This window comes from Chelonia mydas, chromosome 18 (assembly GCF_015237465.2).
Source record: "Chelonia mydas isolate rCheMyd1 chromosome 18, rCheMyd1.pri.v2, whole genome shotgun sequence".
Taxonomy (NCBI): Eukaryota; Metazoa; Chordata; order Testudines; family Cheloniidae; genus Chelonia; species Chelonia mydas.
The window spans coordinates 15,469,173-15,703,221 of NC_051258.2; the positions used below are offsets into that span (position 1 = coordinate 15,469,173).

General features: G+C 47.8%; 2 protein-coding genes and 1 long non-coding RNA gene across 9 annotated transcripts; 2 read left to right on the forward strand and 1 right to left on the reverse strand.

Annotated features, from left to right (window-relative positions):
- The first annotated feature begins 34,562 nt into the window (after positions 1 to 34,562).
- SCNN1D (sodium channel epithelial 1 subunit delta) lies at positions 34,563 to 53,958 on the forward strand. 2 transcript variants are annotated; one of them, XM_037881258.2, is made up of 13 exons: positions 34,563 to 34,688; positions 38,814 to 39,139; positions 40,842 to 41,097; positions 42,201 to 42,394; positions 45,958 to 46,061; positions 46,276 to 46,439; positions 47,647 to 47,745; positions 48,316 to 48,433; positions 49,220 to 49,298; positions 49,775 to 49,832; positions 50,778 to 50,833; positions 51,469 to 51,544; positions 52,601 to 53,958. In XM_037881258.2, the coding sequence occupies exons 2-13, from the start codon at positions 38,823 to 38,825 to the stop codon at positions 53,012 to 53,014; spliced, it is 1,935 nt and encodes a 644-aa protein (XP_037737186.1). In that variant the 5' UTR covers positions 34,563 to 34,688; positions 38,814 to 38,822; the 3' UTR covers positions 53,015 to 53,958. The 2 variants fall into 2 exon arrangements, with proteins under 2 accessions (XP_037737186.1, XP_043387795.1); XM_043531860.1 differs by lacking the exon at positions 34,563 to 34,688 and adding an exon at positions 35,854 to 35,937.
- An 11,822-nt stretch (positions 53,959 to 65,780) lies between these two features.
- On the reverse strand, positions 65,781 to 225,309 carry ACAP3 (ArfGAP with coiled-coil, ankyrin repeat and PH domains 3). 6 transcript variants are annotated; one of them, XM_037881109.2, is made up of 26 exons: positions 225,174 to 225,309; positions 156,315 to 156,372; positions 150,125 to 150,244; positions 148,951 to 149,004; positions 131,775 to 131,833; positions 125,312 to 125,495; positions 120,724 to 120,768; positions 119,425 to 119,520; positions 118,571 to 118,645; positions 114,429 to 114,440; positions 99,910 to 100,022; positions 94,941 to 94,992; positions 93,550 to 93,650; positions 92,242 to 92,353; positions 91,317 to 91,525; positions 89,901 to 89,970; positions 89,680 to 89,774; positions 88,739 to 88,953; positions 88,048 to 88,152; positions 87,547 to 87,642; positions 83,552 to 83,644; positions 82,761 to 82,981; positions 81,957 to 82,066; positions 80,866 to 80,976; positions 80,678 to 80,739; positions 65,781 to 68,188 (listed from the first exon to the last, which is right to left on the reverse strand). In XM_037881109.2, the coding sequence occupies exons 1-26, from the start codon at positions 225,218 to 225,220 to the stop codon at positions 68,082 to 68,084; spliced, it is 2,622 nt and encodes an 873-aa protein (XP_037737037.1). In that variant the 5' UTR covers positions 225,221 to 225,309; the 3' UTR covers positions 65,781 to 68,081. The 6 variants fall into 6 exon arrangements, with proteins under 6 accessions (XP_037737037.1, XP_037737035.1, XP_037737038.1 ...); XM_037881107.2 differs by lacking the exon at positions 225,174 to 225,309 and adding an exon at positions 183,807 to 184,085; XM_037881110.2 differs by lacking the exons at positions 87,547 to 87,642; positions 225,174 to 225,309 and adding an exon at positions 183,807 to 184,086 and having other exon boundaries at positions 83,552 to 83,653.
- LOC122463251 lies at positions 194,897 to 210,495 on the forward strand. Its single transcript, XR_006286432.1, has 3 exons — positions 194,897 to 194,965; positions 196,376 to 196,504; positions 208,909 to 210,495. It is a non-coding gene; the product is annotated as an uncharacterized LOC122463251 (long non-coding RNA).
- Positions 225,310 to 234,049: the final 8,740 nt, after the last annotated feature.

Consider the following 234,049-nt stretch of genomic DNA (forward strand, 5'->3'; position numbering starts at 1 on the left):
GCCCGCGCAGCAGGGGTGTCACTGGCAACTACCCAGTGGCGGCGGGGGGTTGGGGGGGAATCTCTCGGTTTTTTTGCCTTCGGGTTTCTGAGCCTGCAGGGCCCCCGTCTGTCATCTGCCAGCGCGAAAAACTAGGATTTTAGCCTTTTTTATTATTATTATTAAAAAAGGGTGCTTATCCCACTTAACGTGACTCCAGGAGCTGGGGCTTTAAGGAAAGCTCCAGACGCGGCAAGACTTGCAAGAAAATCAGAATCCTGGCAGTGCCGCCATTTTTTTGCCGGATCCTGTTGCGTGATGATGTCATCGTCACGTGCGGCATCATTTGTGCTGTGGCCCGGTGGTGTTGCATTGGGCTGGCCTTGGTACCCTAGCGTTACCAGATGCCATTGCCTCCGTGTGCATTACATACATTACATAATATTGCTCCGTGGCACGATGCGGCTGTGGCAGACCAGTGTAATTTCATGTTCAGGGGCTGCGATATCTACCCATCTGTGGTGCTGTTGTACTACGATGTATTTGTATAGCTACATTTGCACATGGTCTGTACGAAACTTGATGCAAGATGAAGTATTTTACCGATCTGGGTATAGAGCAAAAGCAGTGACAATACTTGAGCAAATAGGTGACATCAATGGGGCAAAATGTAATACAAACCAAAAAGACTTCAAACGTGTGAAACGAGTTAATGATAAAACAATAGTTTTAAGAAAATTATGCCTGTATTTTAAGGACATAATTAACACAATCACCATTTACACACTTAGTACCTTCACAAAACGAATATAAATTTCCTAAATACAGTATCTGATTTTGCTCAGTTGGATCACCTCATGAGAGATGCTTCTCATGTGAAATACTCCTTCTGTTGAAATCAATATCAAAACTTCCACTGACTTCAATAGGGCCAGTATTCCACCCGTCATTTCTGCCAAGACAAGGACAGATATACATTCTTACTCTAGTTTTTTTTCCATAGAGTAAAACGAATAAGCCTAACCATGGAAATGAACCAAAAACAACTTTCCCTAGGTATGCTGTATTTTGTCAGGTAGCAATATGACAAAGAGACACCTCCAATGCCAGTGCACCTGAACCTTGCTAGGAGCAAATATTTAATGTCACAAAGAGATCCAATATGCCTACAATCATAAAATAATAGCTTTCTTAAGGAAAAACAAATGCTTAAACTTAACCAAAGGTTTAAATGTAATAGAAACCTTAAATCTACTTAACTTTAATGAGCAGTTACATTTTTTAAACATTCTTTTTATTAAGATTTTAAATATGTAAGCAGCAGCACTCCACTGTTGGAGCCTGAGATTTAAAAAAAAGCAAAGAAAGTTTGTGTCCTGTAGTGAAAATAAACAGTCTTCTTGCTCTTCAGAATAAAGTGCCTTATCTCACAACACATAACTAAGAAAAGGAGCTAAGTAACACAGTTAAAGCCACAGAATCCATTGTTAGGTAAATTCTTCAGGAGACATAAGGAATAAAATATAGTATTGTCCCACCCTCTAGAAGCCATAAAACAGAAAAACCTGGAAAGAATGGCATATGTTTGCTATCTTTTGTATTTCTCATAGTAAATACAGTTCCAATTGAAGTGCAAAACCAGAGTTACATGAATACAATTGCATATTTCTGGATCCAAGAAGTACAGTTCTGCAGCTTTTTGTGTTCAGGAGAGTGAAGTGAAAAATGGAGAATAATTTATTCTTATCCCAAGCTGAGCAACTACTTAATTTGAGAGTTTTTTGGTAGTTCGTTTCAGCTCTTCAGGCTAGCTATTTTTCCATTTTACCGTACACTTATTAACTTCTTGTCAAGTATCAGGAGGTAGCCGTGTTAGTCTGTATCCACAAAAACAGCAAGGAGTCTGGTGGCACCTTAAAGACTAACAGATTTATTAGGGCATAAGCTTTCATGGGTAAAACACCACTTCACCCATGGTGGTGTTTTACCCACAAAAGCTTATGCCCTAATAAATCTGTTAGTCTTTAAGGTGCCACCAAACTCCTTGTTGTTTTTATTAACTTCTTGCATCTTTACCTTTCCTTTCATCTTCCTGAGATAAGAGCAGCATGAATGATAGTTCTTTGTTACTAAACACGTGAGATTTACCAAGCCTTGAGGTATTTCAGCTCAGTATATATTACATGACATGTTTTGAATGTGTATATTTATTTCACGACTCAGTTCAATAGTCATCATTTATCCTTTTCATGTGACAGAATTACTCATTCTGTATTTTTAAAATAGTATATCTGTTGTGGGCCACTGTCCTTCTACCTGTTTTGAAAGCTTGAGGGTGAGGCTGGGTATCATGCTATATGTACTTGGTAGATATCCTTTTACGAACCAGTCGGAGAACACTTCAATCTCTTGGGTCACTCGATTACAGTCCTAAAAGTCGCAATATTACAACAAAAAAACTTCAAAAACAGACTCCAATGAGAGACTGCTGAATTGGAATTAATTTGCAAACTGGACACCATTTAATTAGACATGAATAAAGACTGGGAGCGGATGGGTCGTTACACAAAGTAAAACTATTTCCCCATGTTTATTTTTCCCCCCTACTGTTCCTCACACATTCTTGTCAACTTCAGGAAATGGCCCATCTTCATTATCACTACAAAAGGTTTTTTTTTTCTCCTGCTGGTGACTAGCTCACCTTAACTGATCACTCTCATTATAGTGTGTACGGTAACTCCCATTGTTTCATGTTCTCTGTGTATATAAAATCTTCCTACTGTATTTTCCACTGAATGCATCCGATGAAGTGAGCTGTAGCTCACGAAAGCTTATGCTCAAATAAATTTGTTCGTCTCTAAAGGTGCCACAAATACTCCTGTTCTTTTTGCGGATACAGATTAACACTGCTGCTACTCTGAAACCTATCTTAGAGATGTCATTCAGCTTTGTGTTTTGGAAAACAGATGTGGAAATGCTACTAATCTGCCTTATCGCCTAGATGTCCAGCACTGATTCATGTAATACTCACTTTTCAAGTGTTCTACAGAAGTTGACTCGGAGATAGCTATTGTTTCATGTTAAGCATCCTTTTAGCATCTCACTTATTGTTTGGTAGATTTTATATTCGTTGGAAGTAGGTATGGAAATGCTGCTAATGTGCCTGAGGGCTCTGCAGCACTAATCTGTCTCCTTTTTCCATACACAGCTCGGCTCTGGGTTCTTTATTTTGCATTTTGCATGGTGCATGTCAGCGACGTATCTGGGCACACCCCAAATGGCTTAGATTGCCCTAAATCGACTACTTACAGATAGGAAGCTGATACTGTCGCTCAGCACCACAACCTTAAAAGAACAGAGACAAGGGAGACATTGACGATAGGTGAAACTGATCTGTCATAAATGGTAAAGCCTGAACATAGAGATGATTCTTAGTGTTTTCTGAGCATTGCTACATTTAGGGTTAGCTCAGTTTTTGGCAGCAAAGAATTTCAGAGAGAAGAGTTGCCTGAGACTTGTCACAGAGAACTCCCTGGCTCTAGCTGTTTGTAGCCTCACCCTTGACACAATGAGCATCTTTATGCAATTCTCTGTTCCAAAGACCTTGATTAACAGATCATGTTCATCCAAAATTTGGTCATTTATATCTTACTAATCCTGAAATCATATAGTATATCTCACTCTGAGTAAGATAGTATTTAACTGGCATAACTGTCCTTGTCTAATTTGGTCCCTTACACACATGCCGCTGTCGTCTGACACCTCTGCTTCCTAACCTATTCCACCTTATCTGACATTGCAGCTGATGATCATATCCCTCCTCATCTTAACAACATATGACTACTAAGTATTATTTGTATTACAGTAGCATCCTAAATGAGCGTGGTATGGTACAGACATATATGAAGACAGAGCCCCTGCTTCAAATTGCTAACAGTCTATAGAAACAAAAACATGAAGAGTTGGGGGGACAGGGAAACAACATAGAAGCTGAGTGGTCAGGGTAAAGATAGGCAAATGTCATGTTAGCTGAATGGTCACATAAGCTTGCTATCAAGTGCTTTTGCTGATTTTCTTTCAGAGAAAGGATTGAATCCTCAATGTCACCTACGTATGATACTTAATGATAGAACGATCTTCTAATAGTTGTCTTGGCCTATCATTCCTTAACCAGCACTAAATCTAACCACGCTATCATCTGATCTAGTCAATGTAGTGCCCAATTACATTCTCAAGAGGAGACAAATGAGGCCTAGGGATTTTTTGGTTTGGGTTGGGTTTTTTTTTTGCTTTTATTGCTCATCTCTGGAGCCTTGAGTTCCAGTCCTGGTTGCGGTCTTTTAGGTAGAGTGAATCTGAGAGTCTCATCCTATCTCTGATGTCACAATTTGTTAATACACAAAATCACTACACATTTAGAAGCAGCTACTCAAGAAAGGCCCCAAAATAAACTATTAATGGGGTGGGATCATTGAGAGGTTGGGATTGAATTGACAAGAACTGGCTGGACTGAAGTAATGGGTTGATGCAGTTCAGGTTTTGAGGTGTGTGAGAAGAGAAGTAAATGCCAAAACATCTGCCTACACTGTCTGGCTCACTTGCATAAGCACCAAACCTACACAAGCCTGTGGAAATAAAGACATAAAAGGTAACTTTCAAGTACTTTTGCTCATGTTCTGAGAGAGCATTAACAATTCACTGTCGCCTACGTACTGACTTACATCTCAGAGATCTAATGAGCAAACTTTTGCTAGCTGTTTTCACATGCTGTTCTTTCAAGGCACTTGAGAGTTGCTACTCAAAACAGATAATGGTTTTGAAAGTGAAATCAAGGGACTCAATTTCCAACTGGATTTTTTTTAAGTGTTTGCCTCCTAATTTGCATATTCTATTGTATCTGTAGCTAGCACAGTCTTCAGCTCATAGCCACAATGGTGTATTCATTTTTGGTGATTGTTAATATGTGGCCTAGCTGCGGGAGATGTCCTCGTGCAGTCTTCTCTGCCAGAACTAATAATAAATATTCAAGGATGCAAGCCTGCTTTACCCCCTTGAACAGAATAACAAGATGGAAGCAAAAGCGAATGAGTTGCCCAAAAAGTTTGCAATGGATTCATAGCCACAGAGGACTTTGTGATCACACCAGGCACAGAACCTTGGTCTTTCTGTTCCGAAAAACACTAGCATCTTCTGAAGTAATAGTCAAAGCAGTACTTGAGCACTTTTGCAATTATATCCAACAGGGGGCAGTGGTGGTACATACAAATTATCCAGTGCATTCAGAGTTGATTGTTAGATCGCCTCATAGGAATGTATCTGAGAGTCAGCAGATTTTCCAAGACATTGTGATAAGGATAAGTTGTTTCAATAATACATTCTAAGGATACTAAACAGACTGAAATTACCCAAAGGGATTAACATGGATATCCCAGTCCCTCCTCCTTATCTTTGTGGTTAAGTAGGTACAGTATTCTACTTTGTGTCTCAGTCTTGCATTGGTGTGATCTCATCAGAATTCATATGCTAAACAAGGTCAAGCCAGACAATACCAAGATGGGAATTTCCCAGGAAAATCGAGTGATGATGTCTCAGAAGATGTCAGGAAGTGATGGAAAACCAAAGTTCTGATCACATGTGGTCATTAAAACACCATGTTGGCTTTACAAACTAGGGATTGTTAAACCCCAATGTCCTTATAAAAAGTCTAACTTGGGCATATATGTTCTGTTTCCCTGTCGTTTCAACAGGAGTAGTTATTTATCACTTCTCTCCCAAAACACTAAAGTGAGCACTGTACACTTTGTATTCTGTGTTGTAATTGAAATCAACATATTTGAAAATGTAGAAAACATCCAAAAACATTTAAATAAATGACCTTCCACTTTATGTATCCGATGAAGTGAGCTGTAGCTCACAAAAGCTTATGCTCAAATAAATTGGTTAGTCTCTAAGGTGCCACAAGTACTCCTTTTCTTTCTGGCAATACAGACTAACACGGCTGCTACTCTGAAACCATTTAAATAAATGGTATTCTAATATTATTTAACAGTGTGATTAATCGTGATTAATTTTTGTAATCACTTGACAGCTCTAGTAATTTTGAAACATTTCAGCTTTGACCTTTCAAAATTGTTTCAATTATAGTTAGTTAAAATTTTGAAATGAAATGTCAGTTCAAATGGGAAAACTGGAATTTTTCATTTAGAAAATGTCAAAATGGCATGTTTCAACAATTTTTAAACTTCTGAGTCAAGAAATTCATCAGAACTACCCCTTTCCTGCAAGCATCTTTGGTGTTGCCAAATTGATATTTTTTGATGGGAAGATGGTTTGCCAAAAAATTCCTGACCAGCTGTCACAGTTCAGGGCCACTACACCTGTATTTCCACTTGTGGTCCACCAAAGGCACCCAGCTTCTCAGCCGTTACCTCCCTCAGGTGGAGACTCAGATCTTTTTCCCTCCTGACTTGGGTTTTTCCAAGTTGCACAATTTCCTGTCTACACTGTGATACTCCCAGGAAGTCAGGCTGCCTAAACAGGACAGTATCTATACTTTGCTTTCTCTTCAAAGCTATGACGAGGTAATTGTTCACAGTTGTATGTTACCACACAACTGTTTCTAAGCAAGCACATGTATTCTTAAGGTGAAAGTGCTACAGAGAAAACATATTAAAAACAATAAAAGAAATGACACATGCCAATAAGCTTACCAGAGATCACCCCCAGTCCAGCAAGGGCTCTAGTAGGAGTCAATCCTTCAGATCCAACACAGCAGTCTTTTTGTGGTTACAACTTCATAAGAGCCTTAGTTCAGAACTAACACCCCCATAAATCGGTTAATCTTTCCTTTATGCAGCTCAGGCCTTTGATCTTGCATCTCTGGGAACAGGTAAGCAGTAGACAATAGTCCTCAGGGCATAGCTTCAAAAGGCTGGGGTTTTGCACAACTGGAATTGGGAATTTGCATTCACCTTTCCCGAGAGAATCCCCAGATAAACCACTCGATCCTGTTTGTCCATAAGTCTGTTCTTGTCTGGCCCATTGTTCAGTCTAGTCCTTTGAAGGCCATAGCACTTCCCAGCGTTCACATCTCCCCAATAGAAAGCTTACATACAATCCTGGCCCTCATTAATTTGTAAATTTTGCATTTAACACAATGGACTCCAAAGATACTTAAACATAATTCAGTAAGGTTTTCCAAGAATATTGCAGGAAATTGCCATATCTGTCACACCAGCTCTGTTAGACTCCCTTATGCTCCCCAGCGCTTGAGTCTGAAATTGGCTCACAGTTTATAAAGTGCTCTAGGGTTCTTCAGGATAGAAGGAGTTTTATGATTGTAAGTTGTTATAATGCTTCAGGATGAAAGACACTGTATATATGTAAGGTGTTATTATAATATATGGGTTTTTAACCTAGATATATCTGACTAATACATTCCCTTTGACAACTCATAATATGTACCTGGTTTTATACCTTTTAACTGAAGTGCAGCTACCTGGTACTTTTCCCACTGTACCATGTCATCTTTTTCTTATTTATCACACTGGAATTTCTCAATAAACATCTAAGTATGGAGAAGAAAGAAGAACCCTGTTGAACCAGATGAGCATGGAGAGGGTAATGAGGCACTCAGAACACCGAAGGATTGTTCTGGATATTCACATTTACCTTTTGAATATCCCTCAGGCTCAATGTATTTCATGCATATTATATATGAGCCATAGTTAACATACTGGACATATGACTGGAACCTTCTAAACACTAATGACAGTGTATTATGAGAACTGGTATCATAAATGTGTTTAAATGTTTCTTCCCAGTTGTTTTCCAAAATACAAATGAATCACACCACTATGGCATTGCTCTTAGTTTAGAAGTAATTTTGGTTTCCTGTGGTCATGACTGGACAGGTTTTGGGGAGCCCAGGACAAAATCTAAAACTGAGACACTCCCCCGCCCCAAAAATTACCACTAAGCGGAAGCTGGTGTCCGTGTGTGTTTAGAGACTCAGCCCACAGTGGCAGCTCCTCTCCTGCAAGGCTGGGCCCATGCAGGGCAATTCACTAAGGTTTTCAATGTATGTTCTTGGGGGATTAATATGGGCAAGGAGACTTTGACAAAAGCTTTGGGTGCAACCAGTAAATAGTAAGTACATGTCTCAGACAGGGAGGAATTTGGAAAGTGTCAAAGTCCTCAGCAAAAACAACGAGGAGTCTGGTGGCACCTTAAAGACTAGCAGATTTATTTGGGCATAAGCTTTCATGGGTAAAACTCCCCACTTCTTCAGATGCATGGAGTGAAAATTATAGATGCAGGCATAAATATACTGACACATGAAGAGAAGGGAGTTACCTTGCAAGTGGAGAACCAGTGTTAACAAGGCCAATTCAGTCCAGGTGGATGTGGTCCACTCCCAATAATTGATGAGGAGGTGTCAATACTAAGAGAGGGAAAATTGCTTTTGTAGTGAGCCAGCCACTCCCAGTCCCTTTTCAAGCCCAAATTGATGGTGTTAAGTTTGCAAATGAATTGTAGCTCAGCAGTTTCTCTTTGAAGTCTGTTTTTGAAGTTTTTTTGTTGAAGGAAGGCTACTTTTAAACCTGTTATTGAGTGTCCAGGGAGATGGAAGTGTTCTCCTACTGGCTTTTGTATGTTACCATTCCTGATGTCTGATTTGTGTTAATTTATCCTTTTACATAGAGACTGTCTGGTTTGGCCAATGTACATGGCAGAGGGGCATTGCTGGCACATGATGGCATATATCACATTAGTAGATGTCAGGTTTCAGAGTAGCAGCCGTGTTAGTCTGTATTCTCAAAAAGAAAAGGAGGACTTGTGGCACCTTAGAGACTAGCAAATTGAATGAGCCTTTGATGGTGTGGCTGGTGTGGTTGGGTCCTATGATGATGTCGCTAGAGTAGATATGGGGACAGAGAAGGCAACGGGGTTTGTTACAGGGATTGGTTCCTGGGTTAGTGTTTCTGTGGTGTGGTGTGTAGTTGCTGGTGAGTATTTGCTTCAGGCTGGGGGGCTGTCTGTAAGTGAGGATTGGCCTGCCTCCCAAGGCCTGTGAGAGTGGTGGATCGTTTTCCAGGTTAGGTTGCAGATCGTTGATGATGTGCTGGAGAGGTTTTAGCTGGGGTCTGTAAGTGATGGCCAGTGGTGTTCCATTATTTTCCGTGTTGGGCCTGTCCTGTAGTAGGTGACTTATTGGACCCGTCTCGTTCTGTCAATGTGTTTCCTCAATTCCCCAGGTGGATACTGTAGTTTTAAGAATGCTTGATAGAGATCTTGTAGGTGTTTGTCTCTCTCTGAGGGATTGCAGCAAATGCGGTTGTCCTCAGCATGGAGTGAACTGATGGAACACCCTGTGTGGCAAGATCTCATTTGTGGACATGTACGCTATTGTTGTTATAAAGATTGGGATCCCCTGGCAAGTGATATGATCTCCTGACCCAGAGGATACTGGAGGTTAAAAGTTAGGGAAACCTCTCTTCTTTCTGTAGATGTTATGCCCTCATGATGACCGAGATGAACTTGAATCACATTAGCTGACCCTCCCTAGATGCCTGAGTCTACTGACCTTCAAGCAAGGCAGATCTTGATGGTCAAGCATTTGTTTGACCAGGGATCACTGATGTGTCTCTATTGACGTTGTGGAAATTTAAAGGAGGTGGCTGAAAATTGAAGGTTGCTGCATTGAATGTACTGTGTTGCTTGTTTTTTCAAATTTATTTTATGCATCAGGATGCCAGAACAGTGAGGGCACTAAAATTATTAAATTATGCTTATTAATTAATACAATCCCTGGATGGATATTGGCAGAGTATGGGGTGAGGATTGGACTGTTGGATGGTGGTCTGAGGTTCAGTTCTATTTAGAAGCGTCATCTGGAAGGTTCGTGTAGAACTGTGGCGCTCTGCAATCAAGGGGACCCACGGAAGGATGCGTAGTGCTTGTTGAATGAATGCCTAAGTTTTACAGTGTGTCTTGTGCACTTTTATGTTGTGGGCAATAGACATCAAGTCTGGAATCCAATTTAAGGAAAGTAAACGTTTAAAACTTTTTAAAAAATAATTGCACACCATGTTTTTTTTACAGGGCACAGGAAGATATTTCTAATCTGTCGTGTTCTTAAAGATAATAAGATGACAGAAATATGTGGGAGCCAGCATCTTAGGTTTATTAATTTTAACTCATCGCTCCATGGTTTTAAAAACCCATTGCCGTGGCAACTGTTTGAAATTTTAGAGAACACAGACCTTTTGTATCAGTTCTGAAAGGTAGTTGTTGCTTTCTTTCTTTTTTTTTTACTTTGCAAAAAGTATTCGTTAATATCTATCTATCTAGTCGTGGCATGTGGTTAATTCTTTAGCAGTATTGCAAGTTTTCAAAGTGAATGCGAACAAATGGGAGTTTAGTTCTCCACTATATTCTTGGATGATGTTGGGCAGCACACTAACACCTTGGTTTCTCCTTTTGTAATATGGGGCGTAGCAGCAGGCCTTGCTCACAGCTACTCATTCACAGAATCCACCTACAAGGGATTATACAGAATGTGGACACCAGAATTCAAAGCCTTCTCTGTGGGTCATTGGTAAAATATTTTCTCCGGAGGAAGTGAGCTCCCCAGGCAAGTTGATGAAAAGGGCAAATCTTGTCTCTGTCACTGTTATCCCTAATGCCTTAGTTAATCACCAGTGACTATGTCTTGACCTGAGCCTGCACCCACATATAAACAGTGACAAAATATGACTCGATGTAAATATCCAAAAATCTCCCTTTCCCTTTCCCTCTCTTCCAAAGCTATGTCTTGATTCACCATAAGTGCCAAGTGGCTCCTTTTGCAGCTTTTGGATGCTCCTTTAAGGAGCATGTATGTAATATAACTATCTCCTTATCCTTTCTTAGCTAGTTAGTCTTGAGAGATAGAGATATTCACAGCAGTGCGGGGGGGGGGGGGGCAAGAGCTGAATTTTAATCATGGTTCTGCCATTGATTTGTTGAGTGACCTCGGGAAAGTCACTTAAACTCTCTGGGCTTGATTCTCAATTGTCCTTCCTCTTATATAGTCACTTAACCCAGTGCAAGATGGGTGTAAAATGCTAACATGGTAGCAATTAGCATTGACGTAAATGACTACATGGTGCAGGGCAACCAGGTCCTCTCTGTCTCATATTCACCATCAGTAAAAAGAGGATAATATTATTTATCCACTTTCCCCGGATTGTGAGGATTACAACCCCTCAAGCAGTATGCTGTAAACTACATATCTGACGGGCCATCTTCAACATAGGATAAAATAACTCTACAGAGACAGTGTACCTGGGGGAATGTTGTGAGGGTTAATTAGTCTTTGTCCATATTTGGGTGTCTCTTTCCTCAGTAGGTGTGCTGATGCTCTGACCAGTTGGCCATCCGCCTCTCCTTAGACATCTTGATCGCAGAGAGAGAGAGAGTACCTACAGAACAAGAGCCTGGCCAGTGTGGGAGCAGCGAATGTGCAATTATGAGGATGTTGCTTAAGCATAATGTTCCTACGCCCTCCCCTTTGTTGTGTCCAGTAAGTGCTGAGAGGGAAACCACAAAGGAGCTGGTTGTGGCTTCCTAATTCTAGGGCCAGCCCCTGTACCCCACGTAAGGCTGATGTAACTTATGCCATCTCTTTGATGGCCCCAAGGGGCTAGTACGTCAGCTGGCATAGTCCTAATATGGTGCTCCCTCCTATGCCAGGGGCTGGGAGGGGGTGGCATAGGACCTGGTTATGCAAGCTACACCTATTCCGTGTGGTGCTCTGTCTCCTTCCAGTAGTGAGTGGGCCATGTATAGAGGTTGATGAGCCTGCTACAGCTTCAGCTAAGAAGGCTGGGTCTTTTAGCTCAGGTGGGTTCCTCGTTGCCAATGACCTTCTCAGAGGTGCAGCGATACAGTTACGTTTGCTCTATGCCACCTCGGATTCCTCCCCACTGGGGGAATCTCCAGTTTGGACAGTCACGCTGGTTTTTCTGGCCCCTTAGCTTGGCTACTAATGAGATCAAAGATTTGGCACTTTATGTTTGGTGTCAAGATCCTACAGTAATTGGCACTATATGAATGCATACATAGTGCTCTACAAAGGTAGATGCATAATGCAATCTCTGCTCCAAAGAGCATTCAGCCTAAAGGCTGGAGTAGCAATAAAACCGAGCAGTACAACATTAATAAACCCAGAGTGGCCTGCAATCTCTTTAGCTCAGAAGTTTCCCTGAAGAGGTGGGGCTCAGGGAGAGGCCGGTCCATGCATCAGGGATGGCACCAATTGAAATCAAGGTCAGGAGTGAGTACAAACAACAACTGGGCTTGGAAAAGAAAGAAAATGGGGTGGATCATAGGAAGTGGGAGGGGGTGTAGGAGGAGATTAAGAAAACAGTGTAGGTTGGGGCAGAGCTGTTCCAAGCCTTGGACATGATTTGGGAGAGAATGGGGAACCTGGGAAGGGGCTCAATAAATGAAGAGAAATAATCAGAGCTCCAAGAGAGGAAGGTCATCGTGATTGGCAGTATTTTCGATGAGCTGGAAGAGGAAGAGGTGAGGAGGTCACTGCCGTCAGGGCCTGGGACCAGGAGGGATGGGCAGGAAGGGACGGATCTTTGAGATGTTGTAGAAGGAATGACAAGGCGTAGCAATAACCTTGATATGGGGGAAAAATTCCTATCATCATTACATGTGACACAAGATTCAGGGAGCCACAGAGCAGGTTCATCTCTTGGTGAGTGAAGAAGAGAGGTACTGGCATCATTGACTAGCATGATTATTTGTTATCAGTGTTCTCCAGTCCCTGAACATGGCATTAGGTGTCCCTAGGATGCTGCAGGAGCCATCTTTTGGTAACCTAGATCCTGATCACTTATTGGCCCTCCTTTTCTAATAGGTCTTAAAGTCAATGGGAGATCTGCTCTTCTGTCTAGATGAAGTACGTCTATGGTCTCGTCACCATGGTCTCAGAGTGCCTCACCATCTTTAATGTGTTTACCCTCCCAGCACCCCCTGTGAAATAGGGCAGTGCTATTATCCCCAGGCCACATTTGGGTGACTGTGGCACAGAACATCTAAGTGACTTGTCCAGGGTCACACAGGATGTTTGTGGCACAGCAAGAATTGATCCTGAATTTCCCACAGCCCAGGGTAGTGCTCTAGCCACTGGACTATCCTTCTTCTGACTTCAGTAGGGCCAGGATTTCACCTACGGTCTTGAAAAGATCTCAAGGCACGTTTTGTAAGAGTCTGGGTGTTAACCCTAATAGCCTGGCTGGATTCCAAAGCAACTAATTACATTCTGCCTCCCTAATTTCCCCTGAAGTTTGAAATGTATGTAGCAGTGTGTGTTACTTGCAAACCTGCATTATTGGGCAACGTTGTTTGCTTTTAAACAGCTTGCTGCTTTACAACCCAGAAGTGGTTGCATTTCGGCAATGAGTAAAGGGATCCCTTTCTGAACGCACAGGGTGTTGCCAAGCTTAATTAGTGTTTGTAAATCCAGGGCTGAAAGGTGCTGTAGATTTGCCAGGTGAGCTCTAGATCAGCTCTCTGGCAGTTTTCATCTCATTTCCCTTCCAGACTTTCTGTACGTCAAGTCCTCAGTCTCCCATTATTATCAGTGTAGAAACAGGCAGAGTGAGAAAGGTAGGAGATCACTAGGAGACAGGAATGGGCAGAAATTTAAACTTAGGCTCCTAGACATTTGAGGTCTCTCTGGGCACTGGCACATTGCCACACAGGAGAATGTTTCTATAACAGATGCGTCTTGATGCTTTTCACTGACAGTTTCTTGGGCTTCCTGGAGTTGGGGGTGGTGAGGAGCATCATGCCCTCCTCATAACACATTTTTAGGTGGATTGCAGTCAATCTTTGTAGAGTTCTCAGAACCCCTTTGTTCCTCAGGTAGTCGGTCCCCATGGTTTCTTTCTGGTGAGAACTGATGCTGAGACTTTTGGGTGCTGGTGAACAGCCTCAGCATTGACTATGATCTAGAGCAGGGTTTCTCAACCCGTGGGTCAGGACTCAAAATTGGCTCACTGGAATATTTCAAAGGGTCGTGCAGCAGCTCCTGTGGCTCCTGTCCCATGGGGCTGGCTGGGCTCACCTCCCTGCTCCAGACACTGCAGCCTCTGGGGTCCCAGTACCATTCAGGTTTGGCCCAGCCGTCATGATGGTGGGAGTCTGGGCAGGCCAAGTTTGAGTGAGTGGCACTGCAACCCCATGAGCCAGGTCACAACTTCACTCACACAAATTTGGTCCAGTCAGGGAGGCGGGGTCAAACCTGAGCAGCACTGCCACCCCGGAGGTTGCAACGCCCAGAGCCGAGAGCCAAGCCCAGCCAATCCCACACAGCACTGGAGCTGCAGGAGTCACCACTGTGGGGTGAGTGCTGGGCAAGATCCAACCAAAATCACCCCAGGGCCTTCACCTCAAGACTATTTGCTGGGTCACGACAGGCCATAAACATTTACAAATGGGTCCTGAGCCCCAAAAGGTTGAGAACCACGGATCTAGCATTTCGAGTCACAGACCAGACTCTCTTCCTGGCTCTGCCTCCAGTTCACTGTGACTTGGGGCAAATCACTTAACCTTTCTGGGCCTCTGTTTTCCCCATCTATAAAATAGGGCTAACAATGAGATTTATCTACCTCCACCAGGGGCTCGTGAGGCTTAATTAATAATTATCATGAGTTTAAATAATTTCTTCAAACCATTTCCTTGTATATAAACATTCTGTGGGAACGCAGGTGAGAGGTCTGTTTATACCGCCAGGAGGTGAGAGAGGGGTCTAATCCTGTTCGGTCTTACTGAGGTGTGTTTATTCCTTCAGTTCAGTTCTGGTAAACATGTCTCATTGATGTGCTGGTCTCTCATTTCCATGACTGAAAAATCACTCTTGTGGGGCTGGTCAGAGGGTTGCCACATGGAGCATGGCTGGTTGCAGTTAGGATGGGCAGAATGATGGTTTTAAAGGCATCAGCTGTAATTTCTGCTTTGAACGATGATCAAAGAGAGTGAATGCTGTCTTCTTGCCTCAAAGCTTTCATTGAAGGTGGTTGTGATGAGGCAGGGCTTTTGTGCCTGAGATCACAGCACCTAGGAATCTCAACCGTCACTACGGTGACTTGTAACATGCAGCCAGAGAAGACATTGTCTCAACCCTCTAGACACCTGGGTCTGTCATCAACATGCATGAAAGTGGCCTACCTCCCCCCTTGACCTACCTGTGTCTCAGTCATTTACTCATCTGGGGGTCCAGATAAACTGAACTGACTGGCAGGCTGGCAAAGGGAAGACTGGCGAAGCTCCCTGAATTCAGTTTTATCATGAAGACCACGCTGTTCCCATTACTCCTAGGCGTGATGGTTTTGCACAGAAATGGCTTCCCGTGGGCATGTCAGCACGTGAGGAAGGTACAGAAGTTACTTCTCCAGAACTGGGAGTGCTTAGCATGTAAAAAATCGGCTCACCTCCCAGGGCAAGTCCCATCGGCCCTCTTGAATTGAGCCCAAACATCCAGAGTGCGACAAGGAAGCCCTTTTCAAATGCCTCAGAGATGGGGCACTTTGTAGAGGAGCTGGGTCATGCACTCAGCATTTCAGTCAGCCCAGGGGAAAGGAGAGTAGTGTAAATTCTCTGTGGCAGCAAGAAGTACTGGAGCTAATTGGGTTTGGGGCAGGTCCTGCCGAGCCCAGACTTCCCTAGCGGCATCAGCTGGTTCTGCATCCTGTAATGCTGTAACTACACTTTTACAGGGGGCAGTGGTAGTAGGGAATTACTGTTCGGGATTGTCCCCAGCATACTGTGGCGCCATGGACTCCTGCCTTAGAATAGCATGTTTTCCTCCTGTCTGACAAGATTGTACCTCAACAAACAGGCAAAAAGCAGGTCTTTTCAGTCAGACCACTGTTATATCAGGAAGCCTGAATTTAGCTGCCTGTCTAGCCTGCCTTAGTTACAGAGTACAGAACACTCTGCTTTCCTCTGGGAAGAAATCTACCTCTCAGACACTGGAGGCCAGGGGTCACACTTCAAATCCTGGTATGACTCAAGACATTTAAACCCAAAGAAACCAGAGGCATGTAATAGAACTGAATTCTTATAGGATGGTGTTTCCTGAGCTTTCAGTGTACACACCCTTCAGCTTTTCCTCAAATCTGTCACACAGCTTGAGACCAAGCTCAGCCCACCTACATATTTCAAGCTTTCTAGAGGCAGCAAGCCTCCTAGGATCAAGACCTGTTTGTTTATTTTGCATGACTCACTTGCGCACTAGTTTCCTCCCCAAGGGACATGGTTCAAAGCAATTGCTTGGCACTTTAAAAATTAAACTGGACAAGACACTAGTTAACCATCCAGCAATGGCAGGGGGAGAGATCAGATGACCCAAAAGGTCTGTTCTCTCTTTAGAGTCTGTTATTCCTTAGCAAAGCCATAGATGGCAACAAGTGATGTTTAGCAAAGAGGTCGTATTGGCTCCCCTGCAAACATCAGGGGGATCTCAGACCTGTGATATAATGAAAAATACCCTGAATTCCTTTTAAGCTTTGCTTCCCTTGATCCTAAAACCTTGTCATCACCATGACCACAGAAGACCATTCTGCTTATCCCTCATTCCATTTCCTTCCTTTGAAGGAAAGGTACAACAAGAAAGGAATGTAAACATTGTCTCGTCTTTGACACCGCAATGTCAAAGATGTGACAATGGATGGACAGAAGATTTGAAATGCAGAATAACCACAGCTGGTATGGGATTACACCCTATCATGTGATACAATACAGCCTCAAGTAGAGTGATTCAGTAAAGACAAATAAAAGGTAGTGAAGTGGCTTCTGCTGTTTCCTGTCCAAGATAAGTCTAGGTAACTCTTTCAATTCATACATGGACAATGACAACATCGGAAGAACTGGTTTCCAGCGGTGAAAGAGAGTTACTGCACTTACAATAGATAGTTGAAGATATCAGAAAATGAGAAGTCAATGGGAGGCCACCTGTGATTTTAAAGTCCAGCATATCCAATGTGCTTTGCTAGGTCAGGGCTTTGGCAGGGGATGAGATGCTAAACAGGAAAGTAATTGTGAAGCTGAAAACTATGCTCCGGCAAATGTTCAGAATGAGTTCGCTTTCTCAGATCCAAATCTGTTGCCTATTCAGCAGATAGCTACGCATGCCTGATTACCAGATTTTATTTACTGCGGATGATGAGAGATTCCAAAGAGTTGAAGATTTTAGAGGGGCCTTACTTATGCAAAATTTGCAAGGATACAGTGAAAACAAATCAGTCCCCGCTCTTTTGTACCCTGTTCCACAATAAAAGAAGATGGTAGACAAGTAATGAAATTAAATGGCAGCAACCTTAAGCAACAAAAGGAAGTATGTCTTTGTTCACAGTATAGTCAGTCTGGGGAATTCACTGCTGCCGGGGGTCATCCAGACAAATACAACAGCTGTAGATAGCCACTAATATCATACATACGGTTGTTTTGCAAGTCAAGACTATGATAAAGGTACTAATATTTCATGTTTTAAGGCCGTAAGCAGAGCACTTGCAAAACCAGGAAGGAATTTCCCCCTGTATATAGCATTGCTCAATTGTCTAGGTAACTTATGTTTCTCACTGCCTCATGGCCTAATCATCATGTATCAGCCACTGGCAGAGGCAGGGTATTGAGCTGGATCAACCAATTGCCTGATGCGATGTGGCAGTTCCTATCTACACACATTTCTCTATTCAGAGTCTATTTCTTCAGACATACCCACCAATTTACTCTCAATCACAGCTGCACAGCCTAATACCCCAAACATTCGTGCACAATGTGTCAAATATGCTATTATGATTGCTGTTTCTATGGCATCGCCGTTATGCACGACACTTTACAGGCATGCAAGAAGATAAGGTCCCTTCCCAAAGGAGATTCCAGTGTAAGTTAGACAGAAAACGCAGGGTGTAATAACAGGACATGATGAGTTGTGATGCGTTTAGGGAGACAGCACCTCAGAGAAACACCAGTAACAACAGAAGGGCAACTATTCTTGGAAGAGCGATATTTAGTTTAGATTACGCAGCTACGGCATGTTCATGCATTAACAATGAAACACGTCTTCATGCAATAACACTAATATCCTCCAAAGGCCACACTGGGGTTCTAGTTACTTGTAGGTGTAATTAAAGGTATTAACTCATCTATAATGCGTTTGTGATTAGGGTCCTAGGTATTTAAGAACCAATTTCCTATGTCCATCCAAGACTCTCTGGGTATGTCTAAACTGCGGCTGGCAGCGAGACTCCCGGCCCAGGTAGGCAGACTTGTGATAGCAGGGCTCATGCTGCTTCAGCAGTGGCCTGGGCTCTCAAGCCTACCTGGCCCCTGGGGTCTGAGCTCAGGTAACTAGGCTGAGTCCGCAACGTCCATAGTCAGTCAACATCAGCATTCAGGGGCCCCAGGTCCCCTCTTCCTGGACCTCACTTCTCTTTCCTTCCTTCTTTCCTTCTTTCCTTCCTTCCTTCCTTCTGCTCAGTTTGGCCATCTTGGTCTGCTTGGAGAGCAAACTATTAAGAGAGGACCATGCCCTTTTATAACTTCCAGTTCCTTCTGTCATGTGACATTTCTGGTCATCCTCAAAGTCCCCATCAGGTGATCTGTTTCTTGAAGTTTGGCCATAGTCTTTAGCATATCCATTGTGTTGCCAGTGCAAAGTTATTCATTGTTAATGACCCTTAACTGCTCCCCACTGTTTGCATTGTTTGAACACCTCTTAGAATTTCAGTCTAAGATGGAGGTAAAAAGCCAACAAAGAAGGCACAAGTACTGTCTTATGGTCAGCTGGTGCTCACACAACAAAGTGGAGTTTGTCATTTGATATAGATGCATACAGACCAATACTAAATCTTCATTACCCCCCTGATACATTGGTATCTCCCTGTATATTAAGGCCAGAGACTCATCAAGAGGGGAGACCATAGTGCATCATGGGAGATGTAGTCTGACCAGGGAGCCCAGCCTATAAAGGAGAATGAGATACCTGAACTACAACTCCCATGAGGTACGATGGTGGTATTTCTGAATAAAAGTATTTCAGTTTTAAAATTTTTGCCACAAGTCAAATTTTTCTGTGGCGGGACCCTCCTCCCCCCATTTTCCAGCCTGCTATCTTATTAACTGATAAGTGAAGCTATATGGGAGGCACCTGAAACCCACAGATTAAAGAGCTGTTCTTGCCAGAAGTGTACATTGGTAACAGATATCATCAGCTTGTGAAACTCCTCACAGCAAGAGGTCATAGAGTTCAATACCTTGGCTAGATAATTTAATCACCACGAGTAACAGCTGTAGTTTACACATGGTGAGATAAGGTTAATCCAGCTTTATGCCCCTTGGTATTAGCTGACACCTGCCGGGATCAAGAGAGCACTGAACACAATTGGCTTGCGTTACTATGTTTTCTTTCCTCATCTTTCTCTGAAATACCAGCTTTTCGCTGCAGACAGAAGAGAAGTTAAAATAGATTCTAAGGCCAGAAGCAGAGATGACTTGATAGTGGGAGGGCAGAGTGAGGGCAACCAGCTTCAGCAGTGTTACTGAGCATGCTCAGTACCAGCCAAGTAGCAAATCGGGGGGGGAGGGGCATGTGACCCCCGCATACCCCCCCACAAGTGTCGCCTTTGGCTGGAAGGGACAGCTCTGATCATGTAAGATAACGTCTTGTGTAACATAGGCCAGAGAACTTCCCTGAAATAATTCTTGTTTGAACTAGACCATATTGTTTAGAAAACCATCCAATCTTGATTGAAAAATTGCCAGTGATGGAGAACCCACCCCAACCCTGGTAAATTGCTCACTACAGAGCTCCTCAGAAGTATGGTAGCACCCTACAAAACAGGAACATAGAGTTGGTCCTACCAGATCACACACACCATTAGTCTTTGGATAATTAATAATTGGAACAATTTACCAAGACACATTCCCGTCTGCTATTTAATATTTCCATCACTGCCTCAACATGCTCGTCTTTGGTATTTAGTATTTCCATGATTACATTTCTGTGGACATCCATAGTACCGTGTGTACAGTGGTAGAACGTTATTACACTCTGCTGGCTTACCAGATAGGTGTATGCCATGCAGAGCATTATAATGTCTCTGGTTTGATTTCAGCGTAACATCTGCAAAATTAGATTATTTCTGTATAAAACTCCACAAATAATCACTTGCAAGAAAATTATTTGCATTTTGTAATGAACTTTTGTGTGTGCATCTTTTTTTCTCGAATTGCTCTGTTAAGCATTAATTTAGCACTGGTGGAAGGTGTTGGATTGACAATCCTGCTGACTTCCAGTCCTCTATTTAGACACAAAATAAATATGGTACATGTAGCTACCTTGCCCCACAAATGTGTCCCAGCCCTAACCAGAGGGAACTGTCTTGCGTGGTGGAAGAGTAATTCAGTTTTCATGGCCCTTTCAGTCTCTGCTAAGATTTCAACAGTGCTAATTGAAGTGGTGTTTGATTTTATGATGTGGACACATGTTCACTAAGAACTGCACTAAGACCACTAAATTCACTTCACAAGGACCGCGGAGCAACCATCAGCTGGTCCCAACTTACAATTATTACATGCCTTGCATAGATCTGAACTGGTGAAATAAGTAGAAGGCTGTTTTATCCTATTACCAATGCCCTGAGCCACCTGGTTATTCCTACCCTCAATTTCTAGTTTTCTCTACTTCTTATATTTGTGGGGTTTTACACTGTATTGAGTGGTTGTTTTGTCCTAGAGCATTTACTTCGCTAATAACATTAGTAGAGCTGATCACATAATTTAAATAAATAAATAACCCCTGCCCAATTAATAAATATTTTGAGAAATAAAAGCACTATGTTTGGTTAGCTCTAATTTATGGGGTCATATCTTTTTTTTTTATTATTTCTTATTTATATTATGATAGCATCTAAAAGCCAAGGTTGGCCCACACTGTGCTAGGCACTGTATCTATCCATCTATTGTAGAGTTGTATACTGTCAACCATCACCATAGTACCAGAGCACTGTACACACACAGAACAGGAGACAGTCCCCTATCCTGAAGAGCTTGCAATCTAAAAGACAAGACAGACACATAGATACAGACAGACCACTGAACACAATCTGCCAGAAATACAGTGGAATGCTTTAAATATTAATACATTTGTTTAATTAAAATGAGTATTAATTATTACATATTTATGGTGTATTAATGATTATTTATGATTTGTAAGTAGTCAGTCAACTGGCAGGTGGTCACAGAAATGACTGTGAATCCTGAAAATTACCATCAGTTTTGACATAATGGTTCATCCAAAAATTTGTACCTGAAGCTCATTATTATTATTCATTATTTGTATCACTGTAGCGCCGAGGGGCCCTCGTCATGGACCAGGACCCCATTGTGCTAGGTGCTGTACAAACAGAACAAACAGGCAGTTCCCATTATTTGTTATTCTTTATTTTTAATGATAAAGTAATCCAGCTAGGGGAGAAGAAACCATACCATGTGACACAAGTGGCCAGTCACGCCATATGACTAGCAGTTAGTCAAAGCAAACAGTTTCTGAATGATTTCTAGGCTAGAAACTGTTGATTCCAAACTATTGGGAACTTACAAACAATGAACATGTTTACAGAAATCAGGATCCCTTCCTAGAAAATTTGCTCACCAATAGAGGCTCTGGCTTCCTAATGAATTTTATTCGTACTTCTGATCATTAGCACTTGAAGCAAAACTGCTGCTGACAAGCAGTTTCAAAAGTATAATCTTTCAGTGATGAATGACTTCTTGCTTTGCTGACTTGGCACTGAGTAATGCACAGGATATACTGAGCTCTGGCTTGAGTTGTGAATCTTTCTGTGACAGATGTGGCAATTTCCTGCAATATCTTTGGGAGATCTTACTGTATCACGTTTATGTATCATTCTGGGTCGGGATTTGTCTGTGATTCCATCGGAGAGGATGACCTCAGCCCATCAGGAGCTAAGAACAATGTGAGATGATAAGTTAAATTCACTCAAGTTTTAACACCTCCAGAGAGGTATTGCCACCTGGAGAGGCTCGCACATATTGGTTCATACTGGATTCTAAGGAGACCAACAAAGAAAGGATTTTTTAATTAATAGCCTTGGTTTAAACCAGTGGCTCTCAAAGATTTTTACTGGTGACCCCTTTCACATAGCAAGACTCTGAGTGTGACCCCCCCCCCCCCATAAATTAAAAACACTTTTTTATATATTTAACAGCATTATAAATGCTGGAGGCAAAGCGGGATTTAGGGTGGAGGTTGACAACTTGCGACTCCCCATGTAATAACCTCACGACCCCCTGAGGAGTCCTGACCCCCAGTTTGAGAACCCCTGGTTTAAACTGACGCAGGGCCTTCTTTGTGATCCAGCAAATGGACAGAACCTTCTGTTCCAGGGTGGGGATGGGGGACAATCCTTGGAAGGACTGACACCTACAAGAGTCCAATGTGGAGTTGGGCTGATCCCTGGTAGGCTTATTAGCATAGGTTCTTTTATTGTTTTTAATATGTTTTCTCTGTAATGCTTTCACCTTAAGCAGAAATGGGCTTGCTTAGAAAGAGCTGTGTCGTAACTCATAACTGTGGGCAATTACAACTGTTCATAGCTGCCGAGGAGAAAGCAAAGCACAGACACAGGCCTGTTTAGGCAGTCTGGCTTGCTGGGGCACTCACTGTGCAGACAGGGAACTCTGCAGCTTGGGAGAACCCCCGTCAGGAGAGAAAGAGACGTGGGTCTCTGCCCAAGAGAGATGATGGCTGAGGAGTCTGAGCCTAGTGGTGCCCTTACTGGACCACAGAGAGGTGAATACAGGTGCAGTGGCCCTGAACTGTGACACCTTCCTGTTCCACTGCACTCTTTCAGCCACCGTCGTCTTTGCCGTTGCTAAGACATACAAATAAATGACTATTTAATATGGACTGAGTGCTAATAGGCTGCTTGATTTTATAGGAATATAGACGTTCACACAGTCCTTGCTTTCAAGAAGATGACGATCCAGCTTAGACATAGGCAAAACACTGCCGAGACATATAACACCCCAGATTTGTGCTGGAAATGGCCCAACTTGATTATCATACACATTGTAAGGAGAGTGATCACTTTAGATAAGCTATTACCAGCAGGAGAGTGGGGTGGGGGGAGAGAAAACCTTTTGTAGTGGTAAACACGCATTTTTTCATGCTTTGTGTGTATAAAAAGATCTTCTATACTTTCCACAGTATGCATCCGATGAAGTGAGCTGTAGCTCACGAAAGCTTATGCTCAAATAAATTGGTTAGTCTCTAAGGTGCCACAAGTACTCCTTTTCTTTTTGCGAATACAGACTAACACGGCTGTTACTCTGAAACCCCAGATGATGGCACAGGCCCCGAGAGGTGCTGAAACCTTGCAGACGTCATGGTGGGTAAGAGGGAGATTGTTTGGAGCTAGCCTATGAATAATACTTTGAACTTGTTGATGCTCACAAGGCTTCTGGGCATCTTAAAAATAAATGTATGCATTACAAATGACCAAAAATAGGCCAGTATGCCCTAAAATCTTGCCATAGACTCCAAAGAGAGACTGCTGAGTTGGAATTAATTTGCAAACTGGATACAATTAACTTAGGCTTGAATAAAGACTGGGAGTGGATGGGTCATTACACAAAGTAAAACTATTTCCCCATGTTTATTCCCCCTTCCCCCGGCTCCCCGGCTGTTCCTCAGACGTTCTTGTCAACTGCTGGAAATGGCCCACCTTGATTATCACTACAAAAGGTCCCCCTCCCCCCGCTCTCCTGCTGGTAATAGCTCACCTTACCCAATAAATTTGTTAGTCTCTAAGGTGCCACAAGTCCTCCTTTTCTTTTTATAATGAAAACCGTGTACCAGCCTCCATCTTGCATTAAACAGATACAACAACATATAATGAAGAGTCTGATGCCCATAGCATACGGTGGCATCTCACATAGGGAAGAGAATTCTCCTAACAGCAAAGAACCATCTGTCCCCTTCAGGACTGTTCTTTAGCATAGTGAGCGGATCCATCTGGTGTTGACCTCTTTTGTCATTGCTGGTTATAGGGCAGTGGAGAATCCCTCAAGCAGAGACGTCCCATATTATTTTCAGGAGGTGGGGTGGTTAAATGCTACTGGTACAAGATGTTTCAGAGTAACAGCCGTGTTAGTCTGTATTCGCAAAAAGAAAAGGAGTACTTGTGTAGCCAGTCCAGGTCATAGTGTTATTGATCCTCACGGGCTGAGGCCCATGCGCAGTTGGCATTGTGGCCTTATGTGAAAGACAATAATAATTAGACAATACCCATGCTTTAAATCAGAGGCAACGTGTGCTTGGTAATTGCTTATAACTAATTGCTGCCAAAATTAACTGGAAGGCTCCGATGAGGAATACCAGGAGAGGTGCGGGGGGCGGGGGGGGGGGGGGGGGGGACAGAGTGCTCCCAGATCCATACAGCTGTATCGTGCCTGGCATCACCCACGTACAGTTTATCCCAAGACACTTTTCAAAATGAAAGAATACAAAATGTGGCATAAGTGACAGCACACAGCAGCGAAGTGCCTTGCGGTGAGGAGGGAATTACAGCATCCTGCCAATGGCGAGGGTGCAATTAGAAGGCACAGGTAAGGCAGAAAAGACCCTTGAGTCTTATTTACACAAAGGCTCCTTTACACCCCTCTGGCAATGTAAAGGGAGGGTAAGTTACAGTTGCACCCATTTTAAGGTGTATGAGCAGAAGCACTGCAACCGGAGCCGTGTAAAAGGGCCCTCGTGTGGAATCAGGCTGAGGATCACATTGATCCTGATTTACAGCAGTACAGGGACAATGACATGGGGAAAGAGGCTGAGTGTCCATGAGAGTGAGAGATTTACACCAGCTAAGGATTTGTCCCAGGGACTCTTGCAGGTGGTGGAAGAAGCCAACAGCAGTATGAAGGTGAAAGGTTTCAGTAGTGTTTAGCCAGCTGTTCGAATGTATGCAGAATTCTAAGCTCTGGGCCTTTAGCCCAGGAGTTAACAGAGACGAATTGCTGGTTATATCTTAAAAAAACAGCCTTTTATTTATTTCAATGTTTTACAGTGGCAATTATTCACACTGAAGCCATTAACCAGCAACACCAAACCAGCAATAATAACAAATACTTACATACCACCTTACATCTGCAAAGCACTGTAAATATCGACTAATTAATCTTCACAACAACACTCCTGCAAAGTAGGTGTCATTATCCTATGTTAGTGATGGAGAAAGAGAGGCAAAAAGAGGGGAAATGACTTGCCCAAGACTGCACAGGGAGTGAATCTGAGAACTGATTGGTTCTCAGGCCTTTGTTTAGGTCACTTGACCATGCTCCCATTCATGCCGCAGACTCTGCCTGTGTTCCCTTGCGTGTATACTTTCAAGTGTTTTTTCCCCCTCCTCATTGCTTCTTCTCATGCAACTCTGGCGGACAAGGAAATCCTAGTGCTGTGAGGCCACACGTTGCTTGTTATTGTAAATAGACTATTTCTCTCAAGTACTTACATGGCCTCCATCACCGTAGTATCTGTGCGTCTCACAATTTTTAATGTATTTATCCTCAAAACACCCGATGAGGCAGCGCAGTGCTATTATGCCCATTTTGCAGGTGGGGAACTGAGACCCAGAGAGACTAAGTGACTTGCCCAGGAAGTCTGTGGCAAAGTAAGGAATGGAAGCCAGGTCTTCCAAGCCCAAAGCCAGTGCCCTAACCACCAGACATTCCTTCCTACTCCATCTCAGATGAAGTGTTTTTTGAAACAAGGCCATTTCTGCAGGGCGCCAAGCTACTTTTTGGACAACAGATGCTTAGCCCTTAAATGCAGAGTTTTAGAGCACTCTAAATTTCCTGCCTTTGCTTGGTTTTGTATTGAGCTGATTGACTGAGTTCGATGTGAAAACATCACCCGACCAATATAGCCCTGTTGGATTGCAAACCACTCCTAATTTTTTGGTTCATTGGCAATCATCGACTAGGATATTAAAAAAAATTAAAGTTGCTCATGAACCATTCACATGGAATATTCAGTGCTCCTTATTCATGGTGTGGGATTAGACAATGAAGTCACATGGTGTTGTTTTTGTTTCTTGATTAGTTGACACTTTTCAAGCATGAGAATAATGACCAGCAAATGACTAAGAGCAAATCCTCTTGTTTAGTCATGAACACCCTACTTTACATGTGAACAAGCATTCCCCAGACAACCCTGAGAACAAACCTCATGTGTACAATCACTCATGACTAAACCAAACACCCCTTTGGGATTTTAATGAAACTTGGCCAACACTTTGTGCAGTATTCACAAAGCTCTAGTTTTGGGTCAAGCCTTATAATTTTACATATAAGGTTTTGGATTGAATTGATTTTTTTTTAAACAAAGAGATCCAGGTTACAGAATGACCTCTTCTCCGATTCAAGACATTTGCTAAACCAGGATGCTCTCTTTTGGGGATGTCCTAATTAAGAGATTTCAGAGTAGCAGCCGTGTTAGTCTGTATCCGCAAAAAGGAGGACTTGTGGCACCTTAGAGACTAACAAATTTATTTGAGCATAAGCTTTTGTGAGCTACAGCTCACTTCATCAGATGCATGCAGTGGAAAATACAGTGGAGAGATTTTATATACACAGAGAACATGAAACAATGGGTGTTACCATACACACTGTAACCAGAGTGATCAGGTAAGGTGAGCTATTACCAGCAGGAGAGGGGGAAAAAAACAAAAAACAAAAACCTTTTGTAGTGATAATCAAGGTGGGCCATTTCCAGCAGTTGGAAATGGCACACCTTGATTATCACTACAAAAGGTCCGTCCGCCCCTTCCCCCCCCCCCCCCCCGGAAATTATTAGTATGCTTGAAAGGTTTGAGTGCCAATTGTGTGCTCAGCACTGTCCAAACATATAGGACAGTATGGTTCCAGACTCCAGGACTTTACAAATTATAGACTCAGATGCAAATAGGACATCTTGTGATGGGGAAGGTTCAGGGACGGTGCAGCTGGAATCTTGTAGAGGTCATTGATGAAAGTTTAATGTCCCCATTGAACATAAACAGGTCACCCTGTGGATCAAAAGCATTAGTCTGTGGTGTCTGTGCACACGACACAGCCCTTAAATAGTTAGTCCCTTTAGTGCTTTGTTAATTACTGTGTTTTTCCCTTACACCCTTAGTACCTAGTTTCCTCATTCCGCTCCTCCATGGTAGCTGCACTGTAGAATCTCTTCCTCTTGTTGGCATCTGCTGTAAGAACATAAGAACGGCCATAATGGGTCAGAACAAAGGTCCATCTAGCCTTGTATCCTGTCTTCTGACAGTGGCCAATGCCACCAGGTGCCCCAGAGGGAATGAACAGAATGAACAGAACAGGTAATCATTAAGTGATCCGCCCATTCCCAACTTCTGGCAAACAGAGACTAGGGACACCATCCCTGTCCATCCTGGCTAATAGTCATTGATGGACCTCTCCTCCAAGAATTTATCTAGTTCTTTTTTGAACCCTGTTATAGTTTTGGCCTTCACAACATCCTCTGGCAAGGAGTTCCACAGGTTGACTGTGCATTGTGTGAAAAATACTTCCTTTTGTTTGTTTTAAACCTGCTGCCTATTAATTTCATTTGGTGACCCCTAGTTCATGTGTTATGAGAAGGAGTAAATAACACTTCCTTATTTGCTTTCTTCACACCAGTCATGATTTGATAGACCTCTAAAATATCCCCCCGAGTCGTCTCTTTTCCAAGCTGAAAAGTCCCAGTCTTATAAATCTCTCCTCATATGGCAGCTGTTCCATACCTCTAATAATTTTTGTTGCCCTTTTCTGAACCTTCCAATATATCTTTTTTTGAGATGGAGCGACCACATCTGCACACAGTATTCAAGATGTGGGCATAGCATGGATTTATATAGAGGCAATATGATATTTTCTGTCTTATTATCTATCCCTTTCTTAATGATTCCCAACATTGTGTTCACTTTTTTGACTGCCGCTGCACACTGAGTGAATGTTTTCAGAGAATTATCCATAATGACTCCAAAATCTACCTTGAGTGGTAACAGCTAATTTAGACCCCATCGTATACATTTCATATGTATAGTTGGGATTATGTTTTCTAATGTATATTACTTTGCATTTATCAACACTGAATTTCATCTGCCATTTTGTTGCCCAGTCACCCAGGTTTGTGAGATCCTTTTGTAGCTCTTCACAGTCTGCTTGGGACTTAATTATCTTGAGTAGTTTTGTACCATCTGCAAATTTTGCCACTAGTCGTTCCTAAGGAATGAGCCGGAGGTTGCTGGTATCACATGCTTGAATAATTCCAGTGATTCCTTTTTGCTTGTGGCACTCAGGTTCCGTTCCTCTCCTACATGTGTCTGACGTTTGCTCCCGCAGCTTGGACAATGCAGAGGCGGGGCAGCCACGAGGAGGGTCTTTCACTCCTGTCCCCAGCAGAGAGAGCCATAGGACATCTCGATTCCTTCCCCTGGAGGCTGGGAGAAGGTAGCTGCTGGGATAATTTGATCAGTAGGAGGGAGACAGAGTCAGTGACTGAAAGGCTGCTGGCTGGGTCTTGCGGGCTGGGAGCACTGATCGGCATTCTTCTCGCTCTGCCAGACCTGGTAACATCAGCATTCCCAAAAGATTACAGTAACCATTGCAGATACTGTACTTGAGCATGGCTGGAGAGGATATCTGATTGGGGTGATGACCCAATACTTGTAATGACTGGGTGGAGGTGAGGCAGGTATAAAGGCCTGTGAGAAAGGAACACAAGGCACAGAGAGCAGGAACAGGGGAAATAACAGCTGTTGCTCAGAGGAATGAGAGGCGCAACTGCTGAGATCTTATTCAGACAGGTGAGTGTCTGCAGATGACTGTCAGGTGAGCTGGGGTTTGTTAAGGTTTTGCTTGTCTATGGCTGCATTTCTCCACTGGAAACTTCTGTGTGGAGGCTGAGTGAAGGGGAGGGATTGTGATCTGTTGATCATAAGGAGGTGGAGGCAAGGCAGGTTCAAACACCTTGTGTTCTCAGAGCGCCCATCCAGCAAACGAGCAGCAAGCACTGGAGTTCCCAGAGGAAATTCTGGGAAGCAGACAGGCTGGAACCCTGAGAGATTCCAGCATGGGAGGAAGGCACATGAAAAAACACCAGCCAGGAGAGGGAATGGCTGGGGAAGGATCAAAGGCAGCCCTGTGGAAGTTGGGCAATGTCTGAAAGCTCATCAGGGCAGGGACTGTCTTTATTTTGCCTCACGCCCAGCACTGAGCATGCGGTGAGCACTTCAGTAAGATGTAAGTGCGAATAAGGCTCCTCTCTCCAATGGAGGAGCAGGCGTATGAAGTGCAAATCTGTTTCCTCTCTGGGAAAAGAAGGCGGAGGGTTTCCAATGGTAAGGTTTTCACTGGGAGACAACACATCGAGCAAAGCTTAGCGGGTGACAGACAGAGTCCAAGCATGGGATAGCCAACCAGCAAGAGTAGAGAGGAAATATCCATGGAGGCTTTCATCCTAGCTGCCCAGGGAAGGTCTTCTGCTGAGGAGGAGGAACACACCGGCACAACCAGTGACCAAGAAGCCAGCACTGTAAATGGAGTCTCTGCAAAAACAGAAGAGGCAATTTGTGCTGATTTCACTGTGAGGAAACCTGGCTCAAGACAATAGTGTTGGAATGCTGCCTTCCACAACCTAGGAGCAAAGATGTGGGGAGAAGGGTGGAGAATAGCTCAGAGCATTCTGAGGAATAACCACTCAGTACTGTCCACCGCATGGAATCGAGTGATGTAAGTAAAGCAAGTCATGGTAAAATCAAGGATTATTTCATGGGCCCACAAGCAGGAGGGAGAACGTGTAAGACCTTGATAGGTGTTTTCAATGTGACATGGCAGCAAAAAAGCCAATGAATGTCATCTTGGAAGCTGCAAGTTCAATCTGGGCTCCTCAATGCAAGAAAGATCTTGGAACTGGAGGGAGAGCAGAAAAAGGGTTACTAAAGGGGCCTAACCTATACTGAAGTCAACAGTAAAATTCCCCACCGAGCTGCAAGATTAAGTCCAAAATGCTTTGTGGGCAAGAGGGATTGATTTAGGTGGGGGGAGAAAACTAATCTAATCGGCTCTGTCAGACCTACATCAACTTTATTTTCTCTGTTCTTTGTGGTATCTCTTGTTCTGGATATTTTAAAACTAGACTAGATGAAACATTAGTAAATGAGCTGTAGAGAACCCCCCAGTCTTGGCCAGAGGGATGGGCCAAATGACATCACAGATACACAGTTCTATGCTGGGTTCTCTCAGCTCCAGGCTGCTGCTGAGAGCAAACGGTTATTAGGGCTAGGCAAGCAAAATATTCAATCTCCTGACTATTGTCTGGTATTGTTTAGCTGAGTTGGAGCTAATATGGCTGAATAATTTCCTCTTCGGAGGGCTGTGACGGTGGGAGGGGGGCTCCACTCACTGCTAGTCGGGCTGCTCTGGGGGTTAGCTCATCAGGTCGATGCCCCTTCTCATGGTTGCACGCGATCACTCTGTCTCTTTCTCAGCCTCTCTCTCAGTCGAGGAACCGCAGCATCCTCTTCATGATTTAGCCCTCTGGCCAGGTCCCCCCTTCCGGGGTACAGTCCTTCAATTCTCTGTCACTCCCAAGCAGTCTTCCTGTTCACTGCCAAGCCAGTCTCTTCTGCACCCTCTCTGGCTGCTAGGGGAATCCAGGCCCGGCCACTACTCCGGGTTCCACCCACTACTCCCGAAATTCTGGGCTTTTCTCTCCCAGGCCTCACTACTCCTTCCCTCGACTGTTTCCTACCCCTCCTGATTCCCCTCCCTAGTACCAGCCCAAACCCTCCTCCTCCTCCTCCTCCTCCTTCCCAGGGCATGACTGCCCTTTTCCCACCAGCCCCTGTCTGTTCCCAGCTTCCTGGCTTTATAGGCCTTACCTGTTCCTGCATAGCTGAACCTGCTTGCAATCAATTCCCTGCTCCCTGGCTCTCCTTTCCAGGTGCAGCTTGTGGAGTTAATAGGCCTACCCGGCCACTTTCACCCTTTCCAGTCCTGTGTGGGAGTAGACACCCCATCACAAGGATGTAGCCAATTTCCATCTGACATGCACCATCTAGAAAGGAAAGTTAGAGAATGAACAATGATCATTTGAGGGCTGCTTTCCCTATGTGCCTGAGCCCCTTGGAAGGAGCATTGATTGCAGACGATACCAAGCAGGTGCTTTGCAAGTGCTTTGGAGAATAGAATTAAAATTCAAAATGATCTGGACAAACTGGAAAAATGGTCTGAAGTAAAGAGGATGTAATTCAATGAGGACAATGCAAAGTACTCCACTTAGGAAGGAACAACCAGTTGCACGCATACGAAATGGGAAATGACTGCCGAGGGAGGAGTACTGCGGAAAGGGATCTGGGGGTCAGAGTGAAGCACAAGCTAAATATACATCAACAGTGTAACACTGTTGCAAAAAAAGCGAACATCATTCTGGGATGTATTAGCAGGAGTGTGGCAAGCAAGACATGAGAAGTAATTCTTCCGCTCTACTCTGCACTGATTAGACCTCAGCTGGAGTATTATGTCCAGTTCTGGGAGCCACAGTTCAGGAAAGATGTGGACAAATTGGAGAAAGTCCAGAGAAGAGCAACAAAAATGATTAAAGGTCTAGAAAACATGACCTATGAGGGAAAGATAGAAAAAATTGGGTTTGTGTAGTCTGGAGAAGAGAAGACTGAGGGCGGACATGATAACAGTTTTCAAATACATAAAAGGCTGTTACAAGGAGGAGGAAGAAAAATTCTTCTCTTTAACCTCTGAGGATAGGACAAGAAGCAATGGGCTTAAATTGCAGCAAGGGCGGTTTAGGTTGGACATTAGGAAAAACTTCCTAACTGTCAGGGTGGTTAAGCACTGGAATAAATCGCCTATGGAGCTTGTGGAATCTCCATCATTGGAGGTTTTTAAGAGCAGGTTAGACAAACACCTGTCAGGAATGGTCTAGATAATACTTATCTGCCATGAGTGCAGAGGACTGGACTAGATGACCTCTCAAGGTTCCTTCCAGTCCAATGATTCTGTGATTCACTTTAACCTACATGGCCACCTGCAAGGAGCTTAGGGACCCTCAGCTTACAGTTTTAGTCTCTGTAGTCAGGCAGTGATCTTAGCACTGGACTGTGGTGTCAGTTCCAGATCTGAGTCTGCACCGATATTAACACAGATCTGTATCCAGCTCTGTGTTCTTATGGTGTAATTTTACCAAATCATTATGCTTCAGCTCACTTCCATAAGGATGAATGATGTTAATAAGCAAGCCAGTGCTGAGCCCATGCAATGCTCAAGTGATCAGCAAAGGGCAGAGGTGGGGTATGGACAGATCCCTTCAATATTGGGTAGTGATGCAAAGGCTTGAATATTTTAGAGGCCAAATGTCAGAGTTTCCCTTTGTTTTGCTAGTGTGCATTGTCCTGGTCAGTTAAATGTGGGATCTGTTTGCATCCAGCCAAACGGGGGGCTAAATTCTGGCCAATGGAGCACCCTGGGGAGCCTAAAGAATAGCGTCGAGGAAACATAAATGGGAGTGCCTCTGTGAGCAGTGGGCAGCGGCTCTTGCTGCATCTGTTTGGAATGTACAACATACTTTTCCCAGTACAATAGCTAGTATTCAGGGAAGATGAGGCCTTTTCCAGTCCAGTCCCTCTTGGAGGATTGAAGCGCTACCAGCAGCTCTAACGAGCCCTCCTTATGGCACGGTCATGTGGGCTGCACGCATAATTTGTCTCCAGCGTTCGAACAGGCTGTGACTTGTTTGAACCGTCCAAGTGGTTTGGATTTCCCCGAGATGTGGCGTGCCATGTGAGCTGGGCGCAAATGGAGAGACATCACCCTCTTGCATGATGACATCTTGCTCAAGGGGCAGCATCGCTTGTGTATCCAGTTCCACTCATTTGCTTCCTACAGGAAATGTTCTTAGCCAGTTCAGAAGTTTTCGTTCTGATGTCTTGCCAGAGCCGGAGCCTCACAATGGCAAGGCCTGCAGCCAGAGTGAAGCAACCCAGCGTGTGTCTCATACATATTCCTTGTGCAATTTTTGCATCGTCCAGGATTTATTGTTGTCCTTTTCTATTGCACAATGCACGTATCATGGAGAGAGAGAGAGAGAGAGAGAGAGAGAGAGGGCCAGGTCATCAGATGGTTTAAATTGCCGTAATACCACTGACTTGAATGGAATTGTGCTGATTGATGCCAGGGGATCTGGCCCAGAGAGCCATGTAAATTCTAGATCTTCGTTCCTGAACAAAAGCTTCCATTTATATTTTCTATAACACTGCTACCAAGACCCCAGCACTCAGGAACATCCTTACAAAAACAAATGCACAAATAGGATGGAGTTAGATTTTATTTCATGGGAATTTAACTGTCGATCGCCTTTTGGTCCACGGCAGAATGGCTGCATTCCCGTAGTGCTGCGAGCGACTGTATGGGCTGATGCTCTGCTGGCCAAACCTGCGGCTCCTCAAGTGGATCAGTGTATTCCTCGCATCCAGAGAACCGGACCTTTTCATATGCAGGACTCTGTGCTTTAATTGGCTTCTATGGCAATGCTTTGCAGAGCGAAGCTCCATCTAGCCTCAAGGTCTGAAACACCTCTGTGAGCGGGCCAAGGCGTGAATGCATAATCAGGATTGTCGAATCTGTTTCTGCATTATTCATCCTATAAAAGGCTCTCGATCTTGGAAACGGAGCTAAATGGGGAGGGGTCACAAAAGCAGGTGCTCTAATTGGTTGAAGGAGGCAATCCAAAGTTAGCAGGCTCACAAGCTCACCTACCATGCCCCCACTCCCGTAAAGATCTGTTCCTAAAGTTAGTAGAATTCTTGCCAAGAGAGGGTTTTTCCTCGCACAGATGAGGAACGATTCACTAGCCTTTAAGTAAATAAATGCCTCCCCTCCCCCACCCAGCCTCTCAGTACCCTAATTAGCAACTCTACAAAATCAACCCAGAGTCTTGGAGGAAAAATCCGCAGAGCACAATTTCAACCTTCCAAATTGCTATCGCGTGTGAAACTCCTCAAGCACAGCCATGGGTCTGGCCCACAAAGGCCATAACGGATTTAATAATCAGTGATAAAGCAAGCCACAGAGAATAACGGAGAGGCGAAAAGGACATGCCGGGGGTGGGACATTATTGATTGTTTAGAATTTTGTTCAGCTTTGTGGGGAGTAGGAAGGGATTTTCTAGGTTCCTATTACAAATACATCAATGACTATTTATAAAAACACGTCTGAAAAAAATGAGTGTAACCCTAAGAAACACGTATAGTTTTATTTAAGCCCAGTATAACCTTGGGGGTTGACTTGTTCTTCCAGTTCGTTCACTCCCTATTCCTTGAAAAATGAGTTGAATAATTTCCAACGTCCCTGCGTCCTAAGAAGTCCCAGCCCCTTTTGATGTCATCACCTTTATCTACATAGGCCAGACAGCTCCCAGTTTATGTCCAGTTATAAAGGAAAAACTGAAAGCTTTGCCTTCTGCTCAGGACAAAGCTGAAGGCAGTTTAATGTCTACTGCAAATACTGCTCTACAAAGACATAGCTATGACCAAGATACAGAAATGAAGTCTTTGCCAGTGAGTCTTAGTTTTTTAAATGTGTAAATATATCATATAATAATTGAAATACGGACAGCTATATATATTACCATGCTTTATCTATATATATGACTATATGTTTTCAAGGTATATGTTTGAACATTGAATTAATATATTTTGGCAATCAGGACAATACATGGGTACTTATCACGGTACAATTTTTTTTTAATCTACAAGGAACGTTATTTCTTCTGGGAACTGGCATCTTCTTCCCAGCTTGTCACTTTTGATGATTGCTATTGCAAAGATTGACAGCTCTGCATCATCCTTGTTAAACACACTGCTAGGTCTCTGTCTAACTATAACTGCTATGTTAATAACAAGGCAAGACAGCCTGGGAATATTAAGAAAATACAAGAGGCAACAGACTCTATTCTATATAGGTTCTTATACCACATTCATCACCATAGTAGCAAAGAGCGTGTGTGTATATATATATACATGGAATAATCCCTATATAGCTTTACATGCATTTGTGTTTTTTCATGAGCTATTTAAAAACTAATTATCAGCCATTTCTCAGAAAGCAAAGTAAGAATCTTTGATAACTTGTCAGTGACAACCCTGAAATTCATTATTCTGAAGCTTCATACCTGTGTTTCATATTCATAGCTTCGTATGTGAAAGGAGTGTGTTTAACATAGGGGCACTCGAATGATCTCTTGTCTCTGCTGTGTGTTCTGTGTTTCTCTGTTGTATTTTAAACTCCAGTTGACTGTATAACATGCATGAGAATTTTCTGACACTTGAGCAAATAATAGACTGTTGCTTTACTGAAAGTAACCATCACGAGCAAGGCTTTCTTAGACGACAATTAGTGTTTACTGAAATAATTCCATGTTATTAGCAATGTGCTATGCAGCTTCTCTTTGGGTTTCTTCCACATTCTGGAGAAACATCATGTTTAAAAATACAGGGAAATAAAGGATTGAATCTGAGAAGGGGGGACCAATAAAATTAAGTGCAAAAGTTCGTTGTGTTACCAGAACAAGTAGCCACGCACAACAACAGGGCTAATACTGATTTATTTTTCGAGTCTTGTCATGTGCAGTATTTTTGTCTTGAAAAGCATTCAAGTGTAAACAGCAACATGTAATGGTTAAGCCTTCTGCAATAATGTCAATAGATAAAGCTTTGTAGCCACTAACATTCTTTAGCCGCCCGTGCTGCAGTTGGGTCCGCTTGTATATCTGCAGAGATCACAAATATATGGTACACGCAGAATGAGGTATGTGTCAGTAGCAAATGTTGTTAAAGGTGAAATTGCAATTTTTGTGCTAATCCCTCCCACCCCTTTTTTCAGATGCTCAGACCTTTCTTTAATTAATTCCTTCCTAACTGGAACGTTCAGACTTTTGCTTGCCCTTAGTCCAGAGATGAATTTGTTTAGGAAGTTTGAGCAAAGTCATTGCGGTCATTTTTGAGTTTTGAAAACATGGCAAAATTCAGGTTTCCCTTTCTGTACCAATTGAATGTTTTGCTTGTATACCTCGACAGCCAGAAATGTCAAACTTGGCTTGTGTTACTGGCTTTGTGGAGATAGGAAAAGTAATCCAAGTTGGAAAAAAAGAGACCTGGTGGTCTTTAAAGTTGTTTAATAATAGAGTGTTCAGACATGGCTCTTAGATCCATTTTTCTTTGTTTTTTCTTGCTGCCCTAAAACTAAGCCAGTTCAGAAGGTGTGTGCGCTCTGACCTGCTTGGGGTGTGTGTGTGCGCTCCTGTTCCTACTGAAATCAACTGAAGTACTTTGAGGCAGCAGTAACCCCTTCTGGCTTCTGGAGTGAAGGTCAATGTAGTTAAGACCACCTCACTTCTGAGCAACGGGCACCCCAGTTAAGGATGTGTTTCTAAGTGTATTTTGTAGTGCTTTGGTAGTGCTTGGGAGGACTGATCAACATGAAAGTGCTTCCAGCCGTTCTTTTTTAATAATAATAAAAACACCACCTTCATTTTTGTATGCTTGGTGTGTCAACGTCAAAATTGCTGTAATGTTTGTATTTATAACCTCTGTTAAATAAAGTGACATTTGTAGTATCACCTCCGGCAACCTCTTATCTTACTAGCGTAATAGATACTGATTCCGAGAGGGGATGGTGTAACGTTGGGACGCTGGCTCCTACAGAAAGTGATGCTGATGTTCATTCAGTAGATGGCACTCATTCCAGTAGGTTGGTATTAGGCCAGTGCCCCAGCTTGGTGTGAAAAGTGGTGGAGGGGTGTGATGAGGCTTAACCCCCAAGGCAAGGGAAAGCACCCAACCAATCAAGCTCAGCACCTGGAGGGTGAGTAGCTAATTGTCTCCTGGCCAGAGGAGGAGGAGCTAAGCTGTATCAGTAGACGGAGGGAACTCAGCTGTAGACTGCAGAGGAGACAGGTCTCTGCGGGATAGAAGCCCTGGATTGGGGCTGAACAGGTAGGCTGCAATAAGGGAGCTTTAGTTAAGCCTGAGGGGATGGAAGGGCTTTTAATTGGAAGACCTGCGTGAATCTTTATTCAGACTTAGTCATGCTACCCCAAAAGGGGTTAGACTTTTACTTGATCGGAGGGTTAGGCCACGGATTACCCCAAGGGGAAGTCAGGAGCTGTAAAAGCCCAGAGGGGATCGGAGCAAAGTCCCCTGCAATGCCATGTCTGCACAGCGGGGAGCAACCTAGAGCTGAGGATGTGCGTCCACTAAGGACACCTACAAGCAGAGATATCAGTGACGCGTTCACGAGCATGAAGCCTGATGTCCATCTATGGACACTTAAAGATTCCAGGGCATTTTTGTTCTGAGCGGGTTGTTAGCCTTCGTGCTTCAGCCAAATTCCAGTTTGCACAATTGCATTTTAACGAGGGAAATTCCCTGTGTGGTGTTGTACAAGGTGCGGGTGCTTTTCTTCACTTCCTTCTCTAGACTGCGGGGTTCTGCTGAAACAGAGCCTACCGTATCCATTTTTTCTATTGCCAATCCTAAAGGGCACGGGGTTTCTTTTGGGGGAGAGGGCTTAAAATATATTTGGCAGAAAAAGAGTTATAGGCTATTGGCTGGCTTAGGGGATTGATAATGGGCTGCAAATCACAAGTTCAAATCCAGCCCTTGGTAGTAGGGATCAAAAGTTGCTTCCGTTTAGTGGTGATTTGGTGGCTTGCATGGAATAAGTTCCAATGAATGGTCAGAAGCTACTGCCGCAGCTAGCCCTGACTGGGCCCTGCGTTGGCAATCTCAGCAGCGAAACTGAATCAGCCCTGGAGACCAAACTTTCTCTCTTCCCACTGGGAGTGGTGTCTTCAGGTCTGGGGGGGGAGCCACGCTGTCCCTGGCCTGTGTATAAACAGAGTGTGTTGTTCTCCGGGACCGTTCACCAGCATTCTATTCACTTTAAAATGTTTTTTAATAAAGAAACAGTGTGGGGGGCGGGGAAGATGCCACCCAGTCCTCTGCTAACACATCCAAAGTCGTTCGCTGGCGCAGGCCTCTTCCCAGTGCTAATTCTTCAGGGGACCAGCTCAGCACCACTTCCAGAATAATACAAAGCATGAGAACTGAGCAAGATCAAGGTCATGTGTGACCTGAAACCACCCAATGCCTCAATGTTTGTATTAATTATTATTCATTTATTTATATCGCTCCATCGATGTGCATGGCACGTCAGGCTTAACTCCTGACCCTCTAATATGTATTGGGACAACGGGGATTGTCCCCACCCTTTAGTGTTAACATTGCTTAGTGTATATCGTTTTACTGAGAAAGAGGAAAAGTTCTCGTTTGGTTCTGTCTGCAGCACCAGACGTATCTGCACACTCCCATCCCGAGAGCTTTGCAACAGTTCCCAGTGTCCTTGCGGGAATGTCAGTATCCAGCTGAGACCACCTGGGTTTTTATTCATTTGCGTGGTACTCCCCAGAACACTCGACCTCTCAGCTAAGTAGTTCCCAGTGTCCAAGTTCTGGGGACAAAGAGAACTTGGGGTGTTCCTTGTGTGAGCGCCAAGCCCTTTCACCTATGTGGCAGTGGTGAAGCCCATTCTCTGCATGGTATGGAGAGAGGGGGAGCTGGCCTGCACCTGTTGGTTCTTATGGGCTGACAAGAGCCTTTTGTTTTCTTTTTGAATTAAAACAGACTTAGAGGATGGAGCAAGAGTGGGTGAATGAGGAGATGGGGGACGAAGGCCTCATTGAGTTCTACAGCTCCTTCAAGGACATGTTTGAGTTCTTCTGCAAGAACACTACCATCCATGGGACTATCCGCCTCGTGTGCTCAAGCAGCAACCGGATGAAGACGGCATTCTGGACCCTGCTCTTCCTTGCCAGCTTCGGGATGCTTTATTGGCAGTTCGCTCTTCTCTTCAGCCAATACTGGACCTATCCCGTCATCATGACCATGTCTGTGCACTCCGAGCCCAAGATGTTTCCAGCCATTACTCTCTGCAATCTGGACCCGTACAGGTAAAGCAGCATTTGGGGAGGGCTGCCATGGTCTCGTCACAGATTTGGGGCTGGACCTTGGTTGAGTTAGGATGGGAAAACTTTATCAGTGCAGATGTGGGTGGGGATTGAACCCCGGATTGAATTTGGTTGCAACAACTTTATTTTCTATGTGGATTTGGAGTCAGACCTTAGTTTGTCATGAAGGGTGGTGCATAGAAACTTATTTACTTTAAGTCCAGATTCAGGAGTAGAGGAGCTGGGTCCCTGGGGCTGCTTTGACTTCGCTAATTGATTTTCTGTACCGGTAGAAGAAGTTTTGCCCTGAAATATGTAGGTACTGTAACATCCTTCGTATCTAATCAACAGATCACTGCTGCTGGACACTAAGTGATATCTAATTGCTAGCTAAAACCTGCTCCTGCAAGGCCACTTATGTATGTGAGAAACTCTGTAGGGATAGTCCTATTGACATCCCTGGGACTGTGCACATACCTGCCAGACTGGAGCCCAGACTTTCAGGGCCAAATATTCATTCAATTAAATTCAAATTATGTAATGTGAAATTACCTAATTTGCCTGCAGCACTTACCTAACTTGCTTGCAGAAATGCCTGTTTGTGCAGCCAAGAGCAGGATCGTTGCAAACAGAACATTCAATCTGAGGGCTAAGATTTGGAAATTCAGCCACTGGTAGCAGCATCTCTGTCACAGTTCCATCTGTATTTCCCTCTCTGTGATCCACACAGAGCACCCACTCTAGGCTCACAGATCCTCAGCCATCACCTCTCTTGTGCAGAGACCTGCGACTCTTTCCCTCCTGATCAGGCTTTGTCCAGGCTGCACAGTTCCCGGCTTATGCTGTGATATTCCCAGCAAGCCAGACGGCTGAAACAGGCCAGCGTCCAGGCTTTGTTTTCTCTTTGAAGTCTATGAACAGCTGTAATTGCCAGCTGTTACAAATCACCATCCAGCTCTTTATAATTAAGCACCTTTATCCTTAAGGTGAAAGCATTACAGAGAAAACATACTAAAAACAATAAAAGAACACATGCAAATAAGCTTACCAGAGGTCACCTCCACTCCAGGCTTGGGCTCTGGTAGGTGTTAGCCCTTCAAAATCCACAGCTTGGTTTTCCCCATGGTTCCAAGTTTACAGCTGTCTCAGATTCAGAACCAGAACAGCCATGAATAGCTCAGTCTTTCCTTTATACAGCCTGGGCCTTTGATCTTGTCCTCATGTGACAGGTGATCAGCTGACAAAGGCCTATTCTTCAGGGTGTACTTTCAAATGGCTGGGTTTTGCATAACCGGAGGTGGGGAATTTTGCATTCACCTCCCCATGGATATTTCCCAGAAAATCTGCTTCACATGGATTGTCCCAAAAGTCTATTCTTGTCTGGCACATTGTTTCATATAGTCCTTTGACTATATGGAACATCCAGGTCTTACATCACCTCTTCCCCCAAGAGAAGCTATATACAATCCCAGCCCAGAATAATACATAAACTTTGCATTAAGATAATTAAACTTAATACAGTAAAGATTTGTAAAGATATTGCAGGAAATTGACATATCTGTCATAATTGTCATAATGTCTGAAAATTTTGGATGTATTCTACTCACCACCATGACTGGCCTTTCCAGCAGAGATGCCAAGGACTGAAACCACGTGTGTGTGCAAATAGATAATTATACACTCCTATTATTTCTGTCTCCTATAGGTTTGACTTAGTCAGTGAGAAACTGGCCCAGTTGGACCAAATGGCAGAGGAAGCAATAGCTAATTTGTATGGCTACAAAACTTCAAGCTTTTCCTCCCATTATAAAAAGGGTATCCGCATGAAGGACTTGCGAAAGGGAGGGTCTGTCAATCTGAACAGCTCCAGCTTCCAACTGAACCCCCACATTTCACTGGTGATGCTGAAGGAACCTGATACTGGGTCCAGGAAGAAACATTTCAAAGTGGGCTTTAAATTGGTAAGTGTAACCAAGCTACTGCTGCTTGTTAAGTAATCCATCCAACCCACGCAACAAGTTAAACTGAACCTGTTCTGCGCAAAAGATTAAATACAACATAGATGCATTTAAACCATAAAGCCTAATGAAGGGTCTGAGGATATCTGGGGAGATCCCAGCCCTACCATAATCCTTTACATGTTATCCTAGCTTCTGAGGCTCTTGTAGAGAGAGGGGATAATAGAGGTTCCTCAACAAAAGCCAGCATTCAAGGAATGTCAATAGATAGAGCTTGTAGAATTAGCTAGCTACTGGGTTACATGCCACGTTTTTTTGCAGCCTTTCATAGTCCTTGTTTTTGCAAGATCCTTCCAGCAACACCAGAAATGAGAGAACAAACAACTGTACATGTGTGTGTGTACAGGGAAGGGGAGAGAGAATGGGTGTGTTAAAAATGCAGTAGATGGATAGTTAGATCTGGCAGTTGGATATGATCAATTCAACACATAGATAGAATAGATCTGTGACCTTGGAAAAGTCAGTTAATCTCACTGTGCCTCAGTTTCTTCATCTATAACCTGGGGATAGAGTAGACATGGAATTCAAAACCAAGGAGGAAGTGAAGCTGACAAATCATGAGATGCCCAAAACAACTTTATTTTGGCTTCTTTATTATCACCATGCCATAGCTTGAGGTCCTTACCTAGGCGGACGTTCATTACTGACAGTGGGTGTTCCCCTGGCTAAGGACTCAGTAAGAAGTGAGAGCACTTCAGAGTTTGGCCCAAAATTCACTGGTTGTAAGAGTACCTCCACGAACTTTACCCTTTCTTCTGCCAAGGTAATTGAAGAACAACGCTTCTCTTCCTTCTCCTGTTCAAGGGGTGACTCCAGCAAGATTCCTGGGGACAAGTCTAACACGGTCTTGTGTGACTGAGCTGTATTCTCACTCCCCAAACATTAGACTGCCACCACAGCTCACCTACTGCCAGGACAGAAATTCGCCTCGCACCTCACCTCCGTTGCTCTTAACAACACCATCTTGCATCTTCTATAGCCGGAGTCCCTTGGGCTGTTCCTGTACGTGGGCTTTGATTGCCTCTCTCCTTTTCTTTTCTCCCCAGTGCAATGCTACAGGTGGGAATTGTTTCTACAAGGCCTACTCATCTGGGGTAGACACCATTCAAGAGTGGTACAGGTTTCACTATATGAATATCATGTCCCAGCTACCCGTTATAATCAACATTTCTTCTCATGAAGAGCATATACAAAACTTGGTCTACTCTTGCCAGTATGACGGGGAGCCCTGCAGAAAGAGGTAAATACCTGTCAAGGGGGTAATTGTGGGTTAGCAAAGGATAAAGGGATCCGTTCTCATCCACCTTGGAATTATGCCAGAGCTTGCGAGGAGAAAGCTGAGTGGAGGAAGTTCAGCACCTCTGATTATGGGCAGTTGGACTAAATGTGAGAGCCCTTGTTAGAGGTCAAACTAAAGAGGATGGTTTCCTCTCCTCTCCCCTCACCAACCCCACGAGAAGCAGTAGCTGCTTGTTCGCTTTGAAGTTGATTTAATGCCTTGCTGACACTTCTGCCTGGCATACCTGTTGGAATTAACTAAAGGAATCAGCTGCTTTGATGCATGTGTGATCAGCCAGCTCCTATCATGAGTAAGAACCTCACAAGGGAGAAAGGATATGGAGGCTGATTTGACTAGAGACGTTTCACATAATTAAAATAAAAGGTGTAATCTTTTCTCAGGATGATAATTGGTCTATTGGTTAGAGCAGTGAACTGTCTCATAGTTTAACTGGTCTAGTGGCTGGAGCACAGGGTTGGGAGCCAGTTCCTGGCTTCTATTCCCAACTTGTCCACCACCTTGCTATGTGATCTTTGGGCAAGTCACTTAACTTCTCTGTAGCTCCATTTATAGTGGGGATACCAATACACACCTGCCTCGCAGAGGGGTTTTTGAGGCTAGGGGAGTGAATGGCTAATAGACATTGGTAAGCAGTGGGAGTTGCCTCTTTGCTCTAATAATGTACGGATCTTTGGGACAGATCTTCAGATGGAGCAAACTGATACAGCTTGACTTGAACGGAGCTATGACAGTTCACCCCAGCTGAGCATCTGACCCTCCGGGTATAGTCCAGGGTTGGCTTTATTGATGATTCATAACAACCAAAATATCAACCTTGGCTTGAGTTTTCTCCCAAGTTTGGCTCATCCTGGAGTTTTCCTGGCAGAACCTTCTCTGTCACAGTTCAGAGTTTCTTCTGCCCCTGGCAAAGGCTCCCAACCCCCTTGATCAACCCAGCAGGAGCTGGTGGAATTCCACTGTACCTTCATGCATGGCTAAGGGATAGGATACCTCAACAGAAGAGCCCTGTGCAAGGGCCTCTCGTCTGCCACCCTGTAGCAAGAGCTGCAGAAATGGCACAGGTTGTTGCTGTTATTAAATATTGGAAATTCATCTTTTTGATTGGGACCTGCTTTGTGTGCATGCTGGGGGACTCCGATTTACCAGTATGTCCCCACCCCCACCCCTTGGAATAGGACAGGTCTCAGATTAATAGTTATTTGTACTGCAGTCACTGAACAGACCACTGGAGTGGTAAATCCCAGAGCATGGAAAGTACCAACTCTCTGGTCGGAGCTAGGGAAACAAATCCCCTTCCAGTCAGCTGCAAACAAGCACCCGAAACAAATGAGCCCCAACTCTTAGGTTATTATTATCCGCGGTTATTTCTGTAGGGCAACGAACAGCTTTGAACAAAGGCCTCTGTGGCACTGGCTGTTGTCTAGTAATAATACTTTGTGCTTTACACATAGTACCATCCATTGCAAGGCTCTCAAAGTGCTTTCCAAAGGTGGGAAGGGACTATTGTCCCTGCTTGACAGAGGGGGAAAGTGAGCACAGAGAGGTGAACTGACTTGGCCAAGATCACCTTGCAAGGTGATGGCTGTCATGAAAAGAACCGTAGTCTCCTGAATGTCAGTTCTGGGGTGTTACCAGCAGTCCGCACTGCCTCCCTGAGAGACAGACGTCTGAACTGCAAACAGACAGCTCCTTATGAATGATCTAACCTAACTAAACTTCTCCAGTGGCCAGGGGAGTATGAGGATAATTGCCACAACATCAGGCTCGCTGATTGTTGCTCCGTTGGCTTTGCTCTGGAGAGTCCTGCCCTTCGGGGGGGAGGGATAGCTCAGTGGTTTGAGCATTGGCCTGCTAAACCCGGGGTTGTGAGTTCAATCCTTGAGGGGGCCATTTAGGGATCGGGGGCAAAAACTGGGGCTTGGTCCTGCTTTGAGCAGGGGGGTGGACTAGATGTCCTCCTGAGGTCCCTTCCAACCCTGATAGTCTATGATTCTATGATTCAGAAGCTGACACTTCTGCCACACCACCAAGCCAGCTCTTGTGTAGTTACACATACAGGGCAGCCTAATGTAACTGAATGAGATCAAACTAAGGAGGATATTGGTTATTGGAAACCCACCCACCAGCTCCCCGTTGACAAAGGGATGCCTCAGCAGAAGGCCTTCCACCCTTCATCCGCAGCGTGGGGTGTGCTTCGCCTGCTGGGATCATCTGGACGTATTTCCCCGAAGCAATTCCCTGCCAGGGCATTAATTAGGGCACCTTGGTCGCTCTTGTCCTTTGCCTGTGGCACACAGTTTACTTAGACCAAGACATTTGAGTCCTCAGGAGACTACAGTCATTTGGCTCAGTACAGGGCTCTCTGAGTGAAATGCAGTGGCCTGTGATAGACAGGAGGTCAGACTGCAGGAGCTAATCGTCCGTTCCTGCCATAAACTCTGTGACCCTGAAGGAGCTATGCAGGGTTATCACCATGCCCTCTGCAGCTCATTGCCGTCTCTATAATTAAGTGCTGCTGAACTGGCTGTTCCCTTTGCATAGCCAAAGCTATAGATGCCAGCATATGCTTGGGTCCAGTTGTGTCCTAACAATAAAACATATTACATGCTCCGACAAGAAAACCCAGCAAGGAAGTGTTTGCCTACGTGCTGTCAGAGAAAGTCTTGTGTACCCAATAAATCACTGGAGGTCTCAAGGGCTAAATGCAGTCTTGGAGTTAATACATTGACCTGAATTAGGTCCCAGGCAATGAGAGAGATGAAATTAACAGAGGCAGTCCACCTCCAACTTCTTTGTGTATATGAAAAATATGTCTTGTAAAGTTACAGGGTGTGAGATCTGAGTCTGACTGGCACTGGTGTTCAAGGCATTGTGTGGGGTCCCATCACCTGATGCACTATTATAGCACAAGAGAAATGAAGGAGGGAGGTTGGAGAAGCCAAATCCTTGCTTTAAATTTGAGCTAAAAATGCCTAACCTGCACCCTGGACCTTGGAGACAGTGGTTACAGCAGGGAAAAGGCAGTCAGAACTCCTGGTTCTACTCCCGCCTTTAACGCTCACTTGCTATTCCGTTAATCACTCCATGCCTTGGTTTTCCTGTCTGTATAATGGAGATAATGCTTTCCCAGGTTTGTGAAGATCCTCAGATGGCAAGCATTATATAAGTACAAATATATTTGATTAGTTGTTATTAGTGTAAACAACACTGAGCTAGTTAAGCATAAGATAGGGATTGACGTGTGCCTGTTACTTGGTAGCTATCTGTTGGCTAGCCGCTAATTAGTTTATTGTTTTGTTTTTTGTTGTATGAAAGTATCAGAGGAAGAGTATATTAGGAGACTGTAGCTCTTCTTAGATTGTAAACTCTTTGGGGCAGGGCCTTTCTTTTCATACTATGTTTGTGCAATCTCTGGCACAATGGGATCCCGCTGCCACATTACAATACTAACGTGGCGGGGAGGTTCATCCATAACTAATCATATTTGAACTCTTTTGTTCCAGCGACTACATTCACTTTCACCACCAGGTCTATGGAAGCTGCTACACTTTCAACAGCGAGGGGACAGACGTCTTCTGGAAAGCAACAAAACCTGGAATTTCCTATGGTATGTTATTTGGCCAGGGCCAGGGGAAGGAGACAAAGCAAATACCACAGCAGACATCCTGTTTGTAAACACCTCTAACGATGCTCGGCCCATAGTACATTATCTTCCAACACCGACAGACACACTGGGGATGTAAGAGATGACATCACTTCCTAGGACTTGCCCTACTGATTTGCAGTTTAAAGAGATGTTTTTCCTTTCCTTGTTTCTCCAGGACTGTCCCTGATCCTGAAAGTGGAGCAGAACGATCGCCTCCCGCTGTTGTCTACAGTGGCAGGCGTGCAAGTGATGATCCACAACCACAATCAGACGCCGTTCCTCGAGCACGAGTGGTTCGACATCAGACCGGGGATCGCAACTAGCATTGGAATCAGACAGGTGGGCGGGCCGGGTTCAGCGTCACCATTTCTCCTCCATGCGGTTTCCTTTTCGGCTGGTGCTGGGTGGGCCCGAGGGGAAGGACGGCCTTTCGGTTGGAGCATAGGACAGAGTGCTAGGACTCCTGGGTTCTAGGCCTGACTCTTCCGTTCATGTTTGTTAGGTGTTTTGAGAGTGTCAGGTGGAAGTTACTATGGGGAGGGCAAAGTGTCAGTTTTGTAGCCAAACCTTCTGAATCAGGGTATGCGGCCATTTGCTTCCCTTTGGCAGTTCAGCCTGTGGGATGGGAGGGTCCCCCACTTGATGACATAATAAACAAGAGCCATATTAGAAATGCACATCACTGACACAAAATGTGCTAGAGGGGATGGGAAGAAGAAACCATTTTCATCCCCCCCTCGGCTGTGATGTCCTGTCAGTGGAGCCGGGGCTGCCTCTGCTTTCCCGGCTGCGACTCAGACCGAGATCGAGCTATGAGCTGTCTCTGAGCCCGCAGCCACTGGTAACCCATGGCAAAACGGCAAGGCTGAGAAGTGTGATAAGCCCATGATGTGCGCTGGCCCAGCAGAGAAAAGGAATCCCGCCACCTGGCCTCAGCGTGTAAGAGGGTAGCTCCCCACCTTCACCTTGAATGGCAGTCGTGTCTCGCCTACGCCTCCGGTCTTATGCTCTCCTCCTCCTCCCCTCTCATGCCCTCTGCTCCACGCAGTCCTTTCTCCTTGCTGCTCCCTTTGTCTTCTGCCCTTAGCTTCACACCTGCACTTGGAACACCCCCCTGCTCTCCTTCTTCAAACCCACTCCTCCCTGGAATCCCCGGTCTACTGATCACCGATCCCTCCACGCCCGGGGTAGTCAATAGGCAGACTGCGGCCCAAATCCGGATCACCAGATGCTTTTGAATGGACTGTGGAATCTTTTTATTGACTTCTTTATTATTATTTTATGTATCGGTTTTGTAGTATTTTCTCTGGAGTCTGGACCTTGACCAAGAAATTTGGACCTTGACGACAAATAATTGCTTACCCCTGCTCCACGCCCTGCTTTACCTGAACGCTTGCTTTGCTTTCGTCTTGTGTATGTTATGTTTGAAGCTCATCAGGGCAGGGACCGGGAGTTATTCTGCACTATTCTGTGCAAAGTGGCAGCTGCATTTGCTGCTCCGTATTAATGCTCCATAATTGTATACGCCTCTTTTCTGTGTCCACAGGACGAGGTGCAACGCTTGGGTGGGAATTATGGAAAATGCACGGTTGACGGAGAAGATGTGGATGTAAAACTCCTGTACAACAGTTCCTACACACTGCAGGTACTGTCCGAGCAGATGGTTGGACTTGTAGCACCGTTCAAACCTTGCTTGACAAAGCAATGAGTTAGAGGCTGGCAGGGCAGTAGGTTGCACGCCTTGGGACTTGACAATTTCCAGAAGTAGCTTGCACACAACCCTTCCAGAAGTAGTTTGCACACTGTGGGACATGACAACTTCTTTTATCGAGTGGTGGAGGCTGTACCCAGGACACTGGAGTTGTCACCTCCTGGCAGCACTGCACTGGAGGCCGGATACTGAGCTAGATGGACTGCTGGTCTGTTCCACTGTGGCTATTCTTGTGTCCTCAAATAGGTTGTGTGGTTATGATGTTTGTTAAACCCCCATCCGTTGGAAGTCTGCAATATTTGTTATGGGCCCTGCACATGTCTCAAGAGCACACCCACGGGGTGAATGTATTTGAAACCCTTTCGCCCCATCCGGCCATGGTAATACGCTGGGTATTCGTGCAAGGCGAAGAGCTGCAGCTCTTCTCCAGCAATCGCACGCTGTTAGCGGGCAAAGTTTAGGACCCAAAGGACCTCAGACTTATCCAGGGTTCTGTTTTTTCAGGCTTGTTTGCATTCCTGCTTCCAGGCCAAAATGGTTGAAAGATGCGGCTGTGGATACTATTACTACCCACTGCCTCCTGGCGCCGAATACTGTAACTATAACAAGCATCCTGCATGGGGTAAGGGCGCAAGGCGTGCAGTCTCAGGCCTGGCCTGGTAGGAAGAGCTCTTGCTAGAACAGTTTTTTAAATAGAGGGCTTCTCAGATTATTGCTGGACTACCACGTATGTGGACTGATGCTGCCTAGAGATAATTCACCGGCCTTTTGTCACAAATGTTGCTGCTTAAATTACAAATGGAGGTGGGGAAGAGTTTAGTTCTAGTCTGGGGCTTTACCTAACATTTGTCTATCTTTCAACAGGTTCTGGGGCGGGAGGGGGTGGTCTCCTTCCCAAAGAGACTAAAGGGCTGTATCCTGCCACCTATTCTTGTGCCGAATCCCTGCAGGGCCCAACGGCAGCTCCAGCTGTACACGGATGGCAGGCTGTTTAAGTATCCTAATGCCACTAAGCATTACCTTCCCCAGAGATTAGCAGCGCAAAACAAAAAAGTACAAAGCCAAACCTCAGCCAAGCTGTTTTACCAAGTAATAAGCGTTGTCTATGACAGTTTCCATTCATAGAAGGACAATCAGTCTCTTTCTCCTTTTTCTGGTTGATGTCTGTCCAAGTAACTCGTGCAGTCATCTTCAAATTAAAGTCTAAGCCCTCAGTGGAGGGAGACCCTGGCACTCAGGCAGGAAATTAACTGAGCCATCTGCAGCCATTCGTAAATGGGGGTAGGACAGAGCAGCGCACTCTCCCTCCTTGCCGAGAGAATGTGGGATGCCAGACCATCCTGGAGTTGGGACAGCACATTTCCTGGAGGAGCTGTCTGAGTCTGTTCCTTCCCATCTCCCGCTCCAGGTCACTGCTTCTATCAGCTGTACGACAGGCTGGCCGATCACCATCTCAGCTGCTTCGCCAAGTGCCCCAAACCCTGCTGGTGAGTCACTGCTGCAGGGGCCAAACTTGCAAGGGGGGAAGGATCCTGATGAGGGTGTCGCTAGCTCAGCTTGGAGGCATGTAGATGCCGTGGCTTGTCCTGCGTACTCTGTGCTATCTCTAGAATCAGAGACTGTCACTCATGATCTGAGCCGAGTCCAGGCCTGTATCTCCTGTCAAGTGAGGGCCCCCAGCACTTACTGGAATCAGCTGGAGTTGAGAGCATGCAGCACTATGCAGAATCAAGCCTTAGTACAGTAAGAGACAGGGGCCTGGCAAGCCTGCCATGAGAGATGCTGCCGATGCTGCGGGGAAACACAAGTCCCTGCATTATGGTCTACGTAAGCAAACACTTGCTCATGTCCTGGGAGTGTCAAGTGCAAGCCACCAAAGCCGCATCTGGCGAAAGAGTTAACTGTGCTTGCACACCTTCACGTTTATATCGCAGTGACTGTAATTTCCCCTGTGCCTTCCCAGGGAGTCGTGGTACAAAATGTCTGCAGGGACCGCAAAATGGCCATCGACAAAGTCTGAGGTAGAGTACAGAGTGAATATGGATACACCGTGTTTGGAAATGTTTGCCATATTTACTATAAAGGTTGTTGGAGTCAAGGATATAAGTGGGTTCTGCAGATCCTTGCATCAGGACCTGGGAGATATTGAGAGCTCTGGTGGAAGGGCAAGACAAAAAGTTGGGATTGCAATAATCCAAAATGGCCAATGTGTTTGGGTAGATTGTCTTCTAGTTAGGGAACTCTACTGGGGCTCAAGAGGTCTAGATTCAATTCCAGTTCCGCTACAGACTCCTTGTGTGATCTTGGACACATCACTAAACCTCGCTGTGCCTCAGGGCCCTATAAAATGGGGTTAATGAGAGTCTAACTCACAGGGGTATTGTGGTGGTAAATTCATTACTGTTTGTGAGATGCTCAGATTTTGTGATGTGTATAGATGGCGTCTTCCTATTTCTCATGATCTAATGTCAACCGGCCATTAGAGACATATCTCCTGGTGATAAGTGTATGTGAAATGGAGGCTATGTAGGTACAAATGCATTACACAATAGTTGATATACATGTGTTTTCGAAAGACTCAATTAGTTGAGTGGTTGCTCTCTAAGAATGCTGTCTACACATATCTGAGATACTCCCATGTGGCTATTTCCCTGTCCTTAGAGGGGGCAATGATCTGTGATACTCCTGTGCTGTTGGCTTGTTTTTAATGGTGATCACTATATTTAAATCCCATGCCTTCAAACGTCCTGCTAGATCTCTTTTGGGATCTAACAATACTCGTGTTATCAGAGGTGAAATCTGCCTTATGTTCAGTATGCCCCAGGAGGGAAGTGCAGTGGCTACCCCAACAAGGCAGAAGGAATATGGAAAATTACTGAACCTGAAGCATAAAAATGACAACGGTGGTTACCCGGTGCCTGTTCCAAGCAGCAACATGCCAGTAATATAGCAATACTGTGTTGCAGGACTGGATCCACCAGATTCTGAGTCGGCAGAAGGGATATAATTCTACCAACAACAGGTTAGTCACCAAGAGAAGGTATGGGAGCATGATTTTTCACCCAGAGGTACCTGAACTATTTGTCCTCATGGAATTGTAGAAGTCAAAGATGGAAAAAGACCTATGAGGACATCCCTTCTCCCCCCTTCACTACCTTTCCTTGTGTTAAATGCGCCAGGTGGTGAAGTTTCCTTCACTTCCCTTCAGACAGTTCTACAGACTTACAGCATACAAAGGAAACAACTATGCCAATGTAGAACAGACCTTGTCCCCAGAACCCGTGAGCAGCAGCCTGCCAGCCAGACCACTAGCACGACGACCTCAGTGATAGCGGGATTCACTCTGACATCTCAGTTACACAGACAAATGGTTTAGCAACAAAACATTGCATTGGCAGGCTTTCTGGACATGCTCCAAAGCCCACTGAAATTGATTGGAAAGACTCCCACTGATTTGACTGGGGTTTGAATCAGGCTTTTTATCCTCCTTTTGTTTAGCCATTTAAATCTGTTGCTAGACACCCTTTGGCCCAGTTTAAAGGCCTACTTGTAGGGTTTCTCTGTTTAAAAAAAAATCAGACTTGGAAGCAAAACATAGACTTGGTGGAATGCCATATAGGGAACCTAGCTCTGACTGTCCCCCATTCTCTATTGAAGGAGAGACATCGCCAAGGTGAATATCTTCTTCCAGCAATTGAGCTACCAGTCTATGGATGAATCTCCGGTGTACACAGTAAGTTGTACTGGATCAGCTCATTGCTTTAGTCTTCATTCCTGACTCTCATAATGGCCAACATCTGATGCTTCTGAGGGAAGATGCAAACAGATGGGGAGAATTTCCTTCCTGAGCCTAACATGGGATCAGATTATGCCCTGAAGCATAGGGTTAAATAAAATCACAAGATATTATCCAATACACAGTGCCACACTAACTTTGTCCCTTGCCAACGTCTACCCTGAGATTAATCTTGATAGGGAAAATCTCGTTTAACATGGCTTTTGCTACCAAGGAATTGGTATGACACAGAGCAGATGTTGCCATGCACTCAGGCTAGGGTGGAAAAATCTGTCACACCCTGCTGTGCCTTGTGCATGGACTTTCAGGATCCAGGCTGAAGGGTCTGCATTGAGGGCAGGCACAGGCATTGCAATAGGTTTAATTGTCTGGGGGAAAGAACCCTGCAGAGCGCTGGGTGTCACAACTCCCACTGCGTTTGGAAAAGTTTTGGAAAACATTAGGATTAAAAGCAAAGTGCTGCAGCGAACCAAGGTGATCAGTAATCAGGGGCGGAGTCTTCAACCTCCAGCTCACTGGTCTGAAGCTGACCTGGGTTGGCAGAGAGTGGAACCTCTTAGCGTCTGCTGGTGCTTCATCCCAGCTAACCTGGGTTCGTGTTCTCCATCCAGCCCCACATCCGGGGACTCCCTCCAGAAAAAAAAATGACAGTGCAACTCGGGAAGTCTGCATCTCTGCTGACGGTGCTGTATTTGCCCTTTGGATTTCATTCCCTGGGGCTGTTGATTTGGTACCTATGTGTTTGGCATGAACTGCACGAAGCAATTAAACTTCTAATTAAAGGAAAATCAAATAATCTCTTTCTCTCTCTTCCCCCAAATTAAAGAAAACTCTCAGGAGCCAAGATTTAGAGCTAGAGAATACATGAAGTGCTGAGTTATCCCACCCCTAGCTAATTCACCGGCTGGGGAAATGCAATAAGTTCATATTTCATGAGCTGCACCATGTATCCTGTCAATATAACCATTCAATCCTTATATGTCCCGTTCACAGGTGAATCTTCTGTTATCCAACATGGGAAGTCAGTGGAGTCTGTGGTTTGGGTCCTCAGTGTTGTCCGTGGTTGAAATGTTTGAGTTGCTCTTGGATATAACGGTCTTGTCTCTCATATTCTGCTATCGACGGTTCAAGGCAAAGAAGACGCTGGAGATGGCCCAACCCCTTGCCATCTCCAGCGTAAGTTTGACCCTAGAGAATTATAGAGCCGTGCATGAGGACCTTGCTGCAGATTGGAATTCCACCCAGACTAGCCACAATGTTGGGGCCGTAGCCAAAACCAAGAATGGCGACCTATCTTTCCACTCGATTTGTAACAAGACCCCGGCACCAGAACTGAACCCAGATGTTGTGCTTAATGGATTCTGGCATATCAAGGATCACAGTGTAGAGATGGACCTAAACAGCTAATCCTGTGTGTGCAGAACAGAGAGACATATGTAAAGATTATGGGATGTATTCCACAGACATGGCTTTAGGAGCTCACAGACACACCGCATGCAGTCGGCATTTCTGTCTGCTACTTCTCTGGTGGCATCTAGGTATCTGACCTGCACAATGGTCTCAGGAATTGTGCAATGCCCTGGTGGAATTCAGAAGTGGTTTTCTCTGGACTATATTATAGTGTCCCTGGCAGTTGCCCAGTCCTCATAAAAGCCTATCATAACTTCTAGATTGAACTCTCCTGAGGAAACCAGATCTGACTGGACATCTCCTGGCTTCAGACAGGCCCATCAGCATTTCATAACTGTACTCAAGTTAAAAGTTAACCTACCCATAAATAAAACATCTCCAGTCAGCATTTTACAAGCATATGTTCTATCAGTTAACACCAGTCTGGGAGAGCAAAGGATGGGATAACACTAGGCTGCTGTAATCCTAACCTCATTTCCAAGGCAGCGCTTCTCTTCTTAGTATACTGCTGTTTCACCGTGAGCATGATACACGGGAATCCCTGGTAGGGCCACAATTGTGCTGAACCTAGATTCTTTCATGCGGAGTTCAATTTTATTGGGAGGGGTTGGGACAAATGAGGGAATAACATTTTTTCTCATAACTGGTGTCTGAGTTGCTTAGAACTTTAAAACACACTGCATTTTTGCTGCAGCATGTTTATATTATCAAGAGATCTATACAATCTTAATGTTAATATTTGACAGTAATTTATGTGTCTATACAAAGGAATATAGAGACTTATTTTTAACGTTGATGTTTGGAAGACTATATTTCATTGAGCTCCAGTCTTTAGCCTTGATTTCTACTGAAAAGGAGAATTAACAAGGAAATAATGAGTCTTGCACTGATGTGTTTTGTAACTTTTTAAATAAATAAAATGCTCTGGATTCAGACTGTGACCACCTTGTGCCTTCAGTCAGTGTTTCATCTTCCCCTACCTCTGAAGTAAAACTGAAAACGCCTTGTAAATTTTCCTGGTTTCACTGATGCTTCTGTAAATGCATCTGTATCCTCCCCTGAAATGTTAGGGCCTGATCCAGGCACTTCGGACCACATTTGTAAATGTATTTAAGCCCCTATCTGCCTCTATCGGTGCGTAGATACCATTTGAAAATCTTGGTGCTCACTCCCTGCAGCACCACTCCCCGGACCTACCCCAGAAAATGGCAGGATGTTATGTTTTTCCATCAACAAGGAGCATCCACAGAGAGAGCACAGTGTGCGCATCTCCTCTGCAGCTGGTGGCATTAGGGCCCTGTCAAGGCTGATTCCCCACTCTGGCACTCTGAGTGCAGAAGGTGGGGGCCCGCAAGGATTCTAAAACTCCCAAGGTGACAGCTTTTCTCTAACCTCGAATGGGTAGATGCTGCCAGCACCCAAGAATAAAGACCCCTTTGAGAACCCAGGAAGGCACTCTTGGGAATTCCTTCCTGTGGGGTACCCTCAAGCTCTTTCACCCCTTCTCTGGGGAAGAACTGAGAAAGAAAACAAAGGAAATCAGCTGTTGCCACCAACTAATTAAACACGTGCACAAACCTCTTAGGACACAAAATCCGATCCTGTTCTTAAAAAAGGTAAATTTTATTAAAAACAAAAAGAAAGAAAATACATTTGAAAACTCAGGCTATTGCTAGATTTAAAAAACCCATTCACAAAAATTAAGCATCAAGAATCCTGAGGTCCAGTTTAAAGGTTACAAGCAAAACAAAAGCATTTGGGGTTAGCACAGAGGAGACCACAAGCCATAAAGAAATAAAAAGAAATAAACTGAATCACGTCTTCCTAGACAGTTCCTGATCTACTGACATATCTGGGGGTTTCAAGTGAGTAGTTTCTAGGTATGAGTCAGATGATTTTTCATAACTGGCCCCAAGCTTCTTAAAGCATAGTTTCAGCCCTGTCTCTGTTTCTCCCCGAGAACAACAGACACACAAAGGGGAAGATTTTTCCCAATTTTAAAAAGTTCTAGCCTTTCCATTGCCTCTTTTGATCAGGTGCCCACTCCCTTCCTTTTACCTATGCAGGGAGACTTTTTAACCCTTTACAGGTAAAGTAAGTAGAGAACAACTACAAAGAGGGATTTTATAGCTAACTGGCTGGCTGGGTGTCCATAAAAGGGAGCTACCCCTCCCTTTCATTTATCACAGGCCCAAAATGGCAGGTGCCCTCTGCAGCAGGGCAGAGGAATGCCTCGATTTGGAGGTGTAGTGACAGTTAATAACAGATACACACTGTATATACCAGCCGTAGGTATCTTCCTCTTCCTTTAGTAGCACAGATGATGGTGTTAGTAAGACCTGCAGGTCCCTTGCTCCAGGAGCAGGTCTAATGCACCAAAGGAAAATCTAAGCACAAACACCTGACTGTCCTTCCTAATGACTATGACCCACAGACCTTTCTAATCCTCAGATTGATGTCCACTGGTTTCTTTTGTTCGTGCTGCAGCATACACAGTGGCCCTACTTAATACCAATGCTAGCACTGTGCAAACAGTATCTTAAGTTAATCCTCCCGACACCCTGGAGAGGGCAGGATAAAGTCATTATCTGCGTTTTACCGGTGGGGAAAGAGAGGCAGGGAGTTTAAGTGAATTGGCCGAGGCTATCCAGCAAATCAATGTGAGATCTAGGCACAGAACCCCGGCTCCTCTCAGTCCAGTAGAGCACATCCCTCTCTCAGCTAACCAAACAGGTGGTGCATTTGGAAATCCCGCTCTATAGGGTCTGCTGAGTTTACTTGCCAGGTTGCCAAGGGCAGAGAGCACTGCAGAGGCAGCGTGCTGAGCTGGGCCTGGAGAGATGTGACTTGCACTGTTCGTGTGCAGCTGGCCCGCAGAGCCAGAGAAGGGTTGCTCTGAGAGGAGAGGAAGAAAGGAGACTCCTAAGCAGAGCGACCCAATGCATCCAGAATCCGGCAAACGGCAGAGGATATTGGAATATGTGTCTGTATCGTGTGTCTGCTACCATTGCCCTGGCATTAGATAGCATCACATGATACTCTTATGTACCCTACCCGCTGTGGAAAACCCAGGCTGCTAAGCCCAGACTTTGACGGACCATGAGGCAGAGCAGATGCTACAGTCCTTGGGAAGCCACAGCCCGGGAGGCTCTGCAGTGAACAAGAAAGCCCTGGCTGTGACCTCAGCTTCTGTGATGGGATCCTGGGGCTTTGAAATAACTAAAGATGGCCTCAAGCCACCAGGTTCAGATCCAGTCGAGGGTGTTTAGATCCCAGCCGTTAGTCGGGAGGGCCCCCCCTAATAATTAACTCGAGCACTGAAGAGCAGCATGAGCCAATGGCTCGGCTAGAACCTAGCAATAACTTGAACGGAGGACGGGGCATCGGGAGCGCCGGAGTTCTGACATTCCCCCATTGGGTGGCAAGTTGCTTAATCACGCTGTGTCATCATTTCCCTCAGTCTGTAAGAATGGGGAAAATGAACCTCTAGTTGCCTCACCGGGATGCTGGGAGGATTAATTAGTTACTGTTTGTACAGAACATTGACATATAAAATCTTGTGTCAATGCCAATATTATTTACAATAGATATGGAAGTACATTACTGTCCATTAATGTGAACTCCTAACCCTGTAGAGCGAGGCTTAGAAGGATTCAGGGTATTTTTTATTGGTAAATGTCGATTTCACGGTACACCCACAAGCCAACAAAAATATGTCTATTGATAATAATCAAAAGTTACAGCTAGGCAAAGTAAGACAAACACTGCTTGAGAACTTCTTAGAGTTTGAATTAAGGATATTGACCTTGCACAGTTTAATATGTCGACAATTTGTGTTTTAAGGGTGAGACAGCTTTGCCTTTTTGAATCTCGTCTGTTATCCTTGAAAAAAGAAAAGGAGGACTTGTGGCACCTTAGAGACTAACAAATTTATTTGAGCATAAGCTTTCGTGAGCTACAGCTCACTTTATAGCTGCTACTCTGAAACCTGTTATCCCTGAGTTACTGTCTCATCCGCAATTGTCTGCCTCCCTCCATCATTTCCCACAACTGAGAACATTTAAATAGGTAAAAGTTGAAGAAAAAAAGCTTAAAATGCAGAATTTTGCACAACTGTTAAAATTTAACATGATAAAATTTGGGCAAAATTATATAAAAATATTGAATTCTCCCAAGCCTATGTACAGGGGTTGTGTGGGACCAGTAGGTTCACGCACTGGCTTTTCCCGTCTGGGGTCCCTGATTTGGATACTGGATTAGATTAGAAGTGAAAATTTGTTCAGTGGTTTGGTCCTAGTCCCAGTGTAAAAAATGACTGCAGAGTTTTACAAATATAATAGGCAGTAATCGGCAGTCTCTGCTCAAGTAGAAGCCAGGACTGCAATAGATAAATGCAGGTAAGGGTTGCAATGCCCTGTGTTCTGGCTCAATGCTGGAATAACAGGGAAGTTGCAAGTCAGGACAGAGACACATTAGCTTAACTCTTTGTTACATGTGTGTGTTCAAAACTGGAATAGCCAGGGGTGTTGCAGTTCAGAATGGAGGTGCCCTGGCAGAGCTGTATCTGAGTCTGAGTGGAGCAGTGTGTTGCAGATCAGGAGAGAGGTATATTGGCAGTGCTAAATTGGAGGATGCGGGAATGGCGGGGTTGCCGCAGGCAGAGTTGAGGGTCATTGGCAGTGTGGTGTGAGTGGAGGCCCAGGACTGGAATAGGAGGGTGGTGGTGCAGGGATACATATGGGGCAGTGTGGTGTGAGTGGAGGCCCAGGACTGGAATAGGAGGGTGGTGGTGCAGGGATACCTATGGGGCAGTGTGGTGGAATTTTGCTTGGCTCTGGGCGGTGCTGTAAAGGTGAGAATTTTGATACTGACTTTCGCAAGCACCAAATTCACCCCACAGCCTTGAAGAGAATTTTAAAAAAATGTTTTAAAAACAGTGTAAACCCAAGGGTGGGTGAATGTTTGCATCACCTGTATTCCATCCAAAGAACAGCCCACAGCAGCCGTCTATAAGGTGCGACCTACCATAGGACTAAGCAGCTGCCACTTCATTACAGAATGTTCTCTTAATCAGCTGTAGTTGAGAAATCAGTCATGTTTACACGCCTCTGATATCATCATCAGACCATCCGCCCCACGCGGAGTTCCTTTGTCCATTACATGTCAGCTGGAAACAGGCTATGTGATAAATAGTGAATTTCAAGCACAGGGGGCTGTTCACCGAGTTCTCCTGAAGCATCAGGTGTTTGGCTCCTCTTGGGGTATGTCTACACTGCACACTAAGCCTGGGCTCCGACTCAGATCTGAGCCTGAACCCACCTTCTGTCCACACACAACTCTGTCCAGCTCGAGTCAGCAAGTGTAACGCTGACAGACCCCGGTGGGCAGAATCAAATCTGGGACCTCTGGTGCGAAATGCATGAGCCTCTACCGCATAAGTGAAAAGCCACATGGCCCTTAGCTAAGGCTGTAGCAGACTCATTCATCTCTAAGGGGTCTCGGTGCCACTAGAGGGGACAGAGCACCACACCCAGAAGGTGTGTGGGTTACACAAGCACTTGGGAGCCAGGTTCTAGAGCCCTGCTGTTGGGGGGTTGGTCAGAGCCCAAGTCTCCCTGTGACTTGGGTCCAAGTCCTGTCATTTTGCCGTGTGCACTCAGGGCAAGCCACAGCCCCAAGTCAGAACGTCTTCACGGTGCACTATGGACCCGTTAGCGTAGCTGTGGGATTTGGGTCCAGCAAATGTAAGCCCAGGTTTGCAATTCATGTGGCCGTTCTGACACCTCCAGCTAGGGAGCGAGGGGTTCGAACCCTGTCTGCTTTCCCCGCACGGGCTGTGGCAGGGCAAGTGGAGCTGCGCGGAAGGGCCAGGGTCAGGAAGGGGCTCTGTCTGGCGGGGGGGGGGGTCAGTACTCTCGGGGGGGTCACCTGCTGTTCCCTGCTCGCAGAGTCTCTGCCAACGTCTCCAGCAGAGGAGAATCGCTGCTGATGGTGGCTGGTGCAGCTGCAGCAGTGGGGGGAGAAGGCAGGCAGGGAGCCTGGTCCTGGAGGCCAAGACCACCTGCACAGAGCCCCGTCCACTTCCCCTGCCAGACAGAGCCCCCCTCCCCCGACTACAGCCTTTCAGCAAGGCCCCATGAGGCCTTCGTGCCCCCCAAAAGTTTGGGACCCTCTGCACGAGAGGTACATTGATTGAGTAAATCATGGGGCCGATTCTGCATTACTACATTGTCCAATTTTACAAACTTTCTACCATGGGAGGTGAAGGGAATAATAAACCTGGCTTTGCATCATGATAATATTTTTAATCTGTTGAAATACAGGATAAAAGGCGTCCCGGGCTGATTTGGTAACACGGGACTGTTGGCAACCCTACCTCCAACATGAGCCTGTGAAACCGGGTGTGCTGAGTCAGGACCTGATGCAGCACCCTGGCACTCCCATCCCCACCAGGATACACTAATTGGGACCAGGGCGAAAGACAGAGGGTGCCAATTAACTGAGTGGGGATCATAGCTGCCAACTTTCAAGTGGTAAATAAGCACCTCGACTTTCAGAATAAGCCAAAAAAGCTAATCCCATTTCAAAACAAGCCAATCCCCAAGAACCCCAACACTCTATGTGACTAGATCCCCCCAGCGTGCAGTCTGGGACTGTGGTGGGCCCGCTGTGCACCCCTGACTCTCTCCCCCCCTTTGTTCCCCCTTGCTGGGAGCCAATCAAAAAAAAGAAGCAGCAAGCTACGAGTCAAACAAGAAACAAGCTGCAAACCAAAAACTAGCCATTAAGCAACTCACAAGTCAATGAAGCCAAAAACAAGCCCAATTTCTTCGTTTTTTTCACGGGTTTGGCATGTCTGGTGGGGATACAGCTGAGGGGCTAAGTGGGTGGAAGTAACCCCAGCAGCTGGGACTATATAAGCAGACAGAAAGGCAGTGGGAGGGAGGGCAGTGGGAGCCTGAGGAAGGAAGGAATAGACGGAACAGAGGGCTGCTAGTACTGTACCCTTCCCCAGAACAAGAGGGGAAGCTGGCTAGTGACTTAACTATTGTGTAAACCACACTCCAGGCTGAGGCCTGCTGAAGGCAGGGGAGTGTCGCAAAGCACAGTGGTGGTTAAGAGCCCCTGGGATTGTGGGTGGTGTTACTAAGGCTGGAAAAGACTCAGGGGCCCACCCCGTGACACCTGTTCCATCACCCTTAGCCATGGAGTGGGTGGCAGGAGGGGATAGATGGTCTCCTGCTGCCTGGACGGCGGGAGCCATCCCCTCTGACCTGAGAGGACACACTCACTGCTTAGAGTTACCAGGACTGGGGAGCCAATGCTGCCGATGTGCCGCTAAGAGTCTGGACCGCTGGTGAAAGGGGGCAAAGAAAGAAGAAAGTGAATGGCTGGCGGAGAGAGGCAGGTGTGAGGGAGTGGAAATAGGAGGCAGGTTATTGCCTTCCTGCCCGTAGGGGAATGGCTGGGAGGGAAACACATTTTTAATGCTGCCCCAAGACAACAGAAGGGGTTAGAGCGTCGTTGCTCCTAACACAGGGGATCTCAAACTTCATTGCACCGGGACCCTCTTCTGACAACAAAAATTACTACATGACTCCAGGAGTGGGGACCGAAGCCTGAGTCCACCTGATTCCCACTGCTCCGGGTCGGGGAGCCAGAGCCAAAGCCTGAGCCCCACTGCCCTGGGCAGGGAAGGGGTCAAAGCTGAAGTCCAGGGGCTTCAGCCCTAGCCAGGGGGCCTGTAACCTGAGTCTCAGGCTTTGGCCCAGGGTGGTGGGGCCCGAGCTTCAGCCCTGAGCCCCAGTAAGTCTAAGCCAGCCCTGACGACCCCGTTAAAATGGGGTTGCAATCCACAGTTTGAGAACCGCTGTACCTAACACCACGTTGGCATGCTGCACTTTGCTTTTGCCTATCAGTCACAGAGGCAAGGTCATCCTAGGCCTCGCCGGCGCCAAGGGCTAGCCCAGAACTCCTGAGGGAGCCAGCTGAGAATATTCCCAAGATGCCTCCTCCTCCCACTGGAGCTGCGGCAATTGATAGCAAGAAACATCCAATAAGTTACCCAATCACTGAAACTCCCTCTTGTCAGAGCCTTGGCAGCCCGGCCTCTTTTGTTCCCTGAGGTGCTGTCAAACCCACGCACGTTGCTTCAAAGGGCTGGTGGCCCAGGGCTGCTCCCTGTGAAGTTTATCTTCAGTAGAGGCTACATTAATTGCATTAAACAGTCATTAGGGATCTCCTTAAAGCGTAACCTCACTGGCTTGGAATCCCAAGCACCGCTGGAGCACGGGGGCCTCTTTCCCCTTCAGGAGTCGTCTGTCATGTCTCCCATTGTAATAGGAAAGTTCATTCCTTTAATCACTGGATTCCTAAGTGAGGCTCCTTCACGTCCATAATGGCCCATGTGGGCTAAAGACCTACAGAAGAAAAGCACGTGATTGCACAACTTCCAAGCCTTAAGTCCTGACTGGCTCGAGGCTGAATGTAGATGATTAAGCACTATGGAGCAAGAGTCCCTGAAGCAAACCGGGTTCATCTTCTCGTGTCAATTACAGTGACCAGCTATAGTAACCCTAGTTGGGCAGGAGCCTTTGACTGACATCTCATCTGAAAAGCTGCCACCGCCCAGAGCACAGATCCCCCTAGCAGCATGCTTCGGGAGTAGACACAATAATGAGTCGGGGGGGTGGAGAGGGAGGATCTGACTGCTGACATAACAGCGTAAGGACTGGAGCTCCCAGACCACAAATACTGTATTGTTCACAAGTGTGGTCTTTGGTGAAATTCCCTCTAAGCACATGTTCCAATAATAATAACAGCCTTCCTAATCAGTACTTAACCAGCACATTGCGTCGTCAAAGCATTCATACTGAATCTTCACAATGTCCCTGGCAGGAAGGGTAGTAAAGATTCTCCTCCTCCTTTTGCAGAGGTGGAAACTGACCTGCCTGGAGCCGCCCACAGCAACTCAGAGCTGGGATCAGATCTCAGACTTCTGAGCTGGACACTAGGCAGTACTGCCTCTCATTATTGCTGAAGGTTGTGGGTAATCACACAGGGTAGGCCCTACTGTAATTACCTTGTAACCTGCACTTTAGATTAGGAGACAGAAATGACCATACATTGACCCTGCAGGTACGCTGTGTGGTTAGTGACTATGCTTTGCATTTCTACACCACCTTCCATCTCAGTCTTAAAGTGGTTTACAAAAACAAATGAATTAAACCTCACCACCACCTCTCTCTGCTGCAGATATTATTGTTTTTCTGATGGAAACAAGAGGTGATATGGCTTGCAAAGGACATATAGCTCTGTAAAAGGCAAGCAGCATGAGAGTATACAGAGGATGGCTTGACACCAAGATGATGGGCACGGTAGATATGATAGCCAGAAACGTGTCTAGTATATATCAGGAGTATATCACATGGCCCAATCAAAATCTCAGCTCCAAACACCTGGAACTTCAGCAGTGTTCATAATCCAGATGTGTATCTGAATGCAGCAACTGGGACCCGGTCTCTGCTTATCGGGGTTTTCCCCTGTTTCCAAATCTCAGTTATAGTTGGTCACTGTAATTGACTAGAGAAGATGAACCCATTTGCTTAAGGGACTCTTGCACCATAGTGCTTGATTACCTGCATTCACCCTCCAGCCAGTCAGGACTTTACAGCTCGGAATTTGTGTCCTTGTGGGTGCTTTTTCTTTAGGTCTCAAGCCCACAAAGGATAATGATTGCATCAGATAAATACATGGCAAGTTGCTTATTTTCCATTGTCATTTATTTACCTTCCAGACTGCGGTCACCAGTGAGACAAAATGGAATAAGAGGCAGGTGGAAGCAACCCTATCCTCAGCCTATGTATAGTCATTGTCCCACTATCTCCTCAAAACCAAAGTCACTGGTAGTGTGACCTGTCATGGGGGAGAGAGAGGGATATCCATTTGATGCTGGAGTTAAAAGCCTTTTCTTTAGAAGGAATTTGTGCCTTTATGCAATTCTGCTAAAGCAACAGACGGAGTGCAGGAAAGACCCATTAGAAATAGTCCTGGAGAAATGGAGAGGTCCAATAGCCAGGATCTAGATAGCCCCAAACTTCACACCTCAGGCCTCCCTCCACTTTTGAGACGCTGACTGAGATTTAAGGTCAGAAAAGAGTAAGACGTATATATGGAGTAGGATGGAGCAGGCTGTTATTATGGGGGAATTGTTTATGTTTCTGCATGTATATCTAATAAACTGCTACATTGCGAGTGTCTCTTGGTTGCTTTAGTGCTGCTTAAATGCCACATTTGTTTCTTGCAGTGTTGTTGTAACTGTGTTGGTCTCCGTATATGAGAGAGACAAGATAGGTGAGGTAACGTCTTGATTGGACCAAGCTGGTTTGGAGGAAGGGATAAGCTTTCGAGCTGAGGTCTGGAGGAACCAGGGAGTCCAAGCTAAATATGAGGAGGGGCAGATTGCTAAACAGAAGGGGCTCACACATGGAGTAAAATTTAATGGATGAAATTTAACAGTGAGAAGTGTAAGGTTATGCATTTAGGGATTAATAACAAGAATTTTAGTTATAAGCTGGGGACGCATCAATTAGAGGTAACGGAGGAGGAGAAGGACCTTGGAGTATTGGTTGATCATAGGATGACTATGAGCTGCCAATGTGATATGGCCGTGAAAAAAGCTAATGTGGTCTTGGGATGCATCAGGCGAGGTATTTCCAGTAGGGATAAGGAGGTTTTAGTACCGTTATACAAGGCACTGGTGAGACCTCACCTGGAATACTGTGTGCAGTTCTGGTCTCCCATGTTTAAGAAGGATGAATTCAAACTGGAACAGGTACAGAGAAGGGCTACTAGGATGATCCGAGGAATGGAAAACCTGTCTTATGAAAGGAGACTCAAGGAGCTTGGCTTGTTTAGCCTAAGTAAAAGAAGGTTGAGGGGAGATATGATTGCTCTCTATAAATATATCAGAGGGATAAATACCAGAGAGGGAGAGGAATTATTTAAGCTCAGTACCAATGTGGACACAAGAACAAATGGATATAAACTGGTCATTGGGAAGTTTAGACTTGAAATTAGATGAAGGTTTCTAACTATCAGAGGAGTGAAGTTTTGGAATAGCCTTCCAAGGGAAGCAGTGGGGGCAACAGACCTATCTGACTTTAAGATTAAACTCGATAAGTTTATGGAGGAGATGGTATGATGGGATAACATGATTTTGGTAATTAATTGATTTTTAAATATTCATGGTAAATAGGCCCAATGGCCTGTGATGGGATGTTAGATGGGGTGGGATCTGAGTTACTACAGAAAATTCTTTCCTGGGTATCTGGCTGGTGAATCTTGCCCATATGCTCAGGGTTTAGCTGATCGCCATATTTGGGGTCGGGAAGGAATTTTCCTCCACGGCAGATTGGAAGAGGCCCTGGAGGTTTTTCGCCTTCTTCTGTAGCATGGGGCACGGGTCACTTGCTGGAGGATTCTCTGCTCCTTGAAGTCTTTAAACCACGATTTGAGAACTTCAATAACTCAGACATAGGTGAGAGGTTTATCGCAGGAGTGGGTGGGTGAGATTCTGTGGCCTGCATTGTGCAGGAGTTCAGACTAGATGATCATAATGGTCCCTTCTGACCTTAGTATCTATGTATCTATGAATCTATCTATGAGTAGGAGACCACTTAAAATGAAAATGACCCCTTATGATTAACAATCTCTTTCATCTCGTATTTAGGCTGGACACTCTGGTGACTTTCTCCAGACCTAAGGAAAAGCTCTTCCAAACTTAAAAAAGTGTCCTTCTACCAACAGAAGTTGGTCCGCTCACAGATATTGCCTCACCCACCTTGTCTCTCTCACCCTTGTTTCTGTCATTACACTAGATAAGAGAAAATGGTACTGAATAGTTCAGCAATAGCCCAGGTCAGGAGGGACATAGAGTTGTTACCCATTTGTTGCCTGTTTGGTAACCTACATTAAATGAGCTTGTGGTCTTTGTCCAGTCGTTGATGTTATTGAAACAGCACTGAGTAGCCTCAACCGTGGACCAGGACCACATTGTGCTAGACACTGTACAAACGCAGAGCAAACGGACAGTCCCCAGAAAGCGTATAGTCTCAGTTCTTAGTAGACTATCTATCTATCTATCTATCTATCTATCTATCTATCTATCTATCTACCTATCTATCTAATCTTTTGATGTACACTCATCTTTCCCGGCCACAACGGGGGATCACAGTTGCAGAGACAAAAGAAGAAAACATTCAGGGTCATAGCTGCGAATAGGGACCTAGGAGCTCATGGTTCTCTCATGGAGTCTAGTGGTTCCCAGTCTCCAGTACTGGTACTTTAGGCTGGTACTCTATCTCCTCTTCGCCTCGCCATGGAATCTGCCCTTTTTTATTTCATGATTGAGGAGGTACAATTATTTCCATCACTAACCAAGGAGACTCTGGAACTGAAACAACCTTGAGGTGAAAGCCTGGCTCCGCTGAAGTCAATGGCAAAACTCCCATTGACTTCAATGACCTGGCTAGGCTTTGCCTTAATCTGAATCAAACATGCCAGCTACCCAAAAAAGTTGGGAGCCCTGCATCTCCTCGGAGGAAAATTCATTTGCCCCCCCCTCGCCCCCCCCCCCCCCGACTTCCAGCCATAAACAAGTGCCTAATAAATCTCACATTATAAAAACCCTCTCCAACTGAAATGCTCCATTGGTTTACAGAGGCCTAGACTGGAAAGAATGAGGAAACATGCCTGGTTTTCGAAACAAAAATTCTCATATTTTACTTTCAATTAATAGGTATCACTTGTATGTGAGACTTTTCCATTCCCCCTTATTTAAAAAATACATTTCTTCTGCCTTATGATATATTACATTTCAGCATGTAAACACGGTTTATATACATCATTCTGACAATCCACTTTAATTTGTCATGGTGCCTATACCTGTATAGTCCACACATAACCCTTTTTTATAGCGATGAAATAATATTACAGGTAAAAAAATAGTAATGAAAGCCATGCCGTACAGGAAGAGTTCTGCTCTCCTAGCGTTGCGACACACAGTAGGCATGAGCTACAAAACTCTTCAAGGGGGCGAGGGCCAGGTTCTGTTTTCAGATCTGCATGCACAGCTCCCACAGTATAATTATGATAATAGTACATAGGGCTTTTCACCCAAGAGTCTCAAGGCACTTAACACACGAGGCACACGCAGAAGTGAAGTGATTTGCCAGAGGCCACGCAGCAGGCCAGGAACAGAATCCAGGTCTGTTAAATCCGAGTCTGGGTCTCTAGCCATTGAGCCACACAGCCACTAAAAGGCATGGGAAGCTGCATGTGGGAGGCGGTCAGCCTACAGTGAATTATAGTGGGGGGGGGGGATGGAAAACCAGCCATGCGACGTAGTGCAACAGGCCATTGGTGCTGTGCCATTCTTAGCCAAGTGGAGCTGACTAAACTCACTTCATTTGCAAATCTGGTTCAGCAGCATAAGACATCAGCGTCTTTGGCAGCGTGTTGGCCCAGGAACGTTCAAGCTCAGTTGGAAAAGTTGTGGTTTTTTCCAGTGAGGCCCCTGCATGCTGAAGTTTTTACTCCAGACAGGCCAGTACTGACAACCTGGATCCAAACACCGCACACACCCCTGAATATTCAAGTGTTTGAAACCAGATGCACAGCTGAATATTCCATCACAAACCCCTCTTTGGTTTCTCCTGCGCCCTGGGTTACCCCTCTATAACGGAAGGCGGAATATGCCCCAACAACACACTGCCAGTGGCATTCACAAATGTTTATCTTCTCATTTGGGTTTGGTACCGTGACAAATGAACCCCTTAGCCACACATGGCTACACCTTCTTTGCCGGTTGTACTTGTTACCGCCTCTCTGATAACTTGGGTTGCTGGACAGAAACATTCACACCAAAGGTAGCAATTTAAGTCAAACCCTTATGGTTTTCATAGAGTCTAACACGAACTGTTCCCAAGGGGGAAGGGCTCAGAAGCTACATTCACTCCTACATCTGGCAGGAAGGAGCTCAGAGGATCTTCACACCCTATTCTCCAAGGGTAAGCCCCAAAATCCCTCTGTGCAGAAACCAAATACACAAACAACACAGGTGAGACACTCTAGGTCCCCAAAACAGGCCCAACCTCAACAGAAAGTCATTTGTCGTGGCTTTAAACTCTTTGCGGCTGGGGTCTGCTGCCGCCTCGCAGCCAATATTCCATGTTTCCGAGGTGGTTGCCAGACTGTGTCAACTTTGGGATGTTTTGACTTTTCTCCTTGATGAGATATTCTGCGTCCTTTGGGTTTCTAAACCAAAAAGGATAAAATCTGAGAATGAACCTATTCAAATACTAACCACAGCTCCGCAGGAATATCATCCCTGGAATGCGTCCCTCCCTAACGCAGAAAGTCACTTCTCTTCTTCCGGCGTTTGCCCCAACTGACGTAAAGGACGCTGCTGCTGCCCTGGGCAAACCATTTTGCTGGTGTCTGTGTGAAAATGTCTCTCCGTTCCTGTCCCATGCTCCTGCTGTGTCAGCTTTGATATCCCAGTGGTGCAGCAAAAATCAGCTTTGCAGGGATTAACATATTGTGCAGTAACAATGCTTGGTTCCCCCTTTGCTACCCCTTATTTTTAGTGATGGGATGTGTGGCCCCCTACCTTTTAGTCATTAACAAACCGAAGGTCAAATCTTATTGACTTGAGCAGGCGTTTGGCCTGAGGGAGGCCTGGGGGCTGAGGGAGTGAACTGCAGAGAAGCAGGGATTTCTTTGCATAGTTGGTTCAGCCCTGTTTGGATACACTGGCTAGTTAGTCATGTCACCACGGGTCATTGGTCTGAGATGTGGATACAAAAGCAGGCACTGGAATAAACACTGCGTGCTCCATAAGTGTGTGTTTGGACAGGGACCAGATGGCTGGGTCTTCCTCCAGTAGATGAGCCCAGCGGACCCATTCCGCCTTGGCAAACCGCTCCCCCTTCCCGCTCTCCCAGGGCTCTGGTAGCTGACAGCTGACTCTCCAGCCGAAGGCCTCGGAAGAGGAGGGGAGGGGCTATCTGCAGGAGTGGCTGAAGTGCAAGCTCCGCCGGTTGAGTTTCTCAGGGTCGTTCGAGGCCATGTGGGAGAACTCCCGGAAGATGTCGAGGTACGTCGCATCTCCTGCAGGGGAAGACAAGTTAATCCCGACATTATCCTTTGCACTTCTTCGATGCCTGGAAAAGGTGCTCAGCAGCTCTGAAAACCCAGCCCTATGCGCCCCCTCCTCAAAAAGGCACCCAGGATTAGCGGACACTTGGACTTTTTGGCCTGAGTGACTTGCTCCAAGTCACCCAGGAAAGTCCCTGACAGAGACGTGAATAGAGCCCAGGAGTCCTGGCTCCTAGCTAGCCCTGCACTGTTATTTAGCCACAAGGTCACCTTCTGACTTTGAACTCCTTGTACATAGGAACTGGTTTGTTTCTAAACTTTGATAGACCTACCCTTTATCACGACTCTTGCTTCTCACCCTGCTTTGGGATCATTCCCCCCCCCCCGCCCCCATCCATCTCTGACCATTGCTTTCTCATTAAGTATCCAGACACATGAGCCAGTAGAGGGTTGGGTTTGTTAAGGAGCCAACCTGGCAGCCCTCTACCCCGATACTTCTCCCCAGCACAGCACAGCCAGCCATGAAAGCTTCCCCCAATGGGCCCTGCCATTGCACCTCCCTGTGACCTGCAAGGACCACGGATAAGATGGTTGTTGGCTTGTAGTCCCTGACCTCTCTATTGGCGGCCAGATGGGATGTTGGGTCGTGACGGAGGGTCGGGAGGGGGACACCTGTCCACCCATGCTGGAGGGAAACAACAACTCATTGCACATAGACCATCAAACGGCAACAACTTTCCGCGGCTGCCACGCCGGGGCTGGGTTGAAACGTCTGACCGAGGCGCGAAGGGCGCGGTGTCCCAGCACCAAGGCCCAGAGCCGTCCCGGCTCCCTTGGCGTGCGCAAGGCTTCAGTGCAGATGCTACGCAAAGCCCCGCAGGGATCACTAGACACCTGCAGCCCGTTCAGAATCCCAGTGCTGGCCGAGCTGTCCCTGCAGAGACTGGGAATATTTCAATTTAGGACGAGGCCGCTAAACTAACTTCCTCTTGTGACCACATCAGCATGCGAACACAGAGGGAAACACACAAGGGCAGGGGGCCCCACCTCGCCGTCTCCTTCCTGGGGTGTTGGTGCCAGAGGCAGGGTGAAGGGGGCTTGGTGCGAACTGCCTGACAGGAAGCCTACTCTCACCAAGGCAGCTAGATGGAAGCATCCAGTGCGTCTTCATTGCCTCCTCCCCGCTGCAGAGACAGACCGTGGCTGGGGAAGAGGCTACAGGGGTGCATGACAGTGCTCCCTCCCCAGAGTGAAATAACACAGCGTCTGAGCCTTTCTCCCGGCCCCCGGCGGGCTCACCAGACACGGTCGCCATGCCAGGGAGCTGTGTGCACTCGGTCTGGTTTGTCACGAGCGACGTTCTCCCTGCAAGGTGCGTTTAGTTGTATTGATTTAATGCCCGGCTCACTTGTGGCTTCCAGCCACTAGGTTGCATTGGGCAGCGGTGCCAAGCTGCCCTCCGCTCCTCACCAGGCCAGCTCCACCGGCCAGTGGGTGGGTCGTCAGCTCCTCTCGGACCCCTGAGGGGCGCACGCACGCATCACTGCCTGCCCGAGCACTTGGGAGAGCACACAGACTGCGACTGGGCCCAGCCATTGTCCAGGGGGTACCTGGAGGGAGGCGGTGTCTTGCCTCCGGGCTGCTCCCTTGTGCACATGCGCGAGTCTCTTGGGGAACAGTCTCTTGGCTTGTTTAGGTTTAAAACTGGTGCATGTTACCGAAGCCCTGACGTGTCAAGGACCCGGGTCTGTTCCCCTCCCGGTCCGTGCGAGGAGCAGCCGTCTGCTGAACTGTTCCCACTGAGTACTGGTAGGTCGGGAGTGACACCATCTGATAGCTCCAGACAGCCTTGGTCCCGGGCCAGGTCTTTCTCCCATGGATCTTTGCTCCCTGTGGCAAGGTTTCTAGCCTTTTTCAAGGTAATCTGAATTGCAGAGTAGCTGTGCTCTCCCCGAGATGGCTGGAGATACGGGCATGAGCATATGCCACGAGCCAGCAGTCAGTAAACTGAATCCTTATGTGAACATGAAGTCCCCACTCATTACTCCACAAATGGAGTTTCTTCTTTTAACGTTATGGACTCAGAATGTAAGCTCTCTGGGCTAGGGGGTGTGTTATGCATCGGTACATTCCCCTGGAACAATGGACTCCTGCTGCTCCTGCCAATCAAATCAAATAATAATAATAATAATAATAATATGGAGCTCGTTTCCAGCCAAGCCTTTGCTGGGCTTGCACTCTCACTGATTTACAGGGGTGAGTGGGAATGCCTGGATTCTTGTGCCTGGTTCCCAACCAGCCACGGGGGCTGCACTAAATGCTAAATCTCAAAACAATCTAGAGGCCAGACCCATCGCTGGCGTAACTCGGCATAGCCCCCCTTGAAGTCAGTCCAGTGCGGCCCTGGAGGTCCAGGTAACTGAGTGGGCAGCATTCTCTTTTACCCTCAACTCTCCAGGGCTACTGTCCCCAGACGCTTGCAGATTCTCCGCTGTCTGCACTGGCTTGAACAGCTGGGTGTTCTACCCAATTGTGGCTAGTGCGACCCCCCAAACTGATAGCCTTTTACGTACATCCCACTCCTGGAGAAGAGTTCACTTTTGTGCCTGCCTGCTCCCTCTCTGAATGAAAGATGTCACCCTCCTTTCTTATAGACTATATAAATGAGCGAGCTGTTTTCCTACGAAGAGAAGATTAACTCTTTAGAGGCTGGAGTCCCAGTTCTCAGAACTGATGTGCTAATGCACAGTGCACAGGTGACAATAACAGGGGAGGCTTTGGATTGATTGAGCCCTTGCAGGTAAAATGGACAGAAGCAACTTCAGGGGAATCATAACGTGCACAGGCAAATCCACTTGCATTCAGAATATTCATCAGTTACTCAGAAGGGCCCAGCGCCTCAATATTATGGTGATGGTTGTGATGATAGATAGATAGATAGATAGATAGATAGATAGATAGATATGGGGGGAGAGACATCTGGCCAGATGTAATGCCTCAGGATCAGGGTATTGCCAGGGATGGGACGGGTTGCAGAGTATCACACCTCGGGCAGGACTATATGAAGAGTTCATTCCAGAAAGGCACCGAAATCCAATTCAGGCTCCTTTCTGTCTCTCTCTCTGTCTCTCTCTCTCTCTTTCTAGCATTCACATTTATTCTTTATTTGTTGGATTAAGAAAAGGGCAGCATTGCAGCAAACGCACAGAGACACTGAACACAAGATATTCAAACAAGTGAGTAGCTGATACAATGAGCCAGTTTCCCAGGTCCGTTCCAGCTCTTTTGCACCACCTGAGCAGTCATAGATCTGACAAACACTAGTACCCGAGCAGCCAGATTTCACATGCTGAGAAGTCCCCTGGCGTGGGGAGTTCTCAGCTGACACAGAGCCATTGTCACCGGCTCCTTCACCACCTCGCCAAGTCCCACTCTGCACTGGCATGCGGAGAAGATATGGCTGGAGTACACACTTCTCAAGCTATGGTCAGCTGGCATATGGTCCCTGAGAGACCATAGCCAGCTGATGTAAGTTAGAACAGCTCCCTGGCTGTTCTTACCTCTTCCAGGGCTCAGAACAGTGCAGGCCCTCCCTGAGAATCATAACTGTCTCACTGAAAGGCCCCCTTCTTTGCAACGTCCAGGGGCAATTGCGAATATGAGCCAGTAATCCTACAACCCACTTGGATCCCAAAATAATCAGACTGAAATCCCCCCAAAGCAACAGTTCATTCGCAAATCCTGAGCTGGCAGAGGAGTGTCCGGTCTCCCTAACTCACATAGAGTGAGTTTCACTAGCACTCACAAGTGCGGTGTTGGGCCAGATTTTCTTCTGCCATGCACCTTTGTGGCGCACCATTTACACTCGTGCAAAGTGCGTGTAAAAACGCTGCCAGATTACAAGGGTACCTTTTCAAACCCATTTTGCACAGATGTAAATGGCAACACGAGCTGCAAGGAGGGAATCAGGCCTGGTTTGCTCGCTTGAAACAGACGGTGTCTCCACCTACTAATCCTGGGGTAAACCAAGGAGTGGTGACTTCATATCTTATAAAGAGAAAGTGCTGTCATTTCTAACATAGGGGTTACTGGAGGGGCTGGGATCCTGTCTCTGACAGTAGCCCAAGTTGGATTTGTCTGCAGGAGGCATGGAGCTGCCGTAATGCACTTGAGTTTGCAGGTTTTTACATCATTAGAGCACATTTCTTCTAGATCCCTACAAATGAATCATGCAGTGGTGATTTCCAGCACATTTAGGTATATGTCAAGGCATCCTGTCACTAAGCTCATAGGGGCTGCCACATTGGAAAAGATCCCTGCCCCCCCAGTGGTCCATCTATTCCAGTATCCTGTCTCCAACAGCTAATAATGAAATGATCAGAAGAAGGCGTGAAGCTGCCATAATGCAGTTTGATATACCATGGTAGCAAATTGCACTCCATTAGTGATTAACTCATATAATCAAACAGGAAGCTTGAAAACTCATAAGTTTTGTAATTGTTAACATAAAGCCCCATTCAACTCCCAGTGAAGTCGCTAGAAACACCCCTATTGACTCCAGTAGTAGCTGGATCATGTCCACAAGCACTGATGTAGTCTTATTCAGATAGATAGCTAATTATATAGTTTTGAAAATTGCTCAGTTATCTGTTTCAGTAATATCCTGAGGCATCTAGTTCCACAGATTAATTTTATCTCAGCTACCTATCTGGCCCCCATTATTGTAGAAACGTCTTAGTCATTACCTGAGTATCTCACAATCTTTAATGTATTTATCCTCACAATACCCTTTTGAAGGCAGGGTTCTGCTGTTATCCCCATGGCACAGATGGGGAACTGAGGCCCAGAGAGATCACGTGATTTGCCCAAGGTCACAAAAGAAATCTGTGGCAGAGCAGGGATTTGACCACAGGTCTCCAAAGTCTAGGCTAGTGCCCCTAATCCTTCCTTTCTATATGCAATGGCCTTGCCATTTTGGGGGGAGGGGGAGACACAACCAGAGATGAGGACAGGTGAGATAACTGTAATGATCTTTCCCATATTAAACTGTTCTGACTGTCCTCATAAATCCACAAACCCAACCTGATTTAAAAAATAGATTTGTTTGTCCCACCAGAAGAAGTGGAGCTAATAACTCAACGTAGTGTCTGCGTTTCTCTGCTGCTCTGAGAGTGATGGAGACCTTGAGGTAGGAGACATCTTCCAAAAGGCACCTGCGATTAGATTATCTGATGGTAAGCAAAGGACAACAACCTTGCGACTGAAATGGCTTTAAAGTGCTCAGCCTGAGGGTGGGAATGTAGGATTTTAGCTGTGTTGCAAGGCCTCCTTTTCCAGGACTGATCGTATGCTGGATAAGTTAAATAAGTACTTAAAAAAGACACAGTAGGGGATATTTTGAATCTGCCACCTTTGACCCAGTGTCCCTTTCAAGCGGTTTGAAATCACGATGTTATCACAGGATAGTGCTAGGGACGCTTAACCAGCCACTCAAAAATGCAGAATATTTATGTGCCATTCCACTCTGTTTGCTGACGCAGTTCAGCCCGTGGCTTGCAGTGGGAGAATAACAGGTCAAAAGGGGATAATATCGTAGCTACAGTTAATACAGGCAAGAGACCCTCCGTAAATAAAACGAGCCAAAGCAGAAGGAGGTAAGGAGTTTATCTAGATTTTTATTAAGAGTGTTTCAAGAGACAATAGAGGGTGGAAGGGGGGACGAAAAAGCTGACACCATGGCAACGGTTTGAAAATTGTACAAAGATAATAACATATAGAATAGTCAGTTCCATAGTTATACTCAGTACAGATTGTAGAGGCAAAGGGGAAATAAAAAAAAAGAGTCACCAAGTTGTATGGAAAGCAGGCAAGTGAAGGAGGTTAATATGCGATAGCGTATTTACAGCAAGGGTAAGTCCCGTGTACAGCAGCCCCAGCTGTTAGTGCCTATTAAACAAACCACACCTAGCAGCTTCGACTTGGCTGAAAGATCCTCTTTCTTTCTGTGCTGTTTAGGTAGGAAGTGATGGAGTCTCGGGCCAGGCAAGAAGCCGGTTGGGCTTTGCTCCCCAATGGCTCGAAGGCCTTCATTCAGGGCTGCCAGTTAACATAACCTTGCACTGATCCAAGCTTATCCCCCTGGGATTTATCCTTCCTTGGCTCCGGCCGTGGGTCTGACCCAGAGGGGTCACACGTCACAGGACTGATACACCCTGACATTCATGTGCTGTTTGATGGACGTGACGGATGGAAGCTGAGCTGAGATGGTTTTATACAAACGGGGGTCGGTGCAGCAGAAGGCAGCAGCCCGGTTCTTCCGAAAATGCACCTTAATGGAGCACATGGATGTACAAACTAAACAATTCCCTAGCTACTGGGGAGACGCTAAGAACTGAGACTCATCTAGGGAGCCCCAGGCTCCTTGCCTGGCTGACCCTTCTCTGCCATCTTACTCCTGCACTAGAAATCGATGGGCTCTGTTAGTGCCCTGCAAACTGACATTCATGACTCTGCTACGTTCAGGAACCGTGTGACAGCCCCCCACCCTTTCCCCCTCCCACACATATCTGGCCACCTGACAGCCCCATCTTCCCACCGACTCCTTGTCTTTCAGTTTAAGAGCCTTATTCCCACACTCTGGTGACGCAGCGACTGCAGACTTCAGGGCTTGGACTGTTACACATCATATTCCTATGGAAACAGCACTCGGTATTTTGGTATCTTTATTTATTTTTTTCTCATGTCCTTTCAAACTCCCATTCCCCTTCCCCTCCCACCCTTTCATCATCACATCTCTCTGCGCGCACACACACACACACACACACACACGCACAAGTTTGTCATCAGCTGATCAGTTGTTTAATATAACATTTAGTCTGTTCATGCTTTTTTGCCTTTGGATGAAAGCACGGATGCCCCGGGGTTTAACAGACAGGACTGCAGCAGAATGGCACAACACAGCATTCCTGGTCGTACGGAAGGAGACAGCAACAGCTGTGTCCATTAATCTGAGGCTACTGGAGGCCTCTCAATGCATTTCTTTAGGAGTATCCATTTTTCATCGTGTGGAAATAACACTCAAATTTGCCAGTCTGAGATGTTGCAAATGTCAGAGAAATTCATGCGATGAAGTGAGCTGTAGCTCATGAAAGCTTATGCTCAAATAAATGTGTTAGTCTCTAAGGTGCCACAAGTCCTCCTTTTCTTTTTAGAGAAATTCATGCTCATCTCAGTCTCAGTTTGCCAACTCTCATGCTTTACAAGCATCAATATTTCTCCCCTTGACAGAATTATTGGAAGGAATGGCAAGGCACACAGACTCAGCTTACCATGATTAATAATATTAAAATAATGTGTGTGTGGAGTGGGGCGGGGGGTAGTTTCTCTGGTTTAGATGGCAATTTGCCAGTTTGTACACACGTTGAACAGAGAGTATAATCTCAATCTGCAAGTCTTTTGTACCCATCCAATCTAGAATTGACGATGTGCTTAAAATGCAAAATTCAGACCCTCCAATTCAAGTATTTGGATCCAGGATGTTGGGTTGGCCACAGTATAGTTGGAACAAATATTCAAAGCTTGTCCCAGATCTCAAATACCCCAAAAGCATGAGAATCTTCAGTTTGGAGATCATCTTTTGGGCCCATCTATGTTGAGGTAATACCCTGGGTGTCGCTTTCTAGACAAAGGCAAATCTGTTCATGTTAATCACAGTTGCAACCAAGTTACTGTCATGTATGTAATGTACAAACTCTTTGAAAAGAAGAGCTATAAAGGAAGAATGACAGAAATTTTGGCATTAGAAATTTCAAATAAGATTGTACAACACTCAGAGAATGTATCCATATTTAAAGAGAAAAAAAAAATAACCCAGCGACTTTATGTCTAGACTCCCATGTAGCCTTACTGGCTCTTTGCTTTGCCGAAAACAAACTTTATGTACAATTTCCCCAACACTCCCTCCCTCCCAAGCCCCAAAACACGCGCACGCACACATTTCTCATTCCAAAAAAAATAAAATAAAATAAACATAGAAAACATTGCAAAATGCCTCTTAGACATAGTTTTTTCCCTGGAGAAAAACATCTTGTTTTAGAAACTGCCAGATTTGTTAAGTGTCCTACCCTATCTCAAGCTGTGAGGCATCGGATGCCTTGCATTCTCTTTACAAGGAAAAAAAAAACCAAAAAAAAAAAAAAAAAGAGGAAAAGAAAAAAAGAAAGGGAAGTGGGGAGAGGGGAAAAAAAGTCAAGTTTAAAAATACAGGCCCTAGTAACGTTACAAAAAAATCCTGACATTAAATACAGCCAAACTGTATTGAATGAAAATTGCACTAGTCCTCTGGGCGTCTCAATAATAAATTAAATACTTAACAATTTTACCGATTAAAAAAAACAGCACAAAATCCATAACAAAAGAACATAAAAAACCCAATACTGTAAGTAGGAAAAGTGCACAAAGTTGCTTTATACATTGACTCTAAATAAAGTACCGATACATTTTAAATAGATAAATTGTCTTGCCAGACATACTGCTTTTTGTGTCAGTATTTACATATTCTTTAACCACGTTTACTGGGGCAGTGAGTGATTCCAAGCTTGTAGGTTCCAAACCATACACTATTGTTCTCATGAGTCACTAATGTCGACTGTAAAATACAATGGCCTGGAGTGAACAAGCCACGCCTTCAGATCTCACCGGTTTATAGAAAGGATCAGCCAAATTTCTAACTCCTCTTCAGAGTCAGAAAACTGATTGGAGCCGATTAACAGGCACCGCATGAGGGAAAACGTTTCCAGCAACCACCAGGCTGGGTTTCGTTAACGCAGGGTAAGAGCAGGAGGTTTAATGATCAACATGTTGCTTTTTTTCTTTGGCGTGTCCTGAAATTTTCTAGTTTTAATTCAATATTGCCTTTTTCTAGGGGAGGACATGGCTTGAAGGGAACCACATGCGGGCGAGCAAAGGTTTTGTGCAGATTAGCCTTTCTACATAAAATGGGACGGGATGGGATAATCAACAAGTCTTAATTTCAGAGAAGCGCCTCGTTCCTAAGCCAAGATAAGCAGCAGATATTCAGCTGCACATGGATTGGTTCTTGCATAGTCCTGAGCCCTCTGAGCCCAATCTAGCAAAGCACAGAAGTACAGGCTGAAGTTTAAGCACGTGAGTATTCCTGTCGGAGTTAAGCATGTGGTTAACTCTGTCGCTGGTCTGAGGGCAGAGAGCTCAGCACTATGTATATATAATAGTTTCATGGTAATTTGAGGAGGGCAACGGAGTTTCACTGTTGGGCAGCTTCTTAAACCATGACAGATCCGCACAGATGGCGATACCATCAAGCAGAAAATTTCACACCAAGGAGTTGTGAGTCCAGGGTTTTGCTCAACGGGTTTCTGATCTTACTCACACTGAACTCAACAGCAAACTTCCCTTTGACCTCAGTGGGAGCACGCTCAGGCCGTAACTCAATCGGAGGTGTCAGAGGAAAAGGTGACGCAATAGAAGAGGTCAGTCAGTTTTCAAGCTGTTTACACCTAACGTGATTTGGACAGGTGAGAAGACAACGGTGTGGAGTGCAGAGAAATGAAAGGTTATGAGGTCAGGCACCACGAGAACAGATGGTTTATACCCTTAGTGGTTCTATGCTGAAAACTCCGAAGCTGAAGTGGATGAAGGATATGGAGAAGTGCTGGGTCAAACGCAATCGCCTTCAGCACCCCGCTTAACAGAAAACAAGAACCTTAACGGAGGGCATTGTAAGTGCTAATCAAAGGGAAACATTCCAACCCCAGAGGAGGCCACCTCTACAATACTGTGTGCACTTCTAGCTACGTTAGACATGATAGATACTGGTGTAAATCTGGAGTCACTCCACTGACTTCAAAGGAAGTGACTCCAGATTTACACCAAAATCAGAATCTAGACACCAGGAAGTTGCCCCCTGAATTACAGGGACTAAAATATCAATGTCCATTCTCTGTACTTAAAAGGTAACAAGTGACCATTTCACTACAAAAGGCCCAACCCTGCAGGCTTTACTCATGAAGTCTGTGGGCTTTTTGCCTGAGTATGGCATTAGCAAAGACTGCAGCATTTAGCCTCTAGTAAGTACCACGATAGGCATCCTAAAGCCTTTACTCTGCATGCACTCAGAGAAGGGTTCGGAGGAAGGACTGCCTAAGTATGGATTGCATAACGGTGTCAGAACCAGACGCTGTGCGATTAAAAGGGATAGTGCAGGTGGTCCAAGGTTTACTGTGGGTCCCACCAAGTGTACAGGGCAGGAAGACAGCAGCACTATGTAAATGCTGAAGACTTACATAATCCAGCCTTGGTAATGGCATGTTATGTAAAGAGCATGGGCGTGATCTCTGTGCTTGACAGGAGGGCGTGTAAATGGAGAAGGAACAGCGAAGGGCTGGAGAGAATGGGATTTTATACTGAGGGGTGGAGGGGGGAAGCCATCCAGAGTCTGCTCTAGTGGTAATCTGGAGCAACTCCAGCAAACTAAGTAGGGTTATTGCAGATTTACAGCACATGGGTGTAACTGAGATGAGATCTTGGCGTTCGGGGAGTGGCCGTCCCACAGTTTCGAAGGGAGCAGACAGGAAAGAAGCCACGAGGGAAGATAGGAAGTGGGTGGCACAGCTTCAGGACGTACCCGACCCCACTGAAGTCAGTGACAACGCTTCCCTTGACTTCCAAAGGAGCAGGATCCAGCCCTTTAGCTGAGAAAGGACTTAAAGGAATTGGGTGGCGTTTCTTCACTGTTCTAGCCCTGGATGTGTGGCATAGATCTGAGTGGAACCTGCTTGCTTGTGCTGCACCTGAGGACAGAAATATGCCCACAGAGAGCAACCAGCAGATGTATAACTTACCAAGGGCAGCAGCTGGTATGCGGAGCAGGGCTTTTATTAAAGGAATTGGACAAGTATTTGATGGAAAGGAATATTACGGTGTATCACGGCTAGCTTAACTGAGGGGATAGGAAGTCTTCCTGGCCTCTTGTGTTCCGGATTAAGAATTTCAGCCTTCAAGATCCTGAGCTTCTCCTGTGAGGCACCAAGAGCCCCCAAATTCCATTGGCTTGAATGGCATTTGGGGTACTCAGCGCTCAGTGGGACTGGACTCTTAAAGAAGCACAGTGAGGCTTTCCATGGTAATACACAGTCACAGGTTGGGCTTCCAATTTTATACACAAGCTCCAAGCCCTCTGAAGAAATGACAGCGTGGTGACGGTATCTCTGCTGAGACACCGCGAGCTCATCAAAAACACAGATCACAAAATCCAAAGTGGCTCGGAGTAAAAACAGGTTCCCCCTCCCCTCCAGCAAAAAAAGAAAAACCAAAATAGTCCTTCCAGTAAATGGAAATGGAGCAATCCGGATTCCCTGGACCTGCTGCAGAAATGCCCTGCTCGCATGCATCAGCATGAGGGACGACAGCATTTAGGGACACGCATACAAATAGAAATCCCCTTCTCAGAAAGGGGCTAAGTAGGAAATCTGACCAGGGAAAAAACCCAGCTGCTTGAGTTAGCCACTCAGGCTGTGGGTGTCTGATTTTAGTTTTCTTCCCTGGCACACAGCCCATCGCCGGCGATGAGCCTCTCCTGGCCACAAAAAATTAGCCTCACTGCTTCAGTAACACTAACCACATCGCACCCTAGTCCAGGAAGCAGCTGAGCTATGGCTTTGACCAGCTAGCTACTGTTGGCTTAAAAAAGGGAGCTTTGCTGGTTTAAACCTGAGAGCATGTAAGGTGGGCGGCCATGTCTCTCCTTCCTGCCCCATCCCGTGTGCCTTTTGCAGCAGAGGATCTCTACCTGCAGCTTGCCTCCTCCAGACTTAAGAGGCCCCCGCATTAGCATTTTAAACCGGATCTGACAACTTCCAAACCTTGCAGTCACCCCATTTGCTAACGAGTCCTTCAAGTTGCTGAGCACCATTGATAAGAGAGGGCTCCAGCAACGGCACACTGTCCAAACAAACTTTGTGCATACGATAATTCGGGTGTAGGGCCGATCTATCGCGCTACAAATACACAGCGGGTTCCAAACATATCATCCAGCTGTATCGTTGGTGATTTTCTTCTGCCAATAAAGGGTTTTCTTTTCTTTTTTTTACACTAAACTCGTGTGCTCCCTGCACACTCAAATCCATGAGCCATGGTCTGTGGTGTGCCCTGAATCTCCTCCTGTGTGAAATTGACCGTCTCTAGTCAAGCATGAGAATTACACACTAACACGAAAGTTCCCTCTCCTTCCTCTGTGGCTCTTGGCCTCTCTGCCGTAGGCATCAGAATCAGGCCAATCTGCAAGAAACACCAATATACACCAAAGGTGGGGCTCAGGCGGCATTCTTGAATTCAGCCCACTCAAGACAGCAAAGGAGAGGCAGGTGGGGAGTTGTCACTAACACTCATCTATATTAAGGCTGATGAACTCCTGTATACACTTCCTGTACTGGAGCTCAGTGGGGCTGTTGCTGGGATATTGACCTGGTTGTCCGAAGGGGCCCTCGGCTTCTCGCATCTCCTCGTTCATTCGAGCCAGACGCAGCCTAGAGGGAGAAAGAGGGAAAAAGGGAGAAGAGGTTTTATTATCCTTTCCTGACTAGCCTGGAGATTGCTCGCAAAGCTGGGGCCTAGCTCCAGCCGCAATATCCCCAAAGGTAGACAACACTTACAAGGTGACTATGTCTGCGTTGGCTGCCTGGACTGCAATGCTGAGGGGGTCTTGGCCATCCTCGTCCACTGCATGCTGGTTGGCGCCTCGCTTTAGGAACAAGCAGACCTGGCTGAAAATGGGAAATGAAAGACTTCAGAGCAGAAATACAGGTTCCCCGGCCGAACCACAACAGTGGTGCTGTGCTTCTCACGGCTAGTCTGCTCTCCGGACAGGGGACGAGCTCCCACTCAGGCTATTGCACAGGAGCAAAGGGTGTCAGAGTGGAGGCCGGTGTGGGTCTCTACATGAGTGACAGTGAGTGAATGGGGGACCCAAACCCCATTGCCCCACTCAGATGGCGCTAGTGGATAGTGACACCAGATCATATGCAGCGTGGCCGCTATGCCCCGTGCTGGCCCTCGGCACAGGGGTGAATTTCACCCCAAACGGTTACGTGTCCTCAGAAGCAGCAGTGATCACACTTTTTGCCTAACTTCAAACCCACCCAATCGCTGCATGACCGAACCGAACGTTCAACTTGAACTCTAAAATTAGAGGATTCGTCCAGGACAAGCTCATAGTACACTCGGAGGAGCTGGGAAATGGGAGCAGAGAAGGGGAAAGGGGACAAATAAATCCACAGGGTGAAAAACGGAGCCGAGACTGGAGAGAATTTGGGGCAGGGACTGTCTCTGTGTTTGTACAGCACCTTGCACAACTGGAGTCCATGACTAGGGCTCCTACATGAACAATAATCATAATAAACGCAGCGAGCAGCTATGAATCAGAGCAGAAAGAGGAGAAAGAAACAGTGTAATAAAAATAAATCTGTGCTGCTCTCCTTTCATTTATACTGGTGCAAATCAGAAGTAACTCCACTGAAGTCAAGACCAGATCAGAGTCAGACCTACAGCATATAGGGTTCCATTTATGCCAGCCACAGGGGAATTGGGCTCTTCTATCCCTGACACACCAAACAGGTTGTTGTCCAGTAGCTAGAAAAACGTGTGATTTTCAAATAACTGATTCACAAAAACCCAGCCGCACCAGCCCACTGGGGCTCTTCGGTACGACCCAACCCGTGGGCTTGGGAGTGAGTGAGGGACTTACCCAGTGTGCCCCAGGTACGTGGCATGGTGCAGAGGAGCCCGGCCCCGGATATCTCTTTGGTTAACGTCTGCTCCGTTCTGGAGTAAGAATTCGCAGGCTATCAAGGAGCCCTGTTTAGAAGAGGGAGAGAAGTTTTGTTGAGTCCTGTTGCACTGCTGGATTGCTGATAAAAACCAAGGCTGCCCCGGGGAAGAGTCAAGCAGATCACACAGCATTCACAATGCGAATCCCATCCCAGGGCTGCTCCAGCAATGTCAGGCATATCAAGATACGGAAAACCCCAAAATAATCCATTACAGTTGGAGAGATAGACACGCAAGAATAAATATGCCCAAAGCAGCTCCAGAAGGGTCTCCCTCCTTGTCTTATCAGGCTAAACTCTCTGAATCCTCATCCGAACCCTTTCCCAAGAAGGGAAGGCTTCATTTTAGAGGGGGAGTTTCTAATTAGAAACTGCCAGCACTGGGGTTGGTACCTGGTGACATGCACACGGGTGATGTACAGGCCTCCCTCTGCCAATGCACCTGGACCTAGACTTCTGCACCCCCTGCTATCCCAGTGCTGGCCCCCACCTGCCACTCGGCCAATGCACCTCAGTCCTGGCCTGCAGCGCCCGCTTTGATTCCAGTCCCAGCACTAGCCGCTTTGCAGTGTGAGCAAACAGCCTCTAATGCCACCAAACTAGGCACACTTGGCATCTGAGACCAATTTAAACACAGGACTCTAGGGCATTAACCAGCTGCATTATCAGCTCTGCTGAACCAGCCCCCCAGCTTCCCTCAGGGTCTGCATAGCCCTACCTACCCCCATCACAGCTTGAATCAGAGGAGTTTTGTTTTCATCTTCGTCATTCACCCAGTTGACCTCGGCGCCATGTGCCAGGGCCTCTGCCATGACAGGTAAGTTCCTGGCCTGCGCTGCCTTGTAAATCAGCAGGCCAGGGTGCAGCTCCCGCAGGTCCTCCAGGTCTGAGGCCTCCTGCTCTATCTCCGCCTCGCCGCTGGACTCCTCCGACACTTCGCACTCTGGCGGGGGGGTGGGGGGGTGGAGGGGACGGAGAGAGAGGAGGGATGAGCCAACAGCACAGACCCCACGTCAAGCTTTGCCAAAGGGCTCCCCACTTTCCCATTCCTTCTGCCCCCTCCTGGCCTTGGGGCCATGTTTACTGATGGGGGCTCATGCCCCAAGCGCACAGGGTGAAGGGGTGATCTCTTCCCCTTCTGGGGACCCCAGGAAGGAATGGAGCGACTGTCCCCACCAGGGAAGAACCTGGGCAAGGCGTGGGCAACTCTTTGGAGAACCTCAGGGAGGGTTAGGGGGTGACATCTTCCCTCTCTAGAGAGCCCGGGCATAAAGGGTGGGAACTGCTCCTTGGTCTGGGGCTCAGGGCACGACACACAGGGGTCACTCCCCTTGGCAATGCTGTGGGGAGATTACCACCCCCCTGGAGAGCCGATGGCCCCTCAGGGATGGTTATGGAGGTGCGCTGCTTGGCGAACCCGTGCCCCCCACCCCCACGTTTTGGTCAGGCGTCCCTGAGCACGATGCAGTGCGGCACGTGCCAACGAGGCGACGCCGAGGCCCGTCACACTCACCTTCCTCCGTGACGCTGTCCACCACCGAGCCGAACACCAGGACATCGGTGCTTCCGTCTGTGCTGCCGCCCAGCCCGCTGTCGCTACTCAGACCTGCGGGGCCAACAGAAGACAAACCGAGACCGTGTTAATAGGCGGGCAAAGCCTGCTCGTGGCGTAGCAGGGCGCCCGTCTCCCCGGGCCTTCGCGGGACCCTCCAGCCTTTCCCGCTGCATCTCCTTCTGGCCCGAGCCCCAGGAGCGGGGCCCGGAGGCCGGGTGGTGAACGGCCGGCAAGGAGCAGCCGCAGAGAGCGCTTTACAGCGGGGCGTGCGGAGTCAGAAGCCGATAATGACAATGCTCTGCTTGTATCCGTAGCTGCCCTGGCTGTGCCCTCCCGAGCGCTTTCCCACCACCCTGCGGGAGTCACCGGCATGTGCTGACCCGTCATTGCCTGTGGTGGGTTCGCTTGCCCAGCTCCCTGGGCCGTTAGTTTATATTGTGCTTCACATCTGCCAGGGGCCGCCCCTCCTCTAATGAACCCTCGCAACGCCCTCTCCCCCTTGGGCTGCTAAATATCCCACGGTGGGCAAACACGTCACAGAAACTGAGGCACAAAGAGATGAAGTGACTTGACCGAGGACACACAGCACCTCCATGGCAGAGCCTTTTTGCACCCTGCCCCTGACTTCTGTGGAGGTGGCAGCTGAGAAAATGCCAAGGGGGCAACCCCCGTGGCCGGGAAGAAAGGTCTCCAAAGGGATGCTGTCCCTTCACTCACCCCTTACTGGCTCCGGGCGTGAATCGCCTCCCCGAGTTTGTAATGAAACTCACAACTCGGGGGCCTAACCCAGCTGTTTGCCTCATTAGAATGTCTACCTATCTCTCTCTGATCTTCCTAAGGTACAACCCCTGAAGGGTCACATGCCAGTCAGCCTGACCCTCCCCACTAAGTCATGCCCAATCCTTTGTGTTTACACAGGATTCAACCAGACAGTGTCCGATACTTTGCCCCTTACACACAGCCCCCAGAACAATACCCAGCAAGCCCCGCAAGGACCATGGCTAATGTACGAGGAGACACCAGCTGGCTCGGAATGCCAGGGCAGAGCAAGGCGCTCGACTTTTAAGGAGGAGAGTCCCTGCCTTCAGGCGCAGTGAACTCTATGTTTGTAGTAAGCACTCTCCTTCCCTCCTGGAAAGGACAGAACCTTCCGCTCCAGTTCCCACTGCAGTTACAGCTGCAGGCAAACCAAAGAAGAATCCTTCCAGGAACATAGGAGCCCACCAGACTGGATCAGATCTGAGGCCCACCTAATCCAGCAGCCAGCACCAGACATATCAGAGGAAAGTGTAAAACGGATGTGGGATAATCTGCCCCTCACATTAGGTCTCATCCTCATTGCAAATAATCCCTGAAATATGAGGTTTAATATCCCATCCAAAAATTTGTTGTCATTAATTATAACTCTGGGTATTCTTGATATCCACAAAAATGTCCCATCCCTTTGTGAATCGCTAGCAGAATGGGATGGTCCCGTAGAGATATGGGCCCAAACCAAAATCTCCAGGGTTTGGATATACCTGAATTTAGGATCCAGATCCAAATCAAGGTGCAAACTGGGCAACTTGAGCCCCTTGTGACTTCCAATGATAGGAGTCAGTTACTTCCACCGAGTTAACCCACAACCTCTCACTTCAGGATTCAGTGGTTGGAACAACTGTTTAAAGATGCAAAAAGGACACAGAGACACCTGAGTGATGTCCTGCTGCTGGCTTGGCTTCCCTTTAAATGCAACTGCATTAGCAATTTTTCATTCTGAATAAAGTATTGGCCAGTTTAAAAGCAGGCTTCTGATCTTGCAATTCCCTTTCAACAGAAAATTATACTAAGACTTGGCAGTGTAACCAATAAAAAACAATTGCAAGAAACATAAAGAGAAAAATCAACCACCGTTAATTTATGAATGAAGTCATTTTGTGTTCGACATTTTGTTCCAGCTGCTGACCTATTACATCAGTGTAAAACCAATGATGTAAGTGGAATCACTCCAAACTTACACTGGGGTGACAGAACAGAATCTGGTCCAAATTTGTAAACATCAGGCACTTTATTCTTTGTCAGTGCTCTTGATATGCCATTGTGAAATTAGTAATAAATCACTTTTAGGAGTGACATAGATTTTTCATGGAGCGATGAACAATTTTTTCAAGCGTTTCTGTTTAGTATGCACAGCAGAAGGGTAAGGTTTGATTTCGTACTTGTTTAATATAAAGAACAAGTATTTACAGGGGTGCCTGATTGATTGTCAATCCACTGTCACTTTCTTGTACGCTAATGGTGGAAGGCTGTAAAAGCTGCTAAGCGCCTCCCACAGGGGACTTAGCATCTTGCAGGATCGAGTCCCAAGTTCTTTTCCTGTATAAAAAATGACATACTCATAAAAGTGATGGTGTAATAGCATCATCCAGAGCCAGGTACGTTAGGGGCAAGAAACCTTCCTTCCTTCAGCTCGGCCAATACATTCAATCTTGCCATGACACACACACAAGGATATTCCAGTGCTGGTGCTCCCCTGAGCACAGGGTCCCAGTTAGGTTGAATAGTGCTGTATGGCAGATTTGTTATAGGGACAATGCACTCTTAGACACAAGATCAAGAACATCAAACTCATTTCATTTCTGACCTTGAAGCAGGATTTGAGTCCCAGTTGTCAGAGGTGCCCAAAGGCCTGTGAACTCCTGGGCCATAACTACAGCAGGGAGGGTAATTCTTAGCATATAGTTTATTTGGTGAATTTTGCTTCTTTTCCCTTTTTTCCAAACTGTCCATGAATAGGCCCCGAGTTTCTCAAATTTCTTCATTATTCAAAATCATTTCTTAAAAAATGTCAGTGACTAATCCTTGGCCCCTGGATTGCTTTGGATTAGGTCCCTGCAGGTAATGGATATCCAAAAGACAAACTGTTTTGATTGGATTAGGCCTCAGAGGTTGTTTCTGTGCCTTTACTGGATGAGTGCAACTCTTTGGATCAGGTGTCCAGTGTAAGAATTAAAATGTCACCTTGTGTGAATATTCTGCAATGTGTCATTTTCAATGTGCTGCTTTGACAAATGTTCCTGCCAGCAAACTCCTTGCAGTGTTTTGTAGAAAGCGAATGCAAAAGAGAAGTGAATGCAGCCAACCAGGTTGGTTTGTTAAAAATGTGAACCAATATTTGAGGAAAACTGTTTACAGGATTTGCCAACTCTGGCCAATAAAGGCCCCAGTTCTGCAATCGGATACACACCTGTGCCCGTGTGCAACCTCTTTGGCTTCAGCAGGATTCTGGATATGAGCGGGGGCAGAGGTCTGCCTCCATAGATATGAGTGGGGGATTAGGACCACATGCACTAAGGGTTAGACTTCGTTCTCAATAACATCAATGCAAATAAAGAGCAACTCCAACGAGGACAATGGAATTACTCCAGATTTACCCCAAGGGAGTGAGCGGCCCATGGCATGTACACAGAATCTGCCAAACACTCAGCACTAAACTAACTCTGCTCCCATGGAAGTCAGTAGTAAAACTCCCACTGCCTTCAACGGGAGCAATGTTAGGATAACGCTGAGTGCTTTGGAAGAGTCCAGCGCTAACTATGCTGGTAGAAGGATCGTTTCAGTTTAGCTAAAAATTCTGAATCCAGGAGTTCCCTGAAAATTAGCTTTTCCTGCTACTTGCTCTGGCATCTTTAGAGCCCGGACTCAGCAAAGCACTAGAGCATGTCTTTAACTGATTTCAGTGAGACTTAACATGTACTTTAAATTAAGTGTGTGCTTTGCTGAATGAGAGCCTAAAAAACTTCAGCTGTTTGCCTCACTAGAATGTCTACCTATCTCTCTGATCTTCCTAAGGTACCTATCACGGTGGTATCTGAGTTCCAATGATGTGATTGCAAAAAATACATCTAAGTTTTGGTTGGAACAAGTCATATCTTGGGGCTCTTTTGCTGCTAGCTGCTATGGCGTCACCTTACCTCCGTCCAGGAGGAACGGCATACCGCTCCCACCGGGACCAATGCCACTCCAGGGGCCAGCTGCCAGCGGGTGCTGCATAGAGATGTGGCTGGCACCTAAGAGGAAGGTGGACGGAATGTGAGGGGAGTTAATCGTCACAAACACACAAAAAAAAAAGTTAGCAGTAAGACTTGCTAAAAAATAAAAAAAAGAAACAGCTGGTGAAATGCTCAGGTTGGGGGTAAAGAGCGCGAAAAAAATCCCATTCACCAAAATACAAACGCCTGGGATTGACTAGAAAGAGATTTTAAAAAACCAGTGGAATAAAAAGGGCAGTGGGTTGGGGTTTGTGCAAGTAACTCCCCATCACTCTCTTGAAACATTTCCCCCAGTGTGTGTGTGATTTGGTCACTTCTCCAGTGAGACAGATACCTTGCCGTTGGTCGGGTGCAATGCACATGCCCTAGAAGAGGTGGGAGGCAAAGACGTGCCCAGAGGAGAGCTGTGTTATTTGTACTTACTGCGTGGTCCTGAGCCGGCGCCGGTGTCAAAGTACGAGAAGAGGGAGTCCAGCTCATCGGGGCAGAAGAGAGAGTCTCGCCGGAATTTCCTCTCCAGAGTGGCAGCTGTTTGCAAGGAGGGATTTTTAAATATGGAGGAGGAAAAAAGACAATCCCATGGTCGCATTTGTACAATCTGAGCCTGAACATCAAGTGTGCTTCAGAAGTGTGCAAATCTATGCCGATAACAAATGGGGAGCAGGGATGAGGGGGTAAAATCACCACCATCCCATGACATTTTGGGCAGTTGGTAACCCTAGGACTGTATTCTGGGCCAGCTGAGTAAAAACAGTAAAGGAGGTTTGAACCGAATGAAAGAACAGAAAGTTGTGGTATAAAGGAAGCAAAAGAAGAGGCCTGCTGGTCACCTCAGTGTAATGGTCCCACCCTCTACTACTAAGAAGGCTTGTTAGGAAGATACAGCTTGTTAGGAAATTCCATGGGTGACCTGTGCAAAGGACATGCTTGGGCAGCAGTATTAGGTCTTATAGCCTCTGCAGGCTGCAGCCACTAGGGGGAGACAGGAGCACAGACGTGTTATCAGATCCAATATACCTACCTTGAGGACAATGCTACACACACACGCACACACACACAAAGGTGGCTGTAGCCCAGTATATAGGAAAGAAAGGAGGTGGAACGGGTTTCCCACCTGATGAGAGCGGGGCCGGCGATGCATTTCCTGCCTCATGCCGGTACTTCCTACGAGCCGTAGGTGCTTTTGTGGTGCTGTTGTGTCGCTGGCATTTCTTCACACTCCAACGCCGGGGTTTCCTCTCGTTCTCCGCCAGGGCCTCCCCAGTAGGCAACTTCTTGAGGAACTTCTTCTCCACATACTTGACCTTGATCCAGGCTTCCTTGTCTTGCCTGAGGGCAGTGCAGAAAAAGGCATTTACCGTGCCATACGGGGCTCATTTAAACCTACCAAGAGAGCCCGGCAACTGCAGGCTCTTCTCACACCCCGAACCCTGAAAGCGCATGGGGAGGGGCTGATCTCCCATGGCGCTGGGACAATTCATGCCCCTTACGCTCAGGCCAGTGAAAAATGTATCAACAGGCTTGCTCCCTGGGGTGGGGCACAGCAGGAATGCTGCTAAGCTTGGGAGATCAGGGCAGAGCATCCTGGGCCTGGTTCCCCAGTGTCTTGGACCTTATGCAGTGGGAGTTAGTCGGATTTTACACCCACTTTGTAAGTGACTACGGGAGAGGCCAGGCCAGGAAGACCAAGGCGCTAAGAATCAGGATACCGGGGTTCTGTTCCTAGCTCTGCCACTGGCTCACTCTGTGGCCTTGGGCATGTCACTAAAGGTGGAATCCTCCAACCAAGGGGACGAAAGTCAGGCTTCTAAACAAATGGCCTGGTTTTCAGAGACGCTGAGCAGCTGCAGCTCCCAGTGACTTGCAGGTCTAGGCTGTCATCAGCAGGCCATGCTATGTAGCTGGCTGGGGTAGGGCGAAGCTGATCTCCCTTTCCATTTCCTACAACACTTCCATGCAGATATACTGACCCCCCCTGCTGGCCTGCACCTCAATGACAGAGCTTGGGGGAGTCATCCCCAAACTGGACTGAGAGCTGGGTGGGCTTCGACTTACCTGGAGCTCCCCGCAGTGGGCTTCTTAAGTCCCAGCTCCTCGCACTGTGCCTCGTAAATCTGGTTCATGGTGCTGTTCCCCAGCTCGCACATTAGCTGCGATACACCAAGTGAGGGACAAAGCAATCAGGAGAGCAGCCGCCTTCCAGCTCCCCCTCAGCACCCCACCAGGGACTCCCACCCCACTTCCTCAGCCTGCTGGCACTGAAAATCAGCACTCACTTTCAGTAACTCTGGCTCCCAGGAATCCAGTGTGAGAGAGCGGACTTTGGAACAGTGAACGCCCAGACTCCTAGAGAACCAAAGGGGAGACCGAGACAGGTTATAGGCTGCAAAACAGACTCTATACAACAAAGCAGAACTGTGAGTGGATCACAGGGTGTATGATGGCAAACCCAGGTCTTATGGATGTAGCAAAAGGGATCAATTTAGAGAGGGAGAGAATTCCAGAAATACAGAACTGCCCCCTCTCCTGGCGGGGTTCCCACTGAATTCTTCAAACGAAAGAGGCACCCAGTTGAGTTATTTGTCACTGAATTCTTTTTATTTTTATTCTCCTTACTTACAGTCCGTCCTAGGAAACCTGGAATGGGACTAGGTTTCCTTACTTGGCACTTGCATTCCACTACTGCAGGTGAGTGCTGGCTTGTTATTGTAGGGTTGTCTGTGAGAGCTGGGTTGCACAGCGCACACGTGGTTTGATATCACAGAGGATGCTAATAATAATACTAATAATAATTTGCACATGTATAGCACCTTTCCCGCCACGGATCTCAAAAGCACTTTACAAAAGTGTGCAAGGATTATTCCCATGTTAGAAATGTAGACAGTAAGGCACAGACAGGGTAAGTGACTTCCCCAGGGTCACAGGGCAAGTCAGCAGCAGTTGGGAATAGAGTCTAGATCTCCTGACTCCCAGTTTTACCCACGAAGTTCTTCATAAATTCCAGGACAGGGTAGCTGGCAGTAGAGATCATAATAGCTTCTAGAACGGCTGAAGATTTTATTAGTTAGTTTCTGTGAAATGCTCTGTAGGTGAAATATGGTAACTATTTTTACCACAGCCAAGAGATTACATTTATGTCTATGTGGTAGTAGGCCTTGTGCTGGATCCTCTACATATATCAACGCTACATATGCTGTAGACAGAAAATAATACGTGTGTGGGTATACAGCAGTATATAGTACCTGTAGAGTGAGTAAAAAGAAAAGGAGGACTTGTGGCACCTTAGAGACTAACAAATTTATTTGAGCATAAACTTTCGTGAGCTACAGCTCACTTCATCTAATGCATCCGATGAAGTGAGCTGTAGCTCACGAAAGCTTATGCTCAAATAAATTTGTTAATCTCTATGGTGCCACAAGTCCTCCTTTTCTTGTTGCGAATACGGACTAACACGGCTGCTACTCTGAAACCTGTAGAGTGAGTGTGGCACATACACACACCCAGTTCTGTCTCCCTCACTCTTTCTCTCTCCCTCCCTTACACACACACACTCAGGAGTGTTCTATGACCTTTGAACCTGACCGTATACACATGATAGACCAGCTCCCGCCAGACATCCCGCAGCGGCAGGCAGGCAAAGCACCCAGGCCCTCAGGCTGGGTGAGCAGCGGACACACACACACACACAGTACCTGTGGATCCCAGAGCACTCGATGCACAGCAGAATGCCTAGGTTGATACTGGCCCATCGGGGATCCGCCTGGCCGCAGTCACAGCACTGGTCATTTCCAGGGATGCTCTGGACCCTCTGCAGGATGCTCTCCCCCTTCATACTCCGCTCCCGGGAGTCAGTGGCAGAGTCGATGCTGCTGGTGGAAGGGGAGGCGGTTCGGTCCAGTCTCTGCAGAGAGAGAAGGGGAGTCACTGTGTGCTCTGCTGGAGGACAGATGGTGGGGAGTTACGTGTGTGCAGGCAGAGAGGCAGGCTGATGGGTTAGTTAGGATTTGCTCTGCCATTCCAGGGAGACACTATAGAATCATACTGGGAAGGACTGCGGAGGATGGGGGGGGTGGGGGGGTTAATGTGACTGTCACAGGTGAAAAATGTCAGCTAGATAAACCTGAGCTCGTGCCAAGGGAGGGGAGGGTTGAGGATACCCCAGTCTGTTCGCTCCCTTTGAATCGGAGTTTGGGGATGTGGATGAAGGGAAGCATGAATCTTTCACCTGTGCTAGTGACTTCTGTCACCAGATGGTGCTACACAACACACCCCTCTCTTCCCCCCAGTAATACACACCAAGGCTAGCAGCACACAAATGATTGCCTTGTATGTAAGAGACCGATGCCTTGTGCCTTGTGTTTGTCTCATCTTACCAGAGAGTGAACTCCCCTCAGTGTTCCCCAGGGGAGTATATCCTGGGGAAGGTGGGGGCTTCCGGACTGCACTCCATCACGTCCCCGACCACGCTTTGTAAGCTTGCCTTTCGTTTGCTAAACTAACAGTTGCCTTTGGGCCGGCACTGTCATCATTTGAACACCGGTACATGCTAGCAAGAGCCCATGCCCGGGAGTGGCGCTGCGACAGCTTGCGAGTGCCTGTCCCTGCCCCCGGACTCACTTCGATGTAGTAGCTGTCTGGGCTCTCTCTGTAAGCGGAGGCGATGCTGGCCTGAACCGCCTGGATCCAGGCTTGGCGCAGCTTCTCTGAGTCGGCCTGCAGCATGCAGCTCCTGGGTAGGCGAGAGGCATAAGAGACGCTGGTTGGCGTGAGAACAAGGGCTTGGGGTATGGGATGTGGGAAACCACAACACGGTGAGGTGCCTGAGTTTATGACCAGCCTCACAGCCTAGCTTCACCAAGGGGAACAATGGTATGGTTTGGAGATGCATGGTAAGGACATGAAGTTCCCAGGCATGGCTTGGGGCAAAATTTACCTCAGAGAAGCTCTCTCTCCTCACCCCACCCCAGTTCATTAAAGCAGCCCTGCTTTTGCCCCCACCATCCCCAGGTACATAGAGGGTGGGTGGAAAACAGGAATATGACAGTTCCTCTCCTCAGTGTGCACCTCTGTTTCCCTCACACCGGCTGTCCATTGCCCACCGTGCTGCTCTCATTAGGTTTCAGAGTAAACAGCCAAATTAATCCCCCTTTCCAGCCCCGGAAGAGCAGTGAGGCTCGAGTGCTCCTCTCATCCCCACGCAGCCTGAGCAATGCCCCCACCTCCTGGAGCTCAGCCCGCCCATTAAGGGGTGACAGCACCACGGCCTCCTGATAGGACACTCCCAGCTGCAGGGAAATGCATTATGGATGCCGCCAACCACACACACACACATCTCGGCGTCCCCTCACCACACACTTGCAACCCGCCCCTCACAAGTTTTCTCCCTCATCAGCCCCCCTACACCCTCCCCCACACACCACATGCTCCATCTTCCACACACCACGTGCTCCCTCTTCCTCCTCCTCCACCCACACAGAAAATCCCTCCTTTCCTCCCAACACACGCATACACACACGCACACTTCCCCGCACCCCCCCCCCCGGCATTCCCCCACTTACACACTCCTTCCCCTCACACACCTGCTCCCTCCACTCTGATGCTTATAAGGCCATCAGCAGCCGGCTGCTTCTTGGGGAGCCATGCTGCTGACTCCGCACTTTGTGAGGAAAAGCGGCCAGGCAGGCCCAGACCCTTATAAATTCCCTTCATGCATTATTCAGCAGCTCTGGCAGCTCCCACCCCGACAGGCTGTTTCCAAACACCGCTCAGCATCTGGTCGAAAAAAATCGCCAGCTGATAGGACTGCAACTCTGAGTGCAGGCCAGGAGGATGTCCCCAGGTCGGAATCTACTTGCTGGGTGTTCTACAACCCCGTACACAGTCACAGCATTGCATTCTGCAGCTTACAAGAGCCGCAAAACTTACTTGCTAGGTGAGACGACCTCAAAGCAAAATCTTCTCTCTATGTCTTCGCAGGGCTTGACGGTACAGAGCCGCAGGTCTTCCACCACCACCGTGAGGACATCCTGAAAGAAGGAGAGTGGGTGACTTTACATTCCTCTCTGAATCCCCGTCTTATTCAGACTTGCCACAGATCTCTTCCCCTCCTCACCAATTCCCTTGTCCAGAGCGCTCATTCATCTGAGTGGACCTCAGAAGGCTCAGCGTTTTCGCTGACCCAGCCAACCTTCTTTGGTCTGCAAGTCTGGGCAGGCAAATCTCATGAAAATTCTCTCATGAAGTTTCTGGTGATTCCAGCTGATGGCCAGGCTGGAAATACTTTGAGAACAGGCTATCTCCTGGTATTTTAGCACATCCCAAATCAGCAGGAACCCCAAAGAGCAGGGACCTGATAACTAACAGGAGCAACAAGCTTTTCAAAACTCAGATACAATTTGTCTTGAGTTGTGGACAAAGGGTCTTGTGTGGGGGAGAGGAGGGAAATTGTGTGTGTGTGTGTGTGTGTGTATGTTGGTGGGGAGATCATTGTGTACCCAAGCCAGAGTGCCCATGCCTGGACCTCATTTCCTACCAAATCCAGGAGAACACAATCAACACGACTGGAGACTCATCTTCAGTAAGTGTCAGGCGACCACAGCCTATTACACTGATCAGTGTTGTCTCATTGTTTCCTGGTACTCCCCCCGTCTGTCTGTCTGAGTCCATTTCTTGCCTCCTGTCTTATATTGAGATTGCAAACTCTTTGGGGCAAAGGCTGTCTTTGTGTTCTGTGTGTGTACAGTGCCTAGCACCATGGAGTGTGGTCCATCACTGGGACTCCAGGTGCTACAATTACACAAATGAATAACAATAATACCACAGCCTGGGAATTACCAGCTCAGAGGGAAGCCCCACAGACTTTGGCATTGTGCTGGATTTCAGGGTACGACAGTGCTGTCTCCTGCCCCTTTTCCTCTCAGACAGACAAAGGAGTAACCAAGCCCACTTTCTGAGCCCTGCTGATTGAGCAGACTACCTCCTGACGGGAACGGAGATTGCCTCGTGGAGCACCCACAATCCAAACGTGGCATATCAAACCGGGGCAGGAACGGAGTTACTCAGCACATCACCTCTCTGTTACTCTGTTGGGCAGCAAGACTGGGGTCATTATAAACACCAGCCGCTGTCCTTTGGTTGTCAGAGCAGCTCGGGTTCTGAGTCTAATATTATCTGAGAGGAAATTTCAGACCGGGTTTGCTGTCAGCTCTTCATCGGATCCAATTCTTCTTTCCCCCATGGTGCCCAAGTCCCCAGAACAGCAGGACATCAGACAAGTTGGCTAATCTGCTAATGTCATCTGAAATATGCTCACTGACCTTTAGCTTCTTCTGGTAGACCAGCTGGCTGTTCTGTATGGAGAACCACCTCCTGAGGAGAGAGAGGAAAGAAAGAGGCATCAGAGCAAGTGAACAGTGCCAAAGCTTGGGGGTGGGGGGAGATGCAACCTACTTTCCCCTGAAGAACAGGGCATCTCCTCTGCACTTACAACATGTGCCCTGGTTTTAGGGATTGTGGGAAAGACCAGTGTGGAAATAAGATTTATCTTCCTTCTGAGACTAAAGAAGTGCTTTGCAATGTTAATGGATTATTGTATTTGGCATTGAGACACTGGGGTGACAAGAGTCCTCGATACTTCTCCAGAAATATTGACATACAAGAAGAAAGACAGAAAGATGGGGAGGGATAACATCAGAGTTGTACACTTTGTTTCTTAAGTAGGCCAGACCTCTTACCCCCCCACTTGGGAGTTTGGGGAGGGGAGGGAGAAGCCTGGCTGAGGGGAGTGGGGATGACAGGGCCGCCTTGGGGAGACGGCGCAGGCTGGGGAGCGGAGGGGCGGAAAAAGGTTTCCAGCAGCCTGATTTTGACTAAAATCAGGAACACAGCGGGCCCATTTGGTGCTGCAGGCCGAGGATGCTCTGTGATGCCTAAGCCCTAACCCCGAACTTTAACCCCTAGGCCTAAGATCACTGGCTTTCCCCTGTATCCACAGTGACTCTGCTCCCCAGCCACAGGCATCTGTGAGGTCACTGCCTCAACCACGTATCCAGAGTGACTTTGCTTGCCAGCCACTGTCCTACGTGAGAGCACTGCCCCACCCCTGTATCTAGAGCCTATCGAATCCTAACAGTTCGATTCGTGGAAATCAGGCCTTTCCGGTTTTCTGACTTTCACCAAAATCCGCAGGGGCATTGTGAGGCCCATCCCTCCATCCCCCACTCCACAACTTTCCTATAGCATGTATCACCATAGCATTGAAGAGCGCTTTACAGCTGGAGAAACTAAGGCACACGGCACACCCAAATTAAGTGCTTTGTCCGAGGCCACGAAGAGTCAGTGTCAGAGTTGGGATTATAACCCAGGTGTTCTCACTTCATTCCTGTGATTTAGCCACAAAGATCCTCTTTTGTCCCGGGGGAGCTGAGGGAATTGACAGCAATCCATATTGTTATAGCCCATGGAGGCTGTGTGGAAATATCTGGGCACACACCAGGGTGAGGGAAGAGCTCAAAGGCCTTGAATCTGGATGTTTTGGCTGCCATACTGCAGCTAGGCTATAGACAGCGGATTATTTAAAGCATCTACCACACGTCCAACATGCAAAGGATTTCAGTACCCTGGGAAAATGAGGCAAGAGAGGATTCTATTTTCAGCTCCTTGCTTGAGACATTGCTCAGACATAAAAGGTGCCGATTGTAAACGATTTGCTGTGTCTGCCAGAAAACAGAGCCACACAGGAGACTTCAGGCCATTCTGCCTGCTCGAAAGCCCCTTTTGATCAGCTCCTGAGTGTGTTTGGAGCTGCAGCAGTTTGAGCTCCGCCTGGTGACAGCCATTCTCTCCGGCAGTGGCAACGACATATTCTCAAGCGGCTTTGCTGTCACACGAAGCCAAGTGGAAAGCTCCCTTCCCAGCTGTTTGATCCTGGATGCTGCTCCTCACAGCTCTGTATCACCTCCTGTTTGGTTTCTTAGCTGGGGCATTAGGATCCGGGAATGTGCTGGACTGTGGTGCTGGATCTCATTCTGACCTCAGGGGATCTTCTTCATCCAGTATCCTTCTGCGTATGTTTCCAACAGGGACTTCTTCCCAGGGCCCTTACAATCACCATGGCATCTTCCCACCCACGGTGAGGGGGATATGCATGGCTGTGAAAAACTGGGCTGTGGGGGATACGGACAGCTGTGAACAGCTGGGCTGTGGGGGGATACGGACGGCTGTGCATAGCTGGGCCGTGGGGGGATACGGACGGCTGTGTATAGCTGGGCCGTAGGGGGGATACAGATGGCTGTGTATAGCTGGGCCATGGGGGGATACGGACGGCTGTGTATAGCTGGGCCGTGGGGGGGATACGGACGGCTGTGTATAGCTGGGCCGTGGGGGGATATGGACGGCTGCGAACAGCTGGGCCGTGGGGGGATATGGACGGCTGTGAATAGCTGGGCGGTGGGGGGGATACGGACGGCTGTGTATAGCTGGGCGGTAGGGGGGATACGGACGACTGTGTATAGCTGGGCCGTGGGGGGGATACAGACAGCTGTGAATAGCTGGGCGGTGAGGGGGATACGGAAGGCTGTGAATAGCTGGGAGGTGAGGGGGATACGGACGGCTGTGAATAGCTGGGCGGTGGGGGGGGATACGGACGGCTGTGAATAGCTGGGCGGTGGGGGGGGATACGGACGGCTGTGTATAGCTGGGCCGTGCGGGGGATACGGACGGCTGTGTATAGCTGAGCCGTGGGGGGGATACGGACAGCTGTGAATAGCTGGGGTGTGGGGGATATGGATGGCTGTGTATAGCTGGGCCGTGGGGGGGATACGGACGGCTGTGTATAGCTGGGCCGTGGGGGGGATACGGATGGCTGTGTATAACTGGGCCGTGGGGGGGATACGGACAGCTGTGAATAGCTGGGGTGGGGGGGATATGGATGGCTGTGTATAGCTGGGCCGTGGGGGGGATACAGACAGCTGTGAATAGCTGGGGTGGGGGGATATGGATGGCTGTGAATAGCTGGGCTGTGGGGGGGATACGGACAGCTGTGTATAGCTGGGCCGTGGGGGGGATACGGACAGCTGTGAATAGCTGGGGTGGGGGGGATATGGATGGCTGTGTATAGCTGGGCCGTGGGGGGGATACGGACGGCTGTGTATAACTGGGCCGTGGGGGGGATACGGACAGCTGTGAATAGCTGGGGTGGGGGGGATATGGATGGCTGTGTATAGCTGGGCCGTGGGGGGGATACGGACGGCTGTGTATAACTGGGCCGTGGGGGGGATACGGACAGCTGTGAATAGCTGGGGTGGGGGGGATATGGATGGCTGTGTATAGCTGGGCCGTGGGGGGGATACGGACAGCTGTGAATAGCTGGGGTGAGGGGATATGGATGGCTGTGAATAGCTGGGCTGTGGGGGTATGTATAGCTGTAAATAGCTGCCTTGGGGGGCATGAGGTACCTTGCTCAGACCTCCCATGGATCGTCAACAGGGGTGAGATGGGGACTCACTTACAAACGTCCATCCCTGCCCCTAACATAGATATCCTGCAATGTAGGAGCTCATCATTAATCTGACACAAACCGGAATGGTGTGGTGGCCTTTTCCATCAGGAAGTCTGGCTCTGCTGAGTGAAAGATTGAGAATCAAGGCAAAGCTCTGCATTGGAAATACTGTGGGGAAAACCGTAAATTGTTCATAAATTCAGCTCAGAGGCGTGCCAAGTAGTTCACAGGTTAGCAAGCACCATATCCAAACCTCTGTAGCACTGGGCTGAAAATCTCACAAGAACAGCTGTTCTCTCCAGAATCTGGCACTTTGGCTTCTGGTGCCTCAGGAAACCTTGAAGTGCAGAGAATACACTTGATTGCCATGCAAATGGCAAGCACAGGGACTAAGAACATCAGACAAACTGGTTTGGAATGGCAAGAAAGGCCCAGCTTGAGTTGGAGGTGAAGGTTTCGGGAGGGAGGGGCTTATCGCAGCTTACCTGTCACTAGGCATAAAACCAACAGTTTCTATACAAAAATACAGGGATGTTGTGAACTGCTTGTTTGTTTCAAAGGCGCACACTTCTACCTAGCTGCAGAAATTACCCTGAACTTGGACAGACAGGTGACCTCTATGATTGCACTGCCAGGTGAGAGGGGAAAACATGAGTGGGTCAAGGGGGCATAGATCTTATGTACTAATAACAGAATCCAATGGTTTGACTTCTACTCTCAGCTGCATCAGCGTAAATCAGGCCCATTGACTATCACAAGGGTTACTAGACACACACAAATATTGATTGAGGAGAGAACCTGAAGCCCCCTTTGCTTGCAATTCACCTAAGTCCATGGGAGCTGGGGAGCCTCCAGAGCTGTGCAGGAGGCATTTATTCAACTGCATCCCCAATGAGCCATCATCTGAAATATTTGTAAGTGACTGAGAGAAGGGGCAGTGCCCAGAGGAGCCAGGTCACAGCTGCATAGCTGACATTTCCAGGCTCTCACCTCACCCACTCCCAGGGAGGTTGGATACTAGCAGCTCTCGAAAGCCAGGCTTGTCCTGCTGTGTTGGATGTTTCTCTTAAGGGTTACAAGTTTACAGCTTTCCTGGGGCAAGGCTCCAGCTGCTTTGTGTCCTATGCTCCCTGCATGAAGCTGGTGGTTGTCCTAAGATGGAAGGTTTTTGCTGTCACGTTTGCTGGCATTTACCAAAAGGCAGCAAACTGCAGGCAGGCTGACTGCACTGGTTCACCCTTTAGGACTATACCAGTTCTTAGCAAAGAAAGAACTAGGCTAATCCCAATGCATGTACGGTCTCCCACTGTACTATTTCCATGGTAAGCTTGGGCCCTGATGGACCAGACTGCAGGTAGCTGATAAAATAAAGAAGTAATAAAAAAAGAAAGATTCACTGACTTTCAGTGGAAGAGCTGAATGGTCCCACAAACATTTTCAGGGCCCGGAGAAGCCAGTTTGTGCTGCAGACACTCTTCACTATCTATAAAATATCCAGCTTCTTTTACTGAGCCTAAACCTTTCTCTTTAGACCATGCCAGCATCACAGGACCCTTCTTATATTAAGTGACTTCACAAGTTCAGCACACAAAGAGTTAAGTGATGCTGCACTGACAGACAACTCTGCATCAACCCAACATCACTTCTCTGTGTGGGCCTGGAGCTGACGAAGCCACTTAAGCAAAGGATAACACCTGCTGAGTTGTCGCAAAGGCAGTGTGCGCTGCCACTCCGGAGATGCATTCAGAGCCCTCATCCAGTTATCAGGTGGGATTCACATTACTTACCGATTCCATGTTTTGAAAGCATTGCTTGCTCTCTTGAAGAGGTACCCTTCCATCACCACTCCGTTGGGGGCATCAACATTAAATTCCACCTTGGAATCATCGTAGGAGAAGTCCTGCAGGTCGAAACAGGTTGAGAAAACACATCAGGGGATGCTGGTTCTGCTCAGAGCAACAAGAACTAGGGCAAGGAGCAAAGTAAAAACACCCAGATAAACGGGAAACTGTGACCCCAAACAGCACATCAGTGTTAGGACCATGAGGATATCCAACTGGGAAACATGTGAACACCTGTAAGAAGGTTATGTAGCTGCAGGGGTTATTTAAAGCAGCCTTTCCCTCAAGGGAGGCCTATGCTCCAATCCTTGATTAGGTTGCAAGAGAAAATAAGTTTGCTGGAGTCAGCCCTGGTTTTTAGTGGAGGCTAGTTTGCATCTTGAGAGTACTTCTTCTCTCAGAAGTAACCCTCATGATGGCCAGACTCTGGTCCAGAGGTTTAAGACACAGAGGGTGCAGTCAGGACTTGGCACAGCAGAGTGGCGTTCCAGGACTGGCATAGCTGAGGTGATACACATCAGGCTGGAGGAATACCGGCAGATCCAGGGCAGGTAATAGGACCATAATTACAGAAAGTGCTGGAGCTCAGGAGTGAGATGGGGGCTGGGTTAAGAATTAACACTGGAATAGCTGAGGGGGTGCAGGACAGAAAATGTCGAGGCAGATCTCTGCCCGTGAGAAGCTTGTTCTATCTAAACATAACATAAGAATGGCCCTACTGGGTCAGACGAAAGGTCCGTCTAGCCCAATATCCTGTCTTCTGACTGTGGCCCGTGCCAGGTGCCGCAGAGGGAATGAACAGAGCAGGTAATCATCCAGTGATCCATCCCCTGTCACTCATTCCCAGCTTTTGGCAAACAGAGGCTAGGGACACCATCCCTGCCCATCCTGGCTAATAGCCATTGATGGACCGATCCTCCATGAATTTATCTAGTTTTTTTTTTAACCCTGATGTGGTTATCTGGTTGCATTTAGTGCTCCCTGTCTCTCACTGTCATGGCTATTCACATTCCTCTCCACAATTTTGGGTTTGTCTTATTGCCTGAGAAAGTGTTCACGAATTCAGTTAGTTCGGGCATTTCCCACCCTAATGATTGTTCCCAACAGTGCCAAATTACTCCAGTTTCCTGGCTTAGGGTTTTCTCAGTCAGGTTTAGGCAAAATAAGACCTTTTTGAAGACAGTTTTAAGTAATTTTTTTTTTATAAAAAGGTCACCCACAAACCACTGCCTCCTGCTGGGCATATTTTCACACAACACCCCTCAAAAACGATGCCTGCAGAATCCTCTATCTCACATTACTGCACTAACTGGGAGCCATTAATTATTCTCACTCCAGTATCCTTAGCTGTTTCTGTTGATAGGTGTTAGTAATGTGCATGCACTGCTCCTCCTCCGGTGAAAGCTGGGGCTACACTAGCAGCTAGGAAGAGAAAGTGCGGATGCCTTGGTATCTTGATGGTTGAAAATGTCCCACCTCAAGTGCAATCTGCAATTGGCAGTGAACAGACAGTAAAGTGCTGTTCCGTGGTTATGTTATTCTGTGTAACTGGTAATTGCCTGCCCTGGATGAGCCCAGGATCAGAGCAAACATGAGCTCGTTTACCATGTAGCTGGAAACAGGGGCAATGGACGGTGTTTCCAGGAGGGAAGAAGGAAATCACCAATCCCATTTCCAGTTAATGCATTCCACACACCAGCCCCGAGCTTTACTTATTCATCTAGCAAACAGACTGCCAGTCACATCTTCACCTATCTATCACCCTGATAGCTGACTTCCTGAGCTTGGCATTGCTGTGCCAGACAGATTCCATGGATTGTGGTAGCATGTGAGCAGGGCAAAGGGTTCCAGTAACTGTTCCCAGAAAATCCTCATGGAATTCTGCTGCCAGCGGAGGGCAGTGTCTCCTGCCTGATGGAAACCAGGTCATGGAGCCTGAATTACTTTCCACCCTAATCTGCTATACTAGGAAGCCAGTTCTTTCCACTAGCTGCCTTCACCATTATATAATACTCTGCATCCAACTTCTGCTGGTATCACATGATCCCGAGAAAGGTACAACACAAGCCAATGGCTGGAAGTTAAAGCTAGACAAATTCAGACTAGGCATAAGGCATACATTTTTAATGGTGAGAGTAATTAACCACTGGAACAATTTGCCAAGGGCCATGGTGGATTCTCCATCACTGGCTATTTTTCAATCAAGATGGGATTTTTTTCGAAAAGCTCTGCTCTAGCAATTATTTTGGGGAAGTTCTCTGGCCTGTGCTCTCCAGCAGGTCAGACGAGATGATCACAACGGTCCCGTCTAGCCTTGGGATCTGTGAATTTATGCTCTTGAGCATAAATATTTCTCTCCACTGTGCTAGATTCAGAGGCCCAGCCACACCACAGCAAAAAGCAGCATCATTAACTTAAGTGCCTTTACCAGCTCAGGGCATGGAGACTCTAGTGATGCTACGTTGCTAGGCAACACGCACTTCAGTCTCATTAGGATGAGTTATTTCCATGTTCGGAGATGCCAGCTTGCCAGGGAGAGATCAGAATAATAAGAATAATACTGGTAGAGAAGGAGGAGATATAATGGGAGAAGACTGAGTCATTCCTTGAAAAGACAGTGTGACACCGAATTAGCCAGGAGAGGCTATGCTGTAAGGCTCCCACTTAAAGGGGGTCCACTCGGCCCCGAATTTACTTGCCATAAAGGGGGGTGAAGCCCATGTGGTCTCCTTTGTGGACGCTTTTTATGTAGCATTACAAAAAAAGATAGAAGGGATTCTGATCTCACTTCAATCCACAGCCAAATCTATTGGCTTCAGTGGAATTACTGCGGAAAGACACTCGCGTAAATGAGGTCAGAATCTGGCCTGTTTGTTTTAGTGTAAACACTGTGAGCCAGAAGACGATGTCTTCTTTCAAAAATGAGTGACAAGGCTAGGGCATGAGATTTCCAGTGGTCAGCATTTGCCAACTGATACCATACAGCTACCACAGGTATTTCCTGTGTTAGTTAAAGGGGGTTCTGGGGGATCTCAGGTTCCACACAGTGGAAACTAATGATAAATACGCTTTAAATCTGATGACTGTGTCATACCTGACTTTCGGGAAGAGGTATAATTTGGGATCTAAATATGTTAATCAGGCTTCTTCAGCTGTCCCAAAACAAAAACACGTTGTAATAGCAAGGAGAGAATTTTGCTGACGAATGCAAGGACAGATGGGCCATAGGCATCACTGGGGTAAATCCACTAAACATCAGTGGAGTGACATCAGGTGGGAATTCAGCCCTGCATGTTCGTATTTTATTACACTTTTCCCAATTTTGATTGGCTAAAGGTGGTTCATGTGATTCCCCTTCCTCCCATTATAATTTCACAGGATTGTCTGGAAAAAAAGTCAAGTGACAAGTGACCTGCTTCGAGGCTTCAAGGACAAAACGGGCAACTGCACCTGGAGAATTTCCTGGCCTTTCAAAAACCTCTGTTTGGCCCATCTCATCTTTAAAGAGAGAGTATAGGTAGCTAGATAGATCAATAGTGCCTAGCACAATGGGGTTCTGGTCCATGACAGGGGTCCCTAGGTGCTGCTGCAGTACAAATAAATACTATTTCTGTATACACACCCAACCTACATATATTACTAATAGGAAATTGAGGTCCACCGTGATGGGTGTTGGAAGCTAGCTCCTCCAAAAAGCACACAGCTGGAAAAAATGACATTTGGGTGCATTACCTGAACAACACTTTCTCTTTTCTAATCCACCCCCACTCCTTGTTTGCAGGGGGGAGTCAGAAAAAGCCCCTGGACCAAACTGTGGTCTCAGTTACTCCGGTGTAATTCCCAAGTAACTCCTTTGACGTCAAAAGAATTATGCTCGGGTAACAGAGAGCAAAATCTGGGCCCTAGAGCTCTAAGCTGGATTTGTGAAGTAGGTCCAAGTATAGGAAGAGATTTGAGGGATCAAGGTCCTGTGTGTGTCTTATCCTTGGGAACGTACCCATGTGGATACTCAGAGGGGGAATGCGTTTCGTTCAGCCCCACTAGACTAGAGGGAGGCTGTTGGGGCCATTACTAGAGAATACTGGAGTATCTAAAAACAAATCAAATCAGAAAAAGGGGAGAAAAGGGAAAAATCCAGTTTCTGCCCTCCCCCCCATAGAAAAATGAGATGTGTTTCTCCTTTCCCACTGAGGCAGAGAATAGGAAATGCATGGAGATGGCTTGAGGCTGAACAGCAAATAAGGCTGGATTCAAGTCAGTTTCATGTCCCTGCCATTCACAGATTGCATCCTAGAGGATTGACCGCTATGGGCCTGGGGAGAGATTAGATGCTCAGGTCCATTCAGAGAGATGCACAGAGGCAGCATTACCCTTTGTCTTAAGGAGAGACTTAACTCTTCTGGTTCCAGACTGAGAAGCGTGGCCTGGGCAATGCTGCAGCGTCTAAGCCCAGTGTGGATCCGCAGGGCCAGTTCTCTGCTCCTCACTCCTTTCTTAATAAATACTAATCACAGCATTGTTAATTGTCCAGGATGCTGTGGCTTAAATAACTGATTCCTGTGCATGTATCCCCGCATTCCCAGCCCACATAAAGATGTTTCCTCCCCTGGCACGCTGGCCACTGAAAAGAGAGGGAGCAAAGACGGGTGTTCTGGAGGGGGGACTGCTAGAATATCAGCCATCTGGCAAAATGTCATTCTCAGACCCCTGCCCTCTGATTCTTAATTCATTATAGCTGCTGACATTGGAAGCTCATCCAAGAATCTGAGGAAACAGTGCTGCAACCAGTGTTCAAATAACATCAGGGTGTGGCCACTGATAGAGACAGCAAATGTGCGAAAACAGTACTGCCTCACCCAACATACCTGCTCCCTTTCTGCATGTGTCTGGCTCACATCTGCTCACTTCATGGACCCAAGGACGCTCCTAATCCTGTTAGCCCTGCAGAGCCGTCCAAAGAGCCCAGGGAGACTGAGTGCAATTCTGTGCCTGCCCTACACACATCCCCATCATTAGCCGAGCTGTCAGTGAAGTCCCTGTGGCTGACCCTTTATTAGACAGAACGCCATGAACCCAGCTGGACTCTCCAACCGCAGGTGGAGTGAGAGAAAAAATCGCCTTTCTGCCTTGTAAGCCGAGTAACGTTCCTGGGTCTAATCACACTCGTAAAGGCTTGATGGAACAAGACAAGGGGCTCACGCTCTCTCTCAGGCTCCTGCTGTCGTGCTGTCTCTTACACGTAACTGCACATGTTATGGACGGAGACTCGGCTTTGATTTTAATAAACTGCCTTTTGTCAGACTCTTAACATCATTGCAATGTTGGTGCAGGGCAAAACTGGTTTTGTTTTTAGTTCAGTCTAGCTCTATCAATCTACCTCATGGCCTTGTGGAGCGAACACTGGCCTAGGGCTCTGGACAGCTGGACTCTAGTCCTGGCTCTGCCACAGGCCAGCTGGGGGACCTTGGGCAAATCACTTTGCCTCTCTGTGCCTCAGTTTCCCCATATGTGAAAGGAGAATAATGATTCTGAGCTTCTTTGTAACATGCTTTGAGATCTATTGATTAATTATTATTATTAATCTAGCCATCCATGTGTTTTACACCATATTCATCACGATAGAATGGGTGCCTACCGCCATTATGAAATGACAGATGCATGCTGGAATTGTGTTCTGAATGGCATCTGGCTACAGCTGTCCACGCAACAGTGAGCTAGCCACAGCGGTGATGCGTTGGAGCACACAATGTTAAAATAAACGAGCCACCCCCGAAACAAGAAATAAGATCTGCCAAAAGTCCGGCATTTCCTCCATCATCTGTTCTCTTTTCTTTCATGCAGTTTTGATAAATCACATCGATCCTACCCCTTTGTGCCCCTTCTCCCTGCCCCATGGCTTTGAATTTACACCCAAGGCTGCCTGGGAACGGAGGGCCTTTTAGAAATGATATCACAATGGTTTCCATGGGAACACATTGAATGCCACTGAAGCAAGGACAATGAGGTAACAAATTCCAAGAGAGGGATGTGAAAAAGGCCTAGGCATGGATACTTTCAAACTGGCGAATGGAAAGGAGGAAAAAACCAACACAGACACTATCTCATACAAAGGGGCATTGAAAAAAAAAATGTCAAGGTTCTTTCGAGGGCTAGCCCTTTAAGATCTCCACGAGACAGCCACGGTGAGTCTTGTCCAATTGCTTATGCAGAGCCAGCCATGCACGCAGGGAAGGAGACTGATCAAAATTAAATAAACTTCCTGATAAAGTGAACCGCTGTAACAGGAAAAGTGGAGACACGCCCCGGTCCCTGGGACCGTTGGAAGGTCCTCTTCAAAGGACAGAGCCCTGCCCACGAGCCTCTAGAAACTCTGTGCCTTGCGTAGCTGGGGACTCTTGGGTATATTCCCTTAGCATAGGTCTAACACTGTCCTGAAGGGGGCGACACACGCGAGAGTGGAGACGTGTAGGATGGACTCTTCATTAAAGCACTGCACTCTTCTACAACTACATTCCCCACGAAGGCCATGGTACCCAATCTGATCGATTCTAATAACCAACACGCTTTCACGCTGTGTATTGCACACCTGGCAATACACCGCCATGGTTTCGTATACATCCTGTTTATTAGCAAATCCCTTCGCTCATGCTATTTCCGAGGAATAGCCATCAGGATAATAAAAAATACATGCAGGTATATGTAGAGTCTGCGCATGCATTGCCTCAGAAGGGACAAAATGGTTTTATGCAAACTTGCTTTCTCAATTAGCAAAGCATTCAGTTATTCTCTTACATCAATTGTCACTATTTAACAATTATACAGACTGGAATGCACACACACAAACGCGTGTGTATAATATACACCATATGAAAATAAATACTATATGAGACCAGTTTGGCTATGTACTTTGTGTGTGTGTATATATAGATATAGATAGATGATAGATATAGCTATAGATAGATACACACACACACACACACACACACAAAGTATATATAAGGTGTGTGTGGATATATGCAGATGGAATGTACACATACATATATTTTGCATATAAATGCACTCACATTTTATATATGAACAGAAGAATATAAGTATATACTCTGCTAGTGCATGTGAATATTAAAGCACTTCCTATACATGATCACTTACCTGTCTCTGTGTGTAGATTGTGTAGACACTGTGACCCCATATGCACACACAGGTTCTAAGGGGGAACACTTACACACACATTCCCATTCTTTGTGCACAAACACACATTTGAAGGCTAGATCTCGAAGAAACCAATTTATAGGCCTTTTGTTTTTCTCATTGTCTTCTGATAACTGATCGCCCTGCTCTCGGCTTGCCAGGGAGAAGATGCTCAGGGACCGTTCTCCACTTTTATGTCACACCAACAGAACGCAACAAATGCGCCCGATCAAATAATAAACCAAAACTAACTTGTCTGTCACATCAGCGAGCAGGGAGACCTGGTCCTGCACGCCCCTCTAAGTTCTCTTGCACCCAAAAGGAGAGTGCCCCCTAAACTTCCTATCCCAGCAAAACACCCCTGTATGAAACGCTCCTTACCAGAAGGTACTCAAGCCTGCCGAAAATCTTCATGCTGCCCGTTGCGGGGAAGGAATTCTGCTGATCTAGTCAAGTGAGCAGGGAGCTTCTGTGCGTGCCTCTCCTCTCAATGGCTCTCTAAAGCAGCATCTCTGCAAGGCGCCGTGGGATGGGAGGGAAGGCAAGATCTCCCCCCACACACACTCCTCCTCACCCCTCCCACTCCTTTTCGGGTGGCTGTGAGCACCGCCGTTCGCTCCTGTCAAAGCAGGGACGCTGTGCGAAGGAAGCATGCCAGGCTCTAGGGACCACCTGCCTGCCCGCTCCTCCTGCCTCCCATTCACCAACAATCAGCTTAGAGCAAAGGCTAATTATCATACAGCTGTCACCGTGGGACAGAGGGGCGTGGGGGCAGCCAACAAAGCCAGAGCAAAGTTGATAAGAGGATGCTCCGCCGAAGCCCCTTGACCTCAGCCGAGTGGATCTCCAAGGGTTTGGCATGCTTTTGCCAGGAGCTACTTCCTACTGAGACCGTCTCATACATGGGACCCCCTCCTAAGAAAAACAGAGCCCCCCATTGGCTGACAAAGCCACACATGCTCCTTTGGGGCTGCTGGGTGTCGGAGCCATATGGCCGCCTGGTTTATTATTTATCGTTGATACTAAATCAGGCAGTCGGCGCTGCCCTGATTCTCACCACTCTTTTCCCACACACGTGCAGAAAGCCGTGCGCCAGGCCAGGAGAAGAGTCAAGGTGCTCCAAAGAAACTTCTCATTTTCTTCGATTGGCTGGTAAATTTGGGTTCAGTGGAAGGGCTCGGCAAGGCCAGGAAATGGGAGAGAGGATGGACTAACAGTTAAAGCACATAATGAGTTAAGAGACCTGGGATCTATTCTTCACTCAACCACAGACTCACTGTACTTCAAGCAGGTCATTCTCTGCCCCAGTTTCCCCGTTGGTAAATTGGAGATGGTAATAACTCTTCCCTGCTACACATGGGGGTGGCAAGGCTGCAGGGTGGTTTGAGACCCCCACCTGGAGGGCACTAGAGAAGGGTTAGGTATTACTTAATCATTATTATTATTTATTAACTCCAGCTGCGGCCAGATATGACTTGCAACCTCCCCGCAAACAGCTCAGCCAGTGCACCTTAGTCCATACCCTAGGCCTCTCCTGCGTATAGACTGCTCGTCACATCAAAGCGAGGGCCAGTGTGCCAAGCTTCCCTATTTAGCAGGGGCAGTCCCTGATTATTAACTTAAATGTTACCCCTTTTCTCCTCTGTCCTTCCAGAAAGCTGTCACAGGACCATGTATTTCAATGGTGTTTGAAGAGCCAGCCCTTTATTTTTCTCCCTTAAATGTCGTTTTCTGCACCTTTCAAATGTCAGCCAGTGTGTGTCCCCCTTCCGCGTTGTTGGGGCTAGCAGGAAATGCACAAACTCATTTCACTTAAGACAAATTTGAACTCACATCTCCACAGGAGCCAGGCCACAGCAGTAACACAATGTCTCTCCGCAGTCACATTTTAAATACCGCGTAACTTTCCCCCACACTGGCTGTGCACACAGTAAATGCAGAGTGATCCAGCAGCTTCATGTTAAAATCTTATCCTCTTGCTTTTCCCAGCTGGCAGGAGAGTTTAGAAAGGTTTGCTCCAAACCATAACAATTCAGACCCCCCGCACCCCTGCGCCAATTTTATTAGCGTCCCCTCTGTTTAAGCACTACTTGTTTTCATGTAGAGTGTGAGACAGCAAATGGAACTCGCCCAGCGTTGTGGGGCTAGCGGGCCAGGAGGACAAAGGGGGCAGTGGGTAAGATAACAAAGGCAGCTTGAAATGATCCCTGCACTGGGAATATGCACAAAAGGTGACAGATGCCCCTCAAGACAGCAGGGGCTGAGGGAGGGATGAGCAAAGGACACTTGAATAACAGTGTAAAGGAAAATAATCCAGCGACACTTCAAGATTTTCTCCCCTGCAGAATTTCTTCTGCTTTATTTAAAAAACAAACAAGCAAACAACCAACCCTCAATCCAAATCACAGCTCCTCCTAGCTAACGGGTTCCAAATGGCCTGCCTGCATCCCACCCCTCGCAAACCTGACAAGGGGTAATTCAATTAGCAAGGCATCATCATGAGTCACCCTCAGGGCAGGACCCACAAAGCATTATTTCAAATTGGAGTCACTCTCTCCCTGCTGTCGCCAATGCCAGTGCCATGTTGTTCGGGGAGACACTGTGACGGGGCAAAATATATTACTGCCTATCTTCTCCAAGGGAAAAGGTAGTTGTGGGTCCCTGTAACTCAGCAGGAGAGGGGATTAAGTGGGGTGAAATCTTTATCCTACAATGACTATGGTCCAGTGGCATTGCTGCAGTTTTCAGAGGCAGTTATGTATGAGATCGTATTTCCCCTTGATTCCATGCCTAACCCCCGAATGTAGTGCCCAGTAGTATATGTTAAGACACAAATAAGTAACAACCTCCTCTAATGGTACCAGATTGCATCCAGCGATATCAGAGCTCTTTACAAACGTGGGTATCATCGTCTCCATTTCACAGACAGAGAAACTGAGGTATGGAGATGGCCAAGTGATTTGCCCAGGATATAGCAAAGTGGGAGTAAAACCCCTTTCTCTTGAAGTCCTGGTCCCACGCTCTCTTTGCTGGGCCATGCTGTTTCCTGTTCTACTCCACAGAGATCACAGAGCACATAATACAGAGAAGGGTTAATCTCACCCAACTCTGTCATCCGGACACCCTCTATTCCCCACCCTCTCACAAAGCCAATTCAGCCTGCTTATCTGCAGCCTCCCTGCTGTCTCCAGAGAGAAGCTGGCTCCTTCAGCCAGGGCACATGCTCTCCTGGCACTGCTGACTTTAAAAACAAAATTCCTGTCCGGCTATAACAAGCAATGGTCTGGGGGTCATTGGATCCAGGGCTTTGGTTTGGCCCAGTATAGAGCTCCAGGGGGCAGCTCCAGAATTCAGGGCTGTTCAGACCTGTATTCTGCTTTGTGTCCATCTCAACGTAGGGCCACATCCTCAGCTGCTGTAAAGCCGCGTAGCTCTGTTGGCTTCAGGGGCACGAGGCTGATTTACACCCGTTGAGGATCTCGCCTCTAATACCCTACTGCAGCTGGAAGTGAAACGCTTCCAACCCTGCACTCGACTATGGCTGTCTAACTTTCCCAAGGCCACTGGTCATGTACATAGGGAGCCAAGGCCATGGGTAGCTCTGCTCATAAGGATCCCAATCTGGTATAATTGCTCCTTTGCTTTCTCTGCGTCTGATCCCGAGTCATTCCTCAGCTCTTCCCGGCCAGTCTGGTTAGTAGAGCAGCTTTGTGTGAAATGGCTGGTTTTAAATGCACTGCATTAGAGAGACCCTTCCCTGCTCTCTCCGATGAAGTCATCACGCCCATTTAATCCCCCCCCCCCCCCCCCGCCCCGGGGCCAGGAGGCTCAAATGGATTTCTTTCCCTCCCTGCAGGGCAATCAGGCTCAGGGAGCGTATGCACACACAGGAAACGCTTGTCAGTAGCCTTCCAATTCTGTTACGCTTTCATTTCATGAGGCATGACATTCCCCTGAGAGAGCATTAACAAAATAAGAGCGCCATGAAAGCACTGCTCAATTTTTCCCTGCAGAGGAACGTTGATCTGCACGAGAGCCTAGATACACGTGAACTTATCAATGAATTCTGCACCCTGCACGGCTGCTTTCTCTCTGCCTCCTGTGTTTCTTCACTTAGCTCCTGAATGGGGGGGGAGGGAGAGCTCAGTGGTTTGAGCATTGGCCTGCTAAACCCAGGGTTGTGAGCTCAATCCTTGAGGGGGCCATTTAGGGATCTGGGGCAGAAATTGGGGATTGCTCCTGCTTTGAGCAGGGGGTGGGACTAGATGACCTCCTGAGGTCCCTTCCAACCCGGATATTCTTTGATTCTATGTCTGTTTTGTCAGTGGCTCTTACACATCGCCTCTTATTTTCACCACAGCGCATGGGATGCTCTGACAGATGCTAAGTGGATTCCGGGTCCGACTCTAAACTGTACAATGCAGCTTGTCAGTGATTCTGGGGAGTGGCCCAGATGGGACAAATATCCCTGGCTTGTTTTTCTCATGTAGTGTTCTTTAAAAAGAAAAACAAAGCAGGGATGGACTAATGTTATACACCTCAGGCCTGGCATTCCAACACCCCAGCATTCAGGAGTGCTGCTGAGAATCAGTCTGGCTCTTTATAAAGAAAGCAGAATTGGTGTCTGGATCCAGACTGGAATTCTGAAATCTCCTAACAGCTGGGGGAGCTCAGGATCTGGAGTTGTAGATTGGACCAATCACAATTAAAAGGCAGGCACAGCCGGATTTCATCACACAACAACATGGAATTAAAATATTTCACCCAGGCAAATCAATCTCTCTGGTGTGGATTTGTGTGGGAGTTTCACACCTTTGCAGGTCTAATTTCAGAGTCAGGTTTCAGCAGCCCCCCAAACCTGGGCTTTGCCTGGTTTCAGGTTGAAATGAGACAGAAGCCGGAGCTGCACATCTTAAATCCAGTTCCCAACTTTCCTGGGAGTTGGGGCATGTTTGGATCTGGGGTTTTGGTTCAGCCCATTATAGTGAAGGGACTCAGCTGAATACCTGGATCTGAGGGTTCTAATTTGGATGCTTCTAAATTGTATCTGTGCATGACCTGATATTTCTCCTAGTGGTTTGTGTTACCAGTTGTCCCATCTTCTGCTGGTGCTGAAGGACTCCTGGTGGGGTGTAGCTTGTGGGGTTCTTAGCTATTGGCCTGGAGAGAATGACTAGCTATCATAGGCCATCAGCCAACAAGCTTCCTAGTGAAAGCCTACACAATTTGGAAACCACGCAGTGGATTAAATCGAGTTCTCAGACTTGCCCTCTCTCGGGATTTTGCCTTTGCTTTGCTATTCAGCCGTTCAAGCAGATTATCTCGCTTTGAAGCCAGTTACCTAATCTCATCAGAAAAGGGTCCTAATTCCGTGGCCTCACTGTTGTCATCTCCTGTGGGAAAGGACCTAAATGGATCAGAATAGAAAAGCCTCAATAGCTCATCTGTCTACACCCAGGAGGTAGAATGAGCTGCTGTCCAATGGACTGGACACCTCAGACTGCAGACAGCAGGACACACGCTCTGCCATGAGTGAAGCCTGAGCAACAGGAGACGCAGCGTCCGGGACCGAGCTGACTGGCAGCCTCCGCTCAGCAGTGGACTTTCACTCTCAGCTACGTACAGCGGAGGTAGGGATCCCACGGCTGAGCTGACGCGGACCTGACTGAGATGTAGGGCTTGTACCTTCATGTCCTTCCTGGCTAACAAGCTGAGGTGCGCCCCGGCAGTGCATAATCATAACCCCTATTACATATGGCCGCACATTGGTACCAAACCAAAGAGGGCCCCATCAGACATCCTCCCCAAGTACCTTAATGCTTGGTTGAAGGGAAAGGGAGCAGGTATTGAAGAACTGCTGAGCTCCAAGAAAACAGAGAGCAGATTAACTAGCTCCTGTCTCCCATGCTGTCCCATCTGGCGGTTTGCAGAACAGTTCCTGACCCGTGTCAATAAAGCTAAAGTAAACAGGGTTATGCAATGGAGGTACAGTGCAGCAGCTGTGGCTAAGTGATCCGTGGAGCAGGGAGAAGGGGGAAAGAGTCCGTTTATCATTCTGTCAATTCACAGTCGATTCAGCAATGGCTTCCTATCTGTTGAATTCCACGCCTGAGAGTGTTCTTCTACTCGGTGGGAATAAGATATATAGCCATGGCCGCACTGCAGTTAACTAATCCATCACCTGCTTAGCCTCTGGTTTTCCACCCGGAAACACAGGGCAAGGTGAAAGGAACAGGAGGAAGTGTCCATGGTGCTGAGAAACAGCAACCCAAGCCCTGGTGAGCAGAGCATGGCCCAGTCGACTTGCTCCTTTATCCCCTGCTCCTAACATTCCATGCTCACCAAAGCAGGGACAGAGGAGCATTGGTTGGACCCAAGAAGAGTGTGGGTATGCACCGGGCAAGCTTTGCCCACACAGCTCCACCCCGTACCTCAGACCCGATGAGCACCACCAACCACCATTCCAGTCCCAAGGCCCCTTGCACCTCATGGCTCAGTTATAAAAGCCCCTGATATTCCAGGCCCACATCTCTGCCAATGCGTCTCATTCCTGACCCGCAGCGCTCCCTCTTCTGCGGGTCCTGGGCCCTTTCAGGGCTCTGCCAATGCATCTCATTCCTGACCCGCAGCGCTCCCTCTTCTGCGGGTCCTGGGCCCTTTCAGGGCTCTGCCAATGCACTTTTGGCCAGAATTTTGTAAAGTACTTAGGTGCCTACAGATGCAGATGGGGATAGGCACGCAGAGGAGTTTTCAAAAGCATGTAGGATTTCAATGGCAGTTAGGCACCTAGGACCTATTGAAAACCCCACTAGGTGCCTACTTGCATCTTCAGGCACATGAATGCTTTCCAAAATCTGGCCCATCCATCTTCAACTGCAGAATTTCTTGCTATTCTACTTCCACTGCTTGGTCAACACACTTCAGTCCCAATCCACGGAACCCCTGCAGTTCCAGAACTGGGCCTCTCTTTAGTCAAGACTGCCAGGCATCTGGGATATAGCATGGTAGTTTTGTTATGTGAAGGAAAATCTAATAGGGATTAGGATGAAACCACCAAACTCCCTTACAACTGTGTTTGGGAATTAGTTCTCCAGAGACGACAGGCTAGTGCACTAAAGGATCCAGCCAGGATCCGTCCCATTGCCAGTGTAGATCTAAAAGCAGGGCTCACTGGAGTTCAAGTGTAGTCAAGTGCAACTCCGTCCAATAAATTTAGCTCATAAAAGGGAAGAACCAATCTCTCAAAAGACACCACACAGCAATGTGGCTGTACTCACCTGCAGGAGGGTCTGGAGGGGGCACATCAGCGATGGGTGATGAGAGAAAAAAGAAGAAAAAAGGCACATTACTTAACATTTCCCTAGTGATCAAGTGCAAAATCAACCCCCAGCGAAGCTTCTCAAGGCGTAGCGACCATGTTTTCCAGATGCACCGGCAGGCTCAGAATTATCCATGCAATTTCTGTGTCCCTCCAAATCTTGTATTTCTGCACACAAGCAGTAGCTACATACCAGGGTCAGGGAGCCAAACATCTCAATGCCTGATGTGCATGGCAGATCTGACACTGTGGGCCCATGGGAATGTGTGTGTGTAGTTCTGGGTTTGCAAACTGAGAAGACAGCACTGCAGCTGCTTTCTATGAATGTCCAGCAATGTGCTTCCTGAATGTCCAGCAATAGCACAAGGGAACAGCATTTGATTTGGTCTTCCATAGCTGTACAGACTAACGAGTTAGATGCTGTCAGTGCAGCAACCGGTATATACTCGGCAACAGGCCATGTTAGAATCCGTGTTAGCAAAGGAGGGGATGTAGGGGCCGGACTCCTGGGTTTTCCCTTACGATTCACAAGCATTGCAAGGGGATCTTTAATTTCTGCCAAAGAAGACCTCAGTTTAGCATCTCATCCCTGATCATGCAGACCGACACCCTTCCCCTGCTACTGCACTGGGAGTTTGTTATCCAACTCTGGGGGTTAGATTTGAATCCACAGTTTGTGGGTCTAGAGTCAAGAACTCATCCAGCTGCAACACCCAGTGCCCCACTCTCAGCTACTGGACAGCTCCCCTGAAGCAAATAGAGGTATGCCAATGTAACCGGCTGGGGGTTTGCCCCCACCCCCATGACTCCAGGTGAGTTACTCTGGATTTGCAGTGGTGTCAGCGGAAGTGGACTGTGGCACACCTTTGTCACTAGGTGTCATGCCAAGGCAGGGTAGCCGAATGCATTGATCCAGTGGAGCAGAGTTGGGCTCTGCATCTTTTTAAATGCATGGTGCATGTGAATCCTTTCCCGTCAGTCCTGCTCTGGGACGGGCATGAGAAACGCAACATGCCTCTCTGTGCAGAGCCTGGACTTTGCTTTGGCAGCAAAACACTGGACTCCATCTCCTCCTCCCCAGCGGCCGCTGTGCAGACGACCGAACTGCCCTCTCCTCTCCCAGCCTGTCAATCCACTTCCTCGCTCATGAGGATGAAATCAATATTGGGCTTTGCCTGGGTCTCAGCTGGGCATTTCCTTTCAGACATCCACAGGACGTGCAAGCTAAGCAACCTACTTAGGCCCCAGGGAGGAGATTTAAGCAGACTCCACTGACCTCCCCCCGCAACTCAGCAAGAGTCTTAGTGTTAATATTGCATGGGAAACTGCAGCTTTGTTGTATGAAAAGATCCTAGGGTGTTTCTACAAGGGTCCTGTAGCCCTGCTAGCTGGCGATGGGCCCAAACTCCATATCTGCCCTGTTTCTCATGCTCCCGGCACTGAGATACTTTTGACACAGGTGGCATAATTGTTTCTGAAGCCATGCCCCGTAGGACTGTGGTCTTAGCATATCTTAGAAGCTAAAGAAGGATCATCCGAGGTGGATGTCCAAGGGAAACACAGGAAGTGGTGTTGGTAATTCACTCTTCCCTTTTCATCAGTACTGACCCACTGCTCCCACGGAGATCTAAGGGGATCCACACTGCGTGACATGGGCTGTTGATTCAGCCATAGGCATTCTTTCCTTTGGCTTGTTAGTAGATGAAGGGATGTCAGCTTACTCATCATCGATATCGCTTTTGTTATGTGAATTTTTTTCTTTTCCATTGGGAAAAATGGTTCATATAACTGGTTGTGCGAAAGATTGGTGGCCGTAAAATCAAGGTTCTACTGGAGCACCAAAATTTTCCCCAAAATATTCTCCTCTTACTGGTGAAGTTACCCACCCCGCAGCTGCCTTCTTGATGGAGAAGGAAAAAAATCTGGTTTTGGGCTCATTAGAGAGGAGGTTTCCTTTAAGTAATAATGGTCAAGGCACAGGGCATATTCCAGGGGTTAGTAACTGGCTGGTTTACAGAATGGGAGTGTTTAGAGCCAGAGAGATCAGGAGACTTGATAGCCTGGGAAGTAGACATCTCTCCATTTTTCACTCAGGAGCACCACGGGCCATGGTCACTATTGCGATTATAAACCAGGCAGGAGACAATCAAGTGGAAACACTATTAACAATCTCTTTGTTACGGGCAAACAACAAGCAGACAGGGGAAAAATTATTTGTGAATAAATCATGTTGAAAAAGAAATCAGACCTCATTTATTTGATGGATATTCTCTGACCACCTAAAGAGCGGGCAAAATTTATTTACGAATAAGTGATTCGACAAGGAAGGGATAAAATTCCACAGATAAACTCTTGGGGGCTGATTCTCAAGGCTTCTCTAACGGCCCCGAAGTTCAGATTACAGGGGTGTGAACTGCTGCGCACACCAAAGGGCTACACTGTAACTCCCCTCCACCCCCGTAGATGCTGCTAGTGTGAACTAAAAGGTACCAAGTTCATGTTAACACAGTGGCAGCCCGAGTCCAGACGTATACACAGATATATTTATGGCTATAGTGCGAGCCCACGACTGGAGACCGAGGCTCTGAGACTCGCTCTGGGTTTCTGCTTGCCATGAAGATGCACCCTCAATACTTGACCTTGGGGAAGTCACTTCACCTCTCTGTATTTCAGTTTACCTAGCTTCAGCATTGGCTGACTAGTACTGATGTATCAGAGAGGCTTTGTCAGGCATAACTGATTTATGTTTGTGAAGCCGTTGGAGAGCCTCAGACGGAGGGTGCTAGGAAAGGGCAGAACATGACTCTTCAAAGAAGAAAGAGGATCCTTCCTTATATCTAATAATGTCCATGCTGAAGGGACATCCATCCATCCCCATATGTACCCCTCGGTCTGCTCATCTAACCATACCCAGACATTATCTATCTATCTATCTAATCATGTAGCGAAAGGCAGTTTGGTCTCTTCACCACCTGTACCTGTCTATTGGACCTCAGTTTAAATAGCTTTGCTCTGCCCCTTTGGGGAGGGATGCGGAGATCTCTAATCAGAAAGCAGGCAGGGCCTCTTGTACCCTGGTAGCTGGGAATTCGTTCTGTGGGAGGGAAGTGAGATATGGGGAAGAGAGGTGCATTTCCCTCCTCTTCTCCCTCACAACCCATTAACCTAACTGGGGGCGGGGGGAAGGGGGATCTCCATGTGAATGAAGAAATGGCCCTTTAGCCAGCCCAGCCCCCAGGGAGCAAATGGCTCCATCCATCCCTCCATCTGCTGGCGGAGTTAAAAGGGGGCGCTGACCATCTGGTGGAGCTGGGGCAGTCAGGCGTGCTAGAGAAAGGTGGAGGGGAAGCCGGCCGGACAGATGTGAGAGCAGACAGACAAATTTCGGGAGGGATGTGCTGCCACCATGGCAGCTGCAGACACTGGGGCTCGCCAGACGCTTTGTCCGGCTTGTGAGGGCAGGATGGGGAGAAGGGAAAAGAGAGGGAATGGATGAGACGAGGGAGGGAGAATGGGAGAGCTGCTGGGCTGCTCTAACTGCTCGCCAAGCCAAACCTGGCTTCCCAGAGCGATATCCCGGCCTTACATGGCACTGTTTTTATGTGTGGACTCATGACAATAACATGCTCCAGGAATGGTTCCCTGTGCGCGAGAACCTCAAAGTGCTTCACAGACATTAACCAATTAAGCCTCACAACCACCTAGGGAGGTAGAGAAGCATCACACGCAGGGGGAAACTGAGGTACAAGGAGGTGAAATATTTGCCCTGGGGTAGAGTGGGCCCAGAACCCAGGAATCCTGACTGCTGATCACTTCAGCTCCAAACACTAGATGGCACTCCCATTCTGTAAACCAGAATAGTGCTAGCTGGGAAGGGACCCCCCTGCAGCTGCATCCAAACCCAGCTCTGGCACACGAAGGCAGAAAGGTTTAACTGCCGCATGGTGTGTAACCCAGCTGCAGGGCCATTACACTCCCATCGCTAGCTTCTCCCGCAGCAGTCCCCTTGCTGGGAGGCTGAGGTGCCGCTAACCACTCAGCTCTCCGTGCTGACGGAGAGTGATGTCCTCTCATGCCAGCCTGCAGCCCCCTGGGACTCACCCTCTGCTGTATCAGTGCATGCTTGTGCTCCATCTCCCTCTTCTCCACGGCCGAGTCGATCACCAGCTGGTCTAGCTGAAGACAGGGAGGAGAAAACCGGAAGGAAAATTCAGCGAGATGGTTCCCATTAACGAGCCCCCAGCCATCTCTCCCACTTCCCCTCCTCTGGGCTCACGCCAGTCTTGCAAATGGCCTACGTCCTGGGGAGGGATGCAAGTTTCCCCGGGTCCAGTGAGGCTGCGTTTGGGTGGGTGCTGTGGGCTGGTGCAGCAGTTAACTTTCCACCCCTGGGACTTCCTCCCAGAACATGGGATTTGGGGTGATGCTCTGTCACTGCCCTGGTTACAGGGAGCTCCTTAGACCAAAGCACAAAGATTATCCTGAAGCACATCGCTGTGAGCTTTCGCGCTCCTGTCTGCACCACCTGGGCATGCCCACCACCCTGTGAACTCCCAACTCCTTCCCCAGCATGCACTGGGCTCAGTATAAGACCAGGGCTAGAATCTGATCAGGAATCTGGAGGGTATGTCTCCAGCCCAGGCCCTAAACTTTGGCAAGAAAGATGCAATACAAAAAACAAAAAAAAAAGCAACCAGGATGCCTTGTGCCTGGGAAGGCTGCCCAGTCCCAGATGGACCATAGGGGATTTTGCTTGGTCCAGTGAGCAGGAGATGCCCAGAAAGAGCCAACTTGTCTAATTACGGCTGAGCTCCCAAATCCCCATGCCGGCCATGTTCCTGGCAAAGACAGGTTTCCGAGCATTTCCGTCTCGATGCTCAAGGCTTTCATGGTGAAGGGATCACCACAGGGAAATTGCAAACCGAACCAATCACCCCCTCGCCCCAATCCCTCACCTCGGTGGCTAGCTTCTTCATGTAGGGATCAAGTTCATGAAGGAGGCTGTAGCCCTGCTGGAAAAAGGTGTACTGGGCATGCATGAAGGACAGCATCTGGGGACGGGAAACAAGGCACACGGTCAGAACAGGAGCGGAGCCATCGGGAGGGGAGGAGAGGGGAGATTATGCAGGGCACCCACTCGCCCCAGTAGAATATCAGCCTCAGTGCTGGCCTAGGAACACAGCCTGAGCAGACACAATCCTCTCTAAAAGAGCTCTCTCGGAGCCCCTCCCTCTGCCAGGGCCAAATGAATCCCCCGTGTCACTCCAATGCCTTCTGTTGGGTGACACCCGGGATAACGCTAGCCTGCGGGAGCTCTCCTCCATGCTGATGATGGCGAAGGAGCGTCCCACCTCATAGAACTACATGGAACTACAGCTCTTGTGACTGACCAGGCCCTGGGTTGGTACTCAGGAGATCTAGGTTCTATTCCTGGCTCTGTCACCGGCTCCCTGCGTGACCCTGGACAAGTCACTTGATCTCTCTTCGCCTCTGTAAATTGGGAATAAGAATACGGCACTGCCTCTACGGGGTGCTCTGAGGCCACACGCACCATCTGTGAGGTGCTCAGACGTTATGGGGATGGTGGCCATATATGTACCAAGGTAGAGCATATCATTTCTAGATCATGCATATCTCCTTCTCAGGCTCAGCTACATCACCTCTCTCTGCAGACATCAACACATCCTCTTTTTCCACCTTCTCGCTCTTCCTCTGTGCCCTCTCTCTCTCACCATTCCTCCTCCCTCTAATCTTACTAAGCTTGCAGGTATCCCCCCCCATCCCGCCCCACATAGTGACAATGGCGCCTTTTCCACAGTGTCACTGTCACTCCTCTCTGACAGCCCTCGCCCTTCCAGAGCGCCGAGGGATTTTTTTTGTTTCTTTGTGGTGCGCTATTGTGCCAGAACCCTGCAGCCCACATCGGCCTTCCTGCCTGTGTCACACATGATCTCAGTGCCGGGGCCTCGTGCGGACGTGTATCTGCCTGGGCGAAACGGAGCGTGCAACGCTACTGAAAGAACAGGAGGACTTGTGGCACCTTAGAGACGAACAAATTTATCTGAGCATAAGCTTCCGTGATGCATTCCGATGAAGTGAGCTGTAGCCCATGAAAGCTCAAATAAATGTGTTCGTCTCTCAGGTGCCACAAGTCCTCCTTTTCTTTTTGCAAATACAGACTAACACGGCTGCTCCTCTGAAACAGTCTACTGAGTCACCAGGGGACAGCAGGGGAAACTGAACGGCACCCTTACCGCATCCAGTATTTCAAACTTCTTCTTGGCCTGGAGGACATTGATCTGTGAGGGAATCAAGACAAGAGACTCAGCTGCAGCAGCCCATGGGCTAGACATAGCAAGCCGCACCCACTGCAACAACCCTAAGCAGGCAGCAGTACTTGGCGTCTGACTGGCCCACTCGGAGACGTAGAGATTTCTGGGTAAAAATTAAAGTCCCTGGGTCAAATTTTCAGACTTAGGCTCCTAAGGGACATAGGTGCATTTGAAGATGCTGCCCCCTTTGTGTTACTGCAGATCACCGGAATAGCTAGGCTGGCCCCAGGAGACTAATCAATACTTGGTGCCTGTGATGTCGATGCACATTTAACATCTGGTGGGCTACTGCTTTGCTTCCTCCTAGATGCTAGATCGAGTGGTGTCAGTACAATCTGTGTTGGCTCAGGGCTACGCGTTCGCCATAGCTCAGCTGGCCACGTAATCCGCACCCACGGTACCTGAGCACGGGGACCTTGTTCCTAAAATAACCCATTGTCATTTACAAAGGAAACCAGTTCCATGACTTTGGCGCTCAGGAAAGGCATCAGTCGCCTGACAGCCCTGGAAACCGAAGTTATCCTCAGAGCACCGGCAGCTGCTGTGCAAACTTCCACTGCGTGGCCCCCGGTCTGCCTCTGATCTCCTGTGGTCACTTCTAAGGATGAAAGAAGGGGCCTTCAGTCACACACTCAGTCCTTAGTCTAGCGCCATATTTCCGTGGTCAGAGAAGCACGACAGCACCATCTAGTGAGGCTGAAACGTACTCTGCGGCTGTCATAACACCTCTCTGCAAAACACAGTCGGTGTTGGTGCTAAAGCGCCTCCGTTCTGGTGCTCCTTCAGCAGGTGCTGAGCAGTGCGGTTCAAAAGCACGTTCCAACATCTCTCAGCCTGCTACGTGCAACTTTGACCAGGCAAATCCCAGCTTGAATCCCCATTATAAAAGACAGGGCATGATGCAGCAGATTCCTGTGCTGTCCTTTTATTTCTGGAGATCTGCCATATGTCACCAATACAGAGAGTTTGGTGGGCTCTCATCTTAACCCCTAATTAATTGAATCGCAAAATCACAGCACCTTTTGAAGCAACCAGCAGCTTTTGCCCAAGAAAGGCACAAGGACCAGAATAGTAGAGGACGCTTGGTGAATTGGCTGCCAGGTACACTGTAAGAGCCATAAATCCACCCTAGCATCTGTGTCTAGGTCCATTAGTGAGCACTAGTGGTTCACGAGATAACAGATGCCAAAATCAGGTGGGCGAGACTGCTGCAAAGCTGTTTGGTTGGTGAACCAGTGCAAACGCTCTCAGGACCAGTACATTCTTGTCAGCTCTGGTCATGGACCACAGGTCAGGAGATGAAAAATGCTTCTGAGATTTATAAAACATTAAAGGGAAATGAAAAGTAAGAGGCTGCAGAAGAGATGGTGACGCCTTAAAAATAAAAAATGAATCGTGTGCAGTTACATAATACCTTTCCCATGGATCCCATCTGGGAAGCCTTACAAGTGCTGTAATTAGCACTAGAGAGACTGTCAAATGTAGCAGAAGATTTCTATGGGGCTTCAGCTGTCGGTGTCACGAACAATATGTTACCATGACAGCTGCAAAACAGGTCCCGGTGTGTTAGTATCTCATTTATAAATGTGGCACCAATTAGCTCCAACCATGCTCCACTTGGAGTAGCTGAGACGAGAGTGGAGCGAAAGTTACAGGCAAACGCTTTCCTGGATCAGGAACCGAGGGCTCGATTCTCCCCCATGTCTGAGCTCTGCTGGGCGCGGGGGATGGAGTGTGTCTGCGTTTGGCAGAACCTGCCTCCCAATTCCTCCTCAGCCATGTCCCATCTTCTGCTACAGCTATCCAGAGGGCTTTATACCAGCGAGTATCATGTAGAGGAACTCGACTCAGACACATCCCAAGCCTGCCCCACAACCTTCCCCCTCCTCCCTTCCACAGCCAGGATGGGGATAGGGGATGGATGGGAGCCAAATCGGGGGCGGGGGGGTTCCACTCCACCAGGGGAACTCCATGGCCATTTACAATCAGAATCTGGCCTCTATGCACCACCTGAGGAATGCAAAGGTGCCAGATCACACTGGAGAACCTGGCCCTGAATTGCAATTCTCTGGGTCTGAGCCCCTTTTGGACTCATTTTTGTGTGTGCAAATATTCATAAAAGCAAAGTTCCTTCATGCAAATTTTGGGCCTGTGGCCAAAGTCTGTTTCGTGATAAATGGAAATAGTTTCGGGTGGAAGCGGGAGGGGCAGGCTTCCTGCTTTTCCCAGGCTGTTGGTCCAGGAAATGAGCGCTGTGTCTTTGCAGCTATGGTCTGGTGCTAGCGGAAGTGCCAAGCCGTAAGGATTAAGACATGTCAGTCGTGGCCTTGCTAGGACTGTTTCCTGGCATCTGCATGAGGCCAAAAGGTATCTTTTTTCCAGATCTCTTTCTCCCACCATGGAGGCTTCTGTTAATTGTTTGGTCTCATCTAGACATTCCAATAAATAAACCAAACCAGCCACTAGATGGCACGCCTAGGCCACACAAATGCATACTGGTAAAAACAAATTAATCTGGCAGTTAAAAATACCCAGTTACTTCAAGTAACTGATTCATGCAATCCAATTTTGGGGGCGGGGGGGGGGGAGTGAGGGGGAGGGACTTTGGCAGATTTGCACAGTAGTTAACTAATTTAACTCCAACTTTCCTTGATCATCTCACTGACAGATATTTGGCTGCTGTGATAAATCAGAGAGCTGAGAGGCTGGAATCTGCTTTTCCCCAAGGCACATTGCATCCTTGGGCAAGGTGAGAGGCACATTAGCCAAAAAATGCTGAGCCAGATTCTGCATTGCAGGCCAACCCGTTTACGTCCTCTGAGCAGGACTCCTCTTGTTTCCGAGACCTTTGAAATAGGGAAGGGGAACTGTCGGAAGGGGACAGAGACTGGTAAAACAGCCGCACTTAGGGTGCAGATTGAAGTTATGTCAAGGGCCCCAGCGTGTCCATATAAATAAATAAAATGCTAACCCTGTCCCATCTCTAATGTTGTTGAGCCTAAAGAGATGCAAAGGGATCCTGCCCCAGTTCCTCTGTCTGTGTCTTTTGGGGCACATGGCTTTAGATCGGTCCCCCCCCACCCCCTGCAGGGCTAGCAGAGAAATCCCACTGGATCGGCCTATGGCATTAGTGGCGTTTTCTACCTTCGTCAGCATTGGATATTGGCCTAGAACACAGGAACTTCTTTCCCCAGTGACCTTGCCAGCAACCACAGCTGGATTTCTGTCTAAATCCCAGAAGCCGAAGAGCTACAATCCCTCAAGGTTAGCAAATTTACAAATTAAAGGGACAGCATCCCCTTTCCACCCACTGCTGATTCTCAGCAATCAGTAGGATATGACACCATAGACTATCTCATGATAAGACAGAAGGTGCTGGCAGATGGTCCCAATTTGGTGCTGCAGGGAATGAGGGCTAGTGGAGTGACACATGGATCAATATTTGCACTGAATTTGTTCAGTTATTAAACCCATTGCCTGGAAGGAGGAACCTGAAGTCAGCTGATCAAATCTGCAAACGATACAAAAGAAGCTATGGCGGTGGGCAAGGGGTAATTATGGGGGCAAAAACTATGTTCCTTGAGGAGACTGTAATGCTAAAAGGAGCTTCAATCAAGGGAATTAGTTTAAGTTTTCTTTATGAAAAATGATTGTGACATTTCCCATTTCAGCTAGGGTGCGGTTTTTCAAGCAATGTGTATACACACATGTGTGTGCATGCACAAATATATACGCAAACACGCACACATGTGCCCAGAGGTTTTCTTTAAGGAAACTTTCTGTAGGAGGAATGGGGGCTGTGACTCACAATCAGAACATAGGGGAGAAAAGCACTCAGAGGCATTATCTCTCTTTCTTACTTTGGCTAATTGCACAATGCCATCTTGTAAGCCCTGCTGGAGAGATCTGCAGATCAGAGAGGCAGAGACTTCTGAGAGAAACCGGCTCTCCCTTAGGCCTTGTCTATCCTGGGAATTTGCCAAGCAATCAATGCCAGTTATAGAGATAGCAACCCCACCAATACGTGTACACCTGTGGACCTTACCCCACCTTCAGGCAGGGGTAAAGTAAGCATTTGATATGGACAGGCTGGAGGATGCCAAGTAAAGGGTGGTCAGAGCAGACTTGGGATTTAGGGCAAACTGTGGCTTTCCTGTTTATCCTTGGGGTTGCAGCAGCCCGGCTACCTCGCGGCTGAAATTGGGGCAAACCCTCAGTACAGATATGGCCTTTCATTCCAGGTCTGCTCCAAACACCTTTGACTGGGTCTCGCCAGATCATGCACTGGCTTTTAAAAACTTCCCAGGGATTCTCTTTGAGGCAGCAGGTTAAGTGCTGGATAATTTCACAATCAGATGCCTTTTAAAATCCAAATGTCAGATCCTCCTTTCTCACCTCCACCCACCCAGTGGTTCCTCTACTCTCGGCTGATGGATAATCAGCATTTATCCTGAGCTCGCCTGATTCTATGACAGGAAGACTGGATGGAGCTGGTGGGCCAAAACCTCACCTGTAACACGTAGTCCAGGGCCAGGTGTCGGAAGCACTTCCTGGTGATGGTCAAAGTGCCCGTTGCTTCCTCCACCTCGTGGGGCTTGTGCCGCGGGGCCTGCGCATTCTTCACCAGAGAGATCTCCATGTCCTCGCGCACCTTGTCAAACTGTTTCTTCGTCTCCTTGAACTTCCGGACATCACTGGAACCCAAAGGGGAAGAAATAGTGGAAACCACCATTACAGGGCAGGCAGGACCACAAGGGAATCAGCATTGCAATGCAGCAGGGATCCCGGTGGTGTATGATCTCTCTCATGGCCAGACCCTGACCTCACACCGTACTCAGTGACCCCACTCAGCTCTGACAAATCTGGGGCTGGAAGGAATTTTCGCCCAGCTCAGATTGGCAGGGATCTTGGGGCAAGGGGAGGGGAGGGTTGCCTTCCTCTTTCGCATGGGGCCTGGTTTGGCTGCTAGGATTATCTGGGTATCTCTTCTAATGAATTCCTTGGCACTGCAGGGGGTCTCGGTTATTTGTGGCACCTCGATCTCTCCTGTTCTGTGCCTGTGCCCCACAGTTTAGTCTCCTGAGGACTGAAATGTCGTGGTCTAACTAAAGATGTCGTGGTCTAACTAACTTTGCGCTTCATGTAGGAGTATCTGGATGAAATGTAACGGCCCATGATAGACAGGAGGTCTCACTCATGGTCCCATCAGGGCTTAAAGTTCCATGAAAAAATTAATCAGAATCAGAATCTGACCCAAAGCATCTCCCTCTGGATGCAGAGACTAACACTGCGCTGTCCCTTCAAAGCAGTTAGAGGCGTCACCAAGGTCAATACCCAGCAACCCACACAACCCTAATGATGCTCTCCAGCTGCCTTGCAATGAGACTGGGATGTTTCATAACAGGCACTATAAGAAACAGTCAAATTATATGTCACCAAAAATACTGTACTGGAGCCATGAAAATACCACAAATCAGCCAGTTCTCATGTTTAAAATTCACTGCCCAGCCAAGTGCACTTTGCCCATATGCATGTCTCTTCTGACCTGCCTGCCAGTTGGGTTTCGTGATCTGAAGTGTTAAAATTAGAAGTTTTATTTTTCCCCCCAGACCTTTTTGAACTCTTGTAACCAGCACGTTTATTTGTTTAGTGTGCCAGATGAGAGATATTGGATCCATAAAGTGAACTTTATGAATCATTAGTAGCCTCTACAGACCTCAACTGACTCTGAGGCCCCACTGGGGCAGGTGCTGTACAAACACAGAGTAAGAGACAGACCCTTTCCTGTAAAGCTTACCAGAGAGATAAAGGGTGGAGAGGAAACAAAGTGACTCACCCAAGGTCACATAGCAAATCAGTGGCAGAGCCAGTAATTAAAACCCAGGTTTTCTAAGTTCCAGTCCAATACCCTTTGTCCTGGACCACGCTGCCTCCTGTTGGGCACAGGGCAAGCTCACTACCTTGTGTTCAAGTACTTCCCTGTTCTCACACATCTCAGGTATGGCATTACCCAGCATAGTCCACGCTGAAATGCTGGCTTGTTTACAATAATTACACCACATTAGATGCTTACACAAAATGCATTTGTGTTTCAATGCTCTGCAAACACAGGAATCACTTTACCCATCGCTGGAATGCAGACACTTCTGGGTTGGAAAACGGCTCCTGTTCCACACTGCTCAGCCACACAACCCTTTAGGGCAGGAGGTGAAGGAAAATACTATAACCAGCGGAAACTACCCTGATATGGATTTTGATTCCTGCCAAAAGTACCAAGGGGCCTTAAAAACACCTTCAACTTGAAATCTAGTCAATTAAATACAAATAGCTGCATAATAACCGCCCCTGCCCCTGCAGCCCCACCCCCACCCCGACAACCTTTATAAGCTTTTCCTAATTCTCGGAAAGTTTTCACCGCCCTGTTGCTTTAAGAAAGACAGACATAGAAACCAGGAGAAACGAACTTTGAATATACAGGGGAAACATGGGAGTCTCCTCGAGACTGGAGCTACCGCCTGAGGCAGAGCAGAAGCGCCACAGCATAAATCTCGCAGCAGCCGCATGTCCACTGTTAATCAAGTAACCCACAGCGGCATCTCTTGTTCAGGGCGCCACAGACTGCTCAGGTGGCCTGAGCAGCCACTCACTTGTTCGCAGAAACCAAACCGACCCATGAGGTCGTGGTCCTCTTCGAACTCGAAGGACGAACAACAGGCCCTCAGCTTCACTCCTCTCTGCCCCTCACGCTGGAAGGGCTCACTATGACACCCACACACAAACATGGCCTGCTCCCGTTCCCTCTCGCTCTGTGACCTAGAAACACACCCGCGCACGCTCATCTGCTGAATTTCAAGTGCCACAAACTTCACCGTGAAAACAATCCCTTCCTGAGCTTAAAAATGTCCCCTCGGCCTCTATTATTATCCCTGCTGGGCTCTGGCCAGGGGGCTCGGTGTGGCCAAGTGGCACAGGCTCTCACCAGCCCAACAGCTGGCGTCAGGCTTTCTACCCAGCTATTATTATGGCTGCCAACAAGCTCCCTCCTGAGCCAATGCTAAAAATGAATGGCGTGGCTTCCCCTCCCGCCAGGATGCTTAGCAAAGGAGAGAGGGAGGGGAGTATGGCTGCTGTCTCTTTACCCCACCCTCAGCCCAGCTGCACAGGTAATAAGCCACATGGACTCTGAGGTTCCAGCCACAGACTTCCAAGGGACCCGGCAGAGAGTGGAGGAGGTGGACCCATTTGGCACAAGAGGCCCAGCTGTGTGGCAGCCGGAGAAGGGCTGCTGGCATTGCACGGAGCGAGGCATGGCAGGAGAGGAAGCATTTCTCGGGGCTTTCTGAGTTGGGGATGGGGAAATCAGGTGATTTTTCCTAATTTGCAGTAAGGGTGTCACCTGCCAGGCAACCCATAGCTGGCGTTGCAAAGAGCTATTGGCCCTTCAGCGTCTATGCACATTAGAAACGGGTAGGAGTCCATGGGAGGGCATGCAGGAGGGGCAGGCTGGAGCCTACAGCCTGTAGGTAATCAAGGAAGCCTTGCCTTGCCCCGCCCCACCCCAGGACTGGGCTATTTAAAGAGGAACAGGAAGCAGAGTAGCAGAAGCTCTGCAGGCTGCAATGGGCAGTGGGTGTCTCGCCCAGGCTGCAGAAAACCAGCCAGAGATGTGCTTTGGTGGACTTGAAGTTGGGGAGCTCTGAACCAGGGTCCTGATGAACTGTCTATTGTCATTGCTCCTGTCCTGAAACCTTATTAAAAGGGGACATGCTCTTTGGTGAGTGTGTTGGCTTCTCCTTGACCCAGGCTGTTAAAGCGAATTTATTGGTGCCCCAACTGGGGGGGAATTAAGATGTGGCACACCTTCAGCACCACACCAGGCAGGCAAGGGGGTGGGTGGGGATGGCCCAAGCCGTTACAGAGAAGTGGAACTGGAGATGGTCTTTCAGCTGGAGAGCTCACAGATGGCTGGTGTTTTTCCTTCTCATTTACCTACAAGAAACCCCTGATTCTCCTGCCAACCCTGTCTCGGGACAATATTTCTGTTCAGCTGAGGCTTCTTGCAACCCCTGACTACTTAACAGTGTGCCCCTTCCAAGGCTTCCTTCCCAGCATCAGTCAGATTACGCACGAGGCTGGATCCACTCAGCTCCTGCTGGGAGGCTAGTGATGAGGAGAGAAGGGTGAAGTCTCTGGCCCGCAGAGCCAAAATATTAGGTTGGGGATGGTGGAGGGCCACAGAAGGTCATTCCCTTTCCCTTGTACATCACAAGGCTTCTGACAAACAAAGCTCCCACTTAGCAAGGACTCTCTGGGGGAGGTGGTGTGCAGGGAGCTGAGCCAGGCTGAGGTTTGACGGGACTGAAAGTATTTCGCCTCTCAGTATACAGCTGCACCGCAGCTGGAGCGAGCCTTCCAGCCCATGGACACGCTCTAGCTCTGCTTGAGCTAGTGTGCTAAAATTGGCAGTGTGGACATTGTAGCCTGGGCTCACCACCCAAGTATGGATCCAGGGCAGTGGGCCGGCGCATACTCACATAACACAATGTCATAGAAATCAGGGTTGGAAGGGACCTCAGGAGGTCATCTAGTCCAACCCCCTGCTCAAAGCAGGACCAATCCCCAATTTTTGCCCCAGATCCCTAAATGGCCCCCTCAAGGATTGAACTCACAACCCTGGGTTTAGCAAGCCAATGCTCACACCACTTAGCTATCCCTCCCCCCCACAGAGGGATATGTCCACATGGCTATTTTTAGCTCTGCTTGAGCTGGCCTGTGTCTGTGTACCTGGGTTAGGAGGCAGGTTCCCTGCTGCAATGTAAACATGCCCTAGGTCGGTGGTTCTCAGTCAGGGGTATGTGCACCCCAGAGGTACGCAGAGGTCTTCCTGGGGGTGCATCAGCTCATCTAGATATTTGCCTAGTTCAGTGTTTCTGAACCCAGGCGTCACGGGACAGGTTTAGGGGGGTTGCAAGTGCAGGGCTGGCAGGACTGAACTCTCCTCCCGTCCCAAGGGCTTGGCCCCTCCACGTGGAAACGGAGGCTCATGAGTGGGGCAGGACTTGCCCTGGCACTGTGCATATTGGGCCTGACCCCGAGATAAACAGAGGCCTTCAGGCTCCAAGGCTGTCAAGCCAGCACCGAGTGCAATCACACAGCAATGTCAAGGGGTGAGAAGGGCTAGCTGCAGGCTGTGTTTAAAACTATACATGGCATAGCTGCTGTTGCTTCCTTTTCACAGCCAGGAAACTGCCGCCGTGGTCCTGGGGGGAGGTCTTTAAAATGATCCCAACTGCAGAACCAATTTCAAATAAACAATAGCAATTTGAAGATCAAAGCGCCGAAGCCTGTGACAGTGGGGGTCTGATGGGCGCGACAAAGGGAGAATAAAACGCAAATACACTGATGCGGCAACAGCCCCAAAATGAAGGTGAAATTCCCCCTTCCGGCTGCCAGGATTTAAGCAGATTAAATCTGAGCTCATCAGAGAAATGATTAGACAGAGATGGGGGGGAGTGCTTCGGGAGGGGGGTAACTGTGGGTCCCCCCACCACCCAACCATCCACAGCTGCTGATGGATTCGCACTCAATTACCCGTTCCCATGGAAACAAGCTCCCGCTTAGCTGAAGGCCGCCATTGCCTCGCTGACCTATATTCAGCTGATTTGGGATCTCACGCTGCACTTGGTACCTGCCCACGGGCTGCGCGGGCACTCAGAGGAGGGGGTGAGGACAGCCTACACGGGCAGAAGAGATGCTGTTTCCCCCACCCAAGGGAAAGAGCAGGTTGAAATAGACTTAAGCTAAGTTGCAGGCCCTCCACATCCTGATGATTCCTGGCCCTGATTCTCCTCTACTTCACACCTGCTGTGTGGCCGAACTACAACATATCCTCTGTCACACACACACATGTGTGTGTGTTTTACATCCGCTTTGCACAGGTGTAAAGGAACGAGGCAGTTGGGCCTCTGACTGACGAGTAAGAACAGCTGGCCGTGTGGCATCAGGGCAGGGGAAGGGGTTACGTTCCATTTTATAAGGGCCGGGGGATGGCTGACTCCAAATCTTACCCAGCTGGGGGCTAGGAGACAGGCGTGGATTCGACGGTGCCAGTGTCCTCACGAGATTTCAGATGGTGGTGGTGCAATGATTGCATGACAGGCTGATCTCTCCCATGAGAAGCCTGCTTCCTCCGCAGGCAGATAGCGCCCGTCCCCCCTACCTGCAAAGTTTATGTGCCACAGACGTCTACAGGCTCCGTTTACTGCCTCGGACACACCAAAGGTGTCCTGGGAGGTGGGGATTGATTTTGGAGGATACGGGTGCCCTGTGAGAAGCTTAGAATTTAATGAAGCAGCAGGATTCTGAAGTGAAGCCCTTGGGGGAAGTGCCTGCATGGATTTTGGCAGGCAGCTGGGCACTGATCTGTGCTTTAAAAGCCATATCAATGTAGATGACGGACTAAGCAAATTCTGCACCTCATCCAGTCAGGGTGGCAGCAGTGACCAAACCAGGCTTGGCTCAAAGAGCTTCCTACCAGGGGTGGTGTTGGACCTGTGCTGCACAAATCTGGACTTTTGGGGGGTGTTTGAGCTGGGGGGGTCAGCGTGCCCCAGTATGGTGATAGGAGTCAGCTCGTAAAGTGTGGATCTGGAACTGAACTTTCACACAGTTTGGGGATGCTCAGATCTAGGGTTTTGTTTCATGTCCAGCTTGACATTTTAAACTCAGCGGGGCCTGGCTTGCACCCAGAACTAGGAGCCTCCCCCGTGACAGCACAACAGCAGAAGGGGTCACCCCATCCCACTGCACAAATTGGATTCACGGTTCCCTTCCCTTGGATGTGTCCTTCACTCCAATCAGAGCCTTGAATATATACATAGCCAGTGCATTGCAATCCTGTTTTCACCACAGACACAAGAGGGTCCGTAGTTCATCAGGGAGCCCCAGCTGGGACCCAATCGACTAGTACTCACTCTTTCACAAAGTTGTGCAGCTGTTGCCGGACCGACCTCTGGGCTTGGTCAAAAAGGATCTAAGATAAAAGGAAAAGATAACAAGAAAAGATGAAAACGTGAAACTTTCCCCAAGGTGAGGCAGAAGTGCAGCGCTGGGAGGGTTACCTGGCCTGGCCTGACAACGTCATACTTTAAAAAGCTATGGGGAAGATCTGAGCTTGACTCCTCTTGGAATCCAGGCTGAGCCCAAAGGCTTAGGGGTCTTCTCCATCCTATGGGGGAGGGGGGTTTGATTCCCAGCCCTGCTCCACTGACCCGGTGCTCCACGCAAGGGATCTGTGCACGCACCCCACCCTAAGAACAACGCAGAGGTGGCTGGCACAGGAGCGAGTGTTTTACAGCGACGGATGCTAATGTGGGATGCGAGAACACATCCTTCCCAAAGCTGTCTGGCCGACTCCCCTGTTTATCCCCAGGTTCTGGATGTCCAGTGTAACCTTTGGGGAAGCAGGGTTGCACTCCACAGACACACGTCTATGTCTCCATCAGACCCTGTGCTGCCGTGCCTGGGTACAGTGAGATGGGTCGGGTGGCATCCTCACCAGAAAAGACAACAGGGCTGACCATGAACATGGAAATAGATTTTAGATTAAGACAGTTGATTCACATTCCAGGGATCCGAAGTGGGTGGGGGTAGGGGGCATTACTCCCGTGGACTGGCCAAGTGCCCATTACTTGGTGCTACCACAGTCAGTTCTGGTTTACATCATACGGTTTTGCCACCCATTCAGTGCTCCCGTCACCATAAAAGGCTCCTGGATGGGAGCTCCTGTGATCCACAGAGGGTCATTACAAGCTCCCAAAAGAGCGTGCCTTAGCATGCAAACACCCATGGCTCCCCGTCATTTGCAGAGAGGATGCACTTGTAACAGCATGTGCCTCACTAGCTTGCATTTCCGACTGCGCCTCTCCCGTTTGTCGAGTTCCTCGCTGTGTCAGCAGGGAGCACTGTCCCCTCAAACTGCACCCAGTGGTTTGGATTTCAGCAACGGGATATGGGTCTGTGAAGTAAGGCACATGCAGTAAGCCACATGTCACCCCTCGCTTCTTCTTTAGGCACAAGCCCACTGTGCTAGCCAGGAGAGAGCCCCTAGAAGCAGCATAGCCACAATTCTAGAAGGAGAAAGGAAGAACTTGCTCCTGTCAATCATTTAAACCTCACTTCCCCACACTGGTCCCAGGCCCCTATCCACTTTACCAGTGTCTGCTACACACCCATCATATCTCTTGTGCATCCAAAATCTCCCCTCCTTGTTCTGAAAGGCATCTGGTCTCTTTTCTCCAAGCGATACTGTCCCAGCAGGGCGAGGTCTGCCTGTCTGCTCCCCCGGCCCCATGGAAACACTGCCGTCATGATGAATAGGCCTTTGCATTTCAGACATGCCTTTCGATGATGCAGCACTTTGACTAATTGAGGCCAGATGGACAGAGGCTCCCTAGTGACACCCAGAGGCCCTGCAGATGTGGAGACGGGCAGGGCTTGCAGAGTGGAGATGGCCTCAACAGCAAATGATCCCCTGATATGGCATTGTACATTGGTTCTTGCCAGGACCCTGGCTCTCCCCCTTCCAAACCAGGCCCACTCTGGGAATCTGCACACAGAGGAAAGCTTGTTTCACTTACTGTCTGCACTCCCACCCAGAGGCCTGGATCCTGACCTGGGAGAGACCCACTCTATGGCAAAGAGGGAATTCAGTATCTACGTCCCATTCAGCCCTTGGACTTTCTGCTGACCCTGCCAATTGTGGAGGTGATTTTTATGCCAGGGACATCTGTGCCCTGGGAACTGGGCTGAGACCCACCAAACTCGTGCCATGCCATTTGCCATCAGCCCACTGATCCTGTGCCTGAGTCTTTCCAGATGTGGTTACCTATGGCCCTTCTCTGTGATGTGGAACTAACTGTAAAATACCTTGCAGAGAGCTGCCATTGAGGAGAAGTGAGACAAGGACCCCACTTCAAGCCTCCTTACTTCAACCTGCCTGGTGAACAGACCCAGAGCACATCAATGTCTCTTTGTTTCTTGTGATCTGCCTCTGTCTGTATCCATGTGCTGCCTTTTGCGTTATCCTTAGATTGTCAACTCTTTGGGGCGGGAGTTGTCTTTCCGTTCTGTGTTTGTACAGCGCCTAGCACGATAGGGGCCTGGTCCATGACTGGGAGCCAAGATGCTACTGCCATACTAACCATAAATGGACTGGGAACCCTCTGGTCCTATCTTTACTTTCTGCCCTAAGCTGCTGATTCACCCCCTGTTCCTGGAAGCATACAGGCCGTTCATGCTTATTTCCTTCTGAGGATGCAGTTTCCAGAAGCTGCATTTTAAATACTTTCCTTTGGCCGTGTAAGTGATTTCCAAAAGATCCAGACTGTTTTCACTGGGGGCTGATTCAGCCCCAAGAGTAAGTTCAGAGGAATGTTCTCAGCCATTGCCTATGTGAAGCTCTCACAAGGCTCTGGCAAGGCAGCTGGCTCAGGCTAATCATGTTCTTAACCCACCGCTTGTAAAAGCACCTTTTCCCGGTTTGGTTTGGTTTTCTGCCCCTTGCGGCCGCCCTGCCCACCTGGGTTTCTAGCATGATGCTCCGGGGCATCATATCCTGGCCATTTCTCCCTTCCTTATCAGATGGCCTTTCACACCTTGCTGTACAAATCACCAGAAGAACTGGTAGGGCAGATGCGACGGGCTGGTCTCACTCAGGGACCCAGCTCTGAGAGGATGGAGCAGTCCTCCTAACATAGCCACATTCACACCCAACACAGATGGCACTGCAGAAGGTGGCAGCTTGGTTGGAGGACAAGATCATGGTCCTTAGGGATCTAACCGCCCACGCTGATATGCCTCCATCCCTCAGAAACGCCACTTCAAAGCCTAGCCGGGGAGCGGAGGGGACACACTTCTATCCTTTTTAGGCAAATAAATTGAGTTCAGTACAGTTTAGTGCTTGGGAGATTTATAGATGGGACCTTCAGAAAGCCCATGACAGGTGCCCAGATAAATACCTATGCAAATGGATAGAACTCAGGACCTATCCACCCTGAGTCACCCTGAAAGATCCCCTGAAGCTCTCTGCAAACTGTTTGGGATGAGTGATGCTACCTACATGAAAATAATAATACACAAGACAATAATACCTCCCTCTTAGCAGCTTTCAATCTGAAAGTGCTTTGCAGCGGAGGTCAGTATCATTATCCCCATATTATAGATGGGGAGACGGAGGCACAGAGAGATGATGTGACTTGCCCATGGTCACCCAGCAGCAGAGCCAGCATTTGAACCCAGGTGTCCTGAGTACCTGCCCAGTGTCCTATCTCAGAGGCTATACTGAGTCAAGTAACGGCCTGTAAAAGCTCTGCAAAGGGCCAGTTAGAGATGAAGGGGGGGTGTGAGTGTGTTTCAAAAGTGTCTAAGGGGTTTAGGAACATACGGCTCTATTTTTTCCAGCAGGATTTGTGCTCCTAAGTCCCTTTATCTGTCTGTGAAAACCAGACACAACACTGCACCAACACTGATAGGTTCGCTTAAGGGAATTGTTTTTATCATGTGAGCCCATTGAAATGAAATTTGAATTCATTACACTAAAGAGTATTAGACTCACAAACCTGTATCTCCAAAGTTTTGGTTGGATACATGCAGCACAGTGACTGTGGAAGCAATAGCAGCCGTTTCCAACAACTAGCTGTCTGTCTATTTCTCTCCCTCCCTCCCTATAATACTAAGATGGGGAATGACGGCCAGGGCACTGGAGGAGACGTCCCTGACACTTTTTGACAGTGCTGTGGGACTTCCCTGGAAGCTGCCAATGACAGGTAGAGGTGATCACGGTGGAACATCTCCACGGCAGCTCAGGTGCCCATTGGGAGTGAAGTGAATTTTGCCCATGACTACGGTGTGCCCTGCTACTGTAAGGCCTAAAGCATTGCGGGTGATAGATTTCAGCAGCAGCGTTGGCTGGATCCTCAAATACTATTCGTTATGCAGACGACTGCGGCCAAGGACAAAGCGAGAGGAATGTCAGAGTCTAGCTGAATACAAACGGTCAAGAATGGCCTCTAAATATGAACAGATTCAAATGAGGGCGGGGGGACCCAGACCACCCAGCTCACCAATGTAAATTATTTGCTGCTTTTGGCATCGGTCTGCCCTCTTGGAACACTCTCCAAAAACCACTGGTCTACAACTTTTTCCATGAAGCTGCTCCCCGAGTGATGTTTACAAGTTGACCGTGCCTCCCTAGGCTTCTAATGCTGTCCAGGGGAAGGCAAAGAGCAACAAAGCCATCTGGTTTCCACCTGCACCCACATCTGGAGCTTTTCCATTATTGGCTTCCACCATGAGGACATGTTTGCTTAAGTCAAGGGAAGGGAAAGCCACTGCATTCGGCTGGCCACCGGCAGCCTGGAGGGACAAGGGGCTCGAGTTCCAGTACAGGGGCAGATTTGAGTGGACAGCATCAAGGATGGAGGGATGGAGCTTCTCAGACTGATGAACAGGACTAACACCTGGGCAGGGCATTAAAAGAAGCAAGCGTGTGTCTAACAAGGGTTACCCAGGGCAGATCTACACTTAAAAGTTCTGCATTGGCACAGCTGCGTTGCTGTCGCACTTTAATGAAGACACTCTAAGCCAACGGGAGAGAGCTTCTCCCATCGGCATAGCTCATCCACCTCGGCAAGAGGCCGCAGCTCTCCCACCAATGCAGCGCTGTCGACACTGGCGCTCAGTCCAGTATCACTACATTGCTCAGGGGGATGGACTATTCACACCTCAGAATGACGTATACCAAAGTAATTTTGTAGTGTAGACCAGGGCTTAGAGCTCAGGCCAACAGAATGGGAGCCTAAACTGTCCTCGCCGTTTTGGTGCGGGTGTCCTGCCCCTGCGTTTAGGTGGTGACTAGGATTGCTGTGCATACTGATGCCTGGTTAGGGAGATGGCCTCTGCCACTGGGAAGATAAATGTCCCTCTGCTGTCATGGCATCGCTCCGGGATGGATTCTGGGAAATGGATGCTTGCAGTGATCACCCAAGAGAACAGCCCAGGTGTATGTGGGGAGGGGGGAGAGTGGGGGTCTTTTCTTTTTTATATATATATAATTTTAATCCAAGATTAACACTTTTCATGGGTGGGTTTAAGTGGAAATAACGTCAGGCTGGCATAATGCAACGGGCACCCTCCAAGCACCCACACCCACCTCTGCTCAGACCTTCACTCCTGACCTGCCACCTGCCCCCTCCCACCCACTATTCCAGTCCTGAGCCCCTCACAGCCCTGCCAATGCCCCTCACTCCTGACCTGCAGCCATGCCTGATATTCCTGGCCTGAGCAGAGACTGCCAGTTGTTTCGGTGGGTTTGTGGTGTGGACTGACCACTAAACCCTTTTCTAATTAAGACGGGGGTTTGCACCCTGAGCTCAGATGATGAGAAAGTCTGTGCGGAGAAAACCTCTACTTTCAACCTTCTCCGTGGGACACCTGATGATAGATGGGCATTTCAAGCCTGCCAAATCTCAGCTGAGCAACAAGAGACGCCTGCTTTGATACCAGCTCTGCTCTTTTATTAATTTTGCCAGCTGAGACCATCTGCCAGAAGCTTTCTAAATGGCTCCTCCATTTAATTTTCAAAATCAAATAAATAGATTCAATCAAAAGGGGTTTTATGAGCTTGATTTTTAAATACGGAATTGTTCCCTGCCTCGTTCCAGCTTCCCCCGGCGTGCTTGGAACGCATCCTTTGGTCTAAGATTTTCCAGACTCTGTGTCACCCGCCCTTTCTCCTAGCCACTGGGATTTCAGCCTGACTCACGTGCTCTAGTGCTGCGTGACAAGGATCAGCAAGAGAAGGGGAAGGGGAGCGAATATGTTTCTTACACTCCAGGGGTAGATCCTAAATATCACAAAATGGACTAACATAGGCAGTGTTCTTTGTATGCTACATAAATGCAAATTGTATTGAAATGAACAAGCCCCATGAACCTGGGGTGAAATCCTCCACTGGCGTCAATGGGAGTTTTGTCATTTACTTCAGTGCGGCCAGGATTTCACCCTGGAAGCAGCAAGAATGGATCAGCAAACACAGAATGCATGGTTATTTGGAGGCCTACAGCCTCCATAGAGAGGGTCCCTGTTGCTAAGATATTGCCCCGCCAGTACATTAGCTGGAAGGATTGTTCTGTACCGAGAAAGGGAAACTAACACTGATTTCTAGGCAAGGCAGAAGTTAAGCAGAAGTAAGTGTCTGCCAATCACTCAAGAGAATCACTCCGCTTATCCCTAAAATGCAGCCACTTCTGGGGTGGGACACTATAGCTATTTAAGAGCACATAGTAACACTGCACTACCTATATGACAGGAACTGAAAAGTACTGCATCTAACAGAAGAGACAGGGATATTTATGGAGGCACAATGCAATATCTGAGTAGGAATTTGGCCAGTGCATTGGGCTGAGCATCCCTGATCAAAGTGTCCTGGGATCTTTAGTGCCCAAAAGCGATCCGAAGTTTCGTTTTATGTTCTATCGAAAAGACGGCACCTCCTACAGCACAGCACGTCCCGGGCCTCAGCCAGCTCCCACTGGAGTCAACAGAAAGATTCAGTGGGAATTGGAATAGATGCCTTACCAATCTGGAGATTAATCCATGCTACTCTGTCAAGGTAACTGCCACATTTTCCAAAAGAATGGCCCACTCTGAGATCTAAGAATTATTCCACAGGCCAGAGCTAGGACTGGAGTTAGCTCGGCGGAGGTTTTTCCTGGCATCCAAACCTCTTCCCTTCACACATGCACTGCGCAACTGCTGGCTTAGTGGTATCTGATTTCTCCACGCTGAGCAAGGGTGTTGCCGTGGAAAGAGCACGCAAATACGACTGAGGCTGTTCCAACAAAGAAACAAGTTTAGATAATTACAACATATGGGGCATCTTTCCCTGGTGTCAGACTCTTCCCGCAGTTTACTTCCTGGCTATTCAAGTTTCTGGCAACAGAACCTAACAAGCCATCTGACAGGAGGAGTCTCTCATCTGACCCAGATGGAGTTTCTGGGCTACAGTGACTCCAGCCTGGTGTTTAAAGAATACTGTTCACTGGAGTGACAGGATGTACCAAGCATTCACTGCCCCTTGCCGGAGGCCCCACCACCTTGGCACACCTCGCCCTAAGAAGGTGGATAGGAAGAGCAGCAAGTTCAGACATCCAGAGGTCGCCTAGAGAGGGACCTCTCATGATCAACTGCAGGCAGAACCAACAAGAGTTGGTCTTCTGGCACCTAGAAGGGCCTGGAGCAGGCAGAGGCCAATGAGAGCCCAGCAGGCCAGATAAAAAGGGCTGGCTGTTTTCACTAGAGCCCAGTTGTGGGGGAAGCCAGAACAGGGAGGAGGGCTCTCTCTGCCATAACCCAAGTAACCTAACCAAGTCAGGGGCCTACCCTTGACAACACCAGCCTTGTGTTCTGTTAACCCCGAAAGGGAACCAGACTGAGAGCTGACCTAGTCAGGAGGCTACCCATAGAAGGGACAGACCATTGCTGAATCAGGACACAAGGGGGCACTAGAGAAGAACCCCAGTAGTGCCATGTGCTGAGAGATGGGGGCACGCTAGTAGTGAGTGCATGCTACAGCCCGTGGTGGGAGAAGTGGGATGACCGAGCCTGCCTTCCTAGCAAAGAGGAGAAGGGAATAGACGTCTTGCACAACAACAGCAGGCCCAGGCTGAGGCCCAGTAACTGTTCCTGGAGGGGCAACAAGAAGTTGAGCAAGCCACCTAGTGAGCTGCTTCATCTACAGTGAGTGACTGGTGGTACGCCCCATCAAAATGGGAAAATCTCCCCAGCTGCTTTTCAGCAAGGTCCTTCTCATTCAAGCTGTGTTACAAGGAGGGGAAGAGACTTATTCCAGGCCAGTGAGCTAGCAGGGATTACACATAGAGTTTGGCTGAAAGAAGAACCAAGCAGATCGTACATCCAAAACGTGAAGTGCACCTAAAACTTGAAAAAGTCCAGATCAGATGCTTCAGCCCCTCACACATTATTACCACTGCGTCTGCATTTCTGGCTTCTAGCTGGCATTGCAAAGAGAAGTTCCTGTAATACTTTAAAAGCCTCTCAGGTTATTCACCCAGGAGTAGGAAGTACCTAAACACGACAAGGAAACTTGTTCTCAGCCCCAAGTGATTCAAGAAGTTCACAGAAAAAATCCAGATCTGTGGGGATATCTCTGAACCCAACCACCAACCTTTTGGTGGTTCACTACACTAATGAGAACCTGGAATTTCCCTGGGTTCTGAGCGTTTGCTCTAACTGGTCGATCTAGGTCCTGATTTTGGTGGGGCTTTATCATAGCCTACAGGACATTAAATTATCCCAAAGTATTTGGGGGAGGGGAGGCTGGTGAAATGTCATTGCGAGGTGACATGATGACACCAATGTCATGATATGGTGACACTAATCCTACTGGACTCACTTTGTCAGCTGGCAATTCTGCATCCATTTAAATGTTTCCCACTAGAGCAGCCTGATGCGACTGGCACATCACCATGTGCGGTAGGAAGCTACTCATAGCCTCACCAGCTCTGTGGGGAGCAAGCAGCTTGGAGGAATTCTCCTTTTTCATCCTTTAGATATTTCTCTCTCTTTGCCTTAAACACAACACAATCAGCCCCAAGACATCTGGCATCTGCCTCACTGACTCCTCACAGCTTGGGTGGCTTTTTCCTTGACAGCAGGAAATGCTTCTCAGCCCATTCAGTGAAGCTACATCGTCTCTGAAGGCGGCGGCTGCTGCTAGATACCGTGACGTAGCCACAGCAGCTAGGGATGGACCGGACGGTTTAAGGCCGGATGGGGATAAGGCACAGAGTAGCACTGACTGGGCTGGTTGGAACCGTGCTGGAGAGCAACTGCAATGTCACAACTTCGGAGTCTGAAAACAGCCCGGGGCTGCTAAAGGGCCATACATGGGCTTTATGGGCTCCACCCGAATAACTGTATTGCCCCCGCATTTTCACGTGCATGCTTTTTCCTTCTTATCTCAGTGATTCCTGATAGATGAGGTAGCTAGGGGGGAACATTCAGGGGGTGGATAGATGGACACATAGAGAGACATGGAGATGGATGGATGGATGGATACAAAGACAGAAAAGCGGGGGCACGTGGGGAATAAACCTCGTGGGAAATTTTCTGCATTTTGATTTTGTCAATGAAATTTCTCAACAAAAAAACCAGGATGAACTTTCCATAAAAAAATCCTTGAAACATACATCCTGTTTTTCCACCCGTTCTGATACATGGATAAATCAGATCGAGAGAGAGAGATGGATTATTTATTATTTCATATGTATAATAGGATTTTTGGAGCACTCCGATAGATCAGCAGACCCCATTCAGCCCAGTCAGCCCTACTGTGGCACCCCCTTGATGTCTCCCTGACATTTATTTCCTCTCAGGGGTCCTGATGACATGAGTTTTGCTCTTGGGCTTTGAGTCCTGGCTGGAAATTCCCTGTGTGGATGGATAGCTCTGTATTACTAGGTCGTGTCTCTGTTACCCTTTGCGTGCCCAACAAATCTTGCAGTAAGTATCTACCCAAAGGACTGGCTGGAATTGATTACTAGCCAGGTTGACCTGTAGCTTCAAGCCTGAACAAAATTTTACCAGAGACCATACATGAGACATGGCTAGGGTTAGGGGATAGTCACTTTAGGCTACAGATGCCTGAGTGTGGGAATGCTCCTTAGCCGTTCCACCAGAGGCACTGGGGGGGAGGGTGTCCCATCACACTTGCCCTTTCCCTAGCTGTGGGATGCTGACAGCTCTGAGCTTTCAGTGTGTCGAACACACTTTACTCTGGGCAGCCAGTCAGCATTAAGGGGTTGCCATAAAGGACAGCCTCTGCTCTAGACATATAGGGGGAGGATTATGCTACTTCTGCAGTAGCTCTGTATTCGGAGTAGACAAGTGACTCCATTGGGCAGAACAATGGCAGGGAGCTGGGATTCCCAATCAGCAGTTGCTGGGGACCAGTCTCCCATTCAAGGGTGTGGTTTAATGGCCATTAGCACGGGGCTACAGGAAACCTACGTGAGCTATTGCACTGCCATCATTCCACCCGTCGTCATACTGCCTCATTACTCTCAGTCCAGCCGCCCATGAAGCTGAGAGCTATTGATCCAGGCCTGGCAAAGGCCTTTCTCGCCTTTAGCTATGGGCAGATCTTGTTACTCTCACATTTAATTACATTCACCAGATTCTATAAAAAGAGGCAAAAGTTGTTTTCTCATATTTAATGGCCCAGCCGATGGTTAATGGCTCTGAGCTTGTGTGTATTTTGGGGCAGGTGCTGGCAACAGAGAAAAGAAGGGGTGCTCAGTGCCCCAAGTCTAGGGAAAGCAGCCACTGATCAGCTACCTTGGCTCAGCGAGCAGACTAAGCTGAGACGCATTTGGGACAAAGGAAGAGGTTGTAATGTAAGAAGCACTGACCCAGCACCCCCTACTGGGCAGCTCATGGGGCAGTACTGATGGGACAAACAGAGAAGGGTCCATGTTATTATTACTCCCTATTATGAGTAATAACAAAGACATGTTTGATGGGGGTTGGTTTTTTCAGTCCCCCCTCCCTATCATTACTCCAAACATATTTTTTCCAGTTTCTTTGTTCTGAAGCTTAATTCAATTGCACGAGCCAGGTTCAGGAGCTGGAGCAAGAGAGGCCAGTTGCGAGCTGATCCAGAAAAACTCCACCCAAACTCTCCCCCCATGACACGGCAGTCGGAGGTGTGACTCCAGCACATGCAGACGCACCCAAGCGGCATGTGCTTTGACCTCGCCAGCTGCAGTAACCATAGCAGGGAAGCTGCAGCAGTGCAGCGGGCAGCCTGGGTGGCATAAGCCCACCCGGGACCCTGGATCATGTATTTAGGGGCTAGCCCATGCTGCGATGGCTTCACATGAACACACCTGACCGCTGCAAAAGGTGACCGAGGCAACAGTGGACCAGTGGAACAACTCTAACTGGCTCAGGATCAGCGCTACCGCGACCGAGCAGCGTCTCTGAGTGGTTTAGCCCAGTCGGGATTAAACGTACATCACAAAGAGATGGGAGAGAGCCATGGACCCTGCCTGGGTTGCTTCTGGAGCGTGTCTCCAGAGGAGAGGCACAGTGAAGAAGGAAACCAGTGCTCAGAAGCTATGCAGCTCCCCACAGGCCAGATACAATGGGAAACCTGGCCTAATTGCAAGCTGTCAGGGCGCATTGACAATACCAATGCCAACGGCCTCAAGAGGTCAGCATTGCCGCACTGGTGGAATCAGTGGTATGGTCTACCATGCATTCCAGCTCCGTGTTTCAAGCCTTTAAGTGTACACTAGTGAAAGGAATGTCCTGGAAAGCCTATTGTTTAAGATTTTGAAAGGCTATTTCCTCCACAGCAGCCGGTGAAATTAGTCCCATATAACCGGCATGTGACAGAAACACTTCCCCTGGGCTTCCGAGAGCAACCACTGGTCCCCGTAACATTAACCAAAACAAACAAGACCCACTGAAGAATGAGAAGTTCAAGGTATCTTGGACCTGGACCTTCTGCATCATCATCATCAACATCACAATGTCTCCTTGTCTCTCCTTCTTTTCTTTCGTGGTATAAAAATATATATATTCTCAGTAAGCTAACCACACACAGGAGCCCTGCTACGTTGTCAGGGCATCCGACCTTCAGGGTGCGGGACCCCACTCCCGCCGGCCTGCACAGCATTGCGGGTCACAGCCTACCCGCCGCAGAAGCAGGTTTGGACTCAAGCAGGGCAAACGCACAATAGCATTTGCCTCTTGCTGCCTCCACTTGCAAATCAGATCACAGAGTGGCAAAAAATTAGAAATGGAAACCACCATCACCACCCAGCACCCGCACGCCAGAGCTAGCAGCCAGAATCAGACCAAAGCATTACCGCCCTTCAGAGACAAAACTATCATGTGCCATTGGCAGAGAACAGGTGCGCCAATGCCTGAGGCCCCAGCCACTGGCAAGGAATTGAGTGAGTGAGAGAAACCCAGATGCTCCTGGCAAGTGATCTCCACCCTATGCTGCAGAAGAAAATTTAAAAACAAACAAACAAGGTCCCTGCCAATCTGACCTGGGAGGAAATTCCTTCCCGACCCCTACCATGGGGATCGGTTACAACCTGAGCACATCATGTCCCATCTAATGAACTCCTTTAGCCAATACAAGATGACTCTCTGCACTGCATTTTCTAGTGTTCGGCTAAGCAGTCTGTTCACTATGGTAGAGTATTTGGAATTCCTCCAGAGTGGGATTTTTCCATGGAACAATCTTGTTTTCTCACACTGTGTCTCTTTTGAATTCCAGTAGGAGCCCTGGGGCAATTGCTGTTTTCAAATGCACTAGTGCCATCCCACTGAAGTAATACCTGATTTTTAGCTCCTAGCATTCTTCATTTCGGAACTAAACCTACTGTCCTTGCCCTCACCCCTCTACTTCCCCCTCCCCAGCCTTTCACCCTTACTAGGGCAAAACATACCTAATTAAAATGTTGCTGTGGCCTTTACATGCACTAATGTAATTATCTGCACAACACTCACTCTGAGGTATGAAAGTATGGTTAATCCCATTTTATGGATATGGACACTGAGGCACAAAGAGATTAGGTGACCTGCTTGAAGTCCAAAAGGAAAGTGGTGGTGGATGGGGGTACTACCAAGGCTGCCATGTCCTTGCTGCTTGCCTTAACCACAAGATCATCCTTTCTTTGCAGTGGATTTTGCTTCAAATAAGCTATTGTCTTTTCCTGCTTGTGTCTCGTGTAAAAGTTGGGGATGCATTAGCATATTAGTTTTCTCCACTCAACAATGCATTTCATATGTGGATTTTGCAGGGAATCGTCCTAGCAGGACTAGAAGTAGGGATGTTTCCCAGGCCAATGATCCAGCAATAAAGGTAAAGAACAAGTGACTTTAACTTCCTCCAACTGAATTTTAGGGCATTCTTCCTTCTTTTTAATTTGTTCCAGCCGTACATACTGTACTGGACACATGCCTGGACGAAGCACTGGTCACCGCTTCATAGCTGACATCTTTGTGCCTGGATGAGCCAAGATGTTCACACAAACATACACAAGAGAGGAGACAGCAGAAGAACCACTAAAAATAACTTGGCTAATGGCACAGGCATCGTAGCTGGCTCAGGGATGCTACAGTCACTCCAAAGACATTTCCTGGGGATGAGCGATTGCACCCAAAAGCACTCAGGAGCGAGTCTTCCGACATATGTCTTGCTTTGGGCATGCAGTGAGCAAAACATGAGATGCCATCTCTTTGAAATAGTGCAATCAGGGGTACTTGTGAACAGTGGAGAACTCCCCCAACATGACAGGACGGAATGGGATGAGGGCAGGAGGGGTTATACCATTGGCGGCACCGCTATGGTTTTGGCTCTGGGAACGTTGTCACTGCTTATTGTTGTTCCCAGAAGAGTCACTCTTGGGAAAGGTGGGACATACCCCCATCCCAATCAGGAAAAGGCAGGCAAGCTCTTCTGGGCTCAGCTGGTACTAAATAAGCACAGCTGCCAAACCCGGTCTGCTTGGGCGACGTAAACTTAAAAGGAAGAGTTTGTCACAGGACGGGGAGGCAATCAGGAGGAGGGCTGCTGTGTCCCAGAGTTTGCTGACTCTTGCAACAGGGCCGCTGGGCAGAAAACAGCTTGCAAAGCTCTGCTGGCCACAAGGATCCACCAGGCCAGGTATGAGCCCATTACAGCAGGGAGGGGTTGGAGATAAGTCCTCACCCAGGGTCTAGCCGTACTCCACCTTCATAAACAAACTAGATCGCTGTAGGCTCTTTTGAAACACTCAGAGACCAAGTGCCCCCATAACTGGAAGGACTTTGGAGGGGTGGCCAAAATAGCTAATCTACTGGTAAAGGAGAGAAGGTGACTGGGCTTATTGACCCTCCGCTCGCTCCGGCTCATTAGTAGCAGTGACTAGTCATCTGGGTGCCTCAGCCTTTGGGTGCCCAGCCTGGGACACCTTCAAGGGGCCTGAATTTTCGGAGGGGGAGATGCTCAGCAGTTTCGGAGAACCAGCCTCTTGGCTGTGCCCCAAGTTGGAGAGCCAGGATCTCACCAGTCCCCTTGGAGAATCCCGGCCATCACTTCCTGCTGCTCTTGACTTTTGCTCAGGTTGGGGCTCTGGGGACCCATCACAAGGTTTCTACCATCAGTTGGGGGGGGGGAGTAACTCTCAGTGAAATCAGTAGGGACCTGAGGGAAAAACTAGGCCCAAGGGTTGGTGTGAGAGGCAAAAGGAGAGTGAGAGACCCAAGGCCTGGCCCATGCCTACCAAATAGGAGCTTAGCCCATGCCGTCAGTCTGCTGGGATAAATGCTGCACTTGCAGCCAGCTCTGGACTTCCCCTCTCTCGCCACATCCTCCACGGTAGCAACAGTGGTTTAATTAGCCAGTCTCCTCTGACGCTGCACATTGGGCACTTCTAGTTCAGCTAACCACAGGTCGTTAAACATTAATAGCATGTTGCAACCTCTGGCAGGCAGAGCCGAGGCTGGGGGTTCTCCTGAGGGCCTTCAACCAGAATGTAGGGCTCTGTCTTCTCTTCTCATGCCTTCATTCTCTCTCTCCCTCATACACCCCGTATCTCTCTGCCCTGGTCTACACGTCAGAGTTTTGCAGGCCTATCTACGTGGGTCAGGGGCGTGAAGAGGTGCGATGTCGGACTGACAGAGCTGTACCGCCAGAAGCCCCTAGTGTGGAGACAGTTCTACCAGCAACGCTTTGCTTTTACCAGTATTGCTTATTTCACACGGGGGTGGGGACAGAACGAATTATACCAGCAAAAGTTTTGCGGGTAAAGCTGTGTCTACACTAGGAGCATTTGCCTGTACAGTATACTGGTCTAGCTATACCAGCAAAGCACTCCTGGAGTAGACTGGGCATACATCCCTCTCTCTCTCACACACACACCCCCTTCTCTGACACACATTCGGTTTGGTACAGTCCTCCTGCTGTTGGGTTTCTATATCACTGGTCGACTTTGCTCTCAGACGCTAACGCGCCCAGAAAGCCTGGGTGTATTTTTACCTCTTCCCCTGTGTCATTTCCCATTCGGAAACGTGCTCTCCCTACCTGCTTCCCAGAAAACGAAATGGACTCGCTGAGGCTTTGCCTCTGATCGCCCACAGTTAGCTTGTGTTCCAAAAGCACGCATCATCCCTCATGCACAGTGACAGGGGCAATGGGGAATAAATCTGGGTCACTCCAGCACCGACACCCGAAGCCTCCTTTGGTCTGAAGCGCTCTTGTCTCCGAATGAGTCTCATACTGTACGGCTGGCTCAGGGCCACAGAGTGAGAACCACCTTTCTCCTCTGCAAGGCTCAGAAATAGAGTGTCTGGGCGTCCACCGGACAGGTTCTCCCACCCCAGGTGCTCTGGTTTCGAGACACATTGAAGTCCAGAATCAGCCTTTATCTGGCCACTTTCTTCCTTTAATCTTACTGTGGCATTCTTATAACCAGTTTGTCCTTAACCCCGAAGCTGACTATGTTCCCAGTGGATTGCTCACTCCAACGGGTCCCTGGGTTCCAATCCACCTGAGGCTCACGCCCCCTGGAATATTGCTTTGGGTTCTGGACGTACCAAGCCAATGCAAAACTCCAAAGCAGGAGCAGCAAGGTAACCTCCAAGCCACTCCTGCTGGTAGGGCAGAGATCAATGCTGACGGGCTTCCAAGAGGATCCTGGCCTCCCCCCTCCCTGGAATACATGCAGGCTATGCAAGTGAGGCATTCACGGTGAACGTGCTGAGGTTTGGACCCCAGTCTAGTCCTACCTTGTCCTCACACACAGTTCCCACCATAATCACCAAAGAAGAATGAATCATCCACAGTGTGGGTTTGCTTTTTTCATTTGAGGAATGAGCATTCTAACTCCTCTCCCTCTGACACCGGTTGCACGTCCCTGACACTTTGGCTGCCGGAAGTCCCCAGTGCAAGCAAAGATGAGAGATGCCCTGTCCTCTCCCCTCCCCAATCTGCTGCTGACTGCAAAGTCTATGGCTTTCTTTCCAGTTGGCCCAGACACCAGAAGGTCATAGCTGCCTTGAACTGTCCTCTGATTGTGTATCTCTCGCTGCCTAACTTTTAGATGCAGAGAAGATTCCTTTGGTGCCGATGGGCAACATGCAGCAAATTCTTCAGAGAGCGCATACTTCTTTGGAGCCTTACCCTTCCAACAGAAGAGAATGGGGATAGCAACCTTGCAGCACGTGGTACCCATAAGGGTGCTGAAAGTCCCCTCTTCACCTTGCTGGGCAGAGCATTACCCCACATTCCCATCCAGTGTCCTGCATGTTTGGTTAAAGACAGTGGGCAAATCCCACCCTCAGCTACACTCATGCAGCCCCATTAACCAATACCACTCATGCACCCTATGGATCAATGCACCCACTGCACCACCGTGGATCTATGCACTCATGCAACCGCACTGACCAATGCATCCAGTGCACGACCACTGACTAATGGACCCACGTAATCTGGTGCAACCTCCCTGATCAATGCACACGTGCAAACTGGTGAAAACCCATTGATCAATGCACCCATGCAGACCAGTACAAACCCATTGATTAATGCACCCATGCAGACCAGTACAAACCCATTGATTAATGCACCCATGCAGACCAGTACAAACCCATTGATCAGTGCACCCATGCAGACCAGTACAAACCCATTGATCAATGCACCCATGCAGACCAGTACAAACCCATTGATCAGTGCACCCATGCAACCCCACTGGTCACTGCACAAAGTACACTACTACTAGACATTGCACCAGAGCAACTGAGCAGAACTTGACTCATTAAAGAGAGAAGAACCTTGTACAACTGGCAGCAACATCCCCCCCCCACCCCTTCACTCTTGTAATTGATGCCAAGTGTTCAGGGAAAGGGACTCTTAAGAGGATTCCTTCATAGACCCAGCCTTTGTCCAGTATCACACGACTGCTGCCTGATCCAGAACCAACAGATCGTTAAGTAGCATCTAGAGAGGGAGGCAAGACTATTAAGAGCTGGCCGCCAGCACACAAACAAAAGAAGAGGGAGGTGGCACCTTACCATGTGATAGTTAATCATTTCCTGCAGGCTGTCTCCAAATTTGTCGAGGCACTCCTGTGAAAGGAGAAGAGGAAAGGAAGTGAATGGGGGCAGCTGCCCTTCCTCCAGCGCTGGCAAGAGGGGGAAGGACAGTCTTTAAGGCACTGAGGCGCTCGCTCTGTCAGTTGGCAACTGTGCATTGACATAAATGGCTGGCACTGAAGCCAGAGGCTGCCCGTCCTTTCTGGTTTAGTACTGAAACCAGCACCGCCGGGCTGTTTCTTCTGCACAATGGTTATCCACGTTTCCAAAATAACCGATGCTCACTGACCTAGATTCCAAGGATCCTGTTTGCATTCTGGCTTCTTAAAACCATAGTGCCTCTTGCAAACAAGGATCCTATTCTTCAACCTTTTCAACATTGCATTATCTGGGATTCTTTCAGACACCAAGGTGAAATCTGCCTCTTAGTGAGACTTAAATGATGAATAGGCCTCGGGCTGGTCCTCTCTACAAGGAAACATTTCACCCAAAGGGATCAATATTCTGCACATCTGTAGCACAGCTTCCATGTAAAGATTCACCAATGCACTGCACAGACTCTCAGGGATCCCTGGGAGATTCCTGTTAAAATTCTGACCCTAGCTGGAATGAGAGTTGGCATGATTTCCTTGCCTTCGATGGAGTTCACTGGATATCACTGACCCTCCCTGCCACAGCTGATAATAGCAGTATGTGTCTGCAAAGATCTCAGTGTGCTTTGTAGATATTATGCCTCACAACCATCTGCTCTCCACCCCTCCTTTAGTGAGACAGGTAAACTGAACCCACTTTTCAGGAGGGTAAACTGAGTCACGCAGCGATCATGTGTCTTTCTTGTCCACTGGGGCAGTGGCAAAACTGGGCGAGGAACCCAAAGTCCTGATTCATACATATATAAGTAAAAGATACTCGCACAAAGGACCTCTGATAGGAAGTCAAAGGAAGCACCACATAGAAACCCAGCGCATCACTGCATATTGCAAAGCACCTACCTAGCATCACAGGCATCTGCCTATTCCTGGGAAACATTTTTATTTGCTCAGTTTAGAGAGAATCTCCAGAAATCCTCCTCCCATATATAATGCCCCAGTCTCTTGTTGGAAAGTTTAACCCTTTCTGATGCTCACCTCCCTCCTCCCCCCAGGCAACTTACCGAAATCATTTCGTCCTTCTTGCATTGCTGCGACAGGTCTCGGACCCCACTGACGAAGTGCTTGTTGGTGGTGATGTAGGCTTTCCCAGCCTCAATCATCCCACTACATAGCTTCACCAGCTGCAGAGAGAGGAAGAGACGTGGGTGGAGAATGTCCTATAGGGCTGGCCAAAGAGTTTTGAAAAGAAACCTGACTTGCAAATAAAATTCACCAAGTTAGTTTCAGTCTGATCTGCGGAGCTAATGCCGTGGTCTGAACTCATAACCTTCAGAGTTAAAACTCTGCATTGCTACTTGTTGGCCTAGCTTAGTAACTTCCTTACTGAATTACTCTAGTTTACTGATCGGCCACTGGCGGGCGACAGACACTCTCTCTCCGAGCGTGGGTTGCAGTCAGACAGCCACCACTTGTGAAATGCCCATGATCCCAGAGGCTTATTAGTCTGAACATGTGAAGCCAAACAGAAAGAATCAGCACAGGACAGAATCAGGAAGTGAGGTCAACGCCCCCGCTGTCATTTAAGAAAACAGTTAGAGGCCAAAGCCTGAGATGGGGTAAATCGGTGTAGCTCTGTTGTCTTCAGTCGATGTGTGCCAGCTGAGGATCTGGCCCTTACGTTTCTAGCTCTCGTGGATGGCGAAGAAAAGCTTGGGAACGTGGCCTGGGTGTAAAGCAAGGGTGTCTGCCAAGGCAGGAGCAGCAGGGAATAGAGCCACCGGGCGCCACAATCATACAAGACTCTGGGAGGGGCTGAGGGAGGCGGGATCAAGGCACTGCTGCTGCCCAGGAGGGGAAGGAGAACCCTGTTGCTGCTAACACCACTATCAGGAAGGGAAGGAGCATCCACACCCAGCCTCCTCTCTGCTCGGGTGGTGGCCATGGGGCGGCCCCCAGGTAAGGGCGTGGCCAAATCACTGGGTTGCCCTAAGCCAGCTGTCACAGGGGCTCAGGCCACAGCTCTCAGCTGTGCCTGGTTTGCCTCCCAGATCAGCTGATTCGAGGCTACAGCAAGGCCTGCCGGGAAGGAGGGAGCCGGAGACAAAAGCTTGCTGCCAGTTAGAGCCCTGGGGGGGAGGATGGTGATGTGCTGGGGCCTGAGCTAAGGTGGGGATAGGGTGACCAGATGTCCCGATTTTATAGGGACAGTCCTGATTTTTGGAGCTTTTTCTGACATAGGCACCTATTACCCCCCCTCAACCCCTGTCCCGATTTTTCACACTTGCTGTCTGGTCACCCTAGGTGGGGAGCATTCCCTGCAGACAGGTGCTTGGCTCAAGAGGCCAGAGGAAGGCCTCGTCGGAAGCAGGCCTTGGAGGACGTGGCCCTGGGCAGTGGGGAAGGTGATCCATGTATTAGTGTGCCAAGGCTGCAGCTTACAGTACGTAACAGAAGGCCCCAGTATGATGCTACCTAGAGCGGTGATATGGAAACCCTGCGGCTGAGGGGAAGGACTGAATGGGAAGTCATAGCCCAGTGAAGTCCTGAACCCTGGTTGAAGCGGGGAGGAACCCCCCTGCAACCAAGAGGGATGGATTTAATCACTGCACAGACCCTAGCAGAGAGCTGTGCCCAAGGAGGGTGAAAGGATTTTGCGCTTTCATTGCTCTGGAAGGAGAGGATTTTTGGTCTGGCCAGATCACACTACCAGCCTGGGGAAGACTGTCTTTGGTAGGGAAACTGAGGCACAAATGCATGCCTAATGGTGAAGTGGTAAAATGCACCTTCACACTGGCCTGGAGCCATGGGGGGTATGAGTAGCTGAAGTGAATGGTTTGCAGCCCACTTGTGTGCTCAAAATGATTTGTTAAAACTATTCAGTGGAGATTTCTGAACTCAACTGCAGGTTCGAGAGTTGTTTTGTGGGCGATTCGCTCCATATGTTCTCTCTGGATTTTCCTGGGAGGGCGGGGCGGTTAGGTGGGGGAAGAAGGAAAGCAAGGGCAGAGGCTGTGACATTTAGAAGCCTGACAAACGTTTATCTGATATAATGGATCCGAGGGCTTTGTATTTTTTTAAGCTGTGTAATACGCGTAGGGCCAAGGACCAGATCCCTGTAAAATCAGAGGAACTCTAGCTAACTCTTAACACTGTCTCAGTCGGTCCTGCAGCCCAGGGAAACAGTACCTCTGAGTACTAAAGATCTGAAGGGGATAATGGTATTCCCCACTGAGCGGCTCGTGGTGCGAGACGGTACAGTTGTCTTCACTCCGTGGCTGTGGAAGGTCCTAGCTCTAGTGAGGGATGTATTAGCAAGAGTGTTACATGCAGGGCGTCTGATTCTCCTCTGAGTGACATTACAGACTGTTACCACACCACTGAAGTTAGTCCAAACTGCCACCAGTCTAACAGCGGAGTAAGGCCCACTCCTTTGATTTAAAGATGGGTGCACAGCAACACAGCTGGGCGAGGCTGCTTCCTACCGCAGTCCCTCTCAGGGTCCATTAATGGTCACTAATTTAGTCACAACCGCATGGAAAATGTCCAGAAACAAAAGACTTCCAGATACACACATGGGAGCTCCTGAGCATCCCTAGAAACAGCCTGTCAGCTGATTGCAGTGAACATTGTGAGTCAGAACTCACAATCCCTTGGTTATCTAATTTCTCCTTTTAGAAAGGATGTGGGGAGAGCAAGGACTCAAAAATCTGTCTTCTTGTTCACTATAAAACCCCTGCCCCAGGGAACCAGCACACCACCCACAGTTAAGGCCGGTTTAAAAAATACTGTCTTATCCACACACTCCAAAAGAAACACACACAAAAAATGTTTGTGTTCAAAACTTGTCACTGAACGTTTCATTTATTTTTTTGACAAAATGAAAACTGTTGGCTTTTGACAACCAAACTTTTTAGAAACTGAGTTTTTTCCAGCAATTTTTCATTGGGGGGAGAAACCAAAATCGTCCACTTTAATGACTGTAAAGCCATTTTTGATAAATGTGACTGGCCCATGGGGTGAGTCAATGGTCTCCAGCTGTGTTAGCAGAGTATTATCTGAACACAGTTCTCACACGCCTCCTTTCTCTCTTGTTCACATAATCTGGCAGAACAGAACCGGGTGCTAGAGGAACATTTGTGCTATTCCATCCCACCCCAAAGAAAGAAAACAAATTGATGTAGCTCCTGTAGCATCTGGAGCCCAGACGGACACCAGGGGCTTTGGACAGATCCTTTGGAAAGGAAATCCAGCTTATTCTGCAACGTGGCGGTTTTTAAAATACCTCCTCGCGCACACAGCCAAGGCTGTGTTCCTAGTAGCTGAGGGCCATTCAGCACGAGCGCACTCTGAAATCATGTTCCCTAGCTTCAGAAAGACTCCTGAAATATTAGAAGGCTTGGGCACCATTGGTAGGAAAGCAGCCTGCAACAGCTGGAGGCAAACTTGAGGTCAGAGTGAAGGCAGCAGCCGTATTTGCACAGTTTAGAAACAGCTGTTTCTACCTCTAACTGTAGAAAGCAATTAAAGACTGAGAAACCCACCAAACCACAGGAAGGGCAGAGAGTTGAGTCTTAAGAGACAGATCCTGACACCCTTACTTGCATTGAATAGCACCTTATTCCACTAGTATTCCCAAGGAGGAAGGATTGCCTGGTGGATAGAGCATAGGACAAGGGCTGAGAAGAACTGGGGTCAGCTCCTAGTTCAGACATAGATTTCTGGTGTTATCTTGGACAAAGTTGCTTAATTTGCCTGTGCCACTGTTCTATACAGATAAGTTGACAATAAATCCACTAAGGACAGTGAAACACTCAAACACTCTGGTGATAAGGGCCATACAAACATTCCTATTTAATCTGAGCAAAACAAACAGAATTTTGTCCAGAATGAACCCTCAAAGCATAACTGCTTTGAATTTCAATGCGGGCCTTCAGCTTCAAATTCCTGGATCCAAACCTGCCTTTATTTGTTTCGGTTCCAGGCTGTGTGGCCCTATTTCTGATTCTGACACAGCCACAATTTCACATGAAATTTCACAGCCCTGCCAGGAGATTTTGGTGCAAGCCGGTGGAAACAATGTGAAAACGAAACCGAGCTCATGAGACCTGTCATTGGAAGGAGCTTCAAGACCAGCCCATTGCTACCATCTGCAGAGGGTCCAAATTACCTGAGACCGTAGCTTTAAGACAGTCCCGGCCCAAAGGTGCTCTAATTAGCTCTCTTATTAAATCTATTGGAAATGTATTTATGGGGCATTCCTCTATGCAATGAAATTGTGAGTGCTGAATTATTGTTTATAGAATTCTAGCGCTAACGCAGGGTTCCAGATTGACATTAAAGACTAATGGTCTTTAGTCACAGACTAGCCACAATAATGGCACTATTGGAATCATCAGAACAAGCTTCCCCGATTCTGTACAGCCAAAGCGCCCCAGTCCGACCTCCGAGGGACCAGCTCTAAGGGCCAACGGATAGCTCAGGGTTCTTTTCAACTTCCAATAAGGAAGCTAAGTATCTTATGCAGGCACCTGTCCGCTAGGAACTTGGCCTAACACCACCTATTTGATTCCCATATGCCACCCATTTCTTAGGGCCTGTGGCTTCAACAAAGCCAACCTCTAAGTCTGATGCAGAAGTTCTCTCCCCTTCTAGCCACACGCAATCTCCCTGCTAAAATCCAGCAGCGGCACTGGTCCTCCACCTGTCTGCTTCAGTTCAGAAACAATTGGGCAGATGTTTCCAACATTTGGAGGGAGACAACATGACTTTCTGTCGGTAAGTCTCTTGACTTGGATCCAAGACTGTTTCAACTCTCTTCCCACCCAACCCCACTCTAAAACTGGCTATTCCAAACTATTCTGGCTGACGGAGGCTTTTACCTCAGTAGCTGCTGATTGAGACCTCATCAAGTCATGCAGTAGCACAACCAGACGGATATTTGGAAACATTAAAGGGGCACAATTGATGTCAAAAAGCAGGAAATTTGACCTGCCTTGTTGCTTTTTCTACATCTTTTTGCAACATCCTTGGAATGTTTTGTATTTTGAATGTATTTTGTTTGTTTGTTTAGCACTTGATCCAATGCTATGTTGTCTAAAATTAGAGTCCCAGCACCCAGAACAACATACAGTAAAAGCCAGTCAGTGGGCACTTCCCAGCCCTCAGGGGAAACCCAACACTAAACAGATCAGCCATGTTAAGCCTGGCACTTGTTCACAACCTTCCAATAACAGACAAGCATAAGCACACGATAGGAGAGAGGAAAATCGGTAAGGTAGCAGGTTTCAGATTCACACTTCCAATGGGGAAAGATGGTCTTATGATTAAGATACCATCCTGGGACTCAGGAAGTCTGGCTTCAATTCAGTTCTAATTATATCCGGCAGAGGCCAGTGGTGTACACACACTCAATTTTCATTATAGTATAATAATAGTTTGCATTTCTATAGCACCTTTCATCCAAGAACTTCAAAGCACTTTTAAAACATTAATTAAACTTCAGAAAGTTGCTGAGTGGTAAGTGTTATCTTTATTTTGCTGTGGAGGAAAGGTGGTGCAGCAAAGCTATGGTTGTACAGGGATACTCTCTGGCAGAGACTGGAGTAGCCCCCAGGAGTCCTGAACCTCATCTAACCAATGGGCTAGACATCCTCCCCAAAGGGGAACTATTTAAGGTGATTGTTACGATAGCAAATGGTTTTTAAGACTTTATCAGAATTGAAACAGATTCGACACGATATTGTTAAAACCATTCCCAGCTGAATTCCACATACACCCTCCTCTCTGTGAACCCCAGCTGTGAGTTACAGAGCGCTCTTGTAACTAAACCAGGTTGCATACCTACAAACATCACAATCAGGGAGTGAACATTGCCTAGAGGTCTTAACTAAGGCTACGGCCACATTGTGTTAGCTGCTGGGCAGCCACCAAGTGAGAAATGTCCAAGTTGACAAGACAAAGACAGAGTGGAAAGAGAAACAGAGGCACAAAGAAGTGGAGCTCTGCTGACGGCTCTTCAGAAACAAGCCCCAGCTACTTGTGCTAAAAGGAGCAACCAACTGCCTCGTCTATGGCTGAACAGCAGTGGCTGGGGCCAGCCAGCACAGGAAGACATGATCATATACACTAAGCCAGCATATCAACCAATGATTTTCTGACAGTCCGGAACAGACTGGCGGGGCCACGTTCCTAAACCAAAGACTCACCCCAGCTATCTCCCCCAAAGCCACTCTCTCAGCTTCCCCATCTTACCTTGTCAAGCTTTGCTTCTATCTCCACCACATCTGTTTCCACTTCATCTATGGTCGCCCTGTAATCAGAAGAGCAAAAAAGGGGAAATCAGCTGGTTGCCTAAACACGGATGATGGGCAGAGAAACCGAACAGTCCTTGAAAGGCAAAGGCCAGAAGAACTCCAAAAGGCAGAGGAGAGAGGCGAAAGTTTGCACCACCCAGTCAGGGGTTTCCTGTGCAGAGGCTGCCGTATAAGCTGAGGATCCACATTTTGGGAGAATTCCATTCTGAGGATCCTAAATTATCTGGGATGGGTTTTGCTCCTGGGCTGATGAAAAATCTTGGGGGGGGGGGGGGAATTCATGGCAACCCCCCATCAGTGTCACTGGCAAGTCACTGGGCTGTATTGTGCTAGGGCAATGTACAGCAAAGCCACCACCTGTGGGGTCTTCGTCTGATCTCGTTTACGCCCATGTAAATCGGGAATAACTCTTAAATTACACCAGCATGAATGACATGCCTGGGGTAAACGGGCACACTGTGCCTGCTTAAAGCCCTTGTGACGCTCAGGCTGTAACGATGCCTCAAGAACACCCACACTGTTGGCTTGCATCTTCTAAACCCCAGCAAGCCTTTAGCCCATATGTGGGCATATCTTGGTCCTGTTACCATCTCAATCTATTCACTCTCACACACCTCTGAGTGTTACCCTTAGTGCCTTGGCTGTGTCTGAAGGAGAGATCCATTGGGTCTGTTTTCTTTCCATTTCTTGGGTAGTGGTGACAGTGAGAGGCCAGTAGGATTCTGGCCTCACCCAACTATGGGAAAATTCCAATGACATCAGCCCAGCCCATTGGCAAAAGACATTTCCAGCTCAAGACCTTTGGGATAAATCCACTTTTCTCTTAGGCAAAACTCCAACTGCAAGAGCAGTAAGGCAGAAACCTTCCCATGGAGAGCAGCGTGCTGGGGTAGCCTGTCCCCAGCTGGGCAGCCATTCCCTTCAACAAGCACCTGGAAGTGTGGTAAACCTCACTGCAATTTTGTGTCCCAACGCATGCAATCCACAGTCCATTGCATGAACCCTCTCCCGCTTGTGGGTTTGCTGTGTTACAGCATGAAGTACTAACGCTCTGCCTTTTAAAAATTCCAGCCATGGGCATGTGCCAGGTAAAAGGTCTGTGGAGGAAGGATGTGCCGGCGAAGCACCAATTCATGTGGCTTTATTACAGCCAAGGACGGGACGCACACAATCCAAAAGGAACCAGGAGAAAATCCCCAGGGCCTCGGTAGATCAGGCAACAAAATCTATTCTCTAAAGGCTCTTGTTGTTTTAAATGGATGAACAGCTGCCCAGGGACACACTGCTAACAACAGGAAGGATAAATAAAAAATAATTGATAGGGCAAAGTCATAAAATTTGGATCCAGATTCGAACTTCCACCGAGTTTGGGAAGGGAGTTTCACTCTGATCATAAAGTCATAGAAACATCGGTGGAAGGTACCTTGAGAGGTCATGTGATGTTGTGATCCAGCCCATCTCTCTCTCTCAGAGGAATTACAACTAGCAGAGCAAACTCAGTATTTCTCCACATTCACCACTCTTCCATGGGAAATAAACGAACAATACCTTCTACAGGTGAACACAGTCCCCATCTGACACTGCTACCAGGCGGCCGACATCCCGCCGGGTAATCCAAATGGAACAGAGAACGGAGACTCCCTCCCCACAAAGGAAGTAAATCAAATAGAAGGCCAGGCGCAGATCTCGAGCATGTCAATTCTGTCCTGAACTTTTAAGGCGATCGCCAATCCAGTACACACAGGCTTCAGGAGAGAGCACCTCTCCCAACAGCTACCAGAAATCTCCCTTGGAATGCTGTGAGGCACCAGATGATTCAGACAACTTACAGGGTAGACCTAATACTCAGTGACAACACCGGCCATGTGATACAGCATGTGACTGTGTGAACTCTCCTCCCTGCACGCTATGCCTGTCCCTATCACAGTCCTGCCACGTTACATAACTGGGCCCAATTCTGACAGGTGCTGAGCACCCTCCAATTCTACTGACATCCCTGGAAGGTGTGCGTATGCATGGGTCCTGTTATCCCTATTTTAGAGATAGGGGGCTGAGACACTGAGGGTACATCTACATGGCAAAGAAAAACCCCCCCAGCAGCGAGTCTCGAGCCTGGGTCGATTGACTTCGGGTCACCATGTGGGGCTAAAAACCCTGAGCAGGTTTTGACCCACGCGGGAGCGGCTACGCTGCTAGGTTTAGCCACGCAGCCTGAGTTGGTTGACACAGGCTCGAAGACTCAGCGCCATGTTTCTTCCTTTGCAGTGTAGATGTAGCCTTAGCGACTTGCCCAAAGTCACCCAGGAGGTCTGTGGCGGAGCAAGGAACCGAACGCAGCTTTCTCAAGTTCCTGCGGAGCACCCTTACCCCTGGACCTTCCTTCCTCTCTGTTAACCTTAAGAGGAGACTGCATGAGCCAATCGAGTTCTCTTGTGCTTGTCCCTTCCCCCGCCCCAGTTAGTTTCTATCCTTTATGACATCCCAACAAAGCAGCTTTTATTTATCTCCAAGTCTGGGCTAAGATTTTCAAGGGGGGGGGTGGGACTCCCATTTCCCATTGATTTTTTTAGATGGGGAATTCCCATTGATTTTTACTGGGGAACTGGGTGTCTAAATCCCTTAGGAAGCTTAAAAATCCCAACCCTATTTCTTAGCTATCCTGTAAGGTCACTGCAATCTAACCCCATCCTCCAAGCAGCAAGCAATTTAAAAAATAACTGTTACATAGAAAGTTGCTTTGAAGGAGGATTCATGCCCATTGTATGCCAACAGAGTAAGATATTTGTGGCAAGGACTGTCTTTTTTTTAATGACATGTACAGCTCTTAACACAGTGGGCCCTGATCCACAGCTGGGGCCTCTGGGAGCTACTGACATATACATAAATACATAAATAATCACGATGATGTTATTGCTCAATACTGGGAGGGGCGGGGGAGGTCCCATCTGCCATTCCTGGGCTTTCAGGGTATGTGGCTGTTTTGTTGAGTTTCATAAAGGTCATGGGAAGTGGTGGGGCTGTTTCCCGGCGGGGCGGGGGGGGGGAACTAGTTTATTTACTCTAATCTCCTCATAATCAATGTACCAGCGCTTTTAGAAGGGTTTGTGAAAGGTTTTTAATTGCCTTAGGGTGTCCAGCGCATGGGGAGTTCACACAGTCATGGGACATACCACCACATGACCTGTTGTGACTGAATATTAAGTGCATGTTGTCAGACGTATGAATCACCTGGTTCCTCACGTGCTGAGGGAGGCTTAGTCTGGGCTCACTCTGGACCTCGCTGGCTGTAGGGATTTTTCTGTGCAAGACCTCCTGTCTTACCCCCTCTTTCCTCTCTTTCTTTCCCCCATTTTTTGCCCTCCTGAGGGGGAGCTAATGAGACCCACCTGACTTGGGTGCCACATGAGTCAGCAGAATTGCTCTGCATCTCCCGGCCGCGTCCCAGCATCCAAGATCCCATCATCGCCTCACAAGGGGCTGAACCGACACCCTGGATCTGAACAGCCTGAGAGTTTGGGGCGCTGATGCCCTGGCTCTGAATACTGAGGCCCGCCCCAGCTTCCGCTGCACAAATCTACAAGCAGGAAAATATCTCTGCCTCATCTCATCTCTCCAGCAACCTAGGTCCCCATCGGCATTCTGGGAATGCCTGCCTTTCTTTTCAAGGGGTTTTGGTGCTGACAGAAGGCTCTGGAGTGACAAACTCAGATCAGAGGCGTCTATTCGTCACTAGAAGAGGAGCAGCAGGGGCCGCATCAGTGCATGCTTCCCACACCTCCCTCCTCTCCCGCCAGTCCGCCTTAGACCTGTTCTGGAAAGACCCCAACAAGGCCTGGGAGTTCATTCTCCAGGCACAAGGAGCGCTCAGCTTGCCAGCAGGAATCGTACTGAGTGCTAGCCATGGAAGGGCATTTGTACATGTGGTTATTGTTTGTATAATGGTAGCACTTAGAGACCCCAGATGAATGGGGGGCCCCATGTGATAAGCATTGTACTGACACTTGGTAAGAGGCAATCCCTGCCTTGAAGAATTTACAATCTAGGCAAGGAAAAAGAGAGGGAGGGGAAAGAGGGGCGCAGAGAGTGGAAGTGACTTGACCAAGGTCACACTGTAGGCCAGTGGCAATAAAATCCAGCTTTCCCGACTCCTGAGCAAGTGCCCTACTCACTGAGCAATACTGCCTCCCGATGGAGTTGCTCAGAATGGGGCTGAGACCATCAGCATGGTCACATAGGCCACTAAAGGGCTAGCATGTGGTAATGACTTTTTCAGTCTCCTCTGACCGGGGTTGGATTTGAACTAGCATCTCAGTGGGTCCTGCTATGCTCCGTGTTAAGCTTGCTCAATACCCAGTGAGAATTCCCCTTCCCCTTCTGCTCTGAGGGGTGTCCAAATCTCACTGTTTCTTCCTTCACAACATTTCTAAGATGCAACCTTCACTCTCTGTTCTCACCTCTCATCTCCTCCCTTCATTCGTATGGGAACACTCTCCTCTCCGGGCCCCCACACCCACATTGCTCCCGCTCCAGTGGCCACAAAATACAGCAGCCAAGATCATTTGCCTTGTCCGTCCTTCTGTTCACATCATCCCTTTCTTTGAATCCCTCCAGTCACTTCCCCGCTGCTATTGCATCCAACTTCTCAGGCCTTGGATCGGTCGGACCCTCCCTGCCTAGACACCTTCTCCCCCCAGCACTTGGACCATTCCAATGCAGAGAGCAAGCTGGAAAACGTTGGATTACATGACTTGAGAATTTATGGTGGAGCCAGGAAAAGAACCCAGGAGTCCTGGGGCCCACTTTTCAATTGGTGTAAATCAGCATAGCACTACTGTCTTTAAAAAAACCTCAGGGTGGAATCAATGAAGCAGCTCACACCCCTAACGTCTATTTAGGCTCCAAACGTCCACTGAAATCAACAGAGCTAAGGAATCCTCTGGTTGTGCAAATTAATGCCATTCTACCAGCTTCAGCAGAGCTCTGCACCCTCTACGCCAGCTGAAATTACAGTCCTTGATTTCTAACCACCGGTTTTAACTGATAGACAACTATCCCTCCCTTAAATTAGGTCCAGTTCCTCACTCCATGGAGCTCTGCTGATTTACACTAGCCGAAGAGCTGGCCTTTATTTTCTGAGGTTTGACAACTATGGGGCAGATTGTTTATCTTTTACATAGTTGTTTTTGAACCAGATTTTTTAATCTGTTACACACAGCCCTTCCCCATCTGCCATCAATGTGGTTTTCATAAAGAAATCTTTCGCATAGCTGTGAAGCCTCAAAGAATATGCATATTTGTTTTAAGAATTAAGGAGTCTAGTTACTTAACGTCTAATAACCGTCTTGTTAAATCTAAATTAGCTGCATATTTGGGAACTGCGATGTAATGCTTGTAACCGTCCTTATCTGAGTTTATCATCCTGCTACCAAACCACATGATGCTACTTACGAGCAAGAGAAAGTCTCATATATTATCAACATCCTCTCTTTTCATGCAAAACTGTTTCTGTCTTGTGGTTTGACTGTATCCTTCCCAGCCATTTTGGACGTAATGGGCCATATGCTGGCCTAGGACAAACCAGTATAAATCCATGGAAATCGAGAGCATAGCATCTTCTTGCACTAGAATTGTACTGGGCCCAGGATCTGCTTTCCCTTCCTTGTCTAGTTTCTTTTAGCAGGGCGCCTGGCATTCCTGTGTGGGCCATGGTGTGCTCGGACTCCCTGCAACAGAAAGAGGTACGGAAGTCCCCTGATGGGCTGCGCAGAGAGTACTTGGTCACTGATCGCTTAGAGAAAAGGACACTCCCCCAAAACAAATCTACTTCCAGACACAAGCCAAACTTCAGACCCGGAGGAGATGCCCTGAGTTATTCATCACCATTATGTACGATATAAGATGGCCTGGGATCTTGTTTTCATCCAGCAAAACTGGATAGAGAAAATGTAAGTGCCCCTAGCAGGTGAGATGCAGTTGGCTAGGTCCTGCTGGCTCCCACAATGCCAGAAGAAACATGTACTGACACAGACAAAATGGGGGATTCTACCTGCCGGGCACTTCAGATGCTACTATACCTAGCCCAGACTTCCTCCCCCCACCCCCAGCCCCAGCTTCAGAGTCTCTCCCTGCATCCTTGGAGCTAGATAGACCTCTTCCTGCCATCACAGAGAGGAACCCAAAGCTAAGTACCCCAAATTAGAGGGAGAGCTGGCAGGTTCATAACCGTTACTTGGCTCGAGATCTGGATTTCACAGCTGGCCTCCATCCCTATAATGGGCCCACCCAAGATCCTGGATCTGAACTCCCTAATTTAGAGGGGGTGGGATTTGAAATCTGGATCCAGAATTTAACGGCGGAGTCCTATGTCTAATCAAACTTGAGCAGCCTTTGTAGTAATAGGTGACCCTCAAAAGGTGCCCGGCAGATACAAAGCCAAAGGTCTGGTTGCTTCTCCAAATGCTCTTTCCATGCTCCAGACCACTTCTAGACACAGGTTCTCTCCCTGCAACTACCACTGACCTGCGATATGCCTCAACTTCCACCTCTGCATAAAAAGGGCTAATGAACCTTATCATCCTTTGCAAAAGGCTCTGCGATCTATGGCTGTAACGCACTATATAAGAGCTAAGTAAGTACTAATATCAATGTCTATATTAATGTAAACAAAAGGGATTCTGGATGTAAGATAATGTATGGTACAGAGAGACACACTGATGCCATGGTCTAGATCTGTCCACAGAACAAATCTGTGTCGCATCTGCATTGCACAGAGGTGCCTCTCTCCAAACATCCAGCCCAGCCCTGCGATGTATGAGCTCCCTCAACTCCCACTGGCTCCAATCGGAAACGGGCAGGTCCTATTCCCAGAGGAGCTTGTTAAACTCTCCCAGCTGGAGTCATTCTTTGCACAGAGGGTCTCCTGGGACTTGACTTAGTTCTGCAGATGGAGCAATCTCCCTTGAAGGCCATTCGCCCCCAAGCAAAGCAAGGAGTTGGCTGCCTCCGGTTTACTGGCAAGTGTAATTTTCTTTGATGCCAGCAAAGGGCCCAAGAATAGTAAATCTATTGAATTTTGTCAGAATAAGATCTCGAAACAGTGCTGTAATATCGGCCTTTGCTTCCCGCAAATACAGCTCTGCTCTGCCTGACTTGCCCAGGCTGTGTTGGAAGAGGAAAGTGAGCTGGGTCCAATTTGGAAAGTCACTAAAGAAGATTTGAATCCAGCCCACCGTTTTATTTTAACTAAACTTGTCAATTACCATGTTGGTGCCTCTTTGGAATTCTGACCACATCCACAATGACGCTGGGCTTCCTGCAACATCACTGCGGGTGTGCTGCTATTGATAGATCTGGGCTAGGGTCCTGCTAGCCAGAGAAGACCAGATACAAACCCCTCCTGCATGCCCCAGACGGCTAGCTCGAACAGCGCTGCTGCGGTGATCTGCTGAGTTTTAAAGGACGCGTTGGATGGATGGGTTACAGGCAAGAGTAAATTTAGTGCTGCTGGAGAATGAAGTTCTCTGTTTAGCCACAAAACGGATAATTCATAGCGGACAGTAGTGGTGCCAGTTTCCCCACATGACTTCTTCAATGGGCCCCAATCCTCATCTCAGCCAGGATGGTGGTTTCAGACAAATGGCATTGGCTAGCCACTCTTCCTGGTCAAGGACTGGCACCCATAGGCTTATTGTATCTGCTCCTTTCACTATCCACAGACTTTTTCACAAGCACAAACACTTCCCATACGAATGCCTTGGGAAATGAATTAAGACAGTCCCATGTGCGATGAAAGGGAATGGGTAGGTTACATTAGAATGGAGGACGGGTGAGCGTGCCTAAGTACCACATTTCACCGGGCTCTACTTTCTGCCTTCGTGTGGGCTGTTCTTTAACCCAAATCAAATACTGTTACATCAGTTTGCCTGGTTGTCACGGTACCAATGCATTGTCATGGAGATTTCAGTCTCCTGAGCCATGGCAACCACAGCACAGCAATGACATCAAGCAGACTTAGAGGTAAGCGCTGGGCTGTACTTTTCCAAAGCTTGTTCTCCTAACGGCTAACGTGAGCAGGCCCCCAGAAGCAGCTCTAACATCAGGATGGGAATCAAGACTCCCTTCCCCCACGATGAGTGGGCTGAAAACAAAGTCCTGGTGACTCACAATCCCAGCCCAGATTCTTCACTCCCCACAGGGTGCCACGGGGGTCTGACCATAATTGATCCGTCACCCAGGCCTTTGAAACAGCTTCCAAAAAAGAGGCTTATTTCTTCCTTTAACAATGTGGTGCCAAGCTCTTTCTGGCAGTGCATATGGAAGCCCAATAGGAATGCCAGCCTGCCAGTCTGTGCCAACGGCAAAAGCCTGTTCAAGAAACAGAAATAATTAAAGGGCGGCTCTCCGGCAGATTTTTCTGCTATTTTTATTCTCCGGACTTGGAAGTCACATGCCTTCATGCATCATCCCCTTATTGCCCATACGGATTCAATTTTTCCGTGCCGTTTCCTCTCATCTGTGAGAGATGGATAGAATAACCAGCTGAAAGAAGGGGTTTATCTCTGCAGCAAAGAAACAGCAGCAGCTGTTAAACTGCAGCCATCAACTTGAAGGATTTTAACCACATACTAGAAACTAGGAACTTCCAAGCAGCCCTTCAGCCTTCTCCCCTTGGAATAGCTTTATCATCCTCACAGCGGTCTCACAGCCTGCTGTGCCCATATCTTGAGGGGAAACAATCGGTTTTGACTGAACATTTGTTTGGCCACCTCCTCATGAGTAATAAAGGCCGTGGGGCAAATTCTCTGCTGATTCGACCCTCTCTGTTGATCTCAATAGAGTGACAAGAGCAGAGAATCCGGCACGTTATAGATTGTAAGTGAGATTCTGATCTCAGTTATACAAACGTACCGTGAGCCTGGGATAACTCCACTGAGATCAACGGTGTCACTGCGGCACGGCTGAGATCAGAATCCGGCCCTGAGCGGTTAGGAAGCGAGACAGAAAGGCAGCACGTGACATTCCTATGATCTGCGGTGCACCTATGTGCGTGCCATGCCGATGGAGCGTGCCATACTTCTGAGCACAGCCAGGTGTCCTCAGACATCAGTGGCAGCTGGCGTGTGTCAAAAAGAATGTACAGCATCCTGCACGTTCACGTGGTCGGAGGGACCTAACTAGAAAGACAAGTGACCAGGACAGGAGGAGGTGAATTGTGTCACTGATATCCAAAAAGCAAGGTCCTAATTATCCGGCGGCTAAGAACTCTTCAGTCATCCCCTGGTGGGGCGCCCTGCTTGCTTCCCAATGCCGTGCTCCTCCTAATGCTCTTCCAGGCCTCAGGCTATTTCCATCATGAGAGAAGAGAAAACAGCCTGTGACCTAAACTTTCAGCGGCAGCTTGCGCAGTGCGAAATGCATCCCTCCCGAATAGAGAGAAGAGACGCGGCTTCATTCAGCAACACTAGAACTGTCCCCAACTCGGAGGGTATTCGGAATCTGGATTTTGCTTCAGGCTGAGGCCTAGGGGAAGCCAAGGAGAAGCATCCCCCGCCTCTGAGGAAGTTGTGGTCCCCACAAGCATTTTAAAATCCCAGGTGGAAGAGGGATAACATTAAACCATGTAGATCTGGGGGATGGAGTGAATGCACTGGCCTTTTCCTCTCTGAGGACTTGGTTTCACTGCAGTTAGGTGCTTTTAGCAAGGTGCTGAGTAGACACTTCTCCATGGCACAAAAGAATAAGAAACTAGAAAAGTTTGCCAGGTCTGACAGGCTGCACCAGGTCAGTGTTAAGGGACTTCAGCAGCTAAACCCAAGACTAGAGCAGCAGGAGGTGCTACAGGGCCACATTGAGGTCAATCAGCAGAGTGACGTAGGTGAGCCTGAGACTGGATTTTCAAGTGGTGTCACATGGAAGGATTAGGGGTGCACGGGCAAAGCGGGTGGAGGTAGGATTTGGGTGGCAGGAGGTGCTGTGAGTCAGCGCTGAGATGCATTGGTAGAGTTGTGCGATGCTATGTCTGGCTTGTGCTGTGCCTACTAGAGCTATCCCTGAAACCCACTGGGGATGTTGGCTTCATCCTCCAGCCCTTACTGCAGCTGGCCTGATTGCACCCGTAAGAGCAGTAAAAGAGCCAAACCGTTGCCCGGCATGGATGGGAGCACACTGGTAGGGTAACCACGTGAGTAATGACAGGTTTCAGAGTAGCAGCCGTGTTAGTCTGTATTCGCAAAAAGAAAAGGAGTACTTGTGGCACCTTAGAGACGAAAAGTTAGCAGTGATTACCTGAGCGATATGGTAGTCAGCGTGCCCCGGGATGTGTTTCAAGCACCATCCTGGGGCAGCTGACTGAGTGGGATCCCAGCCTAGGCTAAGCATTGCTCACCCTCTCACTCGCTCTGCAGCCCTTGGACTCTGGCCATTGACTGATGAGGCAGCAACTTCTGAAAGGCCACCGTAGTTTCTCTAAACTAGCATCCCAGCTCCATTATAATTACTGAGTCTCAGAAATAAACACCACAGCTTGTCATTTGTCCTGCAGCACCTCAAGGATGGGCCGATGTTACTTGACTCGGCTGCTACCCTTGGATTGCTGGAATTTCTAATCTTCTGCTATGTTTGTATTAATTATATTTCAGGGTGCAAAGGCAAATGAGAACAATAACTACTTGTTTTGATTAAGAGAATGAATTCTGGAGGAATACCCAAGGGATGATCTATGTTGAAGAGCTCCGATGCAGAGCTGGCTTCGCAGATTCCACCCACACAAACTCTCTACCAAGGAGACCAAAGCAAGGTGGGTAAAACATCCCTAATGAAATTCAAAATGCCCCTTCAAGCCAAATAATCCATTTTTTGGATCTAAACTGTCGCCTTGGCTGTAACATGCAAAATCGTGCAGTTCTGCGGGTCTTCATGACCAAATCACTTAAAAACATGACATTTCCGGGGTTGGGCGGGGGTGGGGGGTGAAAAAAGGCAAAACAAAACTGAAAACAAAATATGGGCCACAAAAGATCTGAAAATTGCTGCAGTCTTGACACTAAATTCCAGAGGTGACCTCACCCAAGCACACACTCATGGGACTGGTTAGTAAACCCAAAGGTGAATCACCATCAGGTTGCACCAAACGCAAACTCATTAACCCTTTTGTGGACCCTCCATACATCACAGATCATTTCTTTAATAGGAAAAGGCAAACTTTTTATGCCCACCATAACCAAATGGTTCTGAAATCAAAAGGAATTTTTTGAGTAGCAGAGTTTGGTCCTTCCCCATAGCAAGAGGTCCGTAAAGCAGATACAAGTGCTACTTCCACTGCTAATGTCATCAGGCCAAAGTCTCCAGAACCCACCCCTGTCAGCCATTCCTGGTGAGGGAAAAGGAAACCAAAACCACTGGCTGACTAGTGTTTTGTTGGTGCGGGAAGCAGAGCTGCTGTTTGGAAATATAATTGAATGGGGTTGGCTCTTAATCTGTGTTCCTTATCTTCAGATAGCGGAATTAAACCTTTTCAAAGAACATGGGGCTAATCCTACTCCACTTGTGTTTTGTGTTAGACTGGAAACTCTTTAAGGCAAATACTGTGTTTTTCCACATGTTAGTTAGTACAATGTCCAGCACGTTGGAGCTCAGATTGGATTGAAGCAGTGGGACAATACAAACGGAGGATGATAATAGGATTATACAGTGGTGATGTGAAACAACATCCAAGTTCTTTCATTATGTATCAGAAGGCATCATGACCCAACTGGACCTCGTTTAGCTAAATGCAGCGATTAGCATTAGTCACAATTTGCCTGCAACTTGTCTGAGTGTGCAGGCTGAAGTGGCAGGCTTCAAAACGTAGGGAGATGCAAGCAAGCCAGGACTAAAGAAGCTGTCATAACAATGGCAATCACCAACAATCATCTCTGAGCCTTAGCTTCCCCATTGTTAAAATGATAGACATCCACTTCACAGGAGCAGTGTGAGACTTAACTAATAAGTTAATTAACTAAATGATTCATGTTTGTAAAGTTCTTGGAGCTCCTCAGGTAACAGGCACTACAGGAAAGCAAGGTTGTATGGTATAATCAGTATTAGATGAATAAGCCGTAGCATTAAGTATTACAATATTATTAAACAGCTTAGACGTGAAGGGATCAACATACATTTCCTAGAGTGCCATGTCAGCACCTCTTTAGTTCATGGTGGAATAATGATCATAGTTTGGACTGACGTTCCCCTGTTAACTGGGTGTCTTAGACCCACATACCCCACATATTGCATGAAGTGAAGAATGAAGGAAATCTGACATTGAATGGTCTATAATAAGAAGTAAAACCATGTTTAAAAAATGCTTGGTTACCTCTGAGCCTACAAGACCTACAAGAGCAAGAGATTTGAAATGGCAAAAAATACTATACACAATTATGTTGCTTTAATAACAATCATTTTCATCTGAGGCTGTCAAAGCATTTCACAAGCAATGCTCAGTTAAACCTTGCGTCCTGCTGGGACGTCTGTTTGATCATTATTCCTCATTTTACAGACGGAGAAACCAAGGTACCGAGAGACGAAGGGCCAGATTTTCACACACTAGCTAGATGCACAAATGCATGAAAGCTGTGCGACTGCCCAAGCAAATGGCTAATTAAGGCACGTTTCCGTGCAAAGCTATTTTATTTGCAACCACTATCTCAATAGTTGTTCACGTGCGCTGTGCAATTGTGCACCTCCTTCATCTGAAAATCTTCCCCTGAGTCTCATGCTTCCAAAAGCGGCCGCTAATTTCAGGTGTTTCTCTTCTGGATGGCCAACGCTGTACACTCAGGGACTGCTCCTGCTCATGGATGCCAGTAGGAGGCACCTAGGCCCAGATCCTCCAAGGTATGTAGGTGCTGAACTTCCACTGAGGATCTGGGCCTTAGAGCCGAATCTAGCTCCCATTAAACTCAACATAATGACTTCCATTAACTTCAGTAGGAGTGAGAGCAATTCCCTAGGGCCTGATTTTTCACTGGCGCCAATTCCAATTCCACCCGACATCGATTCACGCCTCCTGACTCCCGGTCTTGTGCACTAACCCCTGGACCATATGGCCAGGATGTTCCTCACCATCAGTTTGCATGGTTGCGTGTCAAATTTCCCCAGCTTGCACTGATGACAACTGGTTTCCCTGGAGACTCTGAATGGGGCCCCTCCTGCAATCCAGCTGTTCCCAGTTGCATGTTGGGCCTGGACTCAGATAGACTTGCTGGGGTCTCGAGTATCTCAGCTCTCGACAAACTGCACATGAAATAGGTCCATGCTCCTAGCATCTGGAGCTGTGATTTTGCACCTCATGCTGTATGTGATCAGCATGCTGAGTGGCAGAGGAACTGCTTTGTAATTCCTGGAAAACCCACTTCTTTCTGCACCACATCAGTCACAGCGTGCACCCCATTGCTCTAATACCACCAGGCAAAAGGAGAGCCAGGCGAGCAGGAGAATTAGCCATTGCCATGACAATACACACAAGAATATTTTTTGTGGGCAGGAAAAGAGGCTGACTGATACTTCTGATATGATTGGAAGCAATCCAGTAGCTGCTCGGGCTTCAGCAAAGGTTATTTAACCACCCATGAGATTCACATCTCTGCACAGTGCGGGCTACGTTCCCCTTTTTGATCACAACAGAGATTCCAAAGACAGCTGACCTATACGTTTGTGAAGGCTTTCTGCTCACCTGAGAGCTCTATGACAAGCCACGGGGGAGAAGAGGGAGTAAGCGTCCCTTTAAATTTCATTTTAAGCTTAGATCAGTAAGGAGCAAAAGTTGTCTAGGTGGTTCTCAACCAGGGGTATGTGTACCCCTGGGGATACACAGGTTTTCCGGGTGGGACATCAGCTCAGCTAGATATTTGCCCAGCTTTACAACAGGCTACATAAAAAGCACTAGCAAAGTCAGTACAAATTACAGTTTCATACAGAAAATGACTTTGTTATACTGGTCTATATGCAGTTCTCAAACTGTGGGCAAGTTTGTTTTAATGGGATCACCAGGGCCAGCGTTAAACTCGCTGGGGCCCAGGGCAGAAATCTGCATGTGGCTAAAGCGAAAGCCCAAGTTTTTAAGCGAGGTGAAACTTGGGGTATGCAAGACAAATCAGACTCCTGAAAGGGGTACAGTCATCTGGAAAGGTTGAGAACCACTGGTCTAGAGTACAGGACTCAGACCCAGCGCTCCCAGATCGTCTTCTTGCCTCTGTCACAGACTTGCTGTGCGACCCTGGGGGAGCCACTTCCCACACGTCTCTGTGTCTCGTTCTCATTCTTAACAGTGGGAAACAAACCCCTCTCAACCTCCCAGTGGTGCTGGGAGGAGCGATTAAGCAATGCTGGTCTAGTGCTCTGAGAGCTTAGGTGGGCAAAGCGTGATGAGGACGATTATTATTTATGAAATCTGACTGTGGTTTATTGGAAATAGACTGAAACTGATCCCTGCCTTCAGAGAGCCAGCCAGGTGGAATTAGCTCCTCTCTTCCCTAGATCAAACCAGGGGAGGAAGTTTGGCACAGACATGGCTGCTTCTCGCTCAGTTCCCTCCCCCTGAAACACCAACAGCCTGATCACTAGCAGCTGCCAAGCTCCCATCCAAAGGAGCAGAGACTTTCTGTGTTGAAAAAACAGCACACAGGTTCCTCAAAGGAAAGCTTTCTGCTGTCCCCGCATGCTGCTAGGGGGCGCAGTGCTGCTGGAGGAGGTGTGAAATGAAGGCCCTGACCTTCCGGGGTCACGAGAAATCCCGTTGGACAGTTCTGCAAGAAACGAGGGTGCTGAGTTCATTGGCCTGGGGTGGGGGACACCGTCACCGGTGCCGTAATTCCCCTTTGTTTGCATTACCGTGAAACACCAACATTTAAACAGATTTTTAAATAAGGATCATGAGGAAAATGGAAAGTAGAGGCTGGGGAAAGCTTTGATGGAGCAATTGCTGACCTCACTAACACCTGGCTGATAAAAAAAAAAACCCAACATGGGGTTTTTTAAACCTCTTTTTTAAAAACATTATTTTGCATCTCTCTCTCTCTCTTTCTCACTATGAGCAGACACCACTATGGCAACAGCTCCATGGTGACAGTCTCCATGGCGAACAGATCCAGTAATTGCTGAGGCTTCCAGTTCAAAGCTAGGACTTGATTTGTGTGGATTTTTGCATTTCCTAGTGGAAATGGCATGGGGCCAGTGGCATGATGCTCAGGAGGCAGGAGGCGATAAGGGGCCCTGAGGAAGATTAGCGGAAGCCACGGGGTGGCGTTTGGAGATGAGAGAGCTCCCCGGGTAGTGAAATTACAGCCAGCGTAATAAAATACCATCGGAACATCCTACTTTCGGGGGCAAGAAAGGTCTAGGTTAGATTGCTTCTCGAGGCTACTGCTGCAGTGAGTTTGCAGTTCTCATACAGGGGGAAAGAGAGGAACCACACCAGCATCTGTCTGTCTGTCTGCGCTATGTTACACGCGAGTATTGTGGCCATCGGAATCCCAGGCAGCAGAGCTGTCACCCACTCCGAGATCTTTACTCCTAGCCTGGGGCTGAATCCTCCAGGCTCTGCAAGCACAATGCCACCCCAGTATCCCCCTGACACATCTGGTCCATTGTGGTTTAGTGACGCATGGGTTAATGATGTAATGGAGCTGCAGGGTTTCCCCTTTCCAGATCTAGCAGGGAGCTGGGGAAAGGGTTTCCCCTATTAGCTGCTGCCGGTAATAATACTTTACAATTATGCTAACACCTTTGGCCAGAGGAACTGAAAGTCCTTTAAAAAAAGAAAAGGAGTACTTGTGACTAGTCTCTAAGGTGCCACAAGTACTCCTTTTCTTTTTGCAGATACAGACTATCACGGCTGCTACTCTGAAACCTGAAAGTCCTTTGCAAATGGTAATGACGCCACGCGCTGCTAGGCAGGAAGCAGTGTTGTCAGCCGTGTTTCACACATGGTGATACTGAGGCACAGAAAGGGAAAATGACTCATCCAACATCACACAACAGAGACACGAGTAAAACCCAAGAGTCCTGAGCCCCAGCCCCCAGCTCTAGTCGCTAGACATCACATCCACTCCTGTCTGAGGATTTAACCCAGAACTGGAGGGGCCAGCAGTGTGTCAACAGAACCCGGGACAGGAGAAATGGGCTGCAGGATCCCACCCTCAGCGGCAGGCCCCACAGGGAGTCTAATACGCTATGTCTATTCAGACCAGGATGATCTCTTCTATCCATCCTTAAACCATCACCCCGGAGCCAGACACGGACACCAAGCACTCACATTTCCTAATTACACACAGCAGAGATGGGAGGCCTGGAGGCAGAGTGTTAATTTGGGATTAAGATGCACCTGAGGCTTTCCCTGCTCCCCAGCTGAGGGTCAGGGTCAGTGAAGTCTGTTGCCATCTGCGCCTCATTTGCCTTCTTCCTATTAGCTCTCCTTTCTGAACTGCCTGGACCTGGGCCAGCCACAGCCCCATTGAGCTGCTTCCTTAACAGTCAGCAAGAGCTGATGGCTTTTAAGCTCTGTGGCATAATAAACCATTTATAATCAAGACAAGGCTCTCCTGCCAACCTCTACTGCTGCCTTTCTGCACCTCCATTCATGCCTTCTTAAAGACACAGCTCTTTAAATAACTTGGGAACAATGCACAAAGGGCAGCCTGGGTAAATGGAAACTCTACACACTCCAGAGGCAGGGGAGGGGGATGATTAATTATTATTATTATTATTAATAATAATTTGTTGCATGGATTTAGTGCTGCTGAAAGGAACCAGCTAGACTGCCCGGGAGTCTGATATCCCCAGCTGACTCACAGCACAGGGACAGCATTGGTCTCATCCATGCAAATTCTGCCCCGCTGGCTCCTCACTTCTCAATAGGGGAACCAACTCCAGTGATTTAAGTAAGTTTCCATGGCCCTTGGGGTCTGCTTCTCCTCTCGCATCACGGTAAATCAGGACAAACTCCAATGCCACCAGAGGAGTTAAACCAGAGTAAAACTAGCCTAGGTGAAAGGAGAATCAGACCATTAGTGTCTGTAATTACGTTACTAAGAAGGCTATTTAGTACCAGCTAGAGCAGTGGTTTTCAACCTGTGGTCCGCGGACCCCTGGGGGACCACAGACTATGTCTAACGGGTCCGCGAAAGGTGACTATGAAAATAAAGTTTCAGATCCCAGAAGAGGCATTCCGGTTTTCTGATCAATCAAAAGTATGTGAATAGCCCCACTTACAGGTCAAAACCTGGAAGTGTAGTCGTTGCCATAGAAGCCCACAGTTTAGGGTCTTTCCTCAGGCTGCGAATGCCAGGCCGAGCACATACAACATTTGTAACTGAATGCTGTTCAATCAGGTTTCAGTCTAAGACTTCTATGTTTGGAGTCCACAGACCACAGGTTGAATTTCCAAAGGGATCCACATGTCCATTTGAAATTTTTTAGGGGTCCGCAAATGAAAAAAGGTGGAAAACCAGTGAACGAGGGTAATGGTTAAGGTCCGGTGTCCATTGGGAACTGGACAAAGACCCAGCAAATTCACTCCACTCTGGCCACTAAAGCTGATCAGAAAACAAGGGGTGGGGGAGAAATCGTGCAGTTTTCATGAACCCCTGCCCCCGTTTTTTTCATCAACATTTCAAATTTTAAAACATTTCAGCCATCTTAGTAGTTGACAGACAAATAAGAAAATAATGTCATGAAAACTCTGCACTATATCACACTTTCACCCACCAACCCACACATTTTTGTGTGTGTGTAGAAATTTTTAAAAATTTTGTGGTTGAAATATGTAGAAAATTTTCGGCCAGCTCCAGGGATCTCTGAATTGGCATCAGCCGGTAGTTCAGTCCCAGATTGACCTGACCCGGGGAAGTAGTTAAATAACTCCAGTGTCCCCACTGGTAAATTCCACTTCATAGCAGCAATAAGGCGGTGGGGTGGAATTTGCCCAACTATGCGGGATTGGCCTAACTCTTCTCCCATTGAAATCAATGGTAAAACTCCCATTGCGTTCAGTGGCAGCAGAGTCAAACAACTCTTGGAAAATCCCACCCGGGAAGTCGTTGTTCTGGTTTCACTCACCCAGGTGTAAATCTCCGAAATCAGTGGCACTATACTGTCAGTGAGGTCAGATCACATGGGGTAAACGAGAGGAGAATGAGGACCCATGTGTTCCAGGGAGATTACTGCCCTTCTCAGGTGATTAAAGTCACTTGTGCTTCCACCTTGTTGCTTGTAATGCCACCGCCGTGTCTTCTTGTCGCTAAGCATTGCCCACGGCTGATGGCTACAGACAGACACTGCACGAGACTATCTGGGGAGATGCATCTGGGGTGTGCCAGGATCTTGATCCAAGACAAAGGGCAAATGTCACCCGTTATCATATTTCATGCTAGCCTCAAGAAGGCTTCGGGAATGGATGGCTCCTCAACGCAAAGGATGGAGGGAGCATTTCTGCATGCAAGTTAGTGGTAGCTGGAGAGTTAATGCTGGGATCGTTCCAATGGAAATGTCCCCATATCCTTCAGATTGGGAGCAGTGCCCCTGGGGAGCATCTCAGCCCCGGCAGTGCTTAGTTAGGCCTCGGGATTTCCCTCCCCCTGCGCAAGGCACTTGTCTCCTCAAATGCCCTGATACAGCAGCACACTCTGAACCCTGCCAGACAGCCAGACAGCTCGCCCTGAGCTTTTGCCTGTCTGATCTAGATTTCCTCCTTGGATCCTCTCCGAAGACCATCTGTCCGCTGCAGGGAGATCAGACACAGATCCCTCCAAACTTCCCCTCTCGTCCCTCCCGCCACCTCGCTTCCACACGCACCCCTTCCTGTCTCCCAACAACACAAAGCTGCTGCCACCAGCCCATGCCAATGTATTTAGGATTTCTGTGAGACCTCAGTGAGGGAACCTCAGGAATTGCTGGGAATTCACCTTTCCCCTGCCCCTCTCTGATTGCTCCCAGCCAAATGCTAGTGCAAAGGGATGGGGTATTTCTCCAGCCACTGCCGACTGCAGCGTACACACATGCAGGAAATGTAAATGTTTATCCAATGCTTTGGCAACACGTTTGACTGCTGATCTTACAGCCCCAAAGAAGCATCTCCTTTCAGCTGCAGTGACTGTGCCTTGCTAACTTTCTTCCAGGAGCGGGGTCTGAAGACGCTGGAGAGAGCATTGTCTGGTGGTTTAGAGCAGGAGCCTGGGAGACAGGACTGCTGCGTTTGGTCATCTGGCTCGCACTGTGATCCTGGGTAACTCATTTAACCCCTCCCTGCATCAGTTTCTCCATCTGTAAAATGGGGGAAATAACACCTGCTTCACAGGGCTGTGTTGTGAGGCTTAACATCTACAGTGTTTCGAGAGCCTCAGACCAAAGGGGCTATTGAAGGACAGTTGTTATTATTTGTTACGATGACAATTGACATACTCTGGTGACGAATCAACCGTTTTCCTGAGCATCAAAGCCCCAGCTCCAAACCCGGACGTGGCTTTCAAGCAGTCGTGCGTGCAACAGGTCAATATAAATCTTTTACCCTCTAGTTCTTAAGTGCATGGAATCACAGCCAAACAGCTGTTCCATGCCGTGGCTGCTCAGACCTTCACAGCAACAACCAGAGGACTAAAGATTCTGTAGCTTCCCAAGCTCGGGCCCCTGACGTTTGAGCTAAAGCAGAATCTTTGTTAGCTGTGAACAGAAAAAAACCCTGACACACAGTGACCGGAGCTGTGACCACTGGGCAGTTGACTGCAATACATACAAACATGGGCTTCCCCATACCAGGTGGCAAAGTCCAGTCTTGGGATGCTGTCATGACCTGACCTTTAAGTGAAGGTAAAACTCTCATAATGGCCAATGGTGTAAGGCTGGCTGTCCATGGGGTAAGGGAGGTTCCTTCCTGGTCCCTGTGATGATCAGCTGATGCCTTGAAGCATAAGACTTGCTTCCCCGGTCTTATCGCATATATGTTGGTATGTGTGTAAGGTGGTGGGTGTCTTACCACCATCCTCTTTATAACTGGTACCGCCCCTCCCATTCAAACTCCTAGCTCCACATGGGGCACCTGATTATCATCCCAAATGAGCCTGAAGCCATGGGTTTTTTACCCATTTCCCTCCCCTTTATTAAGTAAGGATTAGAACATTTCCTACCAGCTGCTGCTAAACGCATGACACTGCAGGGGCCTGTCAATTCCTCACACTCTGGTTACAAAGGCACCAAACAGCAGACACAACAGACCAGCGGAGAGCTAATTATGGGCTCCTCTCACAGCCAAGATACACAGAGTCATAACCCTGCTCTGAATGGCCTACACACAAATAAACCATACCAAGGATCAGGCTCAAACACAACAGCATGTGGAGGTGGACTATATTTAACTGATGTAGCAGGATTGCTAGCCTCCTGCTCTTTCGAACACTGAGTGGGGATGAATCCACCGGCTTGGATAAAATAAGAGGGATTGAAACTTTAACTGGATGGAGGTCCAGGACTTGCTATATTCAGGGCTGAATCAAGTTCCAAAGAAACCCAGCTAGACCAAGGTGCCAGGGCAGCTTTCAGAGCTGAACACATGAACAATTGTTCCATTTATTCTGGGCTGGTGGTTCCCCGAGAAAACACTAGAAAGCCAAAGGCTCAGACAATATTGGCAAGTAGGTTAGGAGTAATATTTCATCACAGTTGAACACTCGTTAGATCAGTATCTGATCCTCACAGCAAAAGCAGAAAAGAATTGGTAAGAATATTTAAAGTATAACTGGGTTAAAAAAGAATTGGATAAGTGCATGGAGGATGGGTCCACCGCTGGCTATTAGCCAAGATGGGCAGGGATGCAACCCCCTGCTCTGGGTGTCCCTAAGCCTCTGACTGCCAGATGCTGGGACTGGAGGACAGGCTATGGATTACGCAATAATTTCCTTGTTCTGTTTGTTCCCTTTGAAGCACCTGGCATTGGCCACTGTCAGAAGCCAGGATACTGGGCTAGATGGACCACTGGTCTGACCCAGTGTGGCCGTTCTTATGTTCAAGCAAACAATGTCTGCCAAAGAAAAGAATCTGCAGCTTGGTGCACATAGAATCATAGAAGATGAGGGTTGGAAGGGACCTCAGGAGGTCATCTAGTCCCACCCCCTGCTCAAAGCAGGACCAGCCCCACCTACAACACATACCCATCCCTGACATGCTACTCTCTCCAGATCATGGATAATAAGCTTTCCGACCACATGGTACTAACTGAGTCATGTGATTTGCTACCCAAAAGAGGCTGTGGTTTACCTGACGATGATTTTCCTGAATGGATTAGGAGGGATTCTCAGCACCTTGTCTCAGCTGGCCTTGGACGGACCAGACACACAGGAGTGGAGATACGCAGGACCCAGGTAGACAAAGAGGAAACCCAGCAAATTCAAACAAGGAGGAGGAGGAAGTGATTCCAGACATTAGACAGAGGTGATGAACCTTGCTAAATCCATTCATTGGAAGAGAGGTCTGCAGAAAACTGCATCACTATCCTGTTTTTACAAGCTGCTGAGTGGTAAATCAACCAAGACTGTTCAGGGTTGCCGCCACCAACATGACTTGGAAGCCAGCATGCTTCCAACACCTGCAAATCAGAAAGGTACCTTCACCGCCTCCTGTGAAATGCACGGGACTACACAGATTTGAAAGACCCTGCACTTTCCCTCTCCCTGGTTAGCATCTGCTCACCCCACTCCTTACACTGCCTCCGTGCAGGCAGCATGCACTCTGGGATCCATCACGCTCCTCACTTGGAAAGAAGCGTCCTGGCAAATTAATTGTGGGCCCTTAACCTCACTGACCCCGAGCGAGACTGCCCAGGGCAGCCTTTGCAAGCAGGGAGGGAATGCTATCTGCAGTGACCTCAACGGCCATCCTCGGAACTGGAAACACTAGAATCCAAGGGACGGTAGTAAATTACAAATTGATGTTTCAACAAAAGCACATCCTAAAAAAAATAACCCCATGGGGATTGACTATGCACAGACTCACCAAAGCTTCCCATCCTGGCAGCAGTACTTCCCATGTGCATCACTAGAGCAAGGGTCAGGGGGCTGGAATGGAAAGGGTTTAGGGATGAAAGTGGCTCCCTCCAGACCAGGAAGGAATGAGAAGCCTTTCAAGAATGAACTCCTCGGAGTTTTACCACGGTTTAGTTTAACTGACTGAGGTCAGAACTCCTTTCACTGGCAAGAGCAGAGCTCTACAGCAGACTCGGCAAGGGGACAGGATTTATTCATGGTATCCCACTTACGCAGCGGTGAATGCCGTGCGATGAATTGCAGAACCAGATGCTAACTGGCCACCTAAGCTTCATTCTGCCCACTAATTGATTTCTGACCAGATCGCCCACTCCTTGGGCACGAGCTGCATAAGCTCAACACTACTGAATAATCTGGCCATTCTAGACTCATGCCAATAAAACCCTTATTATGTCAGGTGGCACCACTGTGTATTCCCTCCCTTTCCACCCACCCACACACCCTTTTATCTGTTACTGTAGAAAGTGCTATACCCATGTAACATGGCCCTGCATCTGGGGCAGTGTAACCCACTGCTCAGTGTGTGCTGTGTATCCCCGATCCACACGGGATCTGGGTCTGTTACCGTCCATCCCCTGCCTGCAGAGCCTGGTTCTGTAGCTAAAGCAGCTCATGCTTTTACCTCTGGGGGTCCCCAGTTCCATTCCAGGTAAGTTTGCCAAGATGGCAGCCGTCACCTCTGTGAAATAAACCACTGAGCACTCCTGACAATAAAGGCAAATAGACAGCGCTCAAAGGGCTCGGCAGCACTGAGCAATCATATTAGGACAGAGCCTGACCTTGAGGAGTCGTGGCAAGCGACGCAGTGTTGAATAGTCCGCCTAAATGGAGACTGTTTTGATTACCATGGTGTCATCTAAGCCATGACCAACTGAGGCAGTGTTGAACGTGTGACAGTCCCTGAGTGCTGAGGTGGGCTGCACGTTGTGTCAGTTACCACGTCTCCTGGGTCGACAGAGTCAGAGGCGTGAGGTGAAACACAAACCCGAGTGAGGAGACAAGCCCAAGAGCAAGTTGTGTCTGGAAGGCCCATACAGACGTGTACGGCACTGAGACATTGCGCTCAGCCTGTTTCCCAGCTGCTTTTCCACTGCTCTGCCCACCTTCCCGCTCGGTCCCTAGGGCTAGCCTCTCCAGCTACGTTCCAGTCAGGTCACCCCAAGTCCCAAATCAGTCTGAAGCCACATAAACGTAAACTCTTCCCTTTGGGTCTGCTAGGCACCGGTCTTTCCTGCTCCCTGGTCTGAGCCTTCCCCTGCCTCACCTTCTCACCCACACAGAGCTCCACATCTGCTCTCTGTGCCCGCTCCTCTCCAATTGACAAGGGCTCTTTTTTTTAAGCCCCACCCTGGCAGCCTGCTTCCTGCTCCACATGTCTGAATTTGAGCTAACTGGGCCTTCGTAGCTCATTCACCTTTATGTGGAGACTTATGTGCCCCATCAGAGGCTGATTGGTAGAAAGAGAGAAAATATCAGCCTTTAAGGCCTGGCATGAAATGGACCTGGCTCAGGGCTATGACGATGGAAATGCCCAGGGCACCGATGGTCACCCCTGGGCAAATGGCCTTAATGGTGGTGACAGATCTGCTGGAGGCAGAACCTTTCTAGATGCTCCTTCTGCCTTAGCCCAGCTCCTCTGACTGGTTTCTCCCCTGTGGGCCTGGTGCCTGGGGGAGAAAGCATGTTAGGTGCTTCCCTAAGTGCCAGCTTCATCACTGTCAAATGCCAAAGTTGCAGCGGACGGAAGGCAGCAGAAAAGGGGTTAACAGAGAAACGTTAACGCCCAAATTAAAACGAAGGTGGGGTTTTTTTAAGTAAAACTTTTTTTAAAAAAACATAACACTTTAAGATCTGAAAATGTCTCTATGGGCCAAATTCATTCCTCTCTGGGCCAATTCCTCTCTGGGCCACGGGGTAAATGATTGCCGCTATAGTGGCCTCCGTGGACTTGTGCTGATGTTCAGCAGGCCTGGATCTGACCTAGGGTGGTGGGTTTATTTTCCTCAGCAGAGTTGCACCTGCTTGCATTAGCTCTGGACTTGGCTCTGTGTCCCTGAGGCCTGCCACCACCTCAATGCTTCCTGCTCTTCAGAGACAAGCAGCTGCTGTAGCCCCTTTGGTCACGGATCTCACCTCACTAGAGGGCCGAGTAGCCAAATGAAATGCAAGAGATGCTTTTTGGGTTCCGACTGGCTGGCTGTGCTGGAAGTCATAGCTCTAGACAAAGAGCAGAGGGGGGTCCAAATGGGCGAGGAGCAGAGGCGAGGATTTTGGGAAACTGTCCCATACAGTACTTACAGCCGGTGAGGAATGCAGCCGGGGCCCTTTCAGTATTTACTGACTCACTTGGGGCTAATGGTTGGGTACGGTATATTCACAAGTCTAGTTAAGCGCCTATATGGTCATGTACATTGGGGCTTTCCAATGTATAAATTAGCTACATACCAGTGTGCGCACATCAGGATGAAGGTCACCCCTGTGCAGGAGGTCAGCACAAGGACCAAGCACCATGCAAGTCTTTAAAGAAGGGCTCAAACAGTGCATGGCATGACTGTCACCTACAGATATGTGCACACAGCTTTAAAACCCTAACCCCAAACTTCCACGTGTGGCTTCTGGTTATAGCAGAGGGCTTGGGAGTCAGGATCCCTGGATTTGTTGGGTGAATATGGCCAGCTCACTTATATTCTCCTGCCTGTTTTGTCCTTTCTGTGAAACAGGGATCACAATGCTTATCCAGCCCACAGTGGGGCTGTGAAGGCTTCCTGAATGATTGCAAAGCTCTTTGAGATGCTCGGATGAAATACGCCAGCTACTCTCTAGGGATGCAAAACTGGGTTGCTCTCACACTTGTTAGATCTGGAAACTAACCCACTTTTCTACGGTCATCCCATTTAGTAGATCTTGCCTTAAAGATTCCAGCCCCCGACAGATATCCTGGTGATTATAAGCCCAAAGATAGAAAGCTGGATATGTATGGAGAGAGAGAGAGAGATTTTTCATGAGTCACTGCTGCAGCCCCAGCTTGCTGCATATCTTACATGTACTCTGTCTAACCCTAGTGCATGCTGGTTCCCGCCATAGCATCTGTGTGTGTGCATGGGACACCCAGCAAGCTGGCACTTGGTTTGTTTTGCTTGAGCACTGCAGCCTGGATTAGCCGCAAAAATAATATATTTTTAAAACACCACTTGGCTGGAATCCTTAAGGTAATGCCGTGATATGTATGAGGTCCTCGAATGAAAGAGCAAAGGGCAAAGCACAACACAGACATTAATTAGGCCTTACACCACATGGCCTCCCGTTAAGTAGAGAAAGCTTTATTGTCCCCACGCTACAGCTGGGGAAACTAAGGCAGAGAACTTAAGCAGTTTGCACATGTTCATGTAGTGAGTCAGCGACAGACATGAAAAAAAGACCCAGAACTCCTAACTCCCAGTTCCCTGCTTTCTCTTTTGATACAAGAGCTGCTCAATGAGAAAACTAACAAAGGTAGGTTAAGTGAAAGGCTTAGAAAAGGTGCCACGCAGGTGGCTTTTATGCCCTTTCATAAAGGACAGGAAAGGAAAGAGGCCCCGATTCAGCAAAGCGTTTAATTACTTGCTTAAGCCCATCTGTATTCAGCAAAGCACTTAAGCGCATACTTAGCTTTAAGAATATGCCTCGGTCACATTGAAGTCAGCAGGTTTAAGCACCCACCTAACCTTAAGCACATAATTATATATTTTGCTGTGTAAAGACGGATTGCTAAGGGGCCACAGCAAAAAAATTTCCATGTGAAACCATCTGTAGCAAGAATGAGATCCAGCGACATGTCTGAAGAGAAGCAGAGCAGGGAGTTACTGGCAGGTGCTGCTAGGCATGCACCCCTGAGTGCCTAGTCATCCAGATTCTCCGAAATCAACAGACCAAAGCACACCTGGCTAAGACGGAAGCAAGGCAGTAAAGCACTGAAAGCTTTCCACAGGCTGGCTCCATGTGCCCTGGTTAGAATTAAAGAGCAATTTGGTGCACAACGTTCAAGATATGTGTTTGCTAACCCAACATAAAAGACAGACAGTGAGCAAGCCTGTTAATCAGAGTTGAGCATCTCAGACCACACCTAGACAATGTGGGGAAAATGCTGATTCCTCAGCAGTGGCAGTAGGTCAAACTGCAGCTTTGCTACGTTACTATTAATAGAAATATTCTCACGATTATTTTTGTTTTTAAATGTCAGTACAAATATGGGAAGGAAGGCGTGTTTGTTGGTTGGCTGGTGGGAGGGGAAGGAGATAAACAGTCCCCAGAAATTTTAGAAACCCAAATGCAACTACGTTGCGCCAACACCTGAGAAGTTGAATGTGAAACTGACTAGAGACAAGAGCTCTGTATTTGCCCTTGGAGCAGCAATGCCAATCCCAAACATTCAGCAATCGGGAACCAGACCATCCCGCCCGCCCCCAAAAAACAAAAAAAAACCCATGAGATTAGTTTAAAACTCACGAGATATTTAAAAATAATAAATTTGGATTTTTTTTTTTTAATTTGCCTTCTGGGTTTTGAGCCTTTTGGGTTCAAGTTTTTCTCTGAAACCACCAGGGCATGAAATTTACTTTTTTTTAAAAAAATGAAAGTTGAGATTCTCAAGTAATCTCCTACCTGTGGGAGTTGGCACTTTAAAAAAAACCACCCAATATGCCGAGACTGGCGATAAGATCTTAGAGTCAGCAACTCCTGCAGGAGTGACTCCCATCAACCTCAGTGGAGTTACGCTAAGGATGAATTTGGCCCAAGACGTGAAACTGACCAGCCTAGATTCAGTAGTCAGTAGTCCCACAACAGACTTGTCAAAGTTAAGCACGGAAAAGGGGGTTTATTTACAGTATCCCACATATGTGGTGGGGATAGCCAAGTGATGAATTGAAAAATAGAGCATTAAGCATCCAATAATGAAGCCACACTGGGGGCGGAGCAAGATGTGAAATTGAAACTGCCCGGTCTTGATTCACTAACCTGAGCGAAATGCAAAAAGTAAAGGGTAAAAAGCAAATCAGATTTCTAAAATCTCTCTCTGTTTTCACAGTTTCAGTGCTAACAGAAGGAAGGGCATTCTTTTAACAATGGTTTTTTACCCTGACGGTGTCCCTTTAAATTTTGGGCCCCCATTTTTGGTAACAAATGTCTTGGCACAAAAATACACACTGTGGAATCTCTTCTTCTCTGCGCGACAGGGTGTAATTTCTACGGACATAACAGGAAATAAACAGCTCTGTGGGTGGAGAACAGACCCCTCTTTACCAAACAATTCCCAGCCCTCCACTCTATTATGTAACACCGCTGGCCTGTATGCTAAGTTTCAGGCAGTTTCTGTGCTAAAGACTCACCAGAGATTGTCAGAAAACTTGTCATCTTGGAAAAAAATTTCACCGTGCTGCATTAGGCAGACAGCACTAAATTCCACTCGCCTTCCATCCCGGGAAGCTGGGTTAGCTGGACTGCAGATGTATATCATATTTTGTTTAGTCTATTATGGATGTTGCTGCACAGCAAATGTTCTTTTCCTCCCAACTCCCCCTTCTTCTGTCACACACACAGTCTGGCATGACCAGCAGATTCTGCTCATTAAAAGCCCAGGACTGGAATACAAAGGAGTTTTGAGGTGCATTGCCAGAGCTGTACGGGAAAAGCCAGATCTGGAGCAGCAAGAGGAACTGCAGGTCAGGAGTGGGGTGCGTTGGCAGAGCTGTAGAGGGGGCCCCAGTTCTGGAACGGGGCGGCACGTCAGAGGTAGGGGGAGTTGTCACCACGGTGGAGGGACCCCAGCTCTAGAATAGCGGGGGAGGACAGTGCGTGAGGAGTGAGCTGCATTATCAGAGCAAGGGGCAGCTGCGCGCCCACCTCTGCGAGCAATTCCTTCTTTCCCCCTCTGAGGGCCAGATCCTCAGCTGATGTAAATCAGCATTGACTTTAATGAAGCTGTGCCAATTTAAGATCTGGCCCTTAGGCATTCATCCCGCACCTTTTCCTTGTCATGGGAGTTTTGCCATTTACTTCACTGTGTGCAAGATGGCGCCTTTAATTTGATATCCCCCCCTGTTTTCTTTCAAAACTGCAGCCTTTTGTGACACCCCCAGCCTGGTACAGAAGCTCGCCTGGCAGCTGGCGTTTTCGGCAGTGCTGGAAGAATTAGAAAGAGAGACTGTGGCGGCAACAGCCCACGCCTAGTTTCAAGGCTAGGCCGATGATAAATCTTCCAGCGGTAGCCTGCCAGAATGCCAGCCACAGGTGTAATTACAGTGATGAATATCACCCCGTCCCCATAACCATCACAAACAAACACACTTCATTTCTTGTTCCCATTAAGGCCAGGGGAGGCAACTACACTGGCCCATTCTATGGACAATATGTACTTGCACCGATTGCTACTCGTCCCCAGCCTTGACTGTGAATTTTTAGCTCATAACTGCGTGTTGAACACTGAAGTGCTTGAGAGACCCCCAGACAATATTCCCTCTTGTGACCCCCACCACAGGAATTCAGTTGGGGGCCACAACACTCGAGCTGTGTTCTGCTCAACTGGGCTTCCCCACTTCTCCCTGCTGTGTGAGAGTCCCTTGCCCTGAGCCCAGTCCTGGCCTCGCTGGCCATGGCTGGGCAAGTGTTTTGCTTTGTACTGTTGCCAGCCTGGCTTCATTGGCGGTCACAAAGTCACAAGCGCTCACCTGCAGCTGAACCCCCATGTCATCTAGACCTGCTCTGAGCATGTTTAGAAGACAAAGGGGCAGATTTTAACATGAGCTCAGTTCCCAGTTTAGGCACCTACCTAAAGGTTAGATTTTCCACCATGCTTAGCAATTGGCAGCTCCTGTTGGGATGCACATGGCTAGATTTTCAAAACCGCTCAGCACGCAGCAGGCTGCGCTGCTCTTTAGAAAATCTGGCCCATGATTCTTAAAGTGCCCTTGGCCAGGCTACATGAATGCTCCCATCACCGGGGGGTTATATCACTGCTAATGAAACACTGGAAGGTCTTAAAGAGAAAATCATCACAGATGCAACCATTGAAATTGGTGGCAAAACTGAGTGACTGCATAAGTTCATAGGTGTTGGGGCCAGAGGGGACTATGATGATCATCTAGTCTAACCTCCTTGTCACAGAACTTCACCAGCTGATTCCTAGATCAAGCCCATATCTTCTGGATAAGCTAGAGCAGCTAGTTTAGAAAGTCCAAGAGGACCCATATTCAGCCAACATATTGAGCTGGTCAGAAGTTTTCCAACAGAAGGTTTTTCCAGGTGAAAATGTGGATTCATCTCAATCAAAATGTCTAGTGGGATCATATTGATTTCGACAAAACTTTCAACTAAACCAGGCAGGCTCCTGATGGATTTCTGCCTGGTTTCCTGCCATCATAATGGTGCTATAGATTTAGCCAGATTAAACCTCTCAGCAGGAAAGCAGTATGTTTCATTCATCCCAATTTGCATCTCTCCTAGAAACTATCCCAGTATCAGCTAAGATCCTCCCCACTGACTAATCTTAAACATTCACTGCTGTACAATCTGCTATAGCTTTCCTTTCTAAAGAGATTCCTCAGAGGCATAAAGAACTTATCTGGCTTAACTCTCATGCTCTGAAACGGCTTTTCCAGAGCTCTGCTCTGTTCATTAGAAGATAAATGAGTGGATGGAACCCTCCAACTTTAAGCTCTGCCATTCGTTTTTCAAAATCCACACCTTTGGCCTCCCAAGAGGGTAGACTTCCTTAGCCAGTGTGCAGCAGGAAAACGCTTTGCAATGGGTGAAAGGTATAGACACAAAGACTCCCTGTCTGCAAGGCTGAAAAGTGTCATGCTTCAGCTCCATCCATCTAATCATCCATTGATCCACTCAACATCCTTCTACCCATCCAACCATGCGACAGCAGCTTTTCGTCCATCCATCAATCCATCCATACCCCAAAAATGTATTCCCTGCTACGTGGCCTTTCATAAGAACACAAGGAATTTTAAGAAGGTGAGAAAAAGCCCCTTATCTTAATATGCTGACCCTTTAATATTTTATTTTAATCCCAGCTTCCTATTTTGCCACCATTTCTTCCGTCTTCAGCAACATCTTGGGGTCTCAATCTCCTTAGTGCAAATGGAGTAAAATGACTCCATTTTACAAGGAGGACGGGATGGCTCAGGGTGTTCATGGGAGATGGTTTCTTTTGCTTTCAGCTCACCTGTTCAAATCCATCCACGTCAGAACGAGTGGTCAAAGGTTTTCAACATTTATTCGAATGGCTGTTCAGCAGCCCATGTGAAATGACTTTGGGGCTGCGTTCTAATCCTCAGTGGATCATCAAACCCATCAACACAATTGCAGATCCGTCGGCAGAGAGGTCAAGTCTTGGATGGGAGATGGAAAACGAACTCCCCTTTCCTCCTCCAGGGATGTTGATGCAGCAGCTATCACGAATGCTGGATGAGTATTTATGTTATATACAGTCTAACAATTCAGTCTGGCCTAAGTCTGTCAAGTGCCAAACGTTTCCTGGTTTGCAAGAGGACGGAATCTGTCTCTCTTCTCAGAGCAGTCATTCTTCAGAATGGCTAGGGCCACGTCTGCCTCTGTCTGGGAACAAACCTTGGGGTCCCTGATGCCCGTGCGCTCATAACCCACCACTGTGATATCTCCTGCCCCTTTGCAGAAAAACTGAATTTCAGGCCTGCCTGAGCAAACTGAGATGGAAGTGGCACATGGAGCATTGAAGCTGGTCGTAAATCAGCCTTGACACGCATGATGGAGAGCGGACCAGGCAGCGGTGCGGCAGGTCCTAATGCAGCGGCAGTGCAGAGGTGCATGGCTCTCCCGGGCCTGGAATCACAACAGGTACTTCGGATCAGGCTTTAGGTGAACTGGCAGCGTCCGGTGCCCGAGCAAGCACGGAAACAGATGCGGGTTGCGGGTCAGAAGTGAGATGAACGGGCAGAGCCAAGAGTGGAGAGCAGGACTGGATTTCGGCTAGCCGACGGCGCCTCCAGTCAAGTATCAGAGGGCATTTACCGCCCGGCTGGGGGCGGGTGGGGGAGAAATGGAAGAGTAGCGAGGGCTGCAGTTCAGGATGGGGGGGCAGCAGTCTGGCCGCGTGGCACAGCAGCAGAAGGGTCAGAACTGAGCGTCATCAATAAAGCTGAGGGAGGGGCTCAGAACTGGAATAACTGAGGGGCGGGGGGGTAGGCGGCAGGTCAGGACCGAAAGGAGCGGCGGGCTTGATCCAAAGCCCGTTGAGGTCAGTGTAAAGATTCCCATTGGCTCTAGCCACTCACGAAAGGGAGAGGGGACCCTGAGGGAGTGCCCACCTGCCTCCCAGTCCGATGCAGGCCAGAGTCATCGGTCCCCACAGTTCAATGGGCATGAAATGTCGGCGCTGGTATCAAAGCAGAGGCCCCGCCCTCCCGAACCCCACCCAGCTGCACAAAGAGAGATGTCCCATGGACAAAGCCAGTGAGGTAGTCTACCACTGTGATTGGCTAATCCCCTCATTAGCAAGGCACCCCCAATAATCCCAATGAAAGGGTTAGACAAAGCTCATTGTTTAGAATAAGCCCCGCAGCAGATAACAGGGTGATAGGCAGTAAGTCGTTCTCAGCTATCTTTGCTTCATATCCCTTGACCAGCTTCCTGTTCAATCTGCTGAGACAAGTCTAACCCCACTGTGCAATACTAATGGACCCTTGGGTTAACACATGATGGAGCCATAGAGTCAGAGGGGTTAAGGCCAGAAGGGAGCATTGGATCATCTAGTCTGATCTCCTGTATAACACGAGCCATTACATTTCACCCAGTTGTCTCTGTGTTGAACCCAGTAACTTGTGTTTGGCTCCAGCAGCTTCCAGAAAGGCAGCCAGCCTGGGTTAGAAACATCGAGAGAGAGAGAGAGAGAGAGAGAATCCACCACCTCCCTTGGTAGCTTGTTCCCCCAATGGTTAATCACCCTCACTGCCTTATTTTTAATCTGAATTTGCCTGGCTTCAGCTTCCAGCCATTGGCTCTTCTGCTTACTCTACGACATTAAAGAGCCTTTTAGTCTCTGGTATTTTCTCCCTGCGCAGGTACTTACACACTGTACTCGAGCTACATTTCCAGAGGCTCCAATCCAATCCTGCCTTTCCTAAACTTTTTTTTTAACCACTGATATGAGACTTTGTGCCCCGTTTCCAGATCATGCTCAGCCTAGAGCCCCATTGACCCCCCCACTGAGATCAGCCTCCCCCACTCAGAATGATCTGACCAGGGTGAGATCTCACCATGAGTGCAATGCACACTCCATACATACCAACAAGGCATGGTATTCCCTGGCCATGACCCAAGCTGGCACCTAAGGACGGCTCACAGCCAACACCCTTCATAGAAAAAAATCACTTCTGAGTGCCAGTAGCTCTGGCTCCCGCAAGCAGGAGAGTCTAGCCTGGAGAGGTAGTGTGAGGAATGAGAAATTAGGTTGCAATCCCTGGGCAGGAGGTGGAGAGATGTTTTTTGCTCCCAACACTTACAGGTTGTTAAACAGAACGTACTTGGCACATCTTTAGCGCTTTCTGGACCCAGTGACGCCAGTGCAGCCCTGGGGCACTGGATCTCCCAAGCACTCTGCAGACTTTAATGAACCATCCTGATGCCCCTGGGAGGCAGGAAAGTTAGTGTTGTTCTATCCCCACCTTACCCGAGGGAGGCGTATCCTCCATCCACTTACGCCGGTGCAATCCGGAGGGACTCCACTGAAGTCAGTGCGGTTACACAGGCGTGAGAGGAGAATCAGGCACTGAGTGTTACACACCCACTAGCTGGTCCCTGATGGACAACGGGTTAACCTTGTCTCATCCTCCCCCTTGCCATACACAGGCACTGAAGGGGAGTACAAGGTAGAAGGGAGCATGCGGATGGGAAGCTGGATCCTGCACCTGTAGGGTCACCGGCCTGGACTCGGGGAATTGTCTGTGACTCATTCTTTTCCTTGATGAACAGCCCACGGCTGACTGCACCTGTGTCGTCTTTTTGTTGTGTGATGCCACCAGCTCACCCTGGGACGTGGAGGGGGCAGTGACATCGCACCAGACACCAATTCAGCCTGGAGAGGTTACGGGACATGCCCAAGGCCACTCAGTGTAGTTGGTCTCTATCCCACTCCCTGCCTTCCAGCCCTGCTTGTCTCTTGTTAGCCTATCCTACCTTTCCATAGGATCAGAGGCACTGACTTTCTCATTTCCCCGGGGCTGCTCGACCCCCACTCAATCCCAGGCCCCGCCCCCACTCCACCCCTTCCCCCAAGGCTCCACCCCCACCCAGCCTCTTCCCGCCCCCGCTCCGCCCCTCCCCCAAGTTCACCCTGCCCTCGCTCCATCTCTTCCTGTCTCCGCTCCTCCCCCTCCCCCACAGTGCCTCCTGCCCGCTGCTGAACAGCTGATCACTGGTGGGTGGGAGGCGCTGGGGGAGGAGGAGGAGCTGACTGGGGGGACCACCAGTGGGTGCTGAGCACCCACTATTTTTTTCCCAGCGGTGCTCCAGCCCCAGAGCACCCACAGAGTTGGCATCTATGCATAGGATTCCTTTACAGCTATTAATATCTAATATCTACGTAATTGCAGTGACGTCTAAGGGAGGTGTGAAGGATGTCTGGCTGCCTGCAGGAATGTGTTCTGTGTGACTAGTCTCTGGGGCCCCATGCGGATGGTCACAGAGCCTCATTGCCCATGGCTCTACTTGGTATCATACATCTTGGGATACCATGGAAAGTGCAATGAGTATTACCTTCTGTATGCACCAGCTGCGCTTCTGGCTTAGACAGGGGAGGGCCTGTTAGTACCTGCCATGTAACCTAAAAACACAGACCGCACCAGCTCCAAGCTTCGGTGAGTCATATTCTAACTTTTGCTCCAAGCAAATAAGATTGACCAGGAGGCAGCAGGCAAATTATTTGGGTGCCATTGATCCTCAGACAAGGTACACACACACACACACACGTACACACTAGAGCTGGGTAGGAAAATGTTTTCCTCTCCCATAACCATTTTCCTCTCCTGAAGTGGGACAAAAAGTCAAAATCTTGAAGATGTTCGCAAACCAAAAATGGGGCGGGGGGGGAATTCCTGTTCGGGTCAACTGAAATGTTTGGTTTCAATTGTGACCATTTAAAAAAAAAAACTTTTTATTATAATTGGCCTGAATTTCGAAATGAAACATCAGCTTGAACCAGAAAACCAAAATGTTGTTTAAAAATGTCAAAATGGGATTTTTCAACATTTTCCAAACTTTTTTTCAACATTTTTTTCAAGTCAAGAAATTCATCCTGTGACGAATTTCAGTTTTGATGAATCTCCATTTTTGGATGGCAAAACTCTTTCACCGAAAACCTCCTGACCAGCTCTCATGCAAACACGCACAACCACGTACACATGTTTTAATGTTTTCGATACCAGCTCCCCAATGACAACAACCTACACTGTTAAACCCAAAGCACCTGACTCAACCTGAGTGCTTGAAGCCAAAAAAGAAAAAAAAGGTTCCTTTGTGTTAAAATAACAGTTATTTTTCTTCAGAAATGTCAAGAAACAAACAGTCAGCCCCTTTACTACAATTACTGAGTCGTTCTCAGAGGACGCCTGGAAAGGTTTCTTCCTCTTGCCAGGAGAAACAAATGTCTTCTCCAGGAGGGGGTTGGAGTGAGGCTGGGTTCTCAGTGTCCTCTCTCTCTCTTCCCCTCCCACTCTTACTCTTATCTGATTCACAAGGGAAAACCAGGAACTGACTCGTGACTGAATTAGATTGGTTTTTGTGAGAGAGTTCTGGTTTCCTTTCAGGACATTGACTTCCACCCCCGCCAGTCGGGCTACATTCTCTCCCTTCGTTTATACCCAACCCGAGCCCAGAGCCTTCACCAAGTGTTCACAGTATAAACACAGGCACAGACTGGCCTGGTAACGAATTACTATAGCCAAAGCTGGTGGGAGTTGCTTGTAGAGGTATATGGGCAAGTTTTCATGTTCTACTTTGAAAGCAGTTCCATTCGGTTTGTTTTACTTTTCAAACTCTAAACGCACAGCGCCGCGTTGCAGGCTAAGGCTCTGATGGACACACACAGAAGCCAAGATACATTCAGTGCTTATCGATTTGTGATGTCCAAGAAGTACGTGTTTGCCTCTTGGGCTTGTCTTACTACATGCTTCCAGAGGGCCAGTCATCAACATAACTAGGATACATATTCCTACAGTGTGTATTACTTGTGTTGCAACAGATGGGTAAGATAAGTCTGGAATTTAAAGCTTTCCACATGACTTTCAGGGTTGGATAGGTTTGAGACGGGACCCTACTAGCAATTTTTGGATTCTTTCATTTAATTTTTTTTATTAATCATAAATAATAATAAATAATAATAATAATAAAGACATTCCCCTCTTCAGCATCCAGCACTTATTAAAGCCCAATATAATATAGGTCATAGAAGAGCATAGAAGAACCTAACTGGTAGCATTCTCACCCCAGTGCTGAAGAGTCATGGCTTCCACTGATGATTACCCCATTACTGACATTGTGATACAGGGTGACGGGAGGTGCTGTCCTTCAGATGAGAGATTCCGACAAGGGCCTTTGGTGTTGTCCAAGCAAAGGAGAAGGATGTGGTTAAAGATGGGATAGGGGTTAAGTCACGGGGATGCTGGAAGTCTGGGTTCTACTCCTGGCCCTGCTACAGGCAAGCTGCTCAGGCTAGGATTTCCAAAGGTGGGCTAAGGGCGTCAGGTTTCCACATCCCCTTGGAATTCAATAGAAGTTGGGGGCCTAACAGCCTGAGAACCATTTGTAAATCTCAGCCTTAGTCTCCCCAGGCCAGGCTCTTAAAAGTAGTTAGGGCATCTAAAGATGGAGATAGATTGCCAGTGGGATTTTCAAAAGTGCCTAACTCCCTTTGATTTCGATGGGAGATAGGCCCTGAGGTGCTTTTGAACACCAGGCCCCCTATCTGTCTCAGTGGGCCTCTAAATACCTTTCCAAATCTGGCCCTCTATGCTAATCTCCCCAGTTGTAAAATGGGGCTAATAATTCTTCCCTGCTTCCCAAGCGGTTGCGAGGAGAACTTCATGAACGTGTGTCAGGCTCAGCTCCTGCAAAGATGGGGGTACCAAGACAGAAGGGCCCATGTCACCTTTTGGAAAGCATTGCGAATAACTGATGTGTCCTGACAACCCCCTGCCCTCCTTCTAGCCCTCCCCCCACACCCCATGAAACAGGTTCCCCTGCCCAAGGCTGAGCAAGAGTGATTACACATCAGAGGCTGCTGCATTTGCCCACGCAGTCCTTGCACTGCCAACATCTCACTCGCTGCATTGCAGCTTGCTCTGGGTTAACATTGATTTCATGAGCTTCTCTACTCAACCTAGAGCTGGTCAGGAATTTTCCGATGGAACGTTTTGCCGTCAGAAACTGTCGACTCGTCAAAAGCAAAACGCTTTGTGGAAATGGGACAATTTAAAAAAAAAAATTGTTTAGGAAAAAACAAACAGCACGGAGTGTTCCTTTTCGACTGCTTTGGAATGGACAATTTCTTTTTGAAATGACTTTTGATGGCATGACAATTTCTTTTTTAAACTTTATATTATATAATATAATATAACGTTTTTAAAAGGTCAAAATCAGAGCACAAGATTTTTGTGTTATCCATATGGAACATTTTGATCCACACAAAATGATTGTTTTTTCAATTGAATTTCATGGGAACTGTCCACATTTTGTGCATGTGTGTTGTTTTCATTTGGTTTCAAAAACGGAAAAATTTCAAAACTGTGGAATTCCCTTTAAAATGGAAGATCCTGTTCCCACCCAGCTGTAATTAAACGGCAGCTCTTCCTTATGAGCTGGCACTAGTTTGAAGTCCCATCTGAGCTACAGGTTAGTCAAATGTTACTGATTCCCATAATAAGAACTGGCAAGCGGAAGAGAAGGATTTCACACCCGCGCTCCCATGAATGGGGATGAAGCATTTAATTAGGAGCACTGCCTATGCGTTAATTATCTTCTTTGTGTGTGGTTATTAATATCTTTGCATGACTCATCAAGCCATGGGCTATGTTTTCCCTACACTGGTTTGAGCTGTGATTTAAGGTTTTATAATATAGCTCTCTATGTGACACACCCAGGAAAAAAAATAAGCTGGTTTCCCAAAGTTAAAGAGGAACAAAAGAAGAAAATGATTGTTGTGATTTGTATTTGGTCGCGCCTCGAGTGCTCAAAGGAGATCAGAGCCCCATTGTGCCAGGTGCTGTGCAGATACCTAGTCCTTGCCCCCAAATAATTTACATTCTAAATAGACACAGTGGGAGATAGAGGCACAGACAGAGGAAGTGATCCATTCAAGATCACCCAGCAAGTGAGTGGCAAACCTGGGAACAGAACTCAGACGGTCCAGATTCCTGGTCTGGTGCCCTATGCCCGGCTCTTCTGTAATTAGAACTCAGATCCCCTGCAATAAGTAAAGTTAATTAGCAAAGGGGAGGGGGCTATAAAATGCCCTGCCGTCGAGGCTATCGGACTACGTTGCCTTTGTTTTCTACATCCTGCATCTTTACTTTTCTAAGAACTTTCCTCATCTGGTGAGGCCAGCGGCCATTTTGTTCTTCGAGCTGCTGCAGCCTGTTTCAGAAGGGACCCACGCACGCTACGTTCTCTCGCCTTCTTGCTCTTGTGATTTTTCTTTCCGCTAAAATAAAAGTCACTTGAGACTGAAAAGGCGTGTGTGGAGCCGTGCGTGATGTGGCTGAGTTGGGAGGCTGCACTGCAATTATTACACGTTTCGCTGTGGCTCTGGGCCCTTCACCCAGCGCTGCAAGGTTGAAGATCCCCAGTCTGAAGCCACAGAGCAGCTCTGCTCTTTCCTAACATTTCTTGGCCCGCCTGCAAACATCTATCACAATCCAGTCTTGCTTCTGCTAATGGTACCTTTGTTTCCTTTTCTTCTCGACAAGTGACAAAGCAGGAATGCTGCTGCTGCTTTACATTCCTCCCCGTCCCACAGGAAACCATAAATCCAAATAAAATAATAACATCCAGCCAGAACTTGAAACTGATGGGCAGTGCTGTGAGTTTCATTCAGCCTAGGGCCAGGGGGAAAGGGAAGGGATCAGAGAACCTGTCAAAACTGGCCGCATTTCCACAGGGATCAGACCTAAAGAGCGTCTCCATCCAGGCTGAGAGCAGTTCTGGGGAGATGGGGCAGGGGAAGCCAAGAGATGGATCTGTTCACAAAATCTCTCCTCCCCCAGCTCTCTAAAGGGGAGCATAAAACCCCCAGTTTGTGTTTGGCAGGGCAAGAATTAAAAAAACCTACCACAGGTGTCTACTCTCACTGCAGAGCTTGCTGGGGGAGGAGTGGAATGCAAGCTGGGCTCAGCTGTAGCTAATGGCCCCATTAGGGCGGAAATCCAGGGACCATAGAAAAGGGGAGGGCCACAGCAAGCTGCTTTCTCTCATGGGGACAGACCCTGGGACCAACGTTATCTGGAAAGAGCTGGTAGGAATAAATCTTTGAGGGGTTTGGAACTGGTTGCTTTCAGCCTACTAGTTGCCCCTATCCCCAGCCCTGCAAATTTGGAGAGGTTTCTCCTGCACCTGACCTTGGCCCATCTGACCTGGCTAAAGGGGAAAAGCCACATGCTGACCTGCTACCCAGATCCTTCCCTTATAGGGCTGGTTTGCTAGCAGCTAGGGCAGGAAAGCACAAGGTGCCTTCACCATCTGAGGAACCTGCTCCTGTTGGCCCACAAGGGTGGGGTGGGGGGGAACTGTGCTGGTGCAGTTGTACCTGCACCTGTGGTCTCTAGCACTGAAGGGGTCATTGCTGTCTCAACTACAATATCCCAAAGCAATGCAGTCCTTAGCATATCTAGCTAGTTTGTTGCTAGAATTTGATCTGCCCCGGAAATTGTTTGGTTCAGCTTCATTTTGCAAAGAGATAATTACAGCTCTGCAAACTTGATGCAATCAACCTGGTCTGCAGCCAGGTAATTGGATGTGAACTGCCTGGCTAGTAGCCCTGGCATTTTCTGATTCTAGACCTGCTTTATTTTCCTTCCATTGCCTGAGCTGGCTATAGCTTGGGTTTAAGTGCTTCCTCCAGCAATCTGAACACAGCATAGACCTGCATTGTTCAGAGATGACTCATGATTCTGGCCAATATAGGATGGGGTGATGTTTAGTTTGGCCAGGTTATAATTTACTTATAATGAAGGTCATGCTAATTCCACGCTCATCTGATCACTTCCATGCTGACTAAGAAAGGAAGTGATCAAATTTTCTTTAAACTTCCCAGGTATACTTAATCCTGCCTTAATGGGGAGGGGAGTATGGACCAGCTGACCTCTCGAGGTCCCTTCCAGCCCTATATTTCACTGATGTTATGTACAGATATCTGCCTCTCTGTTCTCAGATTGTTGCAGCTTGTTAGAGAGAGACATGGATGCTGTGCTCTCCATTTTTTTTTTTTAACTAAATCACATATTCTATCTCTTGGAGTCCTCCTGATCTCCCGTGGTGTATTCTTTATGGTGTATTCTCCAGCTCAAACCCAGAGCTGAGTTTTTTGTTTTTTAAATAATTGGAGAACTTGTTTAAAATAGCATGTGAAGTAACTCTTAAAGCCACAGAACATGATTCACATAACTAAAAATGCTGTGCACTATTGTTCTCCTCATCTGAGGATCTCCATATGTTTTGCAAATATTAATCTCCTAACACTCTTCTGAGGCACATAACCGTTATGGCTCTTGCTCTTCATTAAAATGCAGCCACCTCTAGGGAAGCGCACCATCTGCTCAACAGAGAGTGGCAAGAGCAGTGCTGGTTGGGGTGTTTGAGTCTCCATGTCTGCTGCAGGATAAAGGAATGAGCCTTATTTCTGATCTTGGGTAAAATACCATTACAGCTCATCTTGAAGACAAGATGACGAAGCTGTGACAAGGCGAAGGCCCTGTGGTGTCGAAAGCACATGATGGAGAGCATCCTGCAGGAGTCTGTGGAGCAACTGGGCTAGGAAGGCAGATCATCTGCAAATGTAAGTACTGCCAGCAAACAAACCATTCTGGGTTACGTGCTCCCTCTGCCTCTTGGTTTTCCCTAGTTTGCTGTCTCAAAAGCTCCCTTGAAAGATTGATTTCTCCCCCCATCCCCCATTGAGACCCAACATTTACTCAAACACTTCAGCCCATCACCAGATTTTTCAGTTCTAGCTCCCTTCCCCCACCATATGCAAGTGTAGGTAGCCAACAAGCTGAGCTATGTATCATGTACTGGTGTCTCCTTGGGTTGCGCAGCCAGCATCCTGCACGCTTGGGTTGCTCCAAGGCAGGGTTTGGGCTCGTTTTCCCCAGGTAGGCCAGGCCACCGGAAGGGAACTTGGAAATCCTGCAGCTAAAAGCCATTGGAGGCCGCCTGCTGTCAGCTTCCAGGTGGAGTTTGGAGGCTTCTGTAATATTTCAAAAGGGTGGATGAAAGTGGCGAGTGGTTTTTTTTTTTTTGGGGGTGGGGGTGGGGGGATTGGTTTTAAATCAAATGTGGGAAGAACATCTAGATTGCAATATCCTGGTGGTGCCGCCTGAGTCAACTACATCAACACCTCATGCAGTCAGATATGACTAGGTAGAAGCTTGTGTATTTGGATGCAGAGAAGGACCCTAGTACCATTCCCCTCTACCTCACCACAATCCCAATGCTAATGGCTTCCTGCACCTCAGTACAACCCTTTGTGAACAGGCCCAAGGTGTGCGGTGACTAAGTACGCTCCAGGTTAGTACCAAGGTTGGAGAAATACCATCTGGTGTTTAGAGCAATAGACTTGGTGTCAGATCGGGCATCTATTCCCACCTGTGGCAAGCTGGAGGACAGGACTCCTGGGTTTTCATTCCATGTCTGCTACAAACCAGTTGCGTGGCCACAATCAAGTCATTGATCCAGTCCACCTGGGTTTCCATTTCCCCATCTGCAAAGAGGGGTTAATAACACTGGACGGGTGAGGATGAAACTCAGCCGATGAATGCCCTGCACTTTCAGAGCCTTGGCTGGAAGGTGCTGGAGATAATTAAACTTTGCATTTTTTTTGTGGGGCCATAAATGCACCCAGTGTCATTTCTCTAGTGCCTAGTGCTTAGATACTGGTATGTGGATTCAAATCACCCCTCAGACAGGAGTCTGTAGCTCTGAAGGGCTTCTGTAGGATGTCACCGCTCTAGGGACTTTTTAAGCCCAGGACAAGTGAAGCATGCAGCAGGCTGTCACCACTTGCCTTGCCTTGTTTGATGTAGATGTGAGTGACGCGCGTGTAAGAGTCTGTTCCTAAGATCCCTCGGAGTAGCTTGTGTGGGGGGAGAGACGGTCCATCCTTTTAGCCCTCACTTCCTATTGTGCTGCTGAGCAGGTGGTCACATCTGCATCCTGCCACCCCTATCCTTGCTGCTCGCATCCACTTCCCCACCCCCCAGCAACCCCTGTCCCCGTTCCCCCTGCCACTCGGCACCATGGGCAGGGGGGAGGTTTCTTTTGAAAGGAAATGCTTGTCTAACGGTGGGATGTTCAGCATCGCTGCAGACTAGCAGCATGAGCACCCCCTTCCCAAGCTTGGCAATCCATGGCGGAGCTCTGCCATTCGGGAAAGATCCCGTGTGGCACAGGGTTTTATTTGCTGTAGACTCCGTCTCCAAAGTCTGACCTGATTCTGGCAAAAGCCTTCTCAAGCGTGCAGTGATCGGGCCTCGGAAGAAGCCCAACTGCTTGAGGAAAGAGAAGCTGAAGAGGCCTAGCGAGTCACAGCTGACTGCATGTGAAACACCTTTAGGAGACAACTGATGAGACGGTCATTGACTCCAGATTTGCTGGGCCCAATTCTGAGGTCCCCTTACAGCCCCTTTGTGCTGCTCTGCCAGTGCAATGGAAAAGTACATCCAGTGGATCTGCTCACCAGGGAACCCCTCTCAACCCAGTGTGCCCCCGAGTAGGACGTGTACCTAGAACGTGTCTCTGCTCTAGCTCTTCCTGGCTACTGGAATGACCCAACTCATCCACAAGCAGCTTGGTACGAGGCTGCTGTAACTTACAAAAGGGGCTAAACCCTTGACCAGGGCTGATTTTGAGGAGCCGCAAAAGTGGAATAAAACAGCCCTTGTCATCCTGGCTCTGCCTCCCCGATGCATGCCTGGGACCTGCTGCAAGTACAGCCCCATTGGAATAGTGAATGAGGAACTCTGACTTCTTACACTGTCTGCTCTTTAGGGCAAGGCATACGTCTACCTCCATACGGCACCTACCACAACAGTGCAACCATAATTCAAGGAGCTGGTTAAAAAGAACAAAAAATCCCTCTCTCCTTCCTTTGTTTTACCAAAAAATCAATTCCCCCAATTTTGAAATTTTTTTCAAAAACTAAAAACCAGCCCCAGCATTTACTAATGGTAGCCATAGCAACCTGGTCAGTATAGGCCTCGTGGGCCATATGGGAGTACAATATGTCAATCACCTGTTAGTAATGTGGGGTGAAACATTTTTTTCCCCACCACACCAGTGTGGGCCGGGGGGGGACCTTAAGTGACCAAGCAATCAAAACCTCCTGCATGCTGCTTTCTGGCCTTCTAAACGGCAATCCGTCGGAAATACCTGCCCTGCTCCCTGTCCGAGACAGCTGTTTGACATCTAGGGCAACTTTAGGCCGTGGAACTGCCTCCTAATGGAAGCTCAACACTTGGAACACTTAAAAATTAGACTGGACAGTACCCTCATTAACAAATGGAGAAGAGAACCGAAAACTTCACCTCTAATTTTTATTCAATTTCCTGTTCCTGGAAATAATTAACGTTGAAAATGGGGCTTAGGGAGGGGAACCCTAACACACCACTCCTGCCTACATGCAGCTCCAACGAATGTCCTGGTGGCGACTCTTGGAAAGGAAAAAACTATGATAATGGTGTCATTAACCCCAGTCGGCTATGTGTGTCTATTACAGTAGCATCCAGTATGTGCTAGGCACTGCACGGACACATAATCTGTTTGAGGCAGGGTCGGTGTGTTACAATCTAAAAGGGCAGAGGCAGAAGGTGATTATTTTGTTTTGGATCATTACTGTAATAGGCTGTTGTATTTTAATTGGGGAAAAGATGAGCCCCCCCCCCCCACTGGAACAATATAGTTTTCTTACACTGATGACTGAAGCCATGGCAAAATTGACGAAAAATGGCAAAACTGATGCCACGAACCACTGCGGCATGTCAATTCCAGTGCCTCTATATGGAGAGGTTTCAGAGTAGCAGCCATGTGGAAACTGTATGCATCCGATGAAGTGAGCTGTAGCTCACGAAAGCTTAGGCTCTAATAAATTTGTTAGTCTCTAAGGTGCCACAAGTCCTTCTTTTTTCTGTATGGAGAGTTTCAGGAAGGCGCATATAACAGTACTGCATATAAGAGTGGTAGAGGGCACAAGGGGTTATAGTTTTGGAGGGCGAGGGAGTCCTTTATGAAGGCTCTCCGTATTTATCCATGGACTGTATTTATTCCCTTTTCATCAAGACTTCCTTGGCTTGTGGGTGAGAGTGATCTTCCTTTGGTGGTAGTGGACAGTTGGATGGGGACTCCAATTGGGTCATTACTCAGTATAAATCCAAATCTGCAGGTCTCAGTACCAACCATAGGCCTGACGGCCTCTCTGGGGTCACTCCAGACTCTCACTAGCGTCCATGAGATCAGAACAAGGCACTGACCTCGCACATAGCTAGGCCATTGTCGTGTGTTGTTGGGTTGGGTATGACACGCCACTGCGAGGGCATGGAGGCACCTCCAAAACTATCCAGAAATGAATGGGTTAAAAGCCCTCCAGAACCCGCTGCAGAGGAAAATCCCTCAGACAGCTGTTCTCTGTGGCAGATAGGGCTTGAACCATGCATCCCGTCCCATGAGACATTTTCCCAGCCTGCACTTAATCAGATTTGTGTCCCAGGGAATATAGGAAATTTCAAAGGGGGAGGAACCTTAATGGCAGCCAGGATGGGGGTGATTAAAAGCAAGAAGCTTAGATCAGGAGTGACCCAATCCAATTTGCTGCTAAACCCACAATCACATCTTGCTCTAATAAGGATAGAGGCACAAACCAGCCATCACTGTCAGAGAGTTCAAGGTCCCCATGGCCTAGCCCATGTACCTCTCCCTGTGAAATCCACCATCTTTAGCTTCAACTTTCCCAAGAGACCTCCAATTCCACTGTAAGTATCATGCAGGCTAGGTCCATCAATGGCTATTAGCCAGGATGGGCAGAGATGGTGTCCCTAGCCTCTGTTTGCCAGAAGCGGGAAATGAGCGACTGGGGATGGATCACTTGATGATTACCTGTTCTGTTCATTCCCTCTGGGGCACCTGGCACTGGCCACTGTCAGAAGACAGGATACTGGGCTAGATGGACCTATGGTCTGACCCAGTCTGGCTGTTTTTATGTTCTAAGGATGAAGGCCAAGATTTCTAAAAAGGACTAGTGGGTTTTTTGGATTTTTTTTTTTGAGTGCCCAAACTGAGACCCCTGGATTTCAGCCAGTGCTGAGCACCTGCCCTCTGAAATTTGAGCTTCTTTAAAAGGGATCTCCAGTTGGGCAACCAAAAATCACTAGTCACTCTTGGTCAGGGGAAGAGGGTCCTGGCAACCTTTCTTCTTCCTAAACCGCATATCCATTCCCTGATTCTAACTCCTTAGCCAGGGATGCATTTCCACTTCCTAGACGTGTGCGTAAAATCATATGGTAATCCTAATTCACAATTTACCTGTACATTCAAGAGTGTAATCATCCCTTCCCTTCCCTACCCCCACCCCCAACCCCACTTCACAAGAAGTAGATTTAACAAGTTCTTCTAGCTTAAAGCTAGAGGGGATCAATGTGGTCACCTAGTCTGACCTCCTGCAGTTCAGGTGGCTGAAACAGTTTAAGAGAAAGTTGCAAGTCCTCCTCAGGATGGTGAGCACTCTGCCTTTCCCATCTATCTATCTAGAGGCATTTTGGATGTGCCCATCAAAGTAACAGTTATCGGCTCAATCAAAGGGCGCATAGGCTTTGAACACACATAGTTGGATTATTCAATCTTTAAATATTAATTAAATTAAAGGCAGAGCTGGGGCCTCTTCTCTTCAAAGAATTCCTAGGACCCTTAGAGTTGAGAAATCCACCTTCTTCTGAGTCACGAAACCCATCTGTGCACTGAGCTCTTCAGTTAGGGGAAAGTCAGATGTTGCTATTAGTCATTCACTGAAAAGCCACATGACTCCTTTTCCCCTCCCATGATTGAGAGAGAGAGAGTTGGAAGGAAAGAGCTATTGGGTGAGATCCAGGACTGAAACCACAAGAGACTGAGGTGCGCTGGCAGAGCTTAGTAGGAGGCATGGGACTGCAATAATCGGGTGTGCTTCAAGTCGGGGTTGAAGTGGTGCATCACTAAAGCCTTGGAGAAGTTTATCTGAAATACAGGAGGGTTTTGTTTGTACAGGTTAGGATTGAAAGAGGTCAGGGGAGGGCCTAGTACTGAAATAGAAAGAGGTGCTGCAGGTCAGGGCTAAAGGTGTATTAAAACAGATTTATGGGAAGCTTTCTCCTTAATTCTTTGGACCCTATGTATTTTGATTACTCAAGTGCGAAGTGTTAGAGGACCCCCCTCGCCCCGAGGATGGATAATAAACAGAGCTCTATACAATTGCTCCTTCATGGGATGCTAGGGGTTAGCAAGCATGGCAGAACATCCCATAAGGCAGCTGAAGATCATGGCCCAAATCTCAGTAGCCACGTATTGCAGCATGTGGGAATCTGGGGAGATGAACCTCAACTGGGAGTCTAGTTTTTGTATTTACCAGCTCCTGAATGTAATAGGTGAAGTAATGAGTGGCCTACAAATTGAGTCTCAAAGGCTAGAAAGAGGTACTACCCTTGCCTCCATTCCAGCCACACGAGCCAGGGCACTTTCCCCAGTTAGATTCCACACATCAGTGGAGATAAACATTGCCCAAAATCTCTGGGAATGTGGCATGAATAAGCTCTGACATAGGGCTTTTAATATTGTTTTAGGAACACTTTTGTAAAGGTTTTTTGTCTTCTGTTTTCCTGCCTTGAAATTTCACATCTGTTGTAGAAAATCTTGTGAACACAGTAACTTCCTGACTGCAATGTGCAAAGTCCTGACATTTTGCACATTTCCACACTGATACAACTCCTGTAAAGAATAGTTCAATTTTAGCCTGGAAAACAGGCCTTATTTTGGTTTGGTGTTTGTTTGTTTTTTTTAAGCAAAATGCATCAGTGCTCTAGTTCTGAATTTTGCCCACCTCTGCGTACTTGGAGTTGGTATGCAGGTAAAGAATTATATGCATTCATTGGCTACATCTTGCCTGGCTGAAAGCTAACTTGGAAAGGATGAAACCCTCCCCAAATCCATTCTCCACATACACTGGACCTCTTGGAAAACCAAGAACTAGTCCTAAGACTGCAGTCTCTTCTTGGATGATTTTAACGTCCTACCCTGGACATAGAGAGGCAATGCTACATAAGAGAGCATAGTCAGCCATAAACCTTCATTGGTGAGGTGGATCTTTATCTATAGTTTGAAGGCAGGTCCCCTAAGCTCTCTGTTCCTGGCCCTGACAGGGATTGAACTGGAATCTAGTCTTAGCTCTGTGCGACCTTAAGCAGATCACAAACAGCCTAATTCTGCAGCCTATACTCACATTGACTAGAACACACATTGGCTCCTTGATGTCAATGATGCTACTCACGTGATGTACTACATAACAAAAGTATTGAAGAATTAGGCCCATAATCTGTTTCCTCATCTGTAAAATGGGGATAATAGTACTTCATTATCTCCCAGCATGGTGTTGTGAAGGCTAATTAGTGTCAGTAGAGTTGTCAGATCTGGGATGCAAAATGCTACAGAAGGGCAAAATACCGTTCTTGACAAGTAGCAAAGAATCTGCCACCTGTGTGCTCCCTGTTCTTCCTTTCATGTGATGCACTGATCAGACAGAAGTATTGGGACACTTGTGCCTTTTTCCCCTTAATTGCATCACTGCTTACTGGGATTCATTGCTAGTGAAATGTATCCCTCTGCCTCCTCTGGTTCTCATGTGTTCGAGCATTTTTGCTGTGCCTGGTGTTCTGTTTAGCCGCCACTTCTTTGTCAAACTGTATCTAGGTAACCAACCCCAAAACACAGGGCTGCCAGTAAATATTTCCACAGGTGAAGAAACCCGGCAGCAACCCTCTGTGCAGATTCAGCTGGTGTGAAAATGCCCACAATGCTTTGCACATAAACAGGTTCCTTCCAGAGCAGAGACGCTTGTGTGTTTAGGGTGGGGAAAACATGGAGCATAATGGAAAACTCTTTTCTTGTGGCATGCTATTTAATATTCAGCTGACATTAAAACTGCATCTTCAGTGGTTTAAAAATGGCATCTTCCCCCAGGAACCAGCCAACCACTTGCATACGTATACATTTTCTCATATGCCCGCTCACTCATTGAACACGTGCCCTCTTATGCATTCACTCTTACACACACCCACACAACACACATGGCATGCATGCATGCACACACTCACTGCCCATTTCTCCCACATTTACACTCAGCCTGGCATTCAAAGCATGGAAAGGCTTTTGCACCATTCAATAAAATACGTGAACTTGCTTCGTAGGGTTTATCCTAGCCTGGCTCCACCAGGGCTGGTAGCCCACTGGCCTCAGAATGCAACCAGCTAGTTGCATAAGGTGACACAGGAGGGTGGGAGTGGGGGAAGGAGAAGAGTCGTCCTGGCCTTGCATCAGTCTGAATACTCTGATGTGTCGGTCAGAAAATTATCAAGCTTCCTTAAAAACCTAACCACGGTATTTGCCCGGAGCAATGAATTTGTGGATTACCTGTGCACACAAGCCCCTTGGGAGGCGCTCAGATGAAATGCCTGCCCACCTAACAGAACTGGCTCATTAGGGGCACAGTCAAAGGGGTTGGAGACGGAAGAAGAGCAGCTTGACCCTCAGCCCAAGCGTCTAGTGCAGCTGTGACTGTGGCAACTTAATCACCCAACAACACCTCAGGAGGCTTCCTCCTCCAAGCCACGTGATCCTCCCTGCTTTTGAAGGGTGAGTGCATGTCTCACTCTGAAGGCTGAGCAGCACTTGACTGGATAGTTTTTTTGCAAACTACTGCATCTATAAGATAAGCAAATAGACAGGGCTAACAAGACTTTAGAGGGCTGTGGGGACGGGAATGGCTGGTGTGCAGTGTGTCACGCCACCTGCCTCTCACCTCTGGAAACATGGACTCAAATTCTGGTTATTATTTTTTAAACTCACAAGCAAAAATTGGTTTTGTGGTTGGTCTCCCCCAATGGGCCACTCCAAAACACTTCCCTATGGCACCAGCAGGAGCCCATAGTGACTGGATCAAAGGGGGCTGCTCAAGCTAAAAATGTGGCATATTTGCAAGCTAGGGGAGGGGCAAGACCAATATCCAGGCTGCTGGGGCACGCATGGCTTCAGTCCATGCTCTGGCCAGAATCTTCCTTCTCAGAGGATTAAAAACTTGCCCACAATCTTCTTGTTTCTTAAGACCTACCTAGTGCCACTCCCATGCGAAAGAAGCAAGAGCTCCGGGGTTGCTATCCCAAATCTAAGCCATGCAGAACCTAGGCACACACCATAAACCCAGAAACATGGCAAACACTCACATCTCTGGAGGCAAGAAGGTCTCCTCTTGCTGGGGACTGCGGGCTCTTTAAATATGCCTCAAGGTCTCAGCAGTGCTTTCTCAGAGGAAAATTGCAGAGAGCTCACATAGCTTGTGAACAGTGGTGTGAGGGCTGGAGTGATTAACAGTTATTTTTAGGTATCTATTTATTGACCTGGGGGAAAAAAATCCATTGTCTGTGAGACTAGGAGGGAAGACGCTTGCCTTTGATTCCAGCATATGGGTGAATGAGTGGAGTGGGTGTGGCCTGTTTGTGTAGCAATTCCTTCTGCTCACTAGCTGGCCTGGCAACTTCTATCCTCTCTTTCTGGCCAGGACAGGAGGAGCGGAGCAATGCTCCACTTGCAGCTAACGGGCAAGCGTTTGCTGGTCTTGAGCATTTATCAGATGTCAGTTATACAAGAAACAACCCCCTCCCCTCCACAGCCCCTTGCAGAGTGTGCCACGGGTGTCAATCCTAATCTAAGTTCTAGTCCGCTGCCCAACGCTTATTTCACCGCTAAAGCCCAACTGTGACAGCAGAAGGAAGAGCCTGAATTACTCTGGCTTCTGAGAGCTCCGTAGAACCAGTAGTGATGGTGGTGTTGTCATGCGGATACCCATCCCCTAGGATCTGGACTAAACCTGCCTTCTCATCTCACACAGGTCAGCCAGACTGATGTCAGGTAGCAGCCGCTTTTGATCACTATCCACCTGGGCTTGATTAGAGCCAATAGCCTAGAGAGGAGACTCCTTATCCCAATGGTAACCAGACTGTTGGAATGAAGGTCACTGAATCATGTATACTCTGCTTCAAGAAACTCCTTGAACCTGTTGCTGCAGATTGAGTTAGGGTCTGGTGGAAAGGCAGGAAGCTGAAACTGGCCTAAAATCCTAAAGGGGCCAGCAGAATAGGCTGGAGGCCTGTAAAATGTCTTGTAGTCTGAAATCAGCAACGATCATGCATGCAAATGAATCTAAGTCCCATAAAACCACCCAGCAAGTTCAGAGTACTGGGTTCTTTAGCGCCGCTCATCTGTGTGCGTTAGATCCTGCCAAGTGCCAAAAGATGCTCAGGTACCTTGAAATGGGAAGGGATGCTTTCCCCTTGAGCAGAAACCCCTGACTGGAGAGGCTCTAAAATGCAGAGGGAGCTCAATCCAACTTGAGCATCCTCTGAGTTCAACTAAGAAAGGGGCATTTGACCTGGGGACAGGGTCACTACTGCTTGTACCCTAAAGCCAAATCTTTCACCCTGAACACCCAAGCCCTGCCCTGTGGCTTTCACCATTTCACTTGACCTCAGCGAGTAAAATAGGGATGAAAACACTCTCCCACCTACCTCACAGGGTTAGTGTGAGGGTTACTGGGCTGGTTCTGAGGGGCAATGAGCTTCTGCAATTCTCATTCTATTTAGTGGGCATTGAGGACACATTAATTGCCTTCTAAGGTTAGCCCCTAACTCACTGATGCTTTGGAAATGTAAGTGTGGAGCATTATTATGTAGATAAATCCTGGCCTGTGGCGATTCCTACTGCTACAGGTTTGAAAACACCGGTCTTCTATCTTTAGAAGCTTAAAGATGAAAGATTGATCTCTTATCTAGCATCCTGGGATGCTAACACCTGTTCTGTGGTTTGTTTGTTCTCTCTTCTTCCCCCCCGCCCCGCAATGCTTCATCTTTCCATCCCTACCCCCAGCCAAACTCTGGAGCTAGACTAGCATCCTTTCTAATGGCTGGGTCTCTTGCCTTCAAACCCTGACCAAGCTGCCGATCACAACACCTACACAAAGCAAAGAGGAAACCCTGTCGAGGAGGATTCTGAGTCACTTTAGGTTTGTCCACTCGTCTTCCTGACTCTGGGGTGAAACTCGCTGCAGCTTCTGGCAAAATAAACCCCACCCATTTCCCCTTCTCCCTCTGAATATGAGCAACTTCCTCCGAAATCTTGAAAGAAAAAGAAAGAAGCTCAATCATGCCATGGTTGCTTTAATCCACCTAATACTCTGATTTCCATAAAAAAACAGCTTGTGTGTGGGAGAGAGTGGCCCATTTGACAACATAAACGTGGAGGACGGGTTGGCTATGGGGAACTGGTGGTAATAAAATGCAGGGAAGAGCTCTCTATGAGGTTACTGGTTCAAGTCCAGTCTGGGTTAGCAGACCTTCCAGGGGTGTCAGATGAACAGTATCCAGATGCCAATGTAAACTACTGGTGAAATCTCCATTACCATGTGCTTCTGTTGCAGAAATCCCCCTGAGTGCCTACAAGAGTTCTACTGTTCAATGGGTGTGTGTGTGTGTGTGTACACGTACGTGTGTGTGTACACGCGCACTCATGGCCACAGCGTTTATCCAGGTTAGCTTTGCGTGGGAGGGGGGCGCTATCCCCAGAGAAGCTTCTCTTCTCACCGACGCAGCAAGGGTGTCACTCTTCTTGTTCAACGTTGATCTTGTCCTGCCTTCAATTAACTTAGAAGTCCTCTGTCTGCTAGCCTGCTGGTGACTGATTTCTCACGCTGTGCGCTTCAAAGGCCAGCTGAGCGCACTGATGCTGATAAATCGGCACAGCGGCAGGTGACGTCCAGCGAGAGGAGCACTGGCTGGCACAGCAGGTTACTGAACTAACTGCTCGCTACTAGAGTTCTAGGTGCTAACTCTATTTAGGTCCCAAATGGGTTGAGAGCCAAAAAAAATCACTATCGGGATCCAAAAACTTCCAGCCCGGACCTAGCAGCCGCTGCTGCAGAGCTGCCAACTTCCATTTCTGGTAATTGCCTACAATGCTCCCTATTGGACGCAAGAGTCTCCTGTATGTCTGTCCTAAAATCCTTGTGCGTTGCTGCAGTGCTGTGAAACAGCACAGCCTCGCATCTCTCTGGTTAACCGCTAATGCTGTGCATCCCTGTTGTTAATGTGCACCAGGTCCTGTCCTCCAATCTCCTAGGAAAAGATTACAAGGCAGGCCAGCACCTGTGGAGGCTGAAATCTACAGGGGGGGTTGTACTCACAATGGTAGCCAAGTACTTTCCAGTGCAGTTAGAATCATAGACTAGCCGGGTTGGCAGGGACCTCAGGAGGTCATCTAGTCCCACCCCCTGCTCAAAGCAGGACCAATCCCCAATTTTTGCTCCAGATCCCTAAATGGCCCCCTCAAAGATTGAACTAAGGCAACCTGAGACAGCTGCTGCTTAGCTTAAGGATGGCCTATGCCTCTTGCCCCCAGGCACTGACCGCTGAGGATTGCTCCTTCCAGAGACCAGTCCTAAGGAGAAGCAGGTTCAGTGTGGAGAGGCAGCGGTGGCCACACCCTCCCTATGCCTCAGGAGGAGTCTGGTAGAAGCTCCCTGAAGCTGCCCATGATGTGGAGGCAGATACAAGGATGACTTTTCCCCACCGGCAAATGTGTTTCTGGCTGTTCCTTTTTGCTCATTCAGGCCTGCCTAGGGGGGGCCCCCCATAGAGCAGGAAGTGAGAGAACGAACCTAATTCAAGCCCTTGGCGCTAGATCATCCTTCTGACAAATTCCACAGCAATGATCTCACTGGGGCCAGCCGAAACATACCCACAAACAGGCACATAGATTTCCAAACAAAGCCCATCAGCATGAGTTTGTCGTAAGGCCTCTCTCTGCATTCCCCCCACCACTGGGGCTATTTCTTTTTTCTTTACACTTCAATTTAGCTTGGAGTGTGCAACAGGACTGACCAGTCCGATTTCTCTACAGAATCCATTTCACTCCCAGGGTCTCGTGCACGGAGGCTTGTGCTGTGGCATCTGGGACACAGGAAGTGCAGGGAACATGTGGATCCATGAAAATAGCAGACTCTATTCACGGAGCTCCAGCAGGAAATGCTCCCTGGACGTGCCTCTCCTTGGAGGAGGCTAGACAGCCCTTCTTTGAAAAGCAGAATGGATTTAACAAAAGCCTTGCACCGAGCTGCCCCAATCTCTCTGACAGCGCTGCCCGCCCAGCAGGGTCCAGACACGAACAGGGCTGGAGGGATTCCAGCTGCCTGAGCTGAGACTTTCCATAGTCAGTCGCTTAGATCAAAACTCCACCAGCAGCAATCTCATTCGGCGCTGAACGCTCCACGCTTCTTCCTTTCCCGCTCCTGGGCTTCAGCTCGGCGCTGAGGTTCCCCAGCCTCTCTGCTCCTTTTGTCTCTTTGTGAAAGGCCGGTCCTGCACCACTGCCTGCCAAGCACAGCCGCAGTCTCGCCCTCGCGGCCGAAGTGCTGACTGACCCCCTGGGGATGATGATGCGCTGTCCTCACTTTGCCCTGAGCGCTGAATGTCTCTGGCTACTTCTTGCTCCTCTTCACTCCGCCGCCGCAAAACCCTCCTTGCTCTCCATGCTCTAGCAACACGACAGAGTAACACACGGGGCCCTTTCCAACAGGCTGCAGCTGCATATTCTGCCCGCTCCGCTGATGCCACTGAAGGGAGGACAGGTGATGGCCTACTAGGTGAAACACAGATGAGCTTGTTGCAGAGGAGAGGGAGACCGTTTCATTGTGTGATATGCTTATTGCCATGGTAGCCGGACACCAACCATCTTATTTTAACTCTCTCAGGGCTACTGGGTGTGGAAGCTCGCTCCTTCCCATTTTCTCGTTCTGTGCTTTCCCCAGGTCCCCTAAGCCCTGGATCTGTTGTGATCTGACTAAGTGAGGGAAATGCAAAACAGTGCTCAGGAGTTCCTGCCCTTGTAACAAAGCCCTGGGCTTCGGACAACAGGCGAGGCACATGTTGCTTGGTGAACGTCACTCTCCAGTACAGCCAGGGAGCCAGGATTAGAACCGCGATCCTTTGGCTTCAGAAACGTGCATCGCTACCCATCCAGCTGAAGGACAGCGCTCTAGCTGGTGCCAGTGAATGATCCCTCGCCTGACCTGTGGGTCCATCCACTACCAGGCAGCACCCCTCAAAGCCAGTTCGTTCCCCTCCAACTCTGAATATTTATTTACCCCGGGCCTTGCTTGGGAAAGGGGATGGCCTGCCTTATGAAATGGGGGCAGACATAGGCTTAAAAGCTCCCAAGCCGGGCCAGACAATAAAACCATCAGGGAAATCACGGGGCAGGAAGTTTGGACAAGTGCTGGCTGACGCGAAAATGAATGGGTTTTCTATGCTCGAGGATGTGGCCCAGGCCCAGGGGAATAAAGCCGGCATTGTAGTGACAAAGTCTCGGCCTGCGAAGAGGAACTTCGTGCCTGCAGTCAAGGGTCACAACCACAGGGCTCAATCCCGAGGGGGCTGTTGATCTTCCGCCCTCTCTCGCTTCCCATTTGGTTACTGGAACTTGGCTAGTTGCCTGCGTTCCTCCTGAGGTGGCCATTGCCTGGGCCCTGTCTCCGAGCTGGGTTCGGAGCAGCCCCCTCAGTGGTTTGCAGGTGTGGGAGGCCTGGGGGCTGTTGAACTCCAGACTCTGCTCCCTGAGCAGTGGGGAGAGGTCGGGGGACCCTTCTCACAGGGCACTTCCTCCACTCCTATCTCCATCAGGCCAGAGCCAGGCTGGTGTTTCACTGCTGTTTCCCCAGTTTATTTGTTTAACCCAACTTCCATTTCCCATCTCCCCCCCCTCCCCCCCCCCACACCTTTCTCTCTGCCAGATTCCAGCTTGTGCTTTTCTCCTCTGGCTGGGGCAAGCGATTATAGGGCTCTGTGCTGCCCTTTTCCAGCGTCACTCTTTGGGGGGCGTTCTGTGGGCCCATGGCATGCATGTTGGGGGGAATGCCTGGGAGCAACATTCCTATGGCAAGTGGCAGATCCTTTGTTGTGTGGGCCTTGTCTGGTCTCTCTCTCTACCTCCTCCCTTTGGGCTAATGAACATATGCTTAGTAGGAGGCAATGGTCTTGGGGGGATTGTGGGCCTGCTGCAGCCTGGAGATAACACACGGGCTCAGGTGTGTAGTTGTGTGTGTGTCTTGGTGATCTAGAAGGGAAAGCTCCTGCATTCTGCAACCAGGCAGCCCAAATCCCTCTGCCTCTAACAAATAAGGGCCTGAGCCAGACCCTGCCAATCTTCCCATTGACTTGGGATCAGGTCCTAAGCTTGCTGTAGCAATGTTCCCAAAGGCTATCTGCGCAGTCGAGACCTCACACTTATGTCCATCTGTGAAATGGACGTTTCGTTATCGTTCTTGTTCATAGAGTCTAAGGACACCTACATGTAAGTTATATGTACCATGATGCAGCATTTGAATTCGGCCCACTGAGTCTACATTAATATAAGGGAGTCTTGCATCACCCCTGAGCCCTAGGCTTGCTCTATCAGACCTGTTTATCGCACAGAGGCAACCCCCTCCTCTTCGAATCTTAAAGCCCCCTCCACACTCCGAGCCCTCAGGCAGCACAAGGGGAGCAGGGGCAAGGAGGGGGAGACAGAGGGCCTCCTGCTCTCTCAGGGCTGTCACATAGGTTGTTTCTTACATCCTCTGGCTGGGTCACAGTGAAGGGACAAACCCGTACTTCCTGCCAAAAGAGGGTTTGACAGAGAGGACAAAGAGGGGCAATGTTGGCGAACAGAGAGCAGGCTGTGGGAAAGAGCTCTGTTTCACTGGTGCTGGAAGAACTCAGACATGCTTAGATGGCTGGTTTCTGCTAAAGCAATTACACGCAGGGCGGTACTACCCCAGCAGAGCTCGGGCCGCTGAGAGAACTTGAGTTTTAAAAAACTAGCGCTCTGGAGCCCATGGCTATAAAGGGGCCCCAAAGCAGGACACCAAGTGTGTGTGTGAACAGCTTAAGGTTTTACCTGTGCCCCAGAGGCAAAGAAGTTATTACAGCAGCTCTCTAGGTGCATAGAGAAATTCTACTGTGCATGTAATATAATCTTAATACTTACAAAGAACACTTGCATCTAAAATTTACACACGCAGTGAAATGTATTTTCAGCCTGATCGTCAGTTTCTGTCAGGTACCGTCCTATCATCGGTGCTGCCAATATTTCCTACTACGCCTGCCTGTTTATCAACACACGTCTCCACTCCATTGATGTTGGACACTGAAAGACACTACAGTCTGTTTGTACCAGTATGGCTAGAGGATGGGGCTGTGTATACTCACCCATACCTACCTACAGCTACCTTGTCTTTGTTTTCAGAGACTACACACACAGCTAGAAGAACGACTCTCCTGTATGCATGCACACCGAGAGCTGGGCTTGCCCATTCTCCTGCACATAGGCACGGGCTGTTTCCATGAGCGATAATTACCATATTTTTTATTAGAAACAATCAAGTCGTGCACTCGCACGATGTGGCAGACCATGTGTGTGCTGGGAGGGGATTATCTCACACTCTGATATTATATAATCTGTTTAGACTGTGTCACTCTATACTTATTTAGGGAATGAATGAGCACTTCACTCTGGGATGTGCCACCCGTGAATTCTGACATCACTCCTTTAATCCATTGTAATAAATATACTGTATTATCCCAGCTTTGCCTCTTAACTGTTCCTTCCTCTCGTTCTACACACCATCCATTAACTATACTAGAGTGATTAGTGGGGGGGAGGAATCGGAGGGGAGGGTGTATGGGTGTGGTTTTTTTCCCCCCTTAGTAAATTAAGTGCTGGTTAAATGTGCCAGACTGACTGCTCATAGGTCCTCACTTACCCCCAGATTAGACACAGCAGCAGAATATGCTTCCCTGGCTAGCATCTCTTGCAGTTAAGAGGCAGGACTCAAGTGACGCACCCTCTTGTTTTCTCTGGCGCTCTAGCTCCCGGACTGGTTTACATACTGTGCTGTCTAGTGTCAACACCCAAGCTTTTCCCTGAGTTCTGGCTTGGACTTCAGTGTCATGGCAGGAAGTAGGGATGAGATAACCCTCTAATGAGGCTCAGATTGGAGAGGAGATGACCCACCTTTGGAGCTGAGACTCCGCACCGTGGGGGCTCTCTGCTGAGAATGTCAACAAGGGTGTGGGTTGTAGTTGCAGTTCCTGGGATACAGAAACCAGCTGCATGAGCCCCTGTTGTCCAGTTTCAGCTGGAACTCCCTAGAGCACAGCCCCTTTCAATTATCTTTCCCAGGTCCTTCTCCCTGCACTTAGAAACAAACCAAAACCTCTTCCTTTCAGCATGAAATAGGAGGCTGGAGAAGACAACCAGGAACAAAGATAAAAGGGGACTGAACAGATTTACATAAAACAAAAGCTCCCCCCCCGTAAGTCAGAACTTGCTACGCCAGCAGAAAGGAACATTTTGCTAGGAGGTCTGTGTAGGAACAATGATCCTGCCTCCTTTCAGGGACAGCAGCTCAGAGGCGCTATTGGTTCATGCAGCAGTATGAGAGGTTACCACTTTGACGTCCTACAGTTTCATCTCTTCTCTGCCCTGGCAGCCACCTGCTCAGAGGCACAGGGGCCAGATCCCCTTTCACCTCAGTTCTCACCCCATGTAAAACCTACACTGTGTGTAACCCTAGAACAGACCACATGCTGAGCCCACCCCTGGTAGCACAGGGACATCGGCCTTCACGCCCCTCTTCTCATCCATCCGGACAGGAAGAGCAGCCGTGATTTCCTCTCCGTAGTAGCTCACGTTGGGTGTAGTATTTACCCGGGGGAGGGGGGTAGGGATAGCTCAGTGGTTTGAGCATGGGCCTGCTAAACCCAGGGTTGTGCGTTCAATCCTTGAGGGGGCCATTTAGGGATCTGGGGCAAAAATTGGGGGTTGGTCTTGCTTTGAGCAGGGGGGTGGACTAGATGACCTCCTGAGGTCCCTTCCAACCCTGATATTCTATACCCAGGTGCTTTCCCCTCACTGGTTTGTGACCAGTGGTGATGGGTGGGGTGGCTGCTGTTGTGGACAGCCCGGTCTGGACCCAGGGCCAATCCGGCCCTCCGTTTGGATGGGACGCGCTGAGGAGTAGGGAGCCTGCCCCCACCCTCCTGGGAGACCTCAGGTACCATCACTACCCTTGTTCTGTCCATTCACGTGCCCCTAAATCACCAGAAAGGGAGTGGAGGCGAGGTGAAGGCATACCCCTATGTGGCCCACAGAGAGGGAGGCAGCCTGCATTGCCCCTTTGGCTATTGCAGCTTGAACAGTCCGTCCCCAAGCTTGCCCTGTGGGGGTGCATCTTGGCTCTGTCCCTCTCCGCGGGGCTGTGGCTAAGGGTTGCAAACCAGCTCCTTGCGCTGGGTCCTGGTGCTGCCCAATCAGTCACACGTGCCTTCACCTGCCATGGAGCTTTGCCACGCCAACCCCCGGCTGTGCAATGGGGAGACCCGTTTGGAACCAGGCAAGCTGCACGATCTTCAGCAGAGCAGACCCTGCAGCGCTCCACGGTGCGGGAAGGACTGGTTAGAAGGTGGCTGGCAAGCCAAGGCCTCTGTCCATTACATTGGTGGTGGTTTATGCCCTCCCCAAAGTTGGGAAATGCAGATCACTTTGAATGTAAAGCACCAAATTCTGCTCTGTTACCGCAGGGCAACTGTACTGCGGTGAGCGAGCTAGAGTGCGGTAGCAGACAGCTGGATTTGACCATTGGAGTCTAGCAAGGAACCCCCCTCCCCCACCACCCATATTTCAAACAAGCCTTGCAAAGAGAGGAACCCAACCTCAGACACCAGGGAAACCACATTAACCGCACCAGGAAGCAACCGCAGCCGAGTATGCAACAAACCACTCAGCGATAGGGCTGCTGACAATCAGACTCTGAATATAGCACCATGGATGCAGCAAAAAAAGTCAGGGAATCGAGCACTCTGGGCCTCTCCGAGGGCTCCCTGCCTCTCCCTGAAACACACCCGTGTTGCTTTTTCTCCTCTTAGAGCTTGGTGAAGTTTTCGAGGCCTTGTTTCTTTGTCTCCGATAACCAGCCCCTTAACGTTACCCACCCAGCCACAGAATAATCACATTTCAGACCCTCAAAGGCAGCTGCAGCCTGGAGGTCTCAGCGCAGACGGCGCCTGGGAACGAGAAAACCGAGGGCTCCGCCAGCCTCCCTTCTTCATGAAAAGAATTAAACAGCTGAAATGTCATAGTGTTGCGAAGCCAGTGTTTAAAGGGACAGGAACTTTTTAGTAAACCTTGAAGGCTCCAGCAAATTGTCACTCCCTTTTCATTGGTGTGGGAGAGCAGGCAAATGTGAAGGAGAAGGAAAGACAGATGATATTTATTATTAAATAAAACGGGTGAACACTGGGGTGTAGAAGACGGAGAGCTAGCATTGGCTAGAGAGCCAGGCATGGCATGGGCAGACACTGCCCCTGCACAGGTCCACTGTCCTGGCCTTGTAACACCCCACTTTGCTATTTCACCTCTTGAGAGCAGGGGAGGCCAGTCATGCCGCGGGCAGCAAGCCGCGATTCGGCCGTGCGTTTAATAAAGCCAGCGGCGCCAGGACCCAATGTTCAGCTTGCAGCTCTGATGACACCTCTCAGCCTTGATGCTGTCCCTGCATCCCCAACCACCCAGCCCGCGTGCCCTGCCCCTCCTTGGAGGCCCTGCGATGATTCTGCCGACCCAAACTGCCCTGTCAACAGCACCAAGCTGCATAATGGCAGCGACGTGACGCGAAACACTGGTAACGGGCCACAAGCTCCCATTGCAGAGGCTGGAATCAGCCTCTGGAACTCTACTAGCTTCTAGGGAATTTATTCCAGCATTACGCTGGTGTGGTTGACAGCAGCATCAGACCCACGGTGCTATTTAACCCCGTGAAGCCCACTGGGCTACAGAGAGGCTCTGATTTCAGTGGGAGCAAGAACAAGCCCAAGCTACACATGAACGATGTTCCGCAAAATGAAGTTTCATTGAACCGTTGCTCTCTGTACACACTTGGCTTTCTGCAGTCCTTTGAGGGACAAAGACTGGAACTCGGAGCCTTTGCACGGTGCCAGGATAATGTGTAAAGTGTAATTATCAAGCCACGGAGCAGCCTCTAAAGGGGATCACTGAAACACACATGGTTTCAATAGCAGAGATAAGTTAATTTCAGAGTCTCCCAAACTCATCACCTCTGGGTCTGATTAACCTCATCAGCTCTGGTTTTCACTGTTCCTCCTCCTCCTTTTTCTCCTTCTTAGTAACCTCCATCTTCAAACTTGCAACCTGCTTATATTTCCCTGTTGCAGTTAGAAAGCTGGCTACTTGCAAACTACCCCCACCCCCCCATCCAGAGCTTTGCTTTCTCTGTGTCTTTTGGCCATCCCATAAAACAAAGCTGACAGTTCCCAGATCTGTCACTCTCTGGAAAGCTTTCAGGGAAAGCAACCCAGCCTCACACCCTCAGCTTGCAATAGCCAAAGCTTGCGCTTTACAAAACCTCCTCCTGTGAAATCATTCAAACTGTGCAGCTCCCTCCTTGCACGTACATTACACCATCTGGTGGGACTTAGTTCCAGGGAGAACTAAGGAGAGAAGAATATCCCTGACACAAGAGACTGTCTTTGCTTGCTACATAGCCCAAGTGATCAATTAAATTCACCACATACATCCCAACCCACAGAAAGATATAACTGAGAGGGACAGCTACTAAAAACAAAACCACCCAGCTCCAGCTAACAGGCTGACCCAGAAGGCAACACCCTAGAATTAAGTCCAGTTCACACTTTAAACCTTGCTGATGTCTCCATCAATGTATGTGCTATTGCACACAAAACTCTTACGTTAAAAGAATGTTATTAAGATTGCAAAGTCAAATGTTCCAAAGTTAGGCAACGTTAATTGTGGTATTTCCTATGTATCACACCATTAAACCCACGATCCCAGGCTCCCAGGACAAGAAGTGAGTTACATAGTTAAAGACTTTGTATTGCAAATGCCCTGCTCCCAGTCCTGGAGAGTTTAATCTCAAGCACTGGGAACAGAAGCTCCCCATGCGGATCTGGAGCGTTGGGATGTATTATGGGGTTCTTAGGTTATACAGGTCCTTGGGTCTAGCATGTTTGGGCACTTAAAATTTCAGAGACCTACAGAGGAAACAGCTTACAGAGCACTCGGGGTGAATCTCCATTTATAGGGCCAAATCCAAAGCTCCCTGCTGAGTTTTCACCCAGTCCTCACTCTAATGTCAATGCGATTTTGATTGAGTAAACACTGAACAAGGACCTCAGGATCTGGCCCATGATAATGTAGACTGAAGGTCTTTGTTTTTCCGGTGCATTGCAGGATGCAAAGGGAAACTCTGAGGGCAGTGAACCTCAGCAGAGACAAATGCTACCCTCATGTGCCACCTTCTACGGCAGCCCAATAGTGGGGGGACACCACCTGACTGCACCAGATGAGAGTCCCAGTATGATCTATTGCAAATAAAATTCACCTGCCATGGGAACAGCTGAGCTGCGAAACAGCCTTCCTCGGAGAGGAAACCCTGAGGGTGGTGATGTTACATTTACTTTCCACACATCACATGACCAGCACGAACATTGTAGCTGCCATAGAAGGTTGCAGGTGGAGGGAGAATACACCATTTTGACTAGAGATGGGCCCAAACATTAATGGTGGATCCAGATTCCCCAGGACCCAGAACAACACTGGTAAAGGCCAGATCCAGGCCTGACTTTTACGACCCAGGTTTGTCTCTGATTCTGACTCCTTTGTAAAAGATCTCATGGAACAACTCTCTCTATAAGGTTGCAAGTCATGAGGCTGCTGGACTGCACCTCCAAGGTGCAACAGAGCCCCAATCCACAGAAGTTACCACCCTGTGGCTTCCAATGACCCCCTGGAAACATCAAGCATACATGCTATCTACGGTACTTATGTGGTCCCATAGTATCTGAGTCCATAACAATCTTTAATGTATTTATCTGCACGATGTCCCGGTGAGGCAGGGCAATGCTAGTATCCCCAATCTACAGAGGGGAAACTGAGGCACACAGAGGTTCTGTGACTTCCCCATGGTCACACAGGAAGCCTGTGTTGGGGCAGGGATCTCCCAAGTCCTAGGTTAGTGCCCTAAGCACTGGACCATCCTTCATCTCATACCTAAGTAGGGCCAAATTCTATATGCCTGGCATGCACTGAACTTGTTAAGAAATAGGTGTATGTATTTTGGGGCAGAATCTATCCCATAACCTATAACGCATAGATACAGTAACATGCACTGATACATACCTAGAAGTCAGGGCTGCTGAAAGTCCAGGTATTTTCTCTTACATGGCAAAAGTACTTCAGATCCTGAAGTAGTCCCTGCAGACCCTCCATGCACATACACAATTCCCATTAGGGGAACAAGAGTCATGCCCAGGCATCAACGCGAGAACACAGGGTTCGGACGCACCACCGCTCCAGATGTGCTGCAAAACTCATTGCCTTGACAGGACTCTCTCAAGGTTTGCAGCAATTGCTTGAGGTTGTAGAGTACTTTTGTCCTACACGACACCATAAACATCAAAGACTGTGCGGAAACGTCAGCGAGTGCGGGATGCCCCTGCCCAGCCTCCTTCGCGGGGCTTCCCATAGGGGGCGCACTCTGCCTGTGTCCCAGCCACTGCATCAGCTCCCAGTTATTTTAGTAATGACGTTTCAAGGTGCTGGCTTTAAGTTACATGGTTTGGGTTCATGGTTTGGCTACCAGAGACCCACCTCTCTGTACCTTATCCCAGCAGTTGAGATCAGCTGGGGCACTCAAGTTACAATCCGTGGATTTGAAATGCGTGCCGCTCTCCAAGGATTCTGGAATTTGGTCCCACAGAGCTAGCATTTATTGACTGATTGGCCATGCTCTTTACATCGGCTTTCTGGCCTGATGGGTGGAAAGGGGAAAGTTGGGAGGAAGGAGAATTTCTGTAGCTGATATTGTGACATTTTAGATTTTAATCATTTCTGCTGGGAGTTCAGCACCTGCAGCAGCCATAGGATCAGACCTTTCATAGAACCATAGAATCATAGAAAATCAGGGTTGGAAGGGACCTCAGGAGGTCATCTAGTCCAACCCCCTGCTCAAAGCAGGACCAATCCCCAACTAAATCACCTTTGCTTCGCCTTTGTCCATTTACATGCTAAGGGGATCACTGCTTTAGAAATGCAATGATAGCCAGATGGAAGAGAGAGGAGTTTAGATAGCCTCATGCTGCTTGTGTGAGGAAATCTCCTTCCTGAAAATACGCCAGCCAATAATGAAAACTTTATGAATTACACCCTGATTCTGGGTTGAGCTCTGTGCGGTTGGATCTCTTTGCAAGCATGAGCTCGTTGTACAATTGGCGGGCTTGTCTGTATATGAAACCTTGCACTGGTGTAACTCAATTAATTTCAAGTCAATGTAGGTCTTGTCTACACACACATTTGAACTGCTTTTAGTTAAGCCGGTTTCAAACCCACTTTGTGGCCCCTCATCTTTTTAAGTCAATTTAAACGAATCCAGAATAAACCTAGTTTAAACTGAAATAAGAGCATCCATGCAGTTTTTGGCGACGGTTTAACTAAACCAGGTGAAAATCATATCTTGAGGGAAATGGCTGCACCATTTATACCAGTGCAAACTCCTAACGTGGGCACTCTTAAATCGATTTAAACTACACTTATCCCAGCTACTCAAAACTGGTTTAATTTAGTAAATTACAACAGTAAGCGAGATCAGTGTAAGTGCAGTTTAAACCAATATGCTCTGGTACAAAAAGACCCAGGTGTAGACCAGCCATTAGTCTGCAATAGCTTGCTACAGCGGGAGCTGACAATGATCAGTGCACTTGGGCAAGACTCTGAGATATCTGACCGCATCTTTTGATTGATTGATTGATTTTAACTCTCCTTTGTTTGGATACTTTTCGATACTTTTTGCAATAACGGTGGTGTTTCTCCTGCATTTGCATGGAGTTGGATGATTCCCTTTTTTCTAAAGAGATCAGCAATAACACCCAGCCATGGCTGTAGACCGCCAAAGGAAACCCCTTAGCTTGTGCCCCAGTGCCGCTGCCTGATGGCGCCGCTACTCTGGAGAATGCGCTGGTTTAGGAGCCTTAGCTTCAAAGCTTGCCAATGGATTGCAAAGCTTCAGGGAGGCGGAGAATGGCGTTCCTCAGAGCTGTGTGCATGGCATGGCAGATGTGGGTATCACGTATCCTGTCCTGAAAGAGAGCGCTGTGGCCTTCGTGGAATTTTTTCCCCCTTTCTCCCCAGTGCAGGTCCGGAGATTGGGTGGGTTTGGGGTGGAGTGGGTGGCCAGGGCCGAGGGAGATTGCCTCTTCCATGTGGGTGAGATCCCCTTTTTAGGGAGTCTCTGGGGTAACTCCAGTGTGTACTGTGTGAGCACCCACTGTCCAGAGCTGCTGAGGAAGCACACCTCCAGCACATTCTCACAGTACCACAGCCTAGTCTACAAGGGGGAAACCCTGACCCCCTGGCTAGAAACTAGAGGGAACCTCCATCAGGGAGCCTTAGATGCCTTATGGGTCTTTCCTTCCCTGAACCCTCATGGGTTTTGCCCCAGGAAGGAGCAGTCCTTCCCCTTGGTTCTTCTGTGGGCCTCCCAAAATTAAGGCCATAATTTGACACCTTTATTCACACTGAGTAGCACCTGGCTCAGCAAGTAGCCCCATTGACCTCGGTGGGATTGTTCCCAAAGTAAGGTATTACTCAGCATGAGTAAGAGTGGCAGAATCTGGCCCTTAATACTCCAGCAGGAGTCCTGCCTCAGCAAGGACTGAATAAAGACCTGGTATGAGCCTCAAGATTTGGCAATAGATCTGTAGGTATCAATCCTAAAAAAAAGCCAGATCTGCCCCTTAGATGTGAACCCGCAGACTCACAGCAAGCACAGAACTGGTCAGAGATGGTTACTTTATAAACCAGCACGGATGAGGGCAGTAATGGGGGCCTTCATTCATATAATCTCGACCCGGGCCCCATTTCCTCTTGAGGTTCCACTATTGACAGTAACGAGTCAGAAATCTCTTCCTGTATTTCACAGGCTACCGTATTAGTTAAGCAATAAAAGGCATGCCAGATAGATGAAAGCGTTAGCATCTATTGGGGATTGCATGCAAATGCACTAAAAACTGGTCTTTCAAGGTAATTATGTTTGTTTACTGGAACTTGAGACTGTGCATGTCTCCACAAGATGCATAACAGGAATAAGGTTTACCCACCAATCTATAGCTCTGTACATATTTCACTGGGGGGAAAGCAGCAGCAGCAGCAAAAAGAAAAGAAAAGAAAAGTTTTTCCTCCCAGCAGATGGTCCCTATCAAGCATGAGGTGCCGGCCGAATGTTGCATTGAGTTGGTGGTGAGGAGCATTGTGAAGTATAATTGGATTTGATTGCCAAAGGAGGCTGGAAGCAGTTAGAAGCCTTATTATAGGATGCCTCACGATGTGGGTCTGTTCCGCGTACGTAGAGCTTCCAAGTAGCTGTTGTTTCTTCCCCTCATGTATGACAGTGAAAAAGATTTGCAGTGATTTAGGGGTCAGTGTTGAGGGCCATAAACCAGGTATAAAATAGAGCGTAATTGTCAACAGAACTGGGGAGCAGAAACGTGCTTATGGGGTTAACACTCGGATACTATGGTGATGGTGTCCGGTAGGAACAGAACGATGGTCGTTTGGTTCAGATGCTGGAGTGGGAGACAGGAAATCTGTGTTAAATTCCTCTCTCTGCCACAGAGCCCATGTGTGACCTTGGGCAAGTCACTTAATCTCTCAGTTGCCCTCTCTGTAAAATGGGGATAATAAGCCTAGTTTTCGCCCACCCCTCATCTATTTGGACTGTAAGCTCTTTGGCACAGGAGCTGTTTCTTAGGATGTGTTGGTGCAGCACATAGCACAATGGGGCCCGGATCCTCCTTGTATTGAAATACAAATAACGCATACTAGTAATCTAGGACCTGGTTGGAGAAATGGAAGGAGGAGGAAACGCGTCAAGCAGGGACTGTAGTCTAAACCCTAAGCAGGTTTGGGGAGGGTTTGTTTCTTTTTACCCCAAGCTTGAGTATGTCACTGTCCTTTTTCATTTACTGAGGGTGACTAGAAGTTTACATCCATCAGTTATTCCCTTCTGGAACTGCAACAGCTCCCTTCCCTCTCCAAACATCTCTCTCTCTCTCACCCTCTCACTGCAACAAGCAGATTGTGTCCAGCCATGTGGGAAAAGACTTCGTAATTCCATGCTTAAACAACTGGCTCTCGATAAAGGTCCAGCAGGGTAGTCTGAGAGCCATTTTGTTTTTACAGACAGAGGGGAGCGGGCAGCAAGGATGCTGCCTGCATACTAAGAAACCTGGCCGAAAGCCCACCCATGCTAAACGCTAAATAAATAAATAAACACATCAATCAGGCTTGACGTCACGCTGGAAAGGGTCACTGCCATGTGGAACAAGACATCTGGCCCATGAAGTCACTGCCCTGGAAAGATGCCACGGAACCATTCACAGGCTCTGCAGCACAATGGGACCTGATGAAAGCTGGAGGGAAAGTCCGCTGGGGTTGATTATTTGATGCTAGGTACATTCAGGTGAGAGGAACGAGTCTCCCACGCACACTGCAAAACCTTTCCGTGCTTCTAGCCACACGAAAAACTCCTGAGAGTCGAATGCAAAGCAGGGGAGGGAACAGCACTGCCCCGTCATCTCACATTGGCTCAGGCTATTGCACCGTATGACTTGAGATTGCACGTTAGTAATAGGGTTTGGAACAACCGAGAACAGGGCCTAAACTTTCAGCTACATTTAAACTGTATTGGGGGAAAGAAACCTCTTTGTAAAATCCCCTTGAACACAAGCACACCACAGACACAGGGAAATTCACACACACACACCCCTATATCCATTTCCACACAGAAACACAGGCATTCTGAGCATCCACACCAATGGATTATTGCAGCCATTCTAACGAACCGCACATTCCACTGGGTTTTTTTTTAATGCATTTAAAGGGCAACACTCATTTTCATAAACGAAAAGCCCTTGCACAATGGGATAACTGAGAATCAGCTCCAGCGACTGTCCATCCTAACCCCTTGAGAACCTTGCTGTTTGCAGGCTTATTTCTGCACTAGTGTCCCACCCACCACATATTTGCCATCTATTGTCTTTCCAGGCTTCTGTCAGCACCGAAGTACAGTTTGAGAAGCAGCAGGAGGTTATTAGCCTTGGAGGGTCTGATCTTTCTATTACAGCATCTATCCAGGATAGCAAGCTTCTGGTGCGATAGGGCATCAGTATCCATAATCCTGGAACCCTTTCCCCAGCCTATACAATAGCCTGATTTCATTACAGTAGGACGAGGATGGAGTCTTTTGTTTTGAGAGCCTGGGATTCCTTGTAAGAATCCCCAAAGAGAATGAATTTGATCCGATAGAAAATTATTCCCTGTCTTTGGGATAGCTCCTCAGCAGAGAGAAATCTGCATTGTTCCACTGACACCAGTTTACACCAGCTGCGGCTGGGAGCCTTTCTTTGAATGATACATGCAGGAGGGAGCTAAAGCTTTTTAACAGCACGGGGAAGCAAAACGAACAGGGCAGAATGTACAGAACAAAAATCACCGCCATGGAATTCAGAGCCTAACCCTGCCTTGACAATAGCATTTGGCCATTTATCACCCAGACCTGGGGGCAAAGCTTATAACTAATTGAAAAATCTCATCCATCAGCCCAGCCATTGCCTGATTCAATGGGGCTCCCTATTGCAGATCATTCGGTTGGATTCTGTTAGTATAAATACTGCCGCTTATTTTCACCCCCTTCCAGAACCTTGGGGAGAAGGGCTGACTTCTTTTTTTTTTTCTTTTGATTGACAGAATCGTTTAGAAATTGTGAACTGGCTGGACCAAAGCCCAGAATAGGGTTATAGTAATTGAATCCTTTATGTGCCTTCTCTTTGTAAACCGTCCCCGCCCCCACCCCACCCCCCACACACAGCAGACGACCTTGACAGTAAAAAAAAAAATCATTAAGAAAAAAATGAACGGAAAGGTTTTTGGTTTTGGTTCTGAACTCTGGTTAATTACCTCCCACTGGAGTTACAAGGCTAACCATGCGAGCTGTTCTTTGTCTGACAAAACTGGATTTCCATTGCCCAAGACTTCTATCCAGCCTCGGTTAGGGTCTCTGCCTGGATTTAGCCTGTGGTCAATCACAGAACTTGTCTGTATCGTTGGTGGGTGGACGATCAAAAGGCAACATCTAGCCACAAGGAATCAGAGCCCTGCTTTGCCTTTGATCACAAGGCAGCTGGAGAGCTGACACTGATGCATCCCCAGATGCAGGGCATGCGGAGGGGACCGTGGTCCTGAGGCACGCGTGCATCCCTTAGGGCTTTCTCATCCGCAGCCCCCAGCCATAGGTGCTGGAACTAGGGGTGCTGGAGGTGCGGCAGCACCCCCTGGTTTGAAGTGGTTTCCATTATTTACAGGGTTTACAGTTTGGTTCTCAGCACCCTCACTGTACAAATTGTTCCAGCGCCTGTGCCCCCAACCCCCCTGATCTAACCCAGACGACACCATCCTCACAATAAAGCCAACAATCTGCCTCGCGCTCGAGTCTTGCCCCTTCTCCCCCTCCATGTGCAGATACCCAGACACGCACACCCTCCCCGGATTACACAGGCCACTTTCACCCCCTCTCCCCCTAATGCGATTAGCTTTGCAGCGCCCCTCTGGCAGTCTTTCCGCGTCTCATCCCCCCTCTCCCTCGCCGGCTGCTCATTTGCAGGGGCTGTGCCAAGGCAGAATGCAGTCCGAGGGAAACACATGGTCCTTGTCAGGGTGGAAACGGGGAGTGGGGCTATGAATGACAGGACCCTATTACCTCCCACCCCATCCTCTTTGCAGCGTTTCTGCTGGAGCGCTGGGGAGTCTACGGATGATCCAATGGGTTCTTTCCCCATCTCTCATTTTCTGCCCTTCCATGATGGCTTGGCTTGGCAAGGCAGGGCAGCATGCATCGCATGTGTGTGCCTGGCATCTGCACGCACCTAGCGCTGGAGATGGAGCCCGGCAGGGTCGAGGGCTGCTCCTCTCCCCTCCATCCATCACCTTCCCCCCCCTCCACCCACACACACACACTGGGGCGCGGGGGGGAGATCCCTTACCGGAATCGGGGCGAATCCTTGATGCACTCCTCAAATTCCACCGTCATTTTCGCAGCTCAGCTCCGGGCACTTTTAATTGAGAAAGTTCATCTCCCGCAAAGAAAAACAACCCCCCCCCACGCCACACACACACACTGGATCCACTCTTCCAGCCGCTGCCCCCCACCCCCCGGCTTCCTTCCCCCTGCGCGGCAGGGGCCCCCGGTTTCCTCCCGTCCGCTGCAGTCCAGTGGCTGAGTGGAGCCGGGAACAGGCACATGCAGGCTCCTTCCTCTGGACTCGCCTGTCACTGGCTGTGGAAGGAGGGAGCTGGGCAGCTCCAGCCCTGCTGGCCTGTCACTGCTCAGGGAGCGTTGCCAAACTGCGCAGCTGCAACCAGGCTCCTTCCTCCCCCAGCCTCCGCACAGGGTCGCCAGTTTTGGTTGGACCTGTTCCTGGAGGTTTCATCACATGACATAATCTTTACTTAAAGATGAATCGTTCCTTCCTGGAGACGCCGGGACAATCCTGGAGGACTGGCAACCCTACCTGCGTATCGCTCCCCCACCCCCGCATCCTGCAGCCTTTGGGGCGCACGCTGAGCCCATGGGGAGTGCTGCGCCCTGGCCTCGCCTCTTGATCGGCATCAGAAACCTGTCTGCCGCCAGTCGCATCGCTCTGCCTCCCGATACTCCCATGCCGCTTGGCTTCTTTGTCGGCAAAGGCATCCAGCCAGGGACGGCCTGTTTGTACAGGACCACCAGAAAACTGCCCGGATGCAGTGGTTCTCAACCTTTTCTCAGTTGCAGACCCCTAGAAAATTTCGAATGGAGCTGCAGACCCCTTTGGAAATCGTAGGCACAATTTGCGGACCCCCGGGAGTCCGTGGACCCCCGGTTGAAAACCGTTGTTCTATGGTAATGACAACATTTTTGCGGACCCCTTAGGCATAGTCTGCGGACCCCCAGGAGTTCACAGACCACAGATTAAAACAAATGCCTTGATGGATGACGCCACCGGTCCAATGTCTCGGATAGCAGCCTGAACCCCGTGCTTCAGAGGGAGCTGTAATCAGACCCCTCCAGAGAAATGCAGGGCTCCTGGAGGCCCACTGCTTCCCATTTCACTGTCTTTAGACAGCAGTGAAACCATTTGAGGGGCCTCTGGAGCTCTGGGCCCCAGTACCATTGTCCCCACTTTCTCCCCTCTTGTCAGCCCTCAAACACAACGGGCCACAGATCCCTATCAGGGAACCAGGACATCACTGCAATGTCAATATCAAATAATCAGCCTCGCTGTTAATTCACTTCCGTGGATTTACTCCTGATTTTCACCAGTATAACTGAGATCAGACTCTTGCCCTTGTGTTTATGGCAGGTTGGCATTTCCCTTCTCTTCTCAAAATGCTGCAGGGAAATAAAAATGTGACTCGAACGGCAACGGGCATGTTTAATGCATTTGTTATTATTTCTGGGCAGTGAGGGGTGGGGGTTTGAGGAGAAAGCTCAAGAAATATCTTGCTGCCCACCCACACTTTCCCACACGGTTTCTGTTTCCTGGTTCGAAATAAGCAGGGCTAGATTTTCAGAAACCCGGGTTTGCGTTTTGAAAAGGGGATGTGTTTGCAGACTTGCTCATGCAATGATCACCCCTCAGTTCATGTAATCCTGGTAACTGGGTGGTTAAATGACTAGCTGGACGTGTAACTAGCAATCTGCATATACCGTCGCCACCATTCATCTTCACAATAAAATATGCCAGGCCCTGTACAGTATACAAGGTCCACTCCTGCATTACTGATGCCAACGGTAGAAGGATGAAGCTCAGAATTACTAAATCTAGTCTCTCATTTAAAAAATTCAGGGTTTGATGCTGCTCTCGGCCATCCTGGTGTGAATCAGGAGTAGCTCCAGTGACATCAATGGAATTACACAGGCGTAAAGCCAATGAGAGAGCAGAATCAGCCCCGGGAGTCTATATGAATGGATGAAATTTTTCACAGATCAAGTTAATTTAATCTGGCATGGATAAACTGGAATACATGGGGTGTGCTTAATCTTTATCCTCACCCAGTTAAGCAGCACAGACAGCAGAAGCATGGGGAGCCTTTTCTACACAGCAAAGCAGCGAACCGTACAGATTGTGTCATTGTCACATCATGTCACGTTATCCCGATTTCAGATTTTTAAAACAATTACATTTTTTTTAGGTATAAATCTCCATATACCGTATAAACAAATGAATCACAGACAATGTGGGCTTGAACCAAAAAACAAGAGCCAAATGACCCAAAGGGCTGGGGAAATTTGGATCCAAATCAAAACTTCATGAACAGGCTTTATCTCAGTAATGGGCCAAACCAAAAACTTGAGGGAATTCAGTCCCAGTTCTGTATGCAAACACTGCAGTGAAAACCTAACTCTAGACCAGTGGTTCCCAAACTGGGGTTCGTGAAATGTTACAGGGGGTTCTCGGGGAAAAAATTCCCTAATGGCAGACAGAGCTATCCCTAGGGACCCCGGACAGCCCAGGGCCAGCAGCCCGGAGCCCCTGGACTTCCAAGAGCTAAGCAGATTAAAGCAAGCATGTCTATCACACTGAGGAGATTTAACCTTCAGGACTCCTTATAAGAAATGGAAAGGGAGGTGGATATTTTTTGCTGTTTTTAAAAATTAAATAGGCAGCTAATATTGTTTTTAAAATTATTATGAAGAACAAGTTTCAGCTTTGTTGTAACGTGTGTTGTTTGCCTGGACTGCTCAAGACCTGAATGTTTGTGTAGGAGGAACTCTTTGAGTTAGCTTCTTAAATCCCTTCATGCTGTTTCACATCTGATACTCCTTGATGAAACATAGGAGCCTTGTCTTACAACAGACTTATTCAAAGTGATACAAGCTATGAAAGTGAGATCTGGGAAGAGTGTTGCTGTTTTCATAATGTAATAAAAATACTGTAATGATAAATAATAATTAATAATAAATAGTGTGTAATAAGCATGTCATAAAAACAAATTTTATATTTCCAAGATCACTGCTTTTATAATTTATACTCAGGTAAAGGAGAAAATCCCTGGAAATATTCATTTTTAGGAGGGGATTTGCGAAACTTGACATTTTAGTGAAAGGGGTTCACAGGTTGTTAAAGTTTGGGAACGACTGATCTAGACAATGCTCATGTTTCTAACAGGCCTCTAAGACTCCGTTGGTCAGACAGAGGCAGGAATACTGTACTGTAGGAAAAGGTCTGATTTATGTAACACGATCACTGTACATTGCATGATTGCTAAGAGCTCACAGGAAGTTATAAGGCAAATCAAGACTTTTTACATTTTTAAAATTTTCTTTGGTGCATCCAGTGTTGAGAATGGCCGTGCGTGGCTGGTTGTTGGGGGCCCCTTTCTAAAAGGGGGATTCATCAGTTTCATTATAACAGAGTCCAGATGCTGCCAGTATAGTTGAAAGTTGGGCAGATTTTTCCATTTAAAAACTCTAATCTCAGCTCTGTATAGGAGGGTGATGGATTTGAATTGGTTTTATTTCTCCTACATACTGTCCTTGGTTACTACTGACCCAGGCTGTGGTTTTTACATCTTTTTGTAGTGTATTAATTCTGCACCTAGTTATTCCAGTGTTTGACACTTTAGAAATAGGTGTAATAATAAAAAAAAAAAAAAAAAAAAAAAAAAAAAACATGAGGCCAATGAACACTAGCATGTAATCGTCATTACCGCCATCTTCTTCTATTTTTATCCACATAGTTATTTATTACGAACAAGTGGTAGCACAGAAGCAATTTATTATTTTTTTTTTTTTAAAGAAAGTTTAAAATGTTATTAACCCAGTCCTGCTTGAAATGCCTCTGTTGATTTCAACTGGGATTTTGGGCCCAGATGTGCAGTCAGGATCCATTACTTGAGGCCTGATTCTCAGCTAGACTGCCATACCACTGGAGAATTTACACCAGCTGAGAATTTGGTCTTGGCCTCCCCAGGCTCCCTGCCCCAAAAATTATTCTAAAACCAAACAGCCTCTTTACTGCAAATCCTTACAAATAGTCTGTTACTCCCATGAGTATCCTCACTGACGTCAACGGGAATACTCATGTGACTAAAGACTACTCCCATTTGTAAGCATTGCTGCTTTAGCACCTGATCCTACAAACTCTTATGCATATGAATAACTTTTCTGCGAGGCTGCTCCCATGTGTAAAGCTACACTCGGGTTTGGGTGTTTGAAGAATTGGGGTGTTAACTTTTTTGACATCCTAATTTGACTTTAATGGGAGTTGGATTAGGCCCCATCTGAGTTAGGAGTTAGCCCTAAAGTGGACTAATTCCTCTTGTAAGTGAAACAAAGTAAAAAGCCCAACTCAGAGGTATTACTGTATCATACTCATAAAGTAAATAACACTTAGCACTTACATGTTTTATGAATTTTCATCAGTTACATGCAAAGCAGCAGTCTTGCCTAGTGGATAGAGCACTAGACAGGCACTCAGGAGACCTGCATTCTGTTCCTGTCTCTGCCAAGGTGGGATCTGGGGGCAAATCATTTTGATTCTCTGTGCCTCACTTTCCCTCATTTGTAAAATGGAGATAACAATACTGACCTCCTTTGTAAAACACTTTGAGATCTATGGATGATAAGACCTAGGTAGCAATAGTATTATGTTTACAATGGCAGGTAAGCATCATTATGTTCACTTAACAGATGGGAAAATTGAGGCACTGAGAATCAAAGTAATATTCCCAAAATTACACTGTGGCAGAGACAGGAATAGGACCCAGGTCTCCTGTTTCTCAGCCCTGTGCCTTTATCCATTGGACAAAAGATAAAACCTTTAGCCGATCATGTGTATTACATTTTGTTTCATAAAATATTTTCCAATGTCATAGTGATGCAATTAAATAACACAACGGCATATTCTGCTGATGGCGTTTCTGTATTTATAGTGAAATAAGAAAAAAGAAAAAGATCATCCATGCCACCACCATTCCAAACATGCAAGGACGTTCACAGAAGAATGATGCCACATATAAGCAGAAGGACAAGGCTACTACCAATCTGGGTCTTTGCAATTAAGGATTACACCTCCATAAACAGGCACTGCAGGCGGTCTCTTTAATGTCACCCAACTGTGCCCGCAGCACTGGTTTGAGGCTTATAGCTTACCTATGAATTTCCTTGCTTTGTGGGTTTATTATGGGGTGGGTAACAGAAGTATAGGTAACCCTAATGCTGCTCCCATGTGATGGGGATTGTGATACAGCACTGCATGCATACGGTAGTATGTTAATCTATGGTAATCCTTATACAGATATTAAATTGAAAATAGGTGCTAAACGTGTTTGCACTAATTAGAAGGGATTGCAGGGCCTACATTCCATGGAGAAAGGAGGATTCTGGTAATTAAGTTCTAGTGCCTAAATGGCAGAACCTCAGCCTTGATTAATTCATTAGGGAGCCTAGCAGAGGAGATCATAGCTGATCTGTGTAACCCTGAGCAGAAGGCATCACTATGGAAAACAGATATGTGATGTAATGGGTTAATGGAGCAGCCATTCATCTCTGGAGAGCAAAAAGAAAGGTGCTCTGAAGTAATGTTAAAATTAGGGCTGTGAAGCGATTAAAAGAATTAATCACGTGATTAATCTCACGGTTAATAATAGAATACCATTTATTTAAATTTTTTGGATGTTTCCTACATTTTCAAATATACTGATTTCAGTTACAACACCGAGTACAAAGTGTACAGTGCTCACTTTATATTTGTTTTTTATTACAAATATTTGCACTGCAAAAAACAAAAGAAATAGTATTTGTCGATTCACCTTATACAAGTACTGTAGTGCAATCTCTTGATCATGACAGGTTTCAGAGGAGCAGCCGTGTTAGTCTGTATCTGCAAAAAGAACAGGAGGACTTGTGGCACCTTAGAGTTCGTCTCTAAGGTGCCACAAGTACTCCTTTTCTTTTTCTAATGAAAGTTGTAGAATTATATACAAAAAAATCTGTATTCAAAAATAGAACAATGTAAAACTTTAGAGCCTACAAGTCCACTCAGTTCTACTTTTTGTTAAGCCAGTTTCTAAGACAGACAAGTTTGTTTACATTTACGGGAGATGCTGCTGATTGCTTCTTATTTACAATGTCACCTGAAAGTGAGAACAGGCATTCACATGGCACTGTTGTAGCCGGCATCACAAGATATTTACGTGCCAGATGTGCTAAAGATTCATATGTCCCTTCATGCTTCAACCACCATTCCAGAAGACATGCGTCCATGCTGATGATGGGTTCTGCTCGAAAATGATCCAAAGCAGAGCGGACCGACGCATGTTCATTTTCATCATCTGAGTCAAATGCCACCAGCAGGTTGATTTTCTTTTTTGGTGGTTCGGGTTCTGTAGTTTCCGCATCGGAGTGTTGCTCTTTAAAGACATCTGAAAGCATTCTCCACACCTTGTCCCTCTCAGATTTTGGAAGGCACTTCAGATTCTTAAGCCTTGGGTCGAGTGCTGTATCTATCCTCAGAAATCTCACATTGGTACCTTCTTTGCATTTTGTCAAATCTGCAGTGAAAGTGTTCTTAAAACGAACATGTGCTGGGTTATCATCCGAGACTGCTATAACATGAAATATATGGCAGAATGCAGGTAAAATAGAACAGGAGACACACAGTTCTCCCCCAAGGAGTTCAGTCACAAATTTAATTAACACATTTTTTTAACGAGCATCATCAGCATGGAAGCATGTCCTCTGGAATGGTGGCCGAAGCATGAAGGGGCATATGAATGTTTAGCATATCTGGCACGTAAATACCTTGCAATGCTGGCTACAAAAGTGCCATGCGAACACCTGCTCTCACTTTCAGGTGACGTTGTAAATAAGAAGCAGTCAGCAGTATCTCCCGTAAATGTCAACAAACTTGTTTGTCTTCGTAATTGGCTGAACAAAAAGTAAAACTGACTGGACTTGTAGGCTCTAAAGTTTTACTTTGTTTTGTTTTTGAGTGCAGTTATGTAACAAAAAAAATCTACATTTGTAAGTTACACTTTCACGATAAAGAGATTGCACTACTGCACTTGTATGGGGAGAACTGAAAAATACTATTTCTTTTGTTTATCATTTTTACAGGGCAAATATTTGTAACAAAAAAGAAAACTATAAAATGAGCACTGAACACTTGGTAGTCTGTGTTGTAATAGAAATCAATGTATTTGAAAATGTAGAAAAACATCCAAAATATTTAATAAATCTCAATTCGTATTCTATTGTTTAACAGTGCGATTCATTGTGATTATTTTTTTTAATCGCAGTTAATTTTTTGGCTAATCGCGTGAGTTAACGGTGATTAATCGACAGCCCTAGTTAAAATCGATGCTGGTTTGAGAGCTGAGCCGTCGTCATGGGCCTGACTCTGCAACCTTTAGGCGGATCCTCAGTTGGTAAAACTGTTATAGCTCCTCCGAAGTCCACTGAGCTAGTGCAATTTACCCCAGCTGAGGATCTGCTCTGTAGAGTAGTTCTTATTCACAGGGGATGTTCCACTGAACTTAATAGAACTACTTGCATGAATACCACTGTGAATAAAGGCTACAGATTCACATCATATATTTTACCTAAATGCTGCTGCAAATCCATTGTGTACAGCTCTGTGAAGCCTGACTCCCTTTAGCTTGGGGTTTCCAGCTTGTATTTTTCATTAGTATTACCAATATATTGCCCTTCTATAGCACCTCTCACCCAAAGAGCTCATGCTTCCCAAACAGCACAGCTGTGAGCTGGGAACGATCATAATCTCCATCTTACAAATGGGGAAACTGAGGCGCGGCACTGACATTACTTGCCCACCCATACAGTCTGTCAATGACAGGAATAGAACCTGCAAGCCCCTTCTCTAATCAATAGGCCATGCACCCTTCCCAGAGCTGGGAGCAGAACCCAGGAGTGTATCTGACTCGCCAACCCTGTTCTAACCACTAGGCTACACTTCCGTGTTGAGATGACACTGGTCAGTGGCAGATCTAGACACAGTATAGAATGGGGCTAACAGGGGACCTTGCCAGCATGCAAGGGGAATGACATTCCTGCTCCCCACCCTACGCCCTGTTGAAGCACCCTTTGCTGGGGCTCTGGGCAGAAGGGGTTCAGTGGAGTTGACAGCATATATAGCAATGTCCCTTGCACAGCTTGGGTGATACTCACTCCTGTGTAGCAGGCCAGCCCAAAGCATGTGCTCTGCTCAAGCCCCCAGAAGCCCTGTTTTGAGGACAGATCTGTCACTGGGTGAATTTGATAATTCCCACGGCTTGCCAAGGGGATTCTAGCACCAGGTCGTGCTGCTTTCGACAACACAAATTTCTGCAAGGTCCCGTCCCTGATGAATGCTATATAGTTGCTTCGGCCAGGGCAGCCCGTCTCCTTTCGCTTTGGGTTTTAATAATGTATTTTGAGGGGCACAGATTGAAAAATGCACAGCTGGATGACAAATTATTGTTTTCCTGTTGCAGTCCACCCTGTAGATTATTGTAAATGAATGGACTTTGAACCTAAAGGGTAACATTTTCAAAAGCTCCCAAGTCACTTGGGAGCCCAAACCTAATTTTTATAAGTGATTTAGGCATCACGGCTGCAGGCTGGATTCTCGAAGGTATGTGGGTGACCAGACAGCAAATGTAAAAAATCCGGACGGGGTGGGGGGTAATAGGGCCTATATAAGAAAAAGACCCCAAAATCAGGACTGTTCCTATAAAATCGGGACATCTGGTCACCCTAAGCTCACCTCAATATTTTTGAGGATCTGTGCCTTAAATTCCTTTTGAAAGTGGGACTTAGGTGCGAAGTGACTTACCTGCTTTTGAAAATTCTGCCCAGAATTTCTTTCACTGTTTATGC

Coding starts and splice junctions, on each gene's coding strand:
- SCNN1D (XM_037881258.2), top strand. CDS start 38,823: ATGGAGCAAGAGTGGGTGAATGAGGAGATGGGGGACGAAGGCCTCATT. Junction 47,746..48,315: donor ACAGTTCCTACACACTGCAG/GTACTGTCCGAG, acceptor CTGTTTTTTCAG/GCTTGTTTGCATTCCTGCTT. Junction 49,299..49,774: donor AAGTGCCCCAAACCCTGCTG/GTGAGTCACTGC, acceptor GTGCCTTCCCAG/GGAGTCGTGGTACAAAATGT.
- ACAP3 (XM_037881107.2), bottom strand. CDS start 183,934: ATGATATACATCTGCAGTCCAGCTAACCCAGCTTCCCGGGATGGAAGG. Junction 156,373..183,806: donor AAGTTTTCTGACAATCTCTG/GTGAGTCTTTAG, acceptor TTCTGATTACAG/GGCGACCATAGATGAAGTGG. Junction 80,977..81,956: donor ACGTACCTGGGGCACACTGG/GTAAGTCCCTCA, acceptor TCCCATTTTCAG/CCAGGTCTGCTTGTTCCTAA.